At 44.4% G+C, this 288358-nt stretch overlaps 4 protein-coding genes, 1 long non-coding RNA gene and 1 pseudogene across 6 annotated transcripts; 4 read left to right on the top strand and 2 right to left on the bottom strand.

Moving 5' to 3' along the window:
* Positions 1–62719: 62719 nt before the first annotated feature.
* On the top strand, positions 62720–116230 carry ATP8B1 (ATPase phospholipid transporting 8B1). 2 transcript variants are annotated; one of them, XM_016223519.2, is made up of 27 exons: positions 62720–63063; positions 74548–74645; positions 75950–76063; positions 77954–78052; positions 78171–78232; positions 80269–80341; positions 80447–80517; positions 81790–81872; positions 81992–82150; positions 82317–82405; positions 84048–84238; positions 86533–86741; positions 88109–88152; positions 88799–88955; positions 95081–95269; positions 97031–97143; positions 98994–99158; positions 99797–99908; positions 100918–100993; positions 103539–103671; positions 104086–104374; positions 108212–108435; positions 109495–109578; positions 110428–110673; positions 110987–111125; positions 113252–113382; positions 114559–116230. In XM_016223519.2, exons 1-27 carry the CDS (start codon positions 62883–62885, stop codon positions 114775–114777), a joined length of 3750 nt encoding a protein of 1249 aa, XP_016079005.1. In that variant the 5' UTR covers positions 62720–62882; the 3' UTR covers positions 114778–116230. The 2 variants fall into 2 exon arrangements, with proteins under 2 accessions (XP_016079005.1, XP_087675246.1); XM_087819120.1 differs by lacking the exon at positions 74548–74645 and having other exon boundaries at positions 62935–63063.
* Positions 67616–129092, bottom strand: LOC148092789 (uncharacterized). Its single transcript, XR_015714834.1, has 3 exons — positions 128917–129092; positions 116915–117041; positions 67616–68114 (listed from the first exon to the last, which is right to left on the bottom strand). It is a non-coding gene; the product is annotated as an uncharacterized LOC148092789 (long non-coding RNA).
* Positions 129093–133469: 4377 nt separating this feature from the next.
* On the top strand, positions 133470–148902 carry NARS1 (asparaginyl-tRNA synthetase 1). Its single transcript, XM_016223545.2, has 15 exons — positions 133470–133564; positions 134596–134678; positions 136542–136607; positions 136706–136798; positions 136885–136974; positions 138131–138209; positions 139164–139234; positions 140008–140094; positions 142081–142302; positions 142409–142608; positions 143215–143350; positions 144117–144230; positions 146423–146554; positions 146881–147012; positions 147787–148902. The coding sequence occupies exons 1-15, from the start codon at positions 133522–133524 to the stop codon at positions 147916–147918; spliced, it is 1680 nt and encodes a 559-aa protein (XP_016079031.1). The 5' UTR covers positions 133470–133521; the 3' UTR covers positions 147919–148902.
* An 8569-nt stretch (positions 148903–157471) lies between these two features.
* Positions 157472–190909, top strand: FECH (ferrochelatase). The gene is made up of 11 exons (XM_087819119.1): positions 157472–157572; positions 163967–164096; positions 169107–169226; positions 170404–170552; positions 176008–176142; positions 178716–178822; positions 182575–182673; positions 185820–185927; positions 186339–186503; positions 189087–189146; positions 189621–190909. Exons 1-11 carry the CDS (start codon positions 157527–157529, stop codon positions 189753–189755), a joined length of 1254 nt encoding a protein of 417 aa, XP_087675245.1. The 5' UTR covers positions 157472–157526; the 3' UTR covers positions 189756–190909.
* Positions 190910–239659: 48750 nt separating this feature from the next.
* ONECUT2 (one cut homeobox 2) lies at positions 239660–287113 on the bottom strand. Its single transcript, XM_016223498.2, has 2 exons — positions 285877–287113; positions 239660–239946 (listed from the first exon to the last, which is right to left on the bottom strand). The coding sequence occupies exons 1-2, from the start codon at positions 287111–287113 to the stop codon at positions 239660–239662; spliced, it is 1524 nt and encodes a 507-aa protein (XP_016078984.2).
* On the top strand, positions 250246–251125 carry LOC107545397 (nucleophosmin-like; annotated as a pseudogene).
* Positions 287114–288358: the final 1245 nt, after the last annotated feature.

Below are 288358 nucleotides of genomic sequence, written 5' to 3'. Positions count from 1 at the left end.
GGGATGGTCAGGAGGCCCGTGGGGAGAGGGGGTGGGGAGAGGGGCGAGGAGGAAGCTGGAGACAGGGGAAGTCACTTGCCCGTGACCCTCACCATCAGCCATTAATTTCTAATCCTGTGCTCTCTCCCTGATTTTAATGGATTATTTTCATAAAATTCTAAGATGTCAGAGATGGAGGTGACCATTAGGGGTGACCATATGTTTCACTTTATGTCTGGAACCAAGACTATCCTAAGTGTATTAAGTGAAAAATTGATTTTTTTATGGCAACTCCGGTTGATGAGTGGTGGCTTCCTGGATGGCCGTGTTGAGCAGGATTTGGAGTTAGGTCGGCTCAGCGGGGTGATGCTTGCCTGAGTCCCAGAGGAGGAGTGGTCACATTACACAGCCAACCATGCGTCCCTCATCAGGTGTGACCCTCCCATCACGTGGGTGAGGAAACAGGCAGCTGGAGTGGAACAGAGTGCCTGGCTAGAGTTTTTAAAATGGTGATTAACATGAAAAATGTTATGCCTCTGTTTTCACAACATAGTGTATTAAAGTAAAAGGCATGGGACAATACATTGTAGGTCACTATGAGAAATGCCTCTGCTCTTCAACTTGTGATTTCTCTCAGGGAGACTTTTTCCCTGGCACTTGTGGAGGGAAAGGTACAACTTCTTCCTTTCCTATTCTGCACCCACGAAGATGCTCCTTGGACTTAGGTAAAAGAGCACAGTCAACATTTTTCTTTATCACTTACTCTGGTAAAAGGAGCAACCCACACAGACACCTTGGGCGCAGATGGTGGGAACAGAGACCCCTTCCCCCATGCAGCCAAAGGTCCCTGAAGAGATCTGAATAAAGCAACTTTTTAAGTTGTGCAAGCATGTTTCAAATACCCAGTGAGAATGCCCTCTTCAAATGATGCATAAATTGAGTAGTTTCATGAAACAAAATCCCTTGATTTATTTGTTGGCAACTTCTGGCATTTTTTTGTTTTGTTTTGTTTTTGTCTACTGGGTTTCTCCTTAGAATGCAACTGTGTTTAGGTAGAAGCTATTGTCAGTCATTACTTTGGCGTCTGCCTTATCCTCCACGTTTTCAAGTGCCTATACCTTTCATCATACCATCTTCAATCCATTAGAACCTTCAATCAGATTCATTTAATACACTTAGAAATCCCATCTATTTGTAACACACTGGAATTATGTGAGGCAGCCGAAAGAATGCACCTTCTTACCAACATCACATCAAACACACTGCATGATTTGAAGACAGGGAAAGGGAAGATTATTATTTTTGACTGAAATGTTCTTGAGAACAAACCTGATGACTCCAAACTCCAGAGAATAGTCCTCTGATGATTTAGTCATTGGAAGAAGGTTCCGATCACTGCAAATTCCAATTCAGGAAGTGTGGGGTGAGCCTGAGAATCTGTGGTTCTAACAAGCTTCCCGGTGATGATGCTGCTGGTCCCGGGACCATTCTTTGAGTGACAAGGTAGCATGCCACACAAAGGTGCAACTAATGAACAACTAGGAGAAAAGTAGGAAAGACTTCTTTAAAAAATCTTCAGACACATTATTTTATTATTGTAGTAAGACATATAGAACCTAAAGTTTATCACTTTAACTATTTTTAGGTGTGCAATTCAGTGGCATTAAGTACATTCACATTGTTTTTGCAACTATCACCACCATCCATCTCCAGAACTTTTTCGTCTTCCAAACTGAGAGTCTGTACCTGTTAAACACTAACTTCTCATTCCCCCGACCCCTTTGTCCCTAGCAGCTGCCATTCTATTTTCTGTCTCTATGAATTTGAATACTCTGGGAATGTCTATAAGTGGAATCATATAATATCTGTCCATTGGTGACTGGCTACTTTCACTTAGCAGAATGTCCTCAAGGTTCATTCATGTTGTAGCATGTATCAGAATTTCCTTTTTTTAAAAAAAAAAAAACTTTATTGATTTCAGAGAGAGAAAGGTAGAGGGAGAGAGAGATAGAAACATCAATGATGAAAGAGTCATTGATCGGCTGCCTCCTGCACGCCCCTGACCGGGGTTCAAGCCCGCCACCCAGGCATGTGCCCTGACTGGGAATCGAACTTTGACCTCCTAGATCATAAGTCAATGCTCAACCGCTGAGCCAAGCCAGCTGGGCAGAATTTCCTTTCTTTTTAAGGCCGAATACTATTCTATTGTCTGTACAGAAACATTACTTTTGGGTAAATGTATCTCTGTAGGAAACGACAGGGACCCGCAGTTTTGATTACAGGAGAATCTACACAGAGCACTTCAGAACAAAAGGAATCCATTAGGTAAGGCAAAAGTCACTCCCCTAGATGAACTGTAATTGCAAAATGACAATGATTTACTGCCAGGAACCCTGACTGACCATCCTTTCCCCATGTAACATTAATTGAGAAGTCCCTGGTTTGAAAAGAATTAGTAATGACCTAACCATGTTAGCAAGAAGTCAGCCACCGTCACTGCGATGACAGAGCTCGAAGCTGCTGGACCAGGTCCAGAAAGATGAGATCACTGATGAGCCTTGACTCATGACTCACGTGCTCTGAGGCCACCTTAGTCAAAGTGACGGAGAAACTTTAGGTGGAAATGCTTCAGTGACATGCAAAAGCAGCCAACTTCTAGAGACTGTTTCCTGGTAGAGGTTCTGCCTCCCTAAAAAAAAGAAATTCCCCCAAGGGAAACAAACAGTTGAGTTCTTTGCTGGACTGAAATGAAAAGGGTAACACTTGAGATAAAAATAATGTAAGAAAATTCCAAAGGAAAATCTCAGTCTCTATTTAGATACGTGAGTAGTGACTTCAAGCAAACCAATAAGAATGAAACTGACCAACAATGGGGAGAAGTGCTGTTGGTCACACCCAGGAGTTCTGTCTTTATTTAGACACCGAGGGGAGACAATGAGGGTGGGGAGGTCACTGCTGAAGCCTAACATTTCAATTTGGAAATGCTCCCTGACCCAGGACGCCGATGACGGTGGTGATGGAGATGGAGCCATGGAGATGAGTTATAAAGCTTTTGGGGACCTAAAACCATAAGCTTCACATGGTATTTGCTCTGTTCATGTCTGTAGCACAAGCTGATGAATCAGTGGCATTTTTTTATGTAGAGGACTGATGGTTGACCCAGATGCCAACCTGAAGGACATGAAAAATCATATATATGTATGTAAGTTAGCTCTAAAAAGGAACAAAGCATGCACTACAACACAGATGAACCTTGAAAACATTATGCTAAATGGAGAAGCCAGTCACAAAAAAAATATGAGTCCATTAAAAAAAATTTATATTAATTATTTGTTTTAGAGAGAGAGAGAGAGAGAGAAAGAGAGATTTGTTGTTCCACCCATCCATGCACTCACTGGTTGATTCCTGTATGTGTCCTGACCAGGGATCAAACCCACAACCCTGGTGCATCCGGGTGATGCTCTAACCAACTGAGCCACCCAGCCAGGGCTGTGATTCCATTTATATGAAATGTTAAAAATAGGGAAAAGCTGTAGAGACAATGTAGATTAGTGGCTGCCCGGGGCTGAGGGAAGTTGGGGAATTCAAGGTGATAGCTAAAGGGTATGTGATTTCTTTTTGAGGTGATGAAAATGTTCTAAAATTGAATGTAGAGACAGTTGAACAACTCTATGAATATACTAAAAACCATTAAATTGTATACTTATTTATTTATTTATTTTAGATATATCTTTATTGATTTTAGAGAGCAGAGGGAGAGGGAGAGAGAGAGACATCAATGATGAGAGAATCATTGATCGGCTGCCTCCTGCACACCCCCTGCTGGGGATTGAGCCTGCAACCCGGGCATGTGCCCCGACCAGGAATCGAACTGTGATCTCCTGGATCCTAGGTCGATGCTCAACTGCTGAGCCACACCTGGTTGGGCTAAATTGTATACTTTAAATGGGTGAATTATAGGTTTTAAAATTCTCTCTCTCTCTCTCTCTCTCTCTCCCTCCCTCTCTCTCTCTCTCTCTACACACACACACACACCCCACACACATATATATTCCACAGTCATAAACAGTGTTGCCAGAGTAGTCCAATGGAAGAAGGAAGACATTTTATTTTTCTAACCACCTCATTGCCACCTACTTCATTCTATGAAACTGGAATAAAGAAATGTCACATGACAGCAGTGACTAAGGGAAGGACAGAAACTCCTACTCATCTTCCAGTTCTCTATTTAGCCATCACCTCCTCCAAGAAGCCTCCTATGACTTCCAAGAATGAGTCAGGGGCCCCTCCTGTCTTTCTATGTGCCTTCCCCCTTGGGGGCACTTACCTTACTGGGTGATGATGCCGTTGTACTCACAGCTCTACTCTGGGGGCTTGTCCATAGGACATGCTCAGTGAGTCTTTAGTGCATAAATGAAACAAACACAGCCCTGAATCCCTTCACAGAGAAGATGAAATCCCAGCTTTCCAGACATGGCTCATGAAGTCTTAGACTGGGAAAGATTTGCGGCCACAGCATTTGAAACAAAAATTGGTCCAAGGGAGGTAACCTGGGAGCCGGATCCTTCGGGAGCATGCGTCGGCATGTACGGATGACCTCATGCTTCCCCAAAGCAGGAATCACATTCTCCTTGCTCAGGCTTCGGGAATCCCCCTCCCTTCCAAAACAACTCGAGGTTGTAACACAGGTGACATGTGACATGTGACTGACCAATCTGTCTTCTGCCCTGTGGGGGAGGAGCCACAATCCACCAATGCTGATAGGAAGGTGTTTCCATTTTTCCCCTCTTTCCTTTAGGCACACAGTCTGAATTCCTGGGATTCGGGGTTTAAATGAATGTCTCCTTGAGTAGGTCCCAATAAAACATTATCTAGGAAAATGGATATATACTAACCTACTTTGGCTTCTTTAAAGCTACAAGTGTTCAAAATACCCACTATCTGTGGCTTTAACTGGGACAGATGACTACTCATGCTGGCTATCTCTTTATCTATAATATATAAATATTTTACATATACACATATTTATATGTTACACAAATGGAGACATTTTATAAATATCACACCCATATGTTCTGTTTACACACACATACTCTTTAGGCAGGGTAGGAAAATTAAAAAGGCAGTGCTATCCACAGTGTAGGCTGCTGTAACTTTATGGGCAGATTCAAATACCATTCTTTTCTTTGGTCCAGGGACCTCGACAAAGCCTCACACATGTCCTGGTTCTAGTCAAGTGGAACCTTTTCTTGTACTTGGAGGCACGCTGTTTCTAGAGTGAAGTAAATGTCGCATCACAAGCCACAGAAGAAAAGGAACCAGAGAGAAAGAAATTTAGACACCCTTAATATAATGGTGGGTTGTGATTGACCACATATTTCTGGAAAGTGATCTAGACAATGGATATATATTCAAGAATAGCAAATGATTAAGTAAATCATCAACAGAGGGAAATGCTACACAACTATTGAGAATATGGCTGTGCAGACCATCCACTCATTCTATAAGAATTAACAGGCACTTAGGGAGTCAGGGCAAGAGCAACCAAGAAACATAAGAACCTGTCTTGGGTCTCAAAGGGCTCACAGTGCATTGGGGAGGGAGACAGGTAGACAGTTTAAATACAATGAAATAAAGGTTTGCCTAGAAGTTAGGTGCAAGATGCTGTGGAAACTGCTGTCTGGGGGAGAGTGGGGCAAGGCCTACCCAGGAGAAGTCACTTTGGAGTTGGAGGTCAGGGAGATGACCACATTTCAAGCAGAGGGAATATCAAATACTTTTCAGAACTCAGTGAATTGCAAACAGCTAGGGATGGGGGAGCTTAGGGCGCCTGTTGTGGAGGATGAAAGATAAAGTTGGAAAGGTAACCGTGTTGTCATGGAACAATGGTAAACAGTGAAAATAGAGCATCAGATAATACACACAAAGTTCTCACAGCTACATGAAAATATCGCTACATAGACTAACAATGATCACAAGGTATTTTGGAACTTCACTCATTAAATGCCTAAATTAATCATACAAATTAAGTTTAACTGCTGTTGTATTATCAATGCGAGTTCTTTGTAATGTGTATTATATTTCCACATATAGTAGGTTATTAAAATCTCCCCCTTGTAGGAAACAAAAACTGTAGACTAATCCTATACATTACAGACTCATGAACACCAAAGAGAAGTGAGTTATAATATGCTCAAAATAACACCTTCCCTGACTGCTCATGTCTGTTAAGCCAAAGTAACTGAGACCCCTGGTTATCTGATGTTTATATTTCTTTTGCAATCCAATTTTTCAGTTTAAAATGTTGGTCAGAAAAAAAAACAAAACTAAACCACTAAGTAGTAGAGGAAGTGGAAAGCATGTAAATCAGAAGGAATTTGGAAAATTATTTGTGCAGAGACAGAATATATCATCTGTATCTATTTTAAATACCACTTAAAAGAAAGTGGGGCAGACTAGTGGAAACTCTAATTTTACTTATTGCAAAGACAGGCTCATATAAGAGGTGCCCTCTTATCATGTTTACAGTTCTGGAGCTAGTCTAGACAATGGCTATTAAGAATTCACCTTCCAACTGAGTTAATCTTGACTGCCAAGCAGGGGTTACAATAACACCTAGTGAGGCATGACTACCTTTCCATTGGCATTAGGTGCTTTAGCTTAAATGACCACTGAGTTTAGCAAAGATCTGAATACAGTCAGTATCACCTCTCTTTAAACATATCTTTTATCCTGTAGGTCTTGCAGAAAATTTTAGAAAATGAATTTTCAGTAAAATTGAACTAGTTGTTTTGGCAACCTCCCCAGCCTTTCTACCCTCATCAGAGAAATGCACAGCCGTGTTGTCAAGAAAAGGAAAAATGAAAACAAACAAACAAACAAAACCAGAGGAAATTACCAACTACAAAAGCTGAAAAGCATTGTCACCCTTTTTTCTTTTCTTTTTTTTTTTAATTGAATTTTTTAGAGAGAGAGGAAGGGAGAAACATCAATTGACTGGCTGCCTCCTGCATGCTCCTCCCTGGGGATGGAGCCTGAAACCTGGGCGTGTGCCCTAACCCGGAATCAAACCAGCAACCTTTTGGTGCAGGATGATACCCAACCAACTTAGCCATACCAGCCAGGGCACATTGTCACACTTTTAGAAATGACTGTTTCTGTTAAATTTACTATTTCCCCCAGTAGCTTGCAAGGTAAAGGTGTTGATTAATGAATGGGAGAGGCTTCTAAACACACCCAGAGCAATCCCATCTGGGAATAGAGACAAAGCCTCCTGGGGCTGGTGGGATCGGGGCTGCTGCCTGGACAAAGCAGCCATCTCTCCAGTGACTCGTGTCAGACACATGTCAACATCGATCTTTGTCGCATGCAGGAGGCACTTTCAATGATTGACCTAACGATGCACCCTGAGACTTGGCACAGTTCTTTCAGAGAGGACAAGGGTCAGAACTTCCAGGTGAGCTACTTCCTTTGTCAGCAACATCAGTGGACATGCTCTGAGAGTCTCTTCCCAGCCACCAAGAAGGTGCAGAGGCTTAGGTGAGGGAAGCTCGCCAGGACAAGGTTTGAACATTGCTCTTTTCTGGTGGGTTCCAGGAGAGATGGGGTTTCAAAGAATTTCTCTCCCTGAGGATGAAGCCCCGTCACCTTCCTGCACGTCTTTCTCAAATGCAACTCTTCATGAAGCCTACCCTGACCACATTATTTAAAATTGCAACTCATTCTCCCACTCCTAATGTCTTAGCCCTACTCTAGGTGTCTTATTTTTTAGTCTACAAATCTTAAGTGTACAGGTTGATGAACTCTTCTTATATATGAGTAACTACTGCCCAGATAAGACGGAGAACTTTTACAGCACCTAGAAGGCTCCCTCAGTGGCCTCCTCCCAGTCAGTCCTGTTCGTTTTTTTCCCAAAGCATTTGTCATCTTTTAAGATACAATTTGCCTGATTGGTTCCCTGATATATCCAAGGAAGTAGGCACTTAATAAATATTTATTAAATGAATGACTCTTTGAAGCGATACCCATCGTATCCCTTTGTATACACTTCCCCCTTCCGCATGGTCTGTAAGAGAAGCAAACTAGCTTGAAGTCTTCATTGTCTACACAGGGGTATTAAAGGCAGTGGTAAAAATGGTATTTATCAAATCTGGGTGTGGGTGTGGATTGGATGTGTCTTAGTGTATATAGTCTCTCTTCCAGGCAATGTTTTCCTTGACAGATTGAGCGCTTGCTGGTTGATCTACATGAAGAAAGGAATCCTTCCTTTAGTGTAGAGTCATCGCTTGAGTCCTAGCGTTTACAGAGCTCTCCTCAATGGCATCCCTCCTCCTGACTCTGCAGTTCCTATTAATGCCATCGCCCAGCCTGGTGAACTTGGCTCACCATCCATGCTTCTGTCTGCCAGTGAGTTGCAGGCTCTGGCCACTCTGTGTCTTGGCCATTTCTCCTTGGGGCGTCCTTGGAAGCACCTTTGTCTTTTCATTCCCATTGTCAACTCCTTCAGGCCTACCTTATGCCGCTGTGTCAGCCTCCCGAGTGGCAGCCCCGTCTCCAGTCTTTTCCTCTTCCAAACTATCCGCATTACTTTCCTTAAAACACAACCTTGATCATGTCTCTGCTGTGGTCATACACTTTCAATGGTTTGCAGGTGCTGCCAAAAGCAAGCCCAAACGCCTCAGCCTGCATTCAAGGACTTCCAGGCTCCAACCCCCATCTCTGGCCTTACGCAGGGCCATGGCATTGCCAGCCAACTGGTCTTCTCCACGGTCCCTAAACAGGTCCTGTTCCCAGGCCTCTGTACCTTTGCTCTGTTGTTGGGTTCAGAAAATAAGCACCGGAAGGAACCATTTCAGATCGCCTGGTCCAGTCTCATTTTACAGATGAGGAAATGAGTCCCAGAGAAATTAATTGATGAGCACTACCTAGGCAAAGATCAAGTGTGACTGATAAAAAGAAACCCAGGGCAGTCTAGGGTTTAACTGTGTCATTCGAACCTTTCATATAACTGAAGATCCTATCGGTGGGCCACTCTTTGAATACCCTCTCCATGCATCTCTGATCCCTAAAAGTGTGGCTCTTTGAGTCCTGCCTAAAGCATAGCCTCCTCTGTGAAGTCTCCTTTAAGCCCTCAGTGGCGAGTCTGAACCCTCAGGCCAAAGACCTGAGCCTCTGTGACCTGCAGGTCACTAGAGTTCTATCTCCTTGACAACATTTTAAGCAAACTCCGATTTATCTTTCACTTTCCTGCACTCTTATCCCAGAGACCTGTCCATTGCAGGTGAGCAGTAAAATTCTGCTGAAGGGGGAGCTTCATGTCCTGCCAGAGAGGGGTGGTTCAGGCGCCCAGCTATCAGCCACGCCTGGGAGTCCAAAATTTCCAACTACCGTGTGCCATTCGCATGCCGCGCCTTGGCTCCCATTGACCCTAACGCTGTAAAGATGGGGGGTGTTGGTCTCAGCAGACCCCCGGCTTGCTGCGAGGACAGGATAAGTCTCTCGAAGTCCTTTGGCACTGTCTCTCTCTCACCCTCCCCGTGTCCAGCCGCGCCGCGCGGTCAGTGACCTGTCTCGGAACGTGACTTGGCGTGGAGAGAGTGCAGCTCCCCTTACCGAGGGAGCTCAGGGCCCGGGCCAGCCGTGACCCGGACAGCTTTCCGGGCTGTCACCGACCTCGGGCGGCGGCCAGGACAGCCGAGGGCAGCGGGAACGTCACGCGGGGCTGTGGGGCGGGGTCTCGAGCATCGCGGGAGCCGAGGGCGGCCGCAGCTGCCGGCTGGAGGGAGTGGAGAGGCGCCGGCCACCACGGGGGCGCGCACCTGCCGCCGGGGGGCACCGAGGGCGCGGGGCTGGACACCCGCAGCGCCAGTCAGCCCGGGGTTTCGCCATCTCGCTCCTCTCGGCCCGCGAGAGGGACAACGGCTGGGCCCTCCCCCATCCCCTGGAGACGCGCAAGGCACCATTCCCGAGCGGAAAAACCAGTTTGGCCGGTCCGCGGGAACGGAGAAGCGCGGCCGTAGTGGAAGGGCGCGCGGACGCTGGGCGGGGATAGGCGAGGAGCCATTGGCGCGCCGCGAGAGTCGGAGGAGCCGCCACCACCTGGACGAGTTTCCCGGGGCCCCGGGCCAGGCCCCGTGCGCCATGAAGCGCTAGCGCGGCGGCCGGAGCTGGGGCCGGGCGGGCGGCGGCGGCCAGGTGAGCAGCGACCGCGCGGAGAGGCGCGCGCCCGGCGGATGCCCCACACCGGGCCCAGCGAGAGCCAGGCGAGCAGGGGCGCGGCGTCGGGGGCCTCCGACCTCTCCTCCACCCCACCGGCCCACTAGGTCCTCTGACCGTCCGGTGGTCGGCGGACTCTGAGAATCCGGGATGCGGCGGCCGTGGCTGTCCGCACCCTCGGGCTCCTGAGTCCGCCGGGGTGGGATTTGGGTGGGGGTGCGGGAGCCTTTGCGGCCTCGGGGTTGGGGAGGCGCCGATGACCGGCAGGCAGCGCCGCGGAGAGGTCCGTAGGGTTTTCACCTGCGGGAGGAGAGGGAGCTCGCGGGAGGCGTTTGGGCTCTTCGCTCATTTGTAACACACATGTCCAAGGTTAAGCTCCGAGGGTCGAGCGTGGCGGGGCCGGCGGGGCCGGCGGGGCCGTGGGACGTGCCGCCGGCTTCCCCGCGGTGTCCGCCGCGCCTCTGGAAGTTCCCGTGGCCGGGTTCTGCCGGGGCCCCCTTTGGTAACCGATGCCCGTGCGTCCAGAACAGACCTTGGGGCCGTGGGTACCTGGCCGCACCTGCCGAGGAGGATGGTGAGATCGACTCCACCGCGCCTGCTGCTGGACCGGGCGCCGACCCGTCCCGTGCGCCTTTACGCGAGTCGGGAGGTGGTGGGAGAACACGGTCCCTCTCCCCCGGTGATTGTGAGGCGGGATCCGCCAGCGCCACGGCCTCGCCACAGCCCATCTCCTTCTCTACCCAGTTTGGTGCCCGGCGCTGTCACCTCGTTTTAGGCGTGCGGAGGGACAACTTGGTGGGGGGTGGGGGTGGGTTTGCAGAAAATGGAGAGTGTTTTAACCTCCCACGTTCCCACTCCTCCCCAAGTGAAAGAAAAACTTGTCCGCGCTACTTATCCTGGGGAGTGTGCGCGCTGGGTCCCCGCCGGGGGAGCCTGGGAATGCATATCCGTGACAGCTGCAGAGGTAGGACGACGGTGCAGAACTGGGGAGCGCAAGTAAGGGGGGGCCTGGGCCACATTCGCACCCCTCAACCCTACCCAGCCCTCCCTGCCTGCGGGCGCAGCCCCCGGCGGGCTCCCCGACCTGGGGTAGCTCCGGGCGCCGCCGAGCTCGCCTCCCGGGAACCGCCCGCCCCGGTGGCTGCAGAAGGGGCTCTGGCCCATCTTCCTGGTGCCATTGCCGTCTCATTTCTGTCTCCGCTCCTTGAGAATGAAAGGACACAACACAGGCGAGGTGCTTGAACACCACCCGCCACGCGGGCGGCTATGGACCAAGGGTAACTGCTTTTAGGAACAAAAACTGAGACAAGATGTGTGACCAAGTGTGCAGGATAGTAAACACAAGTGCGTGTGAAAAGGGGAAGCGCCACCGAAAGTGAAGTAAAAGTTCTCATTGTCATCCTCTGGGGAGTATTTTTGTCTTAGACCTAAACTACCATTCATTAACTCTGGGTCTATTGGCGCAGGCCTTATTAAAACCCACTATAAATGTATGTATACCGTGCACAAGGTGATTAATGGTTATTAGCTGATTACCGTCTGGGGAGAAGCCGGAGGGCCTGGCTGCAATTACCCCTCTGAATTCGCCTAATGGTTTTCCCGACGTAGTGGAGGCTTCCTTCTGATTTTAGGCAAGAAACATTACCAGCTTTCTTCACTGGACTGTTCCAGTGGCTGGTGCTCTGGTGATTTTTAGTGATTCTTTGAGTCTGTTATTGAGGGTCAAACAAGATTCTTGCAGCTCAGTACTAATGAACACAACTTGCCACCTGTGAGAGCAGCGGTGGCTACTTTCAAGCCTGCCTTCTGGTTTTTATTTTAAGGAAAATGCATACAGGTGTGTACTTATTGTTAGTTACTGATAGAACTGGGAAGGGTTTTTTTTTTTTTAAATGTGTTTTTCTTTCTTTTTTTTTAAACGGAGGCTTTAAAATAGTGAGTTGGTTAAACAGATGGCTGAAAAGAAGAAACCTGCAGGTGCAAGGCAAGTTCAGGATTAGTTCTATGTGTTACCTGGATTTCAGGCTCTGGGCTTCTAGCACTAATGACACTGACTAGATTTGGCTGTAGAATATTTCCCTGTCTGCAGTCCTTCCTCCCTTCCTCCCTTCCTTCCTTTCTTCTTTCCTTCTCAAGCAAGGAGTAGTGGAAAACATGGATTTAGAGTCCCACAGATTTTGGTTCTTCTACTTACTTTAAATTGTATTCATTTTTACAGCTTATTTTTAATATATTTATTTCCTTTAAAAATTGTATAACCTCGGGTGAATTCCTAAGTTTTCTGAACCTCAGCTTACTCATTTGTTGGGGTAAAAAAAGATACCAATCTGCTTGGATTATTGAGAAAATTAAATGAGAGAACAGGTGAAAGTCTTTTGCACATGGTAGGGGTTCAGATGTTGTTTTCTTATTTTCTTTATTAAACATATATTTTTAAAAATTAGTATGATGCCCAAGTATTTGGGATATTTTTAATGGTTTATTGCCTTATTAATCTGAATCCCATTTTGTTTTTCATAAACAACACTCATGGAATCCAGGTGATCCTTATAATATACTCCAGAGAGATTTTAATCTACTAGTTACCTTTGCTCTCTAGTTTCAATCATTGTAAAAGAAGCCCATGCCTTACGAATGCAGAGGAACTTGCTTTTTAGGCCCCAGAACAAGTTTTATGGGGTTCATTCATAGCCCATCTCTCTAGAGAGAGGTGACACTAAAGTTTCTTAAGCACGCACTTTTAGAATTTGCTTCTATATCTGTTTCTAGATTAATCTCCTGGGAAGTTTTAATTTGTGGCGTCTTTAGGTATCTCTTGCGTTTTCCGGCCTGTTTGGTGGCAGCATTCAATTAGATTAATTGTATTCATGCCTGTAGGTGTTATGTTACTTATTAAGATAAGTAAAAAATAATTTGCTGCCAGAAGAGTTTTTAAAAAGATAGCTTTTCCTTGTTTATTCTGTTAACTGAGTTACTCCTGAATCTCCATCCCTGTGTCTAGCTAAAAATAATGCCCATCTAAGATCTTTGAGGTTCTGTGTCACTGAAGACCTGGCAGTATGGAGGAATAGTCTAGAAAGCACACACACACACACACACACTCACACTCACACTCACACTCTCACACTGCAGTCTTGTTTCTCATTTTTATTCTTAGAAGACAAAGTTTTATTATCTGGTCATTTAGGAACACATAAGTACTGTTCCTAGTACTTCTAAAATGCATTGCACTTTTATTTTTACATTATTATTATTATTATTATTTTAATCCTCACCTGAGGACATGCTTAGAGAGAAGGAGGGAGAGATAGAGAAACATCGATGGGTTGCCTTCTGTACATGATCCAACCCACAACCCAAGCATGTGCCCTGACCAGGAATTGAACCAGGCCGACTTCTGTGCACAGGACAACTTTCAACCAACTGAGCCACTCCAGCCTGCCAATGCATTGCACTTTTAAATAAATTGTTGCCAAAACCATGCTCAGTGTTTGATAACTGGTCCCACCCTGCACTGAGCCCAGAGGCAATGGTAAATAGAGGTGGATCTCCCACTCTGGATTCCTTTGACCTAGCTTGGAACCCAGGCCTCATCACTTCCTAGCTGTGATACCTAGAGCAAGTCCCTTAATCCCTCGCTCTGGCTTCAGTTTCCTTGTCTGTAAAATTTTGGGAACAACAGCAGTTACTACCTCATACGGCTGTATGATGAGTACCAAGTGAAAGAATTAACCAAAAAGGCTTAGCACACAGCTCAATAAAGAGTAGTCATTACCGTGTGTTGTTGATATTGCTCAGTGAATATTTATTTCTCACCCAGCAATTGCCTTTCCCCTACACTGTGTAGGAACCAGGAATCACTCTGTTAGTACTTATTTAGCAAACATAGGTGCCTATTCGCACCAGGCACTGCTCTCACCCTGGAGTAGGGGCGAGGTTCTGAACCTCCAAATCCAGACCTCGAGTTCTAGAGCGCAGTGTCCCAAGGTGACACGAGGGACCAGGGTGCTCAATGACCTAGGGGCATGCCCACTCGGTCACAGGCACGTGGTCCCTGGCCGCTCTCCCGTGGGTGTACCTCCTGCACAGCGGAGGCCCTTGGGACCGAATGAGTGCTGCTGTCTCCTTTATCCCCCACTGCCTGTCTTTCCTCTCCCTCAGCCCTGTACTCCTGTTTAAAAAAAAAGTTATTCTGCCCGGCCAGGCGTGACTCAGCAGTTGAGCGGCGACCTAGGATCCAGGCAATTGGGGTTTGATTCCCGGTCAGGGCACATGCCCGGGTTGTGGGCTCGATCCCCAGTTGGGGGTATGCAGGAGGCAGCCGATCAATGACTCTCTCATCATTGATGTTTCTCTCTCTCTCTCCCTCTCCTTTCCTCCTCTCTCTGAAATCAATAAAGATATATATATATAAAAAAAATTATTCTTCCTTGTTCAAAGTTCAGGAATTTCTAAACCTTGAGTCTTTTTCTCAAAGGACCTATGTTGTCCACATGGTTTCTTAGTAATGGTGCCTGGTAGAGGCCCTTGCTACAATCCCATTCATTCAGTCATGAATTTTTAACATGGCTTGAGCATCTCCAGCCACTGCACTGGGCATTACCCCCCTGCTCACGGGAGCCTGCGAGGTTTTCAGAGGGTCTGAGTTGTGTGTTCCTGTTCTTTTTGGTAGGAAAGTAGATCAGCTGTTTTCTCTCTCCCTGCCCTGGACTTTGTCCCTCTCTGCATGGAGAGATGGTAGACCCTGGAGGATGGCCCAGGCCACTTTTAGCTCTGAAGCTCTGTTTCATGATCAGTCTCCAAGTCTAGTGAGTTTGCACCTCATAGCGAGAGCTGGGCCTGGAAGCTGTGGAGGGTCAAGGTGGAAAGCCCACTGGCTGCTGGGGGACAGAAGTCCCCCTTGTCCTGGGGCAGTCCTTCAGTGGTGACAACCACCTGCCCCAGTGGGACTGAGAAGCCTGGCACTTGTGCATCGAGTGCATGTGTAGCCTGACCTTTGGTTGGTAGCTTAGGTCGTTATTTACAGGGCTGTCATTTATGGCTTTGCCTCTTTGCTGAGTGGCTTTTGTTCACCAGAGCTGAGGTTTGTTTGATTTAGCGCAGGCAGTGTTTGAAATCAGTTTTCTAACCTTGACTCATATTGAGTTGAGCAGGAATATCCTCCCCCGAACTTCTCAGGCTCCCAGCAATCTCCTCACACAGTCTCCGGCCCCCCACTCTTGCTGTTTGAGGAAGCTTCCGTGGGTTGGGTGCATATTGATTTTATAAAGTGTGTACACAAATCCTTACTCTGTCTTCCTGGGACACAGTGAGCTGACACCATTCTCTAGATCTGTGGATGACTGGTGGATCCAGAAGAAAAATGTTTAATATTCTCTATAAGAAAACAGGTGACCGTTTGACTTGGGTGCTTTATAATGAGGCTATGGATGGGTCAGGTTTCGTGCGGAAACAAACGTGAGGGCTGTAAGTTGGGCGCTAAGAATGTGTGCGGGCCTCTAGCCTCCAGAATTTGTGATGAAATGAGAATAAGTGTGTGGCTTTTATCAGACTGCAGAAATTATGAGAATTAAGTGAGAATCTATCCTCTGTTTTTGGAACCAGAACAACTCTGAGAGGAGAGGAGACTCCTGAGGATTTCACCTTAGTGCAGAAGTTTATGTTAGGGGAGTTGTGTTAATTGTGGTGAAATGTTTATGAAATTTGCCATTTTAGCCATTTTAAAGTGTGAGTTCATGGCATTAAGCACATTCACAGCATCGCGCAGTTATTGCCACCATCCATCTCCAGAACTTGTTGATCATCCCAAACTGAAACTCTGTATCCATTCAACGATAATCCCCTATTTCTCCTTTGCCACTGTCCCTGATAACCTCTATTCTGATTGTCTCGATGAAGTTGGCTGTTCTAAGGTGCCGCATGTAAGTGGAATCTCACAATACGGATATCTGTGTTTTGTGACTGGCTTATTTCACTCAGCATAGTGGCCTCAGGAGTCATCCCTGTCATAGCATATGTCAGAATTTCCTTCCACTTCTCAAGGCTAACATTCCATTGCATGTAGAGAGTGCATTTTGTTTACCTGTTCGTCTGTCGATGGACACTCGGGTTGTGTCTACCTGTTGGCTATTGTGAGCAGTGCTGCTCTGAGCAAGGGCATATGAGTATCTGTTCACGGTAGTATTTGAGATCTTACTTGGTTTTGGGAGATTTATCTTTCATAGAAAGTGGTTAAGCTGAGAGATAAGAACCCAGGAAACTGCAGGGAGGATGGAGGTGGCTGCCCTACACGTTCTCCTTTTCACCGGTAGCTGCTGTGAGGTCTGTGGTCCTTTGGCAATCCATCACCAATGGCCCATGGTGTGGCTGACACTGCTCGGCGCCAGCGTGGCCATAAAGCTCAGGAGACCTCTGCAGACACAGCTGCCTTCGAGGAAGGACATTCTGCAGCGGAGGGGAAAAGCCTTCACTTCCCTCCAGGATTAACTTGGGTTAAAAAGATAAATTAACTTTGGTGGAGGAGGGGTTAGAATGTGGGGAAAACGGATATTTAAATGTTTGAAAAATTGAATCCTGAAAAGCCAGGTGGTTTTTCTACCTCAGGGTAGAACCCATGGTTTTCAAAATCCGCTTTTAGGCGAAAGGTCAGTCGCAGACTGGAGGAGGCAGAATGATCGGATGTAGCGTCTGTGCAAGAGTGTGCTTGTGTGTGTAGCAGGCAACACCGGGAGCGTTTCTCTAACGACTGGGTGTCAGTCTGCCTTACAAACGCCTTCGTGTTTTCTAGAGACCAGGAGACTCTCATGTGAGTTCATGCTCATACTGTGCCCTGAAATTTAGCCAAAATAAAGATTTACATGTTTAATTTTAGCAGAGTTTTGTTTTTCTAAGTAAAAATAAAAAAATTTTCAAACTAACCCCAAACACCACCATTCTTGGGTATTATTCCACCTTCCTATCCTATGCCAGTCGCAGCCACAAAAAGTATGTTGGGGCTGACGTGGCTGCTCTCTCAGCTTTGGTACTTTGTCTAGCTCAACTTGATTGAGATCATTCAGAATTTTTAAAATCAGTCTTAGGCTCCCCCCAGTACATAGAAAAACATGGTGATGACTCCAATGTGTCTCTGAGATCACTCGGACCAATGCTCTTTCTAAAGGTGAAGAAAGTTTGCTCAGGCCCTGAACTTAGGTAACTATTGGTCTCATTTACTGAGTTCTAGCTCGAATGGCAGAAGAAGTAAACCCGGCTTCTCCTAGGGAACTTCCTGTCTCCTCAGTCATTCCACATAGGAGACCCTCCTCCTTAGCCTTACAAAGTCTGAAACAAACAGGCCCTGCTTACCCAGCCAGCTACACAACCAGCCGTGTGAATCACGTAGGTGAAGAGCCTGCCCTCGGGGAGCTCGCCTTCTAGAGGGGAGCGGACAGCAGAGAGTAAGATAGCAGGTAGGTGGAGTGCTTCGTATGCTGGAAGATAAGTGCTTCGGGGGCTAAAAGGAGGAAGCCCAACAGGGTGAAGGGATTTGCGGGGGAGGCCCAGGGAGCAGGATGCAGCTGTACAGGGGAGGCTGTGGTATTTGAGCAAAGACTGCACCAGAAAGAGGGTGAATAAGAGTGTCCCTGGCAGAGGGGACAGGTGTCTTGGCGCAGAGGCCCTAACATGGGAGTGCCTGGCTCCTCTGATGAAGTCTGATGCTGTTCCTCATACCTGTGAGCTGGGAGGAGAGGGGAGGGAAAGAAAAGACCAGAGCAGAGAGGTAGGGGAGCCTCCTCTGCAGGGCTCTATAGTTGAGTAAGGACTTTGGCTTTGACTTTATACATGATGGGCGGGGGCCAGTCAGTGCAGGACATTGCCATTGGAGCTGTGTGATCTGTGATCCGACTTGTGGTTTCAAAGGGTAGTTCTGGTTGCTAAATGAAGATCGGGCCGGTAGAGGAGACCATTCAGGAGGCTTGGGCCCACTTGGGTGAGGAGTCTGAGAGAGAGAAGGTTGTGGATATATATTTTTAAAAGGCAGAGCCAACAGGATTTCCAGACAGCTTGGATATGGGGCGTGAGAGAAAGAGGAGCCAAAGGTAACTCTCTCGGCAGAGCCTGGGTTGCAGATGGAAATCTGAGTTTGTAAATTCAATGGGCAGTGTTCGGATCGCTCATAGTAGGTTATAAAGAGGCTCTTCAGAAATATGTATATTTCTATAAGGTTTTGGTTCAGAGGACGTTGTGTTTATCATCAGAGCCTGTCTTCCTGCTTTGGTGGGGGAGGGGGTAGTGTTTAAAAAAAAAGAGAGAGATGGTGCGCGTGAAGCCGCGGCCTGGACTCGTACTGGAGGGGTGGTGGCCTGGCAGGTGCTGGCTGGCCCTGCTCTCTTCCCCCTGCCCTGTGCACGTTGGGGAGGCAAACTTCCCCACCCTCAAATCCAGGCAGCCACCCCCCTCTCAATACACGCATGTTATCTTTTTAAAAATCAGCTTTACTGAGATATAGTTCATATTCCATAGGATTCATCTTTTTAAAGAGTACAGTTCCATGGTTTTTAGTATATTTCCAGAGTTGTACAACTATCACCAGAATCTATTTTAGAAAAATTTCATCACCCCCCAAAAGATATCCTGTACCCTTCAGCCATCACTCGTGTCCCCTTTTGCCCTCAGCTCCCAGCAGCCTCTCACCTGCTCTCTGACTCTGTGGATTTGCCCGTTCTGGATATTTTATGTGGCCTTTTGTGTTTGACTGACAGCACAATGTTTTCAGGGTTCACTCATGTTGTAGTATTAATCAATACCTAGTTAATTTCTTTATGTTGCTGAACATGAATGTTACTTTTGCACATGATGTGTTTTTGAAAAGAACCCAGGAAATGGAACTGTGCGCTAGTCACAAATAGACTGGCTTCCATGTTATAAAGGGAACTGCTGGTGCCCAGAGAGCTCGATGTGTGTGTGCATATGCATTAATTTGTTCTCTGTCACAGTTGAACACAAAGTCCATGGAATTTGCCAGCGAACATAGGCTAGTGGCTTTCTGGTGGCCTAATGATTTTCTTTCATTCAGTGATTCAACAATTATTTATTAAGTACTTACTATACTCCAGGCGGTGTCAGGAACCGGTGATTAATACAGGAGTGAACAAGACAGACATGCTTCTCCCCCTCGTGGAGCTTACAGGGTTTGGGGTGGGGTGACAGGAGTAGATATTAAACAAAACACTGAACAAAAGAGATATGAAACAGGCTGATATCAGAGTTACGATCTATGAGAAGCATTCAAAGGAAAATAAGACATTACTAAGATAATAACGAGAGCCTACTTTAAAATGGCCCAAGAGGAACGAAATGGCCTTTGAAGGGTGGATAGATAAACAAAAATGTTGTGTATCCACACAGTGGAATATTATTTCGTCTTAAAAAGGAAGGAAATTCTGACCCATGAACCTTGAAGAGATAATGCTGAGTGAAATAAGCCAGACCCAAAAAGACAAATATTGTGTGATTCCACTTATATGAGGTACTTAGAATAGTCAAATTTATAGAGACAGAAAGAATAGGGGTTACCACGGGCCAAGAGGAGGCCCGATGGGGAGTTATTGCTTAATGAGCGCAGAGCTTCATTTTGGGCTGGAAAAAGTTCCAGAGTTGGATGGTGGTGATGGGTGCATGGCAATGTGAATGTTCTTAATACCACTGACTGTATACTTAGAAATGTTTTAAAATTGTAAATTTTATGGTATATTTTACCGGAGTAAAACAAATAGCTCAGGAGGGTCTCTTGGAGGAAATTATACCTACGTTGAGACCTGAAGGATGAAAAGGGCTTCCCCAGGTCCAGCCAATGGGAGCAGCCCGTGTGGAGACCCCGTGGTGACAGCTCGGTGCTGTGACCTTGCAGCTGTGAGGAGGGAGGGAAAGTGGGGCCAAGATGCCTGGGATGAGATGAAGGAAGCGACCAAGGTGACAGGGAGGCACTGATGATTTTCTAGCAGTTGGGTGGCCAGGTGTGATTTCTGGTTTCAGTTGTTAAGTCAGGCGGTGATGTGGAGAATGGACTTGGGGCAGGGAGGAGACCAGTCAGGAGACTACTGCAGTGTCCGTGAGAGATGACAGGGGCGTGGGCCGGGATACCAGGAGTGGAGATAAGAAATGGAGGGTGGAGCTGCATTTTAGAATTAGAAGGAGAATCTTGGTCTTGGAGATACATCAGATTTGAGAACCTCTGAGAAGGGAAGTGTCAAGTGATTTCCAAATTTCTAACACAAGCAGCTAAAGATAATGGTGTCAGAGACAGAGGCCCAGGCTGAAGGATTAAAAATTTAGTTTGGGTCATGTTAAGTTCCAGTTGCTGGACACCCAGGAGTGGCCAGAGGTCAAGCTTGGACAGCTTCAGAAGTCTTGACTGGAGACATGAAACCTTGAGAACTGGAGATGTGGAATTGGGTTTGAGGAACTCTACAGGGACATTGGGAGAACTTAGGAAATGAGCACTTCTTCTCCTTAGGGTCAGCCTTTAAATTTTGACTATTTTTGTGAAATCACACATTCAACTATTGTTTGAGCAATAAAGCATTTAAATTTGAGCCATAAAAGCACTCGTGCAAATGCACAAGCCCTGCTTTCTAGACGAAGAGGGCAGTGGAAACTGGTGCGATGTTGTCTGGTAAACAGGCCCACCAGACAGTGCAACATGCTTCTCAGATACAGGAGATGGCCAGTCTGTATTCAGTGGGAACTCGCCAAAGTTAGGGAATTTTTCGTGGGAAATAGGCTATTTGAATTGGTTTGTGTGGCCTCACTGGAAAACCAAGTCACTCTTTTTAATGTGATAGGGTGATATGACAAAATGGTGTTGCCTAAACTCAGGTTTCTCCATTCTCAAGGTGAGGGTTCCTTCCAGGACCTCATAGCTGATGGTTGGAAAAATAGTACAAATGATCCAGAAATAGATTAGCAAATAAAAATACAGGGCACACAGTTAAATCTGAATCTCGGATAAATGAATACTTTTTAACGTAAGTATGTCCCATGCAATATTTGGGACATACTTACACTAAAAATTATTTATTGTTTATTTAAAATTAAAATTTACCTGCCTGCCCTGTATTTCATTTGGCAACACTATCCAAAAATAAACTTTTGGAACCTAGAGCTGTTTGTCATTTGAGGATGACCTGTACATTTAAGCTCTATATGACAACTCCTGGATCGTTCCTGATGTTTTTGAAATTTAGGGATGGGGTGGAGGAATGAGGATTGATTTCTAAGTCTCTCAGAATTACCATGGTGTTATTCTCCTGGACTTCAATGAACATTTATATTTGTAATAAACTTCAGCCTGGTATTGGGGAACAAGTTCAGAGGATGTCCGATCTGGCCAACTCTTTCTCCAGTTCTTTGACCTCGGCTGGTAATAACAACGCTTATTGTTGTTTTGTCACTTCATAGATTTAAAATCCCCTCATTTGGGAGCTGTTAGGACACATCTTATCCCCAGGGAATAGATGAGGAACCCAAGGGAAAGCAGGGTGTCAGTGGCCAGGACTTACCTCCGCCTTCATTGTTTGATTCATGTATGTGCCCTGAGTGGGGATTGAACCCACAACCTTGGTGTATGGGGACAACGCTCTAACCAACTGAGCTACCTGGCCAGGGCTTATCGGTTCATTTTCGAACCTCCCATATTTTTGTGTTTCCAATCAAGGCCCTGATGTTTTATGGGTTATCCTTCAGATATAACTCCATGACTTTTTGTGGTCTCCTTGGCCCTAAGATTCCAATTTTAAACGTACGTGATGTAAATTTCAAGCATTGCAGGTTAAGAAGTCAATGAAAATATGCTTTTCTTTTCTGATGACAGATAAGTACAATAGGTTCCGTTTTGACCATTTCGTATATTCACATTTATCAAGTATTTTTATGTTGACACAATGAATACTCCAGATCCCTTTCGGAGGTTTATAAAATTTCAAAGGAGGCCTTTTTATTTTAAAGGTTTTCCCCCTTTCCATTTTGAGATATTTTAAATCTTTAGAAAAATAAAACCAACATTCGTGTACCTGACTATAGAGGTTGGGCAAAATTTAGAATAAGAGGAGGTCCGCAGGGTGCCCCTGCCGCCCAGCGTCAGCGCTCTGGGCCTGCTCTTGGGCTCACTTTTCATCAGATGAAGTTTTGTCTCCTTACATGTAGGTTCCTTTGCATGTGTCGTAAGGAAATCAGTAAGTTCAGTATGCCTTTAATTGCACTTGGCACAGGACAAGGGAATATAAAGATTGCAGGAACTAAAGTACATTTTGCTTGCTAGTAAACTTTTGTTTGCTATTTTGTCTTAGGCATTGCACAACGATTTCCAGGCCAGGGTACTCTTAGGATTTAATATGAGTATTATCACATTTATTGTCCTCAAAGTTTTATACTTGGATACTTCAAATCTTTTAAATAATATTTCTCCACTAACATCCTGTTGGCAGTCTTTGTATCCTTTAGAATTTGTCTGACTAAGCTCTTAGTTGTTACAGATCATTTTTCCGTCCCAACCTGTTCAGTCAATGTTATCGTCCATATCTGCCTGTATTTTAACCTTTCTTACTAGACAGATATGATAGTATCTCCCCTTTGTACTCAAGCAAATCTTGATTTTTCTTTTAACTTCCTTTAATATTTTTGAGGTTCCCATTTTTCATGAACCTTTAGAAAACCACATTTCATTATTGAAATGAAGGGGCTTAGTTTAGAAGATAAACAGCAAAATTCCCAGCTCTCACATCCCTGTTTATGTTCAATTTGCTGGATCCTTCCCTCTGTCTCAATCAGTTTCAACTTAAAAGGTAATCCTGAGATTTTTTTAAAATGTGCCTTTATTGATTTCAGAGAGAGGAAGGGAGAGGGAGAGAGAGAGAGAAACATCAGTGATGAGAGGGTCATTGATTGGCTGCCTCCTGCACGCGCCCTGCTGGGGATTGAGCCCAAAACCCGGGCATGTGCCCTGAACGGGAATCGAACTGCGATCTTCTGGGTCCTAGGTTGATGCTGAGCCATGCCAGCCAGGCAATCCTGAGATTTTTTTTTATTTCTTCGCTCATTTCCAGACACCATCTTTAGACTAACTGAGCATCCCACGTTTGTACATATTCTTAGGAGTGATATTAAAATGGCAGGGTTATTACTATTGCATAATCCTGGCTTTAGGAGACACTCTTCTAAAGCTCGGGCTACTGTTCAAGGAGGAAAGCATTCAGTAAAAAGGACGAAGGGTGACAATGAAATACAGTCATCCTTGGTATCTATAGAGGATTGGTTCTAGGACCCCCATGGATACCAAAATTCATAGATGCTCAAGTCCCTTGTATAAAATGCTGTGGTACGTTCCTGAAGGCTACAGCAGGGTGTGTCTACACATCTCTTCACTCACCTCACTGGAGTGGATTCAGGGTGACTGCTTGGCAAATTCAAGATCTGCTTTTTGGAACTTCCTGGGATTTCCCTCCCGCCCCCCCAAATATTTCAATCAGTGGCTGATTGAATCTAAGGATGTAAAACCCATGGATACAGAGAGCTGACTATAGTTGATCATTAAAATGCTTTCAATAGAAGGAATGTTTTTATCCCTGAGGTTAATGGTGCAGTTGCTTCTGCTAACTTGGCCTGATACCAAATGTCATTTCTCGATTTACCTAGAATTCTGTCAGGATAGGGCACGCTCCCTGTCTCGGGGTTTCTGCTTTTGCCCTCCCTCCGCTCCCCCCTCAACCTGCTGACCAGGTGCTAGTCCCTCCTGGGAGATGTCCTGATCTTTCATCCTCTCCCCTCCCTCCCTTGTTCTGGTGTCTATCTGTCCCATCCCTGCCCCAGCTTGAATTGTGCCATCTCAGGGATGGTAGCTAGCTTTTGTTTCCTGTGCCAGCTCAGCCTGATTACTAGTAGTGGCCTAGAAACTGGTTTTCAGAGTGTGGTCCCTGGACCAGCAACATACCTGGGGGCCCCACCAAGACTTACTAGATCAGAAACTCGGGGTAGGACCCAGCAATCTGTGCCTGATTGCAACTTCCAGGGGCCTCTGATGCCTGCTCCAGGTTGAGAACCACTGGCCTAGAGGTTTTTGATGAGTAGGATTCCAAGGTAGCGTGGGGCCGCTGCAGGGGAGGGCGTGTGAGGATTTCGCAGTGCTTGGATGGCAGTAGCTGCCCTGCAGTTACACAGCAAGCAGTGGAGTCGGAAGCGTGCCTTTTCCCACACTTACAGGCGCGGGCTTTAGCTGCCGTTATTAAAAGATAATCTATGAGAGAAGGCATCGAAGTTGGTTGTATTTGATAAAAAGAACCCACCATGACCCGATCAAGTAAACGCGAGGGCTTTCATCCCTTCTGTAAGGTGCCAGAGAAGAGTAACCGAGTTCTTGGACCTTGTTACTTAGTGAAATAGTCACACACAAAAATAGATATTTTAAGATTTTTTGCACCAACTTTGGGTGCACATTGCCATGCTTTGCATATGCCAGGAAATACCAGGGGTTATGTTTAGCTAGCTCATACTTGGGAAAAGTGGACCCTTGTGACATCTTGGCCTCGGTTACAGACCATTTTCTTTTTTTTTTAATGGAAACTGCTAGACCATTCTCTACCTCTGAGCTGTAAAATATTTACATACAAGGGAAAAACAGCTAACACCTATAGTCACTCACTGTTCTAGTTAGGGTTTATGTTGTCATCAAAAGACAGTAAAGAGAAAGAGCTTTCAGTACCTTGAGAGAATATTGGCGTTAGCATAACTACAGTTGATCCCCATTAGATGGAGTCAAGTCAAGCCTGATACTAGGACTGATTTTATTCAATTCATTGTAGGTGCTTGTCCACAAAGCCAGAACATGAGAAAGTTGAAATGGTTTGTGGAACTGTTACCCTGGGTTGGCTAAGAAATTTTTGGGACAGAAGTCAGGTTATGGATACCTTTGCGAAAGATTTCGCAAAGGTATCCATAACCTAATCAACCAGAGGTGATTTTTGCCCCCAGGGGACATTTTAGGTTGTCACAACTCAGAGGGTGTCACTAGCATTTAGTGGTAGAGGCCAAGGATGCTGCTAAACATCCGGCGATGCACAGGTCAGTTTCCACAGTAAGGAAGGATTCCACCCAAGATGTCAATAGAGCAGAGGTTGAGAAATCCCGCTCCAAACCACAGACAGGAATCACCCTAAAATGCTGGGGTTCCTCAGGACTCAGTCCCAGGCAGCTTCTCACTCAGTGAGACAGTCTCCATTTCCGTGGTTTTAAATCCCATGAGTGTGCCAATTTCCACTGATTTTACATCGCAGCCAGGGTTTTCTCCTGCCAGCCTGTTACCTCCACCCGTGTACCTCCAGAGCACCCCAGACGTAGCACAGCAGCACTGAAGCCCAACCAGTTTAGATGATGATGGCTCTCTAGCTGGCGCTTACGCCAGAAGCTTGGCCTTGCACTGTGACCCCTTTTCCTCCCATTTCCAATCCATCTCCAGATCTGTTGCTTCTACTTCCGGAAGATCTTGAATCTGCCTGGTCATCTCCTCCCTATCCCCTTAGTTCAAGCCACCACCCTCCCTCTCCTGGACCACCCTAGAAGTCTCTTAAATTATATCTCCTGTCCCTTCCAACCCAGAGCAGCCACCAGATCCTGGGGCATGTCCACACCCAGCTGCGACTACAGCATTCACCTCCTTCCCGTGGCTCACCAGGCCCAGCCTGCTCTGACCTCTGCTTCCTCCCACATCCCATTCTTGTCCTGTCTCATTTTCTGGAGCGTGACAAGCCCCTTCCTGCCCCAGGTCCTACGCATTTGTTGCTTTCTCCACTTAAAGGCTCTTCCCGTTATCTTTTGTTTTCAGCTCTGTCATTTCCTCAGAGCATTGTCTGAGCACCCTAATTAAAGTAGGTCTCCTCCAAGGCATGCCTTCTGCTCTTTCCCTTGTCTCAGTGGAGTGTAACCTGTTATTTATTTGTGAGATTAGTGGTCTTCTGCTCCACCAGCCCGGGTGCTGCCTGAGGACGAACCATGGCTGTCCTGCTCAGGATAGCTCAGTGGCTGAAGCTTGTTGTCTGGTCACTACTGGTGGAATGTTGGTGGGACTAGCTGCCCCCTGGGTGGGTGGGTGAGTGAATGGAGACTAGTCTGAGGCTGTGAGGGAGGGAAGTATGGAATGTGAGGCTCTGGGAGCACAGAGAAGGGAGTTCCTAAGTCAGTATGGGGTGTTCAGGAAACTTTCCAAGAAGGTGTTACATTGGAGGGCAAGCTTGGAGAATGATTTGGGGTTCCTCAGACTGGGAAATAATATGTTCCAACTGGGGTGGGGGAAACACTTGAAATTAAATGGCTCCTAAAGAAAATCTGGCCTCTGATCATGCCCCCACATGGATGCCATGGACCTTCCAGAAAGTGGCTCCTTCCAGTGCCCAGCAGTCACTTCTCAAACATTACTGTGCATGGGAATCTCCGGGGGGGGGGGGGGGGTCTTGTTAAAATGTAGATTCGTATTTGGCGGGTGGTGGAAGTTTTGTAATTCTCACAAGCTCTCGATGCTGTAGATAAGGGATGGGGAATGTCTGGCCGGCGGGCCTTATAGGGCCTGCAAAATCATTTGGTTCTGGCCCTGCCAAGGCAACCACAGGCGGGACTCAAAATTCAATAAATCCAGGAGCTTTTTTCATAGCTCATTTTTAAGTTGATAATTTTGTATGGCCCGTGAATTGTGTTACAAATATCCAAATGGCACTTGGCAGAAAAAGTTGCCCCACCCCTGCCGTATATGCTGCTGGTCTGCGGACTTCACTTTGAGTAGCAAGAACACAGAAGAACAGCTGTATTGTTGAAAGGACATCAACTCCGTGATCACCTGCCCTTTGATATATGGCCAAGGAGCCGGCCTTTGTCCTTTCTCGGATACTTAATTTTTTTTACACTTTCTTTTGTGAATCATGTCAAGAAGCATTTTATGACTTCATTTTAGGCAGCATCTACCAAGTATATCTGATATCTTTTAAAGTTCTTATTTTACATGGGCCCTCCTATATCATTAAAGGAAATGGAAACATAGAAAAGAGTTGTTTTTGAGCCCATCCTGTTACATGCTTGTCATGAGTTTCACGAGACCACAAGAAGCATGTTAGTACATTCATTACACAGAAATCCGCCACAGTGTCATCTTAGCCAACATGTCTGCATTCCTTCAGGCACATTCCCTCTCCAAGAATCTGCATGTTATCTAGTTTATGGTTTCTCTGCTGAGCATTTTTAGTATGGACAGTCTGTTCTCTGCCACTTGTCATATTTCTGGACACCCCTCTCCCCCATTGGCCTGAGTAGCTTCAGAAAAGACAGATTAATATTCATCCAGACCAATCATCATTCAGAGGATAAATCTGTTTTCTTAAAAGAACCATGTTACTGACCAGATACAGATACATGAATCTGACATCACCTGGATCCAGCCTTCTTTAACATGTATGAACCAGAGGAGACAGAGGAATGTTCTGTATGTAGGAGTGTGCAGTCCATTCTCAGCTTTGCTATAAATGAGGTCCTCAGACTTGACTGCACATGAGAAACACTCAGGGAGCATCAAATTTACTCGTGCCTGAACCCCGATCTGCAGATTCTATACCCAACGGGGGTACATCAGGGATGGTTCTAATGCGCAGCCAAAGCGGAGAACTGCTGATTGGAAGGTGGACGTGGTAGGAATCGGCCCTCTGTGGGATGCCTTTAGTGTATCAAAATTTCACTTGGGTTTATGGTAATATCTGGATGTAAACTTATGGGAGCAGTGATTAAAATGAGTGAGCGGTGTGACTCAGACATCGGACTCCAGTCTGCAGTGCATCTCTGTGGGTGACCTCAATCAAGTCACTTAACCTCAAAGCTCACATCTGTGCAGGGATTTGCTGATGACAAAGCACCATCGCACGAAATATCTGATTTTCACAAGAATTCTAAAGAAAGAGGGCAGGCGCCTTTGCCCCTTCTGCCCTTCCTCCAGGGAGCACAACTCTTCATTCTCTGGATTCAGCTGCAGGGTCCTCTGGCCTGGAGCACCTTCCCAGCTCTTCCCGGGCTGGGTTAGGTACCCAGTCGTCCAGGCTTCCCCGAATCTGGGACACATCACCCTCTCCCGGCACTTACCGTATTGAACTGGAATAATCCTGCGTTATGGGTTCTCTCCCGTGAGAAGAGGGCCGTCATATTTCATTCACCTCGCACATCTGTTACCTGGTGGGCATTCAGTAACTGTCTGATGATTGAATTACCACATCAGTCACCACTTTGCAGATGGGGACACTGAGGCACAGGCCTCAGACTCACCTCTCCTAACCTTTCTGAGCTCCAGAATCTTCTTGCAAAAATGAAGAAGTTGGAAATTTTCTCTCACAGCCCTCAGAACTCGAAAATAGGGGCTGTTCTCTTCTACTTGGTAGTATTGTCAAAGCTCAGCGAAGCTCCCCAGACTGGGTGGAACAGTCTCAAGAATCAAGACCAAAGAATATGATCAAGAAGCCCATTTATTGGCATGAACAGAAATTCGTGTTTACATTGCAGCCTAGACCAGTAACCCGGTTACTGCCATGCTTCAAATTCCCCTCGAGAGCTTGAGAGAGCAGAAACTCCTGTGTCTGTCCCTTTATTTTGTCTGTAGTTCCCCAGGAGGTTTTGAAGCAGACTGACCAGCAGTTAAGGCCCACTTTCTGGTATTCTGGAGATTGCTTCTATCTGACCAGCAGTGGTTCTGTGAAACGGTCTTCAAGTCTGTTTTTATGAATTTTAAACAGCTGGCTGATGCAAACACAGCCCTGTTTGAGCAGCCAGCGTTGGCCAGCCACACACACCGTGCAGGCTGAGACGAGGAAGTTGTCTTCTGTCCAAAAGAAGATGGAACTGGGGACGTGGCTGCTGAGACTGGACTCCTGACCACTTAGAGCTCATTTCCGAATCGCTTAGAATGAGGACCAGGTGTGGGTGTTCTGGAATACGAAGGAAAAAGTCTTCAATCTCAGGGTAAAACCATTCAGAAGAAATCACTTTTTCCCCGAGTGTGGACTCTTATTATTTCCATCAGGCAGCCCCTTTGGCCAAAGCCAATTAAGAGATTTTTAAGGGTTGCAAAATGTAAGAATTAGGCAAGTGTATTTGAGAATTTTTATTTATTTTTTATTTTTATTTTTTGAGAGAGAGAGAGAAAGTTGTTGTTCCATTTATTTATGCATTTATTGGTTGATTCTTGTATGTGCCCTGACCAGGGATTGAACCCACAACCTTGGCCTATCAGGACAACTCTAAGCAACTGAACTACCCGGCCAGGGCCAGGGTATTTGAGAATTCAAATGAACTAATTTCTCTGGCCTGGAGTAGGCCTGAGAACTATTGAAAATCCATATTCAGTTGTAACTGTGACCCTCCCTCCCTCCAGGCACAGGCACATTTTCCGAGAAGTTTTCTTTTTCTTGGTCTCCCACCAACCCAGCCCTGAATTGGAAGCCAGCCTAGCATAGTTCAGCAGGATGATAAGATCTGACACTTTTAATTGTTAAGTTCCCGAAGCTGTTACTATATGCAAACATACAGCAGGATGTCCTTACAGCTGCACTACTGACTTGGGAGCCAGGCCAGAGGGAGCCCTGTGCAGGGTGAGTCCCGTCAAACCTTTGTCATGTTTAGAGTAAACATAAACTCAGAGTGAACGGGAACTCACGCATTTTCCTTTCCAAAGGACTTTTTAAAGCAACTGACAAGTTGAATATTTCTTAATCCTTTTAAGGATTTACTTAAGTGAGTAAAAGATGGAAAAAGATCTTGTTTGCTTTTACCTTTTCCAACTTCAGATTTTCAGAAATTTTCTCTGTATTTGTTGACGTCTCCAAGGCAGTTTTACATAGCCGGGCACACTTGTGAATTTGAAATTCATAAGGATCAAATAAGAGGATCAGAAACGTGGCCTTCAAGCTCAGTTGACTTATCCAGCTTTCGAACTCTTAACATTTACATGCTGTGGCGATCCACAGTGGGCTTAGCAAAAAGAGAATGTTTAATATTATACCTGAGTATTTCATTTCTCTTATTGCATAATACAAGAATTGATATTTAATCATTCCCAAAAAAGAAGGTAGAAACTCCATGTTCATTGTTGCTAAAATAAAAAGGCGGGCCTAACAAACCATTGCAGATACCAATTTTGATTTTAAAAGTTAATTTTGAATTTTCTTTGTGCCTCCCCTGGACACCCTCCAGCTCTGTCCCTGAGTGCTCATTACGCCTGGCATCTCCCAATGCTGCTTTGAGTGATGTCATGTCTCTCTGGTTTTCATTTACCATGAGGCCCCTCTCTCGTGCTTGTTCCATAAGAGCTGTCCCAAATGACTTTTGGCCATATTTGGGACCCTGTTAAATGTCAGGATTCTCATTAAGTGTAATTTTTGGCTGCTTTTGTTTCTGGGTATCTCTCTTCTGGACTATGGGCTGGACCTAGTGATGTGTTTCTAATGAATAGAATGTGGCAAATAGGAAGGAAGTCACTCCCAAGGCAAATGTGCATGCTCCTTTGACTTGCTCTAAGAGAAACCAGCTGCCATGTTGTGAGCTGCCCTATGGAGAAACATGCATGGCAAAGAACTGGGAGTAACCCCTGCCCAACAGCCCCATGAGGACCAAATCCTGCTCATAGCCCTGTGAATGAGCTTGGGAGCAGAGCCTTCCCAAGTAAACCTTCTGATGACTGCAGCCTTGGCTGACACCTTGACTGTAGCCCTGAGAGAGACCCTGAGCCGCTGAAACTGAGATCACATTTATGTTTTAAACTGCTAAGTTTGGGGGTAATTTGTTACACAGCAATAGATAACTGATACAAGGACAGAAATTTAAGGCATAATCTACAGTGTTTCCTGCTTTGAGGAGCTTACTATCTACCTTGTAAGCTGTGTAGTTGTCAAGCATCACAGGTAAACGAAGATGTGAAATTGTCATTGTTATTTTTGGATGAAGAGCTCCAAAAAAATAGTTTCCAAGCTTCAGTTTTGTTTCACATATTTGTCTTTGTTTTTCGGTTTAATTTTATGAATAATTAATACATGCAAGTGATACAACCTTCAAAAGGTACAAAAGGGTATAAAGTGTATAGTAAATCTAACTGCCCCCTTTCGCCCCTGTACCCAGTTTCCCTCTCCAAAGGCAACAGCCATCACCAGCTTATTGGTTAGCCTTGTAGAGTTAAACTTTTCACTTACAAATGTGTATATACATATCTCCCCACCCCCACCACCCAAACTAAACAAAACAGAACAGATGGCGGTGGAATTTCACTTTCAAGTTCGACTTGAAATCAGGAATATGGTTAATACACAACAGATTGATATCTTAGATAATTTCTGCCAATAGAGTCTACTCTCAACTTAATAGATAATTAACTTGAAGAAACCATTGAAAAACCTTTGAGAGAAACGAAAAATAACATGTCACATAATGATGGGGCTGCAGTGGGACCTAGAGAAGCCATCTGGTTTGTCTACTTGCCTTGGGGCAGGAGAGTATTTAAAACATCAAGGTGAGCTTCTTTTGAGAGACTTCCAATGAACCGCCTTGATCTTTGGGGAAGGGTGGGAGGAGGGAGGACCATACTCTCCAGATAAGAAAATGTCCTGGACAATTGTTCCATCCTTTTACCCCCTTGTTTTCTGATTGATTTCTCCCTAACTTCATGCATGAAAAATTAGGTTTGTGCTGTGTGCCTGCATGTCATTTGCTCTGGTCCCTTTGGGGAACTAAGTTGACTCTGGGTTAGATGTGGAATAAGCCCTGAGAGCAGGTGTGAAGAGGGGAGGGAGGGCTGACTTTTGCTGCTTTTCTACTTCTTTCTATTGCCCCAGTGGCGGAGACTGGGCAACTGTTGGTGACTGAGTGGGTGGTGTCGCACGCTTGCAGAACAGGACTTGACTCCTTCCCCGGCTGGCCCTGAGACCTTGGCCACACATCTTAACCTGTTCGTGTCTCCGTTTCCTTTCTGCAAGGTAAAGGTGCTGGGCGCAGGTGCTGAAATACTTTCAACAACGGCAGAAGTCTAATTAACATGGTGTACGAAGACTAACAACTGCCCTAGAAGAAAGGCTCTGTATGAATTTGAAGTGATATTATTATTACAGTCATTACCTTTAAAAATTATAGGCAGCATGCCAAACAAGTCGCAATGGAGGTAAAAGAGTTTAAAAGAGTTATTGGACAGAATTCAACTGAACACAGATGTTAGTTTTGTTTCCTTAATGTGTAGTATCGACTTTAAATTGAACTCAGTCATAAGGTACGCTCACCCAGCTTGTTCTGCCAAATCACAAGATTGGCCAATCCTTTGAACATATTATTCAGAGAACCATAGAAGAAAGCAGCCAGGAATGATAATAATTGTTATTCAGTGACTCATGGTTCCTTTGATTGAAATCCAGTGTATTGTTAATTTCTTTTCCTGGCATAATTACTAGATAGTCCCTTTTATTTTGACTAAAGGAACAGGTGAATGGATCAATTTTAAATGAATGCTTACTTATTGCACTGCTCCGGAACAGAACGCCTTTTCATGTTGGAAGAACCAGTTGTTCCTTTTAGGCTACTCATCTGCGACCCTGATGATCTGGAGTGAGGACCAATCAATCTCTCTCTCTCTCCCTCCTTCCCTCTCTCCTTCTCTCTCTGTCTTTCCACTTACTTACAAACATTTAGATTCTATTTGCAGAACCTAAAACCTCTCACTACCTACCAACTATGTGCCAGGCACTATTCTAGATACTCTGGATACAGCCAGGAGAAAAAGAGACTGGGGGTGCAGAACAAACTTCCCTCTCCCCTCCAGGTTCTTCTGGCTGGTCTAATAATCAAATAGACATAAGACAGGTTAGCAAGAAAAAATAACCCAATTTAGTGCATATATTTGGGAACCTCACATACATGAGAGAATCAGAGATCTTCCCGTGCAAAAGAGTTGCAGAAACAGAAAGGGGGTTGAGGTATATAAGACATCCTGAACTAGGGATGAGGTCATGCACCTTGGGGACTTTAAAGGGTCACTATAGGATGATAAGAGCATATGTTTAGTAAATGAAAGTTTGCCCTGACATATAGGGGTTCAGAAAGGTTATTGCTGATCTTTTATTATAGGCAAGGTCCCTAGTTGTTCTAGGTAGTTAAAGGGAGGAGCAGAAGTTTCTCTTGAGCCTGAGGCTGAAATTGCTTTTAGCTCAAAATAATTTGCATACCACAGAGGCACATCTTGGGGTGGCTCTGAACCCCCATAAGCCACAGTCCCTATCCTCATGGAGCTCACATGCTCACGTGGAAAGACAGGGAGTGAGGACTCTAAAAAGTGGTGTGTCCATTGGTGATAAACGCAATGGAAAAAATCAGTGGGTACACAGGTGAGGGTGGGTAGGGGAGGACTCCTTAACAAGGTAACCTTTCACCCAATCCACACTATCTCTAACATACCTACTGTGTGTTGGGGCTCTGCTCTGGGTGCTGGGAGTATATCTGAACAAAAAAACAAAAATTCCTTCCTTCAGGAAGTGTGTGTGCTGGGGGTGGGGGGAAGAGACAGATGGTACATGAGCACATTTTAGAGTCTGTTAGGAGGTGAGCAGGGGTGTGGAGAATGGTGAAAAGGAGGGGGAGGGGCATTAGGAAGGGGGGACTGCACAGTTCAAATGTGGTGGTTGGTCATTGGGGAGGTCCCCTAAAAAGGTGGCATTTGAGCTGTGACAAAGATGAGATGGGCTGAAATTTGTGGTGACTGCAGGAGAGTGTTCCAGGCACAGGGGACAGACGTCCCCTGGCCCCCAGAGGGACCAGAGCTAGGGAGGGGCCTGTGTGGCTGGAGCGGAGCAGGTGAGGGCGGTGGAGGTGAGGCCAAGAGGTCAAATAGCACATAGATGTTGGGTTTTGCTCTGAGAGAAATGAGAATCCATAGCAGGATTGTCAGCGGAGAAGTCACTCGATCTGAGTTACCTTTGGAGAGCACCAGTCTGCCTTCTGTGCTGAAATTAGGCTGACAGGGAGCAAGGACAGAAGCAGGAGAGCAGCCTGGGGGCTACCTGTAATCCAGATGAGAGAGGACGATGGTGGCTCAGCCAGGTGGCCAGCATGGAGGTGGTGAAAGGTTTTAGATGCTGGAAACATCTGGAAGGCAGAGCCAATAGGGTTTGCTGATGGCTTAGGGACAGGGTGTGAGGAAAAAGCGGAGTCGAGCACGACTCCAGGTGTTTGTCCTGCACACCTGGAAGGATGGCGTCCTTCTTTACTGGAATGAGGAAGATGGGGAGAGCGGGTTTCAGAGGGAAAGTGAAGGGGTTCCTCTTCGGTTAGGTTGGAGTTAGAGACCTACAGTTCTAAATTTAGCTTCCTTTGGCAACGTGGCAGCACTCAAGGGAGCCACCTTCCTCTTTAACAAAATGCTAGGCCCATTAAAATGCTCTTGCTACAGTGTCTCTCAATGAGAAGAAGGTGAAACTAAGACTACTCCCCGTGTTCAGCTGCCTGCTCTGCCTTGGGTTTTAGCAGCTAGAAGCCTGTACCTTCCTTGACGTTTGTCCTGCCGGACCCCTCGCCCCAACCAAGTGAGCTGTGAAATGCTGTTGCTTCTCCTGCTGAAAGGTCTCCATGACCCCCCTGCTCCGCCTTTGCCCCTGTCTATTGTCTGGAGTTCAGAGGGCCAGGGGAACTTCCTGCAGTCTTGTCTTGGCCACAGATTAGCATCCTTTGTCTCTGGAGTGCTTGGTCAGGGTCATTTCTAAAATTCGGGTCTCATCAGGCCAGTTCCTGTTGAAGAGGCTCCAGACCTTTTGCACAGTTTCCTAGAACACTGCTCCCTCTCTTCTGTCACCTGCTTATGCTTCAAATTCCAGGGCTGACCTCAGTGTCATTGCTTCTGTGGGACACCTTCCTGCCTGTCTCCTCCCAGACTTAAGCTTCCGAGGGACAGGAGCCATGTGTTGCCCAGCAGCACTGCCTGAGTGCCTGTCGTAGAGCTCGGAGGCCATTGTTTTCAAAGCTGAAGCCTCTCGTGGCCCGTGCTTGCTTGGCACCCAAATTCCAAACGCCTCCAACCTGAGAGGCCTTCGCAGGCTCATGTCAGTCCACACCTCTGGACCCGTCTTCCAACTGTCTTCTGCACCCACCTACACTTTAGTAATTCAACTAACCCTGTGCCTTTCATTCTTCGGAACTTTCACTCCCATGGATTCCTCTCCAGAGATGCCTTTCTCCTCTCTCTTCCCACCTCCCAGCCTGAGCATGGCCCAACTGGACCTTCGAGGCCCAACTCAAAGAACTTCCTTCCCTCTCTGCTCATCAGGTTTAATTGACAGCTGTCTCCTGTGGACTCTCCTTCCAGCATCTATTGCACTAAATTATGGTGGGTGTATTTGCCGACTGTGAGCATAGGAATACCAGGCTAGTCTTTTATATATCTTATCTATCTTATATATACTTCATACACTATATACTATATGTGTTTAGATATCTCTATTCTGTATGCCATTATCTTTACATATGTTATATGTAACTACTAATTTGTTTATTGCATTGGTTTTTAGATTAATAGAAGAAACAGTGGAATTTCACACTTTTGGAGGCTTGTCCTTAGGAAGAATTTTAGCTCTTTTGTGAAGCGCGGCTGTAAGCAACAGAATCACAGGTTGAACCTCAGAGAGCATAGGAAGGATTGTGTGGTGGGAACCTGGGGCTCTCCTTCTGGTTTATTTGTCTCAAAACTAAAGGTACAGCCTGCCTGTTGCCTGCCAAGTATTTTATCATCAGTTCCAGGCCTGGGGCTGTGCTCCCTCCTGTGTTTTTCCTGGTTGTTTCAAGACAAGTGCTGAGCATGCCCCTTGATGTGACTGGAAAACTAACTTATCTCTGTGATACCATTCCGATCTTTAGAGACTGCATTCTAATCAGCTCATTGGTTTTCATCAGCAGGGATTCCGGTAAAATTTAGACCTGGGGCAGCGCCCAAGAGCAAGCTCCCTCTGTGGGTGGCCTGGGTGAATCAGGAGCCCGACAGCTCATCAAAAGGAAACTCTGCAGTGGAATTAAAGTGCTGATGCCTAAAAATGACTCCTCCCCTAATTTTTGGAAGCTTAAGTAAGTGAAACCTGGTTATCTTAGATCATTCAGGAATCTCAAAAAAGATGAATTGAAGGATCAGACATAAGGCAGAGAAGGGAACTGTCTCGAAATATGAGATGTGCACAGCCCAGTGCTGAGGAGTGGACTATGTCATGCTCAGTAAAACCTTCTGAATGGAGGGAGGACTGCTCACCTGTCCTCTATAGGAGGTAGTTTGTCTCCAACAGAAACAGCTCTATTTTGATTTTATGAAGTGGTTGTACTAAAAGATTGACTCTCTTAACTCCCCCATCAGTTGTATCAGCACTAAGTCGACATTTCCTCCTGATGAAAATGAAAGTCCATATCCCTAGTAGAGTGGAGACATGAAACAACCCATGCCTGACCATCCCCTTTCTGTCCTTCTACCTCTCTTTTACAGTAGGGCATGTCGAGATGTTTTCACCTATAGGTATATTGCCATGAACTTGAAATCTGCTGCAGCTGGTGGACCCCGATGTACCTGTTCCTTACACGTGATTTGCTCTTACGAACAAGCCACCCCACTGTGTGAGCGGCTGAGTGGAAGTCTGCATCTCAGCCTCTCCTCCTCTAGACCTTCTCATGCCTTGAAGCTCTTGTCTCAGTGGTTTGGCTCTGGGGCACCCTGTTCTCAGAGTGGGCTGGCAGGAGATAGTGGGAGGAGCCTCGTATCTCATGGGGATCCCAGGATGACACAGATGAGTAGAGAGGAGGCTCCTGGCATTGCAGACTGAACATTATTGCATTTGGTGACTAAGCGCGATGGTACCTTTGGCATAGAACACAGGCCTCTCAGGGCAGAGGAACATCCTGTGGGCCACTCTGGAGATATCCCGTCCAATTTCCAGAGAACAAACTAAAACCTGGGGTTGCAATTCCTCTTGGCAGCTTGGGTGAGCGGGGCACCTGGGAGGCCTGCTGGGTTGCAGTCCTTCTGAAGCCTGAGAGCAAGACAAAGGAGTTCCAGGCAGGACGGTTTCATGAGCAGCATGCTGGGACCAGACTGACTAAACTGGAATCTAGGCTCTGCCGTATGCTAGTTGTGAGATCCTGGGCAGGTTTCTTGACCTCCGTGTCTTCATCTGTAAAATGGGAATAACAGGACCTATGTCATTGGGTCGTTGTGAGCTTTAAAAATATCATTGTGAGTGTTAAGTGCTTGGAACAGTGCCTAGCACAAAGTATTAGCTCCACAAATGCTGGCTAGTGTTATCATTAATCCATTATTAAATCTGAATTACAAATAAACAGTTCCTCGAGGACCCTTGCCCTCTGCTGTGCATCAGGAATGCACAGTTGCCCGCTCCTCCTGAGTTCACTTTTTTCTCCAGATCCCACCTCGACAGGCTACCTCGGGCTCTCCTTGGCTGCTTCCTGCCACTTGAGATAAAACACATACTAACTGCTCCTTGCTTTATACCCTGGCACCCCCAACGAGTCCTACCATTCCTGATTTTAACCAAACCAGCAATTGGTAACTAAATGGCCTTCCATTCTGGTAGTTTGGAGTAGAAAAGCTGATGGGCATTCTTGGAAAGACTCTAGAGAAAGTTTTAACCTGAGGAAAGATCCTATCCACAGGGCATGGAAGGGGAAGACAGACGGCTGTTGATTTTCATCTGGAAGGGCAGATCCAGGCAGAGATGGAGCACTGAGGAGCAAGGGGCCGCCTCGAGGGCAGGCAGGGTAGCTGAGCTCACCTGGGCCAGTCTGCGGTTTGGAGCAATGCAGACACCCAGCTCTTGTTTCTTTCTGAGATGCCCCTCCCTTTAACATGCCTGGGCTCGGGCTACATGTGGCCTGCCTGGGTACTTCCCAAAGCCACCTGTGCCTTGGCCTCAGGACCATACCGCTCAGGCAACGTGGGCGGACCAATCTCGCCCAGCAGATTCTTCACGGGGGCTCCGGGCTGGGCGTTGCCTCTTGGGTGTTGCCTCTCTGCTCAGGCAGGTCAGTTACTTCCTGAACAGCTGGGAAAATAAAAACATCTCTGGGTTTTTCTTTGCAGAAATCATCGCCCATCTCTCTGGCTTCTTGGGTTTGTTAGCTGGTTAAAAAGGATGGCTGGTCCACCCAAGGGTTAAGCCTTGGCCCGTGTTTCATTTCACAGCATAACTCATTTCGTCCCTGCATCAGTTTCCGGTTCTGTCCTTGGCTTGGGGTTTGTTACCCACTTGGCCTGTAATATGTCTCGCCTTTTTATTTTTAGAACTTAGAGTAAGGATTGGCACTGTAATAATATGAATCCTGCATATTGAGTCACAATAGAAGAAAAGCCTTAAAAGCCCTTAGCTTTTTTGGCGCATAAGCAGTCAAAATGGCCTTTTAGAATTTTAACCTAGGGTATGTTATCCTCCCCCAATTTTCTTGGCCAGTTATTTTGAGGATTTAGAAATGGCTTCCGAGAATAAACGTGATTCTAGGATTCTTCTTAGTGGCCTGGAAAAAAATATGCCTTTTATGTCCTTATGTAAGTGATATCTAGGGTATTTGTAGCTTGAATATATATTGTGAGAGACTGCCAGTTGTCTAGGTTTAACCTCTGTAATTTTAAACATTGATTTAGAGCTGTGTGTGTGTGTGTGTGTGTGTGTGTGTGTGTGTTTTCACGACTGATGCCCAACCCAGTTGTATGCTGGTTTAATGCGGTAAAACCACGATGCCCGGCAAGTCTTAGATCCAGTCCTGCTTATATATCCTGGACCAGTGCTTTCCAACAGAACTTTCTGTGATGAAAGAGCAGTGTTCTTTATCCAGCCACCAGCTACACAGAGCTGTCGAGCATGTGAAATGTGGCTAGTGCAATGGAGGAACTGACTTTTAATTTAATTTTAGTTAATTAAATTGAAATAGCCTCCCATGGCTAGTGGCTACCTGTCTGGGACCTCACAGTGGACCTGGACTATTCTTACCTGAAACACCCTGTAACTCAGGCAGCAGCTGGCTTTCTGAGGAGCTGGAGCTTTGATAGTGGATCAGCTGGGATGATTAGAATCAAAGGGACATGGGACGCATACCACTGTCACATCCCCAACTCCTCAGGCAGCGTCTCTGCTGGATGGGGGCCATCCCTGGGACCGGATGATCTAGCCTTAGTTCTCAGAGTGTAAATCCTTTAATGCCGAAAGCCCTGGGAGGCTTCCTGTGGCCCTGAGGATAAAGTCTAGGCTCCTTAATGCCCCTGGTTATCTGCTCACCTTTCACTTGCTCACCATTTTCGCCTTCACCCTCTGATTTTCTGTCACATAGACAGATGTCTACTTGCCTTCCGAGAACAGGCCGTGTGCCGTCTTACCTCGTGACCTTTGCAAATATTGTGCTCTCGGCCTGGAATGACCTTTCCCTTCCCTTCACCTGGCTGACTCCTCCATGGCTTATGGGTCTCAGTTTGCGTGTCAACTTTTATAGCATCTCCTCTGGGAAAAGCTTTTTTTGACCCCTCTTAAGACAGACAGGCACCCCTCCTGGTATATATCCTAGGTGGACCCCCATGATAGCACCTACCACACTTGAATGAAATTGCTTATTTATCTACAAGTCTCTCCCCTTACGTGAGACCTTCTCAAAGTGTGGTGCGTGGACTGGCAGTATCAGCATCACCCGCGAGCCTGCTAGAAATGCATATTCTCAGGCCCCAGGCTCAACCTCCTGCATCAGAAATTCTGAGGGTTGGCCCCAGCCATCTGTGGTTAATAAGCCCTCCAGGGGAGTCTAATGCTTGCTGCAGTGTGAGAGCCACTGGGAAGACTGGGATCCAAGGCTTTCCATTGGCCACGTGCCTGGCTCAGAGCAGTCGGATCTCAAGAAACACCTCCAAAGCAGATGTTTTGTTTATTATTTGGGCAGCTTGTCCAGTCAGGAAATTTTTAGCTGAAATCAATTTAAATCTCTTTGCCTTTCTCCAGAGGAGATAAAGAACAACTGAGTACTTTTTTAAAAAATTGAGGTAAAATATACGTAGCATAAATTTTACCATTTTTAAGCATACATTCAGTGGCATAATTCATACTGTTGTGCAGCCATTGCCACTATCCATCTCCAGAACTTCTCCATCTCCCCAAACTGAAGCTCTGTCCCCATTAAGCAGCACCTGCCCCTCCTCCGCAGTCCCTGACGACTGCCATTCTACTTTTTGTCTCTATGACTCTGACTACTCTGATAAGAGGCCTCATATAAGTAGAATCACAGAGTATTTGTCCTTTGTGACTGGCTTCTTTCCGTTAGCATCATGTCCTTGAGGTTCATGGTGTTGTAGCATGTGTCAGAATTTCCTTTTTAAGGCAAAATCATATTCCACTGTGTGTGTATGTGCATACACACACAAATTATTTATGTATTAAAACACAGCTTGTTTATTCATCCGTCAGTGGGCACTTGGGTAGTTTCCCCCTTTTGGCTCTTGTTGATAATGCTGCTGTGAACATGGTGTTCATAGATGGCGATTTCTCTGGTCTCTTTAAAAACAACAGCAAACAACTGGAGATGATTCAGCCTGCCTTTCTGGCTGGACTTGTTCTCTGTTTTCTCATTTCAAGGAAACCGTTTTCAGCAAGCTGACCGTCTTGGCAGGTGAAGATTTTTTTATGACGCCATTCCCTTTCGGTAGTAAGGTGCTCGGTGACGACAGATTCTCGAGCATGTTCTTTCAGTCAGATATACTGACCCTTCTAAATACTTTCTATAGAACAGAAGCAATTTTTCGTTATAGAGGAAAAATTAAGTTAGAATTCATTCAATATGAATTTGGGGTGTGTGAATTCGGTCTATTTCTATTAGGTATGTTTTATTTTTTTAGGGAGATCTTTGGGCCTTTCAGAAATCATTTTTACAATATAGACCATCTTGGCGAACAAAGAGGATAGTTAGTGCATGACTGTCTTTCCTTGTCAGAAATTTCATGAAGGGGAAAGAGTTTGCCGCAGGTCTAGGGTTAAACTCCAGCATGTGCGTCCCTCAGGAGCTGTATCTCATGAAAACCACTGGCCTCTCTTTCACTCCAGGGAGACCAGGGTTCAGTTTGGGGAAGGTGGGAGAGAAGAAGTGAAGGTGGAGTTGCCTCTGCCCAGCGTCATGTTCCCACCTGTGGGGTCTTGTGGGCAGGACTCTCACTCAGCCAGATAGACAGGGACTGAGGCCCAGCCCCTCCGATGTCCCATCCACCTAAGGCCTTATCTGACAGCGGCTGTGTTTGTGTCATATTAATCCCCCGAGACTGTTAATTATGATATTAGCATGCTGAATTCATCTGTGGCTTTCTTCCCTTTGCATTTCTGTATGCTCATCAAAATCCTTATGGTGGGAATCACTTTTAATCACTTTCCCCTCTGACCTTTGCATATGGGTGAGATCTGTCAAGTTGGAGAAACCTAGTACTGCAATACTAATCCACTTCTTGGTGAGTAGAGTGCCAGCGCTGTCCAGTGCCTCTGGGTTAGGGTGTGGGTGACACAGCGTGAGGAACTCCTAGCAGCTCTCCCTCTTGGTGGGGACGGTGGGAGGAGTCAGAGAACATTAGCCTTGAACTGCAGTTGGCTTGCCAAGGGCAGGGCCGGGAGTGGGTTTCCAACAGTGGTGCTGGGTTTGTTTTGAGTCATCCTAATACCTTTCTTTCTTTCCTGGTTCCTATTATGGCCGTTAGACGCAAGCTGCCAGATACCTGTTAGGGTTTAAAGGTTCACAAAGTGATCTTTCTTTTTTATTCCCTATGGGTGAATATTCACTTAGTTGCTATTGGAGCCACCATTTTAGATCAACATTTTGCAAGTCCCAAGTCCTTGGAAAGGCCGATATCTTTACCTGGATGTTATTAAATTCACTCTAGCTCTGGCCGGTGTTGCTCAGTTGGTTGGAGTGTTGTACTGTGCACCAGAAGGTCGCCAGTTCAATTCCCAGGCAGGACACATGCCTAGGTTGCAGGTTTGATCCCCTGTCAGGGTGCATGCAGGAGGCAGAGGCAGCCGATCGATGTATGTTTCTCAAATCGATGTTTCTCCTCCTCTCTGTCCCTTCCTCCTTCTCTAAAAAAAAAAATTCACTCTAGACCTAGTGAATTTGGGTCCCTAAAGGCAAGGCAGACCTTCGGACATGGAGTGGATGACGACTTCTATCTTGGAGAACAGAGAGCAGAAAGGGAGCAAAGCACAGTGGAATCTATGAATTTCTTTAAAAAGTTTTCCAAGAAAATGATTTTGACAACATATTATAATGTTTCTCTCCTTGTAAATAGTGCCTGAAAAGTGAATTTTAATGATTTCCAGGAAATACAAAGTTAGAAAAGCAAAGTACAAAGGAACATATATATTCAACTTCTGCATAAGAAATATAAAAATAAGAAATACATATATCTGCTTATCTTTATAAAAAGAAACACAAGAAGGATAAACAGAACACAGTGAAGTCCAGGGGTGGGTGAGAACAGGAGGGGCTGCATGAGGAAGGAAGAGCTGCTTGGCTGAGTACCTTTTAGCAACGTTTTGACTTTGAGGAGCATGTTGATGTTCTACATGTTCAAAAAATAAATTCAAATCAATAAAATGTGAAGGAGGGGAAAACCCTAAGATGGAAAGCAAAATGAAATGAATGAACACAATTGCATTTCAAATGAGCATCACAGCCACTGTGAAGAGGGGGGAAAAGAGAAAGAATCCAAGGAACAGTGAGCACACTATTTTATTACAAATGTTCAGTCTTAGACAAGGTGTGGGAGAAAGGCCAAAAAATCCTAAAATATTTTAGTATGTTTTATGTAGTGATATTGGCAATGCAATTCTGAAAAAAATCTAGATGTATGTTAGCATTGAATAAATGAATGAATGCATGTATTGTTTTAGGGGGCAGGATTCTGACTGAGGAAGAAGGGACCTACAGGTACCATAGAATGGGAGAAATTGCAGGAATTGACTGGAATTGGAGGAATTGGTATGCACTCATTTCTGAAATATGTGCATGCAAAAGCATTGTCATGTAACATATCACGTATGTGTGTTTGTATGTATATGTGTATCTGCATGTACATGTAGATACTACTTAACTCTGTCCACCAAAGGGCCAACAGACCAAGACACCCCAGTAGCAATGAGCACCCTAGTGCCCACATCTTGGTCTCTAATATTATCACCACTAGAAGGAACAGGACTGGAGCTGAAGAGGTGAAATGAGTCTGGAGCATCTTGTTACTGCTACAAAGTATAGAAATGTTCAAAGAATGATTGGGACCTATCACAGGGACATATGGGCCAGCTTGAAGGGACTCCCACTGGCCCAACCCGGGACAGGTTGAACACTAAAGTAATTATGGACAATAAGGTATTGAAAACCACTGGGACAAATAGAGCGTATGCATTTATACTGATGATCAGTCGGTAGACAAGTTAGTGGCAGTGAGATGCACTGAGATGCTCAAGCTGACTGATGAATGTTGAGGGGATGCAGGAGCCGGGGAGTCATTATGGCACAGACATTGTAAAGATTGGGTCAGGCAATAATCCTCAGTGACCACACCTGGGAGGAAATTTTGATAAGGAGCAGGATGTTTGCATTGTCTTCAAGTGTCTCCCCACTGATTGCAAGTTTAAAAAAAATGCGGTGGAGAAATCAGACAACACTGACGGAGCAATGAAAATTAAAACACCAGTGAGAGGTGGAGGACACCTGAGCCTCCAGATGTGAGTCCTGAGAAGGACACAGCATCACCTGTGCTCTTTTCCAGCAAGGATACAGAGTCTGGGTTCAATCACGAGGAAACATCAAAGCTCAAATGAGGAGCATTCTTTTTGTTTGTTTTTTAAAGGGTGAGTGGGGACTATACTCTTTAAAAATGTGTCATCAATGACCAAAAAAAAAAAAAAAAAGTTGTGAGAATGTTCCAGGTTAAAGGAAGTGGCCATTTAAAGTAATTCCTGATTCTAAACTGGATTCTGTCCTGGAGGAAAAATAATACAATAAAAGACATTGTTGGGTCAATGATAAAATAAGAATATTAGATAGCCTATTAATGTTAAACTGTCTCGTGTTGATAACTAATGGTTATGTTTATGGCTATGACTATGACTATGGTTATGGTTATGGTTATGGTTATGTAAGGAAATGTAAGAGACTGCCCCTGAAGGATTTAGGGGTAGGAAATATGGTGTAACTTACCCTCAAATGGTTTGGAGGGAAATTCGCATACTTGCAAGAGAGTGAGCTAAGAATAAAGTGGTGTAAAATGTTAACAGGTGAGTCTGAGTCAACCACAGCCAAGATTCCTAATGTAGAAATGGCCCATGGTTCCACAGATGGTATTTTTCTTTGACCTTTTTAAGAAGTTTAGGACAAATTTGTAGCTGTCTTATATATTCTGATTCAGAACACCCTATGTTGGTTAACTTGAGAGGCTGCCTTTGGCAAATAAAGAATTTGAAAATTACCCAGATGTGTCTGTCCTGCCCGTTGACATTCTTGTTCCCTTGCCAAAAGGGGACAAGTGAGCAACAGGGTATGTTAGTTAAAAACACCAATTTGGAGCAGAACAGACTCTGAATGCAATTCCAGCTTGCACTTTCCTTATCTGTAAAACAGGAAGAGTAAGAGTATTTGAGGGGTCCCAGTTCAGTTCCTGCAAGGGCTGGGGAGGGTACAGGCTGGCTGGGTGAGGAGTGTGGCAACGGGGCACACAGCACTCAAAAGGGACAGCCTCCACGGATGGTTGTCTTGCTCAAGTGTTGCCAGATTTCCCAATTTAAGAAAATTTGCAAATCTGGATTTCATGTGGAATCAACAGATTTTTAAATGCTCTGAACTAAAATTTCAGTAAACAAGAAACCTTCAGCAAGCCAAACGACACATGGCTGCAAGTTGCATTCAGCTGCCATGTGGTGGTTTCTCATGCAGCTCCAGTGAGCATGTGGCAAGTTCCACGTGTGTCCCTGGAAGTCCTGCTCCTGTGTGATGGTTGGAGGCTGGTGGCATTGGAAGAGCACCGCTGAGACTCTGTAGAGGACAGAAGAGAATAGAGAATTTAAGCCTGCAAATGATTGGGATAGTGACCATTTCTGCCCATTCTTTCAACAGTTAAAAGTGAAACGCTCCCTCTGGGCCCTTGCCTGTGTAAACAGGTGAGGCCATCAGCTGACCAGGAAGGGAGCCCAGCCTGGGACCCGCAGATAGTGAAGTAATCAATCATTAAACGTGCAAATAATCAAGTATTAACTTGATTAAGCAGTCCACGCGAAATTGCCAATTTTATCAAGGATGTTTGTCTTGGTAGGAAACAAATGAGAAGATTTCGTCTCTCTTACCATCTTTCTCATCCAAAATACTGCGTGGCTTTATAATGCACAGTTTCACTTTTTCATCAGGATGTGATCATGGACCCATTTAATAAAGCGACTTCCATAGGAGTGTAACGTGTGACTATAAGAATACGTTGGGCTCAGCTTCTCCAATGTACAATTTACTCATTGTTGATAAACAGCCTGAGGCTATTTTTGGCCGCCTGGTGTAGCATGTCCCTTGCTGGCAAGATAGGCACCATATATTGTGGCAGAGGTGTCAGGTGTAGACAGTTTCTGTTTCTGAAAATAACACTTTCTCTTTCCAAAAAAAAAATCCCACTTTTATTCATTCTGCAAGGATATGGACTGTGAGACGTTTTGTGTGCACAATATTTTACATTCCACAGTGCGGGTTTTGTAACAGTTTTCCCCTTTACCCAGGAGATCTGAAGCGGAGGTAATGGATACACCCCAGGCTGCTTTGTTCTGAGCAGCTGGGAGAGTAAAATATTCAATGTCTCTCTCACTACTAGGGTGACATTTTCCTGCGGCCCAAGCATAACAGGTTACGAGCTGGGTGTTCCCCTTGCTATCAATGATTCAACAAATGCAGGTACATTTGAGCTTCGGCGCGGGCTGGGGTACTTCTCAGCTGTTCCTGAAGGGGAGCTTTGGCCACACACTTCTCCTGGTGGTGACCCTCTCCCAGAGGAATGACAATGGCCAGTATTTGTTGCGAGCTTCCTTGGGGCCTGGCTCTGGTCCAGGAGCTTTCTGGATATTGGCTCACTTCATCCTCGCAGCAGCCGCAGAGGCAGGCGCTATTATGTTACAGGTGAGCAAACCGAGGACCGGCCAGGTTGCTGGAGGAGCTTTCCTGAGGTCTCCAAATGGCAGGAAGCGTGGCCCCCGAGCCCGCATTCTTTGCCACCAGAATGAACTGCGGGCATGCTGGGGATGCCGCATCACTGCACAGTGGAATGACCTTGGCAACTGGAGAATTTGGACTTGGCTTCAGTTTCAGCCCTATGGCAACCCGCTGTGTGACCTTGGGCACTCATACGACGCTCTCAGCCTCAGTTTGCTCATCCTTGAAATGGGGAAATGACAGTAATTTACGCACATATTGGGGGAGGGAAAAATGTGATAAATATGGAAACAGTATTTGAGCTGAAAATGATTCAAAGAAAAGAGTTAAAATGCACAAAAACAAGTTCTTAGTGCTGCAAAGAGCAAATCTGCCTCCACAGGTACCATGTGGGTGGGACTGCCCTAATTTATACGATGTTGTGACTCTCTGACATTTTCCTTTTATGAAATATTTAGTGAAGTTCCCTTTTCACTCTATGGAATATGAAATATTCAATTTCATTTAAAAATACTCTCCTTTTAGCTATGAAAAGACTTGTTATTTAACATCTGAGTTCTTAAGATGGGCCAATGGCTGCACAGAGCACGTGGGCCTTTCCAAGCCTGTGTTGTGAATTAAGACAAATGTGCTTTGTACAGTGATGTCAATGTTAATTAATACATTGGTTTATTTTGAGGCTAGTTTTTTTCTTTTTTGTTTTTTAATTGAGGAAGATTTCAAACATATATAAAAATAGAAACAATTGAATAATGAATCCCCCTTGTTCATGGCCCTGGCCAATGTATCTACCCCTCTACTGTACCTCTCTCTCCCTCCCGCATAGTATTTCAAAGCAAACACAGCCCATGCACCTTTTCATTAAAGCTGGTTTTGCAGTTTAAGTTTGTTTCACTTGTTCATCCCATGATCAAGATCATCTGCTGTGCAGACTTTGAGGAAAGCAAAATCTGTGTTGAAGTTTAAGTAATTAGATTACTGACTCTAACTCTGCCCTAGGTGACACAACAGTGACAGTTTTGTTTGTTGTTTGTTTTAATTGGGGCCCACGTTTAAGTTGTCTTGGAGCTGTTATCATCTAGAAAATAGATGGTTCTCTGAAACCTTACCCCAGGGGCAGGAGACAGGATGGGGGAGAAAGGATGCAGGACTTGGACTCAGGTGGTGGGACCTGGTTCTGGTCCCCTTCCCGTTATGAGCTCTGGGAACCGGGATGCTTGTTGCACCCTGTGGAACTCTGAGCTTGGTGCTTCATTCACGATGTCACTCACTTAGTAATTCTGTGTGAAAGGCTTGCTGTGTGTCAGGCATTGCTCTGGGCCTTGGAGATGTCACAGAGAATAAAACAAAAATAACCTCCTTCTCAGTGCCATTGTGTAGGTCAAGTACATTAATGGTGTGTGAAAACCTTTTGCCAACTCTGAAATTAAATGTTAAGTTTACTATTATGTTTATTTTCTTACTCTGCTTTTCACTTGAAAACTTCAGTGTCCAGGTATTCTAGGCTTATAAGCGTTTGTAATAAACTATTTAAGTCTCATTGAGGAGCAAGAGGTCACTCTTTCCACCACACCCACGCTGTCTTGCTGCATTTCTGATGAAATGGATCACGAAGTTGCTCACATAGTGGGTGGGTACTGAGCACTCTGCTGAGGGTTTGACATGAGATCGAGACTGAGCTTCACAGGACCCTACCAAGTAGCATTATCCTCACTTAATAAGTGAAGGGGCTTAGTGAGGATATTTGTCCCAAGGTCCTGTAGACCGTAAGTGGTAGAGCTGGGATTTTAGCCGTGTCTGTCTTATTGTCTGTCCAGACAGGAGCCCTTGACCATTTCTCGATTCTGCCCCACTTGGGAAATAAGAGAAACAGGGCTTGATCCTGAGCCTCTGGGACTTACACTCTATTAAAGACAACAAACAACCACAATCCACGGCAGAATACAAAGAATGGGCAGGGCAGAAAGTAACTTGTTCAAGTGGAAATGAAAAGCCATTATGTGGGGATTTGAGGATCTGGAAAGGAATGGAAGTGTCTTGTAGCCTGTGTGTGGGCAGGAGGTGGCTGGAGTGGGGAGGAGCCTGCGATGGGTGGGGCCAGTGCAGGTAGCCAGAGCCTCTACTTTCTAATATCGTTGTGAAACTCGGAATAATTTCTATAAGGAAACACGATGAAAACCATCTGTTACTGGCTTTTGAAGACAACTGAGTAATTTCACAGATTCCCCACCTGACCTATGACAGCCATTTCTTGAGAGTCATTGGTTCAGATTTCAGAATATATCGGACGTTAATTGTATTTTTATCTGTTCTAGACAGCAAAAGACAAGTCTCATTCAAACTATTCCTCTCTTATTGATAACCTAAGTGCTTAAAGCATTCAAAATACGTAAATCCTCATGTGATATCTGCAGACATCTGCAGTGCTAGCTGCATCAGGGTTAGGGCAACATGGTCTGTGCATGGGGTTCAGACTTTGGAAAGCTAAGCTACAAATTCACCATAGTCAAATCTCCTGGGTGAAGGAGGACAAGAGACCTGTGGCCTCTGAGCATGGGTTGTGGGTCATAGTCAGTGATGAGCCCAGGGACCACCTGCTGGGGCAGGTCTGGCTGAGGAGCTCTCCAGGGTGGCCTGTTTTGTGGCTGAACCATTAACTTTGGATCTTGACTCTAGTTTGGCTTTTCATTGACTGTCTAATGACAGAGCATGTGTGTCACACCTCTGAAATATTGAGGGATGGCCTTAGATAAATCCAGAGCACAGTTGTGTGTGTGTGTGTGTGTGTGCGTTTTAAAACAACACGTTTGTTATCTTACACTTCTGCAGGTCAGAAGTCTGGCGGGAACTGCCTGGGTTCTCTGCTCAGTGTCTCATGAAACTGAAATCCAGGTGTCAGCTGGCTGCGTTCTCATCTCGTCCTCAGGTTTCTCTTTCAAGCTCACTATAGCTCTTGGCAGAATGCATTTCCTGGGTTTGTAGGACTGAGGTCCCTGTGTCTAGTGCTGCCCATCACCAGAGGCCACTCTGCTTGTAGAGGTCTCCTACATTCTTTCTCACGTTCTCCATCATCAGACCAGTACCAGTCTCATGCTCGACTCTGTGATTTTGTCTTCACACCAGAGCACAGTCTTTTAAAAGTGCTTTTAAAACATGTTTTGAAAAGATTTTAATTAGTTCCAGGTATCTAAAGTAAAGTTCATCTCCATCAGTATCTAAAGGCTTTTAAGTAGTTTTTCTTGGGTTGTGGACTACACAGCCACTCTTGGTTTATTCCTGACTTGGCTGTAATGACTTATGGTTCTTTCAATCCCTGGTTTATTCTGGATGCTCTTCTTTTTATTTTTACACTAATTTTTGCTTTTTTTCAAGAACTCTGGGAAGTCAGGGGGATTACTGTATTGAAATATCAAGTTCAGGCCAGTTAGATTTGCTACTTGTTGGGAATTTATCCCTGGTATTGATTTATGATCACAATTGAAGGTTTGCTCTGGAGAGTGGAGGTGGAGAGGGAGGTGTTAACAGTGAACAGCACCAGATGTTAGACCTCGGTCCTTGAGTTTGGCTAGGAAAGAATTCAGAGCTAAGACTCAAATACAAGTGAAAGTTTATTTAAAGTCACAGAGGTAAAAAAAGAGAGCTAGCTGGGCTATGTGGACTTGGAAACAAGTTACAGAGGCAAAAGAAGGGGCCTTGGAGCTTAGGAAAAAGGCAAAGAAAACATATCTGAGAGAAGGAGAGAGGGAAAGGTGCAGGCTTGTGAGGGAGAGAGAGAGAAAGAGAGAGAAAGGATTGGGTAGGGGGAGAGAGAGAGAGAGAGGGAGTGACAGAGCCACTGTGTCCTTCATCTTAAAGGGTTTTATCTGGAGGTCTCGGGAGGTTCTCAATAGAATATTCATCAGCTTTTCCATGTATGTCCTTTCAGGGTCATGGTCTCTACTGATTGGTCAATGCCAGGGCAGGGGGTCATTGGTCATCGAAGCTGGTCCTGATGTCAGCCACAGCATCGCCTTACCTGGCATTACTGCTTTTCTGGGCCTGGAACTGAAACACAACTGAGGCCTAGTTGTTACCTCTAAGGTTTAACGCTTAAGGGAGTGGTTGTGCAAGGGCTTGTGTGGAAATCATACAGGCTTTCCTCCGGCCCCTTTGTTCCACCTCTAGTGGGGTCTACCACGTGACTAGCGGCATGCAGGGGAGGAAAGGTCACTCTGGGGCCAAGGTCCCACCTTACAATTGTCTGTTTCTAGGCACCTGGGGCTTTCCGCCCTGGTGACCTTCTGTACCTGGCCGATTGTTCCTATTCTGCTCACGTCTGTCTAACTGCCTGCCATATCAGGAGGTCGAGGGGGTGGGGGGTGGGGGGTGGGAGAGTCCTCTGGACAACTCAGCCAGAGCCTGCTTCCTCCCCAGACCTACAGTGGGCAATGACAGTGAGCCCTGTTTCCTAAATAAAGGAATGATCTTCTCAACCAATTAAGGGTTCTATAGTATGCTTCCCCAATTAGTGATGTCACACGTTAAATATTACAAAAGCATATTAGTACTGTTAATATATGATAAAAGTTATAAAGAGCATGATAACAGTAGGGTTGAGGAAGTAATTTTTCTGTCATTAGAGTCCGGTTGCAGTTGAGAGAGGCCTTGCAGGAGATGAGGGTGGAAGTCTGGGTCTATGGAGAGGAGGGTATGTGGAAGAGCAAAAAATATTCAAATGTATTTTGGTTGGTTGTTTTATATTTTACTTCACTTCAGAGTTAAAAATAAAATGTTCTCTCTGTGTTACATGCCTTAGTGTGCGAAAGCTGAGAGGTGAGTAGGTGTTGCTGCATCAAACCCAAGCCCACATCACTGGGTGCTTCTGCCCCTCAAAAAATCACACAGAGACTTTAAAGGGAGGCAAATATTAATTGAGAGGAGAAAATATCTAGAATGAATTGTATTTTTTTCGGGAGTCATGTTTTTTAAGAGATGAAGTAGAAAGCTCATTTTATTGGCACTTCTTTAAAAACCTCAAAACATTTCGAGGATGTTTTAATAAATGTTGGATATTTCTTGGGTTTATGTGTTCTTTTAAAATGCAAACCAGAGTAGATGTTTGTACAAGGCCTGCATTAGACATCTCTATTTGAGCAGCCTGTCCTTATTTGCATTAAATACTAGTTACTCCTGTTATGCCCTGCAAATAACTCTTATAATGTGGTTAAGTGGCAAAAAAATGAAGCATGTTTTGTCTGGGTAATTAGAGGAGAGAAAAGAAAATGTGGTCATTATATTTTAATTACATAACTTGTTACAGATGCTAACCACAGCTTTTCCTTTCAGGTGCACAGTCATGGTGGGAGGTAAATTTGGAATTTGTGGACATGCAGTAAGCAGTAGCTGACTGTAACATCCTCTGTTTGTGGGAATTAAGGAACTTAACATTTTAAAATGACACATTAAAACAGTGTAGTAGTTTGCTAGGACCGCTGTAACAAAATACCTTAAACTGAGCAGCTTAAACAACAGAAATTTGTTGTCTCCCAGTTCTAGAGGCTGGAAGCACGAGATCAAGGCCATGCTTCCTCTGAAGGTGTTCGGGAAGGCTCAGGGTCGGGCCTCTCTCCCAGCTTCTGGTAGTTCCTTGGCTTGTGGCAGCGCAGTTCCGATCTTTACATGACATTCTCCCTGTGTATGTCTGTCTCTGTGTCCAAATGTCCACATTTTATAAGGACACCAGTTATACTGGTTGAGGGCTTGCTCTAATGAATTCATCTTAACGAATTACATCTGCAAGGACCCTATAATTCAACACAACTATGTACCTGGAGACAGCATCAGAACCCACAGGTTAGGGGCTCCCACCCCCGACACCTTTTGCAGGTCTAGGTTGTCATCTGTGCTTCTGCCCGACTGGCTATAGATTGGAGGTTCCAGTGACACCCTTTTGTGTTCAGTTAATTTGCTGGAGCAGCTCACAGAACTCAAAGTAACACTTTTCTTATTAGATTATTGGTTTATTATAAAAGGACATAATTCAGGAACAGCCAGGTGGAAGAGATGCACAGGGCAAGGTGAGGGCAAAGGCACAGAGCCACTCTCCCCAAAGCCCCACGTGTTCACCAGCCCGGAAGCTCTCTGAACCCCATCCTTTTGGGTTTTAATGGAGGCTGCATTATTCCATAGGCATGCGTGATTAAAGCCTTAGCCTTTGGTGACTGAATTCAATTTCCAGCCCCTCTACCCTCCCCTGAGGTCAGGGGGTCAGACCGAAAGTTCCAACACTCTAATCACATGGTCAGTTCTCCTGGCAGCCAGCCCCCATCCTTAGGGTACCTAGGTGCTTTCCAGAAGTCACCTTTATTATGCCCATCACTTAGGAAATTCCAAGGGTTTTAGGAGCTCTGTGCCAGGAATATATGTATTTCTTGTTTTAAATCTCAACGTCACTCATGACCTCTCATTCTTAGTTCCCCAGGAGAATGTGTTAAGGCAGTGGTCATTGTATCCTTCCTTTTAAAGCAATAATTCTTAAAATAAAAATCATGTGGAACTCCATAGTCAGATTTAGAAGAGATGGCAGCTGAGCTGCCAGGTCCCACAGCCCCGGGGACTCTGCTAAGGAGCGCTGCTAGGGGGCATCTTTGGGGAACCAGGCAGCTGTAAGGACGGCTTCCCTCCCCGGGCAGAGCGCCTTTCCTGTGAGATTGGACACCTGGACTCTAGGTGACAGTAAGGAATTCGCTCGCAGGGGTGAAGACATGCTTGCCACCTGTGGCCTCCATTTGAGGCCCTCCCCCTTCCTCAGTTTCAGATCAAACCCTGGGTGGAGAGATCAGAGGATGTGAGGATGGGACCCACCCATTCTAGCTGTCAAATAGATGTAACTATATGTCCCTTCGCTATTTTTCTCCTCACCATAAATTGGATTGATCATCTCTTCTCCAGCTTACCCCACAGGGACGTTATGTTACTAGGTACAGTTAAGATGCTGAGTTTGTGACTAAGCATGGAGTTTTCACAAGAAAGTTTATCCCAGTTACCATCTATACATCCTTGGGCAAAGAACCTAACCTTTCTTAATGTCCGTTTCTTCATCTGTAAAATGGAGATAATAATTTAACCCTCAACAAATATAAGATAATGCATGCCCAGCCCTTAGCTCACTGCCTGACACAGAATGTGTACTTCGCTATGTCTCTTTTTTTTTTTTTTTTTGTTAATCCTTACCTGAGGATATTTTTTCCATTGATTTTTATAGAGAGTGGATGAAGGGAGGGAGGCAGGGGGAGGGGGGAGGGAAAGAGAAAAGAGAGAGAGAGAAACATTGATGTGAGAGAGACATATCAATTGGTTGCCTCCTGAATCGCCCCTGTTGGGACTGGGGACTGAACCTGCAACCCAGGTACGTGCCCCTTGATGAGGAGTTGAACCTGCAGCCCTTTGGTGCGTGGACCAGTGCTCAAACCACTGAGCCACACCGGCCAGGGCTGTACTTAGCTCTCTTTTAAATGCTCACCACCATCATCCCAAGAAAATACTGGGAGCTTCAGAAGCCCTGTATTATAGGTATTATAAGTCCTTAAACCTATCAGATATGTAGAAACTTAGACACTCCTATTCATTGGCTTGTTCAACATCTGAAAGCCAGAACAGCTAGAATTGTTGACTGTAGGAAACCCTGGAAATTGTATGAGCCAAATGCAAGTGTTTCCAAGGGGCATATACAGTATTAATCATGTTTGCATTATGGTCTTGGTCCAAAACTTCAGGTGTGAATTCAGCTGTCTAGGGAGAGTTTGTAATCTAGGTTGAGTCCTCTGAGCTGAGTTTAAATACAGCAGAGGAGAAAGGAGTTAAACATTGTCCCTAGACTTCTGGGACCCAGAATTTGTGAAGGTGTTAACTTCCAAATGGAATGAGAAGTAGAGCTCTGGGACCAATCAGAGGCATTCGTGAGACCATGGCAGTGTCTAGAAAAGACACAATCAGACAGTGCCATTTAGGCCTTGAAAGGTTTAAATGCCTATTTGGAAAATGCTGTCCTTAGTGCCTGACACACAGCGGTTTAATGAAGGTCAGTGGTTTGCGGTCTCCATCGGCACATAGTACCGGTCAGCAGGGGCTCTTAGTGGATTCCATGGCACCTCGTGACCTTGAGGAGAGAGTTGGAATCAGGTTTACTGAGGGACTGGCAAAGTGCAATGATAAAAAGGGCAAGGATTGGGAGGTTTCACCTCTCCTGCCCTGCCCGACGTGCAGGTCATCCCTCTCTGAGCTCAGAGAGAGCCTCTGAATGAAACCAGCCAGTCTTCACGCTACTTTTGGTTTTGTAATCATTTGTAAAGAGATAGGATGATAGCAAATTAAGTGTGGGTGAGCATGGCAGTGAAGACAGTAAACCCCAATACAACTCTTCTTCCCCTTGGAGCAGTTCTGTGACAAGTTTTAAGAGAGTTGGGTAAACAGAACTGGTTGAAATCTCACCGTATGACCCTGGAGAAATCACCTAACCTTTATAAAGCCCACAAAATGAGGGTAAGCCTTCCCTTTGGGTGGGTTGTAAGGATTTCATAAAATAAGCCCAGGGCCTAAGTGACTGTTCAGTAGTCTTCAACAGGGGGTGGGGAGGTATTGCCAATTATTGATTATTTTGGAATGAACAACACACAGTAGGTCTCTTCTTTCAGAGCCAAAATTCAGTGCTAAAGTATACATATGTATTATCTACAAAGCTGCCATAACAGGACACCGTTCTGATTTCTTCTTCCCCCCCTTTTCATTATTAATATTGTCTCTATGGCTGTTGTGTTTAATTGCTATACTAACATCATCATTTATAAAACCATTATCCTGTTGGACTTTCAGGTGGCTTTTTCCCCTGTTTTTTAAGCTAATAATGACAATCCAAAATTTTGTGCGGATAGTTATTTTACTTGTTTAATTATTTCTGTTGGAAGCATGCCTGTAGATGAGACCGTTGGGTCAGACATTATAAATATCTGCAGTGTTCTTGGTACTGAAGTGTCGCGCTCTGGTTTTCTGTAAGGAGAGCAGCAGTCGCCATGCCAGCAGCAGGGGGTCTGTGGGCGACACTCAGCCTCAGCACAGCCAGCCCGATGCAGCGCTGACGGTTAACCTGACAGGCCTGGAAGGGCACCGGGTGTTTCCATCCGTTTGCTGTCCTTTGATCGCTAGGAAAGGTCATCTTTCCCGTGTGCGTTCGTGTTTCCATTTACTCGCCAATCTGTCCCATCTACCACCCATTTATTCAAACCAGCCGTTGCTATTGAATCGGAATGGGGAATATAAATGGTCACTGTAGATTGAAAGTTTCAAGGTTCTCGTTCAGTTCTGGGAAATGATGCTGATTCCTGTGTTTTTCCATAGTGTCATCTTCATTAAATGTGGCCATCTATCCACAGGTTGGTGACTCCTCAAACATTAACAGTAACTCTACTTGAAAGAATTACTTTTTTATTTTACCTTGGAGGTTCTGCTTCCAGGCAGCTGTCGCTTGTAAAACCCCTCTGATTTTATATTATTTAATCATAAATAAAATGTATAAACCCAATCAGGGAGGCAATAAAAATGGGGCTACGGTCCCTAATGAGTAAGCATGAAGCTTGGATGTAAAAATAACAATGCTTTTCTCCTGGTAACTTTCAGTGTTCTTTATAAAAAATCATTGTGGATTGAGGTCGAGTCTCCAAAGTAAACATCTGGGGAGTTCTGGCATTATTATCCTATGGGAACCAGTTCCAGTCTTTTGTTTACTTTTCTTAGTTTTCCAGACAAAAGAATGGCAGCCTCACCCATTCTTAATTTTAAACACATTTTTCTGGTTGCCGCCACCCTAATTCAGGCCTGTGTTCCTTCTTGCCCCAGCGGCACACAGAGTGTTATAGATGACAAAGGGTGCCCGGGAGACTCTCAGTGTCCACTGTGACCTCTAGACGGTCTCCCTGCCCGGCTCTCACCTTCCTGGCCACCCGCACTCCCTCTATCAGGTTAATCTTCCTGAAGCATCTTGCGGATCATGTGTCTTCCCTTGCAGACGCCTCAGTGGTTCCTTGTGCTCCCTGGAACAAGCCTTGGCAAGGCCTCGTGGACCAGGGAAAGTGACTCCAGCCGGCCTCCGCCAGCTCGCATCCCTGAACCTTCCAGCTGGGCGGGTGACTCATACTCCCCTGCTCCTGTGTCTCCATGTCTGAAAAGCTGTCTCCCGTCCACCCTGAGTTCTTGCTCACCCCTGTCACTCCCATATTGCCCAGCTCAAGACACCTAGGAAATGATAATTGACTTCAGTACACTCTAACGTCATAGAAATTGGGAAGCATTTAAGATTTTACCACTCGCTGTTGGAGCGACCCGTCTGCAGATCACAAAGTTGGCTTCATTTTGCTTGTCAGTTTCTCCATTTCCTTTGCTTAGGTTTTTCTTGTGACTGATGAGGCTCTAAGTTGAACACCAGGCACAGACTTAGCTCTGCGGTGAGGTGCCCGAATCCAATCCCAAATAACCTTGGGCTTAACCCCTTCACTGTTCTTATTGGTAACATGGCCATCACAGAGCTTGGCCATGCATCTCAGGATAATTCCATGACAATTGTGTGAGATGATGTGTGTGAAAAATACTTAGGGAACTATTCAGGGCTGCCCGATGTTGACAAGAAATAATCAGCCTTAGTAGGACATGTTGGGGAGCCCATGGCAGAGGTGGACCACCTTCCCCAGAAATCCTTTAACAGTAAGATTTTTAAAAAGTGCTCTTGAAAAGGTCAGAGTTTGAGACTTCCCTTGTACCTTTTCTTTAAAAAAACTTGATTGATTGATTTAGAGAGAGAGATTTGTTGTTCTACTTATTTATGCATTCATTGGTTGACTCCTGTATTTGGGGATTGAACCCGAAACCTTGGCATATCGGGAAGATGCTCTAACCAACTGAGCTACCCAGCTAGGGCTCCCCTGCACCTATTCAGTGGTAACCATGGAAGCTATGCGGTGTGAAAGGGTGGTCAGTCCTCTTTGCGGTCGAGGGTTCAGGGGTGGACTTTGGAGAAGCAGAGGAGGGTGACCCTGTGGGTCCAGTGGAGTCTTTTCTATCATGAGTAAAGGTCGGGACTGAATTGTCCCCATAACGGTGATATTTATGGTCCCTTAGTTTACATTAGTTATCCTAGGCTTCTTAGTTTTCTGGGCTTCAGTTTGGGGAGGAAATAAAATGTATAACCCTATTTGTCCTAGGAACAGTAATCATGTTGTTTCTATAACAGTATAAAGTTTAAATTTAATCTAGATCCTAGATATGCTTTATTACTATTGCTTCATGAGATTCTCTAATTACAGCTGTCATCAAGCTTGTCCGATTATCCTCTTGAGAGCATTGGGCAGGTTCCAAACAGGGTGTGGCATGTGTCTGGATAACAGATTTCTGCTGCTCTTCTTTGGAATATGTTGGAGATAATAGTGGCCATAGAATTATTATTACCATAGAGTTATTATTATTTATGATTAATGATATGTGTATTAGTTATCTTTTGCTACATAATGAGTTATTCCAAAATGTAGCAGCTAGAAACGATTCACATTTGTTATCTCACAGTTTCTGTGGCTCAGGAACCTGAGCGCTGCTTAATTGGGTTCTCTGCTCCAGGGTCTCTCCCAAGGCTGCAGTTGAGGTGTCAGCCCAGGCTGGGGTCTCATCTGAAGACTGGACTGAGAAAAGACCCAATCCATGCAGTTGTTGGCAAAATTCATTTCCTTTTTTTTTTTCTTTAAAAAATATTTATTTTTCCAGTTTTATTGAGATATAATTGACATATAAGTGTGTCTTCGTTTAAGGTGTACAACGTAATGATTTGACATTAAGTATAAATTGCAAAGTGATCATTATAAAAGTTTAGTTAATATTCATCACCTCCTATTGTTACAGATTTCTTTTTTCTTGTGATGAGAACTTTTAAGATCGACTCTTAGAAACTTTCAAATATACAATACGGTATTGTTAGCTATAGTCACCATGCTGTACATGTACAAAATTCATTTCCTTGAGGGTCATTGGACTGAAGACCTCCAGTTCCTTGCTGCCTGTTGGCTGGATGCTCACTCAGTTTCTTGCCATATGAGCCTCTGCATAGGGCAGCTGCTTTATCAAAGCCAGGAAGGGGAGAGAGCTGGCTGCCAAGAAGGAAGTTACGGTCTCCTGTAACCTAATCATGGACGAGACATTCCACTTTCTGTTGGATAAAAGCAAGGCGCTATGTCCAGCCCCCTCTCATGGGGAGGGGCTTATACTGAGGGGGGTGGGATCTTTGGAGGCATCTTAGATTCTGCCTGCCAGAGGTATAATTTATTATATTTAGTATAGAGCATATAATAAAAAACAGAGTATAGAACATATAAAAATATAATACACAAATTTATTATATCCTGTGTGTTACATATTTTATGTTATCGTTAATAGTAATAAGCAAATGAAATGAAGAAAAACACATTTCAGAAATACCCTTTTTTGTTGAGGACTTTAAAAGCTGTAGAAAAGATGACAAAGAATGAACAAAAATAGATATTGTGAATGTTACTTCCTGTCTAAGCTTGGGTCTCTCTGGACACAAATCAAATTATACAACAAAAGATGCCATTGATCAGGGACTCTTGGCCTTTCCCGGCCCCTCACTTCTTGTTGTTGTGTGCGCACAGATCATATCCCAGCAGGGACAAAACTCAACTCCCCTCCCCCCTTCCCTTTTTTTGAATCTGGAAACCTGTGACAGCAATGAGAGTTTGTGCTTTCATTCCTTTTAACTTCAGAGGTTTATTGCAAAGGCAGAAAGGTAATTCTTTGTACCTGGATTCTCTTTTCCTCTCTCCTTCAGCACCTCCTCCCCCACAAAGGGGATAGAGGGTTTCATAGCCAAGTATTCAAAGATGACAAATGATGGATGTTAGGGGTTCAAGTGTGGAAATCCGGCTGTTTACCCCTCCTGTCTGTCTCCTGGGGTTCATGACCAGGAGGGCTGAATACTATAGGAGGCAGGACGGGAAACGAGGCACCACTGTATTAAATGCTGGAAATGCCCCTAATCGAGCTCTGGTATGAATGATACTTCGTGGTTCCTATTCTCCCCCCCACCCCAGATTCGTTTTGGGCAGCCTGCAGAAAACTCTAGAGTCCACTAACCAGACAGCTGCCTGGTGGGGGTCAGGACAGAGAGAGAGAGGAGTTCGCTGGGCTTGCCCCTAGAAGGAGATAGAGTAACAAGACCCCCCCCCCCCCCCCCCCGCCTTAGGGCGCAGCTGGTAGGGGGTGGGGGGAGCAGTTGAGGAGTTTTGTCCGCCAATGGCAGATAGTCTTTCAGTCTGTCTTGAAAATCTTTGTCTCTCACAAGCACTGAGAAGGAGGGAGTGGAAACCAGCATGCAGCCGAAGGGCAGGACTCTCGCGGCCTGGTGGAAGGTCGTCGCAGGAAGTCCAGTCAGAGTCTACTTGTAGCGTTTTAGGGGAGAGACCATGGAGATGGAGAGGAGGGGATGGGTTGGAGGTGTGTGTTGGGGAGAAGTGACTATGTCTCACGGCTGAGGGGCAGAGTTCATTTATCTGTGCCCCTCAGTAACCTGGGACTCCCGAAGGGGTCTGTTCCCAGGGCCTGGGGTAGTAACCTGGGCCCAGCAGGTGCTTAAAGGCGGTTGAGTGAGCGCACACATGTCTGCGATGTGCTGGAGTTGTGGGGAGACACATTACGGAGTTTCCAAAGCATAGTTTAGATAGTGCCTGCCTTGTAGGGATCATGGTTTAGACCCAGAAAGCTTCGGCTAGGGCTTCAAAGAAATGATTTCTCCCTTATTTTTCTTTCGTTGTCCTAAAACGACAGAGCTGCAGTAGTCCCGAGTGTGGCTGTGTGGCTGGATTGAACACACATGCACATTAGAGAATGTCCCATGCAGCTTGGAGCTCCCCGCTCGTGCTTTCCGACACAGATCCGGCCTGCGGTGCATGTTCGGGTGCGGAGCTGGTTGGTTATGCAACACCTTGCTTACTTTGGATCACATACTCATGGCTGTAGAATCCGTTTCTTTGTGTATGTTTGTCTTCTCCCCCAACCTCAAAGGACTAGATCTGGTCTTAGCATGATAAATAAGCATGGAGATACCTGGAAGTGATGATATACTCTCTTACAAAGTGTTTCTATATAGCATGTGCTTAATGCCATTGACCTGTGCACTTAAAAAATGGTTTAGATGGTAAATTTTATGTTATGTATGTTTTACTACAATAAAAAAATGTTTGGATAAGGTGCTTTCAGACTTTCGATATTTTATATGCCCTTATAATGGAGAGATTAGATTCTGACCCTCCCACTTACCAGCTGAGCCTCAGCCTACTTATCTGTAAGATGAGATGATCATATCTACCTCACAGGGTTGTCCTGCTTGACACATAGTAGGTGCTTAGTAAGTGGTAACCACTTTATTATTTTTGTTCTGAAAGATTTCTGGTGTAAGTTTTGCCTTCAAGAGTCTGGAAATTTAAAAAAGAGGCTGTATTAAGTTTAAGTATTAGCTAAAGCATTGATGCCACGATATTACAAAACCACGACCAAAAGGCAATTAAACCCTTGTGAAGTCTCAAGAAATAGCCATTTACAAACCCACAGATAGTTGGGAAAGAGGGAAAATGTTTCACTCTGCAATTAAGAGGTTTTATGACTGAATATGCCTTCGCTTAAGTAGACTCATATTTTATAATAGCCTAATATTTTACCTCCCAGTGAGGGGCAGGTGCTTTTTAGAAGTGATCTTTGGAGATGGAAAAGCCTCAAGGGATAGATCCCCAAATGTTCCCATTTGTTATTATAAATAGCATTGTTTTCTAATTATGGAAATAATTGTTAACAATAACAATGGCTAATGTTTGAGTACTTACTGTAGGCCAAACAATCAAGCACTTAAGATCATGCATGACAGTTGGTGGGATTTTGGAAAATGGATAAATATGTGGGTGTGAATAACTGTGACTGTCCTGTACACATGGATTATAACTCACTTTTCAACTTAATGTGTTTGGACGTTTGCAATGGCATTAAAAACTCTTGTGATCATGATCTAAACGACAATTTAGATCTGTCCCCATAGTATGAGGAGGCCACAGTTTATGTCCACAGTTGCCAATCACTGGACATCGAGGTTGTTTCTGGGTTTTACCATTTTAAATAATACTGGAGAAAAGCCTCATCAATATTTGAACATTTCCAAGATGCACGTATGGCTATAACACTGTAGATCCCCAAGAGGCTGGATTTGGTACAAAGCATGCAATCAGCTAAATAGTTCCACACAAGGCAACTAACACTCCATTGAAGTATATAACAAACTGTAACATAAAAGTGGAACATAGAAAATCTCTCTCTGGAAAGCAGTTGTTTTTGTTGCAAATTTTTAATAATTATTGTGCAAGTTATTTAACATCACTGAGTTTGGGCTTTCTCCCCCGTCGAGTAGGAAGAACAGTGTTATCTTCACCAAGGTGGTGTAGGAAAGTTCAAGGGCCAATGTCTATAAAGCATTTCAGGCTTGTGTGCTGGTAATACTAAATAAATGCGAGGTGCTATTGACAATACTGAGTACATAGCAGTGCAATGGGCATGTAAATAATGCCCGGCTATATGTCTGTCCTGAAGTGTTTGTGTAAATATTTTCCTAATATAAATGTAACGAAGGTTGTCCTTGTCACTTGGGTAGAGTCATTTTATACAGTGGCATATACATAAATACAAAGTCTAGATAAGGTGGGTGGTGGCAGTTAGGAAAATTGTCTACAAGTGCTCCCATGAAGTCATTAGCAAACTTTGAGGACCTAAGATTGTAGTGTTAATATATCAGAGTAATGACTCAGAATATTCATGTTAGCAGAAACCAGATATCTTAGGGCAATGGGTTTTAAATTTTGTGAGCCATCCACAGTAAGAAATTCAATTCCATGAAGACTCACAATGCAAATAAATGTGTGTATGCATCGGTTTCGTAAAACTGTCCCACCAACAGTACTAACTCTCACTGTGTGTGCTGTACTCTGATATTTTAGAATCTATTTCTCTTTATTTGAATGTTGGTTGTGAAGCAATTAAATTGATTTTGCTGGGAAGAGACCCACAATTTGAAATATCTATCCACTTAAAACATAAATTTGCAGCTCCATTTTCATTGTTGTTCACCGTTACCCAAGTATTTAATCAATAATGAATGGTTTTGTTCTTATTTGCATGATAATTTGAACTTTGGGGTGATTATTCAGACATATTTATATGTTAGTATAAATATTTATATGTTCCGATAAAAGGGCATTATAACCAGATGTAGGCAGAATTCTGCCAAAAACTGGGCACAGATCATAATTCACTCTGGCTTCCCTTTCTTTTAAACCAGGTAGTTCCAATTTGGCAGCAGAATGAGTACAGAAAGAGATTCAGAAACGACATTTGAGGAGGATTCTCAGCCTAATGATGAAGTGGTTCCCTACAGTGATGATGAAACAGAAGATGAACTTGAGGACCAGGGGCCTGAGGTGGAACCAGCACAGAATCGAGTCAACAGAGAAGTGGAGGAAAGACGGGAAACATTCAGAAAAGGTAACCGCTTTGGGGACCAGGTACTGTCCTTGTCATCCTCATATGAACAGTGGCAATGGCTGCAAAGGATGGATGGCCCATGTTCGATATGGTCCAGGGGCCATCTTCCTTCTGTTATGTCAGGATGCAACTGGGAGAGTGGTTGATGGGCTTGGACAAGTACACAGCGTCCTCAATACATGGGCTGGTCCACCTCACCTGACAAGTTCTGCCCAGAAATAGAAGGTCTTTGGTCTTTGTTAGTGTCTGTATTTTTAGAAGGGAGTTACATGTGGAAGAATTTGCTTGTTACTGCACCCAGGGACCTTGGAGTTGCCATACCTTTTGTTCAGTCATTAGTGACTATAACATGGTTTTGGCTCTATTTCTCTAGGAAATTTTTTGTAGGTCTCTGATTGCCATGTGGAACCTGTTATGCAGCAAACTGTGCTGCTTGCCCAGAATCCGGGCAGCTTCAAGGTAGCATCTAGACCAGGGCTGCAAATTTCTTGTTACAGGCCAGAGAGTAAATATTTTAGGCTCTGTGGGCCACATAGTCTCTGCCACAATTACTCAGCTCTACTGACGTTTCTTGAAAATGGCCATAGGCAGTCCGTCATTTAGGATAACAGAACATAGCTCACTTTCACAACTATGCTTTTTCCCGGTGGCTTTTCTATTTCATTTCCTACTGGTTCACCCACCCTGGTAAATAAATGTGGTCTTTTCTTATAGCTCTTCTGGTCCATGAGGAAACTGATCCTTTTCTCTCTGGACCCCACATTTGTTCCAGATTGAAAATGTTTCCTCAAGGTTCCTAGAATTCCAGCTAAATAACTTTAGTTTCCCACTCACAGAAATCTCCGTGAAACTGATCTGCTTCTGACTCTCCAGACACACCTCTCCATAGCCTCTATCAGAAAGACATCTGGTTTTACCTGGTTTCTCCAAAGTCTCCATCACTGGCAGTCTGCCTTTCCAAGGTCTCCGAGAAGTCTGCTCCCCTGATGTCACTCTGCACCCGCTTGTCTCTCCTTCGGGTCCTGCTGCCTGGGTTTTCACCAAGAGGAAAGAATGGCATGGCATGAAATCCCTTACACTTATGCAATGATTCCTCCTGCGCTGGTCAGACGATGCCTCTCTTTGCTCTTATGTGGGGGCAGGTTCTCAGTGTGAGGAAAGCATGTGTCCACGCAGGCCCTGCCCACCGCAGGCCGGGAAACCTGGGGAGGCCGTCAGTTCGTGTATATCGGTTGCCCATTCTCAGCTTTCCACATCAAACATGTAGAATTTTAGACCTTCCTGTGGACACAATTTTAAGCTGTTGAGTATTAAGCTTAAGTGCTTTCTGTCTCTAAGTAGGAGTCATGACAATCGAGCTAAATTAAAATGGAATCACTGCCAACCTGAACAGGAATGTGGCTTCTGTCATAACAGGCCCAGACTGGAGAGTGTTCGGTCGGGAAAAGCCAGCGAGGAGTTCTAGCTGGTTGCCCAGAAAGTGCACAACGTGTTTCTTCCCCATTCCTTCCCCGCTGCGCATCTAAGTTTCATGTCGCAGCCCTGGAATCTCTACCATATGTAGGTACCTGATGAGCTGGCAGAGAGCAGGTTCAGTGGGTGAACCTGGCTGCCGGGGCTTGGTGTCACGCTATCAGATGTGTGGCTAAGGTCGCAGCAAAGGCACTGGGGTTGGATGCCTGCAGAAATGTCAGACAAGCACGTAGTGGGTGGCAGCCGTCACCTCTGGGTTTTTCCAACTCTGCCTTCACATTCTGGTGCTCAGGGCTCTCTGCTGATGGGTCAGCTGGCAGGTCGTATTTCTTGCCGATTTCTGCTCTCAGAATACAGGCACTGAGGGTGCTCAGGCGTGATCTTGTCGCTTCACCATCTTTTCCAATGGTGGCTTATATTTCTAGAAGAATTTGGTGGTTCTCATATCTCAAAGCCCCTGTCAAATGAATGTGCTTGTGACTTTTAATATTACTGTCCTGACACCTCTGTCTGCCCTTCCCAAACACACAGAGGACATTCAGTAAGTGCCAGACCCTCCCCCCATCCCTTCCTACTTCTGCCTGGCATTCGCCCCAGCTAGTCTGCTTCCTTCTCTCCTCTCTCCCTCCCTCCCTTCTTCCTCTGCATCCCTCTTTCCCCCTTTCTTAATCTCAAGTGGGCATTTTCTCAATTAAGGTCAGTGTCACTCTGTCTCGACATTTTACATGAAGGGCAGTTTTCTTCAAAGAATCCAGTTCTTTAGGACACTGGATCGTGAGTCACTCTGTGAAGTCCCATTGGGCTGAGTAACACCAAGGCCCAGTGCCCATCACAGCGGAGCAGTGCCCAAAACTTCGGGACCCACATTCATTTCTCTCCCAGGATCATCTTAGGGCAGAGAGTTGGTTCTCTTTTTTGAAACATGCCCTAGCCCAGCTGAGCTTTAGTGTGAAGCCAGTGTTTTGAGAGACCCATCGCAAGTGCTTTTCCGCAGAAGGACAGTGACTGAGGGCCGTGGAACTAAGAACAGGCGCAGTCACGCTGTTCGAATGCGCCCACAGGTTTGATGAGGGGAACTTGACCCTTTGTTTACATTGAGCAAGGACTGACAGGAACAAGTGGGGATGTTTTCCATGCTGCGGGATGAACACTCTTTTTTCCTGCTGAACACACTAGCACAGAACAGTATTAACTGGAGTGTGTTCTGGAAAACACTAGTCCCACCAAGCGCCCCAGGACACCAAGAGTCTGTGGCCCCTGTGACCTGAAACTCAGAATTCTTAGTCTTCATTGTGGAGTTTGAGGTTGTCCTTTGGCATAAAAGGATCCAGAAGTTTGGGCTTTAAAGAAACCAGTTTCATTCTATTCAGCCACAGCTTCCTTCAATTCCGGGAAGCTAGAATGCTGGGTCTTTCCGTTTGTTTGTTTTTTAGTTTGCCATCCCGGTGTCACTAGGTCAGCTGTGTGGGTGTTGCTGTGGGAACCGGCTTGGCGATGAGGTTCTCGAGAAAAGGTGGTGACCTGGAGAGGGTTCCTGGACCAGTGCGGACTGGGTCGCTCTTCTGAGCCTGGGGTGGAGTGGAACAGCTGTCTCCTTGGCCTTGTCACTGTATTAGTGAGCTCTGTCCTCTGGCTCTGGCTGGCTTACAGGCACACCCACAGCTTCCTTGTCTACAGTAAATTCTTACCCGAGTCCTGCTTTCTGCCTCAGGCCGTGTCCTGTCTCCTGTCCTCATGGCCATGCCTCTGGAAACCCATTTCCTCCCACATCCCACGGTTCTCTTGGATTCTTTTACCATCCCATGGATAACGCTTTCTCAAAGGTCACCAAGAACCCCGGGGCCAAGTCCGGTGAGATTTTATCAGTCGCCTCCTGGCCTCTGTTTTCTCTGACGTGCTCGGCCTTTCAACAGCCTCTTCCTCAGGAAACGCTGAGCTCCTGGGCAGGTGATAGCCTCTGGTCCCAACACTCCTGTCTCCCCCGTCCCACCTTTACAGTGTCGCGTTTCTGTTCATCCCCTGCTCTCTCTCCACGCCTTTCTTGGGCAAGCTAATCCCTTTCGTCTGCCTCAGGTACCACATCTCTGAGTGTGACTCAGAGACCCGGTGGGCGTGATGGTGCGGAGGGAGGGCCCTGAATGGAGACTGGCATAAAATGACCAATTCACGACGTTCACAGTCGGCAGTTCAGACAGGGCACAGTGGGGATGGCTTGTTTCTGCTCTAGGGTGTTTGGGACCTCAGCTGTGAGGACTTGAACAACGGAGGGGACTTGAACTGTTGGGGCCTGCAGTCATCTGGAAGCTTCTTCACTCCTGCGTCCGGCACTTGAGCTGGATAACTCGAAGGCTCGACTGGGTCTTCGGATGGGAGCACCCCCAAGTGTCTTGGGCTCCTCCCAGCATGGCCCGGGCTGCATGGGGATTGTCCTGAGGACCTTTGTCCCAAGAGATCACAGCAGAGGCCAGCTACAGAATTCAGGCAGCGTCACGGAAGCTACGTTCTCTTGGTTACAAGGGAGTCACTGAGGCCAGCCCTGATTCAAGGGAAGGGAAATCAGATGCCACTTCTTGCTGAGGGCGTAACAAGGGCACGTTGCAGGATGGGGGATGCTGTTGCAGCTGCCTTTGGGAAGTGCTTTCTGCCGCAGTGGGTGACAGAGACGCCTGTGGGAATGAGTCACGGTGGGGGCGGGGGCGGAGCCCCTCTGTAGGTCAAGGAGAGGATTGTTGTTTTGAACCTGACCAGGTGGAGATATTTATGGGACAGCCACTTGTGTTGCTGGCTAGCTGGCAACTAGAGATAGTAAGAAATGAGCAGGAATGGTACAGCCTTGGCCCTGGGAAGTGACAGAATTTTAAAGTCTTATCCACAATGTAATAGACAGCGCTGAGCTTTAGTTTCCAGAATGCAGTCCTTAGAGTGGTTGGCTGGCTTTTGGGTTTTGCTGTACCCATGTAAGTAGCATATTCTTAGGGAGAGGGAGAGTCCAGGCAAGGGCTTTAGGAGAGGAGCCTCTTCAGTGAGTACCTGCCCCCCAACTCATTCCGTAAGCTCGCATGTACCCCCCCCCCCCCCCCCCGCACAGCCATCCGTATCAGCACATGTGCATACGTTTTCAGACGCATGACTGCTGCATATTAGAACGGACTGATTCTGATTCTACAACTTAGAGCTGGAGATGATTCGCATAAAAGCTTCAACATCATTTATCTTTTTTTTTTTTTTTTTAAGCTACTATGTGATCCCCAAAGTCATTCTTTCTTGACTGGGTTGTGTTGCTCTCTGTATTTGAAAATAGAAAACTGCATTTCTTTAAAAGCCTTTCCCAACTCAGAATTTTGTGTAGGGGTGAAGTGGTCATGGGTTGACGGTATTTAGGATGGCATGTTGAGTCGTTAAGGTTTAAAGGTGTCACCACGGAGCGTCAGGACACAGGGAGAAAGTGTTCTCAGTGTGACGTCAGACTGGGTGTGGCATCAGCAGAGAAGAGCAGCTGCAAACCATCGGAGGTGCTGTCTTGGGAGAATAGGAATGGAGGGTGTGGATCTCTGGAGCATCTATGAATTCTGGTTCATCTGGAATCAGAAAACAGAGGAAGCAAGTCCACTGAAATATGTGAATCCTAAGAAATCCTTTGGGGCGTGCCGAGGAGCAATGTTTCCTGCTTGATTAGATACGTTTCCAATTTTTGACACTTACCTAATGTGAAAATTCCACTCTGATTACTTAATTTCTTTCTCTAACTGGCCATAAACTGCTTGCCTGTTACCACTTCAGCCTTAAGAAAAGCACAGTAACTGACAGCTTGTAAAATAAAGGGTGTGTGAGTGTTGTGTGTGGGGTGGGGGTGTTCCTGTGCCGAGTGGCTTATAATAGGGGTGGGGTGGTGAGACTGCCATCTCAGTCCCTAGAACTTGCTTCTGAGTAGTGTCATTTATGACCAAACCTGAAGAGAGGAGCTTTTTGCTTATGGAGACCTAACATGGCTGTTGTTTTCCTTATTGCCTGCTTGGATCCTTCATTTTTAATGATAGAAGTCACCCAAGCAAGTCAGTTTCTCTCTCTCAAGTTCTGTCTCTCTCAACTGGGGGTGCTCAATCTTGCTGGTGCATCCGAATCACCACCAGGTGTGGACCTTTTAAAACCCCATGGGTGCCTGGGCCCAGTCTCTGGAGATGCCGATAGCGCATCTCTGGAGTGAGACAAGGGGAGAATCCATATTTTAATATGAATTTTACCAGTTGCTATCTCGAATCAGTAGAACAATCCATCTCATGCCCTACCTAGCACACTTGCTCATCAGAGCCTGGCGGTCACCAGCTAGCATCACTGGTGTGCTCGTTAAATGCAGAACCTCCAGCTCCTCCCAGACCAGCCAGTCAGAATCTGTTGACAAGATTCCCCATGATTCTCAATGAGGGTGAGGAATCTTTACTACAAAAGGCAGTTGAAACTCCAAAGTCCTGCTTTGCTTATCCCCTGCAGTGTATCGCTGAGTGACGATGTATATTGCTGGGAGGGTCTCGCACCCTCAGGTGTGATGGAGGCAGGAGAAAGGCTGAGAAACGCTGCACTTGAACAGTGGGCACAACTTTACCTGCAAACTAGGGAGACCTTTGCTGGGCTCACCCAGAGTAGAGCAGAAGCCCCTGGAGGTAGACGGGGCATCGGGATGTGATTAAAAAGAAAACCCTTAGGGATTCCATTAGGATCAAGAGCAGCACATCCCACAGTCGAGGTGCATAGGAATCCATCTGGGATCCTGTGAAAATGCCCGTCCTGGGGCAGAGGTCTGGGTGTGTCCTGAGATTCTGCATTTCTAACCAGATCTCAGGTGATGTAGCTTGTCCATCCTAAAAATACCTGCCAGTAAGCCCCCTTTTAGTTTCTTATCCAGAAGAAACTTATCTTGATAAGTACATCTCTGTCCCTTCTTACTGGGCACATCTGTCCCTGCTACTTTTGCTCCGTAACGCCGGTTCCCCTGACTCCTCCTGAGCCTTCTGAACGTTCGTGGATTCCCCCTCCGCCATCCACTATGGAGCACCTCTGTCCGCTCCTGGCTCCCCGCTCTTCCTCCACGCTCGCTTCCCATGTGGTTTCAACATCTGAATGTCGGGCACCTTCAAATCTGCTGCTGGTCTGCAGCCCACACTCGGAGAACCACTGCAATCAACTATTGCAGCTGACGTGCTTTTTCTCCATCTACACGTTTCAGAGACACTATGGATAGAGGTTGAGCCTAATCTGCGAAGACTAGATGCTTGACATAGGAGGATGAGCTCCATCCGCTTCCCTGGGCAGAGTGGATTTTATCATATGTTAAGCCTCACCTTCCGTCCTACCCCTGGTGGCCTGGTGGCTGTTCTGGGCCCAGGGTAGAGTGGGAGGACCCAGCACATGTACGGCTCAGTGACCCAAGAAAGACAGAACCCCTGCTGGCATCAGGAGCAAAGAGCAGACAAGGTGCACTTCTCTTTGCAATACTCCTGCCCCCGCCTGACGCCTCGCAGGCCCCGTCCAGCCCCAGGCCCTCCGGAGACCTTGGCTCAGCTCAGTGTTAGGTCCCGGTTTCGCTCCTTCACCTGGGCTGTTCTTGCCGTCGCCAGCATCCTGGGCTAGTTCCCTCCTAACTCCGCCTTTCTTTTTGGCTTGCCTGTGCTTCTGTTTTGATTTCTTTTTCTATATTTTTAAATACTGAAAAGTGCTTAGAATACAGGTACATCGTTTCACAAATAGTTATTAAGTGAACACGTTTAAATGCTGTTACCGGTTTCTCAAATGTCCTTCCAGAGATATACACATGCTTGTATGTGCTAAGAATACTTGTGAACATATGCTCTTACATACCCACAGATAAGCACACACATGAACACACAGGCATAAGTGCTTGTCATTAATGCATTCCTGCTGTGCATTAATTCAGTGTGTCACCTAGCTGAAGGTGACACAGCAGACACTGTCTGCTTTGTCATTAGTGTAATTTGGAACTCTCTCCTACTAGTACACGTGAAGGTGCCTTCATTTTGCAGACTGCGTGGGCTCTTGCCGTGTGGATGTTTAGCCAGCTGCTCACAGTGGCATTTAGGCTGTTCCTAATCTTTCTGATCATCAGGGCTGCATGGAGGAGCCCGGAGCTCTGTCATTTCTCCCGTGCATGAGTGCATACATGGGGGATATACTTTGAGAACTGGGATCGCTCAGCCAGCGTGTGCATATGTGTGTGTGTGTATGTTACAGATAAATAGATCTGTTCAAATTGCCCTCTGCAGAGACCGCCCAAGAGGGCCTGTTTCTCCACTCATTTTTCAGCTTGGCGTGTCCTCAGCTTCTTTAATCTCTGCTGATATTTCCCACTGATGGAACTGCACATCCCTTTTTATGCACTTGAGTATCTTTTCACATATTGAAGAGCCATTTGAGTTTCCCTGTGTAGGAACTGTCTAGTCACACCCTTTGCCCGTTTCTCTGGTTGGTTGGTTGGTTGGTTGTTTTCTTTCTGACATTCAACTTTTGATCTTTTTACTCTACTGGTTTGCTGCAGTGTGTACCTACCAGTGCAGCTTGCTGGCTGCTGGTGTGTCCGTTGGCAAAATTCAGAACCAGCCGGGACAGGCTGAGGGGCCAGACCAAGCTTACTTCCTTTTCCAGATGGCAGTGATCAAAGGACTTGGTGGCCGTGGGAACACTCTGAACATCATGTAGCGACACTGACATGTTTTGAATACACATTTACCAGATACGGGGATGATCTTGAGCCACAGCTGGCTGATGTTAAACGCATCTCTGGACACGTACATGTATTGAGGGGTTTGCTAGACCCACCCCTTGGGTAGCTGACATCGTTCTAGCTTTGAACTGAAGGGCCAAATGGTGAATGTATATTTTTTGCTAGTAAATATATTAGTTCTCTTTTCTTAGTCAATATTTCCATTCTAGAAAATGGGACAAGATTCCTCCTTTTTCTATAAATTAGCCTTGTGGTCCAAGTATCCAGTATAGTTCTCTGTTCCATTTGGGTACTTGGTAAATGTTTGATCAAAAAGACAGACATTTCCAAGTACTATTTTGCTGCCCTTCCTAAAGGCATGTTCTTTAGCACAGCATTTTTCAAACCATATTAATAGTTCTGTGATTTTTTTTTTAAGTGCCTGTGGTCACATTAATTTTGAAGACTGAGCTAAATAAGTTTTTTTTACTACAGGACTTCTCAGAGCCTTGAATATACCAGTGGGTCCACTGACTGTCTAAGAGAGGGATGTGGTATATTGTCTTTTGCAAATGTATTTGACCACAGAACACTTTTCACTTTTTTTTATGGTCTCTGGAGAGGGGCAGGTTTGTAGAAAAGGTCAATCAAAACCTGCTTCATTCATTTACCCACTCATGTGTGCATCACAAAGGAATTTCATCCAGCATACGCATTCCAACACAAATCGTTGGAAACCCAATGCCAGAGAGGTTCCTTGACTTTTCTTCCTAAGTTAGAATATCCTGACTTGAGCTTCCATAGCAGCAACATGCTCTGACTTCCTGTTAGGAGACCAAGCACAGCCTTGTACTTGGATAGCGATAGAAAGGTTGACCTTAAACTTGTAAGTGACACTCCCAAGTTGGCTCACTGGCAGAGCTCTTAAGGGGGTTTGGAGCATGAGTCACAAAAGGAGACCTGGTCACTACAGTGAGGTGGATGGAGAGGCTGGACTGCCAGACTTTAAGTTATGATTCTCCCACCAGTCAAGTCATAGATCCTCTTGAGCCTGTTTCCTCATCTGTAAAATTGAGATATTAACTACTTGACATGATGCCTAGCACATAGTAAGCACTGAACAAATGGTGCTATAAAGCTATACATCATCAGACAGTAAAAGTCAAAAGCAGATGGGCAAAAACCCAAAACAGGCGGGTGGATATAGGGTGACAGGTCAACTAGGAAATCGACTTCCAGCAAGGCTGAGAAACAAGTTTGGAGCAGCCCAGGGGGCAGCAGCCACAGCTCCACCGCATAGGATCCTAAGACAGCCCATAAATCAGGGAGGGGCCCCTCTCCTGCTACTTCAGGTTCTGGAAGTAAGAGACCCACTGGGGGCTGGCTCTTCCTTGAGGAACCAAAAAGCCAGCCCTACCACAAAACAGTGGTCACCATGAGGTAGAGAGGTGGCTATTGTGTCTAAAGCTGTGGAGGACACCGTGGAGAGCACAGAGGGTGGCCAGGGAAATGTGTGATGTCACTGTGCTGTAACCTGAGTGCCCAGTCTTCAGTCAGGCAACCCCACTTGACACACACGTTCGGCAGAGCTGCAGGAGGGCACTGCCCTGCCTCAGCCCCTCCTGGCTTTGGTTCCCCAAGGCTGTAGCTGAAAGGCACACCAACGCCTCCCTCTTCTCTTCTTTCCCTTCCCCCCAAAAGTCCCTGAATGATGACTGGACTCGTATTCCTTCAGGGGACGTTCAAGAGAGGGAGGAGGGGTGCGTCAAGACTCATGGGCAACCAAAAGACAAGTCATCGTCTAGACTTAGCAGTTCCACTCAGCAAATCCCTGGAGACAAATCTTATGAGTTCCAGGAGACAACCATGAGAATATTTATGGAGAACTAATCTGTAATAGCAAAACACTAGGAACACCCCAACAGTCATTGCAGAGATTTGATAAATCGTGGTATATGCATAGGATGGGATACTGGGGAACTGCGGAAATGAATAGCAGTTTTTCACATTTGCATGAATAAAACTCAATGTTAAAAAGCAATTCACTGAAGAACACACGTGATATAGATAAAAAACTGGCCTGAACGGTTTACGTTGGGGGCTTGTTTGGCAAACCTGTACGGAAAAACGAGAGTGTTGAGCACACGTTAGGAGTGTGCTTGGCTGACGGGTAGAAAGCAGGGAAAAGTGAAGGGGGCACACAAGAGGCTTCCACAGTTGAGAACTGTCCTGTTAAACCAGGAGACAACACCTTCCGATAACTGGGGCAAAACCCACCCCCAAGGAGAATCAAGTTAGAAAAAGTGTAGGGTGGGGTGAGGGAGGAGGGTTTGAAGAGATGCTGTTGGGTGAGACATTTTCCCCCAGCAACAGAGAAGCTGTGGACTTTCTCAGGTGCCCTGGATTCAATGACGATTGAACAGTAGATGTGACATTAAGTACACAAAATGAACTGACAGAGATGACAGATACTTGAGATCGGGATGAAACCCTGCGTTGAACAGTAGATGTGACATTAAGTACACAAAATGAACTGACAGAGATGACAGATACTTGAGATCGGGATGAAACCCTGCGTAACACTGACCCACGATCAGGACACGAAGGTGTTGGGTTTGTTGGTGATGCCCTTTTTCTTTGATTTAGTCATTCACTAAATATTTAATCAGTTATAAATGTTATAAATTCGTTCCCTAGGCCTGCTGTAACAGGACCACAAACTGGGTGGTTAAAGACAAGGATGTGAGTTTGAGAAAATAGTTTAATTTAGCTGGGACCATCTGGGGTTTGCTCTTTTCGAATCCTAACCTCTTCGGACAAGTTACAGTGTGTTCAGTAGTGTCCTAGGACTAGCATAACAAAGCACCACAAGCTGGGGTACATCAACAGCAGACGGTTCTTGTCTCACTGTTCAGGAGGCTGGAAGTTCAAGTTCAAGGGGTTGACGATGTTACTCCTTCAGGGAAGGATCTGTTCCCAGCCTCTCTCCTTCGTTTGTAGGTCTTTCCCCTGTGACTTCACATCATCTTCCCTCTGTGTTTCTCTGTGTCCAAATTTACTCTTTTTTTAAAATAAGAATATTAGTCATATTGGCTTAAGGCCCATCCTAATGACCTCACTTTAAATTGATTCCATCTGCTGTGACTATTTCCAAATAAGGTCGTATTCTGGAGGAAGGGTGGGGGCTAAGATTTTGGCATATGAATCCAGGAAGGACACAATTCAAATTCAGCCCATAGCAACATGCTAATTCTCTGCCTGATGGGCTTTTTCTTCTTTTTTTTTTTTTTCTTTTAAAGACTGTACATGGCAGGTCAAAGCAAATGATCGCAGCTTCCACGAACAGCCTCATTTTATGAACACCAAGTTCTTTTGTATCAAGGAGAGCAAATATGCGGTAAGTTGACTTTAACTGCCTAAAGTATCTGTACCAAAAGCCAGTTTTCTCCAATGGCCAGCAGGCTTACTAGTTTTGCGTGACACCCACTTCCAGGTAACCCCTGGCCCGGGCCATGACAATCATTGCTAGTTCTATCGAATGTCCTCACAGTAAGTTTGACTGCCCTGAGCCATACAGGGGTGCCTTAAAACAAAACAAAACAAAATTACGTAGATTGAAAATTTCCTTGTGTATTTGCAAACCTCTCTTTAACATGTTTAATGAAAGAATATACAATATTATCACAGAAGCCTTGTGTTTGACAGTAAGAAAAAATGGAAAGGAATCTTAATAACTTATCTCCTCCTTTTCTGCCTATGGTGGATTTAGAGATTTTGAAGATATTTTCACCTCAGGAATGCTTATTACCCTTGAAATATGATAAAGGACGCCTGTGAAGTGGTGGCTGAAACGTTACGTCTCTTAGCTCCCTGGTGCAGCTGTAACAAAGGACCATAAACTGGGTGGTTGAAGACCACAGAAGTGCATTGTCCCCCAGGGACCAGAGTCTCAGTTGAGGGTGTTGGCAGGGCTGGTTCCTTCGGGAGGACCTGAGGAACACTCTTTTCCCAGCACCTGGCCCAGCTTCTGGGGGCACCCGACTGTTTTTGCCATTCCTTGGCTTGCAGAAGCTTCCCCCTCCATGCCTCAGTCTTCACGTGGACTTCCCCATGTTCCTCTGTGTCCCATTTTTCCCCTTCTAAGGACAGCAGTTACTTGACTAGGGCCCACCAAAGTCCGGTTTTGGCTGTAACTTGATTACATCTGCGAAGACCCTATTTCCAAATGAGGTGACGTGCACAGGTATCAGGGATAGGACCTGAGTATACTTCTGGGGCACACAGTGCCCACGGCGGTGTTTGTTACTCTTCATTACACAGCAGCCTCCATCCCCCCTTGAATAAGAGTGTTCTTCCCCTTCTTGCTTTGCCACCCATGTTGACATCTCCCTCTGTCCCGTGTCTCTAAGAGGCTCTAGGGGTCAAGGATAGAGCAGGGCCCATTCGGTCCCAGTTGGATTTGTCAGAGACTCCTGGGTGAGATGTCTGCGTCTTGATAGCGACTCTGACTCGGGCCTCCAAGGAGTCATTTTGAGGCCTGATTAGAGTTAGAAGCTTAAAGGAAATCGCAGTACCTTTCTGCCTGACAAGTGATGCCTCTGTGTCACTGTTGGCCACAGGACTTAGTGGTTTTTGCAGACGTGTGTGCATTGTGATAGATGGGTGCGTGATTTAGAATGACTTTCTTATTTCTTCCCACAGAGCAATGGAATTAAAACGTACAAGTATAATGCGTTTACCTTTCTACCAATGAATTTGTTTGAGCAGTTTAAGAGAGCAGCCAATTTCTATTTCCTGGTTCTTCTTATCTTACAGGTAATGCCCTTTGATATCTTAAAATCTGGTTTGAATTATGGTGACTCAATGACATTTACGCTGTGGACGCACATAATGCAACTGACCTTGAAAGTTTTTATATTAACGTCAGGGTGCTGCTCCTATGGGAATATGCTCCCCACACAGAACTGGCTCCATTGGTGCTAAATGAACAGGGGAAAGGAGCAAATGGAAATGTTATTTTAATTCTGTATTTTAGAAAATTCCATTCTATACTCATGTGAATGTTAAAACTGGCTTCTCTGATTTGAATCAAGTCAAAATCTTCATGTTGTAAAATTATCTGTACCTTAAGATTTAATCTATTGTTTATGCTTTCCTTTTTTATTGAAATACCTAATTTCCCCAAGGATATTATTGACTTTCATTCATATTTTGATTATAAATCTCAATAAATCATTTTTGTGAAGTGGTTTCACATTGGAAGAGACCTATTTTTCTAAGTTGTTTTTTTTTCCCCCTTAATTGTGGCAAAAAAAAAATTCACTTATCTGGAGAGCATTGATTTTATCTGCTTAAGAACTGTTGTTATAATCCAAGGAACTCTACCACTGGGAGTTGACCTTTAGCATCTCATGTACAGGTTACAAAGGATGGCACATCCACTTGGTTTTATCACATTCTTTATATTGAGCATTGGATTTGGAAAATAATGTCACCTGCTGGGATTCACCCAGTAAGGTTTTGTGAAAATGGTAGCATGTGTGTCTGGGTGGGGATGAAGGCTGCATGGAGTAGAGGGGAGAAAGAGAGGGAAGGAGGGAGAGAGAAATAGATACTTATCAGATTTAGTGGAATGTAAGACCTGCTGACTTCACAGTACAAGGATGGTCGAGTTATCAAGAGGGACCTTGGAGATAGGCTTGTAGAGATAAACACTACAAATTATCAAGTCCTGCTTGTGATGAGTGGGCGACTTTTCCACTAACTTCCTTCTATCAGGGTAAAGGGAGTTACACCTATTGTACAGCTGTCCGACTTGGGGTAATAGTAACAGCCTTAGACAGCCCTTTACTTGCACTGTTACTTCACTGAATTCTTGTGCTCTGAGTTGAGTACTATCATAACCTCCATTTTTTGCAGAGAATGGAGGCCTGGCAAGACAAAGGAGCTTGCTCCAAGTGCCCAGAAGTGGTAGAACTGGGCAGGACCTGGGTCCAGGAGCTTGACTCTAAGTCCTGTTATTTTAACCAGTATATCATATGGCCCAATGATCAATAAGATGGTGACAAAAGATCTTCACTAAATTTCCTTCCCAGTCTTTTGTTCCAACTTGTATGCTGGCTTGATGGAGGCGGGGCTTCCTGCAAGCCAGCCTCTTTCTTGCCTGGACTAAGAGCAATGACAGTGAAGGAAGCGCTTTCTTCTATTGCCCCCAAAGACACCCCATCTGATCACTAGCTTTCAGAGTCAGTACATACCCACTGCCCCCTTTGCCTGCATCAGAGACCCCAGGCTAAGCACCCAGCAGCGAAGAGCCTGCTGTGTGCATTCCCTGAAAGCGAAAGGACTCCTTTCATCCATATTCCATGCTACCCTCCAGTTAATTATGATTTTCACACAAAAACGGGAGTACTTCTTCTTTAGGTGCCATGTTGCAAAGTCTCCTTGGTGTACAGTTAAGGTCACAATGAGATGATTCCAGGAACCACTGTCCTTTGGACTCTGTTCCAGGAGGCCAGAGGCTAGAGAAATCAGATGGTAAGAAGGTTAGCTGGATGCGTAGATGCCTTTTCTGCAGTTCTGCAGCATGCAGACTTGAGTGATGAAGGAGATTGGATTAGACTTGGAATCAGCAAGCTTAGAATTAGCAGTTGCCTGTGGGCCAGCTATGTCTCATGGGCACACATGTATGCCTTTCTCTTCCAGGCCATCCCTCAGATCACGACGCTGGCATGGTACACCACCCTGGTGCCCTTGCTTATGGTGCTGGGCATCACGGCCGTCAAAGACCTGGTGGATGACGTGGTAAGGATGTGCCCATGCAACTCTCCCCTCACGGCTGTGAGCTTAGTTTTTAGTTTGGCCATTAGTCCTTTATATTTTGAGGTTATTAAAATAACCTTTCCCCATCTCTCTTCTAAAGGCTCGCCATAAAATGGATAATGAAATCAACAACAGGACATGTGAAGTCATTAAGGATGGCAGGTACTGTCTGTCACTGGTAACCTAGTTACAAGGCGACAGTGTATAAATATGTCTAGAAACATACTTGGAGATAACCATTAGAAAAGTCTAGCCGTGCATGCACCCTCTTAACTTCCTAAGATTTTATGCTCCCTTTGGGACCTGGAGGCTCTACCCGAAGTGCATTAGGGAGGTTGCCAATTGGGCTGCGTGACTGGCTCTCCTGTGTTCACACGACTCCTTCTGTTTGGAATATGCCATTCAGGGCTTTGCTCAGATGCCCTGACACCCTCCCCAGTTCTCCAGCGATTCCTTCCTTCACTGCATTTTCAGAGCATCTTGTTTTCATCTTTCTCATTATGGTCTGAATTTTATTTGAATGATTTGTGTGGGCGTTTCATCTTTTGTCCCCAACTATAAGTCTCTCGAGGAGACTGTCCTGAGTATTTGTTTTGTGTCCACCAACGCCTCCAACACACAGAGATTGCTCAATAAATGTTTAAATTAACAGTCAGCTGTGACCCGAGTGCCAGGTCGGGGCTGGTAATGAGTTGTTTCTTGAGCATGTGCCTCGTGGCAGAACTCCAAAGTCGGGTGCTAAAAATAGTGACTAAGGCCCAATTCAAAGACGTTTTACCCGTCAACACTGAAGGAAAATTACTTGATCTACAGCCCACTTCCACTATGTCTAATTTGAATATAGATGATGTCAATCTATAAATATGTTTAGGTGGCTTTTTTTCCTTCACAAATAAATGGATTCTGTTCCAGAGATTGCCTTTTAAGTCACTCAGAACCACTGTTGTGAAGGGTGGGGAGAGTGACGGGTCACCCATACTCCTCTGGCTAACTAGCCCTCAGGTTGGGACTACACTGGGAAAGAGCAGCTCTGAGTTGCCTTGACTTTGGGAGTTGGGGTTGCACAGCAGGCAGGGCTGTGGCCCTGGCAGCCTCTGCAGTGGGGTCAGGCCTGTGTGGGGTCTTGAGCATCAAAGGGGCAGGGCAACAAGGGCCTCCTAAGGGGACCCGGACATCACAGTGGGAGGGTTCAACAAAATTGCCTCTATCACCTGCAAAGAGCTGTGACAAGAAGGTGCTAACTTGTTTACTGATCATTTGAGCCCCACGTGCAAATTGTTAATTTATAATTTTAGAGATAGTGAAAGGTAAACTAAATACAATTCCACTTATTGAAAGATAACCCCTACCCCCTTTTAAATCCTGGGATTAAGAATTGTGTATTAGATTCTTATAAAAGTGGGAAAACCAGCATATATCTAAAAATGTATTTTAAATCTCTAGGTCTTTTTAATCCATAAATTCATGGAGGACAAACATAGTCATTGAATTTCTGCCTCCAGAAAATTAAGTTTATTAATTGTATAGGTTCATAATATCTGTTGGCAATATCTTTTCTACATGTGAAAACCTTTAAAACAGACTATATTTTGAAACTTTTTAAGATACTGATTTGTTAGAAATTTAAATGGGTATTGCTTATGGAATTTAATGCTGAAAGTAGTCATCTTTTTATTTATTTTACATTTTATCAGTGTCCTTATTAGACTTATAAGAAAAGTGATACTTACTCATTAAAAAGGTAATTTAAACTTTAAAGTTCTATGAGGGTTCCAGGTGGCCCGTGTGGAAGCCATAAGGTGTCCCTGCCCTGGGACCACCTGGGACCTGCAACGGAGGAGGTGATTGATAATGGAGATGAAAGAGGGCAGGAGAGGTGGGAACACAGGACATGAGCAAAAACAACGGGGCCAGCATGTGTCTCCTGGTCACACGTCTGAGTAGCCCCACTTAACCCTTCATTACGTGATAGAAGATTGAAAGGAGACATCAAAGTAGTCACCGTCATTGTTGCTTCCTCCAGAGGATCACACGATTCTTGTGGTTACATCACTAAATGGCCGAACTTTTAGCAAAACTTTTCCCCTGTGATTTTCATGTCTTCCCAGAACCTTTGACTTCCTGAAAGAGTAATTCCAAATCTCTTGCCGGTAACTTAAGCAAACCAACAATAGCTTCCCTTTATTTTTAATGTTTAGATTCAAAATTACCAAGTGGAAGGAGATTCAGGTTGGAGATGTCATTCGTCTGAAGAAGAACGATTTCATTCCAGTAAGTGCCACGCTCCGCAGCTCTCACTCCCCGCTCTCCCGTCCGGCTGGGCGCTCCGTCCAGCCCTGGGGCCTGTGTGTCACCGGTGTGTTTTGTTTCCCACAGGCTGACATCTTGCTGCTGTCCAGCTCCGAACCCAACAGCCTCTGCTATGTGGAGACGGCTGAGCTGGATGGGTAAGCGGCGCTCGGTGGGCCTGTTAAGCTCGCCCTTGAAGCCCCTGTCCTTATCCTAGGCCATGCTCTGCACCGCAGCCCCGAGGGCCGGCCTTGCCGCTGCCCTGGCTTTCTGTCCGACAGTGACCCCAGTCGCCCGACCCCCCTGTTGGGTTCCATCTGTCAAGTGGCGCTCAAAGCTGCCTCCCCCCCTTTCAGGGCAGGTGGAAGGACCAGCGGCAAATGCTCGCCGAGCCCTTTGGGAGCTGCTGAGCAGTGTTCAGACACGTACCAATGACTGTTAATATGCACTTTAGAGAAAAAGGACAGAATTCTAAAGTCCTCGCCGACAGACAGTTTTGAATTCCCCCTTTGTGGCTTTTGATTATGATGCTACCACTTCAAACAGAATCGAGTTCTGTTTTTGACAAGTTTTCAGCACATTGTTTGAGTGCCTGCTGGGTTACAGTAGTTTTATGTTTTAGCTCATTTAATCTCCTCAACAACTGTATAAGACAAGTAATATTATTACCTCGATGTTACTGGTGAGGAAACTGAGGCACAGGAGGTGAAGTAGCCTGTCCAAGGTCACACGGTAAGTGGCCAAGTTGGGCTCTCGAGGCTGCCGCCTGTATCTCCCACTGGAGCGTCAACCGCTTTGCTTTCACCCTCGATGTGCGCACACTTCTTCACGGAGAGCTGGAATCGCCCGAGTAAAACCCAGATCTTCCTTTGTTCTAGAAGCCAGTTGGGTGATTGTTCAATGTCAAAGATAAAACAGCTACTATTCCCAGGAGTGAGACTAACGAGCGGGTGGGACATGCCAAGATTTAGGATCAGAAAGAGAATTATCTTTCAAAGACGTGGGGGATCCATTTATCACTCTATTTACCAGCACTTTCTGTAAAAAATATGTTTTGTAGAGTCACCTTAGTGTGATTAAATATTAGAAGCTAAGTTGTTAAACAGCAGTTTGATAGCCTAGGCTGGTGTAAGAGTTTAGTTAGAAGGAGGAAGGGACATTTCTGGGTCCCTCTGTCCGCCAAGAATGGCCACAGTAACAAACAGTAAAGAAAACCCACATTTCCCAGGTCGGGAGTTTTTCTCTAGATCAGGGGATGGCTTCATCCAAGCCTGAAGTTCCCAAGATGAAGGGAGAGTTTGAAAATAGACAAAGCTAATTATTTAGTTTTGCTTCTAGGATTGCCTAATGTCACTGTACAATTTTCTTTATAGTCCCTTTTGAACTATTAAAAAAAATTTGTCTATTCTTTTTTTCCTCTCTCTCTTTAGAGAAACCAATTTAAAGTTCAAAATGGCCCTTGAAACAACGCACCAGTATCTCCAAAGAGAAAAGTCACTGGCAGCATTTGATGGTTTGTGCAAACACGTCTTACTTGGTTTTAAATTTTAGTTGCTTGATTTGGTGCCTATTTATTACAGTTAGAAAATCCTGCATATGGGAGTACTCATGTGAACCATATCTTTTTTAAAGGTTTTATTGAATGCGAAGAGCCCAATAACCGACTAGATAAGTTTACAGGAACGCTCTTTTGGAGAAACACAAGTTTTCCTTTGGATGCTGATAAAATTTTGTTACGTGGCTGTGTCATTAGGAACACTGATTTCTGCCATGGATTGGTCATTTTTGCAGGTACTTTCAGAGTTTCTTGGGAAATTGATCTGATAAGTGCTTTCAAGATTTAAAGGAGGGAGTTGCTTTTCTGTTCTTCCTCCATCGAAACCAAAGAAAGAGTAATTTTATCGACAGGCCAATTGATTTTCCCAATTGTTGATCGTATTGACTTTTCCATTTTTAGGTGCTGACACTAAAATAATGAAGAATAGTGGGAAAACCAGATTTAAAAGGACTAAAATTGATTACTTGATGAACTACATGGTTTATACGGTATTTATTTCCTTTTTCTGTAGATGAGAGGCTAGATTATTGTCTTTTGCTCTAATTTTGTTGTGTGTTTTTCTAAGACGAAGAAATCTTCCCTCTGTGGGCCAGGTAGAAAAAAGTGTGAGTCCCTTCAAGGTTAGGTGGGGGAGAGAGGCTTCCTTCACTTTTTCTCAGAAATGCCACACTTCTTAAAGGAGGATCCCCTTGGGAATGCAAATTCAAGTTGTAGGGTGCCCTGGGTGATTATTTTGATGACTGGAGTGACCCTTTGGAAAACCAAGGAGCTAGATTAGCTAATGGGGCTGGCTCCTGAAGTCAAGGTGGGTTGATTTCACTGCTGTTGATTTTGCCACAGGGATAGTTCTGTTAAAAGAAAACTTTTTTTTTTTAGCATACACTGTATATATCCAAATATAAGGCAAGCCCAAATCTAAGTTGTGTTGAGGGCCCCCAAGACCACCCCCAGCTTTGATGACTCACTAGGAGGACTCCCAGAATTCAGCGTATATTTGTACACACAGCTATGACTTATAACTATAAGATCAGCAAAGGCAAAAGGCTTAAGGCTCATGGGGCAAAGTCTGGAAAAAGCCAGGCACAAGCTTCCAGAACCCTCTCCCAGTTGAGTCACACACACAAGACACAGTTAGCTCCCCAGCAACAACCGGTGACAGCCCATATTAAATGTTGTCTATCCCAGAGATGCTTATGAGAGACTCAGTGCCTGGGGTGTTACTGGGGCTGGTCACACAGGCACCATCAGCCTGGAATGACCAGACTTCCAGATTCCCCAAAGGAAAGTGGGTGGTCAGCATAAAGCATACATGAAGAGACATAATGAGCCATTCTTATCAGAGCATAAGAAATAAGGAACCAGGAAACTGTCCTAAAATCAAAGTTCCCAGATGCCAGCTAAGGGCCAAGCGTGCAAGCAATCTCAGGCCTGCTATGTTAGGGTGACCCCAAATATTAAGCACCCCTTCAATTTCCCAAAGGGAACTATTTTCCCCCCAAGTATTTTGTTTAATTTGAATATATATATATATGTACTTTTAGGGAATATATAGTACTTCTAATACTTTAATTGCATATACGTATTTAAAATCATAAAAGTAATATATTAATTTAAGAAACAATTCTTTTTTTCCCTGCTCTCACATTTCATGAAAACTTTCTTTGAATTTTTCATGTGCATCTTCATCATCTTTGCCTTAAAAAAAAATCATTCCCATTAAACATTATCTATAAGCATCCCATTAAACACTATTTGAAATTCTTTCATCCTAAGGTAAGGTATCTTCCCCAAACAGTATGTTATTATTTAAAATAAAAGCAACTGAGAGAATGCAGTGCAATATGAGGGTGTTTAAGGATCTGAATATAAGACACTCTCTTCTCTTCTGAAATATAATTTTGGAATACGGCCTCACCTCACATATGGAGTGTAAGATAAATCAGTCCATCATAGGAGTCAAACAGACTTTCAAAGCATTCTTACGGCGCTGCTCCTCTTTTAAGTGCGTTGCTTTTACAGGCTACTAAATTATCATACACGTAAGGTATCGAGTAGGGCCTTCAGCCTGTGTGAAATGCGTGGGTGGGAGATCCTTCCGAAGGCTACACCGACACGCTGCCTGTCTTCCAGATCTTTGTTGTTCTCAGCCTGCTTTCTGCTGGCCTCGCCATCGGCCATGCTTACTGGGAAGCTCAAGTTGGCAACTATTCTTGGTACCTCTACGATGGAGAAGACTCTAGCCCCTCCTACCGCGGATTCCTCAACTTCTGGGGCTACATCATTGTCCTCAACACCATGGTGCCCATCTCTCTCTACGTCAGGTAAGGCTGCCAGCGCTTGGGCCCCTTGCCTCAAGGCAAGGACGCAGTTCACTGGCGCACCTTCGCACCTTCCTTTCTAGCCGCAATTGTTTCAAAGGTCAGGAGGAAGCAGTAAGACACTAGCTTTCATTTCAGAGCCGGGGCGATGCAGGGAAAGGGAGTGAGCGGTTGAGCGGCTGTGCGGTGCCAACACAGCACCTGGGATCAGCCTGTTCCCAGATAAGGCCGCTGGGGTTCAGGGATCGAACACGGCTCCTGCTGGCACCGCTCTGTGGGCTCCGGAACCCGAGCTTCAGAAAGAGCCTGGGAGACAGGGGAGGTTTAGAACGTCATGGGAAAACTGAGTGGCTTCCTTTTCAGGAGCCTTCCTAGCCTCTTACCCGCCTTTTTCTTTCTCCACCCCCGCCCCCGCCACATCCATTCCTTGTAAAACTCACTGGGTTTCCTGGCCATGACCTCCCCGCGGGAATGCCACTCTCTCCGCTCCCCTCCAGTCTCTCAGAGTGTTCTGCTCCTAATCTCCATCACAACCGCGATAAGAATCAGGGTCATGTCTCTGACAAAGGGCGACCTCCTGGTTTTGTGCTGTTTCTTCCTGTTGACTTTTTCTTTCTTTAAAACCCAAGTTCACAGTCACTGATCAACCGGATTTTAGACCTTGAGGAGAGGGATTGTGTCTTGAAACGTACTCAGCAGCCAGAGTCTGCTTTTTAGTTCCAGTAGGTAATAGCCCAGAGGCCCAGAGGGTCACACACACACCTGTAATTAGAAACATTTATTTAATTACATGTGCATTTGTTTTCTTTTTAATTTTATTACATGTAGTTACTGTTGTTCTTTTCGCATAAAGTAAAGCCTGGGGGAGCCATCTGTTTGCAGTTACTTTAAGAAAATCTGAGATGAGTTTTCCCTTTGTCAGGGGAACTCGTACACAGCTTATTTTGCCTAAAGCTATAGATGTATTTTATAAAATAAACTGTATGTGTCGTTTTGGGTTTAAAAAAGTTATGTCATGTGACTACTGGGATTTCTTTATTTCTCTTAAAAAGAAAGGTCCTTTTAAGGCATAAGTCAGATCAGGTCATTCCAGATAGTATCTCTGCTCTGTGTTCACCCTGCAGTAGCTTTCTGTTACCTTCAGAATAAACTCATTGAGGCCACAGAATAGCCCAGAAGGCCCAGCTATCTGACGCTCTGCCCTCCACTTCCCGCCGACACCTCCCGCACCTCCCTGGGCTCCCGCCACTCTCGCCCCCTCCATACTCCATAGGGTGCCGGTGCCTTCCTACCTGCTCTCATGGGACACCCTTTCCTCCATATCTACATACTTGCTCTTTCATTTCCTTCAGGTCTCTGCTCATCTTATCACCACCTGATCACCTTGGCCTTTCCACCCTCCCTATCTTAAATGTCATTTCCATTTTCTGTGGATCTCTATCTCCTCTTACCCCCTTTGATTTTCTGCAGAGAAATTTCACCACCTGACATACGTTTACTGGCTTATTTATTTATCTGATTGCATTAGAAGGTAACCGCCTTGAGAGTAGGGATTTTGTCTGTTTTATTTACTATGTGTCCCCTGTGCCTAGAATGGTGTCTGGCTCAGAGCAGGCACTCAAGAAACATATGGGAGGAGAAAAGGAGGGAGTTATCCTGTCCAACTTGTTATAAGATATCCTTTGCCCACCCAACACTTGCTGCATATGTAAACAGTTTCCTTATAACTGAGATATATTTAATCACTCAGAGCTTTAGAATTGAGATTGATCCTCTTAGAATATTTTATTTTGGACATTCTGTAGCCCTATAAGAATTTAGGGGGAAACTATGCTTTTTCATAGTGTGGAGTCATGATTTAGGGGTAATTTGCCAAAAGCCCCTTTCCCTAGTGGAGAGTAAGTACACAAGGGTCTGTAACCTAGTGGACTTGCCCTACAACTGGGGTGAAGGTGAGCATGGCCGTTCCAAGTGCAGTGGGAATGAGAGAAAAGAGCGTGAGAAGAGCCACACTGTGGGGTGCCCTCTGTGTGCCACCGGGTCACCCATCCCACTGCGCTGTGTTCGAATATGGGGCACTGTGGCCGTGGCCGGATGTGCTCAGGAGTGAGAGGCAATGAGGGGGCGCTTTGACCCTAAACCTGGAGAAAGCTACAATTGGTCAGGAGAACCCAGAAGCTGGGCGCACGGGCCACCGCTGGCCTGTGTCTTTGTAGATAAGCAGCTCGCTCCTGTACGTACAACTGAGGGTAAAATCCCCTGAGAACTCTATTGAAAGTAACCGTTTGTCTTCCTAGCGTGGAGGTGATCCGTCTTGGACAGAGCTACTTCATAAACTGGGACCTGCAGATGTACTACCTTGAGAAGGACACGCCGGCAAAGGCGAGGACCACCACGCTGAACGAGCAGCTTGGGCAGATCCATTACATTTTCTCTGATAAGACAGGGACACTCACCCAAAATATCATGACCTTTAAAAAGTGCTGCATCAACGGGCAAATATATGGTGAGTGGAAGCCGTTGCTCGGCCCCCGGGCATGTGTGACCAGAGCCTGCCCTCCCCGTGCAGAGCCCTGTGGTCATCCTGGGCTGAAGCGGAGTCGCTGGTGGCTTTGGGAACACATGATGGGGGAGGTCAGCCATCAGAGGCAGGCACACAGTCCTCAAAACATTAAACTCAGAATTACCATGCGATCCAGCAGTTCCACTTCTGGATGTATGCCCCAAAGAGTCGAAAGCAAGGGTTGATTCAGAGAGAGATTTGCACAGATGTTCCTGGGAGCATTATTTACAGTAGCTGAAGTGTGGAAGCAGCCCGAGTGTCACTCGACGGATGGAAAGATAGAGTGTGCTATATGTACACAGTGGAATATTATTTAGTCTTAGAAAGGAAGATTCTGACACATGCTGCAACATGGATGAACCTTGAGGACATTAAGTGAAAGGAGCCAGCCGCAAAAGAACAAATACTGTATGATTTCACTTATATGAGGTATCTTATCTAGAGCAGTCAAATTGCTAGAGACAAAGTTGAATGGTGGTTGCTGGGCAGGGGCTGGGGGATGGGAGTTATTATTTAATGAGTACTGAGTTTCAGTTTTACCAAATGAAAAACTGTGCAGATGGATGGTGGTAAATGTTGCACAACAGTGTGATTGCCACTTAATACCACTGAACTGTGCACTTAACAGGGGTTAATATGTAAATTTTATGTTATGGTCATTTCACCACAGTTATTTTTAAGTTATTTCCATTCTAATATTTTGAAATGTGCTATATAGTCATAAAAATATTAAGGCTAATACTGTATTCAATTAGAGTGCTCTAACATTTACTTAATACAATTTTTTTTAAAAAGCTTTAATAACACTGTATCCTTTCCACATGTAGAAAACGTTATAACTGTGAATGTGTTTTCACATAACGAACATCCATGCGGGAGGTGGGACGCCAGGGGCTAAGGAAGTGATTCTCACGTGCATGGTGACAGTGCCCTCTGAGCTGGGGGAGGTAAAGAGCTTCAAAGGACATGATCTGCCCCAGAGGACAGTGCAGTGTAGGAGGACACATGCACCCTATTTGAGCCTCTGGACCAGGAGTCATCAAACTTTTTCTATAAAGAGCCAAATAGGAAATATTTTAGCCTTTGCAGGCCATCTGTAGGCTGTATCAAAGATCCTTCTTTGTTATATTTTATTTGTTTTTTATAATTCTTGGAAAATATAAATAAAAACCATTTTTTGACTCTAGGGCTGTCCAGAAACAGGCTATGAGACCCGTAGGACCACCACCAACATAGACCCAAAGCAATGTGAGGAGGGGCCTCTGGACAGAGGTGGAGACTCAATTTGTTTTGTCCTGTTTGTTTTTCAGGAGACCATCGGGATGCTTCTCAACACAGTCATAGTAAAATAGATGTGAGTCCTTAAACTTTAGGAATTGTTGGGCGGTGTATTAGTTTCCTGGGGCTGCTGTAACAAATTCCCACAAAATGGATGGCTTAAAACAATACAAATGTATTCTCTCACAGCTCTGGAAGCCAGAAGTCTGAAATTGGGGTGTCAGCAGGGCCGCACTCCCTCTAAAGGCTCTAGGGAACAAGCTCTTCCTTGCCTCTCCCAGCTTCTGGTGGTTGCCTACAATCCTTGGTGTTCCTTGGCTTGCAGATGCAACACTCAGATGCCTGCCTCTGTCATCACACGGTGTTCTCCCTGTGTGTGTCCAAACGTCCCTCCTTCAGATTAGGGCCCCCCCATAACCCAGTATGACCTCATTTTAACTTGATTTCATCCGCAAAGACCTTATTTCCAAATAAGGTAATTCCCAGGCAGCAGGGGTTACGACCTCAATATATCTTTGGGCGGGGCATAGTTCCAACCCGCAACAAGGCAGCTTTTCGTTTTAAGTCAGGTGTGAGCCTCTTGACACTTCAGAATGTGTTAAAATCCTACAGTGATTTTTACCTAAAGGCTAGGCTTCAAGGAAAAGTTCCTACCATTTGCTGAGCCCAAATTGGTGTTTTTAAATCTCACGTCCTTTCCCTCTCCCACTCCTGTCTTCTAGCAAGTCGATTTTAGCTGGAACACGTACGCCGACGGGAAGCTTGCCTTCTACGACCATTATCTCATCGAGCAGATCCGCTCGGGGAAGGAGCCCGAGGTGCGGGAGTTCTTCTTCCTGCTGGCCGTCTGCCACACCGTCATGGTGGACAGAATCGACGGTGGGTGTCTCCCTCGCCCCTCAGATGCTAGGGACCAGTGTTTCAGTTTGCAGGACATGCTTGCTTCGGGGACTCGGATGCGTATCCAGTAGCCTGCCTCGCGCTCGAGCAGTGCGCACGCCCGGCACCTGCTGCTGGCGGCAGGGGACAGCAAGCATGCGACAAGGCCCTGGCCCTGCGGCCTGGCCTCTTCCCTGCAGCTGCAGCTCCAGATGTGCTTGTCACTTTGGACGTGAAATCTTATCGCTGAAAGAAAGGGTTGACTGTTGAATTATAACAGAAGAGTCAAAATCCTCCCAACTGTATTATTTCTTACACGGTTTATTGAGAATGAAGTCAAACCTTATCTGGCTCGTAAGTGGACTTTAAACTTGGACAGTCTTTTCTACAAGATAGTTTCAGAGATAAACGTTCGTTTTCTAGATTCAGTTTTGTTTAGGGTTTGAAGTACAATACCAGCCAAAGCCGAGGCCTCCCTAAGGTGGCCGTTTTTCTTCTGAAGGAGCATAATTAATGTGCATCTGCCAGGAACAAGCAAAGCCGACTTGCAGGCTCCTTTGTAGAATTCCTCTTCTTTTTGTTTTTACTTTTTTTTTCTGTAGTCTTTTATTTTCCTGTGATGATTATATGTTACTATTATAGTAGCAAAAGAAAAAAGTATACTGTGCTCCCCAAAACATTTAATTTAACCTGATGCCAATTTTTATTTCTATGCACTGAATTGGAGCAGCAACAGCTTTTTGTCTACATTAAGAATTCAAACATATACTTAAAGATATTTACCTACAAAATTGTTGCAAATATAGTTATAAAAACAGTAAAAATGTCTCCAGGAGTCTAAACACAATTTCTTAACATGTGTTTGTATTTACTTTTTTTTTTTTAACTCCAACGATTAAAAGGCCTGTTTCTATTCCATATTGGTAGGGTCCATACAGAGAAAATAATTATTCCAAGTGAATGTTGACTATAATACTCCATCTGTACATCCTTAATGGGATCTAAGAACAAAAGTTACTGCAAAGAAATCTTAAACTTTACTAGGTAATTTAATTGTTGATAGTAATACTGATATTAAAATTAATCAGGACCCAAGATTTTCACTGCCAGAAAAAAGAGGTACAAATATGAAACCAAAAGTTCAGAAAGATCCCTGTAATATTAAATATAAGTTACAAATCCTTAGCAGAATTCTTAAATGCGGCTTGTGCCAGCTTCGTTACAGCAAGTGTGTCCAGTGTGTATGAAAGCTAGTCATTTCCTCACGTGAACATACGATAAATGATATAGACAGGCATGTACATCTTAGAAAGAACGAAAGGAACCCACTGGCATGTCTGCTACGAAGCTCAGTCTGCCTGTCCACTCTCCACTTTTCCTCAACCCTGAGGTTTCCTATGTAGCAGGTATTAAAACTCTAGAGAAGGAATATGCATTAAGAATTAAGTGTGTAGAAACTGTAATATCTTCCAGCAAGCTTCAGAGGAACCCATTCTCCAAGGATGAATCTAATGGGGCACTAAAGAGAGAGAACAGTAGAATTCAAATTGGGGGAGATCCACTGAAGAGGCTATTAGCAGGCAAAGTGGGTTAGATAAAAAGGGGTGACCAAAGCGCAGGCCAAAGTCTGTTTGACTAGCCAAGCACATTTCACTCACATAATAAGGACCAATATAGTATTTTTAAGCAACTTGGTCCTCTTAGGTTTAACTCATTAGTAAAATGCTTCTACTTTTCTTTTTTTTATAATGTGTGGTGGTGTCATTTTCAGCACTAACCAGCCAAATTAGGCCACTGTGCGTTAATCTTAGGGTCTCTCTGTTCTCCCTTCCCCCCTCCCGCCGGGATACTGTGGGAAGAGTCCTGGACCATGTGCTGGAGATGGGCCTTCTCAGTCTGAGTCTCTGTCAGGGTTTCTGTCTGAGGACCAGCTTCCTCTGGTCCTCAGGAAGAAGGCCGGAGTTCAGAGTCTCTTCCCACCTGACATTGTGCAGCTCTTTGTTTTATATCCCGAGGAATCCTTCCTCACACAGTGTGTGATGGGCAAATGCTCTAGCCACTGAGAATGGAGACAAGTTGGATTTCCAGGTGCAGAGGTTAAAAGAGTAATTAGTTTGGTGTTGATGCATAAAGTACCTTGAAAGTTTCCCTCGGAAGGGATCTTGGGGAGCGCTCCTCCCAATTTTATAGAAAAGGAAATTCAGACCCAGAAAGTACAGGGAACTGCCTGAGCTCGAACAGCATTACTCTAGTTGAGCCCTCTTTGAGTCTCGCCATGATGATGTGCCTTTGGGCTCCTCCCATTTTCTCTCCTTTACAACAATAATAGAGATTGGTTAGCCTTTTGTTATGTATAACATCAACAAGAGGGAGGAGGAAACCCTAAAATATATGTTGTCACACATCTGACTAGTTCAGCAGACAGTTTGTGTGACCCCAGTGCTGACTATGTGTGGGGCACAATGGGGGAGACGTATGGAGAGTCTGCATTGGTTTTCTATTGCTCTGTAACAAGTTGCCACAACTCAGCAGCTTAAAGCAGCCATTTATTAGCTCACAGTCCTTCAGGTCAGAAATCTGGGCATGGCAGAACTAGGTTCTCTGCACAGGATCTCATTAAAATTAAGGTCAGGCCATGTTCTCATCTGGAGCTCAGTGTCTTCTTCCAAGCTGTATGTGACAGGCAATTGCTCTAGTCACTGAGAATGGAGACAAATTGGATATCCAAGTGTAGGAGGCTAAAAGAGGTGAGCATGTGGCAGAATTCAGTTCCTGTGGTTGTAGGACTGAGGTCTCCATTTCCTTGCTGGCTGTCAGTTAGGGCTGTTCTCTGCTCCTAGAGTCCTCCCTCCCTCCATCTTCAAAACCAGCAGTGGAGAATCTCCCTTCCATCAAACCCTTTATGCTTCAAATCTCTCTCACTAGGAAGAGCCCTGTCACTTTTTAAAAAAATTGATCTTTGAAGGGGTGGGGGGAGAGAGAGAAAGAGAGAAAGAGAAACACTGATGTGAGAGGGAAACATCAAGTTTCCCTCCTGTATGTGCCTCAACTGGGGAGCAAACCTATAACCTGGGTATGTGCCCTGACTGGGAATCGAACCCATAACCTTTTGGTATACCGGACAATGCTCCAACCGACTGAGGCACACTGGCCAGGAGCCCTGTCACTTTTAAAGAATGACCTCATTAGGTTGGGAATACCCAGATAATCTTCCTATCTTAAGGTCATTTGTTTTTTATCTTAATTACACTTGCAAAATCCCTTCCTGGCAGTACCTACATTAGTGTTTGCGTGAATAACTGGAAGGTGTGTGTACACCAGGGGCATGGCAACTTGGGGGCATCTTAGACTCCAGTCTCTCTCAGAGGCCACATGAGAGCAAAGTATGAAAGAACTGGAGGCGTTTTCTTTACGTGGAAGTATTTAAGTTGGGATGCACCATGATTAGACAGCTGTGTTTTCAGAGGCTGAATGGGGAAACACAGGAAGTTGATGCAGAAGTTGAGGGCCTGGATTAGTGTGGGGTCTTTGGGAAGGATGAGGGAGCCATGAATGGGGGGGGGGGGTAGGGACTTCAGCAAGCGATTTGAAGAGAGGGAGATGATTGAGGGGAAAGTGGAGTCTGAACGGTGACTGGTTTCAAAGCTGGCAGCTAGAAGACTGGAAGTGCTGTTACCAACTGGATTAAAAACTATGACATCGGTATAATGAGAAATGGGATTTGTAGTGTAAGCATCTTTTTTATTTCCATCAGTTTTGTGATCCACAAATTTATCTTTAAAAGAAAAGTCCTTTCTGGTTGCCTCTGAGCGTGCAGTAAATAGTTTTTAGAAATGGTTTCAGAGGATCGTTTTTTTAGCCCAGGTTGCTTTCTGCAAACATAAAGTTGGAATTTGGACCAGGTCTCTGAAGCTCCTCCCATCTCTTAGTCTCTAACCCTGCGGTTCCATTGCTAGGACAAAGTGGAAGGGTTTTCTTTTAATGATAAAAATATCAGTATTTGCTCCAGATATGATTCTTACTCTTGGGAACTTACCACCTTTTATCATTGTGTTTCTTTCCTCTGCTGGAAATAAGCCCGCCATCCGTCTGATGCAATCTTCGTATCTCTGTGCCAGCTACACTTGGTGGAGGAGGCAGGGGCGGTGCTGTGTTCTCGCTGCTGCTTGCTTAGCTCTGGTTAAATATTTTGCCCTCTGGCTTGTGCGTATGTTTGTAGAATGGCTGGATTTAGTAAGTGGCTTTCATCACCCCTACTGTATGACTTTCCCGGTGAGCAGATAGAGAGGGAGAGAACCTAAAGTACCATTTTTAATTACTAATTGGGAAGCAATACTGACTTCATTAAGGGAGCCATCTGTGCAGGTATGTGAAGGAAGGAGGCAGGGAAGAAGTGTTCACCTCTGCCTACAGCTCTTCACCCAGAGCAGCCTCCCCTTCCACGTGGACTGACGTGGGGAAAGCGGCCCATCCACCCAGGGCTTGCATCCTGGTCAGACCATGGTGGGAAACTAAATGCCTTTTTCTGTAAAATTCATCCGACCATAGAAATGCTTTTTTTTTTCCTGCTTTGAGGCAGAAGAACTAGAGTAGAAAAATAGGGGGTTGGGGGCAGGTAGAAGTGGGTAAAGAGGGGATAAATGGTGATGGAAGGAGACCTGACTTTAGGTGGTGAACGCGTGGCACACTGTACAGATGATGTTACAGAATTGTACACTTGAAACCTATATAATTTAATAACCGATGTCACCCCAAAAAATTCAACTTAAAAGGGGCAAAAAAGCAGAGTAGAAAAATAAAAACTCTTGGACAGAATGGTTATGTAAATCTTTTTACTGAAGTGCAACATGTATACAGAGACAAGCATATATAGTCAAAGAAATTTCACAAACTGAATACTCTTGACATGAGTACTCAGATTTTTCAAGACAGAACGTTACTAGTCCCCTAGAAGCCCCCTTTCTGTTCCCTTCCAGTCATTGCCTCTCTGAGGGTAACTACTGTCCTGACTTTGAATAGCACGGTTGGCCTGGTCAGTTTTGTGGTCTGTGTACATGGGATCATATAGTACACACCTGCACGTCTGGCTGCTTTCACTCAATATGGGGAGACTGCTTTCTGTTAGTGAAATGTGCTGTGACTATAAGGCACTTTTCCACTATGTAACTTGTTTTTTTAATACTCGAGGATTTGCTTATTGATTTTAGAGAGAGGAGAAGGGAGGGAGGGAGAGAGGAAGAGAGAGAGAGAAACATCGACGTGAGAAAGAACATCAATCGGCGACTTTCCATATGCGCCCAGACTGGGGATCAAACCCAAAACCTTTTGGTGTATGGGACTATGCTCCAGCTAACTGAGCCACACCTGCCAGGACTCCGTTATGTAACTTTTAAGACATAAAGACATTAAAAAGATTGGTGAATTGCGAGGTTTTGATTTTTTTAATATGAGAATATAGCTAAAGCGAAGTAAGTACACTCTTCTAGAGGGAAGGTAAACAGGAACAACACTTTCGGAAAACAAATGAGTCATATATACCAATAGGCTTAAAAATTACCAGTATTCTTTTTTTCTTTTTTCTTTATCAGTATTCTTTAGCTTAGTATTTCACTACTAGGAAGCTATCCTTAGAAAACAAAGCCAGAAAAATCTCTATACACGTACAGAAAGTTATTGCAATGTAATTACTGAGAACAGAAAATTCTGGAAGTAAACTGAGTGCCTGTCAAAAGAAAACGGTGACGTGTTAACTTTCATTCCAATAATGTTTACAACGAATTTTTAAAGCTATGGCAAGATACTCAAATATAATGTTAAAATATTCAGGATGTAAGTGTATATTTGGAATGATAGAAACTATTATAGAAATAGGGGTTTTAAAAGGACTGGAAGGAACTGTAACAAAATGTCAGTGTTTTTTCCTCTAATTTAGGGGGGATGATGGGAATATTTTTCCTATTCCTGGTCAATTTTTTTTAACGTCTAGTTTATGTTACTGTTTATAATTTGAAATAAGAATTAGAGTTTAACAAGTGTTAACGTGGGCACACTCCTCTGTTGGGGAGTTTGGGGCGCGCTCTGCTCTCGGCCTGACAGGCGCCTGCCTTTCTCCTGCCCCGTCTTAGGTCAGCTCAACTACCAGGCGGCCTCTCCTGACGAGGGCGCCCTGGTGAGCGCCGCCAGGGACTTTGGCTTTGCCTTCCTCGCCCGCACCCAGAACACCATCACCATCAGTGAAATGGGCACCGAGAGGACCTACAAGGTTCTTGCCATCTTGGACTTCAACAGTGACCGGAAGCGAATGTCTATAATTGGTAGGTGCCTCTCAAGAGGATGCCTGGGAATCTCTCACTTCGCTGCTGCCTGTCACACCTTTACTTTAGGACATCAGGAGAAAGCAGCCTGGAAGATTCCCGCAGACTTACGGAAGCTCGCGTTCTTTCCTTCCTTCTGCCGATGTCGTTGCCCAAAAGACAACTGCAGTAGCTCTGAATCTTGCAGGTGTTGACACGCTCCAACACTGTGGGCCGCAGCTGCCGAATCTGGGGCGGCAGATGCAACGTGCTCGGAGTGGCAGCCGGGCAACATGCAGCGTGGCCCACGTGTGCTCTTACCGTGTGAGCCACGCCAAACCCCTCTGGTCTACACGTGGTGTCAGGGAAGGAAGAATTCAGCAGGAGGGGAGTTCTGAGAACAGCAAGGACGTGCTTCTGAAATCGTGCCTCCAGTCCAGGCACTTTACCATAGGCCGTCAAACGGAGAGGATGCTTGCTTCCTCATAGTGACATTTTTTAAGTTCACAATTTGAAATACTTTCATACTTATAGGAACACTGCAAGAGTGGTTGAAAGAACTCCCGTAAGCTCTTCCATATTCATCAACTGCTAGCACTGGCCACATATTCCCCGTCATTTTCATTATAGAGGGGTTCCTGGTCTCTGTACCATTTGAGAGCACATTGCAGATCTAAAAGCCTTTTCCCCTAAATGCTTACATAGCCATTTCCTAAGAACAACAACAGCCACTCACATATGCAGTGATCAGAATCAGAAAATTTAGTGAAATATCTGATCTATGGAATATTTTCATATTTTACCAGGAATGCTCTTCCTTCCTCCCTCCATCACGCCTCCCTCTCTCCCTCCCTGTCTTCTGCATTCAGGATCCAACCCAAGATCTCACATTACATTAGCGATTGTTACTCTGGTTTCCTTTAATCTAGGACAGTTCCTCAGCCTCTTTTTGATCTTTCATATGCTGACATTTTTGAAAAGCACAGGCTCGTTATTTGTAGAAAGTCTCCAATTTGGGTTTGTCCGATGTTCCCTCATGATTAGCTTCAGGTTATGCATTGTTGGCAGGATGAGTATGCAGACGATGCTGCGCCCTTCCCAGCAAATCATATCAGAAGGCCCACAATTATTGGTGATGTTAGCGTCTGATCACTCAGGTGGTGTCCACCAGATTTCTCCATTACGAGATTGAATTTTCAATCGAAAGGTACTGGTTTAACCGTCTACTGACCTCTGCCGAGGCGCCTGTGCCGAGCGCTTTCTGTGTGCCTAGCACTGATCTGGGCTGATTCACGTGCCTGGCATCTACCTTGGAGAACTTAAAATCTAGTAGGCATATACCACAGTTAAATGACTGCATACATCAAAAAAGGGGGGGGAACTGGTCACAAGGAGTCGTGCTGTGGGCTGAGTATTACAGGCAGCGAGAGCTTATAGGTAAGGAAGAGTCCTGTTGGTTGGTGTGGACAAAGATGGTCCTTGGAAGAAACTAGCACAGGGCGTGGAGCACAGTAGGGAGTCAGTATTTGCTGCAGGATGAGTAAGGATATGGGAAACCGAGTGACCGAAGGAACCCTTTCCTATTTATTTCACTAGTACGTTCTACGTAGAGAGCGGCTTACTCGCTTGGTTGGGAGCAGTGTTTTTCTAGGTGCACTGATGATTTTAAACGAATAGTGAATTGTTAGCACAGTGAGATGTGAAATTAACTTTATCAATGGCGTTTTCTATTAAGCAGTCACACCTAACTTTATTCTTTGCTCTTCCTTGCCTTGCTGCTAGTAAGGACCCCAGAAGGCACTATCAGGCTTTACTGCAAAGGGGCTGACACTGTGATTTATGAACGGTTACATCCCACGAATCCTTCGAGACAGGAGACGCAGGACGCCCTGGACGTAAGTCGCGCTTTGACTATTTCTGCCACGGGTTCCGAGCTCGCTTCCCGCTACGGTCCCTCACGCTGGAGTGAAAGCCGCATGTTGCCTGTCGGCCCTTCCCTTGTCCCGGTGTAGCTGAGTGTAGCCGAGCGGCAGGCTGGCTCCTGTTCTGTCCCTGCTGCCGACTTCCCAGGGAGGGACCATGGAGCCCTTGCCCAGCACCCAGGTCGGAGAAGCCGCAGCGCTGGCCCAGAGGAATGACCGGCCTCCTTTCCAGGGGCCTTGAACAAGCCCCACAACCACACTGAGCTGTAGTCTTAATACCCACGTGGACCCTAAGGACCCTGCCAGCCTCCTCGTTTACAGCGAGGGAAAGAAAGCATTCATTTAGGACGGGGCATGACAAAGCCGCGTGCTGGGTGATTGAGTTCTGATCCCTGAGTTAGTGAATCAGTTTGGTTTTCATTCCTTCACACTTGTTATCTGAGAGGACTATGTACTGAGTCCTGTGATACTGCAGTTGTTCCGAATGCTTCTGGAAATTTCTCTTGTGGAATTGCCTACCAACCCTCATACTGTTTTGGCTCTATATAATGACAGCCATGAAGCATGGAGGATATCGGTCAGCCCCGGTGTCCCAGTGCTACCTCTTTACTTGTTTTGTGTCCTTGGGGGAGGTGACTGATGTCTCAGATGAATCATTAATTAATTGCCTGTGTGAAAGAGGAAGAGGGTAATTCCTACCATGGAGAGTTGTCAGGGAAAGCATCTTGCACAGTTCCCAGCATGTAGTAAGTGCTTAATAAAGGGTAGTTTCTCCCCTTTACTTTTTTTTTTTTTTTTAATATATCTTTATTGATTTGAGAGAGAGATAGAAACATCAATGATGAGAGAGTCATTGATCGGCTGCCTCCTGCACGCCCCTACTGGGGATCGAGCCCGCAACCCCGGCATGTGCCCTGACCCAGAAACGAACTGCCATTTCCTAAATCAGAGGTCGGTGTTCACCCGCTGAGCTACACCGGCCTGGCTCTCCCCTTTATTTAAGGGCCTGGTTGAGTATGGCGGCCACCCAGAGGTCCTTCAGAAAGAAGCCTGATGAACATGTTGTTTACTAATTGGGGTCGCATTTTAAGATTAGATATGTTGTTGAGGCAGTTACAGTGGGTAATTATTTCTCACGAGGATATGAATTTAATCAATTTAATCAAACAAATGCAGAACCTTGCAAAGAATTGTTGAAAGCACACACTCAGCTGGGTGAACCAATCCCGCCGTCTTGGCTGGACGGACCAGAGTGTGAAGAAACATTTTTACTGGTTCGTATTTAAACTATTTAAAATAGTTTAAATCTGTTCTCCCTGATTAAATTTTCCAGACACTCCATTAAAATGTTTCATCGCAGCATTAACAATGGCTCATGTATTTCGGAATTGGTTTGAAGGAATAAATCTTGCTTGAGAGCTCATAGTTGATTGTGTTTGTAGTAGTTTGTGGGAACAGATTATAGAATTGTCAGTTCTGTGTTTACAACATCATTAACACCCACAAGGCAGCTTCCTTTGGCTGTTGTTTTCTTAGGCAAAAAGGGTTTCTTCACTCTAGTGACTTGATTTAGAAGAAAGGTTTACGTTTCCCTTGACGTAATTTGGGAACTATAAATACAGCCTTAGGATCTGAAGATACTTAGGAAAACAAAGTATCTGTTTAATCTTCTCTATAAAGTGTATTTGTCCAAATCCATCATTTTTTCATGGTCTTTTAAAATTCTCTGATTATATTACTTTTTGTAAAATTACAAACTTGATCTTAAATTACACAAAATTAACTATTCTTTGTGTGGATGGGTTGTCTTTTAAATAAAACAGGTCTTTGCAAGTGAGACTCTCAGAACCCTGTGCCTTTGCTACAAGGAAATTGAAGAAAAAGACTTTGAAGACTGGAATAAAAAGTTTACGGCTGCCAGTGTGGCCTCCACCAACCGGGATGAAGCCCTGGATAGAGTGTATGAGGAGATTGAAAAAGATTTAATTGTGAGTTTTAACCTTCATAACTTTTCCCCTTGATATTCTAAACAAAATTGGCAATTTTTAAAAGTTTTATTACATATTGATCTCATGCTTGAACGATAATTCTAACTTCAGCATTTGAAACTGGTACAATGGAACTAGGTCCCCTGAATTTCTTTTGTTCAGCAAGCAAAATAGAAGTTGCCATTATGAGAAACAGAAAACATTAAAAGGGGTTCTATTCTGATTATTTTTACATCACTTATTAAAATTATGATTTTTACACAATAACCTACCAGACTATACTTAGTACATTGTGAGAATTACTGACATGATTTATATTTTGCAAAATCCTGAAACAAGAAAAAAAATACCATTTGTAAATTAAATTTTTCCGAGTTTAACATATACTTCCTGTAGAGTTTAGATTCACGGAAAATGTTCAACAAATAGTAGTGACTTTTAGCATGAACTGGCCTATGTCTGTATGAAATAACATGTACATAATGAAAGCGTGTTTTTATTTTCCTTGATTTTGTTCTTGCATTTTTGTCTTGGTCAATTACTTTAAGAAAAGGATTTTGGTTGTTGGCAAATTGTTATTACAGAACATTTATTGCTTATTTGCTAATTCGTGTGGTTTTTTTTAATGTTCATTGCAGTTACTGGGAGCCACAGCTATTGAAGACAAGCTACAGGATGGAGTCCCAGAAACCATTTCAAAACTTGCAAAAGCTGACATTAAGATCTGGGTGCTTACTGGAGACAAAAAGGGTAATTCATTGCATGGGGAAGCTTGTCTGTTAACTCACAGATATTCATAGTTCCTGCGTCCGTGCCCAGGATGACCGACCTTCTCAGACTTTTCATCCTGCGCAAACACGATCCCTTCTTTGGGACACTGATGCTTTCCCTAAGGAACCTTTCTGTCTTATTCCAGTCCAGCCTGTGTCCTTCCCAAAACTCCCTCAGTTATCCCTTGTAACTGAGCTCCTGCTCAGGTCTTGCTGATTGTGGTCAGTCCTCTCTCTCCAGCCAGGCATGGCTTGCTGTCCTGAAGGGCCATCCTTCCTGTCTCTCCTGTCCTCCCCAACACTGCCGTTTGTTGGCATAGGTTAAAATGCTACAAAACACTGAGCAACTCTTATTTTCTTGCCCATTTTATTGCTTGAAAATAAATTATAATTAAAATGTTATAGCCAAGGGAAAATTTTAATTTTTAAATTTAGAGCTGAACAGGGAGTTTGTTGGCATTGATACTTCTTTAATCCACAGCATCCCAGGGAAAACCAGATAATTTCTCTTGCTCTGACTCACATCAGCAATGAGTTCCACATCTGATAAGCTAAGGGAAGCACAGCCCTGACCTTAAACAAATACCAATGGGTGGTGATGGAAAAAGAGGGGAAAATATCCAGTAGGAGCCTCATGTGAAGTTGATGGAACTGGTTATCTGCCCCCCTGATGGAATGATTAAACCACATGAACTGAATGTGTTTAGCATTTCAATGAACACTAATTTATTAAAATAATCAGTTAATGTATTGGATAATATAGCACATTTTATTACTGAAAATATTTCAACCCAGACTTTGAGTTATGCTTATTTTATTACAGAAAGAGGGATTTTTAAAATGTGATTTTTGTACGTTGCTACAGAAAAATAGCATATTTGATTGACTCTGGTTATTTCATTAATTGAAAAAACCATCATTACCAGATAAAGTTGATTATTAAACCCATCATTAGGAATGACATTAGACTTAATTTTTTTCCATCATAGAAACTGCTGAAAATATAGGATTTGCCTGTGAACTTCTTACTGAAGACACCACCATCTGCTATGGGGAAGATATAAAGTAAGTAATGGGCCTACGGAATGAGTAGCTCACAGCTCACCTTTGTAAACGCAAGACTGGGTATAGAAGACACAGCAGATACGGAGAGAGGGGGCTGGACTGTCACTTCAGACCGTCTCCTCCCTTTTGCATGGAAGCGAGAGAACAGGCAGCTCCGAGTTCCCGCGGCTGTACCGGGGCCTTGGGCTGCAGGGAAACTCGGGCTTAGTTGCCCTTCCAGGGGCCATGGCTCTCCAGTACTTACAGGGACGTCCTCAGGGCTTGTCTGCTGGTACATTAACTTGTTAGTGTGACATCACTAACAAATTAATATGAGTTATATTCATGTATCGTCTTCTCTAGGAATTTTACCTTTCCAAGGGGAAACAAGAACCGCCCCGCAGTCCTGCCTGGAGGGAAATGTCTGGGTCGGTTACATCTGTAGCCTTGTCTAGACGGGCAGGCCTGATCGCTCTTTAGCCCTAAATCAGAGTTGCAGCGGACCTGGAAATGTATAGACTTACGAAGCTACACATGTGCTGTACAGTTACCAGGATGTGTTTGCCGCTAGCCTGACAGTTAGTTCCTTTTATTCCTCGAGGCTTTTCCTTACGACGCCTCAAGGCCAAACTAAGCTGTTAGCATACAGCCTAGTCTGGTAAGGTGATGAGGGAGCTGACGGCTGCTATTGGTCTTCCTTCTCATGACGAATCTTTCCAGAGCACTAGGCACTGTGCTAAAATCAGTAGCCTTATCATCTAAAAAGGCCACCTCTGTTTGAATAGATGTATATAAACGGTGGCTTTTTGTGCTTTTAGGTTTTGAAAAATAGCAATGCACAAATATTAATATGTTGACTTAAGGAGTTTCTTGATTTCAAGTAATTTGGTTAATTACCATATGGTTTTGTTTATTTCTTGTAGAGGGGGGACTTAATATATTTCTGGTCTCTCGTTTGAAAGTGTTGAAAATTGGGCCCTGAGCCCTATTAGAAGATAAAATGAATGCAAGTAGCAAATTTTATGGCCATGCTCTTAGTTCAGTTTCCCTTTACAGAGCTGAGTTCTGTCTAGATGGCTCCTGAAAGGGCAATCCTGTAGAACAGTTTGAATGGGTAACTTCATATTTTTCTCTTCTAGCCTTTTAGGGGTTTGTCTTGATCACTCCTTATTTTCAACTTGAAAATAAAAAATTGATGTGGAAAATGGATAGTAGATACCAAATCCTCTAGTGCAGTGGTTCTCATCTCAGTGGGACACAGGCTTGCCTTCCATGGAATATCTGGCATGGTCTGGAATCACCCTTGGTTGTTACCGTGGGAGAGGAGAGGTGCTACTGACTTCTAGTGGGTAGAGGCCAGGGATGCTCTAAACATCCTATAACCCAGTGGACAGCCACACTCAACAAAGAGTTATCTGACCTGAGACCAGTAGTGTCAAGGTTGAGAGAGCTGTTCATGAAGGTGAAAAATAACGGCTGTGTGTGTGTAATGAGGAAAGCCCTGGGCTGAGAGGAGACCTAAGTTTTCATTCCAGTTTTCCCATCAACTTGCTGCAGGCAAGTCACATCATCTCCATCAGGCTTCATTTCCTTATTTGTAACATGAGGAGATTGGATATTTATAGTCTCTCCCACTCCCTTTTCTCTCTCTCTAAAAAACCAATATATTTTTTTAAAGAGTTATCAACTCTTAAAAAAAAAAAAAGGAGGAGGAATGGCCAACAAGCATAAGAAACGATGCTCAACATCACTAATCATGAGGGAAATACAAATTAAACCTCAATAAGATATCACTTCACATCCATTAGGATGGCTACTCTCAAAAATATATAACAAGTGTGGGCAAAGATGTGGAGCAATTGGGACTCTTGCTCTGTGCTGGTAGGAATGTAAAATGGTGTAATCACTATGGAAAACAGCAGGGTGGTTCCTCAAAAAAATTAAAAATGAAGTTACCATATGATCCAGCAATCCCACTTATGGGTATAATCCCAAAGAACTAAAAGTGGAGATTCGAAGAGAATATTTGCACGCCCATGCTCATAGCAGCACAATTCACAACTGCCAGGAGTGGAAACAAGCCAAATGTCCATCAGTGGATGGATACACAAAGTGTGTTATAGTCATATGATAGAATATTGTTTACCCTTAAGGAGAAAGGAAATTCTGAAAAATGCTACAACATAGATGAACCTTGAGGACATTGTGCTAAGTGAAGTAAGCCAGTCACAGAAAGAGAAATACTGTACGATTCCAGTTACATGAGTTACCTAGAGTGGTCAGTGCACAGAGACAGCAGGTAGAGTGGTGAGTGGCAGGGGCTGGGGAGGGCGCATGGGAAGTTGTTTAATGGGTATAGAGTTTCAGTTTTGAGAGGAAAAAGTTCTGGATATTGGGTATACAACAATGTGAATATACTTAATAGTATTGAACTATACACTTAGAAATAGTTATAAATTTTATGTTTTTTTATCACAATTTTAAAAAGATATTATGTCAAAATGATCTCCCAGTCAACGGCCCGTTTATGGCCTTTTACTTTAAACACTTAAATTTCTTTCCCCAGTGCTCTTCTCAACACAAGGGTGGAAAACCAGAGGAACAGAGGTGGAGTCTATGCAAAATTTGTACCCCCGGTGAATGAACCGTTTTTTCCGCCTGGTGGAAACCGGGCCTTAATAATCACTGGCTCTTGGTTGGTATGTATATCATCAGGGTGCCTGTGCCTTTGGCTCAAACTGAAGCAGTTCCTTAGGGACGAACTTTAGATGGTTTGCCATGTTAACTGCCAACCCAAAAATCTTCTAGCCTATAAATGGAAGTGCAGTTTGCCAAGTTTGAGACTTAATATTCTATGATATATGAAAGGAATTATACCAAACTGGCACTGGTATTTATACCTGGTTTATGAATTAATGGTTATTTTAAATTTTCTTCCGTGTACATTTTTCTATTTTCTAAATTTTTATAGTAAATGTTTTATAAATAGAAGCATGTAATCAGTGACCTAATCCAAGAGCTATCCTTCACATCATCAAAATCTTGGGCAATGGGACTCTTGATGTAGAAACTAAAATGGTTGTTTGTAATCCTTTCCCTCTGTGATTTCACAGAATGAAATTCTCCTAGAGAAAAAGACCAAGACAAGTAAGATTCTGAAGCTGAAGTTCCCAAGGACAGAAGAGGAGAGACGGATGCGCACGCAAAGTAAGAGGCGGCTGGAGGCCAAAAAAGAACAGCGGCAGAAGAACTTCGTTGACCTGGCCTGCGAGTGCAGCGCCGTCATCTGCTGCCGGGTCACCCCCAAGCAGAAGGCCATGGTGGTGGACCTGGTGAAGAGGTACAAGAAGGCCATCACGCTGGCGATCGGGGACGGAGCCAATGACGTGAACATGATCAAAAGTGAGTCTCACTCGGGCAGCCGAGGCAACCCGAATTGCTAAAGAAACGGCAGGAACATTTTTGAGCGTAGTTTTCTCCGACATCATCGCCCGGGGGGATGTTTAATAAAGGTGTCCTGCCTGATGGCTACGCCTGTCACCCTGCCCTCAGGCAGTTTGCAGCCCACCCAGCAGGGGAGAGCAGGCGTGGCGGTGGCCCTCAGAGTGCCAGGCAGAGGCGGGTTTCCTATGGGTGCATTTATCATTTCCTCCTTTTATGTGTTTGGACTTTTTTCTCTCTCTCCTGCTTCTCCCCTGTTTCTTTAGGGCTTATTAAAAATCCTGCTGTTTAATAAGTTCTGTTAAAAATTCTGGTACACTGGGTATGCCTTGCTGAACCCTCTCTGGTGTTTTGAGATTACCTTCTCCCCGCTCAGCATCCTTTTCTGAGGCTTCCTCCTTGCCTTTGCTCAATGTTAGGATGTCACCACTGGGAGACCTGGAGTGAGCTCAGAGTAACACATCTGGCATTGAAGCAAAGCTCCAAAATAGTCTCACCGTCCTCCTGACCTCCCTGGAAGACTGCCAAGGGTCCTTCTGCTGGTCGGAGGACCCTGGGTCCCCATCACACAGAGGAGGACAGTTGTGTTGGTGTTAAAGTATGTGGAACCAAACCCTCATCAACACGTCTGAATCCTGGTCCTTTTGTCTCCCTGTGTTACTGCAAGGGAGATCTTGTAAGGAACACACCCGAACTAGGGAGACCTGAATACTTCTTCCTACGGCCAACATGCTCAGCTGGAAACAAGAAAATTATCTCTGATGTCACCTCCAGCTTTGTGACTGTTGTTAGAACGAACGATTACATGGTTACATACGTACACGCACATCCTGTTGTGCTGGGAGGCCTAATGCATTATGTATAACTAGATTTTATATTCAGCCTGTTCTGTGACTCATGCATCTGTCTTTCTTTTCTTAGAGTCTCTTCTCCTCCTCCTTGGTATATACTAAGAACATTCCAACTTTATCTTCAACAGGAGTCAGCTGTACAATGTACGAATTCTTCTCTATTATGTGTGACCACTGCCAGTTTAATTCCTCTCCACTGTGTTTTGCATGTGCTCCTGCTATCACGCAAATGGTATCTCTTGCTCTGAATTAGACCCGTTTCTTTCCTCTGTATCCAGCTCTTTCTCTTCCATTATATATCAAGATAACTAGTTGGGCGCAAAGAGCAAGGAACTCAAGCATTATTTGCAGTTATAATGCAGACTCTTAGATGTTGGGGGAAGAGGGGGTTTACCGTGCAGATTTACCTTCTGATTTTGATTTAGACTTGAAAATATTTTTTTCCTGTTGAGTTCACCAATTGATAGCAAAGAAATCACAAAAGTCAACATAGATAACCATATAGAGACTTGTTTTTCATAAGCTGTCTTACACATTTTATTAAGTTCTGTTATATGGCAGGTGCTTTTATATATAACCTATGGAGCATCCATTTGTGACAAAAATCAAGGAAACTCCGAGGTGTCCTTGGGAATCAGTAGCTTTATCCAAGTACTTTTAGTGCCTTTTTGTAAAAAACTGTCATCTGTTTCAACTGCATCAAGAACTATTTACAGGGGCAAAATGTTGTTTATAAAGAAGTAGAGTGAAATTTAATTGTCCAAAAAAAAAAAAAATCTGACCATTTGCTAACAGGTTTCGTGTTGGGCAGTGCAGTGCAGTAGAAGTTGAGGGAATTGAAGCCCACCATGTTTTTGCCCCTAACAAAGACCCAAGGACTCTCATAGCTGCCCTCTTCCTCTCGTGCCTAAGTCATCCACTGGCTGGTGGGTCGTTTGTCTGGGTCTAAGACCCTGAGAATGAACAAGCAGCATAAAAGAGGTGAGAGAGAGGCAGAGTGGCTTGAGGAAATGATCTGTTTGTGAAGGAATTATGAAGGAGTCTACTGGTGAGGGACTTGAAACCACATTTGGAACTTCAGGAAAATCTAGGTGTCTATATTTAGATTTTAAGGGGAAAGCCAGTGTGACCTTATGATGTGCATCTGCTCAGTTGCCTTGAATCACCCTCTGAATCATTTCACATACTGTCCTTGGTCTGCTCAAAAGAAAGTTTGGACCAGATACCAGGGCCTGTGGCAGGCGTTCCTCGGCCTCAGCTCCAACAGAATCTCGACATTTCCCTCTGTTGCTTGTTCAGGAAAGCCAGCCATGGTTCAGTAGGAAAAGAGGAGTTGGCAGTCCTGACTGGTCAACTGAACCATTTGTGTGTTTTGAAAGAGATCATAAATATTGAATGAGATGCAATTTATTATATTTTTTAGAATTGCAAAGTGTTGTTGAAAACCTTGGTTTGTATAAGTGACTACATTTTTGCCAGGCCTTCCTTGTGTTCTGCAGACAGGGTCGAATTTTGGGGGATTCTTTTAGTTGGAAACACTGCTGGGTTGGCAGTCACTTCTCAGGGTCTGAGTAATAGGTTGTGTTCTCCAAACACATGTTCTCTACATGATCTCACTGTCTTCACTTTCATGACTCCTGCGACCTAGAAAAAATGTGGAACTCTCTACATTGAGTATGTGATCTGATGACGATTGGAACGATGGATAAAACTGTGACTCATTTTTTATCTATTCCAGAAACCTTCCCCACTACATTAAAAAGAAAAAGTGTCTTAAAGTAATGATAGGCCATGAATACATTTTGAAAGTTTAATATAACTCTTTTGATTACATATGTTGGGACATAACTAAAGCTACCTTAAGACAAAAATAAATTTATTTTACAAGACACAAAGATGTCTCATGCTGCCCAAGAAGCCAGGCCTCATAAGATGCTGGAGGCAGGAACTGGAGCTTCACCAGGAACCCCACGTCTGTCTGCCTCTTCCTCTCTCTGATATCATTTCTCTGCTTCAGAACCCCTCAGAAATATATCCATCCCACACCTCAAGAACTTACGTTAAAGTTTCAAACACCAACACACCAAAATCCTAGTTCCAAATGCCAACAGACTGGCTCAGCTGGGTTTTCTATCAGTCAAGGCACAGGACAGGAAACAGACCCTTTGAGGTATTTTAAGCAGAAAGTGATTAATACAGAGCACTGGGTACTCATAAAAGCTCTGGATAGACTAAAAAGCCTGGTTTTAGGCTAACATCGGGTATTATTCACTAGAGATTCTACTGTAAGTCCTCTGAAGAGCTTTTCAATTAAGAAGCCTTTGCAGTTGTCGGTCAACATCTGGCAGCTAGACAGTGGACATGAACTCTATTGTAGAAATGCCAAAAATAGCAAGTGATGCTAGGCTTAGATTCACTTCTGCTTCCAAGGGTCAAGTGGGTCAAAATAGTGGAATTTAATTCACAAAGAGAACCTAGCTGTAAGGGAGTCAAAGCAGTGTAGGGTTTCTATTTGCATCCCCATCTCCCATTAGAACAGGGTGGAATGAAGGTTGAGAGCCAATCCAAAGTATCTACCTTAGATTATGTATCTGTCCATGGCTGACGCAGCGTCGGCTAGGGAGTCAGGGACACGCTAGTACACATGGGTGCCTGGGCCTCACCCTGTGGGTGATGGCTTATGAGCTGGGCAGATAATCCAAATGGAATTCCCCACCCACCTGAGATCCTTTCACAAATACTTATGGAGGCTCAACCCCGTGCTCTGGCAACTAGTACCTCTGACTTTGAAATGAGTTCAGAAGCTGGTGTGGGGGCTGGTGAGCAAGACTTTTCGTATTATTCCATGCATGTCAAATTTTTGTTTTGCTATGGAAACATGATCATCTCAATGTTTTGCCTTCCAATAGGCTTATGACTAACATCATCCTCTCCCTCTGCCCTCTAGCTGCCCACATCGGTGTTGGAATAAGTGGACAAGAAGGCATGCAAGCTGTCATGTCAAGTGACTATTCCTTTGCTCAGTTCAGATACCTGCAGAGACTGCTGCTGGTGCATGGCCGGTGGTCTTACATCAGGATGTGCAAGTTCCTACGATACTTCTTTTATAAAAACTTTGCATTTACTTTGGTTCATTTCTGGTACTCCTTCTTCAATGGGTACTCTGCACAGGTAATATTGTTATTGTTTGATTGGCAGTTTCTGGTGTTCTGTTTCTTAACAGCTGAGGCACAGATCAAGATAGATTACTTTCCTAAAATGTTTCTGGTGCTTTAACAATGTTTTATTTGGCCTTTAAAAGGGCAGAGTTTGTTCCTGGTCTGTTGGCTTTTTTGTGTCTTTACCGTGACCTTAAATGCTTTTCTAAGTTACCTTGCCATTAAAGAACAATGATAACAAATTGTTCAACTTTCTAAGTGTAAAATTATATTGAGACCAAGGCTAGAGGGATTATGTAAATTTTAGATGATCATAGATCTATTATCAGGTCCCCATTTGTTGCTGGATTTTTTTAGTTTTTGCTGAAACTGGAATGGTGGGCATATGTAGTATGTTAAAATGGTGATACAGTAGTTCAATATTATTAGTAAAAAATGAACCTCAGTGTCTGTGATTGTCCAAACCTCTTTGATGCTGTGTCACAGCATCAGAACAGCCTCAGAAACCAGGGCCAGGAGTGACCTTGAGCAGGGCTGGGGCCTTCTTCCTGTTTCCGTGCAGGACTGTATTTAACTGCTGGTGCTGAGTAAGCCTGTTTCCTCCTTCCCGCCCTGAGGATGGGTGTGTGCACAGCCTTACTTACCCCTTTCAGAAGCATTGTTTTACAAAATGTTTGAGTGGCAATGCTGGACTTGCAAGATAAAAGAATTTGAATGGTACTTATGTGCTTTTGAACAGGTTATTATGTATTCTAATTCATTAAGGGACATAAAAAGGATTTGAACACTGACTTGATTTCCAGCTTTATTCAAATAGACTCCTTTCCCAAAAACTTGTTGGGGTACATCCCCCCACTTATTTAAGGAGAAAATTCGTTTCTGTGGAATGGTTTTTTATTTTGTCCATTACATAGAAACAGACTCATACCTTCTGCGAGTGTAGATGAGGGGAGTTTACTAGGGCAGAAGTCCCACTCAGCCGGGGGATCTCCCTGCTTTGACAGAGCAGGTGAATGCACGTCGACTAGGCTGCCAGTGGTTCTTGGTGACACGCTCTGTAATCTCCCCGCAGACTGCATATGAAGACTGGTTCATCACCCTCTACAACGTGCTGTACTCCAGCCTGCCCGTGCTCCTCATGGGGCTGCTCGACCAGGTAGGAGCCTTGTGCTGACCAGGACACTCTGAATGCCCCTTAGAGGAGGTCAAAGCGAGTGTTGTAATGCATTCTTTCGGTTTTCACTTGGTTCTGAGTAAACCCTATTCTGTTGTCGAGCGAAGAGTGGATACTGTGCTTCCTGTTGAATAGTAAGAAAAGAGGAGTTCTGTGCCTGGGTTGAATTCATTGATAGGAGTTGATAATCTTCCTTTGGATATCAAGACTTTCTTGATAATACACCTGGCAGTATAATATGTCTCTATAACAACTTATTTTTAAATAAACACTTTCCAAAACTTATGTAATTCCCAAATTAGTACACATTCTATCTAGTAGTAATTCTTAGAGAAAGTGCTTTAATGAATAAAAAGAATAATTTGGAATGAACTACTTTCCCAAAGAATTAGAAACAATATATTCTCTGAGGAGGTAAAGATAGCCTCCCTACGTTTTTTGACATTACTAATTTGCTTTCTTTCCATAAATAGCAAAATAACATACTTCCTTGGACTAAAGTAATGATGTTGATCTCTGTACAGTGAAACTATTCATGACTTATCTTGTTTAGTTTTTGCCTTCATAAAACCCAAGTTGAAACTGTGTGTCCTAGCCAGGTAGCTCAGTTGGTCAGAGCGCCGTCTCCATATGCCAAGGTTGCGGGCTGGATTTCCAGTCAGGGCACATACAAAGCAGCAACCAATGAATGCGTAAATAAGTGGAACAACAAATCTTTCCCCCTGCCTCTAATTCAATTTATTAAGTAACTTTGTGACATGTAAGTTGTATTTCTGAGTTCTTTGGTTCTTGATGGACAGTACACAACTCTTCTTGTGTTTTCCCCTTAAGGATGTGAGTGACAAACTGAGCCTCCGATTCCCTGGATTATATGTAGTGGGACAAAGAGACTTACTATTCAACTATAAGAGATTCTTTGTAAGCTTACTGCATGGGGTCTTAACATCAATGATCCTCTTCTTCATACCTCTGGGAGCTTATCTACAAACCGTGGGACAGGATGGAGAGGCGCCTTCAGACTACCAATCTTTTGCTGTCACAATTGCCTCTGCTCTTGTGATAACAGTTAATTTCCAGGTATGTGGTTTTGGTCACCTGTTTTCAACATCTGTTGGTACCTGTATTTCTGTACATAGATCAGTGTGCATGTCCAGCTGGCTCCCTCCCTCCAACTGAGCCTCTGCCACTTTACAAAATATGAATGCTGTTTTCACCCCTTATAACCAAGCACATTCACTACTTCTTGCTTGAGCCAGAGATAGTTCGATTGTTCAGTATTCCAGCCAAATCATGCCTAAACTGCCCAATTCTGTTTTCAGAATCCTTAGATCCTTTATTTCTTGCTAATTCTCCAAAGTGAGTGCTCTGTTTTTCTCTGGTTTTCCAACAGATTGGCTTGGATACTTCTTATTGGACTTTTGTGAATGCTTTTTCAATTTTTGGAAGCATTGCACTTTATTTTGGCATCATGTTTGACTTTCATAGTGCTGGAATACATGTTCTCTTTCCATCTGCATTTCAATTTACAGGTTGGTATTTTCTAAATTCCAAAAGTAAATGTACAGAAAAATATCATTAGACTCTGATATAACTTCTGGGTGAGTAAAAACACAGACTGTAAATGATTGCAAGTGAAAGTTAATGTCCTGAGTAGAAATTGAATGATGGTGGTGGGCTGGGTGGTAATGTGGTGGGAGGAAAGCAAATTAAATAAACTTAAGCTATAATTGTGTACCTTTTAAGTTAGATAAAAGCTCCCCCTCTTATAAAACCTAATATTGGTAGCTTATTGGGAAATTGAGAATACATGGATTGCTGGTAGCACTACAGTACAGTTTAATTGTTCCAAAACACTACCTTGAAAAACATAATGAACTATACAATTTTTGCACATTGACCAATATTTCCACTTGGGGAAAATACTCTAAGTACAACACACCAAATTTTGAAAAGATAATCTGTACAAAGATTGTACCACAACATTTCTAAATGTTTTTTAAAAATGAAAATAACCTGAAGGCCTAAGAATATCAATTTAGTTAATCAAAGTACGAATCCCCTATGATAGATTTCCAGAACTCAAAAGTGGGCGACATCACTGGAAATGTGTATGCAGAGCAGTACAGTTACAAAAAAACCAATAGTTTACAACTGTATAAAATATTACACACTGACAAATGCTAGGATGAATTTGAGTTGATAAGTATCATAAATATTATAATATCATGAATTGGGAATTATGAACTTATTTTGAATATAGTAGCTAGGATTTACAATGGCCAAAAAAATTCCCCATAGACTTGTTTTCCTGTAAAAGATTAGTTTCTTTTTTTTTACGACCAGTTGTTGGACTATAAAAGACAGATGCTGTGGTAACCCTTTTCTTCTTGGGGTTGAGTTTTTTTTTTTTTAATATATCTTTATTGATTTCATAGAGAGGAAGGGAGAGGGACAGAGATAGAAACATCAATGATGAGTCATTGATCAGCTGCCTCCTGCACGCCCTTGACTGGGGATCAAGCCTGCAACCCGGGCATGTGCCCTAACCAGGAATCGAACCCTGATCGCCTGGATCCTAGGTCGACGCTCAACCGCCGAGCCACGCCTGGCCGGGAGAGAGATCATTTTTTTAAGACATTTTTCTTTAGTGACTCTTAAAATTTTAGTGCCCAGTGACTTAGACTATCCCCATAGGGAGTGGTTTTTAAACTCAGACACATTTATTGGTGTAAAATTCACATTTAAAAAATACGATACCTATATAATTTTATTAACCAATGCCACCCCAATAAATTCAATAAAAAATAAATTTTTTAAAAAAATCATTATTTTTATTTATTTATTTTTAAAAATATATCTTTATTGATTTCCGAGAGAGGAAAGGAGAGGGAGTGAGAGAGATAGAAACATCAATGATGAGAGAGTCACTGATAGAGCCCGAAACCCGAGCATGTGCCCTGACCGGGAATCAAACTCTGATCGCCTGGATCCCAGGTCGACACTCAACCACTGAGCCACGCCCGGCTAGGCAAAAATCATTAGTTTTAGAAACTTAGTGTAGAAAATGTTGTGACCTTATTATATTATGGAAGTGAACTGTTACTTCCTCTGACAACTTGAAGTCAAACTGCAGTGGGAAACATCTGGCTCTCGTCTGTCAGATGTGAGTCTTAATTCAGAAGCAAAGTACTTCTCCAGGAACTCAATTTCCTTACATAGCAAAGAGGGTAATACTCATTTCTCAGAACTGATTACACAGCCTGATCTGTATCAAACACCTAGCCTAGCACACAAATGGCAGTGCCTGTTAATATTTAGAGTGTCACACCAAAACTATAAATTAGAAAGTGCTACTTTAAACTCCTGAAAAAATTCAGATTGCCTAATTCTGCATTTTTAATCAATACGCGATCAACAAATGCAATTTTTTCTTTATTTGTTCAGTTATGCACATTTGCCTTGTGCAAACTTGCCTTCCAACTTTTGCTTTGCTTAATCAGATTTTAAAATGTTGATGCATGAGCAGTGATAGGATGTTTTGGGAGGGTAATCTGGTTGTAAAACTTCACAACAGAGAATGCAATTATGGACTATGGGACAGAACCTATGCCCTTAGGATGAAAGGACCCCTGTGACTCCTCCACATTTCTTACAGGCACAGCTTCAAATGCTCTAAGACAGCCCTACATTTGGTTGACCATCATTTTGACCGTTGCTGTGTGCTTACTGCCCGTCGTTGCCATCCGTTTCTTGTCCATGACCATTTGGCCATCAGAAAGTGATAAGGTATAGAAAAAATAGTCTTTCTCCTGGCTCTGACTGCCCAGCACAGAAATCAAAAGAGAATTTCCCCAAAACAGCTTTCCTGCACAATTCTAAGCTTTTGGGGAGTTTGGTATGAATATTTTTCATGACTATTTTTCTTTCTTTAACTCCATCTTGCAAATAAGTCTTTTGGGGTTGGCATTTTTGTTTGCTTCCTCTTTGTTACAAAAATTATCAAACATAAAGGGGAGAATAGTATAGAACACCCATGTATCCTCTCAATTTAACAATTACACTATTAACATTCTGCCATGCAAATAGGTTGGGTTGGGTTTTTTTTTTCTTCAAAGAAAAATGTGACCTTGCAGCTGGATCCTTTGAGATACAAGTAACAGAAAACTGGCTGAACAATAATGTATCACCTCAACTCACATAGTAATTAGCAGGCTTCAGGCTCTATTGATGAGCAACTTAATGTCATCAAAAAGTACTAGGGGTTTTTCCATCTCTCCCTTCTGCTATCTTCATTATTAGTTTCATCTTGAAGTGGGAGGATGGCTCTAGAGCAGTTCCCAACATTTCATCCTGACTTGTCAATATCCAGGGGATTACTCTATCACTTTCCCTTAGGAGCCTGGGAGCTTAGCATGGAAAGGCCCAACACACTTCCCTCCAGTCTTACTGGCCAGAATTAGGTCACATGCTCATTCCTGGCCTAGTACTGAGCAAGGGAAATCAATCAGTCCCAGTCCTGGAAGTGGTGTTCACATCCCAGAAAGAAGGCAGCTGAAGGATGGGGGACCTGTAGGCAACCTGCAGTAACCAATGGATATCCCTTTTCCACTGACAAATGTACAGAGTAGAAACAACGGAAAGAATTTTCTCCTGAAACTGAACTGGTCTGATTTAGAAATTAGAAAGAACAGGACCTTAGGAGCTTAGATTCCCCATCTTCTAGCTCTGAGGCCTTGGAAACCTCACATAACCCATTTCCCTCTCCCTCTCTCCATTTCCTCATCTGTAAAGTGAGGGCGATGACGTGAGCCTCAACATGGTGTGGGAAAGCCTGGAATAGGTGCCCCATTAATGTTAGCTCCTGTCCCCATCCTTGTGGCCAAGCTTCTTCTGCCATCACAGGCCTTCATCTCCATTCCATCAGCCAGTCCTTTTAGCCTTGTCCCATCTCTCCCTCTGTAGATTCAGAAGCACCGCAAACGATTAAAAGCAGAAGAGCAGTGGAAGCGGAGGCCGTTCCGTCGCGCTGTGTCGTCCAGGCGCTCGGCCTATGCCTTCTCCCACCAGCGGGGCTACGCAGACCTCATCTCCACCGGGCGCAGCATCCGCAAGAAGCGCGCACCGCTGGACGCAATCATCGCCGATGGGACGGCAGAATACAGGCGAACTGTGGAGAGCTGATGCGCGGGCCTCAAACTGGCCCGAAGCGAAACAATCACCCAAAGGAAACGTCTATTTTTTTATGAAATTCTCAGGACTAGTTTTAAAAATTGAACTTGTCACAAGGCCTTTGAAGACATAATCTTGATGACAAACTACTTGGGTTGGACTATTAAGCAATAGCAAAGCCAAGAATTCCTTTTTAAAAGTCCTATTGTTCAACTATTTAAGTTCATTAGGATTCAAAGGGAACTTTGTAACCCCATCTCAATCTAGGACAACAGAATTAGAAAACGTCTTGTATTTCAATTCAAATGATATTGCATTATAAAATCAGAATTCAATTATTCAGTCTGGGATCATCCACATGAATTTCCCAGAGGCTGTTTTTTTTCCTATAGGCTACCTTTTAACAAAGCTCTTTCATTTATGATGGTAATGACAGCAGATTCCTGAATGTTCACCTGGAGCTCAGTGGTCCGTGGCTTTTTCAGAGTTGTCCATGGGCTAATGGCTTCATGCTCTCAAACTGGTTTAATAATTCAGTTCAATCAAGGAAAACTACTTCAAATTTCGTAAGTACAAGATTCCAGTCTGTTTTGGTTTACTACGAGGTTAAAAGAGCACACTACATACCTTTACTATTACTCTCCCATATTACTATAGCCACTTCCTGTAGTACCAGGTGAGTTTGTTCCCTACTTTCATTTAAAAAAAAAAAATCATTTAAATATTTATGGGCTTTTAAAAAAAGTTTTTAAAAACTGAGGATATCAGTGATACATTGCAGAATATTTTGCAAAGCTTTCTTTTGAAAAGCAAACGTTGTGCCTGCCTATATGCAAAGTATTTTATAAGAGACTTGAACAGAGACCTCATTCTTTTTCACTTGTCAGATCTTAAGAGAAAAGGCTGCTGGTAGCTACATTTCTAAGACTGAGAGGCAAAGGTTATTTTTCCAGAAACTCTTCTCATTCTATGTCGTTCACACGGTTTCCCTGTTTTAGTAAACATGCAGAAGTGTTTTTCAATATTTCTGTTCTTTAGGCTGCAAACGTTCACAATATCTGTCCCACTGAATTCCTATCAGGAAATCTCAGCATGTACATAGTTCATTTTCTAGGTATGATAAAAGAATGTATGGCTCTTTATGGAAGAAAATTTTTGAAAGTTTACAACTTTTCTTTATCTTGTAAATAAAAAAAATTTTAAGTTGTTTTTGTGTGTGTGTGGAAAGAAAAGTTAGCTTGTGTAATTCTGTTTCAGATTTCTCTCCCGTCTTGTGAATTGTGGGAAAGGTCGACAATTCAAATGTGTCAAAGACTTATGTTGCTGGGTGCAATATTAACAATTTAAAAATGCAAATTGCTTTGGGTAAATTATTTCTACATTCTGTAAATCTGAGATTTAATGTATATTTTTGTTTAAAAAATAAAATGATTTAGTAAAATCTCTGGAAAATACAATCTTTTAAAAAACTTTTAGGTTGGGTTATTTCACAGTTGTATATATGACGTAAGAATTTAGGCCTGCAAGGTTTCTAAAGGAACTGTGGGGTCCTCAGGTGGTGAGAAATAAAGGCAGGGATGGAGTACGGCATGTGAGGGAGGATGACTAAGAAAAGGTGGTCAGACTTTAAGGAAGACAGTAGAGATTCATAAACTTAAGTCGGTAAAGCAATGGCAGGGTTGAGAGGATTAACTCCAACTTTAAAGGAAGTTTTACTGGATGGCGGAAGATTGAGTGGAAGCTACACTGACACACTCCCAGGACCAAACTGGAATTACAGCTAAAATATAATCAACTGAATAATCAACTGGATACTAACTGGGGAGCATCCTCATAACCAAAGAGGAAAAGTGGAGACCGCATAGAGACTGGCAGGAAGCACAGAGGTGCAAGAGGGCTGGCAAGTTTTACACAGGCAGCAGCTAAAGGTCTGGAGGAATATCTCAGCTGTGGGGGTTCCCGCTGTGAACTCTGGGGCCTAAACCCCAGGCTGGGCTTTCCAACCAAGAGCATCAGAACTGAGAATGGTGCCCCAATAACACCTGGCTGCGAAAAACAGCAGGGTTTCCGTCTGCCAGGGAGAGATGACTGGAAATGCAGGCACCTTCTGAAAGGGCCAATACACAAAGTTTTGTGTGGAGCCACTCACCTTGGGCTCCAGCAGGTGGAGGGCAGAGTAGACTAGAGTGGTCTGAGGAGAATCTGGGATTTCAGGCACTGGAGATGTAGCTCAGAGGGCAGCCATCTGGATTCCTGTGCTGAGTCATTCCCCCATACTGCAAAAGACATCTTTCTCAGGCATGCTTTGCTAGGCAGCTTCTGCCCAGTGGGGGAAGCAATTTCCCCACCCACTGGAAAAACTCTCGCCCCACCCTGTGGAGTTTGTGCCTTGCTGTGCTTTACAGCCAGAGGCTCATTAAGAAACTAAGAATAATCAGCCTGCAGGCAGAGGTGGACCTCTGGGAGCTTTCAGTCTTTGCCTGATCTGCTTCTAGAACAGGGCCTTGGAAAAGCAGCCTTTGGTGTGCATCTTGGTCTTGTTCAAACACACCCAGCCCCAGCAGAGGGAACCACAAGCCGTGAGTTGATAGCTCCAAATATGGTACTCAAGGCCAGTCACAAAGAGCATCTGACATTGGCCTGCAACAGAGACCCTTCAAAAAGACTGAGAGTCCTAAAAGATCTACCAGATACACAGAAACAAACCTAAATAGGCAGCCAAAATGGGGGACAAAAAAACAAGCCCCAAATGAAAGAAGGGAAGTCTCCAGAACAAGAGCTAAGTGAAATGGAGATAAGCAATCTATCAGATATAGTTCAGAATACTGATTGTAAGGATGCTCAACGGCATGAGAAAAGATAGAAACTATGAAGGATGATGTAACAGAAATAAAGAATACATTGGAAGGAATAAACAGCAGATTAGAGGAAGCTGAGGATCAGATCAGCAAATTAGAAGACAGGGTAGAAAAAATGACTCAATCAGAGATACAAAAAGAAGGGAGCTATGGACCAAAAAACAACCTGTAATATTGGCATCATAGGAGTCCTGGAAGGGGAAGAGAATAAGGAAGGGTTAGAGAATTTGTTTGAAGAAATAATAGCAGAAAACTTCCCTAACCCGGTGAAGGAAAAAGTCACACAAGTTCAGGAGGCACAGAGAGTTCCAAGCAAGAAGAACCCAAAAAGGACTGTGCCCAGACACATCATAATTAAAATGCCAAAAATTCAGGACAAAGAGAGGATCTTAAAGTTGGAAAAGAAAAGCAATCTGTTACCTACAAAGGAGTGCCCATAAGGCTGTCAGCTGATTTCTCATCAGAAACTCCACAGGCCAGACGGGAATGGCATGAAGTATTCAAGGTAATGCAAAACAAGGATATGAAGCCAAGACTACTCTATCCAGGAATGCTATCATTCAAAATAGATGGTGAAATAAAGAGCTTCCCAGACAAAAAAAAGGCTAAAGGATTTTATCACCACCAAACCAGCACTGCAAAAAATGAGAAGTACCTATCAATAATAACCTTAAATGTAAATAGATTAAATGCTCCAATCAAAAGGCATAGGGTAGCTGAGTGGATAAGAAAATATGACCCAATGCTGTCTACAAGAGACCCACCTCAGAACAAAAGACTCACACAGGATGACAGTGAAGAGATAAAAAAAAAAGTTTCCATACAAATGGAAACAAAAATAAAGTTGGGGTAGCAATACTCACATTGGACAAAAAAGACTTCAAAATGAAGACCATAACAAGAGATAAGAAAGGTCACTACATAATACTAAAGGGATCGATCCAACAAGAGGATATAACCCTGATAAACATATATGTACCCAATATAGGAGCACCTACATTTATAAAAAACTTCTGGAGGACTTTAAGGGAGAGATCGAGAGCAATACAGTCACAGTAGGGGACTTTAACATCCCACTGACTTCACTGGATAGATCTTCCAGATAAAAAATCAGCAAGGAAACAGTGACCCTAAATGACACACTACATCAGATGGATTTAATTGACAGAGAGCATTCCACAGCTACAGAATATACATTCTTCTCAAGTGCACACAGGACATTCTCAAAGATAGACCACATGTTAGGACACAAAACAAGTCTCTACAAGAAGATAAAAATCATATCAAGCATCTTCTCGGACCACAATGGCATGAAATTAGAAATCAACTACAATAAAAGCACTAAAAAACACATGGAGGCTAAATAGCATGTTTTTAAACAATGAATGGGTTACCAAAGAGATCAAGGAAGAAATCAAACAGTTCCTGGAAACAAATGAAAATGAACATATAGCAACCCCGAATCTATGGGACACAATGAAATTAGTCCTGAGAGGGAAGTTCCTACAGGTCTACTTCAAAAAACAAGAAAAACTTCTACTAAACTATCTAACGCTACAATTTAAAGGCTTAGAAAGAGAACAACAGAAAAAGCCCAGAACAAGTAGAAGGAAGGAAATAAAGATCAGAGCAGAAATAAATGACACAGAGACTGAAAAAACACACACAACAATACAAAAGATCAATGAAACCGAGTGCTGGTACTTTGAAAAGATAAACAAGATTGATGAACTTTAAGCCAGACTCATCAAGAAACAAAGAGAGAGAACCCAAAATAACAATATCAGAAACGAAAGAGGTGAAGTAACAACTGTCTCAAAAGAAATACAAAGAATTGTAAGAAAATACTACGAACCAACTATATGCCAAGCTGGACAACCTGGACAAATTCTTAGAAAAATACAACCTTCCAAAACCCAATTAGGAAGAGTCAGGAAATCTGAATAGGCCAATAACTGCTGATGAAGTTAAAGCAGTAATAAAAGAAAAAAAACTCCTAGCACACAAAAGCCTTGGTCCGGACGGCTTCACAAGGGAATTTTACCAAACATTCTAAGAACTAACACCTATCCTCTTCAAACTATTCCAAAAAATCCAAGAGGAAGGAAAACTTCCAAACTCTTTTTATGACGCCAGCATTAGCCCATCCCAAAACCAGATAAAAACACTACAAAGAAACTACAGGCCCATATCCCTGAGAAGTATAGACGCTAAAATCCTCATCAAAATCTTAGCAAATTGGATCCAACAATACATTACAAAGATCATATCATGACCAAGTGGGATTTATTCCAGGGATGCAAGGCTGGTATAATATTCACAAATCAATAAATGTGGTATATCACAAACAAAATGAAAAAAAAAATCATATGATCATAGCAATAGATGCAGAAAAAGTATTGGACAAAATCCAGCACCCATTTTTTATAAAAACTCTCAGGAAAGTGGGCATAGAGGGATCATACCTCAACATAATAAAAGCCATATGTGACAAACCTGCAGCCAACATCATACTCAATGGGCAAAAACTAAAAGCATTTCCCCAAAGAACAGGAACAAGACAGGGGTGTGCACTTTCACTCCTCTTATTCAACATAGTACTGGAAGTCCTAGCCACAGCAATCAAACAAGAAAACATAAATGGCATCCAAATTGGAAAGGATGACATAAAACTGTCATTATTTGCACATGACGTGATATTGTACATAGAAAATCCAAAACACTCCACCAAAAAAACTACTAGATTTAATAAATAAATGTGGCAAGGTAGCAGGATACAAAATTAACACCCAGAAATCGATGGCATTTTTATATACCAATAATGACCTCTCAGAAAAAGAAACTAAAAAAAACCCCATTTACCACTGCAACAAAAAAATTAAGATACTTAGGAATAAACTTAACCAAGGAGGTAAAAGGCCTGTATTAGGAAAACTACAGGACGTTGCAAAAAGAGATAGAGGAAGATATAAACTAATGGAAGAATATACCGTGTTGATGGAGCGAAAGAATTAACATCATTAAAATGTCCATGCTACCCAAAGCAATCTATAATTTCAATGTAACCCCTATTAAAATACCAATGGCATATTTCACAGATCTAGAACAAACACTTCAAAAATGTATATGGAACCAAAAAAGACCCCAAACAGCCACTGCAATCTTGAGAAGGAAGAACAAAGTTGGAGGGATAACAATACCAGATATCAAGGTATACTACAAAACCACGGTAATCAAAACAGCCTGGTACTGGCACAAGACCAGACATATAGATCAGTGGAAAAGTACAGAGAAACCAGAAATCAACCCAAGCCATTACACTCAATTAATATTGGACAAAGGAGGCAAGAGCATACAATGGAGTAAAGACAGTCTCTTCAATGAATGGTGTTGGGAAAACTGGACAGGTACATGCAAAAAAATGAAACTAGACCACCACCTTACACCATACACAAAGGTAAACTCAAAATGGATAAAAGACTTAAATGTAAGATGCAAAACCATAAAAATCCTAAAAGAAAACATAGACAGTAAAATCTCAGACATCTCCTGTAGCAATATGTTAGCTGACACATCTCCTAGGGCAAGAGAAGCAAAGGAGAAAATAAACAAATGGGACTACATCAAAATAAAAAGCTTCTGCACAGCAAAAGAAACCATCAACAAAACAAAAAGGGAGCCCACTATATGGGAGAACATATTTGCCAATGACACATCTGATAAAGGGTTAATATCCAAAACATAGGGAGAAACAAGATGGCGCCGTAGGTAACAGTTGCACCTGCCGCCTCCCACAACCACATCAAAATTACAACTAAAATACAGAACCACCATCACTCAGAACCTCCTGAAATCTGGGTGAACAGAAGCCCTACAATCAGGGAACTGAAGAAGCACCAAGAGTGGTAGGAGGGACGCAGACGCGGGCGGATCGGGGTTGAATCCTGGAGACCCGGCCACAGGCCCACACCCGGTGCCGCGGTTGAAACCCAGGAGGGAATCTCTGCGGTGGGGGTTTCCTGGAGGAGGGGTCCCAGCCCCACAGCAGGCCCCCAGCCCAAGGCTCCAGGGCCGGGAAGAGGAGTCCCCACAACTTCGGGCTGTGAAACCAGCAGGGACTGTCGCTAAGAGTAGCAGAGGCTGCAGGACCCCAGGGAGCTCGTCTAAAGGGCCTGAGCACAGACTCACTCAGACGCGCTCCCTCTGAGCCCCAGCGCCGGGCAGTAGCTTGAAAGGAACCTGGGACACTTGGGAGGAACTAACCTGTCTGAAATCCCGGTGAGAGGTGGAGGGGCAGCTACCTTCCAGGAAGAAGAGCTGGCAGAGGCCATGGCTCCTTTGGCAAGTCCTCCCTGCACACAGCTGGCAGGCAGGCGCCATATTTGAATCTCCAGCACCTGACTCCCACCTTTGGCCCCTCCCCTCCCCACCTGCAGCTCATCCAGGCCATTTCCAGTGGCTTTTCTATGCAAGTGACCTCTTGAGCCTCATGCTTAGGACTTTCCTAAAATCTCTCAAACAAGCAGCAGTGAGCCCCTTAGGACTTGATAAGTGGCCCCAGGCCTGGCACTAGCGGCAGCTGCATTGGCTCATAGCTTGGCCTCTTCTGGACAATGCAAAGCTCAGCACAAGTAGCAGCCAATTAGGGTTTGCTGTGTAGCTCATGCTGGGTGGCCCTGGGCAAGGCACTGGCACTGACTTTGCACCTCCTAGGAGGCCCCAGAGACAGTGCACCTGGTGGTCATACTCGACCACGCTGGATTACAACCCTACCACATCCACAAGTGACACTCACGGGGCGCACTTGGTGAACACCAAAGCTCCACTGAAGTAAATCCTGATCCATAGGGGTGTCTCCAGCACAGCAGCTCTCTGGCTGTAGTTGCAGCTGGTCCTCACAGCTGATTGGCCTGGGGGTCAGTTCCTCTCAGGGATGCCAACAGCAATCAAGACTCAACTACAACAGGACAGTGCACACAGCCCACACAGGGGAGCACCTAGAAGGCCCAGCTCAGGTGACTGGGGAGGCTGAGCCACTGGACCCTACAGGACACCTACTATACAAAGCCACTCTACAAATTCCAGAAGACACAGCAGCTCTACCTAATATATAGAAACAAACACCTGGAAGCAGCCAAAATGTGGAGGCAAAGAAACATGTCACAAAGGAAAGAACAGAAGAAATCTCTAGAAGAGGAACTAAATGAAATAGATCCAAGCAAGCTAACAGATACAGAGTTCAGAATTTTGTTTATAAGGATGTTTAAGCAGACTATTAGAGAAATAACTGAGAAAATCGATAACATAATAAAGTACCAATTTGAAATGAAAGCTACAGGAACTGAAATGAAGACTAATTTACATGGAATCAACAGTAGAGTAGAGGACGCTGAGAATCAAATCAGCAATTTGGAACACGAGGAAACAAAAAACACCCAACCAGAAGAGCAAAGAAAAAAGAATCCAGAAATACGAAAACAGTATAAGGAGCCTCTGGGACAACTTCAAGAGGCCCAACATTCGTATTATTGGGGTGCCAGAAAGGGAAGAAAGAAACCAAGGAATTGAAAACCTATTTGAAAAAATAATTACAGAAAACTTCCCCTACCTGGGGAAAGAAATAGGCTTACAAGTCCAGGAAGCACAGAGGGTCCCAAACAAGAGGAACCCAAAGAGGCCCACAGCAAGACACATCACAATTAAAATGCCAAAGTTTAGAGACAAAGAGAGAATCTTAAAAGCAGCAAGAGAAAAGCAGTTAGTTACCTAGAAGGACGCACCACACAACTGTCAGCTGATTTCTCAACAGAAACTTTGCAGGCCAGAAGGGAGTGGCAAGAAATATTCAAAGTGATGAAAAACATGGAACTACAACCAAGATTGCTCTACCCAGCAAAGCTATCATTTAGAATTGAAGGTCAAATAAAGAGCTTCACAGATAAGAAAAAGCTAAAGGAGTTCACCACCAGACCGGCACTACAGGAAAAGTTGAAGGGTCTTCTTTAAGAAGCTAATGAACAAAAGACTCTGATGACCTAAATAGATCCAGAGACATTGATGCATGCAACAGATGATCAAATTTCAGAGGATAGAGGGAAAGGAAGGTGGAGGGTGGGAAGAGGTTAACCAAAGAAGTTATATGCATAACCCATGGACACAGTTAATAACGGGGTGAAGGCCTGGGAAGGGGGTGGGAGCGAAGTCCAGGGGATCAATTGGGGGGGAAAAATGGGATACCTGTAATACTCGCAACAATAAAGATAAATTTAAAAAACAAAACCAAACAAAATATATAAGGAACTCATACAATTTAACAAAAGGAAGACAAACAATCCAATTAAACAATGGGCAAAGGACCTAAATAGACACTTCTCCAAAGAGGGCATACAGATGGCCAAGAGACATATGAAAATACGCTCAAAGTCACTAATCATCAGAGAGATGCAAATTAAAATGACAATGAGTTATCACCTCACACCTGTCAGAATGGCTCCCATCAAGAAATCAACAAAGGACACTGCTGGCGAGGATGTGGAGAAAAGGGAAGCCTAGTTCACTGCTGGTGGGATTGCAGACTGGGGCAGCCACTATGGAAGACAGTATGGAGTTTCCTCAAAAAATTAAATATGGAACTGCCATTTGAGCCAGTGATCCCACTTCTAGGAACATATCCTAAGAAACCCAAAAGACCAATCAGAAAGAACTTATGTACCCCACGTTCATAGCAGCGCAACTTACAATAGCTAAGATCTGGAAACAGCCCAAGAGGCCATCAGTAGGTGAGTGGATAAAAAAGCAGTGGGACATTTACACCATGGAATACTATGCAGCTGTAAAAAAGGATCTCTTACCCTTTGGGACATCATGGATGGAACCGGACAGTATTATGCTAAGCAAAATAAGCCAGTCAGAGAAAGACAAGTACCACATGATCTCACTCATATGTGGAATATAATGAACAAAATAAACTGATAAAATAGATCCAGAGACATAGAAGCATTGAACAGACTGAGGAATCTGAGAGAGAAGGCAGGTTGGGAGTGAGTGGGGAGAGATTACTCAAAGAAATTATATGCATAAATACATAACCCATGGACACAGACAATAGTATGCAGAAGGCCCAGGGGTGGGGCAGATGCGGGGTGGAGGGGATTAATGGGGAGAAAAAGGGGACTTCTGTAATACTTTCAACAATAAAGATAAATTAAAAAAATAAAAAGTTTTACTGGCCCAGCTGGCATGGCTCAGTGGTTGAGCTTGGACCTATGAAACAGGTGGTCACTATTTGATTCTGCGTTAGGGTGTATCCCCCAGCAGGGGGCGTGCAGGAGGCAGCCAATCAATGACTTTCATCATTGATGTTTCTACCTCTCCCTTCCTCTGTGTAAAATCAATAAAAAACATTTTTTTAAAAAAAAAGAAGTTTTATTGGGCATCTAATGTGTAATATGGAGAAATCTTTGATGAAAGGAAGAGTTAATAGATGTGGTACCCAATCTTCCGCAACCACCGCCCAGATCAGTCAGCAGCCATCAACATGGAGACTAGAGCCTCCACCACAAAAAGATTACAATCCCTAAAGGCTCAGATGATGATTAGCATTTTTAGCAATATTAAATTTAGGTAAGTACATTGGTTGTTTTTAAGTATAATGCTTCTGCACACTTAATGGCCTACATTATAGTGTAAACATAACTTTTATATGCACTGGGAAACCAATAAATGAGTGTGACTTGCTTTACTGTAACTTCATTACAATGCTCTGGAGCCAAGCCTGCATTATCAACAAGGGATGCTTGTGCATCATTTATACTTCAAAAGAAGCTGTTTAAAAACAGAAGTGGGGAGTGAGACTTCTACAAATGAAATTTTCTTTTTAATTTTTCTTAGTTTTGAATCATATGAATATATTATCTACTCCAAAAACTAAATAATAGAAATTATTTTTAAGCCAAAAAAGGATAGTTTGAGTTGGTATTTTCCCCACTTAAGTTAGAAATCCTCTCAAACTGAGAATCTCCATAACCTATAAATTTCTCACTAGACCAGCAACTCTGTTTTCTACTTTGCCCTTTTGAGTGACTGGGAATCCAAAGAGATGGTAGTGTCCTGTTCATGGTTATAGGACTGAGAGCAGTGTGTTAGGCTATTTATATGCAAACAGGTTTTCTCTGCCTTCAGAAGAGTCTGGGGAACCTCTTAAGGTCATGTCAAAGAAATGGAAGCTCCAACAGAATTTGAGAATGTTCCAGATTGAAAGACCAGTATAGATTTGCCTCTATGCTGTCCAATCATCAGGTAAGATGACCTCAGTAGTAAGATGCATGGGAAGAGATCACTGTTTAAAAATTATCAGGAATTTGGCCTCAAAACTTGAATAAAATTCTAACGCAGCTTTTCTAACATGGAGAGAAATCCAAACTGCCTGACCAAGGACAGTGGTTAAAAACCTAGGATGCACCTGCCAAATGCAGGATATGGGTTACTCACTCCAGATAACCTGTCTAGGGTCTCCGGTTGGAGAGATTACCAATGTTCCTTTTGGCCCCCAATACTGTTAAACAACAGAGTCACTCTGAAAGTGCTATCATAAGCCCTGGAACATCTCCTGGCTTCTTTTCCACTGGGGATTAAAGATATTAGATCTGGCTCATGAAACCAACCTGGGAGGGTTCTTTAGCCTAGCATTTCTCATCAGAAATAAATTCTACCAGGTGATCAACACCTGGTAGAACAGAGGATGATTTGCCCACTGGGAGTCATCTTGCAGTTTCATTCTGAAGTGGTTTTGCTGAGACAAGGTACATAATGAATAAACCAGTCTATGGAAACCCTATAGGAGGTTTCAGGTTACCATCCACTTTGGGATTCCCACCTGCCTTCAGCTTCCTCATTTAAACTTTGTGTGACCAACATGAAAACGTATGCTTACTGAAGAATTTAACGAAGTATCACTTAGGGCTATTTCTAATAGTAGAGTTTTGGTTCAGGTTTCTGGAAAAGTTGCATCAAGATTTCACCATTGCAAATATCTTGAGTAAACGTGGACCAAGAAGAACTCTTTTCAATTACCGGGTATGTCCAAGACTGGGATATTTCTTAGGATTTTGTGGCTTGGGGTGAAAATACTTTCATGACCTGCTCCAATAGCAAAAAATCTCACAAACCAAGAAATCATCAGCAGGGCTTTGAGGCCCCTAAGAGGCTCACCTCTTGCTAAACTGATGCAGTGATTGCTCTTCAAACTAACCTGGGGGAGGGAGTTCTTCCTCATTGCTCAGAGGACACAACTACTCCATTTTACTGTTGTCACCTCTCTTTTTTTGGTTAATCCTCACCAGAGGATGTTGTTTCCATTGCTTTTCAAAGAGAGCAGAAGAGCGGAGAGAGAGAAACAACGATGTGAGAGACACACGTGGATTGGTTGCCTCCCGCAAGCCCCCATCCTGGGGCCAGGGATCAAGCCTGCAACTGAGGTACAAGCCCCCACAGGAATCGAGCCCCAACCAGAATCGAACTGAGGCCCTTCAGTCTGAGGGCTGACACTCTAAGCACTTGAGCCAAAGCGACCAGGGCTGTTGTCACCTTTCTTAAAGGCTATCCCAAATCCCACACTGTACCGGGGATAATGCAGTGAAGAAATTATCTCAGGCCGATGTTAACTGTGCTTTCAGAAAGCAATGACTTGCCAGGGCACGCACAGCCTGGTGAGCACGCAGAGGGATTGGGGTGGATCCTGAGAACAAAAGGAAGTCGTGGAAAGGTGCCAGCTGGAGGATGGAATGAGTGAGTTTGTGTTTTAAGTGTTCGCCCTGGTTGGAGTGCTGAGATTAGACTGGAGAGCTGAGAGGGATCCGGAACACAGGAGCGAGGATGCGACTAGCATTGTACTAGAAGGATAGTTGAAGCAGGAGAGTTTGAGGATGTCGGAGAGCTCCTATTTAATGTCATGATGCAAGAGACAGGTCATTTGCTGAGAGATGAAGTGAGGCAGGTTAGTAAGAAGCTACGAAAATTCCTTGGCAAGTGGGATAGGAAAACTGAGACAGACAGCTGAACAAACTGGCCAAGCAATTTACAGCCAGAGACAGGTCACCTCTCTAGAGATAACATCTAGGCCTCAGTTGTCTTTCAGCTCCAGGAGAGGCCACGAGCCTCAGGACCAGCTGCATTGATTAATGAATCCTGTCCTGGCACCAACCAATCAGCGGAGACCACCACTCTGAAAGAGCATGCCCGGGAAGCTGATGTATATTTCGTTGAGACCCTCCACTGAGACTTCCCCTTTTCGGTAACAGAATCCGTGGAAAAGGTCTGCGGTATCTTAGGCTTTCTGCCTCTGGCCAGAAGTCTCCAGAGTGAAGGGGTAGGGTGAGGGTGGGGAATGGGGCAGGTGCACCAGCAGCCCTCAGCAGTTTAGTTGAAGGCTTAAAGGTTTGATTCATGCAGGATCATGGAACAAAGGTATAACAACGATTAACTATTAATACCATTTATATCCTAACTCAGAAGGCTCACTAGATGCCAAGCATATACTATGCATTTTTGCATACTTGATCTCTTATCACAGCAACCTTTCCAGAGAAGGATTATTATCATTTTACACTAAAAAAAAAAAAAAAAAAGTCTGTGGCTCAGAGAGGTTAAGGAACTCGACCAGGGTCACCGAGTCTGTGTCCTATGGTAATACACAGGCATATCTCGGGGATATTGCGGGTTCTGTTCTAGATCACCACAATAAAGTGACTATCACAACAAAGCCAGCCTTAATCTTTTTGCACGTGGATGGTCTTGCCTTCAATTTGTAAAAAACGCAACACCTGTGGAGTGCAATAAAGCCACGTGCAATAAAACGAGGTATCTTAATAAGCCCCAGCGGGAAAGAATTACCATTATTCAACCTCCTTAAAGGGTGGGCATCTAGCAGCACTTGAACATCTCATTTTTATTTTTTAAGGAAGATTATAGAAAAGTGCTGACAAGCAAGCAGTGCACAAATACAAAGGAGCCCGGGAATCGCTGAAATAAATTAACGAGCAAACCTAGGTGCTTATAATGAACTCGACAACAGGAAAGAAAGTTACGTTTTCAGTCCCTTTAATTAATAATTACTTCGTAACTCTAAGTCCCACTTTTTGTTTGCAGTCTCAAGCCGGTTTTAAACATAACTGAGGTTTTTGGACAGTTGGACGTATTCGCTAACTGAGCGAACACCGGGCTACCCCCATCCCGCCCCGGCCCCGGCCCCGGCCCCGGCCCCGGGAATACAGAAAGGAGCCCTCGGGACACTTACAGTGATTTCTGCCTCTTCTACCTTGAAGACTGTTTTGAGGAGCAAATAACTGAGTGCCTGAGAGAGCTCTAAAGACGCCCGGAGATGTGCTCGGAGACCGCGCCCGCAGCGCAGCGCTGCCGCGACCAGCGCGGGCCTGCGGGCTCCCTCCTCACGCGCACGTGCACCGCGGAGCCGGAAAGGAAGGATTCCCAGAGGGAAACGCGGAAGTGGCGCCGAGATAGCGTGGCGGCGGCGGCTACTCGGAGCGCACGCCCGCTGCCGCTACGGTGGCCCGTGGGGGCCAAAACACTCTTAGGACGGCGATTCCCATCTGGTGCCTGATTGAGCGAAAGGGGGCGTCAACTGAGAGACTAGGGCGACCCCGAGTGGGCGGGGAGGTGGAACACGGAGGAGAGCGGGAAGAGGGCGCCGGGAACTGGCCAGAGTCGGAGGAAGAGACGGAAGAGCAACGCCATTCATTCAATTCATTCCACTTATCAGCTCCAACAAACTTGTTTGTTCTTGGAAATGACCCCTTCAAGGATGCTGTAAGGAAAGTTCTGCTTCCAGAGGGAGGTTGGACTAAAGGAGACTGAGAGAGTTATCAATCGCTGGCTGAGTGCAAAGCTCTGTGCTAAATGCCCAGGAAGGATGCCAGGAAAGCCTCTTACCTACAATCTCGTGGGGACATGAAAGGGCCATGTATCAGACACAGTGAGCACAGGCGAGTACCCTGCAGGCTTAGGGCAGATAAGAAGAAAATGCCTCTGGGAAAGAGGAGGCGCAACCCCACCACTTTGTTTTTATTATAGGGGTAGAGACTGACGGCAGAGGGGACAGTCTGCAGGAGCTGTGTTCCCTAAAGATTCCTGCCTCCTAGCCTCCGTGCAGATCACAGGCATCTCAATTATTTTATGGAACTGAAATACCTGCAGATTTCTTTGAAACCAACCAACATGCTAAAAAATAATAATATGCATCCCACTATGGGGGAGATCGCACCGTGCATTGGCTACTGGTTTAAGGCATAGATGGCATATTCAGCTATTCTTTTAAGCCAGCTGCTTCTGGGTAATAGGACATGTCAGACTATTATTGCCACAATAAAGCTGTGTAACAAAATGCTGCAAAACTCAGAGGCAACACAGCATTTATTCTCACTCATGCATCGAAGGGTCAGTTGATCTGAGTTGACTTCAGTTGGGTTTGGCTCCAAGCTCCAGATTCTCACCTTCCTTGGACCAGCGGGTCAACTGGGGTATGCTCTTCTCATGATGATGGCAGAAGCAAGAAAATAGGCTCAGCTGTACAAGCACAGTTGAAACCTTTGATTGCATCACATGTCCTTTGGCCAAAGGAAATCCACATGTCCAAACCGTACATAAATGAAGCAGGGAAGTATATTTCTCCCATGTAAGAAAGGGGAGCGTGTGTGAATATTTTAAACAATAATCTAATACAAAGCCCATGATTGGACCAGTGAATTCCACAGGCATGAGTCCATGATCACACTTCCTTCGCTAAAATGTCTTCCCTGGTTAGAGAAGATATTATGTACGTGGAAATGGATACAGCATTCTGTAAGTTCACAGGTGTTGGTGCTGCAGGCAGGGAGGGCACATCTCTATGTGAACTATGACTGCATTTGACAGGCATATTGTTGCCTCCTCCTTCAGGGGTCTAATGTAATCCACCTGCCACCCAGTGGCCAGCTGGTTCCCCAAAAGACTGGTGTCCTATCAAGTTCTCAAAGTTGGCTTCTGCTATTGGCAGGTTGGGTTCTCTGCAGTGGCAGTAGCCACCCAGATCAGCCTGGATGAAGGGCAGTCCATGAGGTCAGAGCTATGCATGGCCTCCATCCTGTTACTATAGCCACTTTGTATGTGGTTTCTTTGAGCAAGCCCTGGGGTGTTTGGGGGCAAAGGCCAATGTCCCCAGATTTTAGAGACCTGCTCCATATTGAATGCCTTCTAATGGACATTTACATGGGACAATATATCCAATTTTACGGATCAGGTAAAACTAAATTCATGAAGGGCAGTTCAGATGCCAGTCTTTTAGTGCTACCTGATGGAAGCTGCATCCTTCAGTTGTGGATGCAGCCGGTTTGCCATGAGGGAGCTGGGGGAATAAGTACCAGACCTCCCCACCTCCCTCTGCTCTTCCGCCAATGCTCCCTATGGGCTGTATGTGACAAGAGCCAGAGAGCCCGCTGATGTGGTCCACAGAAGTCAGCCCCTAGGGGCTCAGAGCAGGATGAAGAGGAGAAATTCATCTGGATGGGCTGTGGTAGGCAGCCCTAAGATGGTTCCCACAGAGCTCCACCTCCCGATATTGACCCTCTGTGTAGTCCTTTGCCATGTTGTGCTAGGGTTCGTGTTTGTGGCCAGAAGACTACAACAGAAATGATGAAATACCAACCCACTTATTAAGTTGCTATGTTAAGCAGCTAAGGTGGCCCCCATGACCCCTGCCTCCTAATATGCATGCCTTAGTTTAAGGCCCTTTCTTGGAGTGTTGGTTGGACCAAATGACTCAATTCTGATGAACAGAACATGGTAAAGTGATGGGATATCACTTCTGAGAGTTGGCTACGAGAGACTGACTTCCATCTTGATTGCACTCTCTCACCCATCTTGCTTGCGTTGATGACGCAAGCTGCCCTATGGAGAACCCCACATAGCAAGGAACTGAGGGAGACCTCTGGCTAACAGCCCATAAGGAACTGAATCCTGTCAACACTCACTTGAGTGAGCATGGAAAAGGATCTACCCCAGGTGAGACTTAAGAATCTTAAATTTCAATGACTGCAACCCCAGCTGACACCTTGACTACAGTCTTTTGAGAGACCCTGAGCTGGAACCTCCAGGTAAGCCACTCCCGAATTCCTGACTCTCCAAAATTGTGTGAGGCAATAAATGTTTGTTGTTTTAAGCTCCTAAGGTTTGAGGTAACTTGCTTTGCAGTAGTAGATAACTAATATGAGGGCAAGCAAAAAAAAAAAGAAAATTCAGCAAAGAGGGAAGGGGAAAAAACCTATGATATTAGGTGAAGTATTATTGAAGAAAAGTATTTGGTTCATATTCTTGATAGACTGAACCTGAGTATAGAGTTATTTTTAGCCTTTCTTTTATAAGAAAAATATGTTTTCCTTTGACTCGGGACAAACTGGTATTTCACTAAATTGAGAATGACATTAGTTAGCTACCCTTTATTTAGTACTTATTAGCTGCTGAGCAGTGAACTTACATCATCCTACACAAATAGGAAAATTCAAGCTCAGACAGGTTAGGTAATTTATTCCAAGACACACAGTCATTAAAAGGCAGAACCATAATTCCAACCAGGTTTGAAGCCCTAGTTCTTTCCACAACATTATTATGGCCTCCCTATAGTGATCCCTATAACTTTAAATAAAAGTATACCATAGTCCAAGTCATAAATACAGAGGTATGCTCATTGATTGAACTTAGAAAGTTAAAGTATCCTATTTCCAAACCGGCAATGCATGTGAGCCTGGACTACTCTTATCTATATGTTCCTCACCCAGCCCCACCCCACCTCCTTGCTGGTGCTCAATACATCTGATGACAGTGAAACCGAGGGGCCCTATAACTGTTATTAAATTTAGTTTTAAATCCTAGATCTAAAAATCATCCCCCGCCCCATACGTCTTAGCATCGACCTGACTATTGGTCACAAGGTCCAGACCTCTGGCAGGCTCAAGATAACATCTTGACCTAAGTTATATTTCAGCTCCCGAGCCTTAAGGTGGAATAACCTTCTAGCTACTTTCCCATGCGACCAGACAGAGGGACGGTGGAAAAGACCTCAGAGCTGCCCTCAAGACCTAAAGAAAGGTCCCATCCTTACCTCACCTCCGACCAACCAGCTCCCAGCAGGATCCCGAACCCCTAACTCATTGGTGTCTTGTGGTTTCCCCTATATAACTTGTAACCTGCAGCCACCAGGAGTGTGGCTTTGAGCATTAGCTTCCCGCCTCCGCATGGACCGATTCAATATTAAACTATATTTTCTTTCTATACTGAAAACTCCTGCTTGTGCATTTCTTTGGGCCAGTAGATGCAGGCAGGCGGGCGCAAGGACAAACCACTGGGGCCCCGGGAACAGTGACAAGCACGGCAACACCTGGAGATCCGGAACGAAACGCGAGGTCCGGTTTCCCAGGGGGCCCTTGGCGCCCACAGCTGGGAGCGGTACCGTCAAATTCAGTTGAGAAAGTAGAAAGTAGAGAGGTGGAGACGGAAGGGGGCGGGTTGCTGCCCCGGGCGAGTCTGGCGGTCAGGGAGCAGCGGGTCAGCTGCGCCGGGGAGAGTGGAGCAGGGGGCGTTGAGCGGCGAGCGGCGGCAGGAAGCGGCGCTGGGCGGAAGGAAGCGGCGCGGGGCGGGCGCCGGCTGGACCGGAAGTTGCCTCTGCCCGGCGTAAAGATGGCGGCTGCAGGCACGCTCGCCCTTGTCCTCTAACCTCTCGTAACCAATGGCGCGTCGACGCTCTGGTGACTCATAGGGACGACCTAGGCGCGACATTGTATGATGCAACGTTGGAGTCGAGGAAGCCGCCGGTGCACGTTGCGGTGACAGCGAGGCGGCGTGTTGGGAGGCGATGTCCTTGGAGGTGACCCGGGCGACCGCGGGGATGGTACTAGGTGAGTGAGGCTCGGGGGCCCCCCGGGTGTGTAAGTGGCGCGGTGCCCCTGCCTGGGGCAGGAACCTCGCCGAGGCCCATTACCGGCACTTACAGCCGAGCACCGAGTGGGCGCGGCCACCCGTCTTTAGACGTGACGGTCGCAGGAAGGGTGCGAAGGGCCTGGGCGCCCCGGGCCGGGACCGCCGGGCTCTCCCGGGCCTCCCTCCAGCCCTCCGTGCCCCGGGCCTGGGGTGGCGGCCGCTCCCCGCCCTGCCCCCTGCAAAAGCGCCGTGATCCAGCCGAGGCGTAGCCCTCCCGTGTCATTCTTCCAAGCGGTCGTCCGGAAAGGGCTGTGGAATTCGAACTCCCCTTCCCACAAACTCATTTCTATCTTGAGATCTCCAGGCCCACCCTACGGGGCGGTAGGAAAGGAGCCAGGAGAGACCAGGATGGGCATCAGACCGACTAGCTGCGAGGCCTCCTGCAATGTGTTTCACCTCAGAGCTTCGGTTTCCTTGAAAGGCCGGAGGGAACTGGTGTTTTTTTTTGACACCCGAGCCCTGGCACTGGGGGTGTGTGTGTGTGATTTTTATCTCATCCTCCGCGCAGGCCTTCAAGATGGGTATCGTTTTTCCCTACTTTATAGCCAAAGAAATTAACTTGGAAAGGCTAAGTGAGCTCCCTGGGGTCGTCCTTGCTTTTAAGGTACAACATCCCAAGGTTCCCGGCTGGCTGGCCAACTTCAGAGCCCCTCTTGATTCCTGGGGACACAAGTCGATGGGAGCAGTGCCAAATTAAAGTGATCGACATTCGTTTTGAAAAGCTGTATGTTTTTATGAGGTGGATGTCATTGAAATAGGGGTGTGGGGAAATAATTGATACAATTTCTTTTGGACAGGGGCAGGTTTTTTTTGTGTGTGTGTGGTTTTTTTACTACAGTAAATCAGGTGCTTGTTCTGTTTACAGAGATAAAGAGTGGATAAAATAGTTGCGGTGTGAGATGACTGGCAGTTATTGTCCAAATAAGTGACTTCTCATTTTGTGAAACAGCAGAGCTGTACGTGTCGGATCGAGAGGGAAATGATGCCACCGGTGATGGAACCAAGGAGAAACCCTTTAAAACAGGCCTAAAGGTAGCGTCTTGTACGGAAACGACTTTGCATTTGTTAATGACCTGTGTCAGTTATTATGTGACTTCCCAATAATTTATTTCAAGTGCTAGGTTTTGAAGAGACTGTTTAGAAAAAGGAAAGTAAAAATTGTGTACGGCTACGTAGCTTTAAGGGTATTAGATCGAAGTCTAAACTTATTTGAACACTTTTAAAAGGTGTCTTCTTTTCTTCCTTATCGGGCATTGCACGTTGGAATTTGTCTCTCCAATGAGTCAGATGGCCAGTTTTTCAATTCTTGTCGAAATTATAGTCAGCTTCCCTCAGTTACATTGACATCATACCCAGATTTCTTCCAAACTAACTCTTGGGAGGCCTCATGGTGAATTTACAGCTAGAATCCTGATGTGATCATGAGCTTTGAGACTCAGAGACCTAATTTATATCTGTACACCAAGAATGGACCCGTTTCTCAGAACACGTGCTCAGTAACTCCTGAGTCTGGAGCTTGAAGCCAGATGCTAATTTATTAGTGTACTGTTATTTCTCGGGACCTAGAATCCTTGAATGACTTCAGCATATTCTCTCTACGCAGACTTATATTGAAAGCTAAGTGTAGATCAGAGGGGTTTTTCAAGAGCATCAACTCAAAATATAAGTGTTAGGTGACTGAATGCATCAGGTTAAGGTGTGGGTCCAGACATCCCTTGTAAAATAGCCATGGGTTTGCCTTGAACTGAAATGCCTGCACTTGCCAGGTAAGGAAGATAGCTTAAGCTCCCTCCTTGGACAGCACTGAGGAAAGCTCTGTCAAGTTTTTAACTCTTAGGGGGAAATCTTTCTTTCATTTCTGGGTTATTGGGGTGACTTGCGCTCCCCAAACTGACAACACTGTTTAGGTGAATGTTTGCAGAATGTCACTGTTAGCAAGAGCATGCCATTCTGATCTGGGGAATTACAGTTTGGCTCCTTCAACTTCAATAATGTGAAAGGAGGGATCAGTAGAGAGTGTCAGGTATTAAGTGAATTCCTAATGATTTGCAAACATTCCTACAAAGTCTAATTGTTAAAAAGATGAGTTCTTGGATGTTTTTAAAGGATCCAGATTTCCTCCTTCTCTGTACCAATCATTGAGTTGGAACTACTATTAAAACAAGGCAAGGTGTTTTTTAGGTTTCAAAACCAAGCCTTTAGAAAAGGTCACTTTTTGAAAGCTTCAGATCTTATGACTGGAGAGAATAATTCCTTACATTTCTTGGTTGACTTAACAACATGGGAGAAAATTTGAGGCAGTTAATAAAACATCTATCTTTTACATACTTTCATCTATCTTTTTTTAAAAAGGAATATGAACTATAAAATGTTAAATGACCCAGCAATACCTGATGTGTCCCAGTATTAGTGAAAGAGGTATTCTACATAATGGTAATTTTCCAAATGAAACTTAGCCCTTTGTGTTCTTAGACATTATTTTGTTGCTAGAGTTTCAGAGTTGACTTACCTGTTTCTTAGGGAGGCTTAACCATTTAGATGTGATCTATAACTGGCTTTTGCTATTGGCTATCTCCTCTGTTGTCAGCATAACTCCCTCTGGTCCCTATGCCAGTTAAAATCTGTTGCTTCTAGTTTACTTGTGCTGGAAAACTCTTTACTATGTAGCTTAACTTGCTAGAATTGTTGCAAAAGGACCTGAGGGCTAAGTACAGTGTTCTTCAGCCAGTAATTCTATCAACTTTGATTTTTGACTCCTGAGGTCTTTATGCTCTCTTCTTGGCTCTTGATTATGTTTTAGATCTAGACTGTTGAAGTTGCCTCATATTTAAGGTGTTATTTTGATCTCAAATATCGTACAATGTTAAGGATATTTTCTTTTTCTCTCCACCCAAGGCTTTGATGACAGCAGGAAAAGAACCATTTCCTACCATTTACGTAGATTCACAAAAAGAAAATGAGGTAGCGTCAACCAAATACTTCACAGATTTTACATTCTGAATAAATTTTCATCAGAACATAGAGGTCTTGAGAAATTAAATATCTGATTTTCTCTTTAGCGGTGGGATGTTATTTCTAAATCACAGATGAAGAACATTAGGAAAATGTGGCATAGGGAGCAAATGAAGAGTGAATCCCGGGAAAAGAAAGAGGTAAGCAATGCATTTGCAACTGTGAACATTTGAAAAGTTAGAACACTAGAAACCATGTTAACAAATTGCTTTATCATTAACATTAGGCAGAAGACAATTTGAGAAGAGAAAAGAACCTGGAAGAAGCAAAGAAGATTACCATTGAAAACAATCCAAGTCTTCCAGAGCCAAAATGTGTAAGTGTGACATGTATTGTCGCAAACACATTGACTTTTATTTCTGTGTCTGGGGCCTGCTGCGTGGTTTGTTCTTTGCATTGTCTGTCTTTCCTGTCCTTTTAGAAGGGATAGAGAGAAGTAATGTTTTAGAGTTTTGAGACTAATGGTCCTTTTGGGGTTCATTGTCTTATAAAGTTTAGGACTTGCATGTTGAACGAATTCTGGCTCAATTAAACCTGGCAGACCCGGGATCCAGCCTGGCTGTGCTGTGTGGTGTTGGTCAAGTGATCTTACCCTCCCCAAGTATCTGTTTCCTCATAAAACAGAGATGGAAATCCATGACTTTCACAATTTTTTAAATACATACTAAGTTTTGTGATTTTATGATATTGGATTCCTTCTCTATTGTTTCTAGAACAGAATACTAGACTGTGAGTGGGCATGCTAGATCTCAGACTCCTGATCGCCGATGAGTTGTCATATTTCCCATTTCCTTAGTGATGAAGTTGTTTCCTTGGCTGTATTCTCCATCCCCGTTACTCATCATCTCCTTCATCCCCCAAACGAAAAGCTGTCGAGCCTTTGTTAACTTCTACCTCCCAGAGTGTCTGGAAGGACTGTGAGGTCTGGGAAAGGGCTCCGTGTAGACTTGGATTGTTGCTATTGTGAATTCATTTACTCATTGATTTTTCATAGCAATATCTGAAATTCTTGGTGTTTCTCATTGTTAGTTTTGCACTAAGAGCAAGAAGACTCAGATTTTTTTTTTTAACCACTCAGTATGGTGAAATTTTCTGGTTCTGACCTGCAGTAGAGTAACCTGTAGTTTTGCACCATCTGCAAATTTAAAAAAAAAATTTTTTTTTTTAATATGTCTTAATTGATTTCAGAGAGAGGAAGGGAGAGAGAGATAGAAACATCAATGGTGAGAGATAGTCACTGATTGGTTGCCTCCTGCACGCCCCACACTGGGGATCGGGCCTGCAACCCAGGCATGTGCCCTGACCAGGAATAGAACTGTGATCTCCTGGATCCTAGGTTGATGCTCAACCACTGAGCCACTCCCAGCCGGGCCATCTGTGAATTTTTAACACTTTACTGCCATCCATCTAATATTAGTGAAAAAAATTGATGTGACACGATTGATCAAATGTTATTTATTTTAATTTGACAGGTGAAGATTCATGCATTAGAAGGATATAGAGGCCAAAGAGTAAAGGTGTTTGGCTGGGTCCACAGGCTGCGTAGGCAAGGTAAATGACGTAGCTTTCCTTTTCTCTCTTTTATTTTTAAATATCCCTGTTTTTGGATGAAGAGTAATGTAAAAACATTTACTTAGGGATATTTTGGTTTTTGGATGCTAGCTTTTAAAGGAGGTAATAATTTATATCCTAAATTTGTTCTTATTTAATATGACTGTTAAAAGTTTAAAACTTATTTAAATCTATTTAACTGTAAGCAATCACAGTGATCAGAAGATATCCAATAAATGTTTGTCTAATTGAACTTAATTACTTAATGAAAAGCGGGAAATGGAGAGCCAAATCTGAAACTTACTTATGGCAGTAGTGGTGACATTTATAATCAGTGTATTTGTATTGTACTTCTCCCTGGGTCCTGATGACTTTGCTTTCTCTTTCTCTTTTTATTATTTTATTACATGTGTTTTATTGTAAATGGTTACCAAATCCTTTATAAAAAGAAATGGGACATTTGCCCTGACCGGGAGGCTCAGTTGATTGGAGCTGGTCAATTCCTGATTAGGGCACATACCTAGGTTGCAGGTTCAATTCCTCGTTGGGGTGTGTACAGGAGGCAAGTGATTGATGTTTCTCTCTCACATCAATATTTCTCTTCTTCTCTCTAAAATCATGTCCTCAGGTGAGGATTAATTTTTTAAAAAGGGACATAAAAAAATGATTCTGTACCACAGTAGTTCTTCTGTACTTCCCCCTGAGTTCACAGTACCATTAGGCATTGCAGGGTGTTCAGCGACTAATAGGACATAGTCCCTTATCTCAGGTTGCTTACTGTCTTGCTTTCCCGTGATCGTGTGGCTCATGAGGATCAGATCAGATTTGAAAGTACAATGAAGAAGATAACATGCTTTACAAATACTGAGTAGTGATATAACCAGTGGACACTTCAGAGGACGGGAACCACCTGGGCGGTTTGAACTTTCCATACATTTCTTTTTCTCCTTTTAGGAAAGAATTTAATGTTTCTGGTGTTGCGGGATGGTACAGGGTTTCTTCAGTGTGTCTTGTCGGATGATTTGGTAAATATTTTCTTTTATTTGTAGCTAAAATTTATATTTTTTCAGTAGGTTCCTTTATTGTTAGTTTTGGGAATTTTAGGATCTGAATACATATTTTAAACTATTATTATGGAAAACATTTATTTGTTGGAAAAAACTGGCTGTTTGTTCTGTGGAACTTCTCATAGTCTGGATTCAGTCGGTTGCATCCTAAGGTATTATATAAGCTGGAAGTTAGGTCTATCAGTTTTTGGTTTTGTTTTTTTTTCACCATTATTTTGTGGGCAAAGCTGTGTTTTTCCAATTGCATCATTGAAAAGCACATAATGTCTGCTTCTTTTTTGTTTTGTTTTGTTTGTTTTATTTTATAAATTGTGGGCTTGGTGTTGATAGCCTGGTCCCTGCATTATAAAGTTCCCCATCACTTTTCTCCTAATGATTTTAGCAACTATTGATGATCATAGCTTAGATGGACTCTGTGTATTATTTAACAGTCTGAATTTCAAAGAAAAATAAAAATGAACGTTTCAGATATTTTTAAGAGATGGGGGCTAGTATCATTTATGCCTATGTATGTAGGTAAAGTATCTATTTACATATATGTGTATATTTATATACAGATAAATCTTTTATAAAAGTAGCTATTCTTTATTAATATTAAAAATTGATGGCCGTCTTATTTTACTAGTTTTAGACCAGATAACTTGTTTGTAAATAATCCCCTTTGCTTTCTATACGTTAGAATGTTTTAATGTAAATGTGAATAACTGAATTTGAACTTGATTTTTTTATAGTGTCAGTGTTACAATGGAGTAGTCTTGTCCACTGAGAGCAGTGTTGCAGTGTACGGAATGCTAAATCTTACCCCAAAGGGGAAGCAGGTGAGTGGATTGAGTTTCTGACTGGGTGAATAGTTGTTTGTTTTCCCATGTCTTTATGTGTACTTCTGGTATTTTGCATATAAGTACACAAATATGATGCACTTGCTAAATTTAGTATGCCTTTTCCTTTTCCAGTGAAATCCCACTGTACAGCTCATAAGATGTAACAAACTCAGGAATTTCCAACCTTATACAATTCCTGAATAGTCCTTATGGGCCATAATGTAGCCACTTTACTGTGGGTGTGTGAATAATTTTTCAGCTGGTTGGAAATAAAAACTTAGTCTACCCAAGAAATATCAGGAAAGAACAGTAATTCTAAATCTGAAAAATTCTGAATAGAATTTGAAAACCTCTTTTAAAAAAGTTAAATATAATTCTGATATTCAGAAATATGTTTGTTCCCCAGCCAATAGGCAGATAACCTGTACCAGTTACAGTTACTTGTTGGTAATTATTGCTCAAGTAATTACTACTGTGCTTATACTCATTGCCTGAGAAAGAAAACAAAGGTGACATACTAAACACCAGAGGGAACCCCTAGAGTCTACCTAATACACTAGAAATATTGATAAAGAGAGTCAGAGTTCATGTAAAACTTATATTCAGAATGCATATCTGATCCAAGTTCGCTGGATTTTCCTTGGAATTAATGTGATTAGGAAATGGAGTGGTTGTTGTGATGTTACTTGGTGTCCAGTGTTTGGCACCATGATAATTATGTATTCTGTGATGTGTGGCTTCTAAAATGAATTGCTTTTAATGGAATTATCAGGAAGAATTTGAATTTTTACTATACATATGTTCCAAAGAGAAAGAGCTTTTAGTAAAATCTTTGCATTTAAGGAATTTTTTAGTGTGAGTATTCTGTTATTCTCAATTATTTGCCAAGGCTAGAAAGATACACTAAAATGTTAATAGTATTACTCCAAGTTGTGGGATTGTAGTTTTATTTTTTAGTTTGTGCTTTCTAATTAAAAAAATATGTGTGTGTGTGTGTGTACTGATTTCAGAGAGCGGAAGGGAGAGGGAGAGAGAGAGAGAGAAACATCAATGATGAGAGAGAGTCATTGATCGGCTACCTCCTGCTTGTCCCTTACCGGGGATCGAGCCCACAACCCGGACATGTGCCCTGACTGCGAATCAAACCTCGATCTTCTGGATGCTAGGTCAATGCTCAACTGCTGAGCCACGCCCAGCCAGGCTAATTTTTTAAAAACTTGCATGTGTATTTACTTGGAAAGGAATATTAAATATACCAATATAAAATTGAACTATTGGGTCTGTTAGAAGGGTAGGCTAATAATGATGAGGTTCTTAAAAATATCAGCTTACCAGAAATTTTTGTAATCAAATGAAAGCTCGAAGTGCTTGCTGTATGACAAGGAGTTTGGGTAAGAAAAGTGACTTTATTCGGAAAACCAGCAAGCAGAGGAGATGGTGGACTAGCGTCCTAAAAAACCATCTTGAGAAAGTACAGAATTCAGGCATCTTTTATGTCAGGCGACAGGGAAAATGGGGGAGGGATTTGAAGTCAAGATGTGATTGATGGCCACAGACACCTGGACCCCACCAAGGGTCCAAGGGGAATGGTGAAACTTCTTTGCTTTTGTGTAATAAACCCCAGTTGTTGTGGTCCCTGTTAGAAGGTTCCTATAAATCTTTTGATAAACAATCTTTTTGTTTTTTTACATACCTTCCTTATCTCCTTGGGGAGGTAGTGGCCCCAGGGATGTTGTTTCAGTAATTCCTAGGCTACAGGTTAGATCCTTGAATGATTAGGATATCTATGTGCAGGACTACGCAGAAGATTCTAACCCACAAGTTATGGGAACTGGGCAGGTTCCAGCAAGGTGGAGCCAGAAAGACTGGTTATTTGAATCTATTACATTTGACATAAATTAAAATCTTTACCGTAAATTTTTTGTTTCCTTCTCCTTCCCTTTCATTCCCCCCACCCCACCTCCACCCCTTTAAAAAATTTAGGCTCCTGGGGGCCATGAGCTGAGTTGTGACTTCTGGGAACTGATTGGGTTGGCCCCTGCTGGAGGAGCTGATAACTTGATCAACGAAGAATCTGATGTTGATGTCCAGCTCAACAACAGACACATGATGATCCGAGGAGAAAACATGTCCAAAATCCTGAAAGCGCGCTCCATGGTCACCAGGTGCTTTAGAGATCACTTCTTTGACAGGGGATACTTCGAAGTAAGTGTGCCTTTGTCATCTCCTGCAAATGACACCTTTGGCCATTCTTCAGCTTGACTAGGGGTGCTCACAATAGGCCTTTCTTTACTCCTTTTCATTTGAACAGGTTACTCCTCCAACCTTAGTGCAAACACAAGTAGAAGGTGGTGCTACACTCTTCAAGCTTGACTATTTTGGGGAAGAGGCATTTTTGACTCAATCCTCTCAGTTGTACCTGGAGACCTGCATTCCAGCTCTGGGAGATGTTTTTTGCATTGCACAGTCATACAGGGCAGAACAGTCCAGAACACGAAGGCACCTGGCTGAGTATGAATTGCCTTTTTATTTTTATTTCTAAGAAATTTTCGACGGGTGAGGGAGTGGATGGGGAGAGATTCATCAAAGAACTTAGATGCATAAATGCATAACCGATGGACACAGACAGTAGTACGGGGAAGGCCTGGGGGTGGGGCAGTTGCAGGGTAGAGGGGATCAATGGGGGAAAAGGGGGGACATCTGTAACACTTTCAACAATAAAGATAAATAATTTTCTAAAGAAAATATGTTTAGAAAAGCAGCCTTTATGTAGGCAAAGGAGGTCTATGTAAATGTGTTGGTATATTAAGAGACTGTATGAAGGTCAGTTGAATAAATTAGTAATTGAAACCATGTAAGAAGTTTTGCCTCTTAGGCCATTGCTAGCTAAGGCCTTCCTTTTACTTGCTTTGATCCTTTATGTGTTATGGAATAAACAAAATTTTATTATTTAAAGGGGAAAGGTGGGTGTGTGGGTCTAAAACTAGTTTGCAGAGTTGGGGGTGGTTAGTATGGATGGCATTTTACCTTTCTGGATGGTTTCCCAATGTTAAAATCCTTGCTCGAGAAACTTAGTAAAAACAAAGAGCAGCTCTGAGCCAGAGTCTCGTTCTTCAGATACACTCACGTGGAGGCAGAGTGCCCTTTCCTGACCTTCGAGGAGCTCCTGAACCGACTGGAGGACTTGGTTTGTGATGTGGTAGATAGAGTCTTGAAATCACCTGCAGCAAGCATAGTGTATGACCTCAACCCGGTAGGTCTAGTGTTTTATGGAAATACAGAATAACGATTCTTTTTTGAAAGGCAGTGAAGTTTTCACCCTCAGTGTTTATAGATTAAAGGGGTTGGTGAGCTTTGAAAGAAGTGGCTAACAATTGCTGCTCCTCCAAGCTGCTTCAAAGGCGAACTAGCCAAGATCGTGCAAATAGCGTCAACATACCCATACATACACAGAGGCAGGGAGAGGGTCATATGTCACTTCATTTTTGTTAGGGACACATTAACTTAACTGGACTACATAATAAGCAATATAGTGGGTGCTCAGTACTGTTGCATTTCAGTAAAAGCAGAATAGCTGTTGACGATAACAAACTTTAATTTCACTCCAATGGATTCAGGAAATAATGAGTTTGCTGGAGTTAGTTTATACTCTCGCGTTTTACCACAGAGATTTCCAGTTATATAACCACCATCTCCCCCTCAAATCAGAGCCCAACAGAAAGTTTGAAACCTCTTTTATCTAATACTCTTCTGACATCCCTTTCAGGGTAGTGGTAGTACCTTAAAAGTGAAAGCATTTAAAATGAAAGTATTTTTATATTCATGCATTAAAATAATTGCCAATAATTTCATAACATTTTAACTTAGGAGGAAGTTCATATTTGTTTTTCTTTTTAGGAATGTCCACATTGATTTTTAGTCTGAAATAATATTTTGCAATAATACTAAGTAGTTTTCCTTAAAATGGAAATGTCAGTGTTATTTTCTGTATACATTGTATTTTTTTCCTTCTGCTATAGAACTTCAAGCCCCCCAAAAGGCCTTTCAAACGAATGAACTACTCAGATGCTATTGTATGGCTAAAAGAACACAATATAAAGAAAGAAGATGGAACTTTCTATGAATTTGGAGAGGTATGTATTTTCTAAGCATTGTGCTTACGTGGATTGTTCCTTCTACTTAATTAATCAGATGCAGGATGCATCTGCTTGTTGTCAAATAAATGATAACAGAACCTTCTTTTTGGGGTTGAAGATTCATTGATTTATAGATCTAGAGTAAGCCTTAGGATGGTGCCTTTCTGTAGCATTCAATAAATATTAACAAGTTTTTAGCCTTCAAACCCATCCTTTGCCTCTTTCCTCTTCTGTGATCAATCATGAGCTCTGGTTGTAATTCTCTAGGCTGGCAGGGATACTTCAGAAAGTTGTGAACCATAAAAGTACATGCAAAATGTTGGCATGTGTTTTGTTGGAGAAAGTGTCTGGCTCTTGCAAAAAGGGTTCCTCCCCCCAAAACAGTAAATCAAAACTCCTTTGTGTGGAGAGGATTTAAAGAAGAAAATAGCCATTGGTTAAAATGCAAAACTAAGGCCGTGACAGGGAAGGTGGCCTGGTGCCCAGATAAACTGAGTGCGTATCTTTTTTGCCTGGGACCACACTCCTAGCATGAATTGGGAGTATAGATCATTGGGTTTTTTTTAAATTTTCATTTACTGATTTGAGAGAGAGGGAAACATCGATTTGTTGTCCCACTTATTTATGCATTCCTTGGTTGATTCTTATATGAGCCCTGATCTGAAATTGAACCCACAACCTTGGTGCACTGGGACAGCTCCCTAACCAACTGAGCTGCCAGGGCTGGGGTATAGATTATTAACACTATTCTAAGCCCTCTTCCCTGTGCATTTAACCATTCCTTATATAGTATTTGCAAACCTAACTGTTCTATAGATGAAATGTATCTACTGCTAGCTAGAGGTTTGTTTTGTTTTTAGATGGAATTTACAGAGAGGACAAACAGTAGGCTTGATCTATATAAATTACTCTTATTGTTTGAATTCAGTTGATGTATAATAGAATTTTGCACTGAAAACTTGAGAACTGTTATTACCTAGTACTTAGCAAAGTGTTGTGATTGAGTGGAAAGAACACAAGCTTTGGAATAAGAAGGTCCTCCAGGTGGGCTTAGCGTCCACCTCTGTCCTTACTGCTGTAAAGCTGAAAGCCAGTGACCCTGCTCTCTGGTTCCTTATCTCTGCCTTGGAGGTAACATCCACTTTGCAAAATTGTGAGAACTCAGTGAGCAAAATGCCTAGCAGTGCCCCTGGCAAAGGAAGCCCTCGGAGCATGTTAGCCCTTACTCTATAGTCATACACACGAGGACGCTATACTAAACAGTCTTCAGACTTTTTGGAATATGCAGTAAGACCCCTTTTCCCCAATTAAATCTTATACAGAACTCTAGTATGTATAGCAGATAAAAACTGAGAGACCAGAGTTCTCACACTCACCTCCCATCTCCTCTCTGCACATCAGAGGGCGCAGGGCTCCAGGGACTAGCGCTTGGAAACCACTGGGCCAGGTGATTGCTAAGCTCCATTTCAGTTTCTACATTAAACAAATCAATGAGTCTTGTCCAGTTCTTTCATCAGTTTTTACTAGGACCAGAGTTTTCACTGGAATTTATGTGTGGTTTACTGAAGCATGTTTTGAAAAAGAAACAGATTCATCATCATCTTAACAATTCTTGGCTAACTATTCCAGGTGTGGTTACACTTAATATTTGACATTGGTTATTTGTCTTATGACAGTGTCTTACTATCATTGAAGGCATATAGATTTATTATAATAGGAAAGAAGTGCAGATACCAGGAGAGTTAAAGATTATTGTTATTAATAACATACACTGTAGATCTGTGATGTTCTGGGGCATTCACTGATTATCTTATGCCTTCTGGGACTAAGTGGACCAGTTTGCTTCAGAGATAGATGAAACTGGCCACTGGGAAAATGACTGAGCAACGTCTAGTCATGGTGATGATGACTTGGGTGGTTTATTTGGGGGTTCGTTCCACAAGCAACGTAGCACATGAGATATATTGTAGAAGAAGGCAGATCATTTTACAGTTCATTTAATAACTGAGTTTTTAATATATTTATTTTTGAAAGAAATTGTCCCTTACACCATGTGGATGGGTAGGGTGGGTGCGTATTCTCTCCTATGTTGCATTGAGAAGAGGAAGGGCAGCTACTGGGTGAGAGAGCTGCTTCTGTCTTATTGCATTTTGTGCTGTAAATGTTAATAAAGTCTTGTTTCACCTCAGGATATCCCAGAAGCTCCTGAGAGACTGATGACAGACACCATTAATGAACCCATCTTGCTATGTAGATTTCCTGTGGAGATCAAGTCCTTTTATATGCAGCGCTGTCCTGAGGATTCCCGCCTTACCGAATCTGTCAGTCGTGATTCCAATAGTATTAGTAATTTTGCTTTTTAAGGGGGTGGGGACTGTCATTGGAATAGGAAAATATTTCATTATAAACCTACAATGGAAAATATTTCATTATAAACCTACAATGACTACTTCAAGAAGTTTTTTTGTCCTCTCATAGGGTTTAACATGCCTTGTTAAATTGTAGAATTTTAATAATATTTTAATTTTGTCTGATCATAGTACTCCTTTAGCTGTAGGAGCTAAACTGTGATTTTCATTTAGACTCTAAAGCAATGCCATGACTGAGAGCTTGGTTGTAACAGCATTTGATTTACTTGTTTTTAAAGGTTGACGTGTTGATGCCCAATGTTGGTGAGATTGTGGGAGGCTCAATGCGTATCTGGGATAGTGACGAAATTCTGGCAGGTTATAAAAGGGAAGGCATTGACCCCACGCCCTATTACTGGTACACAGATCAGGTAAAAACAGTTTTTTAAATACTCTTCAAAATTTTTCATTGTAATAGTTTTGTATAAATTGAAATTTAAGAGGAGATTATTCAGTGTGGGACTTTGGCATTTAAAGAGCTGTATTCAGTTTCATGGTTATAATAATGTGTCATGTGAATATTGTTCGTTTTGGTTTTGGCTAATAATAGGGTAACTTCATTTGAAACCCTGCTTAACCGCTGGCCTTGCTTGTCGCTACTGAGTTTTTAAAAATTTGTCATTAGAATTGACCCATATCTAGTGCTCTCTTTCATTTTCCTCTTATAACCAGAGACACTAACTTAGTTTAAAAGTTTGAATTCTCTTTTTTCCAAGGTGACACTTAATCCCTGGTTTACTTTTCATACTAAATTATTTCTTCACATGTGGTCCATGAAGGTGTATAGATTAAGAGTTGAATTCTTTTTTTTTTTTTTTTTTTTTTTTTTTTTTTTTTAAATATGTCTTTATTGGTTTCAGAGAGGGGGAGAGATAGAAACAGTAATGATGAGAGAGTCGTCATTGATCGGCTGCCTCCTGCACGCCCCTGACTGGGGATCAAGCCCGCAACCTAGGCCTGTGCCCTGACCGGGAATTGAACCTCGATCTCCTGGATCCCAGGTCGATGTTCAACTGCTGAGCCACGCCAGCTGGGCAAGGGTTGAATTCTTAACCACAATAAGCTAACCCATTTCACAGTAGAAAATCTTAACTATTTTAGGAAGATCTATAAACTAAGCATATTCTTTTCTCTTTTTTAAACAGAGAAAATATGGCACCTGTCCTCATGGAGGCTATGGCTTGGGCTTGGAACGGTTCTTAACCTGGATTCTGAATAGGTATCACATCCGAGATGTATGCTTGTACCCTCGCTTTGTGCAGCGCTGCAAGCCATAACTGATTCCTCCTGAAGCAAAAGGCAAGGACACGGTTCAGGAAAGCAACAGACTGCCTCTTTCCAAAGAACAAAAAGCCAAGATCTTCCCTTTTTTTATTCCATGGGGATATATCTGGTTCTGTTTCCTGTTTTTGTTTCCTATTCCTGCTACCACAAAAAGCAGTCCAAAACACTGGAACATAAAGTAACATTGATGTTGTCATTTTAAGAAAAAATATCCATTATAAAATTTGGGAGAAATACGTGGCATGTAACTCTGCTAATATGAATACATTTCAGCATTTTATCTAGTTATAGGTTATAGTTTTTGTGCCATATATGCCATATATATAATTAAACAGTTTTTAATTATGGCCTAAGACATTCCAGTTATTTAAACTCTCTGTCCTTTTAAATATAACTGAAATTCTTTAATTTGTATCATTTTATTGCTTCAATGAGTTAAAACAAACATCTTGGGAAGATTGACACTATGGTGTAAAAATTTGCTAGTATTAGAACAGTATAATTCAACACTAGATACTCGAATCAAATGAAGTCTCTTGCATCAGTTATTAATGTTTTCTAAATCTGTATAGCTGCTTATAATTCTGAGGCATACGAATTGATATGGAAGAACTTTTAAAAAATGAAATTGCCTTAATTTGAAGAGCAAAGTTTTTGTTTCAGTACTTCAGTGAACAGCATCCTTCCTAGCATTAATTTAAGCTAAAGGCAGCCTGATCTTCCCTTTTTCCTGGTAGCTCCTAAATAACTAAGAATAAGTTCCAAAAGAATTTGCAGCCAGAATCTTAATGACAACTGTAAGTGACTGAGTCGTCCCCATCATGCCCTCAGATCTAATCTGTATTTCCTTATTAGCTCTCAGCAGGCTTTTTGAATGGCTTCATTTCAGATTTGGTTAATTTCTCCCCCAAAATGCATGTCATGTATTCTCAGACTGTATTCGCAGCAATTAATAAATGGACACATGTAAAAACTTTTGCTGGCTTAATTTTTTTTAAAGCTGAACATCTCTGTCTCACAGTAGTTCATGGGTTTGCATTTTTTTATCTTTATTTTTTATGTGTGTATAAGTTTTATGTCAAACTAGAAATTACTGAATTTAGTAGGTATTACTAATGTTACATAGTAATGAAAAGGAGTGATTTTTAAAAATTAGATGTGGGTCCTAGCTACATCTAATTTTTTGTTTGTTATTTTTGAACACATTAGATTATATCCTATTTTGCAATGAATGAAATGACAGATGGAGATGGGGCATTTGTAGTATATTTGGCCTGTATTGTTAAATAAAAAATACTTGTAAGAATGTGGATTAGCTCTAACTGGATTCAAGTAGGCAATTCATTTGATCAGAATTTAGGTGAAGGGATTAGACTCATCCTAAATTTTAATTGTAAATTAGTTGAGTTTTAAATACTGAGGGAGAGCCTTGGGATTAGATGGGGTAAGGGAGTCAAGGTCATGGTGAGGTCAGGCTAAGGAACAGCCAGGTGAGCAGCAAACCTCACTGAGGTGGGCTTTCATTCCCTTCGCTGTTGGTGGTCATGGTCCAAGAGTCACGATCCCTTCCCACGTCCTTGCTGACTAAGTGTCCAGCACCCAGACACCCTGGTTCTGCATCCCTGCTCTTGTGGCACTTTTCACTGGGCTTTTATTTCTCATCTCTGCTCCCTAAAGCCGGTTCCTGACGTGGCCTTTAAGCTGATGGTCATACCAAAATCCCCTTCATCTTTGGTGCGTGTATAGCAGACCTGCTCCAACGTTCAGAGACAGATGGGAGGCTAATGCTGTAGCAATTCAAGTGACAAGTAGTAGCTTTCCCTCTGCAATGTTCTGCAGCCATGGCTGTATCTGTCATCCCAGTTTTCTCATGTTGGTTTTCTCTGTTTGGGTCTCTGTTCTGCCTGTTAGAGGCTTTCCTCTGATGTCAAGTGGTGCTTGGGCCCTGATATCAATGTCCTAAAGTCTTTCTTCTTGGGCTGGTCAGATTCCAGACTTTTCCTATTTCCTCTGGGAGGAAAAGGAGAAGAGGGGTGGGTCTCTGCACCTTCAATAAGTCTAGTTCTTTTCAGTGATTCTCTGCTCTGAACTGTGCCTGGTATCTTCAGTCCAAAGCCATGTTGTTTCCTCTCCAGGAACCGAACCTCCAGTCTGCTGCTGGGTGGGTGGGGGCAGTCACCTGCTGCAGTGGGGGAAATCTGGGCAATCTGACTACTTCTTTAATAGGCTTTCAATCCATCTCAGTTTAGCATCTCCTTTTCATCCCCACTTCCAGAGTTACCTGGTGATGCCAACCCTGAGCTGTGTAGCGATCCTGTCATGTAAATTGATGGTTCTTGTCTTAGGATGGCCAGCTTAGCGTTGTTTTCTTGGGTCTGCTAAATTATGAACCATTTTTCCATCTCCTAGCTTCCAAAATTATGTTGCTGTGGTTCCCTCTTCTCCCCCACCCCCATCCTTTTAAGTTTGTGGTTGAAAACAAACCACCACCATCACCACCAAAAACCTCTCTTGACATTTTAGTGAGGTTTGCGGAAGGGAGTGAAATTATACCCATGGTTTGGGATCCCTATCTTTACCCACAGGTCTTTACTCTGTATTTGAAGACAAATCAAAAGAGAGTGGACATAAACAAAAGGAGAAAAAAGTTCAATTAGCCATTAAGAAGGACAAATTAGCAAGGAGAGAGATGAGTTCTCTGGAAATTGTTTTGTAGAAAAATGATGAATGAGCTCAGTTGGAGGGTTGTCCCATACACCAAAAGGTTTCAGGTTCAATTCCCAGTCAGGGCACATGCCTAGGTTGTAGGTTCAATCCCCTGTACAGAAGGCAATAGGTTGCGGGTTCAATCCCCTGTGCAGAAGGTAATTTATCAATGTTTCTCACAATGATGTTTCTCTCTACCCCTTCCTCTCTAAAACCAGTAAAAAACATATCCTCAGGTAAGCATTTAAAAAAAAAAATGAATGAATGAATTCATTCATTCTTCTTGGGCTGGTCAGTTTCTATCCTAATTTTCATGTAGATGACCCCTAAAACTTCCTGTTGGATAGCTGCACCTGTTTGTCCTTCCTGCAGCAAAACAGGTAAAAACAAAACAATATGAAAACAGAGTTTAGGGGAAGCGTGGCCCTCTTGATACCTTGGTTTGGGGCTTCACAACTGGAAGACAGTAATTTCTGTTGTTTTAAGAGACCTGGTTTGTGGTACATTATTCCAGCAGCCACAGGAAACTAATGCAAATCTCAACTGTGTTCCAACACTTACTGGTTCCTCTGCTTGCAAAGCCCTTCCACAGAGAGCCTCCCTCCCTCCCCACAGGTCCCTGCTCAAATGCCACCTGGCAGAGAGGCCACGTCCAACTGCTCCACCGAGACTAGCAGTTCCTGCCTCTCCATTCCTTGGCCCCTTTTTTAAATCTGTGGTTTCTAACTGTACCTGACATTATATTGTATATCTTTTATTTATTGTCTGCCTTGCTTTCTAGAATTTAAGTGCCATGAAAGTAGAGACAGTCTAATTCATGGCTGTAGGCCCAGTGCCTACCACGTGCCTGGCATAGGTAGGCTCTCCATACACGCTGTATTTGTCTCATAAATGAATGAGCTACTTAATAGTCCTGTTTGCTGTTTACTTTTTTAGCCTTTTCATTGCTTTGCTCAGAGTAGACTCTCAGTAAATACGTGCAGATGCACCAATAAGCCCATCACCACTAGTGAGCTTAAGGCTCTGTGGGGTTAAGGGGGAAGTCAAAATGCATGTCACATTGGCCTGGGTTGGGTGGCCTCTTTGCTATAAAACAATTGTGGGGACAATCGATCAGATTCTCCAAGTAATCATTTGTTTGCCTCACACAGCCACTGTTTCTCTTGCATTGAACACCACCCCCACTTGCCCTGCTTTTCTGATTAAGGAAACAGAATTGAGTAATCTAAATTTAGTTTGTGTAGCTCAGAGGTGCCATTCATGGCAAATAATGAATTAGGAGATCTCTCCCCCCTCCCTTCCCTGAAGCATTGAGCTGAAACCAACAAATTCATTTCATTTAGGACCACAGGCTGAATTGGGAGTGCTGTCTGTGACAGGACAGTGCTTTCTTCATTAATTAAGTCACCAGCTCAGACAAACCTCCACAAGGCGGGGGTGCTGCTTATCTGAATTGGCCCAGAGACTGCTTTTGGCCCTCTGTTTGTGAAGGGAAGCGGTGTATAATTTTGTTACAAATATGTAAGCCAGAAAAAAAAAAAAAGCATTTATATAACATAAATATATAAATAAAATGCATATATATATACACACACATACATACATATATATATATATCATATAGTTCTGTAAATTTTTTAGCCTTTCAAGGGCTTTCCTTTCTAGTTTTCCTAGTAAACCCATATTTAGAATTAAACAGTTTCTGAGTTAAGGGCTGTTTTCAAATCAGTTTTGAAAAGAACCAATATAAAGCACATTTTATCTGCTTTCATTTCATAAGGACATAAAAATGCATTCATTGGAAAGCTGTTACATTTGATGTTTGTAAGAAATAAGCCATAGATTAGAAATACCAATTGTTATGGTATTCTCCATTGGGGGAAAAATAATGAAGTTCTGTTTCCATTTCTAACCTCTGACTATATGTGCACCAGGTTTTATTTATTTATTTGGAATTTCTCAATATGTACTCTTGTGTACAACTTCTCTCTCTGCATAATGATTCATCCATATTGCTGCCTGTATCAGTACTTCATTTTTTTTTAATTTTATTTTTCAATTACAGTTTAGACTCAATATTATTTTGTATTGGTTTCAGGTGTACAGCATAGTGGTCAGACAATCATATACTTTGCAAAGTCTTCCTGATGACATTTCCAGTACCCACCTGGCACACCCTACATAGTTATTACAATATTATTGACTATATTCCCCATGCTGTACTTTATACCCCCATGAACCAGGAGGTTTTATACATGAGGAATTGTGACTGGGTTTTTTAAGTCAGTACAGGTGAAAACACAAGATGTGAATAAAATGTATGATATGGTGCTAACTCATTTTTTAAAATGTTATGTTGATATACTTAATAAAACATACTTTGCTAGCTTCTTTCTTCTGGTCAGATACAAATTTAACCCCTCCCAACTGTTAATGATGTGGAATGTGGGACCTTTCTGCCTTGTCACTAATCATCAGCATTCACCTGGGAGGGGCGAGAAGACCCTGGTTATCTCTACCTGGCAGGAGGAGCACAGCAGCCTGGATGGAGGGGTGACTTATCCAGAGCTGCCAGAAGTCACTGGGAAGAGCCCTTGTACATCTGAAACCCTTGACCTTTCTAGTTCTCTGGCCTTGTCTACACTTTTTCCACACAACATTTCAAAATGTAGAGTCTTTTTGTAGTTTATTGAAAAGAAATAGATTTGGACTTTAGGTAGAGAAGTTGATTATAAAGATAACACTTTAAAGGGCAAATTAATGTTATGAGAGTAGAGTTAGTAAAATGCATATAAAGGAAAGCAGTTTACTACTAGGAGCAAGTTTTACTGTGTTTTTCAAGAAACATCTGTTGCTTGGATTTGAAGAGCATGTAGATAATAGGAAAGGCAATCTCTCTCTTTTTTAATATATCTTTATTGATTTCAGAGAGAGGGAGAGAGAGATAGAAACATCAGTGATGAGAGTCATTGATCCGCTGCCTCCTGCACGCCCCCTACTGGGGATCGAGCCCACAACCAAAGCATGTGCCCTGACCAGAATCAAACTGTGATGTCCTGGATCCTAGGTCAATGCTCAACCACTGAGCCACGCCAGCCGGGCAGAAAGACAATCTCTTTAATTAGACATTTTACATTGGGCTCGTAGCCATAGGGAGGGCTAACTTCAATAATAAAGAATCTAAGTCGAGAGAGAAACAAGATGGCGCGTAGGTAGCAGCTGCACCCGCCGCCTCCCACAACCACATCAAAATTACGACTAAAATACAGAACCACCATCACTCAGAGCCTCCTGAAATCTGTCTGAACAGAAGCCCTACAACCAGGGAGCTGAAGAAGCACCGAGACCAGTAGGAGGGGCGGGGACACGAGCGGATAGGGACTGAATCAGAGACTCGGCGCAGGGCCACACCTGGTGCCGCGGTTGAAACCCGGGAGGGAATCTCTGCGGCGAAGGTTTCCCGGAGGAGCGAGGGGGCCCAGCCCCACAGCAGGCCCCCAGCCCAGGGCTCCAGGGCCGGGAAGAGACATTCCCCCAACTCCGGGCTGTGAAACCAGCGGGACTGTCCCTGAGGGTTGCAGAGGCTTTCTGCTTAAATGGCCCCAGCATGGACTCACTCGGACGCTCCCTCTGAGCCCAGCCCGGGCAGCAGCCTGAAAGGACCTGGGACACTCGGGGGGAACTAACCTGCCTGAGATCCGGGCGAGAGGTGGAGGGGCGGCTTCCTCCCAGGCAGAAGGGCTGGCAGAGGCCAGGGCTGGCAGAGGCCATGGCTCCTTGGGCGAGTCCTCCCCGCACACAGCTGGCAGGCAGGCGCCATATTTGAGTCGCCAGCACCTGACTGGCACCTTTGGCCCCGCCCCATGATTCCCGGAGGCCCCGCCCCTCCCCACCTGCAGCTCATCCAGGCCACTTCCAGGGGCTTTTCTCTGCAAGTGGCCTTTCGAGCCTCATGCTTAGGACTTTCCTAAAATCTCTCTAACAAGCAGCAGCGGGCCCCATAAGGCTTGATAAGTGGCCCCAGGCCTGGCACTAGCGGCAGCTACATTGGCTCATAGCTTGGCTTCTGGACACCACCAAGCCCAGCACAAGTAGCAGCCAACTACAGTTTGCTGTGTAGCTCATGCTGGGTGGCCCTGGGCAAGGCACTGGCACAGGCTGACTCTGCACCTCCCGGGAGGCCCCAGAGACAGTGCACCTGGTGGTCAGGCTCAACCGCGCTGGATTACAGCCCTACCACAGCCACGAGTGACACTCACGGGGCGCACTTGGTGAACACCAAAGCCCCACTGAAGTAAATCCTGCTCCACAGGGGTGTCTCCAGCACAGCAGCTCTCTGGCTATAGCTACAGCTGGTCCTCACAGCCGACTGGCCTGGGGGTCAATTCCTCCCAGTGACGCCAACAGCTACCAAGGCTCAGCTACAACAGAACAGTGCACACAGCCCACATAGGGGGGCACCTAGAAGGCCCAGCTCAGGTGACTGGGGAGGCTGAGCCACTGGACCCTACGGGACACCTACTACACAAAGCCACTGTACAAATTCCAGGAGACATAGCAGCTCTACCTAATACATAGACACAAACACCTGGAAGCAGCCAAAATGTGGAGGCAAAGAAACATGTCACAAAGGAAAGAACAGAAGAAATCTCTAGAAGAGGAACTAAATGAAATAAATCCAAGCAAGCTAACAGATACAGAGTTCAGAATAATGGTTATAAGGATGCTCAAGGATATTAGTAAGAGTATGACGGAAACAACTGAGACTATCGATGACATAATAAAGGACCAATTTGAAATGAAGGCTACACCAACTGAAATGAATAATTTACAGGGAATCAACAGTAGAGTAGAGGACGCTGAGAATCAAATCAGCAATTTGGAACATGAGGAAACAAAAAACACCCAACCAGAAGAGCAAAAAGAAAAAAGAATCCAGAAATATGAAAATAGTGTAAGGAGCCTCTGGGACAACTTCAAGAGGCCCAACATTTGTATTATTGGGGTGCCAGAAGGGGAAGAAAGAGACCAAGAAATTGAAAACCTATTTGAAAAAGTAATTACAGAAAACTTCCCCTACCTGGGGAAAGAAATAGACTTACAAGTCCAGGAAGCACAGAGGGTCCCAAATAAGAGGAACCCAAAGAGGCCCACAGCAAGACACATCATAATTAAAATGCCAAAGGTTAAAGAAAAGAGAGAGTCTTAAAAGCAGCAAGAGAAAAGCAGGTAGTTACCTACAAGGGAGCACCCATACGACTGTCAGCTGCTTTCTCAACAGAAACTTTGCAGGCCAGAAGGGAGTGGCAAGAAATATTCAAAGTGATGAAAAACATGGAACTACAACCAAGATTGCTCTACCCAGCCAAGCTATCATTTAGAACTGAAGGTCAGGTAAAGAGCTTCACAGATAAGAAAAAGCTAAAGGAGTTCATCACCACCAGACAAGTACTACAGGAAAAGTTGAAGGGTCTTCTTTAAGAAGAAGCTAATGAACAAAAGAATCTGACGAACTAAATAGATCCAGAGACATTGAAGCATGCAACAAACGATCAAATTTCAGAGGAAAGAGGGAAAGGGGGGTGGAGGGTGGGAAGAGATTAACCAAATAAGTTATATGCATATATGCATAACCCATGGACACAGTTAATAACAGGGTGAAGGCCTGGGGAGGGGGTGGGAGTGAAGTGGAGGGGGTCAATTTGGGGGGAAAATGGGACACCTGTAATACTCGCAACAATAAAGATAAATTAAAAATAATAATAATTAAAAAAAAGAATCTAAGTCAATCAAGAGCACAAGTTTTAGCTACAGAAAACTGGTTTTCAGCCCAATCTAGACTTCATTTTTGTGGAATGTTCCACATGGCTTGCCCCTTTACTTTGCTCAAATGTTATTGAGGACTTCTTTGACCCATTTATTTCAAATTAAATTAGCCTCTCCTTCCCCATCTCCCCTATGTTGCTTCATTTTTCTAATAATCATCACCCAAAATAGTACATGTTGTGATTATTTTGTCTCTCCCTTAACCCCCATGCAAACCCCTTGTCTGTTCTGGTCACTGTTTTCCCAGTGCACACAGTAAGAGCTCAATCATTGTTCAGTGACTTTCTGCCCTAACGGTTGGTCTTCTCCAGGATGCTCTGAACATCTGGGCAGGGCTGGGGGCGGAGGTGTGGGAATGTAGGCGCGGCTGGCAGTGAGGGAGGTCCCTGTGCCCTGTGGCCATCCGTTCCTCTAAGAAATGCATTCGCCCTCCCTGCTTTCACTTTTCCTGAATTCTCTTGTTAGCAGTGTAATATCTGCTTTCTGGCCTCACCTGCCAAACTCTGCTACACAGAGATACTACAGAGAAACTGAATAATTTGTCATGAGTCTCTAGTATAAAACAATTCCTTTCCCTATTCTGAAAACAAAGCAAAACAAAACAAGGTGGCACAGCTGTGCTGTGATGGGGCAAACCAACCGGAGAACTGAGGCAAAGCACCCTCCTATCTCAGCGACAGTAGTGGGAATGTCTAGGAAGCTATTTGCTGAGCCGTGGCTGCGGTTCCTGCCTTAGTCATTCACCCACGGCGACGGGGGTCCAGCGGGACCTGGGTGCACCGCCCCGAGGTGGCGGCGGGGAGGCGGCCCCTGGCGCCCTGTCTGACCCTGGGGGCGGCGCCGGCCGCGGCTCCTCCCACGAGGGGGCGTGGCTTCGCCTGGCCCCGCCCCCAGGCCCGGCGCGAGTCCGTCCAGCTCCAGCGGGGCGGGGAGGCCGCGAGCGAGCCGGGGGCGCGGGGCCGGTGCGGTGCCCGGCTGCTCGGCGCTGGGGGCTCGGGCGGGGCGCGCCGCGGCGCAGGGGTCCAGGGCGCGGCCGCGCGGCCCGGGAGCGCTGCTGCTCGGCACAAACATGGCTGCGGCCTTGCGGACTGCGGGCGCTCTGCTCCGCCATCGAAGTAAGTGGGGCCGTCGGGGCGGCCGCGGGCGCGGGGACCCCGAGACGGCGGGGACGGCGGGCAGCCCCCCACCCCAGCCGGGGGCTTCCGGGAGGGCGGCCGACCGCGTCGGAGGCTGCGCGGGGTGGGGCCGGGGGCGGGGAAGGGCTGGAAAGGAACGGGTGCATGGGTCACCCAAGGGCCCTCGGAGCCCAGGGGAGGGCGCATGGCGACCCACCGGTCAGCTGGGTGTCCGACTGAACTTCTCAGTCTTAGTTCCTTTTTTTTTTTTTTTTTTAATTGTCAGACTTCTGTAACAGTCAACACTTTATTATTTATTTATTTATTTATTTATTTATTTATTTATTTATTTATTTATTTATTTTCTTTTTAAAAAATCTTCACCCGAGGATACTTTTCCCATTGCTCTTAGAGTGGAAGGGGCGGGGAGAGAGAGAAAGAAACATCCATGTGAGAGAGAAACATGCACCCGGGGAACCGCACCTGCAACCTGGGCATGTGCCCTGATGGGGAACCCAGCTGGTGACCTTTCGGTGCACGGAGGATGCTCAGCCAACTGAGCCACACGGGCCGGGGCCAGAGCCTTAGTTCTTACCTGTAAAGTCAGAATAACGACTGTCACAGGATTGGTGTGAGGATTACCGAGGACATGTGTGAAGGGCCTGCCTTGGGGAGGACTGTAGGGAAGGCATGGTCCATCCAGCTCAGGAGAGTCAGGAGGCTTTGGCTAGAAATAAATGACAGAGAGTTCCTTAAGGTTCTTAGAGTTTGCAAAGGGGAAACACAACTAGGCAATACCCAGAGTGTTCCGAAGGAGAAAGAAAAGTGTGAGAGTTTTATAGTAAAAAGCACATGTTTGAAAAAAAATTTAGTCCTGCATTCTTAGCTATTGGATTGGCTCAAGGTGGCAACCTGCCAGATGTCCGGTCCTCTGAATAATGGAACATTTTCTTGAGGTCATTCAGATGATTCACTGAAGGTCTGATGTATGTCCAGATGTGCATAAGGGACTTGCATCTAGGTATTGATGCAGGACTGGAAAGGTCAGAAATTTTAGTTCCCAGGCTAGTTAAGGCAAGAATAGAATTTTCTTATGCCTCAGCTTGCTTTCTTTTAATAATTTAGCAATTTGACCATAGTGACTCCATATTATTTCTTCACTCTATTCTGCATCATCATCATCATCATCATCATGGGTATCTACCCTTGGCTTCACTCCCTGGTGATGGAGGGAAAGTGTGCCCATTGCTTCTCTGCTCTAGCCACTGGCATCATTCGGTGCTCTCTTGTCCTCAGCAGCAGGACCTGCTAGCCTGGGCTAGTGCTTTCTAGAGATATTTGGAGAACAAATAAGACCCATTGACAACCCCACATATTTCTGATGCAAACCCTGAAGGTAGGTTTTGTCTACAGGATGAGCTGATGGGACCCTGGGTCAGACACACTTGGTTGGGATACTAGCTCTGCACCATTCCTAACTGTGGCCCCATGAGCAAAACACTCAACCTGGCTTGAGCTTTAGTGAAGGTACAAGGAGTAAGGTAGTACCTCGTAGGCTTGCCATGAAGATTAGCTTGATATAGGTAAAGCCTGTAGCACAGTGCCTAGCACACAGATACATTGAGACCCTCAGAATGTTCAGTTCTTATTATGTAAAAGGCTGCCATATACTAAGATGCTTACTTAATGATTTGAACCATGACTGGACACAGGTGACGCATTTTTCTAAGACATTTCCTAATACATTAGTTTGCAGTCTGCTGAGAAGGAATGGAGAGAATCCGCTCTGAACCTCCATATCTTATTACAAGTGCCTTTGTTAGGAAAATAATAAGGACCCAGAGTACTGTGAGGATCAGGTCACTAAGGGCACTGGGAGACAAAAGGCATGATCTTTTAAGAAGAGGAAGCACAGTGGCAGTAATGGAGCCTAAAGAAGTTATCAAATTAATCTTTCCTTTCATTGACTCTTCCTGTGGCAAATAAAGTCTGACAGGCTCTAGATTTGAGGTCCTGGAATAATATGAGAAACTTTAAATGATTTATTGTCCAGGGTATAAGTAACTAAGTGAAAGGATTCAGAAACCATAACAAGTAGATTTGACATCCAGTTGTATTATGGGTTCTGATTTTAAGTTGTTGTTATAATAGTTGAATCATCTTGTTTGATATGAAGGGATTAACATTAGCATATGCCTCCCTGGGGTGTACCATATAAAGAAAAAATATATAATATATATATATAATAAAAATATATAATATATATAATATATATATACACACACACAGACACACATACATAGGTATTTGTGTATACATATATATATAAAATTAGGAAGTTGATAAAATAATGAATTATTATTTTTCTTTGTGACTTTTTCTTTCCAAATTTTCTACATGAGCATGTATTTCTTTTGTAATTAGAAAAAAATTCTAGAATAGTAAAGAGTACCAATGTTTAGATTGACATTAGAACACTTTGGCTCCGTACCAGAAAATAACAGTTATTTTTTTGAAGCCTCCTCTCCCCAAGTGCTTATTAGTAGTCACAATATAGAACCTTATTTCTGGTAGTTATTTAAATGACACATATTTTTATATGTACTTTTTGAAATAACCCTCATCTCCTGTGTGGAAGAAAAATACTCTAATAATACATTTAAGTACTTTCGTACCTTGCTTTTTCTATTCTCTTCTACCCCACCCCCAAGCATCCAAAATATTGAATGACTTTGTTTTGGAGAAACAGTTGATAGCCATGAACTTCTTAAATCACAGGTATACTTTTTTTTTTTAAGTCACAGGTATACATTTGAATGATTTACCCAATGAGTTGTCCAGGAGTTACGAAGTTTTGTTTTCTCACATTAATCTTCTCTTCTTCTGCACATCCCTCAGTTTTACAGCTTTTATCGTTTGTAGGTTTCCAGAAGTAGACCCATTGTCCACATCAAAAATAGAATTACCTGCTTTTAGTTCATAAGTGGGCAAGTACCTACTATTGAGTACAGCAGGTCCTCAAACAACATTTTGTCCAACATCATTTTGTTATAAAGTCAGTGAGATGCCTTAGGAACTTAACTCTTGTTTATATTAATTAGCCTATGATAAAATTGCTTTCATTATACGTTGTTTTGCTCAAAGTCGTAGAACCTATTGATGACATTAAGTGAGGATTCACTGTATTCTCACCTCTTGCTTAACCACGCACGGTGTGCCCAATACTGTTCTTGGGGCTGGACATAGAATTTTTTTTTTTCTAATCTTCATAACAGCTCTGCACGATTGACCTTATCACTGTTTTCCAGATGAGAAAAAGGAGACTTGGAGTAGCTTGGTGAGTCACCCAAGCACTGCCGCGCAGCTTGTTGGTCCTGTCAGGGATTCCTGCTCAGATCCCTCTGGCCCCAGAACACACTCGCTATACCACACAATGCTGCCTGTGCTTTGGGTTGCTCTTCAGCTGTGAGCTGAGTATCTTCAGGGGTCTCAGTTGGCCCTTAAAATGATCACTTGAAACTCCTTTATCTTGATGAACACTAATCTTTTGGTAGGAGACACTCTGTTTCTCTAGAACAGGGGTGGGGAACGTGAGGCCCACGGCCCACATATGTCCCCCAAAATCATTTGGTCTGGCCCTGCCAAGGCAACCGCAGTCAGGACTCGAAATTCAATAAATCTAAGAGCTTTTTCTGTAGATAATTTTTTAAAAATACATTTAAAAAAATTGATTTCCGAGAGAGGAAGGGAGAGAGAGAGACAGAGACAGAGACAGAGACATAGAAACATCAGCGATGAGAGAGTCATCATTGATCGGCTGCCTCCTGCATGCCCCCGACCGGGGATTGAGGCCGCAAACCGGGCATGTGCCCTGACCAGGAATGGAACTGTGATCTCCCGGATTCTAGGCCAATGCTCAACTCCTGAGCCACACCCAGCCGGGCCGTAGATAATTTTTAAGTTGATAATTTTGTATGGCCCGAGAATGATGTTACAAATATCCAAATGGTCCTTGGAAGAAAAAAAGTTTCTCCACCCTGCTCTAGAACCTTCAGATCACTGGGGGAGAGGTGTATTTTAGAGAAGCCTTTGAGAGGTGGGCATATTGACTCTTTAAGTCCTAAGCAGACAGGATCCATGATTAGCAGCATCACCCTCCTCTGAGAATTTGCTCAACCACAGAGAAGAGAATTTTGTAAGCAGAGGGCATTACAACAGTTCGGCAGCTTGAATAGCTCCCAGCTCCCAAGTTGTTCTAGGTACTAGTTGGAGACTCTTGTCTCACCCCTACCCCTTTTTAAGGTTGACAGGAGGAAATTTCATTTTATTACCAGCAGTCAGATTATGGGATACCAAAGTTCTGTTCTCATACTCCATGGAATCTCATTCATATAAGGAAATGCAGACCCTGTGGCATGATTGAGAGTCTGGTTAAGTCTCATCACGCAGTTCTGAATTGAACGTGTCTAAAGTAGGGAGAAATAGGCTGATTTGAGATTTCATTTGAACAGAATTGAACTTCCTTATGTCAGTCTTTGCATTTTCACTTTGAGTTAGTAAGGGTTACTCAGCATAAGCTCATGTAACTGGTTCTGTTGAGAATGGACACAATCTGGATAGCTGGAACTCTCAGTAGCCTGGAGATACCATTCTCCTATATTTTATAGACATTCTAGGTGACAAAAATCAGCAGGTGTAGTCCCTATGCTCTAAACACTTACAAATGAGACTAGTGCCGGTATTAATTATATGTGGCAGACCCTGTGCAGAATGCTCCATGGATCTTACTTGCTATAATCCTCACAAGGATCCCGATTGCAATGTCACCATTTTACACCTGAGAACTAAGACTCAGAAATAGTATAACGCGACCCTAGTCATTGCTAATAGGTGGCAGAACTGGATTCAGAATCAGATCTGCTAATACCTATGACTCGTAAGTAGGAGGAGGGAAGGAGACTAGTCTCAAGCTCATTTCAAATTTGTTGGCTTGAGAATACTGAAGGGAGGTTATGTGTCCAGTGTGGGGCTACAGCTGAGTATGGCCTATGGACTCATCAATCCAGGTGGGTTCTCTAGGCCCACTACTAACTCTTGTGTGGCCCAGGGCAGGAGTACAAATGGAGAACTATATGTCATATGTGGACAGCAAGCTATCAAATTGCGACATATTCTATTTTCTTGCACTGATAAATAGACCTTCATAATTACCTGGAGGGTGAGCTCTTTTTTTAAAAAATATCTTTATTGATTTCAGAGAGAGGAAGGGAGAGGGAGAGAGAAAGAGATAGAATCATCAGTGATGAGAGAGTCGTCATTGATTGGCTGCCTCCTGCACACCCCTGACTGGGAATCGAGCCCACAACCCATGCATGTGCCCTGACCGGGTATCAAACTGCACGCGATCTCCTGGATCCTGAGGTCAATGCTCACCGGCTGAGCCACGGCCGGCCAGGCTGGAGGGTGAACTCTTGAACTCTTCAGAGTGCCTCAGAAATGTGGAGGCCTTGGGAGGCTTTCCGCTGGCTGCAGGGCCCCTGCTCTTCTCAGTGCCAGCTCTGACCTACATTGTGAAGTCTTGTGCATACACATGTGTGGGCCTTCCAGTTTGTATGTTTAAACTCCTTGCCCATGTAAACAGCCACTCATTGGGTGCCCTTCAGGTCAACAATTGCTTACACTCATGGCATGATCAGCCCGCTGGAGGACAGACCCTGGAAGTGGGTGTGGGGCTTTGGGGCCAGGGAATTCTGGGGTCCTAGGACCCTGGTCAGGAATGTGGGGTTTGGACTCTGGGGGTCTGTGAATCCTTGGCTATGCAGACTACATACCCCATGGGGTGGGGTATAGCTGGGGGAGCACCACAGTGGGTCCTCTAAAGCTGAGGTTCCCCTCTCAGGGTCCAAGGGCAATACTGGGGTCTTCAGCACTGGTGCTTTATTGGAGGAGGCTTGCAGGCAGATATGAGCAACTGTGCAACTGGTGGAAAACTGGCCCAGCTTCCACTTCTTAAGTCAGTGGCTCTTACCCTTTTCTGCAGGCTTCTCACCTTTCATTTGAGCAGCATGCTGTCATCAGTAACTTTCATAAGGTACAGTGATCCTCATGAGGGATCCTATCAAATCTGCAGCTGAGGGGCCACGGCAGGGAGAGGAGGTGTGTGGTTTCTAACAAGGCTCCGTGCAGGTCCTGATAAGCCGTCCTAGGAGGCGCTACCACGTCCCCTTGGAGAGGCCTTAACTGCCTTCACCCTCCTGCAGAGAAATGGGGTGGAGGGGTCACCTCCACTATGCATCTCTTTAAATGTTAAGTCCAAGAACTATGCTCTGAAGACCTCTCCAAAAGAAATTACTTTCTAGCTAGATTTCATGCTACCACTTTAATTTTGTCACAGTGGTGCCTGGCAGCTCAAGGGCCCGTCAGCCGTGGAGGTGCCAGTGTGATGCAACAGCTGCAGCAGCAGCGGCCACAGAAACAGCCCAGCATGCCAGGAGCCCCAGACCTCAAGCTCAGCCAGAGAAGAGGTATGAGTCTATTTCAGGTACTAATAAGGATTTCTCTCTACTGATGCAAATACTGGTGGATACAAGCTACCCAGGAGGAAAGATGCTGGGAAAACCCAGTATATGAGGAAGGGAATATTGTTTTCTTGGCTTCCTTTCAATAGCTGTTAAACTATTGAACAGATTTCACCCCCAGCCCCCCTTAGGGCTTTAAAATTAAAAAAATTTACAGATTCTTAAATCATTAATAATTAATTTCTTTTCCTGCTTTGTTGAGGTACAGTTGACAAATATAAAAATCCCACAGGGCCCTCTTTAAAGGACACAGAGTTGAGTACAAGCAGTCTACAAATCATGTAGGAATTTAGTTCTGGAATATGTCACATAACACAAATTACATGTACACTGGAAATGTATTTATGAACCTAACATAATTATACCTATGAAATGTATGTCCTGTGCAGGATAAAGAATAACTAATCTACCTAGAGTTTCTGTAGGAAACTCTGCCATTGTCTTTCATCTGTTAACACAGTGAACATAATTGTAAGTGACATAATATGATTTATAATTTATTAAGGAAATAAAGTACATGTTTCATACCTCACCTCTGCCGTTTGCGGGTGGACATCAGCAGGCGTGACATTATTGCTGGGTATCTTCTTTCATAACAGAAGCCACAGCTGTTCCCAAGTCTTTTTCTGGTACCGACTATAAAGACGATTATTTAAATGAGTGTAGAGATAGAATACCTCACTTGAACACTAGGCACACTGAAAGAAAGCAGCGATGAACTATTTGCTTTTTCTGGTAGACCAGATGTTCTATGAAAGTTACATAACTATGAAAATATAATAATCTTATTCTGTGTTTGTTATTTTTCATTGTGTGACCAGGGGCTCATTGATTGAATACTATGTAAACTGAGGTTTATAGGGGATAGAGCATTAGGGGTGGGGCTCCAAATTATCTCCTTTCAACTCTGGCTTCCTAAAAGATTGGATCAGGTGAGGAAGGCAGGAAGCACAGCTGAGCAGGGCACCATCCTGCCTGGCTGCCCACGGTCCCTCTTTTACCTCAGCCACAGTACAAAGTGCTCTGAGTCCTCAGGGTACTTGGTGCAACCTGAAGAAGTGATTTGATGTGGAACCTTGGAAAAATTTTTTTCATTATTGTGTTATTTCAGTGGCAAAAGTCAATATAAATAGTCTTAATATTAAATAATTAACATTTAATAAAATTTCTAAAAAAATAGAAATTCTATTAAATAACCTTATATCATATTTATATGAAAGAAATGGGTTCATTTTAGGACAGACAGACAGGCAAAAAAATAAAAATAAAAAAATTAGTGATAATCTCACCATCCAGTATTGTCTCTATATCTGTATCTATTAATATTCACTCAGTATATATTTACCAAAATGTGGCAATACTGTACATATTATTTTATAAATTCCTCTTTTTATTTAATAATATGTCACCATATAAATATAAACATTCTACATTATTTTAATAATGTAAGGGCGTTAAATCTTAATTTATTTATCTGGTCCCACATTATGGGGCATGTAGGTTATTTCTAGTTTTTCGATATTGGAAATGATGAAGTAATGAGTATCTTTGTGAATCTTCTGATGCTAAACATTGTGCTGCTTAGTGCTTGGGACTAGTCTAGATAATACTAGGCTAACACTCTACTAGTCCAGGAGTCAGCAAACCTGCCTGTAAAGGGCTAGATAGTTTTAGGCTTTGTGGGCCATTTGCTCTCTTTTGCTGCTGTTTAACTCTGTTGTTGTCACGTGAGAGCAGCCTTAGATAATATGTAAATATTGAGCTGCATTCCAATAAAACTTTATTTAAAAAACAAGCAGCAGGGGCCAGGCTGCAGATTTGGTGCACAGACTTGCCAAACCCTGTCCTAGAGGCAGCATAGACCCTCGGGCCAGTTACATCTTGTGGGTTGACTGTATACAGTGGAATAGAATTCTGTTTATTAATTGATGAGCTGAGTTTCTGTGATGTACCACTTATAGTTCAAAGGAAAAACCTCGTATTTTGAGAGTCTCAGAATATAATCATGGCTAAACATTGACACCTTTCCAAGGGAGAAGTTTTAAATATGTTTTGCTGCGTACACTTTACATTCAAACAAAGGGAACTTGGCTGTGCAGACCTTGGTCTCAGATGTGCTCTGTCTGGAGGGGCAGAGAGACAGAGACCCTTGACTAAAGCTGTGTGCTTCACATTCTGGAGGAGAGGAGCGTGGGACCAGGGCTTACTAATGCACCACTCTTCATGCACAACACAGTTTTGAGTTAAGTGCATGTGTATTAGGTATTTTCAAGTCGTGTGCATCTCTTTCATGTATAAGATCAACATGCTTTGCAAAACACGGGTTTGCAGGGCAGGGTAATGTCCCATTTAAAGCCACTCTCATTCTGAGCTCAGGTGTAGATGGAAAACAGTTCTAAATCCGTTTGCACATTGATACCCTCTGTGGCTTAGGTAGATCTCTTAGCCTGGGGTTTCTTAACCACTAATCTGTTAACTGGCAGCAATCCATGGAAAAATGCACTTAATTTATTGTGAGTCACAGATTTTGAAAGTGAAAGACAGTATCCCAGGAGAACACTGATGGTCTCAGTAGAAGGATCAGGGCAATATTACAACTTCACAGTATAGTGAACCTGGAATTTTCAGGTATCAAGAAAACTAAACACGTTTGTTAATTCATTGCTGGAACTTCTGAGCAGAGGGGGTGGAAAAGTTGTAGAACAGTGACATCTTCAGTGTAGTTGTGTGGTTTAATAAAAAGGAGATTAAACCCCCTTTCTCTAACAGTGGTCTCAACCAAGGATTGAGACATTTTTTGTTGTCTCAACTGGGGTGGGGTATGTGTTATTTATTACCATCTAGTAAGTAGAGGCCAGGGATGCTACTAAACCTCTACGATGTGCAAGACAGCCCTGCACAACCAAAAATTGTCCAGCCTAATATGTCAGTGGTGCCGAGGCTGAGAAACCCTGGTCTAAGACAATGAGGTAGACAGTGAACTTAGTGAATCTTTATAATGGGGTCTAAATGAGAAAACCTCTGATGTCATTTTAATGCAGCATTTTCCTTTCCCAGGAATTGGTTCTGATTTTGAAAATTTAGGCTGTGAATTTAGATTTCTACCTCATTCACCTATAGTATGCTTGATCAAGAAGAGTTTCCACCTGTATAAATTTGACACACTCTGCTGTCTACTGTTACCAAATGTTGTTAACAATTGAACAATTGCAAATGAAGCGTCATCATAAAATCATTAGCTTTAGAGCACATCAAGAACAGGCTTCCAAACAAGCGCCCTCTCAGCAGGATTGGTTTAGTCACTGGGGTCCCTAGCGGCAGTCTAGATGTAGGAGATGTAGACAGTGCATTCATCATAATGGTGTTTTAGATAAACCTCAGACTAGTTATTTCTCAGCTGCCTTATCAAGAGCGACTGGAGAGTATATCCCTACAATGGAATATTAGTCAGCCATGAAAAGGAAAGAAGTACTGGTTGATGCTACAGCGTAGATGAATCTTGGACATTTTATGCCAAGGAAAGAAGCCAGACACAAAAGGCCACCTACTATATGACTCTGTTCCTATGAAATGGCCTAAATAGGCAAACCCATAAACTCAGAAAGTAGGTTAGTGGTTGCCAGGCATGAGGAGGAAGGAAAATGCAGAGCAGCTCTAATGGGTACAAGATTTCTTTTTGAGGTGATGGAAGGTTCAGGAATTAGATGCTTGTGATGGTCACATAACCTTGTGAATATATTAAAAGCCACCGAATTGTACAGTTTAAAATGGCAAATTTAGTACTATGTGAATTATATCCAAATTTTTTAAAATGAGAAGAAAAGAATGGAAGATACATTCCTGTGCTTCCTTTAGTTTACCCACCTGCAGACTTTTACTCTCATCACATGGCTACCCGTCCATGGGGACACACAGGCCTCCAGGTCATGGTCCCCTCTCAGGCTCTGACCTCATAGCTTCATCTCTGGTCATGGTCTTCTGGAGGCTTCCAGAAGCCTTCAGGTGGCACTGGGCCTGTTCTGGCTCCACCTTCCCCCTGGCAGGTTTTGGAATAGAGATTTCTTTCTGGCCTGGCTCACTTCAGACTGTGTATGCTCCAGACTTGCTCTGGATTTTAGAAGTTTACATTTTGCATAGGCCTTTTGTAGTTTTGATTTCTCAGATGCTCCTGACTTAAAACTTATCACAGTTGTATTTTCCTTTTGCTTCTCCTTGCTCATTCAGTGCTTAATTCTTTAGCCTGGAACTGATTTGAAGTTAGGCAGTTTCTTACAGGAATTACCTAAAGGAGTAGAAATAGGTACTGGCGAAGGAAACAGGGTAGCAAGAAATAATTCAAGTCAGTGATAATTTCATTTAATAATCGACTAAAAAGAAGGTATCAGAGTGAGACATGGGCTGCTATACAATTGTAGGCAAACCCAAGGCTTCTCTGTGTATAACAGAACTTCCTGTGTGCACCAGTCATGCTGAGTTACTAAGTACATTATCCATTTAATTCTCAAATAACATTTGGAGGCAGGTAGTAGTCTCTCTATTTTACAGATGAGGAAACTGAAGTTTGGAGAGATTGAGTAACCTGTACATTCATAAGGCATTCCCATGAACAGGTGCTTCTGCCTCAGGATGATTTGAGGTCTGTACCTTAACTCTCAGTCCCCAAAGAATGGGATCTTTGTTCAGGGCTGACAGTTTAAAAGAGAAACATTTTGAGCCCAGTGAAGACCAGTGCCAGGGATGGAGCTGCGAGACAAAGGTCAGAGTCTGAGCTTGGGACCACATGGACCTGGAGGCCTTGTGCGTTCCCTAACAGGTGGCCATGGGATGGCAGCTAACAGGTCTGCTTTTTACCTTTGAGTTGAACAGATAAGAGGAGAGTTTGCTAGCTGAACCAAGATTCTTCCATAGAGGAACATAAAAAGTTACAAATCAACCATTGTGTTTTATCTTACATAGGAAGCCGAAAACCGGAATACTGATGCTAAACATGGGAGGCCCAGAAACCCTGGGAGACGTTCATGACTTCCTTCTGAGGCTCTTCTTGGACCGAGACCTAATGACACTCCCCATTCAGAAGTAAGCTTCCTGTGAACACCTGGACCCATTCGCAACTTGCCCAGTGCATTTTGCCTTACATGTATCTCAGTTCTATAGTTTCAAAAAGTAATCGGTTTTAATGCATATCTGGTAGTGGCTAGAGCAGCCTGAGATTTCCTGTTAGATGTGAGGAAGATGTGATATTGGGAGAACTGCAGGGGAGAGACAGCGAGTCAGTGTGTTCTTGTCGAGCCCGTCCCTCCCAGAGCTCTGGAGACGGCAGTTGCCTGACCCAGCGAGGTCCCGTTAAAGATCTGCAGAGATGGATTTGTTCTTGGCACCAACAGCTGATTATTCATTTGTGCTGTGAATATAAAATTTGCACATGTATACAATAGACATGCCAATAATATAAAGATGTTGACGGTAAAAGGCAAGCGTCCCGTTTACCTTGGACTCCAGCCTCCAGGTTCCCACCCCAGAGGTGGGCACCGTTACATTCAGAAACAGTTCGCATGTCCAAGCACATGCGTGGACACATATATATATATCCCCCCTTTTCTTTATGCAAATGTGAATGTAATTATGTATATTATTAGGTATGTGACTTTTTCCCCCAAACTTAATGTGTCTTGGAGATTGTTCCCTAGCAGATTATATGGACCTGTTTCATTTCTTTCATGCCTGTACAGAATTGCATTGTATGGTTGTTAATCACTGGTTAATTGATTGAACCAGTGCCGGATGGGCATTTAGGTTGTTTACACTGTTACAATGAACATTCTTGTGCATATACCTTTGCTCACATATGCAAGTGTGTCTATAGGATTAATATGCATTTTCTTAAATTAAGGGGAATATATGCATCCTGATGTCTTATATATCCAAGTCCCTGCCAGGTGCAGGATCAAGAGGAGTTAAGATCGTAGCTAGCACACACCCAGGGTCTCTGCCTGCTTGTTTGGGGTACCCACTCTTTAGGCGGCTAGAACAACCTGTGGGGCAGAGGTGGCTGCTCCTCCGAGAGTGTCTGGTTTTCTCTCCAATCTGGGCCAAGAGAGCTGGCCCTTGTCAGTGACCTCAAGCTTCTGTTTTCAAAGGCTTGATCTTGTTGGGCTCTTCTTAAAATTTTCCTTTTTTTCTTAATGAGTAGAAAATGTTTCTGAGGTTGCTAAGGTGGAATAAAATCCGCTTACCTACATATTAAATGATTTAGCAAGCTGGCACCAATCATCGCCAAACGCCGAACCCCCAAAATCCAGGAGCAGTACCGCAGGATTGGAGGCGGATCCCCCATCAAAATGTGGACTTCCAAGCAAGCAGAAGGCATGGTGAAGCTGCTGGACAAGATGTCCCCACACACAGGTAACGTGCTTCTTACTTAACATCTCACCAGTAGTTATGAAATTCAGAACACTACCAAATGCTAACTGCAGCTCTCACTTTGCGGGGGTTCCTATGTGATACACGGTCACTTAGGTCACTTAGTTCGCGAGGTCTTGTCCCTCGTCCTTGGCTGTATACCCTTTTCTGTTACTTCCTTATGTTACAAATAAAAAAACTAAAGATTTGGAACATTAGTTTCCAAAGGCCGTTTGAGGTGTGTGCTAAGTTGAGCTAGCTTATAAGGAAGAGACTACATACCCTAAATAAAAGACGCACATGTCATTGCTCTGGAAAGAAAGCTTTGGGGGATGGATTCAGGCTGCTGGCTCTTCCTCTGGGGTGGGTAGCTGACATTTCGAGCTGAATTAGCTAGCTGTCCCTGCAGCCGTGAGACATGGCAGCTTTTGGTGGCTGCTTTCAGCTCTCGGCAGCACCACCATTGCAAGGCATCTGCGTGCCTTGTCAGATGTGGCACTAAAAGAGGATCACACACTTCTGGCGGCTGTCCTCTGAAAACCTCTAGCCGAATAACAATGTGCAGAATGAAACACTACGTGAATGAACTGTGAGTGCCGTATTTAATCTCATTCGAGACACCATTCACTGTAGGACACGCCGTTTCTATATAATACTGAGACACACAAAAAACTCTGCCAGTTAATTTTAAGACAGAGTCTGTTGTAGGTATGGACCAATATGAGAAATGTTAAAACAAAAAAATATGCATCTTAGTACATGTGAATCATATTAATTGCAGATACATTGTAGGGCCTCAGGATCAGGACAGGAGAGTGACCCGGGGGGACCCTCAAGAACAGCCCCTCTAGGCAGGACCACCAGCCTTTTGCTGTTCTCTGAGAAGACATTGCTAAGAGTTGCTCCCAGAGGCAGCTCCCATTGCACGCAAATAGAGCCCAAGGGCTGTAGCCCCCGGCAGAGCATCTCACTTGGAAAATTGCTCAGTTGCGCTTCTGAATGTTAGGTTTGCTTCCTGCCTTTCCTTGCGGCTCAAGGGCATTTCTTACACAGTTCAGCCGCACATGCCACAATGTATCTTCAAACGTGGGGTGAGGGAAACTTGGCTGACTCTGCTCACACCTACTTGATAGAAAACTAGCTCTGTCGCCATTAACAGTCTATCATGATAAAAGGTTTAGCGTGAATCAGATCTGCGATTGCTGTGTGTCTTCAGTGGGAAAAGGAGGCAGAAAGATGGCCTTTTCCGCTGTTGATGTGTTAGTGTGGTGGCGGTCACTGCAAAGGGCCCCAGTAGGGTCGTCAGACGTGAAAAAGGGTTACAGATGGAGGGCATCCTGCTCACCACCTCCCCCCTCTGTGCTGAGGCTGCTGGGTTGTCTGCACCAGGCAGGCCAGCAGTGGCCTCAGCCTCCTAGTTGCCCTGGGCAGAGCCCCATGGAATCAACTGGATTTAACCCAGTGTCCCACTTACTATCAAACATTTAAATATGTTACTATCCGGTCATTTAACTATATGGCCATGTAGTGCATAGAGAGGAAGTTACAAGCATCTAGTCTCTAGGGTTAATTAATTATTCCCTGCTTCGGTAAGAACCTAAGCATAATGTCCATTTTATATTTTCATAGTCAAATTGTTGAAAGAATCATTTAAAAACAATCAATTATTAAGCCTTCTCTCTTATAGAGACATATGAAATAAAAGCCTGTTAATCTTTGTTATAACTTTGGGGGTGAGTTTAGGGTACCCATGAAGCACAAGTCAGCCCAGTGGCTTGCCTGTCCATTCATAAACTATTACTAATGTGACAGGAAATCATCTTTCCTCCTTTCTCGTTCCAGTCCTCTCCCGTTGGATCACTCGCTCACCCACGTATTCATTCATTATCTCCCACAATCCCATTCTTCCATCCAGCCAACCACCAGTTAGTTATAAGCATGGGCCACATCTCAGGTATAATGTGAGGGATAAAGTACTGAATAAGTCACACCCTTACCTTCATGGAGCTGAGTTTCCTGGTACTTTTCTCTGAGGCAGGGAGTAAATTCTCTTGGGGGCTACTTTTGCTTTTTTTCTGGCTCTTGGAAGCTTGTCCAGGGCCTGGTCTGGGAGACTTTGCTACTGAGGGCCCTTTGGCACACCAGCATGCCCTGTGGCCCGCAGTTGGCATGCGCTGAGGCAGGCGAGGTAAATGGCTGCTTTCTCTTGCGCGGTAGATGACCCCTCATGGAGGCCTGGGTGGGGGCTATGGTGGTGGCGTTTAACAGGCCCAAGGCCACTCACTCATTCATTCACCAGTGGCCCAGTGAGTGCCCTGCATTGTTCAGTGCTGCTATTCAAAGTTGAAAGACATGGTGCCACTTACAAGAAGCTTCCAGTCTGCTGGGGCCTTGCTACTGCAGGCCCGTCTGCTCAAGGGGTAGAGAGAAAATCTTTTGAAGGATTGTTGGAGTCGTGCTCTGCGGAGTGTGTGGAGGCCGATGACCACACAGAATGGAACAGGAGTCATGGAATAGTCTCAAGGGCTGGAAACTTCTTTGGGGGAACTTTGCATTGAAGACCAGGGGTCGCCCAGATTGCCTGGAAAGAAGTTCCTTGTCCCCTCACTGAGGGGATGGGAGGGAGCTTGGCGATGGAGACCCAGGAACCCCTTGGGTGAGAAGAGCAGTTCCCTCCCTCCCTCCCTCCCTCCCTCCCTCCCTCCCTCCCTCCCTCCCTCCCTCCCTCCCTCCCTCCCAGCAGCAGAGAGCGCATTGTCAGTGTCTAAGTGCTTTTTTGCAGGCTTTCTTCAGTTGAAAGTTTAGCAAGCCTTATCTGTTCTTTCCAGAATATTTACTCTCTCTCTTGCTTCAGAATGTGGCTACCACCCTGCCTTTATCTGGGAGGGCAGCCTCTCCCCCTCTCTTAGTCTGCAGTATTGAGGAACTCCCACTTTTAGGCTTTTAGGCTGCAATGTAAGGAGCTGGTGGACTTGCAGCATCAGGAGATCTTACTGTGTCGATCTGATAATAGTATTGTCTCAAAATAGATTAGAAAGCCAATGCCACTTCCACTGCACCTTGGGTCCCGGCCACTCCTTAAACAGACTTGACAATATTGTGGTAGTTGGCATTTTAGATGAGCCACATAATCTTTGAACAATCAGTCATTTGGAGTTTGCTTACAGGCTCATGCCCTTCTCCGGTTTTAATCGCAGTTCACCATATTTTATGCAAGAGCACATAAGATTGGTGGCTTAGAAGGACAGACATCCACAAATGATTTCATTTATACCCTTTTCTTCCTCTTTTTGTGGTCCCCAACCAGAGAATGTTGACTCAGGCCATCCTTCCCACCCACAGAGATGCTTCTCTCTCCTTTCAGTATTCTGCACCTGTTCTTGGTAACATGCTCCATTGATCCATGGTTTCCTGGGTCACATTATTGAGCAGTGTTTTATATATATATGTTGTAGGTGGTGGGAACAGCACCAGGTGTTAAGGCCGTGGGGTCAGACCAAACCTGGGTTCAGCAACCTCAGTACTTGGGTTCTGGCTAGGAAAGAATTCAGAGCCAAGACCCAAACTGTAAGAGAACATTTATTTTGTTAATCACAGAGGTAGAGAAAGTAATTCCCAGAGGAAATGGGTTTAGGAAATGAGTTATAAAGGCAGAAAAAGGGCCCTTGGAGCTTGGGAGTGAGGAAGCTAGTCCTGAGGTGCCAGGGCGGGGGGTGGGGGGCCACAGGCATGCTCCCAGGAGGGAGAGCACTGAGTCCTTCATCCTGATGGTTTTAAGGGAGGAGATCTTAGGGGAGGCTCCAGGGGAAGATCTTAATAGAATTTTCAGCAGTTTTCTAGGTGTGTCCTTTCTGGGTCGTGGTCTCCTCTGATTGGTTGGCTCCAGGTCCTGAGGTCAGCTGTGGCTGGTTTTGCTGCTTTTCTGGGCCTGGAGCTGAAATACAGCTGAGGCCTAGATGTTATCTCTAGGGAGGAACGGTTAGGGGTCCAAACCACAAGACCAGTGATATGCTAGGGGAGGAAAGTCCACCCTCGAGGGGAGGCCCCACCCTACAATTGTCCTTGCTGGGCACCTGGGGCTTTCCATTCTGATTACCTTCTGTACCTTGCCGGTGGTCCTTGCTCTCCTGATGTCTGTCTAACCGCCTATCACATATATATGTATGTGTTTATCTTTTCCTTCATTTTAACCTAAATGTTTCTTATGTGACCATTTAGTGTTATATTCTTAGTTGCAGCCCCTGCCAGTGGTTGGACAGTAACATTATCTTGGGTTTATTTACTATTACTTAATGTTTATGTAGTGTGTTCTCGTATTAGCCCATGAAAAGACTATGAAATAAGTCTGAGTAACTTTAGGAAACTGAGCTTCATGATTTTATAAATGCCTAAGAATTGGGGGGTTGTAGATGCTTTTAAAATGCAGGGGAAAAAGATTCAGAAGGACAAAGGAGGAGCTAGAAGAGGGAATTGGTAAAGCCGTAGGGGAAGAAACACAAAGGCACAGCTGACATGGGCCCCCAGGTGTTTAGGTGCCAGGAACAATTATTTTAAGTCCCACTTGGTACCTCCAATTTAAGCATTGTTGTTGAGTGTTTTTCCTGTATTAAACGAGGAGAGTCATTTTACTCATTTGTTATCAGTGGACTTGTATCAAGTATCCCAGAGCTTTTGTATCAACTAGGTGACCTGGGCCTGAGGGCACAGGAGGAGGGAACTTGGGCAGTGGAATCGGGTGGGAGGCAGGGAAGGAAGGGTCATAGGCTCTGGGATGGGCAGAGACATTATAATGTCAGCTCGACCATCTGCTGGGTGTGACTTTGGGCAGGTTCATTAACCTTGGAGAGTCTTTCCCTATCTGAAAGGTGGGGGTCAAACGAGAGGGAAGAAGTGTCTACCACCATGTCTGGTAGGAGAGGAGGCTCCTAATTCTTTTCTCCCTTCTCTTGAGTCTCTCATCTTAGTCTAGAGCAGAGAACAAGGCACAGAAGCTTGAGGTTTTTTGGTTTGTTTTTTGTAATCCTCACCTGAGGACATTACTTAGAGGAAGGGAGAGAGAGAGAGAGAAACATCAGTGTGGGAGAGAAACATCATTCGGTTGCCTTCCATATGTGCCCTGACTGGGAATCGAGCCAGCGACCTTTCGGTGCACAGGACGATGCTCGACCAACTGAGCCACTTCAGCCAGGCAAAGCTTGAGTTTTAAAAACCACCGTGCTGAGTAAAGATGCGTGTATGTGAGGAGGGAGGTTTGTCCCAGACAGTAGTGATTAAAAGTCCATGTACTAGCTGAAGACGGGGTAAGGTCTAGGGCATATTCTAAACTTCCTCATGTTATCAGCACCATAGGAAATTAGGTTAACTGTCCTTTGTTCTGGACGTTGCATTATGTTTGGCGACTCGGAGGGATCTATATAAAGATTAATACTTTCTCCTTTCCGCACATGCTTCCTAATAGCCCCTCACAAATACTATATTGGATTCCGGTATGTCCACCCTTTAACAGAAGAAGCGATTGAAGAGATGGAGAGAGATGGGCTTGAAAGGGCTGTTGCTTTCACGCAGTACCCACAGTACAGCTGCTCTACCACAGGTAAGAGCTCCTCTGCAGTGGGAGGGTGGGCAGGGCCCTGGCAGAAATAGCCAGGGAACCTGAGCGAGGGAGGAAAGGATAAATCCTCTGTGATCTGAATGGCAGATCCAGTCTGTCTGCTTTACACTTGAGAGTTCAGGTCAGTCCATTGGAAACCTCATGGTCCATCTGTCCCTTGAGTTATTGGCCAGTCGGCTGAGAATTACAAATGGTGGTGGAAGGCGGTGGCTGCTGGTGTTCGGGGCTTTAATGCAGCTATATCATGGACCAGGAATGAACCTTAAGCCGCTTTCTACACTTGGGTAATAAACCTATTTTTATGGCTACCCTAATATTCTTACTAATGTGGCACAGGTGGTCGCTGTTTGCATTTTGAAAGCAGAGGTGCCCATATAACATTGGGAATATTGGTACGTTTGTTTGCCATGCTTCAGTTATGGGTTGGTTACTGGTTAAACCAGAGCCCAGTTTGAGGTTCCCTCTGCAAACTTGGAATTCTGGATTTTGGAAAATATGACTATGTGTTATTTCCTATATATGTAACTGGAGCAGGAGGATAATCTGCCTTTGCCCCTCCCTGTCTCAGCAATTGTAGGCGATGCCTCTACTGTCACCCACAAATACATTTGTTTGTATTCTGTTTCAAGGATTGGGGTCAGCACACTTTTACTCCCAAATTGCTTTTGGATATCAGGGCATATTGTTTCTATAACTATAAGGAGACAGAAAAGGCCACTGGAAGACATATTCAAAGCCTGCTGCACTCGGGGCGCCTATGAAAACGCCTGAGCTCTCAGACACCCTCAAGAGTTTGAACTGTGATTTCTTTTGGAAATGTACCTCTACAACTTCACAATGTCTGGTGATCTGTTATTGGAGAAGGAATCAGATTTTATAAGTTTCTAAGCTATACTTTTGCCCTGCTTTAAAACATATATCTCAACATGTAAGCGTCTGCTCTCAAAATTAGGCAACTTAAGAAGATCGTTACTTATGTGATGAAGGATGCACTGTGGGTTTTGTTTCACAGCTGGCTCTGTTAGTGTGTCTAAAACATCAGTGTCTGTGCAGTTTTCCTTCAGTGCATCTCATGTGTAACGGCATCTACCTCTTCACTCAGAGATGTGACAGGCTTTGGGAAGTGCACTCATTCTTTGAGGCCACTAGGGTGTCGTTTATCTGTTGTATCTTTTAAACACACGTGTGGCAGGACTAGTATATTCTGTGTATCAGTCACAAGTGATTTTTTTCAGTTATATTTTCGTCTTAATTACTACTTCTGGTAGTTCATGGAATGTTTTTGAGTGACCCAGAACAACTAATGTGGCTTCCAGAAGTCCTTTTATACATCTGAAAATAATATTCAACCAGCAGAATGTGGTTTGCAATGTGAATATGGTGGTGACTTCTACTTTGTAATTTCTGGAGAGATTGTTTTTGAACCTGGAATGGACTCAGTTTGGATTCCTCTGATTCATTGTATTCTACTCACCAAAGTGGAACTCATTTATTTTTTAAAAGTTGAGTCTTAGCCTAAGAGTACTTCTTTGATTTAAAATGGTTCTGTCCTGACTAGCATTTTAAGCTGGAAACCTAACTGATTAATAGTTCTCATAGTTAGAGAAACCAGTAGATGGGCGTTGGGAAGCATGACATGTTTTGGAACTTTTACTCTACATTAAGATTGAGGATCAGTTTCATAGGATTAAGGCTTGGCCCCAGGTGCAGCTCCCCTAGGCCAGGGTTGAGTTGCATTGGGTTGGCACCATTTACCTTTCTTTAGGCTTTAAATTTTCGTGGTTTCCATCTCTTCCTTAGAAATACAAGTTTTATTAGATTACTTCTAAGGTTTTGATATCCATTTAACTTATTTAGGGAATGCTGATAATTTTATAAAAGCAGATAATAAGAGTCCTCATAGAAACCTCAACAAGCTGCTGCTGTTGTTTTTTATCAACAAGCCATTAAAAAGGATGGTTATAAAGCTTTTATTATAATATGGGAAGCATTCATTTCATAGTATTAACTAAAAATGCCCCAGATGCTCAGGATGCAAAATTGCTTATATACTAAAATTACAACTCTATAAAACAAGATAGCTAAAAAGAAACCCAACTGGAAAGAACTACGCTAGGATAAAACTGTGGCTGTATTAGTAAGCTGGGATCATGACCGGCTTGCTTCCTTCTTTCCTGCCCCCTGCATTTTCTGTAATCGAGTTGATTACCTTCATAGTGGGGGAAAAAAGCATTTCAACATGCTTTTCATTGTAAGACTTGGTCCCTGCAAATAACAACCGCTTATATTTCATAAATCCACTGCCATCGTGTTTCTCACAGGAAATGACCTCAATAATCTTTGAAAGGCCTTTGAAATCGATTCTTTTTTAGCGATCTTCATTTCAGGGTAGTAAAATCTATATGCATTTTAGAGTATTGAAATGATTATAATTAGACTGATTCAGTATAGAAGCAGTGCCTATTTTGAACTTACAATTATTGCCTTTACTGGCCTTGTTTTTTATTTTCACCATAGTCAGTGGGCACCTACTAAGTGGCCCCTCTGTATTTCAGGTAGCAGCTTAAATGCCATTTACAGATACTATAGTGAAGTGGGAAAGAAGCCCATGATGAAGTGGAGCACAATTGACAGGTGGCCCACGCACCCCCTCCTCATTCAGGTAAGCAGCACTACCAGCAGCCTGTCACCCCGCTTCTGCATGGTCCAGGTTCTTGCCTTTGCCTTGTAGCCAGGTATCCCTCTGAGCCTCACCATTCCCTCGCTTAACTTGTACGCTGGGGATTAAAAAAAGGATTAGAGTCTTGATTTATTATGACAAGAGAAAATACACTTAAAGATTAAAGGTTCAACTCTTTTCTTTCTTCAGGTTAATACTGTTAGTCACAAGCCATAGCAGAATTATATTTTGAGTTTTTTGTTTCCCAGTGACCAGAAGAACATTAAAGATTACGCAAGGTGTTCCTGCTAATGTACGTTCATAGACTGAATGACAGACAAATAAATCCTCTACTTTCTAAAGCCTTTAAAATGTCAAAAAAATTTAAAACTTAAAGGTCTACATGTTTTGAGACATGAAAATAAATTTAACATTTCAATTGAGAAAGTTTCACAGAAGAAATTTCAAAATTCTTCTACATAATTATTTATAATATTTATATTAGTAGGTGCTTGGTCTTAGGAGAATCAGTATAAACTACAATTCTAAAGCCAATGGCTTTTTGTTTTTAATTTTATTTTTTAATTACAGTTTACATTCAGTACTATTTTGTGTTAGTTTTAGGTGTACAGATTAGAGGTTAGGCGATCATATACCTAATCATATGCAACGTGGCCCTCCAATATTTCAAGTATCCATCTGACACCATACATAATTATTGCAATATTATTGACTATATTTCCTATGCTGCATTTTACATCCCTCAGACTATTTTGTGACTACTGATTTGTACTTTTTAATCCCTTCACCTTTTCTAGCCAGACGCCCAATCCCCCTCGTCTCTGGCAACCATCACACTGTTCTTCTGTATCTATGAGTCTGTTTCTATTTTGTTTGTTCATTTATTTTATTCTTAGATTTCACGTGTAAGTGAAATCATATGGTATTTGTCTTTCTTGGTCTGACTTATTTCACTTAGCATAATATGCTCTAGGTTCATCTATGCTGTTGCAAATGGTAAGATAGCTTTAATTTTTTTTAAATCCTTTTTTGCCCTTTGAATACCAGAGTACTATTGGGATTGCCCTGAATCATGAACAGATAGTTTTGTTCTGTCGGTGGACGTTTTTGCCTTTGAGTTAGTTGAGGTAGGAGAAATATTAAGTGATTCAGATTTCACCCAGTCTGTGTTTCATTCCTTGGACATCCTCTGACTGGTAAAATACCAGCTTAACCTTTTTAAAAAGCCTGGAGTCACTTAAAATCCACAACCACTAGATGGTGCTAGACATTGTTAAAAGCAGGCCAGCTCTCCTCCGAGCAGACAGTTCCTTATGCATTTAGAAGTCAAGGGTTAATAGGTTGAAATCCAGTATTAAGTAAAAAGTGAAAAGAGGGTGCCTTCTCTTAGGGATGGGTGTAGATTTGGTCTCGGTGTCCCCCCACTTGTTTGCTCTGCTGCTGGGTCCAGCCAGTATCGCCTGAAGCCCCAGCATGCCCTGATTCTTGCTCTTGGAGGCCTGGACTGGAAACTAAGGGTGTTTCAGGTCAGCACTGACATGTGGTAGCAGAGAACTGCGGGGTCTGCACAGCATCTGCCTGCCCCATCCAGTGAGTAATTAGATTTGCATTAAAATTCAGCCATTTGAAAAGGGGGGAAGCAGAAAGATGGAAAGGCCTCTTAACTGAGGAAGTCTCCGTTCATAAAATGAAAGGGAATCTTAGAGGCATTTATCTGCCCTCCTAGATGGTGTGATTGAAGGCTCTGAGAGCCGCCTGCCCCTTTCATTCTGCTGAGGGCTTGTGCATAGAAAACACCACAGATGGATCCTAGATGATTTAAGTAGCACTTGGGCTTGCCCATGGCACCTCAGTTTTGGCGGTGGCTTAAGGTCTGCTGTAAGGCAGAACAAACTGTGTTTGTACTTGCAGGTTTGCAAGAAGAGAAAAGGAAAAATACTAAACTTCTTTGGAAACACAAATTTATACATGGATTTTATTCTTAATATTATGTAGATTATATGAGAAGGAGATTTGCTATCTAGCAGAAGTAGAAAAAACACACAAACCCAAACCTGGACCCTAAACTAAACTAAAACTAAAAATACAGTTAAAAACTAAAACTATAAATTTTTTAAATCAACATTCCTACTTATCATAAGCAGCCTTTACTGAAAACGGTCATTTTATCAGTTACACAGCTGTTGGAATAACTGAAGTCAGTGGATGTCCCCGGCTCCTCTGTAAACTTCACAGTGGGACTCCTCACCCAGCTTTTGTCCAGAAATAGTCCTTGGTGAGCACCCTCAGTTTCCAAACACTGCAGAGTCCACCAGAAAATACTGTTCTTTTGTTTTTTGTATGTAATCCTATCACATCCTATAAGTAAATTATAAATTTTGAAAAGGAAACTAACTCTGTATGCACCATTTTGTGCCTTGGGGCATTTATTCGCCCAACTTTGGGGGTTCTGGAAAGATAAATAATATCTCAGTATTTATTGGGGAGTAATTTGCTCATCCTAAAATGGTATATATCCAAATAACAACAAGTATAAATTCTGGTAAATTGTCCTTTATAATGTTTTAAAAACCTTTTTATTTGGAAATAATTTCAAACATGCAGAAAAGTTAAAAGACTAAGAGTAGTATAAGGGACTCTCGTCTACTCTTTATCTAGATTCATGTATTATTAATACTAACATTTATCTCTGTGTGTGTGTCTATGTCTATATATACATAATTTTTTTCCTGAACCTTTTGAGAATAAGTTTTAAATATATACATACATATATAAAATCACCCTTTTCACCTAAATAGCAGGGATAGTTCTTCTGTAACCATGATATAATATTCGACTTCAGTAAATTTAACATTGACTAATTTATCTAATCCATGCTTATATTAGAATTTTGTCAATTGACCCGTTAATGTTCTTTGTAGCATTTGCTTTATAAGTGAAATGACAAAGAATGATTAAAGTGTAAGATGAAAGAAAGCCTCCTCAGATCTGGGATTTCAGCACCTATTGATGTGAATCGGAAAGTGCCAACTAGACGAAGGGAATTAACTGGTCTGGTCGACAGAGGTTTGGGGGAGGAGGCGGCCTGCGTTCTAGCCCAGGTTCCGCAGATGTGACTGAATGGGCCCCCACGTCGGCGCATCTTTCCGCCCTCTGTGAATTTAATGGGAGTTTTACAACCTCTCATCTGTTGTTGTGAAGGTTGTTATGAAGATTGACTCGGTGAGGATGTTGGGCTCAGAAGGAAAAGGTCATAAAAATAGATAATATTTTCTTATTCCTCTACTATTTCTGTCTAATGTATTTTAATACAATATGCCTGAAAGCCAAACTAAGGAGATTTAGAAAGACCCCGTAAGCTGTTTTCCTGCTAACAGAGCAAATGGGAGGTCTTAAAACAACTTCTCCTTCCCATCTGTGTTTCCTTTCCATCTGGAAGTGTGCCCTGTTCCTCCCGAGGGGCAGCAGCTCCAGAGCGTTCATTTTCAGTGAGCCATTAGCGAGCTTTAGAAGTTTCCCATCAAATTCCCCAGGCCCCTGAAACCGTTATGAGCCATTTTGATGATGAACCAAAGCAAGAGAGACTGTACTGTTTGCAGTTTTTAAAAAAGAGCGTTCAGAGCCTTGAGGGTTGCTCTGACAGTTTTGGTGTCTCTCATTGTTAAGACGCTGTCTTTTCCCTCCACCTCCTGCTCCCCACTTGCTCCTGATGCCCTTTCTTGGTATTTCTGCAGTGCTTTGCAGACCACATTCAGAAAGAGCTGGACCATTTTCCACCGGAGAAGAGGGGCGAGGTGGTCATTCTTTTTTCTGCTCACTCACTGCCAATGTCTGTAAGTACGAACATTTTGTCAGATGACCTCATGGGAGAGGATTTCTAAACGTGTAGCATGGACCCAGCTTCCACAATGTCCTGAATTCTAAAATCTCAGACTTAACATGGTGCTCATTTAACTCAACCCACTTCTTGATACCTAAGAATAACTCATTCAAATTATAATATTTATAATTTATGGTATAGAGTGGGGCAAAATAAGTTTACAGTTGTTTATATGGAAAATAATACAGTAATTAATGGATAATAGTAGAAGAATAAACTGTTCCGCATACTCACAACTGTAAACCTACTTTTGACCCACCCTGTATAAAAATTATAATACCTTGAAGATATAAAGATTTTTAATAAGCGGCCCAGTGAAATGAAGACTGCTCTTCTGCCTGGTGTTTCAGTGGGTTCATCATAGGCCCCCCCATTCAGACTGAGCTCTCTCAAGCTCATTCTTTCGTCCTCAAGACTTGACAGGGGCTGCCTGAATTAAGCGATTATGTTGTGGTTTTTTTAATCTTCACCTGAGGATTTTTTGTTTTAATTGATTTTAAAGAGAGAGGATGGGGGGGAGAGAGGAGGGGGGAGAAGCACCAGTTGGTTGCCTCTTTTATGCGCCTCAACTGGGAATCGAACCTGCGACCTTTTAGTCCCGGGACAATGCTCCAGCCAACCAAGCAACACGGCCAGGCCACGATGACGGGTTTTAACTTGCTAAGACTGCAGACCTCTCTTTGGCAAGCGGATACAGAGCATATAGAACAAGAATGATCCAGCGAGTGTCTCGTGTGATATGTGGAAGTGCTTGGAATAAGCAGCCAGTTTCATCAGCTCAGAGCCAGCATCGTGTCCTACAGACATTGCTTTCAAAGCTGGAGAGGTGGAGAATTTCATTTTCTTAGGTATTACCAGGCTTTAGCTCCAGGATTAATGGAGTCAATGTGAGTCTGGGCCACTCTTCTACTCGGTCTTTACTGCCACCTGGTGGTCACAAGGGTCGAGCCCTCTGCAGCTTTTCCACTCCTGTCTGAGCTAAGCCGTTGCCGTTTCAGCGGTGTGGGCCCTGGAGATCGACTTCTCTCCTCTGGAAGCCTGCCTGTTCGATTTGGACAGGTTCATAGCCTCTGTTTCTGGCATTATGCAAATCTTCACACGTCCACCTTCCTTCTCCACCCTCACCCTATTTATAACTGTCCCGGTGTGATGAGGCCACGTCTGAAGTGCCAGAAGGGAAGCTCTTGAACTGGGAAAGGAGGAAACACATTTTTACACATGAACGTTTCCAGGTGCTGCGTTCCCTCCTCTCACCCTCGGCCCCGCTTCTCTTTCTCCCCCTCTGAGTCCGAGCATGCTGCTTCCAGGTTTTTTTGCTGCCCAAGGGTCCTGTGTGGGACTGAGGAATGCCACGAAGTCATGCGGATAGGAAGGGCGGGGGGAGCGTGGGGTTGTCGAGGAGGGAAACTGATGTAGCCATTCCCCCCCTTCGTGGCTTTTAAAAATCTTATTTTCAGAAGAATTTTAGATTTACAGAAAATTTGTGAAAATAGTGCCATATCCCCTTCACGTAGCTATGCCTGATGTTGACGTCTCACATAACCGTGGGGCAGTGGTCAGAACTAAGAACCCACCCACGTGCAGTACTGCTAAGTAAAGGTCACCACTTCTCCCACAATGGCCTTTTCCTGTTCCGGGATCCAATCAGGAGCCCACATCCCATTCAGTTGTCATGTCTCCTCGTGTCCTCTGATCTGCCCTTTCATGACCTTGATGTTTGTGAAGACTGATTTTGTAGAATGCCAGCAATTGTGTGGCATGCCCCTCCGTTTGGATGTGCCCGGTGTTTCCTATGATTACACTGAGGTTGTGCATTGGAGAGAAGGGTACCCTGGGGCTGACCTGTCCTCAGGCATCATCTCAGGGACACGTGATGACGAGGGTGCCTTACTGCTGGTGGTGTGCTTGTCGGTCATGTGTCTAAGGTGGTGTTGCTGGATTTGTCCATGGTGTAGTTACTCTTTTTCTTTTTATAATAAAAAATCTCTTAGGGGAGAGTCTTCGAGACTTTGCAGGCGTCTTGTTTCTCATATTTTTGCCCCTCATTTTAGCACCCATTAGTGGATCTTTCCTGTAGCAGTTATTTCTGTGCTATTCTGATGGTGACTTTATGTTTTCCTCATTCCGTCTACATTTATGTTTCTAATGGTTTTTTAACTAATTTTTAGTAATATCATAAAGTAGTTCATCAGTATTTCATGTCAACAGTAGTTATTGAGCACTGTTCTATCCACTATCACAGGATCTGGGAATGAACAAAATAGACACAAATCTTTGCCCCTAGAGAGTGGAGGAAACAGATAATAAACATAATATATAAGAAAAGATTACAGTTATATTAGGAGGTAATAAGTGTTATGGGAAGAAACACGGCAGGGTAAAGGTGTTAGGGCGCCAGCACACAACTAAACATTAAAGCAATAAAAATACAATTTTTATTGAACATTTTCAAGGGATTAACAAGCTGTTCTGACTGTCAGAAGCGTTTATCAGACATTCGCCGTATGCAGAGCATTCGTCTACAGTCCGTTGTGGGAAGAGTGGGCAGAGAAAAGGAATTAGAAGGCACAGGTCACATTCTTGAGGACCCTGGGATCTGAACCCATGTGCTGCTTCTCGCGTCTCTCATTCCACGAGCGTTTACCCCTTTTGTTTCCCTGGACCCCGTAAACTCAGTTCTATGCACTGTCCATATGCTGCTCTTTCAGTTCCTGTTCCAGAGTCAGCCCCTCCAGTGATACCAGGACAGAAGTCCCATGCCATGTTGACTCTTCCTGCCCAGCTTTCCTGTGCCAGTCCCCTATTTCAGATGGGGCACAGAGAGACCCATCATCCATCATTGTATATTGTCAATCTCCCACGAATAATGTGGAACATAGAGTTTGACATTTTCTTAGGGACCATAAAGATCATTGACCTTTGGCCAGTGAAAAAATGGACCCAGGGAAGTTTGGTGATTAAGCTGATATTGTGCTGTCTTAGTGCAGAGGCAAAAGGGAAGGACTCTGGTCTGGGGCTCACATCATTTCACGGCACTGTCCCAGGCCCTCAGAGCCCGTCACAGTGCTGTGACTCAACACCCATGTGTCTCTGCTGCAGGTGGTCAACAGAGGGGACCCCTATCCTCAGGAGGTGGGCGCCACTGTCCAGAGAGTCATGGAGAAGCTGGGTTACTCCCACCCCTACCGACTGGTTTGGCAGTCCAAGGTAGGTGGCTTCCACAGGTTCGCGGCTGTCGGCTCTTCTGAGGACGTCTATTTTAGGACTTAGTTATAAAACGATGAGATTTGGCTCTTTTGTATAGACAGACTGTTGTGTAACCTGATTGCTCACCGTGGACAGAAAGAACTCCGCAGGCAAGTCAGACAGAAGGGGAAATCGAGTGACTAGATGAGTTCCACTGACTTAAAATATTATTTCTAGATGTAATGACACTAATTGTTATTTATAGTCTGCCAACTTCTAGAAGGATTCAGACTTCAGTGTGAAAATTCCAAGCCCACTGAAGCAGGTGTAGCGTGTGGCCCTTGCTCTCAAAGGAGGTGTGTGTGCCCAGGGCAGTGCTGCACCAGAGACCACGGAGCAGCGGGGCCCATGTGCATTTCTCCTTCCTCCTAGGTTGGTCCGATGCCCTGGCTGGGCCCTCAGACAGACGAGACTATCAGAGGGCTTTGCGAGAGGGGGTGGAAGAACATCCTTTTGGTCCCGATAGCATTTACCAGCGATCACATTGAGACACTGTATGAACTGGACATCGAGTACTCTCAAGTCCTGGCTAACGAGGTAAATGCTGCCTGCCGTCTGCCTTGCTAATCCCACTGTGCTTGTTTTAGAGGGAAACTTTCTCTGCCGTGGTCTAACTGTGTCTCTCAGAAATACTGCTTGGTGCGTGTTTGCAGGTACTGTGCCCTCCTTGTTCTGATGCTACTTAATCTGAGTTATAAGTCTGATCACATCAAGTCAATTCCACGTCCGAGGTGGGGAAGCACTTTTGTGCGTTTCTGAAGTCAGGGGGCCACTATGGGCAACATCGTAGTGTTTAATTTGGGTATTGTACTACTTGAAAGTCATAAAAACTACATTTTGTTGTTCTATAATTCCTTTTCTTCACTTAATAGTGTCCTTTGGGTTTCTGAGGCGTAGGCATCATTGTCACTTAGGAAAAGAGCATGTAATTTTCTTGATGACTTTTATTATGCACTTGTTTGTTTGCTCCTGTGTTGTTATTAATCTGATTATTGAAATAAATACCATCCTTAGTGTCTTGTAAGATGGATGTGAATCGGCATTCAGAGCTGAGAAAAACTGTGGTTCACCCATCTCATGGCTTCCGAGGGTTGGCATGAAACTCGAGTCCAATTTATAGCATTGGTTCTGTGGGAATTGTGGAAGCGTTGGGACCCAAGAGGCCCTTCCCCCGCATCTCCTGTCAGAACTCCTGTCCCTGGTCACTCTTGTGTGATTGATGGAGGCCTGGCCTCGAAGGATCCTCCACCCTCTCTGGGGCTGGTGGCAGGTGCAGGGCAGGGTGGAGAGTGGGCTGGAGGAGGGCTTCAGCCAGCACCCAACCCCGCAGGGTTTTGTGTGCATGCTGCTCATCAATCAAGCGCTGATGAAGTTAGAGGGTGCCTAAATTACGTGTCAGTGGTTCTGATAAAGAATTTATGCGGAAGTTGTAATTGGCTAAAATGAGGTTGCAGGGTTGTCCATGTATTTCATTGAGTGATGCCTTCTGCATCCCACCATGACCTAGGCTAATTGTGAGCTTGCTAAAAAGACTTAAGTGCGAATATAGTTCACACCAGTGTGTTTTGGAAAACAAGTTTTTTGTTCATATTGAACGATAGTTCACATTCTTTAATATGACTAAACTGAGGTATTTCCTTAGTAATCCATGGGCTATTAGTGACTAATAAATTAGTCCATACAGAGAATAAAGAAAACTATCTAGCTACAATTTATTTCACTATTTCTATTGGAGAATATACTGTATTTAAAACAACTAACTTTCTTTAAAAAGTAGTTTGAATGTTTTCCTCAAATAGAAATAACTTTACTGCTTTTTGATAATAAAAATAATATAGAGCTCAGACAGTTTAGAGAAGTATAACATAGATAGCAGAACTCAGAATCTTACCCCTCAGGCATAATATGTTAATACCTAAATAAAAATAAGACCCCTTTCTCCTCTAAATGCGTGTGTATTTTAATTAAAATGTTATTCTTCTACACGTTTAACAAAAGTGGTATTTTATTCCTAATGTTTTGCAGCTTTTTTTTTAAACATATATATAGACCCAAATCAATAAATATATTTAGATCTATGTAATTATTTTTAACAGATTCTTAATTAGTATACATTAAAGATGTTCCTAATTTTTTACTGTCATAAACTGCTCTGTAATGAACATTGTTTCCTTTTTTATTTTTCCCATTCTTTTCTGAGGATAAATTCCTAGAAGTGGGATGTAAATGTTGACATATTTTACCTCATTTCCCTACTGAAATGCACCCTTTAATTTTTCTCCTGGCAGCAGTGTCTGAGAGCACTGTTGGCCAGCCCTGGTCGCCTTGCTGTTACTGACTTCTTCATGAAGTTTTAGAGAGCAGTTGCTGGTTGAGAAGTGTGTGTTTGCTGAATCTCAGCATTTTCCCCATGCTGCTCTTCTAATGTTAATGCTTCCTTAAAAGATAAAGCACCTGGAAAGCCATCAGCATTTTGGAAAGTGGAAGAGAAGATCCTAACTACCTGAGTAAATAATAATGAGATATTTCTCACTTATTTGGGGGATAATTAACTAGCTATTTTTGGAGAGGAGAGTAAGGATGGTAGTGAAACAATGCTCAGATTTTTATTTTAGATTTTTTAAAATTTAAGGGTATATTTAAAATCCCAACTCTGAATTGGATCCCATCTAGGTTCAATATACATTAAATTAATTTACCTCTTTTGACACCTGGAATCAAAACAGGTATAAAAATTTACTTAAATCAACATTCTGCTTAGGTGGAGTCTATAAAGGTGTGCATTAGAGGTACATTAAAAGAAGAATGGTGAACAGATTTAAATTACTTGGGAATTCTATCAAATACACCTTCAAAAATGGTTTGGAAACAAAGCAGCTATGGGAAAGTAATGCGTAGGGGGAGGAATAGCAATTGAATGCAACTGCATGATAACAGAGGTAGAGACCAGCATATGGCTTGGTCACGTGAATATTTTTCATTTCTGAGCAATCTGGGAACTCTTTTGAAGTAAGACTTTAAGTTGTGTGTGCGTGTGTTCTGTAGCAGTCAGTTTCTTTAAAAAAAATAAATAAAATAAAATGTGTATGTTTTTTTCCTCCCTTTTCTCATTTGATTCAGTGTGGAGTTGAAAACATCAGAAGATGCGAGTCTCTTAATGGAAATCCACTGTTCTCTAAGGTATCTCCGGAGTTACAGCCCTTTTAGTAGAACATATCGGAGAGTAATCCTCTGAGAAACTCTTGCAGAATATTGGTTTTCTCACATATTAGAACATTTTGAGGTCCAATTAATTACAAAAATAAAATCGAATTCCTTACACTGTCACTCTTTTTTCCTCTAGATAGCCCCCATTTTCTGATTTCTACTCACCTATCGCTATGTCCGATTTAAAATCTGCCTTTCAGAGATGAATGAGGTTTAGCAGGCGGGGTAAGGATTTCACCCTGTCGAGTCTCTATTTAAGTTTTCTCCAAGCTGAGGATGCTTGGGAAGGAAAGATATTATAGAATGTGGTTCGAAGGGTTCATAATCCAGATTAAAAGACACCCCAAGCCATAGTGATTGTCGCGACAGATGGGAGAGGAAATGCATGGGCCGGGGCAGACGAGCAGCCTTTTGTCCTGACCAGCCTTTGCCTCGCCCGCCTCGCAGGCCCTGGCCGACCTGGTGCACTCGCACCTCCAGTCCAACGAGCTGTGCTCCAAGCAGCTGACCCTGAGCTGCCCGCTCTGCGTGAATCCCGTCTGCAGGGAGACTAAGTCTTTCTTCGCCAGCCAGCAGCTGTGACCCCGCCAGCGGGCCCCTGGGATCAGGCAGATGCCAGCCTCCAGACACCTCCGACGGGGACGTGCCCGAGGGTGCATTTAGCGCTCACGCACAGCCTTTGGACACACATCGTGTGGTTACTTGAGGAACGACTCTGAAATCCTTATTGGGGGTTTTCTATTTTTCTATCCCAACATAGTAAGCACCTACATTCTCTCTCTTTGGGTAAAGTCACTCATTTTGGAATGGCCACTAGGCTATTTAACAAGTGAGTTTTAAAAATTTATCTTATGAGATGCACACATATTTTAAATACAGATTTTTGGTTTTACTGCCCAAAAAACCTGCATGGGGACTGAGAGTCCCTGCTGTGGGCTGTCAGTGTTTATAAGTCTCATGCATATAGTTGTTTTTTAAGTGAACGTAGTTGAGTAAATGCAATATAATTTGAAAAAGCAATGTTACCTAATCTCTCCTGAGCCCACGGGTTACAGAATGCTGGTGAGGAGGCGCGGTTGCCGACCAGGGCTGCTTTTGCCAGTGCTGGGACCATTAATGGTCATTTTGGTGCTTGTATGTACCCTCACTTTCCTCATCTTCAAACCAAATCAAGCGCAGATGCCAAAAGTGCTCTGAGCGCCCCAGGCACACAAGGCTAATAAACTTGTAGAAATCCAGCGTTGTCATCCGTGCCGGGGTGGGAATCTGTGTGCCACGGGAAGGGAGGCTCCCGCTCCCTCCTGTCCCCAAGGACGAGATGCCGGGAACGCTGATGATGGGATTCACTGTTCAAGCCCCTCCCAGGACCCATGAACCTTTCTCTCAAGCATCGTTATCTTGATTGAATGTCGCCTTTCTGCACATTTGTTTGAAGAATTATTTTATAAAGTCAATTGTGTATTGTAATCTTGAATTCTTTCTTAGTTTACAATTTTTAATTACAAAAATTATATGACCTGATAGGAAATTTGAAACAGAGAAGAGAGAAATAACCACTGTAATGCAACAGCTATTCATCACTCTCTTTCATGCCATTTTTTTCCTGTGGGTATTTTTAAGGCCATTGTAACCTTGAATTTGAGTGAAAAGTTCTAAAAATGTAGAAATAATGTAGGATCAGAGTCTGATCTTCTGTACTTGGATTTGAATGGATTAAAAGTCTGATGGATCCGTAATGAATTTGTAATGATCACTTTGTCTTTCCTCGTTGCTCTAAAACTTTACTCTTCAAAAGATTTTGTTCTTCTTTGATTTTGTAAAAATCCTGTTCATAAGGTGGGAGTATTAGTGGAGTCATAGGTCTTCTATATTCAGGACTTACAATATTAATCAATATTATGACATTATTAAGGTTTTAACCAGTTTGATTCATGCTCTCTGTTAAATCAAAACTAATCCAAATTAGTTAGCAATCAAAATTATCGAATAGGGATTTACTCTGTAATACAAGAAAAGAAACATACTGTCCCCTCTAGTTAATAGTTTGCTCACACTGATAACGGCTCTGAAATTTGAATAGCATCGATATATTTATTCACATCGGTTTTTGCTATTCATAGATTGTGTTTCCAGAGAAAGGGACCAGGCATAGGTAGTTCTTTAGAATTTTCCTCATCTGTTTCCATCAGCTTTTTCAGGATTAAGTTCAAAGCAGACTGAGTGACTGTCCCACATGAATTGAATTCTCTGGGTTAGTGGCCTAGTGCTGAAGACAGGTTATACTTGCGGCCATTCTCCCCCCTTCAGGAAATTTCCTGAGGGCCTATCTCACTTTGACTGCTTTAAAGTCTAATATATTATTATGGAGATGTTGCAGAAAACTCCAAGAGCTCTTCTAGGGCACCTGAAGCGCCTCCTTTACTAGGGAAGCTCCCAAATTAAGCGTGGGCTGTCTGGAGTAATATCCTTGATTCTGAGTTGGGACCGGACTGGCCTTTGCAGCGAGAGGCTAAGGGGGATTTATTGGGATCGCTCCCCATGGCATTCATTGTCCTGAGAAGTGTTGCCTTTGGGTTATTAACCAGAGATGGGTAAGGATCATACCAGAGGGTAGCATTTGGGAGGACAAACTCAGCAATTGCTCTTTTTAGAGCTAGTAGGCTTTGAGAATTGTTATCCTGTTTGTCAACTTTGAAATGCAAATGTTTGCCCTGCTAATTAGCAGTGTTGGCAGTTTCTTCAGGCTGCACTTAGGTGCAGACCTGGCTTTGATGAACCAACTTGTAGGGAAAACTTGCAGGAGCTGCGGTGATGAGGCAAGTAGCTTGCCGGGGTTACAGAAGGCCTGCCGCATGTATGTATAGCACAGAAGGAAAGAACTCTTCTTAAGAACATGCCTTCTAGAACTACTTTCCTTTTTAAAATTAAAATAGATTTTCGAATCCAAAGAAAAATTTGCTTCCTAACAGAAGAAATGAAACTTGTTACAAAACCCTTGAAAAGGTGTACCGGTGATGTGTGGGTGCTGACTGGATAGTCAAAATCCACGATTTTTCCTCAGGGTACACATCCTTGCTCAAGTAATCCCACGCACAGGACCTAACATTCCTCCAGGATTCCGTTACATCTTTCCTTATGGCTGAAGTTAGTTAGGCGATGATGGTTATGTAGGTATGAAGAGAAAGTGGATTTTCTGCTCCAAGTTGCCCAAACTAAGCCTGTCAAAGGCACATTATATTAACAATCCTAAATTTATGTCATTTATGTATTTAGGTGCTCTTTAAAAATATATATTTTTTCTTCTTGGGGAAAATACATTGATTTAATGGGATGAGTCTCGAGTGAAGTCGCTGCATTTCCCCCCCCTTAGCTAATCTATTCTAATCAATTGGGCATTTAAATCAAGAAACCCTAGCTTTAGGTATGCAAGAGAGTGTTTGCTCAATTTGATGCCATTGTGTTCATCCAAAACATGTGATTACACCAGGAGGGTGAGCCCACACCGCAGAGTAGGGCCGCAAGAAGGCCACACCCTCCCACGGGTAGGTAAGCACGTGGGTCTGCAGTCCTCGGACTCTTCTGTGTTTGCTCATCCATTCTGGCCGGCTGGGGACCGGGTAAGGAACCAACTTGTGTAGCTGTAGCTGGAGGGAAGAATTTAGAGCTGACGGCCATAAGAAAAAACGTGTGTGCATACGTGTGTGTGCACAGGTGCATTAGCCTGGAGCCGCTGACCGCATCTTTAGCACCACGTCTCCGAGCTCTTCAGCCTGAAAGACCCCCTCTGTCAGAATCCTGATGGTGGCATTAGGAACAGGCTTCCCAACGTTAGGTGGAAATAGGAAATCCAGTGAGATGCCACAAGCTGGAAAAGAAAATTCTGAGTAGACCCTAAAATTAGTGCCCTAAGTTAAAATCATTCAGCTTCTCAGTCTAATTAGCAATATCCTCAGACCTCAGAGGGAGACAAAAGCTAATCATTTCTTTCATGATTTATAAAACTTATAAAATTAAAAACATTTCACCAAGGTCATGCCCCAGAGAGGCTTTATAAATATCATTCCAAGGAGTTTCATTCTTACTGCCCAATAATTGAGATTCGTTTGTAAGAAACCCCTTCAGTGACTTATTCTGTCCAGGTGGCTTTTTGTGACACATTTCATTTTATAGCAACAAGTGTTATAAGGTTTCAGAGAGCATACACTGAATGAATTAAACCTGATTATCGGAGGGATCGAGAAACCTGAATTCTGCTTGAGTCGTTGCCAGTTAAACTGTGCAGTCGTGTCGTCAGTATATTGAAGCTTCACGTGCTTACCCTCTATTAAATGGTGGCACCTGCAAACTAGATTTTTTTTTTCTCTTTTTCACTGGAATTCTTCCAGCTGGACAGTTTGTGCTATGACTCTGATTTGATTTTTTGCTTCTTTTCAAAATGCACTTGTGTTGAAAATATGAAGTGTGCTGAGCTCTGTGGCAGGCACGGAGCTGGGTGGCGGGTCCTGGTGGGTGCTCGAGAAATGAGCTGGTGCTGCCAGTACTTGCCGAGTGGCACCGATGCAGTGAGAGCGCGGGCGGTGCCCTTGTGGCATCACTGCCCCCTGCGTGAGCTGAGTCTCGGCTGAGCTCTGGGAAGGGGATGCCCCCCAGGGAACACATAATATTGCAGGGGCCCAGGAGAGGAAGAAATGCTTTTGCTTTCAATGTGGGGATCTGATTAAGCCTTTCTACAGGGAAAGGGAAGTAGAAAACAAATGCGCCCTGTGATAATCAGTTTCTTACAATAAATATGCTTTGATAGTGCTGGCTTAGTTGTTTTTAGCTGAAATCATTAGCTTCTATTTTTAGTATAACAACTACTGGCTAAATTAGTCTACAGTAAGCCATTAAGATGGATGTTGGAATTAGAAACATTTTTGGAAAAAAGCCTGGTTTGAGCCTTTGTTAGGAGCCCTCGGGCAGGAATTGGGTCCTGTTTCTGGTCGCTTCAATGTTCTCCCTCTGACCTCCAGGCATATGGTCTCAGCAGCCTGCTCCCGAAACGGGAACACACAGGCCAACTTTTCTCCTTCCCGTCTGCCCTACGGTTGAAGCTTTACTTTCCTAACATGTTTAGAAATAATAGATTTTGCCTTGAGAATTCATAAAATGTCCTGTATTTTTATCTTTTCCTTACTTAAAAAAAAGTTATATGTATAGGACACGATAGGCTGTGCAAGCGTACAAGCCGATTGTTCAACTTTCAGGTTGCGAAACAGCCATCATTAAAAATTCTATCATTTGCAATTAAATTGTATTAAAAACAAAGGTAACATAAACTTCACCACTTCCCAATTATTTTACTCTGTTTTATTATCTTTGCTCTAGAGGTTACTTATGTCAATTGGACCTATATGGTGAAAATACTATATAATGACCACCTACTGTGCCTCTTTCCAACTTTGTTTTGTGACATCAGATTGGTGGCTTGAAATTAGTCCCTGTAGGACTAGTTACACTGTGGAACTCAGCAAATACTACAAATGAGGACTTGATTGTTTTGTTGATTGTCTAGACTTAAGAAAACGATGGAAGAAACGGTAGTAATGCAGATTAAAAGTTGTGTCTGTAGCCAGCACATTGGGAATAGCACCAAAACTCGAGGAAATATTCTTCAATTATTTGAAAACTATTATCCAATTCATCCAAGTGAAGTTTCCACACAGAAAGATGTTGTTTCACGTTTGCCTTACTTGTTAATGTAAACGTTCATAATAATGTAAACATTGATGTCAGGACTATATGGTTGATCTGTTGCAACCATAGGCTGTTATACAGATACAAGAACTTGGTAAAAATCAACAAAAGCGTTTTTTTGGGAATCCATTGACTATAAGGAATTTATAGTAAAGAGTACTGTGTTTTATTATTACTTGCAAATTATGTTTTTAACTCTTTTATACAGGTAAAATGTGTAGCAAACATACACTCACACATATATGCATAGGTTGTATTTTCAGAGCGCTGGTTGGTGACCATTTGCCAGCACACGACTGCCCAAGAGGGAACTTTCCTGGGACGATGGAAATGACACGTGGATCGCGTCCCTGTGCTGTTCTCCGGACTCATTCTAGAGAGAGGCAGCTCTATACATACAGCACTGTTTATTTAGAGTGGAAGCTACCCCACGGTGACTAGATATTTTAAGCTTTTTAGTAAGATTCCAGTGGTCTCCAACACAGTCCCGTGGGCCTGCTGTATGAGCAGAATCCCCGCGAAGAACTTTTAGGTGGCAAAGGCCTAAAGAGCGGGGCTTCTCCCGCTCCTCATCTCGCTGGGCCCTGGAGAACCGTCACAGGGAGAGTCGCACGCAGCAGAGCGGTGAAGGTCAGCGGTGGTTCTCTGGTCTCACGGGGTGGTTTCTTCCCGTCCATCCTTCCAGTGGGCCAGACCTTGACACCCGTGACTTCCAGAAAGCATGAGATCGAGCCCGGCGTCCAGCGCTGGCCCAGAATGCCGCCTGGTGTCCCCACTGAACCCAGCCACCCTCTCAGCCCCGTGTCTCTCCCTAATGCCTTTGGTTTCCCAGTTCCTATTTTTCCTGAAGCAAAGGGATCTTTTCTCTGGGCTGGGCTCTGCAGAGGAGCAGTCTCTGTTGTTTGTGTCTTTCTCATGTCAAGTCCTTGGCAGGAAGGAAAAAACCAAAACAAAACTGTGTCGGACAGTGAATCCAACCTCTTCCTCTGCCTCAGAACTTGACCAAAACAGAGACGGCTTCTCTAGGCAGCCACTTCCCCGCTCGGACCCACCCCCGTCCCCATCGGCTCGGCTGCGACCCTGCACGCCCACGCTGCTGCTTTAGTTCCCAATCCCAAGTTATCCTTCGCCTGGATCCTTTGATCCTCAGGAGCTAGGGATATCTTCAGGGTTTTATGCTGATCCCTTCCATATCCCCCCAAGGCCAAGTACCCAGCTGAGCCCAGTGCCATCCGACAGGAGAGGTTAGCCTGGCCTCACCTGCCTGAGTGCCCAATGTCTCTTCCCACGTTTGATTGCAGCTGAGCAACGTGAAATAGCATTTGGAGGGTGTGTGGCCGCTCCCTGACAGTCGCTTCTCAAAAAAACCTGAAATGGATTCCTCCAGACCAAGGATACTCCCAGCTGAGTCGCCCACCAGCGCAGAAAGAGGGGAGATGGCTCAGGAAGCCTCAGGGGAGGCGGCCCAAGGGCTGGGAGCCGGAGCGGAGGGAACCAGCCGCCCCCCGGCTGCTGCGGGAAGGGTCGGGGCCGGGGCCGTGCAGTTGTCTGACACGGACACGGACACGGACGTGGCGCCTGCTTGCGAGCAGGACTCTTGTTCTGATCATCGTTTGGGCCCATCAGGTTGAGAAAGAAAATCGGGAGATGGTTTCTCTGGCTCCCAAGAGGGCTCAGCAAGAGGAAACATTTAAGTCGCCGCGAGGATGGGGAAGAGTAGACAAACTGTGAAGGTTTGTGAAACACGGAACAGTTATCTGAATAGTATGATATCATTTTCAAACACTGTTCACATCCTGCGTTAGTCTGTGCAGGCGCGATCCTGTTTACAGCGGGGGCCTGGACAGCTTGACCCTCATTTCAATATATGGATTTCCGATCCGGAGATTATGCGGCGGTGCGCTGGTAACTGCTTAACAACCGCCTCTCTGGGGGCGAAGGGCTCTGATTTATGGTGTTTGCCGAGTTCCATGGTATCAATACTCCCACCATGGCTGATCCCGGGCTACCTCCACGGTGTCACCGATGGCAGCGTTGGGAAGAGCCGCCAATAATTGACTTTCAGGAGCCAGCCCGAGCAGCTTCACCACACTGCTGGCTGACCTCTCTGTCAGAGACTTTGCTTACCACGTATTCCCGAATGTTCCCTCGCCCCAGTTCCTGCCCTGAGCAGAGCACGCCAAGGAAAGAGCGGGGCCGGTTGCTTTCAGGGCCTCGGATGCAGCGGTGGGCGCTGCAGCCAGCGGACGCAGAGAGCTCGGAGCAGACGCCCTGGGAATGGCAGCCGGGGCAGCCTGCTCGAGGCGCTCGGGGCGCTTGGGGTTCTTTGGGCCATCTTCTCTAGGTTTTTCTTTTTTTTATATATATATGAAGATCTTCAGGATTCTAAAACATCTGCTCTGTCCACCCCAAAAGGTTGCTGTGGGGCTCAGCCGAGACAGTGCATAAAAAACCATGTTTTAGACAGATAGGGCTTTCTGTATGCGTGATGGGCTGTTTAAGTTAATTAACATCTAGGACTATTTGGACATAGTACCTAAGTCAAAATTTTTTTAACAATATTTTTCTTATAACAAATTATAAAAAAAATTAGAAAGTAAGACAGATGAAATAAGGGAAAAATCACCCATAATCTTATGACACTTTGATGACTCTCATCTCACACATTTTAGGCATGTGTATAACATACTCTGAATTTTAAAAAATATTCATATTGTTCCTAGTCTTCGTACTCTGTATTGCTTGCTGAATATCTCATGGGTGTATTTTATTTGTCATTATATATTCTTTCACAACAGTTTTAAATGGCTACACAATATTATATTTTATGGAGATATAATTTGCTTCTTTCACTTACTAGAACTTTCTATTTTCAGTTTTTGCTTGTATTTGATACGCATCTTTGTAGACTAAAAAATCTTTGAATGTATCCGCCATCATTTCCATAGGATACATTTTTAGAAGTGCATTTTTTGGATCAAAGGATATTTTTGCAGATTTAAAAAAAGAATTCAATGAGATCACATTCATAATGCATTTAGTACTGTGCTTGTGTGTGTGTGTGTGTGTGTGTGTGTGTTAAAGGTGCAGTAAATGGCAGCTATTATTACTTGCGTGATTCACTCGGTTAGCGGACTATTGTTCTCAGTGGTGACTTTATTCAAGGAGGTGGAATTTTACATGTTGTTTTTTCTGGGAATATTATGGAGAGGGTGTGATGGCAGAATGGATGTTATATTAGAAGTTCAGAGCTCTCACAGAGCCTCCAGGAACCAGGGATCAATTCTCCAGTCCTGCCTTTTATGTTCCTTGTTGCTGTTTACTTTTGGTCACTCTCCCTGAGCGGGTCCTGAGTAGAGGGAGAAGAGCCAGACTACAAAGCTGTCAATCCTTACTCATCTGTGACTTTGCAAAGAGTTTGAAGGTTGGGAGAAAGCTGAGTTTCAGGTGAAAGCCACTTGGGGGATTATCTATGGATTTTACTTACCTTTAAGGGTCTGCAGGTACCCGAGCACTTGCCCGTGTGTGTCTCCCATGCCCTCCTGTCCCCACGTGGCTTTGAGCCGGCTCCCAGAGGGCAGAGCCGTCCATTGGAATCAGGCGGGCCTCCAGCTCAGGTGACCACTGCATCTGCACAATTGTCCCTTTAAGAAAGGTGAGCATGGGATGTGTTTCTTCCTGCTTCTAGCTCCTGAAGGTTTTCATGTCCACAGTAACCCACTGAGGGCCTGGGCCAAGGCCAAGTTGCCCATCAATATTTTAAAGTAGCGGTGTTATAAAATTTATGGAAGATGCACAAAGGACAATTCCCTGAAGTGACGAGCCCGCGGAGAGGGGATATTGGCTAAAAGAAGGTTTTCCATTTTGAAACAGTGTGAGATCAGGTGCCAAGCTGGGGAGGCCCTTTGTGTGCATAGGCTCGGAGCTCGGTGAAGAGGGCGATCTGACCTGGTTTCAAATCCCACCTACAATGTTAATTTATTTGGTTATCTATTAACAGTCTCCTGGCAGCTTACTTTTATGTTTAAAATTAAGTGCTTGATTGATTGTTTTCTAGGACAGTGATGGGATGTTGTTCTATACTTAAGCCAATCCATTAGTGGGTTCTCATTACTTCCTTTCTCGGTTCATTGTGCCTGTGTGCGCACATGTGTGTGCATGTGTGTGCGTGCCTGTGTTCACACGCGTGCGTGCCCCTGAAGGCCGGGGCAGTTGAAGGCTGGAGGAAAGGAGCCTTTATTCTGAAGCGGAGGAAAGTTGGGCTTTTATATACACATATTCCTGAAACTACATTTCCACAAGGATTTCCCAGTGGTTAATTCTGGGCATGATTCAAACAGAGTCCCAGAGAATTTTTATCATGATTATTTCATTTTATCAAAAAGCTTAGCATGAGTTTCTATTTGTAACAACCTCTACTCTCCTTTTATCTGTTTTAGAGGTACTTCAAATATTTCTGTATTTCTAAGATTTGCTTCTGAGGATTGAGACTCCATTATTATTTTTTTAAAATTGGACTTATTAAATATTGAGTGGATAAAAAGATGACATATGTAAGGCAGAGAGAGCCTCCTGACTCTTGTGCTTGGGCAGGTTTTTCAGTGTTTTGGTTGCTTATTGGTCCCTCAGCCCTTGGGCTGTCTGGAAGTGGCCTGAGGTAGCCTCACCTCCCAGGCAGTTCACCTTCGGCCACTCGGAGCAGGGCTCCTCGGAGCAGCACAGACAAAGCAGGATCTGACCTGTGTTCTACCTGGAAGAGGTTGGGAAAGACCAGAACACAGTGTCCAGGATGACAATCACAAGAACATCTGTGTCCACAGCACACAGCTTAAGAAGCAGGTTGTCATCCATTTTTAACCTGCCTTCACGTGGGGAAGGTGGCCTTCCAATTTCTAGGTGAGAGAGTAGGTACAGGGAAGGAAAGCTCAATCCAGCGGTGGTGAAGGGAGGAGGCGCATTCAGTCACATCGGTGGTGTGAGCTGTCCCAGAGCCGTCTCGTAAGGAAGGCCAGCTCCTCTGTCCTTTGTCTCATAACCGGAGGATTCAACAGGCAATGTGTGCCGTGGACCATGTTTCACATAACAGGCATGTTCCTAAAAATTTTCATGGCAACAGAAGTTTTGTACGTTTAATGACATTTAACATACATTAGGGAGGGAGAGGGATCTGCAGGAAACCTTCACTGGAGGTAAGAACCCTTCTCCCACATACTCCCACCCTGCGAATTTGTCAATCTAGATTTTTGAACATGTCTGGGCTCAGTGGCCAAGTCTTACTAAGAGAAAGAAACAGGCTCCATTAGGCAAAAGGCAGAAATAATAGTCCAAAAAATTATTCCTGGGAGCTTTATTATAATGGTAAAGAGCGTGAGGATGGCAGGTTGGGGTCTGGGCTGGCAGTCGGTGCTAACATTCCAGGTGGCCTTTAAACTCTCGTCCTTTCCAGAAGTGTGGAGATTCAGTGTCACAGAACTCAGAAGCCTAAGTATCCAACTCCTCGGGCCTAGTGAGAACTGTGATGTAGCGCACAGGTGGGCTGGCTCCCTCTGGACCAACACCTCGCCAAAGGAACGCGACTCCTCTGAAAGAAAGCCCTTAATCCACCGTGTTTTGGTTTCTTTGGTGATTTGTTACAGCAAATCACCACCCACTGGGTGGCTTAAAAAAACTGAAATGTATCCTCTCACAGTTCTGGGTGCCAGAAGTCCAAGGTCAAGGTGTTGGCAGGGCCCTGTTCCCTCTGAAGGCTCTAGGGGAGGATTCTTCCTACTGCTTCCAGCTTCTGGTGGCGCCAGGTGTTCCTTGGCTTGTGGCAGCATCGCTCCCATTTCTGCCTCCTTTATCACGTGGCCTTTTTTGTGCCTGTGTCTTCTCCTTTTCTATCTTTTATTAGGACACTTGTCAGTGGATTTAAGGCCCACCTACATAATCCAGGATGATCTCACTTTGAGATTCTTAATTATATCTGCAAAGACCCTTTTCCAAAAATAGATCACATTCTCAGGTTCTGGGGGTTAGGACATGGACATATTTTTAGGGGGGGCACCATTCAACCCCCTGCACCCTCCCTTTTTGCCTTTCCTAGACCTCCCCCCCCCCCCCCCACATACACACATACACTCCTCAGGGTCTGGTAGGCTCACATCTCCTGCTTATGAGGCAGCATTGTGTGATCAGAGCATAGGCTTGGGTCTCAGGGATGAGGTGGTGGTTATAAGCACAGCCTGGAATCTGACAGGACCTGGAGCCCAATCCTGGCTCCCCACGTACCAGCTGTGAGATCTGATCACCTCTCAGGACTGTGGCATCTACGCGCAGCTTGTTGTAAAGATGAACTGAGATGACATGTAAAAAGCAAATGCCCTGGCCAAGGCAACTGCTCACTATGCAGCTGTTATTATGGGCTGGGAATGGGGAAACCTGGGCCCCCATCCTGACCAGTCCCAGCTGGCCACGTGAGCTCTGGTGGGTGCCCACCTCTCTGAGCATCTCTGGGTGTCTAAGGAGGCACTGATCCGACAAACTGACTCCTAGCCCTTTCGGCCACAGTGGCCTTGTACCTTCAACCCGGTGGAAACTAGCCAGGACACTCTGAGACTCTGCCAACTCTCACTTTTTTCAAATCCTCGCCTGAGGATATGTTTTTATTGACTTGAGAGAGAGAGAAACATCAATGAGAGAAACACTGATCGGCTGCCTCCTCCTGCACGCCCCTTACTGAGAATTGAGCCCACAACCCAGGCATGTGCCCTGACCAGGAATCGAACTGGTGACCTTTTCGTACACGGGCTGACGTTCAGCCAACTGAGCCACACCAGCCAGGGCACTCCGGTATTTTTTTTCTAAAATATAAAACTTCGATAGTCACGAAAAATGGGAGCATCTCTTGCCCAGCTCCCTGACAATTTGAATAGTATTTCTCATCAATTCAGAAATTAGTTTGACCTCTGCCCGGGGGCATGTGTGCCAGGTATTAAGGACCGTTGAGGGACAATCTGTGCAGTACGGGAAGTGACATCTGTTCTGCAGAATGTGACCTGCTTTGTGGGGCCAGTCTTCCACCTATTTGACAAGACCTCATCTTTTTTCTCAGCTGCCTGCTCCACTGACTTTCAGCCTGTCTCTGAGGATGGTTCTGGTGGCCACGGGGAAAGCACTTGGCCTTTGATGGGCCTCACATATCTGTCCATGGCAGCCTTAGCCACTGGGCAAATCTTCGGAGAGGAAAATGCTTGGTTTTTCAAATGATGGTGTGGTACTGACCAGTGTGTGTGTGAGCGTGTGTGCTCGTGTGCCGACGGGGGCGGGAGGAGGGGAGGAAACCAATTTATAAATCATGTCTTGCAAATCCTTCCATTCTGAGCTGGTTGTGAACCCATCGCTTTCCTTTCCTCCAGCTCTGATTTATGTCCTGGGATCACGGGGCTTGTGTCCCTTCTTCTGGCTGTAGGTTTGGATTTAGCAGGGTGCTCCATAAAAATGTTCTGTGATTTGCATGCTCTGGGCTGATTGAGTTGCATTCTTTATATGACCATTTTTAGATGGATTGTCTCTGTGGGCCTCCGTCCTTTTGTTTTCTAAGGTTCAGAGGTTACATCAAAAACCTCCCTGCCTGCTGCCTGATGTGACCTTTGAACTCCAAAGGGCACAAGATCACGAGGCCATAAAATCAGGCACAAACACTAAAGGTGTCATTCTGATTGTCCTCTGAGGATGGGAGTTTAGGGCTTGATCATGTGATTAGGGGTAGTGGGTATCCTGAGAGAGCAAAAAGCAGAGACTACCATGCAGCTGAATCTCAATCCATAGCTAGGAAGGATATAAAAAAGCCCGGGGGCTGGGGGTGGGAGTGGGGACCAACACTGTGCAAATTGCTAAAAATGTCAGCTGTATCTTTCTGCCCGTCCCACCAGCTGTATCGTTTCTGGTAGGATGGGCCTGGGAATGTCAAGCAGACCGTTAGGTGGAAGATGCTATTTTTTATCAGGTTCATTCTGCTGTGTGTTGCCTGCCCTGGCCAGCAGGGAGGCAGCAGGAAGCTGTCGGGAAGAGGTCAAGTTGCTGGCACGCTGCTGTTCAAACTCCCAGGAAGGACAGCAGAGCCAGATGAAATCTGAGAGCCGGGGCTGGCACAGCTTGGAAGGAAGAGCTCTAGATTAGCTGTTGGTTTTTTAAAAGGGGAAGAAGCCCTGGCTCAGTGTCAAACCTCCAAAGAGTATATCATTAGAAAGGGGAAAAATCTATTTGGAATAATGATAAAGGTCTCCTTGTGGCTGGCTAGCATTTCAGGGCAAACCAAAACAAACATGCAAGGGAGATGCAGCGGAGCCCTGCAGGGCCCAGGTTGAAAAGTGAAGGAGCGGGCTTGGGATTCTTGACACCAAATAAATTATCCAGAATATTCTAACACCATAAATGAACTTCTACTGATTTATGCAGAGGTTTCCAAGGTCTTTCAAAAATGCATGTGAGGAGCATTTACACTCCCCAGGGCATGGAAAATGTTCCACAGCAGCAGAAAGGATGGAGCCGAGCGCAGCGGAAAGCCTACGGCTGCAAATAAGCTGCCATCGTGGAAAAAAGCCCATAAACAGGATGGGGGGGGGGTCGACCTTGGAGAGAGGTCAGAGTCCGCTCTGGATTGTACAGAGAGGGAACCAGCCCCATGATGAAGGGGATCCAGACACATCTGCCCCAGATGTTATTTTATGCCCAAACCTACTGGAGGGAAAGGATAATTTTAAAGAAGTGGATGTGTAGAAATCTGAGCTCCCTCCAAGGTCAAGGAAAGGGAACACTCCTGACCTGAAAGTCTTATGGGAGGCTGTGGGTTTGAAGGCCATAGAGGGCCAGGCAGATATTGGAGAATTTTAGGCTAAAAATTCGAGAGTTGACTGCAGCTAGGGAATGAGGGGTCCAGGTAGAGATGGGGAGAGGGTGAATGAGGGGCCTGGGGGCAGCCAGAGGGAAGCCGGCTGTCAGGGGCATGACTGGTTCTTCTCAAGCTGAGGGGAGATGAGATAGAATGGAGAAGGGTGTTTTCTCTGGAATGACCAGGTTTTATACTTACTCCAGGGCCTGGACATTTAGGGATTTGTTCCTGGGAAGAGCTGAGCAGCTAGAGCAAAGCTCTTGTCTGTCTCTACCTGTCAGAGCAGCTATTTTGAAGGGGGCCACGGTTCAACTGTGAATTGACTGGAGAGTTCAAGTGCTTGACAAACCAGGGTCTTTGAAAGGTGGCGTCTGCCCAGGAGTGCGACCAGGTCCCCTGTCTTCTCTGATCACCTGTCTTGTCTCCTGACACCTGCTCTAGGAGAGGTCAGAGGGTCTGCCTGGGTCCTTGTGCTTTCTTGGATTTAGACCAGGGATAATTTAAACCCCTGAGTTTCTTTGATTTGTTTGATGGAAAAGAAGTCACCCTGTGGGTCGGAAGGAGACAAATCCCAAAGCTGGAGGACAGTAATGAACAGAGGACGATGTAGATTGAAGAGCTGCTGGGAGTAGGTTCGGGAGAGGCCTGAGAACCTGGTGGGGCCTGTTTTTCACAGTGGGTTGGGGGAGATGCACCTTCAAGATGCTCCTTCAAGCTGGTTACTCTGCTCCATGGGCCTGCCGTGGGCTGCCTGCCTTTCCCACATGTGTGAAACTTACCTATCCTCAAAAAATTAAGTTAAATCCCCCACCTCCAGGAAATCTTCCTGGTCCAGTCAGCCCAGAGTAATCTTTCCTTTATAATCACGTTTGTGTTCAGTGTGTATTATGCTTGGTTTCCTACTGTCAATCAAACAGATTGCACATGTGTGTATGTATTTCTATGTGTATATATGTACATTGACATCTGAACCCTTCCACAGCTTGACTCGAGACTCCTCCAGGGTAGAAACTTCAACTTTCCTCTTATTCATCCCCCTCTAAAAATACGTCCTGGTTAATGGATGCTTTGACTTCCTGGGTGCACCACACATCTTCCTTTGATGGACATTCATTTTATTAGAAGCTCAGTGGGAGAGCGATGATTAAAAATCCTCCCGGTTCCCTACTGTAATTCTCCCGAGCCCATGATGTGCAGAACAGCCACACAAATGACAGCACAGTCCCATGTCATTCCACACAGTGGTACTCCAGAGGGCCTAAGGCACAAGACTTCAGTTCTTTTTTTTTTTTTTTTTAATTTATCTTTATTGATTTCAGAGAGAAGAAGGGAGAGGGAGAAAGAGAGATGGAAACATCAATGATGAGAGAGTCATTGATCGGCTGCCTCCTTCATGCCCCCCACATATCCTCCACTGGGGATCAAGCCCACAACCTGGGCCCCTTCCTCAGAGAATCTGGTGTAAGTGGTCCAAGTCGTGACCCTGGTATGAATATTTCTTACAAGTTCCCCAGATGGCTCTACTGTGTAGCTAGGATTTGAGGCCACTGGTCTATGATAAAGTAAGACTGTTTCCTGACTCCTGGGTTTACCTGTTACAATTCCTACCTACACAGATCAGCAGTCTCTGAATCTCAATTCCAATTAGTGGGAGAGGACATTTGATTGGCTAAGCTTGGGACCAGGTGCCCACTTTGGTCCAATTAGCCATGGCTGGGGGGCAGGGGCTGGCAGTGTCATGAACTATAAACCTGGCTATTGCTACTTGTTTAGGTTTGGGGTATACTCCCCAAGAGTGGGAGGTTGTGAGCTGGGCAGACATCTCCAAAAGTGACATTATGGCATCAAACTCTACTGCAATGGTTTGTTTTGAGGTCTGTGAGCTCTTCAAGGGCAGAGACTGTCATTTTTCAAGACCCCATGTATTAGTCATATTTTTAGTTGTCTATATTTTATGATGCTAACATCTTGGGGCTTTGTAGACCCAGGGAGGGACTGTGCCTCCCAGGGTTAGCTAATTCCTGGAGATAGTACACAACTTGTCTGCAAGCCTGACTTTGATATGCAATCAACCAATCCCATGTCCACACAACCCATCTCACTTCTTTCATCAGGCTCCATCAGGCCAGGACATTATCCTCTTGCCGCACATCACCCCAGGGCCAGGTACTGGACAACTTGGTACCACCCCTAGGGTCCAGAGCCTGCTGAAGTGCTTCCATCTATCCACTCCCAAGTTGCTCACCCTGTCTCTTCCATTCCTTCGTGTGAAAACAGCAATGCACACTTTATCCATGCTTTCCCCTAGTTCCTTCTACCTCCTGACTGAGCCTGGTGCTTTCCCGTGTGGCCCCTCTCAAGGTGGCCTGGTGTGCCCCTCCTCTTAGGAACTGTAAGTAACAAGCTGTCTTTTCTTTTCTTTATTTTTTAATCCTCACCTGAGGATATATTTATTGATTTTTTAGAGAGAGAGGAAGGGGGAGAGAGAGAGTTCAATCCCTACCTGGGATAGAACCTGCTACCTAAGTATGTGCCCTGACTGGGATTGAACCCGACTCCTTTTTTTAGTGTACCTGATGATGCTCGAACCAGCCGACCCACCCAGCCAGGGCTGTGTTTTCTTATAACAGCCATGCAGAGCACCTCATATATCATTTTTAGCACCCCAGAAGTTTCCCTTGTACTCCTAAGTCAATACCCACCTACCCAGAGAGAACCACTATTCTGACTTCTGTAACTGTTAGATGTTCTTGAACTTCATATAATCGGGACTTTTTTTACACCTGGCTTCTTGTACCCATCACTACGTCTCTGAGATTCACCCGTGTTGCTGCATGCATTTGTACCTTCTTTTTTGTTGCTGTGTAGTATTCCATCACACCAAAGGGGACCCCAGGACCAGCTGATGGGTGCAGAAAACTATCTTTCCAGTGCCATTCATCTCCTGATCTCTTGGCCTCATCATGCCCGAATCAAACCAACATCTCTCGTGCATTTGAAAACACCCCAGCACCTGGCACATAGACGTGCCTGTTGCATAGAAGAAGAGTGATAAATATTTGCTGAACTGAATGGATGGATGGATGGATGGATGGATGGATGGATGGATGGATGGGTGGATGGATGGGTGGGTGGGTGGATGGATAAATGAGTAGACCCTTGAGAACGTAGTGGGGGCCTGGGTGTGATGTTATATTCCTGGTCCGGCCCTGGCTGATGGATGCCTGGGCCACTCCTCTGTCATAAGGAGGACCACAGGCAGTTACAGTGGAATGGCAGAATGGAGGGACCAGAAGACTCCCTGAAAAACAGCACTCAGACTGAAGACCGAGGACAGAAGGAAGGAGTGACAGTATCTGCAAGTAGAAATGATGCACCAGCGTGCTCTGACATTCACGTCACTGTGCTAGGCCTTTCTCTCCCCTTCTCCTCACATTCTTTCTCTGCGATCAAAAGGTGCCTGGCACCAAAGAGCTGTTGTCCCTTCTGGTCAAAACTGGGGGAAAGCAACAGACTCTATCCTGGTTCATTAGATCCCTCAGTGAATTATGGGAAATGGAGGGACATCATGACTAGAGCACACTTAATGAACCCAGGGACTCCAGTGATGGATTGAAGGAAATGAACATTAATCTACTCTTACTCCAGTGATGTCATTTTTAACCAACCGTGAACATCACCCAGAAGCCAACCTGGAGACAGAGCAGAGATAATGGGGGGGAGGGCTGCTGAGGGACTAATGTTAACCAGATTTCAGAGTCTTGACAGTCGATCCTGCTACCAGTTCATTTAAATGCTCCGTTTAGCTCTTGAATTAAAACAAGACAGGGCTAAAACTTTAATCAATCCAGTTCAGCCACCACACTCAGGTACCAGCAGAGAATAAAATGAAGGTCACAGGAGAAGTCTGGGAGAGAGAATGTGACAGTCTGTGCAGATGAATGGGGGGATGCCAAATGGCCTTTGAGATGAAAAGGAGGCCCAGGCGGGCAGTTCATTTAGAACTGGAGTGGTGATCTGTCCCTAGCGGGTGCCAGGTTCCTGATCCCTGTTTTTCTAGAGCATGGAAGGGTGTGTGTGTGTGTCTGTGTGTGCGCACGAGAGTGTTCACCTGCCCACGTTGAAAAATAGGTGAGAAGCTTTTGAAAAAAATCTCTTCTTTCATGTTCACCTAATTAGAGACTTATTTATGTTAGTTAACAACTAATTTCCATGAAAGGTTAATTTCTATTTTGATGTACATGGTATTTCACGTAATTGGATTGCTTTAGTTTGAATTCCTGAGCTCAAGGAAGGGATAGGGATTTTGAAATTGGCCCATGTACCAGGTAGGCCAGGCCCGAGGCAGCGTGGCTGTGAGCAGCTAATGGGCAAAAACAGGGGAGAAAGGGGGGGCACCAGGGTCCAAAGACCAGCTAGTCCTCTGGACTTTGCTTGGGATCCTGCAAGTACTCTCCACAAGACAGACCGAGGCCAACTGTTTTCTGTGTGCTTATGAGAGGCCCAGGGGTAGGGAGAGGACAGTGGGCAAAGAGGCCTGGCTGTGGGAAGCCAGGAAAATGCTATGGAGACTTTGGGGACCATCAGTCACATCGGATGTGACTGCAGCCAGACACACTCCCCCTTGTGACACCCCACCCTCAATGCTTTGGCTTGTCATAGCCTGGACTTTAGACACGGCCCTGGGAAAGGAGAAGAGAGGCCCTACGTGAGTAAGGCTGCCTCTGGCCTGCTGACCAGGCAGCTTGCTTGTGCCTCTCTGACTTCACCTCTCCCGTCTCTCTCTCCCCTGGCCGTTCCTCCCCTGCCCTGGTGCACTGGCCTCCTGGCAGATGTGTCTGTGCCCAGGCATGCTCTGTCTCAGGCCCTGTACTTGCTGTTCTCTCTTCCTAGAATGCTCCAAGCCCCAATATGCTCATGGTTCCCTTTCAACTTCACTGTTTATATGTCGTATTTTCAGAGAGGGCTTCCTGGACACCTTATTTTTAAAAAAATCATCATCCATTATGCTCTGTTCTGTTTTGTCTTCAGAGCACTTATCTGACATTATATATGTTATATGTATGTGATGGATGTATATCTATAAGCCCCCCACATAGACATAATATACATTTGTTCATTTGTTTATTTACTGTCCATTTCCCCTGATTAGGATGTCAGCCTCAGGAGAGCAAGGACTCAGTAGATTTGTATTTGCAGTGCTCAGCACAGTGCCGTGGACGAACACTTTCTGAACGAGTGGGGGAGTCTGCACAGCCCCCTGCACTCTGCTGCTCGGCAGGCGCGGCACAGGGGACTTGGCTTCAATCTGCTGCTCCTCGGGGCCTTTGTGACACACCTCTGCCTTCGGAACCTGCCATTTAAGCCCTCTGTTCCTTCTCTACTTCTTCACTCCCTCAGCCCAGAGAAACTTTATCTAGCCTGGGGCAGAGCTGTCTGGCTCTGACTGATCACGTATTCTTCCAAATCTATTATTTATGCCTCTACCGTATGCCCTGAGTCCTTCAGGCCTGTGGCTTCTTACGCTCAGAAGCCAGGCTTTGAAACACAGAAAGCTTTTTTCACCCTTAAAACTATAGTCTCTGCTGTGAGTTTCCAAAAGCCTATTTTGTAACATAGAAGTGAAAGCCTGATTCCTTTTACTGCAGTTTGCAGTGTCCTTGCGTTCCTCAAGCAGGACATGTGGACGTCCCTGTGGCTGTCCATCAGAGGGCAGGCCAAAGGGCCAGAAGCAGGGGGAGGTTGGCAGAGCAAGATATTCTCTGCCACATACTCTATAGTAGAGGAACTCCCACTGAGTATTGTAAGTATAAATGACCTCAGTAAAATCTCTTTAAAAGCGATTTCTAATTGGCACCAAGGAATTAACAAACGTAACTAAAAATAATAAAATCCAGTGTTGCTGGGATGTGGGGAAGCACGTTGCATTGCTGATGCTGCAGTCATCTTCTCCAGTATTTCTAGAGAAAACAGTCTGGCAATAGTGTAATAAGGGCCACAAAATAGCTAATTCCCTGGTAATGCATTGGTAATGCCCCCGGTAATCCCCTCTTGGGAATATACTCAGTGAGTATAAGCCAGAAGGAGCAAATGAAAACCCATAATTTGTTTAAAGACAATCATAATGTTATTTAGCAACAATGAAAACACCCAAGACAGGAAAGTGGTTAAGCAGAGTGTGATCTGTTAAAATGATAGGACTGTAGTTAAGTCTTTGGGGTCAGGGTAAGATAACTGCTTTAAAAATAACATCGAGCTAGGGTGGTTTATCAGAATAAAAGTTTATTTCTTGCCCACATCACAATCTAATGTGGGTCAGTTGAGGAAAAGAGTTTCTCTATTCCATACAGTCCCTCAGGGACCCAGGCTCCTGCCATTTAGTGGCTCCATTTTCTCTCTGAATCTGATAGGTAGGTAAGGAAGGAGAGGGATAACAGAATACAGCAAGGAAAGTTCAAGAACAAGATCTGGAGGTCTGGAGGCAACATTACATCTAGCCACATTCTAGTGGCCAGCATTCAGTCATCTGGTCACATCGAACTATAAGGGAGCCTGGGAAATGTATCTCACTACATGCCAGGGTGAAAGGGTTTGGTGAACTTACAGCAATCAAGAACTGCCACATCATTAAAGTAATGTGCATGTTGACTCTACTGACACATGTGCATTTAAATATTAAATAATGTTAAACAGAAAAAGCAGAACGGAAGACTAGGACTATTTGCCAGTAACTATGGAATTGCAACTATATATAGGGTGTCCCCCAAAATGTATACACACACTTTGAATAGTTATAAGGGCAGTGTTTATTAAAATACATTTCATTTTCAAAACTGAGTTATCATCTAGTAAAGTGAGTATACATTTTTTTGGACACCCTGTATATTCACCAACTTGGAATGAATGTTAGAGTACTGTGGGCTTTGTAGTTGTGCGGGGCCTTTTTCCTCCGGTGACATGAAAAAGTATGATAGGCTGGAAAGAAAAGTGGATGTGGAATCATGTCACTAGAAGCTGAGTTCTGTTATGCTGTCTACCTTTCTGAGACTTTTTCATGAAAGCCATAGAAACTTTTCTCAATTTTTTTTTCCTCGCTCTAAAACAAATCCCAGTCATTGTAGACAATTAGAAATATATTTTTTAAAGTGTGTAATCATTTTTCAACTCACTGGTAACCACTATGACATTGCTTTCCAGTCTCTTTTTTCTAGGCCTATGTTTACATTTGAGGTCGCACACTATATGCCATTTCGTAGCTAGCATTTTTCACTCAACACTCTCTCATAAATATTTTCCTTTGCCAATAAAATTATTCAAAGATGTTAATGTCTTTATAATATTCCATTCTACAGATATACCATTACTTAAACCACCTTCCTATTGGGAGGCATTGTTTCCGTATCTCACTGGTATAAATTACTCTCTAAGGAATGTCTTTTCAGCCCACATTTCTGATTACTTTTTAGGATAGAGTCCTTTAAACAGAATTACCAGGTCAGAGAATATGACTATTTTCAAGGTTCTTGATACGCGTTGCCAAACTGCCTTCCGGAAAGGTCATGTAATTTATATTCCTCTCTCACTTCACCTCTGTAGCATCTGGAACTATCAGTCTTTCCATTTATTACCAATCTGATAAGCAAGAAGCTGTATCTGGTGACTTTGTTTTTAGATTCTTTGGTTATTTTTTGGGGCTGAATAGCTTTTCTTGTACATATTGGACAAGCATTTGTATTTTCTCTTTTGTAAATTGTCTCTTCATAACCTTTACCCATTTTTCTATTTCTTTTTCTTATTGATTTCTATGGATGCTTTATATAGTAAGAATATTAACCTTTTGCCTGTCATGTATGTGGCTAATGTTTTTCCGGTTTATTGTTTGCTTTTATTTTTTTATTTTTTATATCTAGACATTTAAAATATTTGTGTGATATAATCTGTTAGTCGTTTTTTTGTGTGTATGACTTCCTGCAATGTTTTATGCTTGGAGGATTCTTTCATTGTGGGGATGAGAAAAACAAATATTTACCTATATTTTCTTATAGTTTTTTTATAATTGATTTTTTTATAATTGATTTTTTTTTTTTTTTTTAGAGAGAGAGGGAGAGATTGAGAGAGAGAAGGGAGAGGGAGGGAGAGAAACATCTATGTGAGAGATAAACATCAATCGGTTGCCCCCTGTACACATCCAGACTGGGGATCAAGCCCACAACATGGGTATGTGCCCTGACCGGGAATCAAACCAGGGACCTTTGGGTGCACAGGACAATGCTCAGCCAACTGAGTCACACTGGACAGGGCAAGGGTATTATAATTAGAGCATGTCTGAAATTTGTTTTATGATGTGAAATGAGGATTGAGATGTTTCCCACCACCAAGAGAGCCAATTTTTCTAAAATCTCATTTGAATAATTCATTCTTTTCTTACTGACGTGTAATACCGCCTTTATTAGCTACAAGGCTCTTTTAAAAGTACAGATTTTAAATCCATAAAGTGGAAATAATAATCTGTAACTCGGCACCTGGAGTGTGAAAATCGAGTGAGATAAATCTGTGTGAAATGGTTTCTCAAATTCTAAAATATTCCACAAATGCTTTGGTGGCTAAAAAACTTAAGAAAGAGAAAGACAGAGAAAATAGGCACCAAAGCACTTATCATTTTCTTAAAGAAAATGTACACGATGATGAATAGTCAGCTGTTGGCTCCGTTGGGTTAAGCCACCTCGAGGGTTATATTTCCCTTTCCCAACTTTGTCTCTCTGCGTTTGTATTGACATCTTGCCAAAGCCAGAAGAAGAAAAGACAGGCTGTTTTTTACCCAAGTCTTATAAAGATGGGGAGGGGATGGCTTTCTGGGAGGGTTGCGGGGTGGGAGATTATAGTACAAGACAAAATTAAAATAGAAACTACGTTCAGGCACTGTCTAGAGATTTCGGTTCTCTTTCGTTTCCTTGCCCCACATGTCCTCCGATGAGAGTGTGGATTCAACAGTTCAGTCAACTGACCAAGGAGGTGTTGAGGTTCTGCCATGAGCGCTGCGCTGGGCCTTGGTGAGAGAAACACTGCAATGAAACAGGTTCATGTTCAAGGAAAAAAGACTGTAATCCACAGAAAAGCAGAGCGAACGGAGGCAATATATGGCCAAGGGGTCACAGAAGAGCTGATGGGAATCATAGTGTTCCCAGTGATGGGAAATGGAAAAGCAAAGACCAGCAAATCTACGCCCCCTTTTCTGGGGGCATGACCAGCTTAGGAAAGAAGATGAAGGGATGACAGCAGGAGGCAGGTTCAGGATACAGAGAAAGGTGGCCTGAAATCAAGTTTAGGCCTGTCCTTCACCCAGTGGAGAATCGGCGCTCGGGAGGGGAGGCAGCGGCCAGGGACTGACTAATACTGGCCAGGGTGGGCGTGAGGGATGGACAGATTTGTTTGTCAGTCCTAGAAAACTATTTCCCATGAGCGGGACCTTTGGGACGGGGATGAGTTTTGGGGGAGAAGTTTGGGAAGAAAAGAAGAGGGGTAATGGAGATGTGGCTGGACATTTTGGTGGCATTTTATTTCATCATAGAAACTTTTAGATGAAAGTGGTTTTCAAAGTATGCCATGCTCCCAATGTTTAATCAGCTCTGGGCTGCTATGCTCCTGATGAACTTGATCTGTGATTTTGCTGGAACTTTTGTCACACCTGGGTTTCGACAGCGCCCCATGAATGGAAAACGACTTACCCTCTTCCTTTCCTATGGATTTGACCATGTCTGTGCCCGTAACGTCAACCTCCGGGACTGAGCGCCCCCAGCCTTCCTGCTTTCCTGATGTTTCTCCTTCCATTTCAAAACCAAACAAAGTCCTATTGCTCAGTATTCAGAAAGCTGTGAGTCTAGACGGGAGATTATTAAATGGGATTTTTTTTTCTTCATGGAGGACAATCATGAGAGCGCTAATATCCACTCCACATGGCCCTGGGTAATTTTTTCTGTCATCTTTAAGGATGATGAACAGTGTGTGAACCTGGCCCACAACTGAGGCCTAATTACGGTCCCCCAGCGAGGGTGCTGTTTTGGAGGAAGTCTTGCACGAGCACTTAGGCGGTAATGCCTCCGCGCACCGCAGTGGGTTTGGAGGAGCGCTCTGCCCTCTGCCCGGGAGCAGGCTCCTCCCACGCTGCTCCCACAAGCGCATTTATCACTAAGTTATTAGACCATTATGGTCTCCGATTGTCTTTTACCGCCTTTGATTTTTTTTCTGTTGTCAGACACGAGGAAAATGGTATGTAATCCGATCCAAAATGCTTTTGTTTGTTTTCATCTAGTGTTTTAATATATTATGGCTTCCTGCCATTACCCTTCTCTGGCAGGGTCCTAGGGCCCCTTGGAGACAGGAGGAGCCTGGAATGTGCCAGGCACTTTGGGGCTTTGGTGCAAAGTGTGGGCATGTGTGTCTCTGCCAGGTGGGGACTCAGAGCCGGAGTGGGCCCTGGAGGTCACCGGGAAGAGGCTCTAACAGAGCTCAGAAGAAGAGATGGTTGGAAATGTCATAAACTAACTTCCTCCTCTCTCAAAGAGAATGCAAATGACAATATTATCTACTGCTGGTAAATCAAGGCATTGAACTCTAAGTATATTGTTTACAATTATGGCAGTAACTGATCAGAAGAATAAAAACAAAAAGTTAAAAAGGGGTTTCCTCTGAAGTGGGGGAGGTAAGATGGAGAGTTTTACTTTTCATTTAATGTCAGTCTCTACTGTTTAAATTTTTTAACTACATACATATAATTTTTTAATTTTTATTTTTAATCCTCACCTGAGGATATGTTTAGAGAGAGGAAGGGGGGGAGAGAGAGAGCGAGAGAGCAAGAGAGAGGAACATTGATGTGACAGGGAAACACTGATCTTTTGCCTCCCACACGTGCCCAGACCGGGGATCGAACCCTCAACCTAGGTATGTGCCCTCACCGGGAATCAAACCCACAGCCTTTTGGTGCACTGGGTGACACTACAACCAACTGAGCCACCTGGCCAGGGCTGTTTTATAATATTTTTGAAAATGTACTTATAAAAAATAGATGTTAAGAATAGGTATAAAGAAAGCCCTAATTAAAGAATTGTTTTCCCTGCTGGTGACATTTGCTAGCTTGGGTCTTTAGCTAATGATGCATCTGCTTGTCCTTTGGGGGTCCCTGCTCTGCGGCTGAGTTCCTGTTCATCGCGTTGACACTCTCCATCATTCTAAATCAACGTGTGCACTTAACAGTGCTATTTAAGCCTTAATAAATATTGTATCAACATTAGTAGGGGATGGTATGAAGAGAAATGGGGGCTCATGAGAGAGGGACTTATCTTGTCAGGGCCACTGTGTATATATTTGACAAAGAGGTAGACACAGAGAGGAAGCAAGTTTTCACTGAGACTTTAGAAAATTGGTGGAGAAATTTACAGCATCCTTATACATTTCCTGGGGAATGGAAGAAATGCCAATGGCTCGCTGGGATGCCCAGGGCCTATGGTCCCAGCCCCAAATAAATCTATCTTAATCTGTCTCTTCCATTTGGTTTATAGCCCCTGAATGTCCTCAGCAGCATGGTCATTTAGAGGCCACAATGTCTGAGCTCTTCTCAGAGCCTTTCCCATGCGAAGTAGAGTCCCTGGCTTTCCTCTCCAGCTGGCCCTGGCACTTGTCCTAGCCACAGAAAGGTGTGCTCTCCTGGAAGCTCACTCTCGCCGACTCAAACCTGAGGCTCAGGGCCCCACTTCCCAGTGAAACACTTCACGCCAGCTTTCTGCTTCCATCAGTCCTTGACCTCACTTCTCTTGCTTTGTTGGGCAGCTTCTGGCTTCCCTTTCTCCTGAGCCTGACCCTTCTCAATCCCATCAGTTCCTCTTGCCCCTGAATCTCAGGTCTGTCCTGTGCAAGATAAGATGCTGGTGACACAAAAATGAATGAATGAGGTTCAGCCCTTGTTTCCAAGGAGCTCCCAAGACAGTGAGGAAGATGGAAAGTTGTGGAGTAGGTCTCAGGCCAGTAGGAACACAGAGCAACATGGAGGTCTCCAGCCTAGACCCCCCAAATCCAGACAGTTGTCTTAAAGGGTAAGTGGGAGTTCATCAGCCAAAGAAAGGTATTTGAGAAAGAAGGAAGAGCGTCCATAAAGGGCTGAAGGAAGACAAAAATGGATAGAGCCTTTAGGTCCCTGCGAGGGGCCCTCTAAGATTGGGCTCTAGGGTGGGAGCTGGATGGTAAGAGGTGGGGCTGAGCCTCTCTCTTGTGGAGGTGGTTGGGTGGTGCTTCAACGTGGTCTGAAGCTGTCCACCGGCTGTGCTGCCTCTGGGGCCTTCTGGGAGGTGCTGGCCAAGGTCAGCTCTGCCTGTGTTCTGCCTGGGCCACCTGGCCTGAGCTACAAAGCGATCTGCAGGTGGCTGCTACTTGTGCTGGACATGGAGATGCCCAGGCAAGGCCAAGGGGTGGAACCACGGCTGACTGCTGCTAGTGCCAGGACTGCCCACACTGAGGCCAGATGCTGCTTGTCTGAGATTATAGGAAAGTCTGAAGCGTGAGTCAAGACAGGCCATTCCTACGGGAAAAGCCGCTGGAAACAGCTTGGGTGGCGCGGGGTTTCAGGGAATCGACAGGGCGCGGGAACAGCGATAGTCAGGCCGTTGGAGACCCAGATGTGGCACCAGCCTGCGGGCTCTGTGTGAGGAGGGCTCAGGAAGGGAGCAATGGCCTCTGCGAGCACTTCTGCCTGAGAGAAAGCTGCCCCTCCAGCCTCACCCTGATGACACACAGTTCAGCTCCCCCCCATAGGCTCCTGGCGCCCTTTGAGCTGCTGGCCCCGTGGGGGAGCTCGGAGGGCGTGGGTCTGAGTGAGTCCATGCGGGCCCTTTAGGGGGACCTGCCCGGCCCGGCCGGAGCAGCTCAGTCGGTTGAGTGTCCTCTTGTGCACGGAAAGGTTGTCAGTTTGGTCCCTGGTCGGGGCACATACCTGGGTTGAGGGTTTGATCCCTGGTTGGGGCACATATGCAAGTCGGCTAATCAATGTTTCTCTCTCTCTCTTTTTTTCTCTCTCTCTCACTTCCCCTCTCTAAGCATGTCCTTTGTTGAGGATTAACAAAACAAAATGAGCAAAAAACAAAAAAAAGAGGAACTCCCTGAGACTCTAGCAGCCCTTCATCTCACTCAGCCTCAATTCCTGCTGGTTTCTACGCCCAGAGTTATGGGGACTTCTCTTCCTAGCGCCAGAATCCTGGGCTGGGGGGCCTGCTGTGGGGTTGGGATCCTTTGCCTCTCTGGGGGCACCTCTGCAGCTGAGATTTCCCTCCCTATTTTTATCTGCCCCTCGTGGGTGTGGGACCAGCCTATTCTGCATCTCCCCATCTCCTACCAGTCTCATGGGGCTTCTTCTTTAAATTCTTAGTTGTAGGTCATTCATTTAGCTAAATTTCAGGCAGTTCTGAATGATGGTTGTTCTGTAGTTTAGTTGTAATTTTGATAGGAGAATAGATATCATTTTTTATTGTAGTTTGAAGTCATTCCTGGTTGAATCTGCTGAAGGTGCTGGGTAATGAAACAGGTAGCTATAAGAGTAAAAGCAATCACAACAACTAAGCTCTAATGTTGAAGTAGAGAAGTTGGTTTTCTTTTGTGATAGTTAAAACTAGCCCTAGAATGAGCCCTACAAAAGATCCAAACACATTCAGACCATGGCAGTAGTTTGGAATGAGAGTTTTGTCTCTCAAGTTGATTGCTCTGGATATGTACATATGGAATTGTGATTCATAACCAGAAGTATATACAGAGCTCCACAGAATTTCCCAAGTGATGAGAGCTTAAAGGTGTCTCTTATATGAATGAGGTGACTTTTGGAAAGCACCTAAGGATGGGGTTGGTTGTCAGGAGAACCAACCAGTGATTAGAGTGTTAGAACTTTCAGTTCCATCCCCTGGGAGGAGAGAGGAGCTGGATTTTGAGTTCAGTCACCAATGGCTATGATTTAATCAATCACACCTTCATGAAAACCCAATAGGAGAGGCTTCTGAAAGCTTCTGGGTGGTGAAGACATGGAATTTGGGGAGAGTGGCACACTCTGAGAGGGCATGGAAGCTCTGCACCCTTACCCACCCCTTGCCTTACGCATCTCTTCCATCTGGCTGTTCCTGAGCCCAGTAAATAAAATGTTTCTTTGAATTCTGTGAGCTGCTGTAGAAAATTAATTGAATCCAAGGAGGAGGTTGAGAACCTCCAATCTATAGCTGGTCAGTCAGAAATGGGGTTAGGGGCAGTTTTGTAGGACTTGAAGGACTGAACACTTAACTTGTGGAATTTAAGGTTATCTCCTGGTAAACGGTTTCAGAATTGAGTTAAACTGTAGGACAGCCAGTTGGTGTCCAAGAATTGTTTGTTCATCATTGGATGTGTGGGGACCCCTCCCCACATTGGAATTTGGGTGTAGAACCCCACTCCATTAGTATGTCTTAGAGTATTTGTTTAGAACACAGTCACATTACTTGGTAATGCTATTTAATCATATTATGTATGTGTCTTGACTCCCAATTGAATTATGAGCTTCTGAAGAAATTGGTTTGTCTTACCAACAGGGAAGCTCTGGGAGAATTTTTGACACTTTAATGCCAATCATTGAAAACAGTCAATGGAATTCAACTACAGTGTGCCAGCACATTCGAATGCAGTCTGATAAAAACACAAACTTTACACTGCCTCCAATGACTCCAGCAAAGTAAAAATAAGCCTAGAGGGGAAAATAAACTTTTTCCCTAAACTTCACACAGGGAGAAAGCAAAACTTCCCAAATTTCTGGGAAATGACTAGCATTTCCAAAATGGAGTTTGATTTGGAATGTGAGAAGCCAAAGGTAGCTGTGGAAAATAATGGGCCAATGGGAAGCACAGGTTACCATAGTCAGGCTTGGAGGGAGAGTGCTAGAAGTACAAATCTAAGCCTGCCTCTGGATGCCCTGGCTGGACAGAAACACCTAGAAGCAGAATCAGTTTCACTATTAGATGACTACATTTCTACAGGTTGAAAAAACAGAGGTAGGTAACTTTCAAAGCTCTCAGGAAATGACAGGTAAATGAATTAAGAATCATTGTTTTTGCCAACCCACCCTCTCTGGAGAGGGTTTCGTGTCTCAATCCCATCCTTCCTATATCCTGGATTCAGTTTTGCAAGCCCAGCTACTAATTAGCTTGTGATGGTATCCTGGCTTGGGAGAGCAGGCCAGGATGGGGCTCTCAGCACAAGGGCATGGGGGACCTCTGGGGAGAGCCTAAAAACACAAGGAAAGGCCATCAAAGATGAATTTCATCCATTTCAGGACTTTGCTGAGGGCCTGCTCTGCGTACACGTGTGTGCATGAGAATATGTGCATGTATGTTATTGAACTGATGGCTGTGCTTCTGTTGTTGTTGTTGTTTTTCCTGCATTGGGGATTAAAGCGTACTTAGGAGATGCTGTATTGCTATCTCAAACCGCTGAGACTGGAACTTTCCTGGGAATTCTGGGACTGCTTTCTCTGTTACAAGACGAGATGAGTAGAGCAGGCAACGTTCACAGAGATAAGGCTGCTCCTCCCAAGTCCCAGCCTGGAAAGGCCCAGGGTGGAGGAAAGCAGGTTGCAGCTCTGTGTCACTGCAGATGGGCTCTTAGCCTTAGTCTAGAATTTTGTTGAGCTGGAGATTCTGGAAACTTGGGAAACTGGGAGCAGGTAGTGGGTAAGAAGAAAGGTACCCCACTCCTTGAGTGTGGGCTACCCATAATGACTTCCTTCCAAAGTCTATGGCATGGAAAGGGGGGGGAAAGTAACTTTACAGTGGTGAAAACTGACAAACATACCCCGGCCAGGTGATCAAGGTCAACATCAACAGTGGTAAGTCACGTTGATGGTATAAACCTTTGATCTGACGGGATGAGAATGGCACTTTACTTCTGTGGTCTTCCTCCCGGAAACCTCTTACCTTCATCTGATCATGGAGTGCTCTGCCCCTGACCTAGACTCCTGGGGGCCCCTCTCTGGGGGCAGTGGACAGCGGATGGGTGCCGTGGTGACGCACTCTGTGGGTTTCTATGCAGCACGTAGAAGCAACGGATCAGAGATCAGAGTGTACACACAACATAAATGGACCTTAAAATCAGGCAGTAAGTGAAACTATAAGATACATAATGAGATCTCTACGACAATATCATGTACGTAAGTTCAAAATACATCTCATATGAACACATACCAACAAAATGTTGCTCGGAGGGAAGGAAATGGGGACAGAGCAGGATCTCATTCTGGGTACTGTTGACATCTGGGGCTGGAGGAGTCTTTGCTGTGCAGGGCTGTCTTGTGCCCTTTAGAAACGTCAGCAGCATCCCTGGCCTCTCCCGACTAGATGCAGGTCGCACCTTACCCCCTGATCTGAGAATCAACGATCTCTCTAGGGGTGACATTGCCAGATGCCTCCTGGGAAGAAGCCACTCCTGGCTGAGAGCCACTGGTCTAAAGGACAAGGAAGGGAGGGAATGAATGAAAAAACATATACGGGAGATGACCCTTAAGAAGAGAGCTGATAAGCAGAAATAAATACCCAAAAAGGGCAATACAGGGTGGGGCCAAAGTAGGTTTACAGTTGTTTGTATGGAAAATAATACAATAATGAATAAAAACTCAAGAATAGCCCTGGATGGCGTGGCTCAGTTGAGCACTATCCTGTGTACTGAAAGGTCACTGGTTTGATTCTGGTCAGGCCACATGCGTGGGTGCGGGCTCAGTCCCCAGTCAGAGGCTGGGGTGTGTACAGGAGGCAACTGATTGATGTTTTTGTTTCACATTGATGTTTCCTTCTTTCCTTCTTTCTCTCTCTCTCTCTCCCTTCCTCTCTCTCTAAAATCAATAAAAAATGTATTTTAAAAAAAATACAAGAATAAACTGTTTCACTTACTCACAACTGTAAACCTACTTTTGGCCACCTTTACTTAACCCAAAAGCATGCATTGCGCTTGGTGGAGTTTCCTAGCAGTCAGCATTGTTCCATCACACGCCACAGAGGCAACTGTCCCTTCTGCATGTGCATAAGCTTTTCCGCTGCAGGAGTGACAAAGTTATTTTTTGCTTCTTAGACTTGTGGTTATAAAGGAGCTGTCCCAGAGGAAATGTCTGACGTGGTTGACTGAGTGCTATGTGGCTAGATTAGGTCTGGAAAATGCGGCTACTTTTCTGAAGAAAGACCAACTGCACTTTGGGACAGTGGGCCATGAACTGCCCTTCCTTAGCTCATTGAGAGCAAGGGCCTGGGGCTCTTGTCTCATGCTCTGCTCTGCCCTGTTCCAACTCAGAAACACCACAGGTCCCACACCCCTGACCTCCTGTCCCTGCTTCTGGACTGGGGGTAGAATACTGAGCAAGCTGAGGCCCAGCCAGAGGGTGGGAGGGTTATTTACAGGTCTCCTGGAAACCCAGTCAGAAAGGTGAAGATGAACGCATTGAAAATAACAATGATAATGATGATTTTGAGGATCACTTAAAGCTCAAGTGAGGTTATTCAAAAATAATTCTGTTAGAAGATATATTTGTAGCCACAGGTTCATATCAACAGCAGGTACTATTTTTGCGGTTTTAATTTTGCAACTCTTAGTATCTTTTAAAAATTCATTTCCGTGGGCACTTTTGAGTATACGCAGCCCACAGTAAACTCTTACCTGCATTTCTCTATGCTTCTGTGTGGTCTGGGAAGTCCCAAATAGTTGGCTATCAGCTCTACAGAGTTCCATGCCTATGACCTGGGTGGGGTTCCCCAAGGGTGAAACGAAGGCTTAGAAATGTGAGCAAGTTCTGAGCATCCATAACCTACAGTATCACAGCTGTAAGCCCATTTTGTGGAGCTGTCGGAGCTGTCAACCTTCACTCCTTCCCCCCCTGCTTCTCAGCAGTCAGGACCTCCTGTTGGAAGAACGCTGGGGTGGAGTCCCAATCTGTGAGAAGTAGTCTAAGCTCTGCCATTAACTGAAGGAAACTCCACAAATGAGTGGCTGCCTGTGGGACCTGCAGCCAGTTACTTAACGTCACTAAACCCCAGTCCCTTTATCTGTAATGTGGAGATAAATGTAGCACTTGCTTCCAAAGGTAGTTGGGAGAGCAAGATAAGGTAACCCATGTGCAGTGTTTAAAACAATGTCTAGGACATAGTAAGCTTTCGTCTATAGAAGATGTTATTATGAGATGAGTATGAAAACGATGATTTAAAATCTTAGCCCTTAATTATTCAATGAGAGTAACAATAGCAAGACAGGTCAGAGGGGAAAATGAGATGAAAAAATGAATGCATAGAAAAGTATTTTTAAAAAAGCAAATATAATGTATTGTTATTTATTTAAAAATTAACATGTTCTCCAATCTCCTCTGACATGCGGTGTGGATTGAAACACAAACTTTTGTTGCGATGACTGTGACTTATTTGAGCAGACCTTAGCACAGATAGTTTGGTGTAATGTGTGTGTCAGTTCGAGCTCCAATCCCGGGACAGGAAGTTTTCCTAATCAAGGGGGTGTTGGCCTATCTGGAATGTGATTAGTGCTCCCACCAGGACAGAGACCCCACCCTGCACTGGGCGCACACAGCATGTGCTATGCATGGTACTGTGCCCGATCTGGGAAACAGAATTTGTTACTTTACTGTCTTTAAAATCTGGCAGGCAGTTTGTAGGAAGTAGGTAGCTTTTGCCCATCTCAAAGCCTTTGGGTGGCTATTATTAGCTACTTTAAAAAACCTAAATGTTGTGTATGACTTCAAACTTACCTCATGGGGAAAAAAATTTTTTTAATCTTCATGCCACGATATTTTTTCCATTACTTTTCAGAGACAGTGGGAGAGAGAGAGAATCAGTGATGTGAGAGAGACACATTGACTGGTTGCCTCCCGCATGTGCCCGACCTGGGCCGGGGATCGAGCCTGCAACTGAGGTACATGCCCTTGACTGAAATCAAACCCCAGAGGGCCAGTGCTCTAACCGCTGAGCAAACTGGCTAGGGCTGTGACAGTTTTTATGGATAGTCTTCTCAGGGCAGAATAAGCGAGTTTATTTTTCTACAAGTTACGCTTCTATCATCAAGGCTAATTGTTGAGGAATGCCTTATGATCTCGCGTTCACAGGTAGGCGTTGCCACAAGTGCCATGACGTGGCTCCCTCCTTCCCCTTGGGGAAACCATGTGTAATGGGCACTTTCATCTGCGCTTTGAGGCTGATGGTTGTGGGCTCAAATCCTGACTCTGCTACTGTGTTACCTAGGGCAAGTTACTTAACGTCTCTGAGCCTCAGACTTATTTTTTTTAATTTTATTAAATTTATTGGGGTAACATTAATAACAGTGTATAAATTCTAGGTGTACAACTTTATAATACGACATCTGTATACTCAATCTGTGCTCACCATCTGAAGTCTAGTCTCTGTCACTATGTATTTAATCCCATTACTGTCTTTGCCCTCCCTACCCCCCTCCTATCTATTAAGCACCATTCTCAGGCTTCCTTTTTTAAATGGTAGCTATCTTGCCCTGGCTGGTGTGGCTCACTGGTTACAGTGTCAGCCTGCACACTGAAGAGTTGAGGGTCAGACTCCGGTCAAGGGCACATACAGGAGGCAACCAATTGATGTGTCTCTCTCACATCGGTGTTTCTGTCTCTCTCTCTCTCTCCCCCTCCCCTCCTTCCCACTCTCCCTTCCATTCTCTAAAAATCAGTGGAAAAAAATATCCTTGGGTCAAAAAAGTAAAGAGTAAAAATACATAAATGGTAGCTATCATTAATAGCACCACTATAAAGCCCACTTTTTCTCCACCGCACCCCCCTAACTCCTTCCCTTATCTGGGCCAACTCTTTCAAATGCCTACAACTCAGTGGTGTTTCAAATGCTTAAACTCAGTGGTGTTTTACAAATTTAGCTGGACACTAGACTCTCTAGGAGAGCTTTAAAAAATAGAAATGATAGTAGATTGCAAAAAATGGCCACAGTATTTCACTACGGGAATGTGATTGGGCAATTCTTCCTATTAAGGGGTGGAGTCTCTTTCCACTCCTGCATCTGTGAATTGGTGCTGGACCTATTATGGTTTTCTTTGGTCAATAGGATATAGCACAAGTGACTGTACCAGTCCCATGCCTAGGCCTCAAGGGCTGTCCAAACAAAAGCCATCTTAGGCATATGGGGAGCTGACTGTAGATGTACCAGTGAGCCCAGCAAAGACCAGAACCACCACCAAGTTGAGACCAGCCCAGACTGACAACCAAGAGGATTGCAAACTATAACATGGTGGTTTCCTTTAAGTCACTAGGTTTTAGAGTGGCGTTATACAGCACTAACTAATACTTACATGTTTGAGGTGGAATCTGATTGGTTTGGATGGGACCTAAATATCAGGACATTTTAAAAGCTCCCTGGGTGATTCTAATGTATATTCAGAATTGAAAACCACTGTCTAGGTAAAGGCACTTAGTGCTTCATGGGCTGGGTTATAGGCGGGTCTTTCACGTACACTGAAGTTTACCTAATGGAACTTCTTTGAAGCTTGGGGACATTTAAGTTTAAAATGAATAAAAGAACTCTTTAACACATTAACTTACAGAAAATCATAAGCCAAGAAGTGACCTATACTAAAAAGAAAAATATTTGCAAAATCTTTTGGCAAAAGATGGAAGGGACTTTAGATATAACCTAACCTTGCTGAAGAAACTGAAGCTTCGATGACTTGCTCAGAGCCATGTAACTAATTTGTGGCACAGCCTGGATTCCACAGGAGGTCACCAGGCTCCAAATTTGTTTTTCTTGATTCTTCTATATGGTGACAATAATGTTACCCTCTTTTTGCTTTACCACATATGAGCTCCTATGAAATCTGTACAAGGAGAATGCTAGGGTAAGTTACTTCTAAAGTTTTAACGTGTTAAGAATCAGGCAGTCTTACGGGGATATCCTTAACCGTTTGTGATTGTGAACACGAATGACAGATTTGTTGATTATAAAATCGCCTCACATCCCGGCAGAGGCAAGGAGCTGCACTCTTACCAAACGGAGCAACTTTCCTTCCTTTACGGAACCACAGTGGGCTGCCGTAGTGGGGGAGATGCTTCCTTTCCATGGAAAGAAAACAAAGCCAACTGAGCCATGGTCAATGAATGAAAGCAGTTTATTTGACATTAATTGCAGAATTTACAGCACTACCATTTAATGATAGGAATAAAAATAGAAAGAATCCAGTGTAAGCAACGTTGCAGACAAAACATCAGGGCGGGGAATGAGCAAGTTGAAAATGCAATGAACATCGAAGGAAATCTTCCAAAGGACTGGGAGCTTATCAAGGGGGAAGCAGCCGCCTTCTGACGGTGAGTGATCCTCACCCCATCAGGATTTCGGGGCAGCCACTGAACATACACCCTGCTGGCCATCCCTGGAAAATCCTTCAGCGCTGTCTGACTTAACATGTCTGAGACGGGACAAAATCTGGGTTATAACAGGCTGTGGAAATTTAGCTCAGGGTGAAAAGAAAGTAAGAATGTGGATTAGCTAGGGTTTTCTTTTTCAAAAGAAATGCCAATCTGAGGGGCGCGTTCTCCTGATTATAAATGAGACATGATGTCAAAGGGATTGACTAAAAAAATGAAAGTTTCAAGTTCCTCCCTATAATTTTCTTGGAAACGATATCTGTAAAAGCAAGGAACTAGAACCAGAGGTGTGCATGTGATTCTTTGATCTCTTGTCACCTGGGACTCTGGATGGAAACCTATGAAAGGTAGCTGGGTTTCTACTGAAGGGCTAGGTTTCTGGAAGAAATGACCTAGAAGCCACGTGGCAGAGCATGGGCTCTCCCAGGGACGGTTAACCACTGTGCAGTCATTTCCCCGTAGCTTAGAGTCTCTTCTTTCCATTTTAAAACTTTAAATAGAGCTGGGGCACATTCTTTTCTCTTTCCCTCTTCCTCACTTTAGTCATCTTTAAAACCATAAAGTAACCAACAGAGTGGAAGCAACGGTTCAAGCCTCACAGGCCAGCATGCGTAATGAACACGACTGACTCAATCCAGAGAACTACAAAGAATGGAAAAGATACTGGGACGTGTTCTCACGTTGGTGGGAGGATGGTTTCTTTAGTAAGAATTCATTGACCAAGAAAGAATCTAGAGTCCATGTACTAATAAAATGGTAACTTGGGTAGAAAGATCAGAATAGGAAGAATTTCTGAGAGAGAAAAGAAAGAAAGAAAGAAAGGGGGGGGGAAGGGAAAGGGAAAGGGAAAGGGAAAGGGAAAGGGAAAGGGAAAGGGAAAGGGAAAGGGAAAGGGAAAGGGAAAGGGAAAGGGAAAGGGAAAGGGAAGGAAAGAGAGAGAGAGAGAGAGAGAGAGAGAGAGAGAGAGAAAGAAAGAGAAAGAAAGGAAGGAAGGAAGGAAGGAAGGAAGGAAGGAAGGAAGGAAGGAAGGAAGGAAGGAAGGAAGGAAGGAAGGAAGGAAGGAAGGAAGGAAGAGAAAGAAAGAAAGAGAAAGAAAGAAAGAAAGAAAGAAAGAAAGAAAGAAAGAAAGAAAGAAAGAAAGAAAGAAAGAAAGAAAGAAAGAAAGAAAGAAGAAAGAAAGGAAGGCAGGCAGGCAGGCTAGGCTCTTTCTGTTGTCCAGAAAAACAGCTTCTTGGTGAAAAACAAAGGCTTGAAGAAGGGAACTAACTGAAATATTGGTCAACCCCTAGGATCTTTGGCATCCTAGATCAGGGTTGAAGAGACTGAAGTGTTCTAGGATTGAGGGGGAAATAAGATTTGGTGGTTGGAGATATAGATTGGCAGAGAAACCAGCACCAAGATTATGCCTGTATCCCCTCAGTCTCTATCTGCCAAACTTAGATGTGATCATTTTGTCAGTGTGAAGTTTGTCTCATTTCAGAAATTCCAGTTTGCCAGACGTCTTACAACCTTTCATGGTAAGAAGTTTGCTGGTACCGTTTAGACTTGTGTAACACAAACGGCATAGTAAAGAAAGGAAATAATTTTGCTTCAAGGACGTATCTGTTAATGATACAATTACCCAGCCAACAGTCTTTGAATACTGAACCTTTCTTACCAGGTAACAGGTTTCCTGTCATAGTCTGAAAAAACTCCCTTAACAGTAAACTGACTCTTAAGCTAAATGTCAAATTGAGACATAGCAGAGAAAATGGGAAGAAACCCCAAGTTGAACAGGTCTTTCAAGCAAAGGAAAAGTAGCCATTGATGGGCCATTTTCTTGGCTCAGTAGCTGTGGTTCAGCCTGTCCCCTAAGAAAGATCCATAGCATGCGCAGTGTGCATGGCCCCTGAAAGTGGCAAGTGGGGTCTCCTTTTCCCTCTTATACTTTTCCAGATCAAAGACCTGGGAATAGCTAAAATATAAATTAGAAACAAAAGAAAACCCCATCCAAACCTTTCTTTGTTTTCTAAATGATCATCTGCACAAATTTTAGATGGAACAGCTAAACCAGCATGCAGAGGAAGAGTGATGGGGGGGGGGGTTGATTTGGAAGAGCCCCCCTGGACTGTGGGGACCTGGACCTTTTGCAGTAGTCAGGGTGAAGGAAGACACCTTCAGTGATGGCGCAGGGAAAGCCAACCAGATGGGCCACCCTCAGACTTGGCTGGTGGAGCCCAGCTTGGGGAAGGGTGACTGCTTGGTGAGCCACAGAAGATTGAGGATTACTATTTTCTCTTCCTGCCTTTTCTGTAAGAATTGGAGCCTGCCTCCATGCTGGCACGTGCTTAAGGCCAAGGGATCTCGGAGAAGCGCTGGGGTCAAGAGAGAGTGAGGTTAGAAAGTTTGGACCCAGCTCTTTTTAAAGCTGATAGTTACGGAGATCTCTTCCTAGTGCCCAAATCTACCTTCTAGCCCATGACCTTTCATTTCCCAGGCCGGGCCCATATTCCCACCATGAGAGTAGGATCGAAATCCAGGCCAAACTGGAGTAATTCCACAGTTCCGTGTCTCCAAGGAAAAGGACACCCACGGGCACAAAGCATTGAGTAAAAACCCTTTAATAACAAAATAACATTCACGATGAAGCTACTTCAGTTGTCTGGAAAACTCAGCTTACACTTGATTCAACATATCACTTTCCACAAAGTTTAAGAAAAGAAGGACATAAGATGGCATAACAAAATATACCTCGAGTTTCATAAGACAACACTTCTTGGCAAATCCTAGCAGATCAGACCCGTGCGTTGCTTGTAATAAAAAGGGCTGGGCTCCTTCATGTCTCAGGCATTCATCTGTTTATTTTGGATGGAAAATGCATTTGAACCTTGTAGATACTACAATACCTGCATCAAGAGGAATCATTTGTGGGTTTGTGACTGTGAGGAGAACTTCACTGAAACAAATAATCGATTCGGTTTATTGCGGAAGGACACATAAAGCTTTCTGGAAGATTAAACACTATTACAATCATTAACTGTCTTACAAAAGCCAACTTTAAATTCTTGTATCCATTCCCATCTTTGGCAGCTTAATAAGGGGAAAAGCAAAACAGACTATTACAAAGATTTCATTATCACAATCTACTTTATAAGGTTAAAAAAAAGTTTCTTTGTGTTATTAATGAAAGTGAACTCCCAGTGTTGTCTCATTGACAGGAAACATGAGTGCTCTACTGTTGGTGGTTTTCAGTGTTTTGCATAGCAGACTGCTGCTTTCCTACCACTGGGCTGCATGCTCCTATGCAAAGTGTGCTTGGCAGTTGGTTTGGCTTTATGTCAAGTATTTTGGTTTGGGAAATGGGTATGAAACTTGTGGGTCTCAGAACCAAAATATAAGAAAGGATAAGTTTGCCCAATCCAATGCAACTGAAAAATACTTTTTTAAGTTCTAGAGGCCTCAGATAACTGGGGAATTTAAACCGAGATGGTTTTCCAAAACTGGGGTTCAAAACTTCTTCCACCTCCCCTTTAGAGTAGATGTCACACTGTCGGGCAGGAAAGAGTGAGAGTCATCTCTGACTCTAGGGAAGAAAATCACAATATGGCCACACACAGGTGATGTAGGGCATGGCCATCTATTTTTGCCCGAATCACTGGAATCGTTGGTGGAGTTGCCCAGGAGAATGGACAAAAAAAAGTCTTAGAACAATTATTGAGATTGATGCCATTTGAGTTTCGACTGGAAACTGACCTGACAACAAAATACTAGAAGAAACCGAGCACAAAGTGGCCACTCCCAAGCAGAGGTCCAGGAGAGGTGCGAGCTGGACGGGTTCACATCTCCACGCACATGGCCCGTTAGGTCTGAGGTCATGAACATAAAGCCAAAACGATGCCTTTTTGTGGAGAGTGAAAACGCAGGGATGAGTTGTTTTCCAATGCTTGTTTCCATACCCCTCGCACACAGGGCGAGACAGCTGGACTACAAGGATCCCAGCTGTGGACGGCAGGCTGGCCAACTCAAACTGGGAATGACGGTTCTCATAACATGTGAAACCAGTTCAATCAGACTCATTTTGACACCCCAACAGATGTAAAGGTATTTCCGAGGTGAGACATCTCCCATTAAAACCAATATTACCACCGCCTGAGGCTGAACTGTGTACATTTTCACAGTTTAATGTATACACAACTGTTCCACAACTGCTAACAAACGATTGGCGCCCATGCATAAATAAAGTCCATTGAACCAAAGGGGAAGATCTAGTTCAAAATGAAATGTTGCTATTAAGACCACAATGCATCACACTGCTAATTTTTTAGCTTCATGCATAAAATTATAGCACTGATTGGCAGTTGCTAATTATAATACTACACTGTTAACACAGAACAATTAATTGTTCAGACCAAGTAGCACAAATGTAGAAAATAATAACTTTTTTTCCCAACAGAGCAAATGAACACAGATTGTTTCTTCAGCAAAATATGAAACTGTAAACTTTGGGCTCATTCTGCAACTTTCCCCAAACCAGAATAAATAAAATCCAAAGGGGAAAAAGAAAAGAACATACATTTTTTTTTTTAAGCGCACCTTTCCATCTATTACAAAAGCACAACCTAAAACATAGAAAGCTTTTTTTTCTTTTTTCTTTTTTTAAATCACAGTTACCAAAAGAAACAGTGAATAATTTATTACATACGCTATAATAACATTACTCTAAACACTATCATCTATGAGGTATATCTGAGAAAATTCGGTAAGGAACCGCGCGGTCTGCATTGCCAACATGCCCAGGTTCATATTAAAGCTTTGGAACCGTGAAGAGCTAGAAAAGGGGGGACAGGGAGCGGAAGGAAGGACAGAGAGGACCTTTGGTATTAGTACAAATCTTGTTCTTTGCAGGGTTGCGTCGCAAAGCACCACAGTACAATAAGCCCACCAATTTACTGTATGGAGGCCCAGTTGAAGCTGAGGTATTCACAGGAAGGATTTAAAAAAGCACAGAGAGGTCCAGACTGGCTAGATCGTTGCTTTGGTTCAAGCAAGGCACTCGTCCCGTGGTTATGTCACACTTTGCAAGTGAAGCATGAGGCTGAGGGGAGGTTGCCGAGGAGGCGTCTGCCAGGTGGGGATGTTTTCTGCGTTCAGGCTGCCATTGCTCTCTCTAGGGTCCCTCTTGCAGGGGCCTGGTGGTAGGAAGGCGGGGGAGGTGGTGTTTGCTTATTGGGGAGCACTGTGCTGCTCAGTGCTCACATCTTCGCTGTGCCTCCCCGGTGTCCTGAGACTTCTATTGCCAGTCGGCACTGGGGAGGCAAATGAATGCAATGCGCTGTTTGGAAGGAAGGCCTCACAGGTCTGCCGTGGATGGGGGAAGGTGGAGCTTTCAGCCTGTCCGGATAGGAGGGAACTTTCACATGTCAGTATGTGCTTGGAAACTACAGAAAGGGGGTAAGTGGGTCTCCTAAAGGTGGCCATCTGTCTTCGAAATTCCTCCCCTAGCTCTACCTTGTTGAGCCATGTACTAATTGGTCTTTTTCTTTCTTGGCTTTTGTCTAAATGGTCCCTTTAAAGCTCAAAGATAACCACATCATGTGAAATGCAAAATACTAGTGCTCACTGAAGAGCTATACAGATGAAAGTTGGATCTTTGCACATGTCTAAAACCCATTTTGTCAGAAGCTGAGAACGATTCGTTGGCCAACATGTAAGTCACTCTAATGAATGGATCTTAATAGTGACTGAATCATGTAATGCAATCCAAAGGAGAGTAATTAATTCCATCAGTAAGAAGAGGAGAAGCAACTTTAAGTAATCATTTCTTAAACTGGCTTATCTATTCCTCTGAAATTTTGGGGTCATCTTCCATTTACAATAAAGAATCCTTGATGTCTTAATGTTCTCTCACAAATAAAGTGTTGGCCTAGAAATGAAATATAAACACACACCTACAATTCATGAGAAAAAGGGAAAAGCTTTAAATGTTACGCGTGCAAACGGTGACCAAATTCCCTTTCTCTGATACTGACCTAAAATATCCATAATAATTAAACTCAATAGACCACAAACAGCCTTTCTCCTCTCACTGAATGAAAGTGTATAGCACGCTTGGTAATGGGAGCCTCAACAGTGATCACACTGGATCGATGTACGTCAAGGCAAAAACCTCTCTGCGGGCCCTGATATTTCAAGGCTGGCCACTTTTACAGCACCTGACCACATGTGAGTTACTTCCTGTTGGGGTTCTTACTAGACAAACACTGAAATGCCTGGGACTATTTTTTACCCACTGAAAATGTTAAGTGATAAGCCCAGGCCCTAGTCACTGCTGAAGGATTGCCACCTTGCTCTTTGCCAAAGTGTTGCCTGTCTCCTGCAGAGGGAGGACTACGCTCGGGGCAGGAGGCCTTTGCCTCCCCATAGCAGTTCAACTTGGATAACTATTTCATTCCTCCAGGCCTGCGGGGGGAGGAGGGGGAGAGTTGTGACTAAATAATTTCTAAGGGCCCTTCTAGCTCTACTGTTGAGAGGTTAGAGTTTCTATGGTCCAGTAACTGGAAATCTTTACTGTGATAGCTCCACAGCAGGGACAAGGTCATGGCTAGGACCGAAGGCTACTTCCAACCAGACTTCTTCACCCATTTGGAATTGGAATGGAAGGAATCCAATTACAGCAGCATCTGAACGCCCGTCCTGAACATGTGGCAGACACAGTGAAGGAACGAGAGAAACACAGAAAACATCCCTTTCCAGATTAGCAGCCGCCGCCGCACAGATAATTCTTTCTTTGGGGTATCTGAGCTGTGGCTGTACATACCATATGTCAGAGAGAGTAGTTAAAATTATAAAAGAGCACAAGCAAAATGCAGACCGCACAGAGAAAGAAATCTTTGGTATCTTTGGTGTCTCAACACGATTAAAATTACAAATGGAAAAAGTCAGTGAGGTAGCCTTCTTTGGTTCTCACTAGAAATAGAAAGTTTTTCCTTTTTTTTTTTTTCTTTTTTCTGCTTTTTTTCCCTTTTTTGTTTTGTTGTTTTACACACACAGAGTTCATTCTTGGAAGCAGCTAGTGTAAGGGTTTCTCTCTTTTTGCTGTTATGATTTTTTTTTTTTAAATGTGTTTTTCCAGTTTCTGTATAGAAGCCCCGAAATCCAGGCTGGTGAAACGGGGTCTCGGCTTAGGTTTTCTGAACACATAGGTTCAAGTTGAATAGTCATTGCTTGTCCACAAACTTTGCTCTGTTGTTCTGACCGCAAACAAACTATAGTGCTCTCTGTTGTTTTAAATAAAAAATATAAACTATACAGTGCACCTGTCACAGATGCTGAATAAGTTAAATAAATAAGTTACGCTATGAAGGCTCTGCGGGCCCCAATAATCCAAAAGTGAAGTTCGCCTGGTACCAGGTGGGGCTGTGAACTTAAATTAAATAATTTAATAACTGCTATTTAAACTATTTTCAAAGTTAATTCAAGAAGGAAACATACCACAATTTCTCTCTCTCTCTCTTTTTGTAACCTGTATTTTCTCCCTGCCTGTAACAGAATTTCACTGCTTTATAAAGCAAACTAACCTTCAAGCGAATTAATTCCAAACGTGATTTTTGCATCACCGACGCACCATTGGTCTAGATTTTGATAAGTAAGCAGGAGGAGTAAAATCAAACTAAGGAAGGATGATTAAATAATTACCGAAATCCTATACAGTTCTGTGCTAGAAACTAATTTAAATAAATTAATTCCATTAACGCTACTCTGCTTGTTGGGTTATAACTCAAAAAAACAAGGAAAAAAATGTTTCTTTCGACTGTCTTCGTTTTGGGGGGCACAAAATTTATTAACCTCTCTCAATAGTCTGAAGGAAAGGAGGAAATTATAACCTCTAAAACTCAAGTTCATAAAGACCATTTAGATGTGACAAGCATGAAAAAAAATCACCACTTCACTTCCCCCTCGAGCCGGTGCTTCCCCATGACACCACGTCACCTCGTCTCAACCCTGGAAAGCAGGGCCCGCCTCTCCCCTATCGGTTTGCGCTCGCTTTTGCTATTTTTCCCTTTTTTTCTTTGTTTTTTTTCTTTCTTTCTTTTTTCTTTTTGTCCCTTTTCAGGTCTTTGGATTTAGCTTTAGTTATGAGAGATCCAGAATAAAGCTATTCAACCGAAGTAATCAAGCATATGAATCATTTTTACACAGATGATTAAATAATAGCCAAGGTTTCTTGAAAGTTGAGTTGGTCTTGGATGTGCCCAAATGAAAGTAATTCCAAGTGTACGCCAGGAAGATGTCGGGATAACTTTTCTTCCTGCATTTTAGTTTTCCATGTTACAATAAATAACGAAAACAGTGTACATTGTAGAAGTACCACATACATGTTAAAGGATCATTTAAAGTTTATTTATTGTAACAGATAACAGTAGACGTGTATGGAGATGAGATGTCTGTGTGCACGTGTCTGCACAGCCTAGACACGCAGAGCAATATGTGCTGCTGGAAGGACATCGTGAGAACACGTGCCGGGGGATGGACCTAAATGGGCACACATCCGAGCTGACAGACCGGTGAGCTCGAGGCAGACTTACCTACCAAGGCTTACGCGATCTGACACGCCTGCTGCTAAGGTGGAGCAGAGTGGGAGGCTGCCATGAGATGACCGAACTTGTGGCCATGTGTTTTTTTCCTATACACATGACCTCTATTAAAAAGGTATTAGCTGGCTAATTCCAGTCAACCAAACCGAAGAACCTGTCGGGAACGCTTGGGCTCTAAGTGTTAACTTGCCTCAGGCCGTCAGGTCATTTTTGTATCTGCGAACCGTGAGCACTTGCAGTCCCCGTGGGATTGACACAATCGCCCATCAGCCTCCATTAGAAGCTTTGTGTTTACCCATGTGAAGCTTTGCATGACTTTAATAATTATTTTTGTATTTTAGAACGCATTCTGAGACTTCCTAAAAAAACAGAAACAAACCCTCCCTTTCTCATGCCCTTGGAAAAAGTCATGGGTAGAAAACAGGCATTGGGACATCCATACTTAAAGCCAATGTCATTAACTTGTAAGATTTTTACAAATTCAAGTGCCCCTTCTTCCTTGAGTTAGGATTTTGTAGACCTTTTGATAACTAGAATCTCCTGCTGTTTTAGAGGTGACTTGGGTACAAAATTATTAAGCTATCCAGTCTTGCAGGTAAATATCAGAAAGTTACAGGCACCAGCTCTCTCCCTTCTCCATCTGCCATTTCCTATTCACTCCTCCTGGTTAGGCTGACAAGCCTGAATCACACAACATCAGCAGCAACAACAACAAAAAATCAGCTCTGGTTTGTTAGGAATCATGACAATTTTCTTCCCAGTGCTTGTGTCTGGGTCTTGGGGTCAACCTGGATCACACGTATCATCTCTTTCTCTCTACTTTTTAATAGAGTCCATTATTCAACAACACTGGAACCCAGCTTACTCTTTTTCTATTTAAAAAAACTCCTGCCATACAACTCCCTGGAAATCAAAGCCCACTGTGAGGGTGTATTGTCATGACACAAGGGTAATGATAATCACACAGACACTTGTGTAATTCTACCAACACTTTCAAAAGGGGGGAAGTGCCCCCCCATCCAGGTGGTAGTGATTTTAAAAAATCTGTTCAACTTTAATTTATTGGCATTAATAGGTGGGTGCCCAGCATAGATAAGGTAAAATGGTTGGTCATATAAAAGGTATTTATATTTGGCTGTGAAATACATTGTTTGACTTACAAACATGCACATATATATACACATGTGTTTGTATCAGGTTTTGCCATCCTAATTTTTATTTTACTTTAGCTATAAGTGAAAATTAGTTTGAATTTCCTAAACCCATAATTGCTGAGAACCTACAGGAATAGAGGTGCTATGGAGCTAGTGCTCTAATCTCTTCAGAGAAAGAGTCAGGCTGAGTCCTTCCTTACTCATTTTTGCCTGTGCCATTAAGTGGTACAACCTACACGCTATTTTACATTTTGGAAAAGCTTTTAATATTGGCGTCGAGTTTTTATTATTGTTGCTGTTTTCCTTTAAAGAAAATATTGGCTCTTAATAAAAATTTCCTGGAATGAAATAATTCTATCCCCAGTACCAAAATCACATTGAAAACAAAAGTAAAGAAAGCCTATTTACCTAAAGGAATAAAGAAAAGTATTCTTCCACTCAATAGCCTTTGGACTTCTGGTGCCTGGAGACTGTCAATTTTGGTTCAGGACTGTCCCTTCACACTGTCCCCCTTTCATTGCTGATGGCTGAGGCATGCCTGGAATTTTTTCGGATTGAGGAAATGGATCCTAAACTATAACAAGACCAACTTACTATTTTTTTCTGAAATTATTAATTTAAAATTAAGATTTAAAAATGCTTGAGGAAATTCAGGGGTTAAATTCTATTACCTTTCAATTTGTAGGGATTTTTTTCCTTTCAGATTTTTAACAAATTGAAATTCTGTAGGGTTTAAAATTTTGATGCATAAATATACAGACATACACATGTATTTATGTATGTATGTAAATACTTTTTTTTTTTTTAAAGCAAGCATTTCTCTCTGGTATGACATTATCTGGTGAGACATTTACCAAAAGTCTTTGGAGGGAGTCCTTGCTTTTTTACATTATGACACCTTCCTTAGGTCACCAGGAACACAGGGTGTATGTGACTACACCTTGTTTGGTCAGTATCAAAATCTCGGGGCACAAAGGCAGCCTCTTTTGGTTTAACATCTTCAGAGGATGCTAGCAACTGAAATGCTGAGATTAGAGTACCAAAGAACCACTAGTCAAACCAAGCAGGCTTGGTTCCTCAATCTACTCTTGATAAGAGCAACCATTTCCATTGGTCACAAGTCACAAGGATTCATTTGGAAATATGCAAGTTGAAATTCATTTTTATCAACCAACATGAAGCGTTCCCCTGCTGAAATATGCTTTTTTTTTGGTCATTTGACAAAGGAGACATGGAGTATGAGCAAGAGACAAAGAGACACAGGGAAAAGGCAAGGAACAGCCCCAGGTACGATGAATGCCAGAAATCCTGCAGAGTCACAGCTCCATGGCTGCTGCAAAGGGAGACCCACATGGTGGGAGTGAGACGTGGGACAAGGGACAGTGGGGCTCCCAGGGGCAGGAGTCTGCGCTCCTCCCCAAGCCCTGCTCTGTACTTTCTCTCCAGGACTGAGGCCCCCCTCCCCCGACCTCTGAACCACACTGCTGCCTTACCCCCGTGCCAGCTGCGGTTGCACACAGGCTTGTCCATGCAATTTGGTAATTACCACCCTGAGGAAACCTGATTAACCCATTGCAACAGGAGTTGCTTCCCCTACGAGAAGTCCCTTTGGTGGATCTGCTCGCTGAGGAGGATCTGGAACACCTGGGACAGGGAAGCTCCTGTAGAACAGATTTCTGGACTGGCTTCATCTCCATAACTGATGGGAATGGACCACTGAGCCTTCCCAGTAGCTATAGAAGATGAGCACCCCACTGGCCCTGGCCCAGTTCTGGGGCGGGTCCGGTAGATGGACCTCATCACCTTGATCATGGTTGAGGCATAGATTAGAGATGACTCCAAATACAAACAAAACTCATTTTCACCATGAATCCATTTATCAACAGCTTAAATGTTGAAATGCTTGAAATAGACTTTCAACCTTTCCCAGGAATTTTCACAGAAATCTGAATACTCCAAGTCACCCACAGTGGCAAATGAACTCTGGGATGGCATGAGAAATGAGCAAAATTCTGAACTGAATACTTAATCAATGAAGCACTTGACAAAAACAAGACATGAATTTGGACAGCAATAATTTTGGGGTTATCACCAATGTCAAGTTGAATCTATATATGTGTTCATATATTATATATATATCTTTCTTTAGAAATGCAACTCTACAGCTGATTTTAAAAAGCTAATAGAAAAGTAGAAACTGGCAATTATTTTTACATGTTTCCCCCCACCCCCAAATGAAGCCCTGTTAGGATGTAGCAATCATATGAAGACGAGGCTGTCAATTCCTCTATAAACTCTTTGGTTCTGTGGCTCGGGCGAGGATGTGTCCCCAAGACCCCTAATCCTGACCCTCACTCCCCTTCCCTCCCCTGATGAAGAGACTGAACATAGAAGGAAGCTTAAGTCTAAGAGATAAGCAAAGAACATTCAAGTGACAATAGTATTCCCCATGCTCTGTGGAGAAGAGAGGAGAGAATCGTTCACTATCCCAACATCTTAAACTTAAGAGTCCATGGAACCTTTAGAGAGATTCCATGTTGGGGCAGGAAGCTATAAAACAAAATTAAAGGGAAACAATAAAATCAAATAAATGACCCTCTCCTTTCATTGCTCAGAAACAAAATTGATTACCTTTACACAGATCAATGGCGCTATTAGTATGTTAGCCAGGCAAGAGGAGCTAATGAACTGAAACAAAAGGTGTGAGAAATCCTCATCTTTGGTATTGTAGCTGTTGAGGTTTCTGTTGCTCTGTTCCGTGTTCTTTTGAAAAACTGCATAGGCACAAATTAAAGACAATCTTCAACTTTAAGATTACCGCGTGAGTTGTCAAATGAAGCAGCAGCCACGGAGGCTTTTTTCTTATTTCTGTTCTTGTCTCAACCCTTTCTTTAAAATCTGCTTCCAAAAAATGTCCCAAGAGGTCTGTTTGAACACAGTGTGTCTCGCTGTATTTTGTGTTGTGTTTTTTTGGTGTGTTTTTTTTTTTGGCGTGCTTCCTTCTTGTTGGTGGTGATTTTCATTCATTTACGTATTTATTCATCTTAATGGGACAGTTTTGTTTGTTGCAGAAGTAGGTGCAGAAAAAGTTTCTTTGGTTTCGATTAAGTAATTCATAAAAAAGTCAGTCTCAAGTGTCTGTAAAGAATCATTGCAGCGTTTGGCTTGCTTTGAACACCCCCACGGTGCCCACCTGGGGCCATTCACTGGTAAATATGCACATCGTGACCTTCGCAATCTCCCAGAGTTCTGTGGAAGCTCTCCTGCTTGCTGTTGGAAGGTGACGGCCACTCCCTGGGTGGCTTGGCTAATGTCCTTGGCGTAGCCTGTCCGCTCAGCCTGACAGTGAGCCAAATGCAAGAGCTGAATGCCACTCGGAGTTGCAGAGGTTTTCTGATTTCTAAAAGTAATCACAGTATTTTTAGGCTAGAAAATGGCAAGTAATAAATGTCTTTGGTTTGCAGAATTCTGCTTCTTTGGTGTGCTGTGTTTTCTCCAGTTTTATTCAGCTGTTTTGCTAGGATGACTCAACAATGGAAGAGGTTTAGGACTAGATGAGTAACACGTATGGTGACTTGAATTATTAATTTCCTTGCTAGAAAACACTGAAAATGTCCCTACCAATGGGATGGACGAGAGAACAACCCAAATCTGAAAGAGTGACAATGAGTTATGTGGTGGTCAGAATGCACAATAGGAGTGACCAGGTGACTAATAACCAAGGAGGATATATTAATGATCTAATAAAAATCTAGATCTTTTAAAATGCTGCATTTGCTCCATGTACAGTAAAGGTTAAACTGGCCTCCTGAGTGTGCGTCTGCATTATGTACAAAAAGAATTTGTAGCAAACTGCAAAATGTGCTTGAAGCCGTGTTCCCAATGATTCCCTAATGATTTCACAACCGGCGTCTTGAAAGTCCAGATGTGGCTAGTCCAAAACCTTCCTTACTTCTCTGTTTGTCTTCGTTGTGCTTGATACTTGGAGCTCAAGTGAACTGATTTGTTGTTTTGATGGATCCAAGACCGTGTGAAATTTCCAGGAGGTAAAGGAAAGAAAATTGTAAACTGGACCAACTTAAAGCTTTCAAAACCATTCAATGAAAAGATGCCTGAGTTGGAAAAACAGGTCCTTGGGGTTTTTTTAACTTCCATATTTAAAACTTGTGCTCAGTAATTATTCTGACGTTTTCTATGTTATGGCTATGAACTTTGGTGTACTGTGATGTGATGAAGCTAAGCACTTGGAAAGCAAATGAGGTCATTCTGGTTGCTAGAATCTTCTCTTAAAATAGCATCTTGGGAGCCCAAACTCAGGCCGAATTCCCACTGTTACTTGTGGGAACTCTGACTGCAGGAGGTTGATAGAACCCGAAGTGGGACTGTTGATGTTTAAGCAGTCCTGAGCTTGACTGACACCACACTGAATGAACTTGCTCCAGGAGGGCCCCATTTGGGTTTCTGAGATGCTCAGAGGACAATGTCCGGTTCAAAGAGATTCATTTTCAGCTTGCACTTGGACTCAGCCATTAAAAACAAAACAAAAAGACAACACCTGGCCTATGATTACAGCTAGAAGTTTCTTTTCAAGAGAATTGTGCTTTCAAATCACCAGTGAAGGGCCCCAGCTAAGAATCCGGTGTCTTTTTCCCTTTGTGTTTTCTTTTGGTATCTGCTGTCCTCATTTGGAGGTGACTTGTGCCCAACTGAGAGTCCTTCCATCATGCTTTGGTACAGGTGCTGGAGGTGGACGAGGAGCCCCCTGTGCTCAGGTCGTCCTGCCACTTCTCCAGGCTGCGGCGCCGGGCGTTCATGAAGAAGTTGCTGACGGTCGTGAGCTCCAGGCCCAGCTGCTGAGAAATGGTGATCTGCATCTCTTTCGATGGGCGCTTGTTCTCCTTGAAGATGGCAAAGAGCGTTCGGCGTTGCAGGTCAGTGAACACCAGGCGCGATTTCTTCTGGGAATTATTCCTGTCTTTGTTTGGTTCTTGCTCTTTGCGTTTGCACGCTGGAAGGGAGAGAGAGGAAGGAGAGAGTCAGTATGGGCACCAGAGGTGATCCATTGAAAACATCGACAAAGTCGTACAAGGGGATGTAAACTGTTAAACTTTATTGTGCAAATTGCCCAGCTGTCAATAACCAGCCTTCCCAGCTCATCTCCAGGTGACAGAAGGCATCAGTCAGTGCGGGGAGGGAGGAAGGAGAAAAACACAGGGATGTTTTCCAGTCTGGTTTGGAACCGATTGCTTTCTCTTTCACCCCACTACCAACCCCCAGCACACCCTTCAAATTGTCTCTCTCTGAGATCAGGGGCTGTGAAGGGAGTCAGGATTCCAGGCCCTCAGGGAAGGCTGGTTAGGCGGTTTCTCTTTCATATTCACTCTCAAGAACTGTTTACAGCTGATCTGAAATTACTGTTGGGAGTCAAAACTTTAAAGCGCATGATTTTTCAAAATCAAAGCTTCTACCTACGTGACTCAAAAAATTGTTAATAGAATGAAGTTAGAGTTGATAGAATGATGGTATCATCCTGACCCAAATCCCCTTCTTCCAGACTTTCAAAAAATTAAGAAAAAAGAAAATGGGGAGGGAAAGACTATGAAAGAATTGGTTTAACCAATTCTAATTTGGCTAAGTCTGAAGTGAAGCTAGTACAAGAAGACCAAGGCGGAGGGTGGCAGAAGAACCCCAAGTGACAATGACAAGAACTTAGGGTCCTAGGTACGTCAATTAGTATGTGCAGTCTCTGATTTAGCAGATGTGTATCCACATCTGGATGGACATCTGCAGCCAGTACATTAATTTATGTGTCACTAACTCTGCCTTACCGTACGAGTCCTCAAAGGCTGGGATCAGGTCTGTGTGATATTCCTGATTGGCTCTTTCTGGGGCCATGAACACAAATGAAGGCTTGGGATGCTGTGGTGTATTGATTCATTCAAGAATGTATACTTCACAGACAGATTTGGTCTCAGAAAAGTGACTTGTGAGGGTTAAATAACACAGCGCACGCAAATCACGAATTTCAACATGAGAACACGTGTTAAAAATTACTGGTACGAAATCCCAGCTCACTCAGGGATGTCGTGTAGCCTCAGCAGAGTTAGTCTGAGAAAGGCAAGGAGAGAGAAGCATGGCATCAAGCACTCTTCCTCGAAGCAGATCCTACTGGACATTCTGGCCCCGGATTGAGAATCTCTTTATATATCAGACAGATGCTCCCCAGGACTAGCAGTTTGGGGTGCTGCCAAGATGATTTTCCATACTCCTCAAAACCCTGGTTTGCAAATGTCACTTCGGAGCCCTGGGTCAGGGTATTTCCTGCTGATTGCATTCCTAGGGAGCATGGTGTAGCAGCCCCGCTCTCCGATACATACAGCTTGAGGATCAGGGGAACAGCCATCACTCTGATGGGTCTTAGGATTTTAACCAGACGACCAACTCTCATAGAAAAGATATTCTGGAAGCTGAACTTCCCCCTTGTTACCTGGCCATCCTCCCTGGTGAAGGCCACCTGCCTTGAAGGAATCACTCCTGACATAAATGAAGTGATGACACTTTTCTTGGTTAAAACTTTCTTTCTGACTTTTCCTTCTTTCATTTTATTTATTTATTTAATCCTCAACAGAGAATATTTTTTCCATTGCTTTTCAGAGAGAGTGGAAGGGGAGGGAAGAGAGAGAGAAACAGTGATGTGAGAGAGACACATCGATTGGTTGCCTGCTACATGGGCCCCGAGTGGGGCCCGGGATCGAGCCTGCAACTGAGGTACGTACCCATGGCCAGAATCGAACCTAGGACCCTTCAGCCCGCAGTCCAATGCTATAACCACTGAGCCAAACCAGCTAGGGCTCATTCTTTCATCTTGAAAAATAAAAGTAATCCTGTTATCTTAGAATTTTAAAAACACACACACTTGTTTACATCTTAAAGCCCATTCCTAGAGGGTTGGAACTTCTCAGATAGGGTTGGAATGGGCACTCAGAAAGGGCTGAAACAGCAGACAGGTTTCCCAGGAAAGATTTCTTCTTTGCTCATCCCTGCGAGGACCTTACATTTCTGTTGAACGATGCATGTTTACCCTAACCTCATTCTCAGGTGTATTCTCTCTCGTCCAATCTCAAATCTCTTTGACAACAGCGCTTCCAAACATTAAGGTGCACAGGAATCACCTGGAGAACTCTTTCAAATGCAGATTCTGATGCAGGCAGCCTGGGCCAGGACCTGAGAATCTGCACTTCTAATGAGCTCCCAGGTGATGCTTCTGGTCCACATGCCTCAGTTTCACGACCAAGCCTCTGCCTGATTTCTAAAATCTCTGAGGAGCACCTTGAAGGAATGGAAAGCTCTGGAGCCAGCCTTGCCTGGATTCAAATCTGGGCTCCTTCACCTATAAGATCTGGGACCTCAGCAAATTTCTTACCTCTCAGTGCCTGATTCCTGACCTGAATAATGGGATTAATGATGCTCACCTCTGTAGAGGCCCAAGTGAGGTACCATTATATGAATGCTCCCTTCCCACCCTCCTCTCACTGGAGTACCCCAGCAACCCCGAGGCAGATAAGTAGCAAAATTATTTTCTTTCTTTTTGTTGTTGTTAATCTTCACTTGTGAATATTTTTTTCATTGCTTTTTAGAGAGAGTAGAAGGGAAGGATGGAGGGGGAGAGAGAGAGAGAAAAATATTGATGTGAGAAAGAGACATAGATTAGTTGCCTCTGGCACATGCCCAACTAGGGCCAGGGATTGAAACTGCAACCAAGGTGCGCGCCTTTGACTGGGAATCAAACCTGCGACCCTTTGGGGCGGGGGCCAATGCTCTAACCACTAATCCACAGTGTCCAGGGTTATTTTCATTTTTAACTGAATTATTTTTAATTTATCTTTATTGTTGAAAGTATCAGACGTCCCCTTTTTTCCTCTATTGATCCCCTCCACCCTGCTCCCACTCCACCCTCCAGGCCTTCCCCATACCAATGTCTCTGTCCATAGGATAGGCATATAAACATATGAGTTCTTTGATTAATCTCTCCCTACCCACTCCCCTACCCCCATCTTCCCTCTGAGATCCCTCAGTCTGTTCCATGATTCTATGTCTCTGGATCTATGTTGTTCATCAGTTTATTTTGTTCATTATATTCCACATATGAGTGAGATCATGTGGTACTTGTCTTTCTCTGACTGGCTTATTTCGCTTAGCATAATACTCTCCAGTTCCATCCATGTTGTCCCAAAGGTAAGAGATCTTTCTTTTTTACAGCTGCATAGTATTCCATGGTGTAAATGTCCCACAGCTTGTTTATCCACTCATCTACTGATGGGCACTTGGGCTGTTTCCAGATCTTAGCTATTGTAAATTGCGCTATGAACATAGGGGTGCTTAAGTTCCTTCTGATTGGTGTTTTGGGATTCTTAGGATATATTCCTAGAAGTGGGATCAGTGGGTCAAATGGTAGTTCCATATTTAATTTTTTGAGGAAACTCCATGCTCTCTTCCATAGTGGCTGTACCAGTCTGCATTCCCACCAGCAGTGAACTAGGGTTCCCTTTTCTCCACACCCTCACCAGCACTGTCCTTTGTTGATTTGATGGTAGCCATTCTGACAGGTGTGAGGTGACATCTCATTGTGGTTTTAATTTGCCTCTCTCTGATGATTAGTGATGTTGAGCATTTTCTCATATGTCTCTTGGCCATCTGTACGTTCTCTTTGGAGAAGTGTCTATTTAGGTCCTTTGCCCATTTTTTAATCGGATTGTTAGTCTTCCTTTTGTTAAGTTGTATGAGTTCCTCATATATTTTGGATATTAACCCTTTATCAGATGTGTCATTGGCACATATGTTCTCCCATACAGTGGGCTCCCTTTTTGTTTTGTTGATGGTTTCTTTTGCTGTGCAGAAGCTTTTTATTTTGATGTAGTCCCATTTGTTTATTTTCTCCTTTCTTTCTCTTGCCCTAGGAGATGTGTCGGCTAACATATTGCTAAGAGAGATGTCTGATATTTTGCTGCCTATGTTTTCCTCTAGGATTTTTATGGTTTCACGTCTAACACTTAAGTCTTTTATCCATTTTGAGTTTACTTTTGTGTATAGTGTAAGTTGGTGATCTAGTTTCATCTTTTTGCATGTACCTGTCCAATTTTCCCAAAATTTATCGAAGAGACTGTCTTTACTCCATTGTATATTCTTGCCTCCTTCGTCAAATATTGAGCATAATAGCTTGGGTCCATTTCTGGGTTCTCTGTTCTGGTCCACTGATCTATATGCCTGTTCTTATGCCAGTACCATGCTGTTTTGATTATAGCAGCTTTGTAGTATAACTTGGTGGCTGGTATTGTGATCCCTCCAACTTTGTTCTTCCTTCTCAAGATTGCGGTGGCTATTTGGGATCTTTTTTGGTTCCATATAAATTTTAGAAGTGTTTGTTCTAGGTCTATGAAATATGCCATTGGTATTTTAATAGGGATTGCACTGAATTTATAGATTGCTTTGGGTAGCATGGGCATTTTAATGATGTTGATTCTTCCGATCCATGAATACAGTATATTCTTCCACCTGTTTATATCTCCCTCTCTCTCTTTTTGCAACGTCCTGTAGTTTTCCTAGTACAGGTCTTTTACCTCCTTGGTTAAGTTTATTCCTAAGTATCTTAATTTTTTTTGTTGCAATGGTAAATGGGATTATTTTTTTAGTTTCTTTTTCTGAGGGTACATTATTGGTGTACAAAAATGCCACTGATTTCTGCGTACTAATTTTGTATCCTGCTACCTTGCCGAATTCATTTATTAAATCTAGTAGTTTTCTGGTGGAGTATTTAGGATTTTCTATGTACAATATCATGTCATCTGCAAATGATGACAGTTTTACTTCCTTATTTCCAATTTGGATGCCTTTTATATTTTCTTCCTGTCTGATGGCTGTAGCAAGGACTTCCATTACTATGTTGAATAAGAGTGGTGAAAGCAGACATCCTTGTCTTGTTCCTGTTTTTAAGGGAAATGGTTTTAGTTTCTGACCATTGAGTATGATGTTGGCTGTAGGTTTGTCATATATGGCCTTTATTATGTTGAGGTTTGTTCCCTCTATTCCCACTTTTCTGAGAGTTTTTTATAAAAAATGGGTGCTGGAATTTTCAAATGCTTTTTCTGCATCTACTGATATGATCATATGATTTTTGTTCTTCATTTTGTTTATGTGATGTATCACATTTATTGATTTGCGAATATTATACCAGTCTTGCATCCCTGGAATAAATCCCACTTGGTCATAGTGTATGATCTTTGTAATGCATTGCTGGATCTGGTTTTTTAGTATTTTGTTGAGGATTTTAGCATCTATGTTCCTCAGGGATACTGGCCTGTAATCCTCTTTCTTTGTAGTGTCTTTATCTGGTTTTGGAATTAGGCTAATGCTGGCCTCGTAAAAAGGGCTTGGAAGTTTTCCTTCCCCTTGGACTTTCTGGAACAGTTTGAGGAGGATAAGTATTAGGTCTTCTTTGAATGTTTGGTAAAACTCCCCTGTAAAGCTGTCCGGCCCAGGGCTTTTGTGTGCTGGGAGTTTTTTTATTTTATTACTGCTTTAACTTCATCAGCAGTTATTGGCCTATTCAGGTTTTCTGATGCTTCCTGATTGAGTTTTGGCAGGTTGTATTTTTCTAGGAATTTGTCCATTTCATCCAGGTTGTTCAGCTTGGTAGCATGTAGTTGTTCATAGTATTTTCTTACAATCCTTTGTATTTCTGTTGGGTCAGTTGTTACTTCACCTCTTTCGTTTCTGATTTTATTTTTTTGGCTCCTCTCTCTTTGTTTCTTAATGAGTCTGGCTAAAGGTTCATCAATCTTGTTTATCTTTTCAAAGAACCAGCTCTTGGTTTCACTGATCTTTTGTTTTTGTTTTTAGTCTCTATGTCATTTATTTCTGCTCTGATCTTTATTATTTCCTCCCTTCTACTTACTCTGGGCTTTTCTTGTTGTTCTCTTCCTAAGTCTTTAAGTTGTAGGGTTAGAGAGTCTATTAGAAGTTTTTCTTGTTTTTTGAGGTAGGCCTGTAGTGCTATGAACTTCCCTCTCAGGACAGCTTTCAGTGTGTCCCACAGATTTGGGGTTGCTGTGAGTTCATTTTCATTTGTTTCCAGGAAGTTTTTTATTTCTTTCTTGATCTCTTTGGGAACCCATTCATTGTTTAAAAACATGCTATTTAGCCTCCATGTGTTTGAATGTTTAGTGTTTTTATTGTAGTTGATTTCTAATTTTATGTCATTGTGGGCCAAGAAGATGCTTGATATGATTTGAAACTTCTTGAACTTGTGGAGGCTTGTTTTGTGTCCTAACATGTGGTCTATCTTTGAGAATGTTCTGTGTGCACTTGAGAAGAATATATACTCTGCAGCTTTGGGGTGGAATGTTCTGTAAATGTCAGTTAAATCCATCAGATCTAATGTGTCACTTAGGGTCACTGTTTCCTTGTTGATTTTTTGTCTGGAAGACCTGTCCAGAGAAGTCAGTGGGATATTAAAGTCCCCTACTATGTCTGCATTGCTGTCGATCTCCCCTTTAAAGTCCTCCAGAAGTTTTTTTTTTATAAATTTTGGTGCGCCTATATTGGGTGCATATATGTTTATCAAGGTTCATAAACATATATGTTGTTGGACAACATATCCTCTTGTTGGAGCGATCCCTTTAGTATTACATAATGACCTTTCTTGTCTCTCATTATGGTCTTCATTTTGAAGTCTATTTTGTCCAATATGAGTATTGTTACCAGCTTCTTTTTCATTTCCATTTGCATGGAAATTTTTTTTCCATCCCTTCACTGTCATCCTGTGTGTGTCTTTTGTTCTGAGGTGGGTCTCTTGTAGGCAGCATACATTTGGGTCATGTTTACTTATCCACTCAGCCACCCTATGCCTTTTGACTTAATCCATTTACATTTAAGGTTATTATTGAAGGATACTTATCTACTGCCATTTTGTTTCTTTATATCTATGTTTCTCATTTTCTTTATTTCTACTTCTAATTATAGCAGTCCCTTTTAACATTTCTCGTAATGCTGGTTTTGTAGTGATAAAGTCTTTTAGACTTTTTTTGTCTAGGAAGCTCTTTATTTCACCATGCAGCTTTATTGACAGTCTTGCTGGATAGAGTAGTCTTGGTTTCAGATCCTTGTTTTGCATTACTTTGAATACTTCATGCCATTCCCTTCTGGCTTCTAAAGTTTCTGATGAGAAGTCAGACGACAGCCTTATGGGGACTCCTTTGTAGGTAACAGATTGCTTTTCTCTAGCTTCCTTTAAGATTCTCTCTTTGTCTTGGAGTCTTGGCATTTTAATTATGTGTCTGGGCATGGGCCTCTTTGGATTCTTCTTGCTTAGGACTCTCTATGCCTCAAGAACTTGTGTGCTTTTTTCCTTGTCCAGGTTAGGGAAGTTTCCTGCCATTATTTCATCAAACAGGTTCTCTAACCCCTGCTTACTTTCAACCTCCTCTGGCACTCCTATAATACAAATATTGTTACGTTTTATGTTGTCTCACAGCTCCCTTAGACTGCCCTGCTTTTTAATTGTTTTTTTCTTTTTGGATCTCTGATTTTTTCTATCCTGTCTTCTAATTCACTGACCCAGTCCTCAGCTTCCTCTAATCTGCTGTTTATTTTTTCAAATGTATCCTTTATTTCTGCTATGTCATTCTTCATTTCTGAGTGGTCATTTTTCATAGTTTCCATATCTTTTTTCATGCCGTTAAGCATCCTTACAATCAATATTCTGAACTGTATATCTGATAAATTGCTTATCACCATTACATTTAGCTCTTTTTCTGGAGACTTCTCTTGTTTTTTCATTTGGGGTTTGTTTTTTTGTCTCCCCATTTTGGCTGCCTATTTAGATTTGTTTCTGTTTATTAGGTATGCCTGCTAGGACTCTCAGTCCTTTGGGAAGGTCTCTGGTACAGGCCAATGTCAGACATTTTTTGTGACTGGCCTTGAGTACCCTTGAGCTATCAACAACCCACAGTCTGAGGTTCCCTCTGTTGGAGCTGGGTGCTTTTGGACAGGACCAAGATGCACACCAAAGTCTGCTTTTCCAAGGCCCAGATCCAGAAGCAGATCAGGCAAAGACTCTAAGCACTCTGAGGTCTGCCTCTGCCCGGAAGCTGATTAATCTGATTCTCTTAATGACCCTCAGGCTATAGAAACTTCACTGAGTAGGGTAGGTAGGATGAAAGGTTTTCCAGCAGGGTGGGGCAATTGCTTCCCCCTCATGCAAAGGCTGCTTGGAAGGTAAATGTCTGCCTGTGAAAGATATCCTCTGCTGTATGGGAGAATGACTCAGCACAGGAATCCAGAGGGGTGACCTCTGAGCTCTACCTCCAGAGCTCACAACCCTAGATTCTCCTCATACAGCTCCAGTCCACACTGCCCTCCCTCTGCAGGAGCCCAAAGTGAGTGGCTGCACACGAAACTTTGTGTGTTTGCTAAGAGGGTGCCTGCATTTCCAGCTGTCTCTCCCTGGCAGACAGAAACCAGGATACTTTTCACATCCAGGTGTTATGTGGGCACCCTTCTCAATTCTGGTGCTCTTGGTTGGGAAGCCCAGCCTGGGGTTTAGGCCCCAGAGTCCTCAGTGGGAACCTCCCACAGCTGAGATATCCCTCTGGACCTTCAACTGCTGCCTGTGTGAAATCAGCCGGCCCTCTCATGCCTCTGCACTTCCTACCAGTCTCTATGTGGTCTCCATTTTCCTCATTGGTTATGAGAGTGCTCTCCAGCTAGTCTTCAGTTGCAGTTGATTATTCAGGATGGTTTTCTATATTTTAGTTGTAATTCCAGCTTTGTCCCGGGAGAGTGTCAGTGTAGTTTCCACTCAGTCCACCACCATCTTTAATCTCCCTAGTTTCATTTTTAAACAAAATAAATGGAGACCCAGAAGGGTAAGGGATTAACCTGAGGTCACATTCCAAATTTGCTACAGACCTAGGGCAAGAATCCAGTCCTTTGGTGTCTCCATCTTTCTCTACAGAAATGGCCTTGCCTGGCTAGGCGTGGCTCAGTGGTTGAGTGTTGACCTAGGATCCAGGCAATCAAGGTTCAATTCCCGGTCAGGGCACACGCCTGGGTTGTGGGCTCAGTTCCCAGTCGGGGGTGTGCAGGAGGCAGCCAATCAATGATTCTCTCATCATTGATGTTTCTATCTCTCTCTCTCCTTCTCCTTTCCTCTCTCTGAGGTCAATAAAGATATATATATATATATATATATATATATATATATATATGAAAAAGAAATGACTCTGGATACATTAGAGAAGATCTGTGTGCAGGGCAGGCTCTGGGGTCCCACTGTATGTGGCAGGGTTCTGGAAATATGTGCTTTTACAAACCTCCTCAGGCCCATCGAATACATGGGAGCCAGTGTGCTTGAACATGCTGTCATTTTAGGTCCCAGGCTATTGTCCCTGCCCAACCTCCTGGGACACCTGGTACCAAACCTTCATCTGTGGGATTCTGAATACATAGTGGTGTGTAGTAGTCTCCTGATAACCAAAGCTGGGCAGGTATCTTCTATAAATATTGGCTGAGATCCTCTGACAATTCATGCTCCTTTGGATTAACAGTACAGCCTTCAGTTTTCATACCAATACTAATCATTCTTCAGATTCCTTATTTATGCTTTTAATGGGGTGTTGAGAGAGTGTTGGCAGGTCCACATTGGCCTGTCAGTGGTTATATTTGGAGATTATATGTGGAGTATGTGAAGATTTTACACACACACACACACACACACACACACACACACACATCAAACTTAAGAGAAAAATGTTAAAGGCTTAATATTTAGCAAACTGCAGAGAAAGAATAGAGCAATAGATCCTGTGTGTGCCTTCCCAAGAGCTTCCCAAAGCCACCAGATTCTATATCAGCAATGCCAGGCAATAGCCTGGGGTCTGCAAATGTATCAGGCCAAGAGCCCAAAATAATGAGGCAGTAGGTGCATAACCCGCCAGTCCTTACCTCTGACAGTACCACCCACAATTCACTTTTTGGTTGTTTTTGGGGGGTGTGTCACAAGGCACTTATTTCTCCATGTTTCAAAGAACCAGGTTTGCCCTCCACTCCTGATAGTTACAGAAATAACAAACACTAACAGTATTTACTCAATGATTTTTGCCAATGAAAGCAGTTGGGCAAGGGTTGAAGGGAAATAAAACGAGGGAGAGATTTTTCCTGGTGTGATTCCACCCTGCATGTCTGTTCTGGGGAATGGAAGTCATTTATCTCCGTCTGCCTTCTCGCCCACCTAAGTGCATGCCACCACCCCATGGAGGATTTGATGGACATGGACATGAGCCCTCTGAGGCCCCGGAACTATCTTTTTGGTTGTGGACTCAAGGCCGGCAAAGATGATCATTTTAAAGTGGATAATGATGGAAATGAGCACTGATTCTCTTTATGAACGATCAGTTTAGGGGCTGGTGCAAAGGATGAATTGCACACTGTTGAAGAAGAGGCAATGAATTATGAAGGCCGTCCAATTAAGTAGCACTGGCAACTCTGAAAAATGTCTGTACAGCCACGGTTTCCCTTGGTGGCTCTGAAATAGCCACCTGTGGTCTTACCGTTGAAGTGTGATTCCGGGCCCGTGCATCTTCGTGGACAGCACTTAGTAGCTGTGGAGGAAGATGCACAGTCAGAAGACGGAGAGAAGAGATGTGAAACTTCTCAGGACAGGGTGTCCCCAATATGAGTACACACTTTAACAGCTGACAGCTCAATTTTGAAAATAAAATGTACTTTAATAAGCACTGCCTTTATAATTATTCAAAGTTTGTGTGTATACATTTTTGGGGGGCACCCTAAATATCTGGAAAGCATTCTGCTCCTGGAAGTGGTAGCAAATTTCCACAGGAAAAAGCAAAAGTTGCTGATGAAGATGAAGAAGATGATGATAATGGTGATAATGAAGATGAGGCTAAAGAAAAAGCTCCAGTAAAGAAATCTGTATGAAATACTCTAGCCAAAAATGCACAAAAATCAAACAAGAATGGAAATGACTCAAAACCATCAACATTAAGACCAAATGGTCAAGAATCCTTCAAAAAACAGGAAAATAACCTCCTAAAACACCAAAAGGACTTAGTTCGGTACAAGACATTAAAGCAAAAATGCAAGCAAGTATAGAAAAATCCTGGCACTACTAGTAAATTAAGCCCAAAGATGGGCAAAGAGGAAAAGGAGAGACAAATATAGTCCATGCTGAGTATCATCAACAGTCCAGACTGAAGTCTTCTATTTTAATCTCAGTGCCCCTTCCTGATTTACCAGCCACCCATGCCCCCCTTCCAGGCTGGAAGCAATAATCTCCTAGAGCACTTTTCTTTTGACTGATGTGATTTAGGGAACTTTTCTTTCTACTTGTTCATTTGCTTCAACTCTTTGACCATGTTTTAAACACCTTTGTATCTTCCTAGCTGCTCAGTAAATATTTCAGTGAATCAAAAAACAAAACAAAACAAAACAAAAACCCAGCTAGAGTGGCTCGGTTGGTTGGGAATCGTCCTGTACACCAAAAGGTTGCTGGTGTACATGCCCAGGTTGTGCCCTGGTAGGAGGCAAGCAGGAAGCAGCCAATCGATGTTTCTCTCTCACATCGATGTTTCTCCCTTTCCTTTCCTCTCTCTCTAAAAACCAATTTAAAAAATCATAAAACACACACACATTATACTCTACAGTCAAATACCCCCTTCTAAAAAATAATGCCAAGTAGCTCCCTATGACCCAGGAGTGTGTGTTAGAAACCCAACAGACGGCGGGTGCTCATCAGTGGTGTAGATGGGTCCAGCCACTGCTGGGTTCTAACTACTCCAGGAAGATTCTGCCACTAGAAAGTGTAAGTCACTTAGATCTGCTTCTCCTCCCTCTTGTAAGAGAAAAGCAGGAGGGCACGTTTAGGCTGATGCCGGTATTGTGTGATGGTGAGGAGGGGATGTGGATGCCAAGAGCCCTCAGCTCCCCGACCTCCCCTCCTCTCCAGGGGTGGTGGTCTCTATGTGGGCCATGGAGGTTTGAGAGCTCATTTCTATTTTAAAGACTAGGAGAAATCATTTCTTTATCTGCAGTGAGGTTCTCTACCCAGGCTACAGTGCCTCCCCACTCCACCCCAGCCTCTTTGGGTCAGAAACAGCATCAGCACAGATTGAGAATGCTGGCTGTTTCCTGTGGACTGGGACTGGCAGGTAGGTATACACAGGTAGAGGCATCTGTGATTAATAACAAAGGTTTAGTCAGTTACTGCCCAAGAAATCCAGGGTCCTGGATAGACAAATTTTTCAAACTACTGGGTTTCCAAAAAGTCCCGCTCCCTCAAGATCTTGAGATGCCAACTCCCCTCTTCCCTGGTGGCCAGGGGTGACTCATCTCAGAAAGGGGTTTGATTGATTTGTAGAGTGGCCAGATGGTGAGGGACAGCACCGGAGAATGGGGGAATATGTTAGGAAGGCTGAAAAACATGATATACTTAGCTTTCCTTTAACTCGCAGGTGGGGAGAGGCCCAGATGGTGAGGGACAGCACCGGAGAATGGGGGAATATGTTAGGAAGGCTGAAAAACATGATATACTTAGCTTTCCTTTAACTTGCAGGTGGGGAGAGGCCCAGATGCCAACCACAGAGTCTGGTGACCAGCCTGCCAGAAAATGCTGCTTTCCACGCACCACTAATTTTTAGTCCTATAACAAAAGTTCTTTGGTATTTGCATGCTGAGGGTTAATGGAAGCCAGGGAATCTGTTGGTGGGGAGGGGAAAAGAGGGCAGAGTGGTAGGGAGAAGTAAAGTGGAGGGTAGGCAGAGGGCTACCACCTGCCTGCCTCAATTTCCCCTTTGGTCTTCCCTGGGAAGGCCTGTCCCTGGACATAGCTGGAGTTCTGGGTCGGGTAGGGGGGACAGTATCTAATTGTTTCTGTGAGGCAGATACAAGCTAGGGGTTATCGTAGAACCATACTTCACCTCCTGACACCTGGCCCCCCAGTGCTGTGGCCCGAGAGAGGCCCATGGGAAGGCCAGGGGCAGAGTCCCTGGAGAGGAGGGGAATCCTTGCTCCACCAGCAAAACAGGATATCAGATAAAATGCCCAGCCCTGGGCACGAGGTTCAGGCAGAGAAGGACCTATCTTGGAGTGTTTTCAAGACACATGGAAGACCTGCTGCCCTCACCCCCAGACTCCCCCACACCTACTGGCCAAAGCTGATGGTGCCTGCTTTAGTTTAACCAGGTCGGTTGAAGGTTTAACCCCTGCCAGACTGACTGCCCCCCTTCCCCTGGGGAAGAGGGCCTTTTTAAGTTCTCCATGGTCATTCTGACCCTTAGCATGAATAAGAAGAGGCACTGAGAGGAGGGAGCAGAGGGAACTGAGGCTTACAAGAAGCAGGTGTCCCCAACCGGGAAAAGCAGCCCCAAGGAGGGAACTGAGGCTGGCTAATTGCAAAATTGGCCCCAATTCTTCCCCTCCTAATAACTATCCCCCTGCAATGTGACTGCAGCTCCTCCCAGCATGAGGTGGAATTTGTTCATCTTTCCTGTGGATCTGGGCTGGGCTGGTGATTTGCTTTGGCCAACCCAATGTGGCAGCAGTGAGTGTGGAGGTTCTGAGCCCAGGCCTCAGGAGGCAGTGTGCTTTGTTCACACTCTTGGAACTCTGCCTGGCCACCAGGAGACAAGCCCAGGCTAGCCTGGGTGAGCGGCCCCAGCAGCTGACTGCGGGTATAGGAGCAAGCTCAGCAAGAACCACCCGAGCATGGCCTGCACTGGCAGAGTCACCTAGCTGACCTGTAGACACCTGAGCTAAAATAAATGTTCATGGCTATATGCCACTGGTTTTGTGGTTCTATGTTATGTAGCATTATTGTGGCGACAGATAACTGATATAGAAGCCAAGAATAATCTTTGCTTTCTGCCCAGGGAGTGGGTCAAATGTAAGGTAAGGAGCCTCAGCTTGACATTGAGACCTGGTTTCAAATTCCACATTAGCCACTTACCAGGTGCATGACCTTGAGCCTCAGTTTCCTCATCTATAAAATGGGGACATTTATGCCCACACTCTGGATATGAAGAGGATAGCTGTAATGTTTTCTATTGAACAGGCATTCAGTAAATGTAAATATCCCTTCTTCATAGAGAAAGAAAAAAGATTAGGCTAGGAATTCACAATTAGAAATGATTTTCTAATACTTCCTCAGTGGTAAACTGCCCAGAGGGCTAATAGCCAATAAAAGCTTAAAGCTTTTTGTTTTCATTGTGAAGTTGTCTAATAGCCAATTCCCAGCCTAGTATAAAGGGAAGGCTGTGATGCATTTTTACATACGTGTCAGAGATCTTAATAGGCTTTGGACCACTGGCGTTTCTGAACATCACTAATTTATGTCCAAATACAGTCTACATATGATGGGTATTGTTAGCCCCTCATAAAAAATGCATAATTGCTCTATTCTTCTTGCATTCAGTAAATACTTTCCCTGAATAGTTCAATGTGATCTTGCCACGGAGCAGGGCTCGGGCAGGGAAGGAAGTCATTGGGGTATGCATTTGTCAGTGCCAACACTCAGCCTCCCAGTATATGGCTTTGGAAACGATGCTTAAGGAGCAAGAATCATTTTCACCTTTTAGCCTGAGAGCCTGAAGCTGCCCTTTTACAAGGGCTTGTGCAAAGGGGGAGGGTGACCCTCTCCAGCGACAAAGGCACATACACAGGGGCTGGAGTTGTGTTGGAAAAATCAATTACAAAAGTAAGTTCCCTGGCCCGGCTGGGCGTGGCTCAGTGGTTGAACATCAACCCAGGATCCAGGAGATCATGGTGTGATTCCCGGTCAGGGCACATGCCCAGGTTGCGGGCTCGATCCCCAGTCGGGGGTATGCAGGAGGCAACCGACTGATGACGATTCTCTCATCATTGATGTTTCTATCTCTCTCTCTCCCTCTCCCCTTCTCTCTCTGAAATCAATAAAGATATATTTTTTAAAAAAAAGAGGGAAAAAAAAAAAGTAAGTTCCCATTTGTCCCTCCAGCCTTGTTCCAAGAAACCTGTGGGATTTTGAAGTAAGAAGAAGAGAGATCAGCTCCTTTGAATTGTCTGCACTGCAGAGGTGGCTCTTTGCTGCTGACAGAACACCAAGCCCATGGGAAAGTGATGGTGTCCAGGGGGCAACCTTCCTCTGGAACAAATCTGCATGTCCCCTGACCGGGAATTGAACCGTGATCTCCTGGATCATAGGTCGATGCTCAACCGCTGGGTGATGCCGGCCAGGCTCAAGAGCTTTTTAAAATAACAGGATCCCTTGCATTCAAATAGGGAGGCAAGAATAGAAGAGCTACATACTGTAATAGTACATATTTAATGCTCAGGAAGCCATGGATGCTGATATATCTTAGCAATACAGGCTCCTCAGGCCAGCAAAGGGATGGGTGCCAGCACACTGCTACAGGGGACACAGAGAGGAGGGTTCTGACACGTGAGACTTGGGGCTCAGGCTCTAAGCATGTCCACTGGTCACTGAGGGCCAGAGGGCACCAGGAACACTGATCATCCATCCGGGAAGTAGAATTCTATTTCCTTCCTTCCTTCCTTCCTTCCTTCCTTCCTTCCTTCCTTCCTTCCTTCCTTCCTTCCTTCCTTCCTTCCTTCCTTCTTTTCTCATATAGGTGTCTTTCTTTGAAAAGTTAAAAGCTCTGGCACATACAGATTTGGACATTTGGCTTTGGGGTATACATGTGATTCACTTCAATGATTTGTGGATTAAATAAGTTTTGGATGTACTGATCTTAAAATCGAAACCAAACTTAGGTTTTTGTCCTACTATTAAACACTTTAAACTTAGCTTTTTTGTTGTCTTTTGAATTTTCCAGATTCATGTAGTTTTAGTGTTTTCTGCTGACGCTTTAGCCAGAAGGCCACAAAATCAAAAAGTAGGTAGTTAACATTTTAGGTATATAACAATCAAGGAATGCAGAGATAAGAAAAATGGAGAACATGCTGTGATTTGCAGACCTTATTTTATCTAAATTAAGTAGCTGAATGTTAGGCAACAATTGATAAATTCTTTCCTGATATTGGCACTATCTATTCTTTTTTGTGGTCTTGCAGTAGGCGTATGCTTTCTTGCCTTAGAAAATCCCCTTTTCTTTCTTCATTTGGAGCTGTTTCCAGCCAGGCAGAGCAACAAATTGCCCTCTTGTGATGCCAAACACAGAAACAAAGTCGTGTTCAGAGAGGTAATTCTCCTTTTTGGCAGGGTCCACATCCTCAGGCAACTCTTGATTCTGATTTTTCAACAGAACTTCTATAGGGTAATATTTTATCCCAGAATTCAGGGAGAGGGTTGCATTCCTCACGTCAGCAGTGATTCTCGTGATAGGAGCAGCGTCTCCCAGCTCTTCTTTTAACTGTTCATATGATTTTCCCACCTGAAGTCAGGGCGAGAGGTGGCGGGGCAGCCTTCCCACAGAGAAGAGCGGGCGGAGGCCATCGCTCCTTTGGCGAGCCCTCCCCCAGAGCCGGCAGGCAGGCACCATGTTTGAATCTCCAGCATCTAACTCTCTTTATTTTTTTAATCCCCACCCAAGTATATTTTTTCCATTGCCTTTCGGGGGGGGGGAGGGAGAGATAGAAAGAGCGATATAAACATTGATGTCAGAGAGACACATCGATTGGTTGCCTCCCACTACAGGCACCGACCAGAGACAGGGATTGAGCCTGCAACCGACGAATGTGCCCTTGGCCAAAATCGAACCCGGGACCCTTCAGTCCGGGGGGGGGGGCAAACGTCCTAATCACTAAGCCAAACCGGCCAGGGCCAGGAGGTAGAATTCTTGATGAAGTAGGAGAGGCTGCAAGGGGCATGATCATTTCAAATCATTATTTGATTACCTTGTGCTCTCTAAAATTTAGAAGCTATCAATAGTCCTCAGGTGCTTTGCAGTTTTGCCTGCTGTGATTTCTCCGTGATTTCCTGAGCTTATTACTGAAGGCCATCTTGGTCCAGACTCCCACGGAGCCAGCAGCATGATCTTGGCTCCTGAGAGCTAAACTCTAACTTCACTCTCCTTCCTCCGATCATCCCTGGCCTGAGTCCGAAGGGAAACTTAATGGCCTCGTCTCCCGGTTGGGAGCTGGCTTGCCTCGTGGACCAGATGCCAATCCACTCAGGCAGTGCAGCCAGCGCCATCCAAACCAACATCCATTTGGGAGGCCAAGGACAGAGACAGGGAGACACGCCACGCAAATGGACTTGGAGCCGTTCTTGGTCGTTGGGTTTCATCCCTCCTACGGCTCCCTAATGACTGTGAGTGCAGCCAAAGCCCTGGTGAGACGAACCTCTCAGCCATTTGGCAAATTATCCTGGACAGCCAAGCAGAGGGCACTCGGGTTGACCCCCCCCCCGTGTGCCAGTGAGGGCGCTGCTGCCGCGTTTCTTAAAGCAAATATTACAGGCGGGGGATGCGGGAGCAGGAGGGAAAGGGGAGAGAAAGGAGAAGGGACAAGGGAGAAGGGACAAGAGAGCAGGGGCCACGAACGCATGAGCACAGGCACACACCCCTCCCCTCCTTCTGGGGACTCCAGAAGGGGGTCATGTCCAAAGTGCAGAGATGCACAAGCCCAGGAGGCTTGGTTTATAACCCTCCCAACATCCTCCAAGGCCTGAGCCACACCTCGGGCTTCATTTGACCTGGGGCAGATTTCTGCCTCTCTGGGTCTCCCTGCAGCACCCTCTTCCCTCATGTGGATGATAAATGACAAACTTCTGCTCTGCCTCTACCCCACCCCCCACCTTCACTTGGGTGTGGGAGGGTTTAAGCAGGTTGGTCATGACAAGTGCTACAGCAACTCCCCAGTGTTCATTTATTATCAAACGAAAGCCAGCCAGCCACCACTCTCAGTTTCGGTGCCTCAAAGACATTCTCCGAGAAAAACAAGTTTTATTTCCTTCCCTATTTTTATCTTCAATACAAAACCACTGAAGGGGACTCAGGAAATGGGAGTCCTTGGATGTCTGCCAACTTGCTTACACAGAGGTGGGGCCTGGAAAAGGCCCAGGGTGGCCCCAGAGGGCGCATCTCCCAGAGGAGGGTGCCAGGTCTCTGCATCTCTTGCCCTGTGCTACTCCAGCAGTCCCTTCCCAGCACGTCCTGCTGAGGGCGGGGGCTTGCGTGCCCAGCACAGATGTGCCTTCTACCTCAGCTTCCCTTTCAGCAGAAACTCTCAGAGCAAAAGGGGAGCCCCAAGGAAGAGGTTTCTAACAGCAGATGATCCAGGCCAGTTGGTAAAAAAAAAAAAAAAAAAAGTCCCATAGAGAGAATGACGTTCTAAGAGGTAACATGATTTGCCCAGCACTGACCACAGCTAGTCAGTGACACAACCTGGGAACCCAGGTTCTCTCACTTCTAATCAACATGGCTTTTACTTCCCACTCGGCTATCAGAATACATCTTTTGGGGCTCTCAGCCTTTGAATTCACAATTCCTGGTCATCTATTCTGCCTATGAAGAAACCTGGCAAAGAGACAGCTTTGGTTGTGCCACACAGCTGCATTCCTGCAAGCCACCCAGGAAGTCATGAGTTGCTAAAGACATTTAACTCTGCATAAAAACATCTGGTTTAAAAGGGCTAAGAAAGCCTGGTGCAGCCTCTCCTTACTTCCCACCAAAATTGCCTCAAAGAGCTAGAACAGCGATTTTCAACTGGTGTGCCGCAAGAATTATTTTTTAAAAGGATATATGGACCTGTCTTTTTTTTAAAAAAGTTTTTTATTGATTTTTAGAGAGAGGAGAGAGGGAGAGAGAGACAAACATCACTGTGATAGCAAAATATCGATTGGCTGCCTCCTCCTGCATGTCTCCTACCACGAAATGATCAGGCAATCTTTTGGTACATGGGATGATGCCCAGCCAACTTAGCCACACCGGCCAGGGCACTGCAAGAATTTTTAAAACATGCAATACCTGATTATTTAGTCAGGGGCACTGACCTCTTTTTCCTTAGATTGTCGAATTCAAAAATGACAACAGCCAGCACAACAAGAGCCAGCTGGTGTGAATGAATCAAAATTATATCTACTTTTGGTCAGATTGGCAAAAAATATATTTTTTGGTGTGCTGCAAAGTTTTAGTAATTAGTTTGTGTGTGCCATGAGATGAAAAAGGTTAAAAATCGCTGACCTAGAATAATAAATTCGCCAAACTGAAAAGCAGGACTGCAGCCAACTTATATGGGGGCATTTCTGAGGAATTTCCACCTAAACTCAGGCCAATGGAACTGGATTTAAAAAATAACACCTGAGGCCCTAGCTGGTTTGGCTCAGTGATTAGAGCATCGGCCTGCAGACTGAAGGGTCCTGGGTTCGATTCCAACCAAGGGCATGTACCTCGGTTACAGGCTCAATCCGTTAGGCACGTGCGGGAGGCAACCAATTGATGTGTCTTTCACACATCGATGTTTCTCTCTCTCTCTCTGAAAAGCAATGAAAAAAATATCCTTGGGTGAAGATGAAAAAAGAACCCTTATTCACTGCTGGTGGGAATGTAAACTGGTACAGCCACTATGGAAAACAGTATGGCAGTTCAATAGCATGTCTTTGGAAAGCTATACCAATGAATCTGCAGGAAGGTAGAAGGGTCAGGGCCTCCTTTTGCCACAGGATCTCAATGATGTTTAAAAACAAGTAACTCATGTTTTTCATAATTATGTGAACAACATAGTTGGGGGAAAAACCTTCTGGAAAAATATATCCCTCTTGCAGAGTTTAACACCAGATTCACAAGTCCAGTCAAACAGATAAAAAACCAAAACAATTAAGTCTACCAAAAAGCCCCACAAAAAACTAGAAGGAAATATCTCAAACTGTTAAGTTTCAGGTGAAGCCTGAAAGAACCACTACTGTTCAATATTATACTGGAAAAGTAGTCAATGCAATAAAATAAGAAAAAACAAGTAAGAAGTGAAAATTTAGAAAGGAATGAAAGTAATTGATAAAATGACAAAATCCAACATGAGCTGAATGGTCATTACTCAATAGGCATTGTTCTAAGTGTATTAACTGATGCAGTTTTTACAATCAACCTATGAAGTGGTTTATAATTAATGATACTAAGTCATAGAGAATTAAGCAAATTATTTAAGGTTACACAGTAAGTAATAAAGCTGGGATTCAAACTCGGGTAGCCTGATTCCAGACTTCTTGAACCTAACAGCTACCTTATTCTGCTTCTCCAGGCAGAAATAACCCTCATAAGCTAATATGATTTTTTTAAAACCTAGAAAACCCAAGAGCCTCAATACTCAAACTGTTAGAACTAATAAGAAAGTTCAGTAAGGTGGTCAGTTACAAGATGACCACCTTAAGTCAAATTTGACCACAAAAATCAATATTGATTGTGTATACATAGAAAATCTAAGATGATACACAGATTAACTATTAGAATTAATATAAGAAGTTAGCAAGACTTCTAGACTTAATATCAGTAGACAAAAATCAACTGTATTTCTGTGTTACACAACAAACAGAAAATAAAAATGATACTGTTTATATCAGGATCAAAAATCAAGTTATCTAGAAATAAATCTAACAATAGGTATGCAGGATTTTGACAGAGAAAACTATGAACTTTGTTAGAGAAATTAATGAATACCTAAATCAAAGGGTGAAAAGGCTCAATATTATAAAGAGTTTAAGTCTCTCCATATTGGTCTATAGATCCAATCAAATCTCTAATGAAATTCCCAGCAGATTTCTCTCCTTCCCTCCCTTTCTTCTTTCTTTCCTTCCAGTTTTGGGGATTTGACAAACTGATTCTAAAATCTATATGAAAATGCAAAAAAATCAAGAATAGCGAGGACTTGCTGTCTCAACCGTCAATAAGACTATAATGGTGTGGTACTGGGACCAGAACATCCAACAGACCAGTGGAACAGAACAGGAAGCCCACAAACAGGTCTGCACACATACGGACACTTGATTCAGTGTCAAGACTGGTATTGCAGAGCACGAAGAAAGTGTGCTACTTTCAATAACCGAGCTGGGGTAACTGGATAGGCATTGGGTGGGCTCACGTGACCCCCACTTAATAAGTACACAAAAATAAGTTCTGCATGGATGAAAGACCTTAGTGTGAATGACGACACAATAAAGCTTTTGGAAAATTATAATCTAGAATAATACCTTCATAATCACAGGAAAGATTTCTTAAGACTGAAAAAGCACTAACACCAAGGAGAAAGATTTACATATTAGAGAACATTAAAATTAAAAACTTCTGAGTATCAAGAGACGTGAATAAGAGAGTAAAAGGAAAAACAGGCTAAAAGGAGAGCCATGGATATTTGCAACACATATGACTGACAAAGGGCCTGAATCCAGAATACATAAAAACTCTTGGAAATCAGTAAGAAAAAGTCAGACCCCCTAATATGAAAACAGGCAGACTTGAACAGGCACTTCGCAGAAGAAATCCAAATTTCCAATGAGACTGTATAAAAAGATGCTGACAGTTTTTAGTAATCCAGGAATTACAAATTCAGAACAACATTATACACTCACAAAAACGGCTTAAATGTATAAATCTCTCAATACCAAGTGCTGGCAAATAAATGAGGACTCCCCTAGGCTGCCAGTGGGAATGGAAATTGGTACAACAGGTTAGAAAACTGTTTGGCAGTGTCTGAAATGGCTGGATATATGCATGCCCGTGACCCAGAAGTTCTGCCCTAGATGGACTGCCTCGCTGCAGACGCTGCCCTGTGCTGGCACACTCACGTGGCCTTCGCCCTTGCAATGCATGCCAGCCCACGTCAGCTGCCAGCATCCTCACCTCTTTGCCTAAGGGCTTCCTTTGGTTGCCAGATCCTGCTCGGTCCCTATGCAGGGCAGGCCAGAAGGGCCAGGGAACCTCCCAGGAGCTTCCTCCAATCAGGGGATGATGGAGCCGCCAGGTAAATACCCCAGCACCCTTGTTGGCCAAGCAGAAGACCTGAAACATTTTCTACGGGCACAAAGACACTTGGTAGGATTAAGTTTCAGTTTTCCATGGTGGAAATGTGCTCGATGAAGCAACTATTATTGGGTTTCTTCCCTTCTCTGTCTTATTTCTCCACTCCTTTATCAGTGCTTTCTGGGGCCACCTCTCAAATAAACTACCTGTACTTGAATTCTTAAGAAATATGTGAGTATGTACATTAGAACACATGACCAAGAACGTCCAGAGCAGCTCTGTTTGTAACAAAACTAAAAGCAACCAAAGTGCCCATCAACAGGAAAATGGGTAAATTGTGGCATATTAATTTAATGTAATACTATATAGCTATGAAAAAGAGGGAATCACTACTACGTGCAATAACATGAAGAGAAAAATAAAGCCAGACACAAAGAAATACACACCGAGTGAGTCCATTTGTATGAAGTTAAAAAAAAAAAATGACAAAACTAAACTAGTGGTTAGGGGTACATACTTCAGTGGAAAGAACTTTGAAACAAAGCCAAGAGGTGGTCATAAAAGGCAGGTTATTGCTTATCTTTATGGTTGAGGAAGATTATTGTTGTTAATCCTCATAAGAGGATATTTTTTCCACTGATTTTTAGAGAGAGTGGAAGGGAGGGAGGGAAGGGAGAGAGAGAGAGAGAAACATCAGTGTGAGAGAGACACATCAATTGGTTGCCTCCCATATGTACCCCGACCAGGGATCAAACCTGCAACCCAGGTACGGGCCCTTGACCAGGAATCAAACCTGAGACCCTCTGGTACTTGGGTCAACATCCTAACCACTGAGCCCAACCAGCGAGGGCAAGGGAGGTTTTTATTTTATTTTATTTATTTTATTTTAATTTTTTATTTTTTGAGGTGTTTTTCTTTAATATAAGGAAGGGGAATGGGGAGGACTTCTGGCATGCTGGCAATATTCAACTTGCTTTGTGAGAATTAATTAAGCAATCCATTTATATTTCATGCACTCCCCATAAGCATGTTTTATTTTACAATACATTTTAAAAAGGGATAGCTTTCCTATATATGAAAAGTAACCTATCAGAAAACACAACAGAAAATAATTCACAAAACAATTACCTAGGGATAACTCAAAAAAAAAAAAAAAAAGGAAAGACCAAAACTATCACTTTTCTTTCCTTACTGAAGATATATTTTTTCTTCTTTTTCAATTTTTTAAATTAAGCAAGCATTACAATATTAATGAAAACTAATCTTTTTTTTTCCTTTTTAATATATCTTTATTGATTTCAGAGAGAGGGAGGGAGTGGGAGAGAGAGAGATAGAAATAGAAACATCAATGATGAGAGAGTCATTGATCAGCTGCCCCCTGCACGTCCCCGACTGGAGATTGAGCCGGCAACCCGGGCATGTGCCCTGACCGGAATCGAACCCTGATCTCCTGGATCCTAGGCCAACGCTCAACCGCTGAGCCACGCCTGGCCAGGTTGAAAACTAATCTTTTTAAAAATTGTGGGAAATTACACTTAACAAGATTTCCCATCTTAACCATTTTTAAGTGTGCAGTTCAGTAGTGTTATTCATGTTGTGCAGCCAATCTCCAGAACTTTTTCATCGTGTAAAACCGGCAACTCTATATCCATTGGGCAACTCCATTCCCCCTCTCCCTGGCCCCTAGCAACCACCGTTCTACTTTCTGTTTTTATGAATTTGACTACTCTAGATTCCTCAACCAAGTAAAATCACACAGTATATATAATGACCTCAAGGTTCATCCATGTTGTAGCATGTGTTAGAATTTCCCTCCTTTTAAGGCTGAATAGTATCTCATTTTATGTATATACTACATTTTGTCTATTTGTCCATTGATGGACACTTGGGTGGCTTCCACCTTTTGACTATTATGAATGCTGCTGCTATGGATATGGGTGTATAAATCCCTCCTTGAGATCCCGCTTTCACTTGGGATATATGCCCAGAAGTGGTATTGCTGGATCATATCTTTTAATATTTTAAGGAACTGCCATATTCTTCTTACAGCACTGCACCATTTTACATTCTCACCAACAGTGCACAGATTTCCAGTTTCTCCACATCTAACTGGGTTATTTCAAAACACCCGAAAGGGTGTGAGGCCAAATAAACTTATAATGAAAAGAATTCTGAGCGAGTACCAGACTTCCAAAATCTAGGCAGCACCTGCCACATACTTGCCAAAGCAGAAGAGAATTTGCCTGCCTCATTCTAGGTCCAAGTTCCCAGGGCAGGTTGCTCTTGGCACTATCCAGTCCCTACCTCAAGGTCCAGAAGATATTAAAGTGATGTTCACTTGCCACCCAGAAGCTCACCCCCACTTCTTTCTCTTTAAAGCACTCCCTCCCCTCTGCAGCCCTGGGCCCCTCCAGAGGCCAGTCCTCCCTGCAGGCTTCCCTCTCTCCCTGCATCCGAAGGGCAGGGACAGGGTGCAGCTGTAACCGGACCCACAGAGCCACCCAGGATGCACCTGAGGAGCAGAACTAATGGCACTGGGTGATCACTCGGGGAATAGGGCTGCAATTACCCCTTGGATGCTTTCTCCAAGATGACCACATGCAGAACACCAAGAGGGGAGAGAGTAATGAATCACCAAGTGAATTAACTGGAAGCCGCTCTAATTAGCGTTATAATTTTTTCATGAAAACACTAATGAATATGAAATAATGTGGCCATGAAACCACTAGGACAATTAATTCTTGGGAGTAATTTGGGGTCAGGAAAGGATTCTAGGGACTGTTTAAATTGACTTGTGTGTTGAGAATTCAGAGGCTGCTGGCTTCAAAATCTTATATTAGCAAATAAGTTGATACTTCAGAAAAAGCAACAGTGGGGTTTCTGTGGGCCTCCTTCCTTCCTTCCTCTTATCCCTCTCTTCCTCCCTTCTTTTTTAAATATGTTTTTATTGATTTTTTTAGAGAGAGAGGAAAGGAGAGGGGAAAGAAAGAGAAACATCGATCGGTTGCCTCACATAAACACCCTGACCTGGGACCCAACCCGCAACCTGGGCATGTGCCCTGACCGCGAATTGAACCGGTGACCTTTTGGTGCATGAGTCGATGCTCAACCAACTGAGCCACACTGGCCAGTGCCCTTCCTTCCTTCTTAAGGCTCCTGGCTTTGGCAATAAAGACAATGGTGTGAACCAAACCAGGAACCCTTCAGGGAGTTAGATAAGGAGCCAAGTGAAACCACAATGAATGGATTTGGTAACGTGATAAAGAGGCAGGGTCCAGGCGTATGGAAATCAGAAAAGATGCTACGTAGGAAACCATTCTCAACACAGCCTCACAACCACCTGGATGTCTGAGAAAACAACCTCCAATGGGGCTCCTAAACCTGTGATACTGCTGGAGATATGAGTTGAGTCTTGGTGCCTGAGCTACAATTTTTCCCATGTAAAATTGTAAAATTCTGTCAAACGTGGAGTTTGTGCTCAACATGTACCACACTTGCAAAATAGGCTCTATCCCAACATAAGTCAGTAAGGATTCAGTCAGAACCTACTTCGTGCACTGATGGCTTCCATGTTCTAAGCATGAGCTTAGCAAAATGCCCGTAATTGTTAGGAGAGTCTTGAAAGCACACGGGGCTGGGAATGGGGCAGTGGTAGGAGTCAATAGTACTGCTGCGTGTTTGACCAGTTTGGAAGGATCATACCCAGAAAGCAATGTGGAGTCTGGCAATGTCTCTCGTCACAAATTCCACCAGTGAAAATGTTGCAAAAATTTTGCTGAAGAATAGATTTGCTCATGAGGAATAGGGCATCTATCACCTGCAGTATGGAGGAAATGAGAGGTAAATGTGTCAGGTGCAGTCTAAGCACCTGTGGTGTCTCATTTAATCTGCACACCAGCCAGATGAAGTCGGATGTTAGCCTTACCCCCATTCTACAGAGGAAGCAACTGAGGCTCTCTGAAGTAATCACTTGTCTGAGGTCTAGCTAGCTAGTAAGTGGGGTAGTGGGACACAAATTGGATCTAACACCAAAGCTCATGCTCTCAAAGATAACACCAAGCAATACTCTTAACATAGAAACTATGGGAGAGTTGGTGACTTAGGCCAAATCCTTGCTTATGTGCAGAGATGTTACAAAATATAATATTAATCAATAATAATAACAGCTAAATTAGCAAGCATTCACAATATTGTTTGTTCTAAGCATCTATATTCATTAGTTCTTTTAAGGCTTATTTAAGGTATACCTTATGATGTACTTATTATTTGAGGCACAGAGATTGCTATGGGCTGAATGTTTATGACCCCCAAATTCCTATGTTGACATCCTAACTCCCAAAGGTGACGGTATTGGTAGGTGGGGCCTTTGGGAGATGCTTAAGGCACAAGGGTGGAACCTTTATGAACAGAATTAGTGCCTTATGAAAGAGGCTCCAGAGAGCTTCCTAAACCCTTTCGCCATGTGAGCATTCAAGGAGAAGTCTACAACCTGGAAGAGGCCCTCACCCGACCACAGTGGCACCCTGACCTTAGACTTCCAGCCTCAAGAACTGTGAGCTTCTGTTGTTTCTAATCCACCAAGTTTGTGCTATTTTATTATAGCAGCTGGAAAGGACTAAGATGGTGATGAAGATAAACCTTGAAGACCTTGGAGAGTCTAATGATTTCTGAACTGTTTAAAGGCTAATTAACAACGCAACAAAAAGCAGGTCTTTGGGACTATTATTATTTTTTAATAGTAAAGCAGTGCTTATGGAATGCCAACTCTCCAATTACAGCTCTATCACCCTAGGCTCCCTTGCTGTTGAACTGGAGGGAATGGCTGTCTCTAAGAGACCCAGGATAAAAGATGAGGGGGGTTTGTTCTGCTCATCTTCAATAGCAGAGTGGGTGGAGCTGAGAGATAAGGACTTTCTTCTCTGTCTTGCTTCCAAAGATACAAGACATTGGGAATCCCACCTCTTTAATGGGGATGAATCCTCAGACAACTCATCCTATTTAGTTTCAAACCCAGTCTGGAATTCTCGCCCCTCAGCTATGCAAGTAAGACCTTTGTATGCCCCAAAGGAAGCTAGCTGCCTTGAGCTACACTGTGAGTTTGTAAACAGGAGTCCCAGGACTCCAGCTAATCCCTAAGAAATCACCAACACTGTTCACGATGCTCAGCATCCGAGTAAACCAGCCTGCCAAACAGCAGGCATAAAAGTATGAGGACTTTCTGGGATTGCAGGGTAAACAAGTTCAGGGACAGCTTGTTATGAATAACAGGAGACTACATCTACCTACTAAGGGTGTCATTTCGTTATATCCATGGGAAGTGTAGGCACTGGGTATTGATTCAGAGGATGCCACCTCATATGTACGCAGAACAAATCCGGCTAAACAAAGTTATCTGCCCAATGGAACTAAAAAATATTTCTCAATTTAATTTTAAATAGACCTCGATGTGAAGGAAATTTAATTTGGTAAGTAATATAGAACCCAATGAAATGTCCATCAAAATTGCTTCCAAAGGTTTAAAATGTTTTCCTTTTCAGACAATGTAGTTAGAGCAGCTGAGATATCTACGTTAGTACAACGTCTTGAAAAGTAGGGCGAGGAAATCAATGGGATCACCTCTCTGAATTAAGTATGCACAAATGAGAGCAACTGAAATCCATATAAATCAGCTCAAGTAGCCCTCTGTGTACCAGAGCATTCGCGGACAGGCAGCGAAGGATGCAAATAAACACACTGACTCGGGGCATACTCACTAATGGAAGGCATCTCTTAACACCTGCATTAAGAATCAAGACAAAACTGTCATGTATTTTTTAACACTGCTTATGATTTAACAATAAGACATGCCCCAGATGTAGAACCTAAGGTTAAAAAACAACAAACCTTAGACTTGGTTGGAGTCACAAATGAGTCAACCTTTTGATCTTTTTGACACTGCCTTTGAACTGCTTCTATATGCACTGGCAAACCCTAAGCAAAGGGTTCCCATTGTTTGGATTTTACCAGCACAGAATAACCGAGATCTGAACTGGATGGATTAACTTCTGTAGGCATCGGATGTGGGCTTTTGTACCGTGGATGCTTGATGATTATTGCAATGGATAAAAGTAGAAAAGTTTAAAATGCAGCCTTATTTTAAAATACATCTAGAGCTACATGTGGTTATCTGGTGGGGCTGGAGGGGACCTCCTAGGAGGACACTCGAGTGGGGATCAATGGCATTCCACAGTTACTGAGTGTCAACTACGTTTCAGGCACTGAGCTAGTGTTGACAAGAAGGTGAAAGACAGCAAAGCTCAGAGACCCTGCCTGCTATGTGGACTGCAGGCTAGGCATGTCCACAAATAGTCATAGTGCAAAGAAACACGGCTCCTGTCCGGTTGGGCATAGGCGTGTTACTCATGTATAGTATAAAATAGTAAAATATTTTGAAATACTCCCATGTTTATTTTCTGTCTGTTGCCAAATTTGTTTTCCTATCCTACCCTTACCATAGAAATGGCTTCATGCAAGAATAAAGGTGCAGCCCTGGCCAGGTGGCTCAGTTGGTTGGAGTGCTGTCCTGTGCACCAAAAGGTTGCGGGTTTGATTCTCAGTCAGGGCACCTATATAGGTTGTGGGTTTGACCCCCAGTTGGGGCATGTATGGGAGGCAACCTATCAATGCTTCTCTCTCTCACACTGATGTTTCTCTCTTTTTCTCTCCCTTCTCTCTCTAAAATCAGTAAAAACATATCCTCTGGTGAGGTTTAAAAAATAAATAAATAGTGCACCAAAAAAAAGTGCACCAAAATATGTGGTATGAGGTAGATTGCAAAAACACCCCTCCAATTCACTCTTTCTCTTACGCACGCTCCTTAAGCAACCTTGTAGTGCCTTCGCAGCCTGTGACTTGCTTTCACCGATGGCATGTCAGAGTATGCTACTGCTTGCATTTTCTGCTTTGCCACTGCCATGGTCCCAGGAGAAGATGGGAAACGTGGAGTAGAGCCACCCCCACACACGTGATCAAGTTAGCCCAACCACAAGTTAGGCAAACCCAGTTGAAACCAGCCTAGATCAGCAGAGTTCTGCAGATAAATGAAAAAAAGCTTGCCGTTGCATTCCACGACTTTTAGTGTGGTCTGTTGCTCAGTGTTGTTATAGCAATAGGGAACTGATACATAGCACGTAATAGAAGTTTAATAAAATCTATACTTTATTTCCTTTCTCTCTTCCTCCCCAACACCCAAAGCCATCTTGTCCCTCAGGTCACCACTCTAGGCAAGGGGTTCTGTGGGGAAGTCCTGAAGGCTGTTCATTAGCCTATTACCCGACAGCTACTTCATACAAATCACATCTACTACTTACACCTGCTCTCCAAGGTGGACATGTTATTTCCATTTTATAAAGGAGGAAACAGACTCAGAGAGGTTCGTTACAGCTAGCAATGGCAGAGTTAGAATAAATACACAAGCCTGTCTGACTCCAAAGCCAAAGGTCATTCCTTCCCCTGAACTGCCCTGCCAGAGGTCAGCTCTGAGAGAGGAAAAGGAGTGCTTGGTGCCTCCAATCCCTTCCCAGCAGCCTGGGAGAGAGGGATCTGGGTCGCATAGACACTGTTTCCAGGACCTGCTCTAGACTTCCTCTCTTCTGAGCTTGGGGCTCCTAGCCCATCTCAGATAGGGATGTTTCTATCACAGGGACTCACTCTGAAAAGGCAGAACCCGGGCTCCTGAGATGGCGCGGTTTACGATAGAAAGCCACCTATCTCTACTGTGCATTTCCCTCCCTTTCTCCTCTAGTCCAACCATCTGCCTATTTTCTACCCTGCCCTTTTAATTGACTTTCCAAAATCTGCCTAAGAAAGCCCAAGTCTGAAGCTCTAGGTGGAAAACTGGTCATGGAGGGGCGAGCTCAGCGGTACTGACTCCTTCTGTTCCCACCTGATTCCTTTGGGAAGGTGACAGAAGAGGAGGCTGAGGCACTGGGCAGAAGAGAAAAGAGGAGAGTGTGTGCCCTTTGGTGTCAGCCATGTCCAGGCCACGGTGCCTCAGCCAGAGGAGGTCTGGCCTCTGCCTGGGAGCTAAGGCTCTTCGGGGAGGCCTCAGAGCTGCCTCCTGCTCTGGCCGACCATTCCTCTCTGCCTCCTTGTCAAAGGAAACTTGGTTTGTCTATGCAAGGCACACAAATGACAGTCACTTAAGTCAATTGCTTACTGAGCATATCTAATTATCATGCAGCACAGCAATGCATTCAATTAAAGGCATCAAGAAAGAAAAGCCTAGAATGTTTTAACACTAAATTCTGCTCATATAACCTTGATCTTCATAGTTTGTTACTCATGCAACATGAATGTCAAAACATAACTGTAAAAAAGATAAAATATCACAAGGCAATATATAATTTCCACATAAGACATATAACAAATTATTTTAGTTTCTTACTGAAGTTGAGATAATAACAAAATCTGTTTTCATTCAATCTCATATGAATATTGTGAAGGTAAATAAGGATTTATCCACTCAAATCTTTAAAATTCAGTAAAATCAAAGGTGAAAAAAAGCTACCTAATTTTTTTCTATTCTTAACTACTTAGTTCAGCACTGTGTATGTAACACTGTGTCTAACATCCCTGAATATTTTTGACATGCTGGGTCTCAAGGATTTATGTACTCATTTGCCAAAAGATAAGAAAATAAAGGGAGAGGGCAAACCTATCAATATTAGATGTTGACCTCTGGCTTTGTTTTTTTTTTTAACTCTTTCTTGGTAAATTTAAATCAGTAACAGTCTAAGAATTTGCAGTATATCAAGTATGACCATTTACATGCAAATTTACTTTACTGATAATTAAAATGACTTAAAGAGGAAGCCAGTCCTTTTGATTTGCTAATGTGTCTGCAGGCTAAATTGTCTAAAGTGGGTAATATTTTTGGATTTGGGTAGAAGCAGGTAAACTTTGTCATTAACCAAGCCATGTGAGCACCTTCTTATCCATGTTAAGTGTATGATTAGCGTAGGAATACATTTTTGGTTTATATTACGTAAGCAAATATTTCTGTCAACAAAACATTTATAGTGAAGAATATCCCTTTTGAAAAAGAAGAGGGTAGCAAAGAACGCCAGACATAAGTACATATATACAACCTATTCCCCCAGAGTGACTGAAATTAGGAGATTCTATAAAGATAGGTGGGAGTCCATGAAATGACTCACAATAAAAAGTATCTACTGTGGGTTCAGCCATGGACCAGCAGCTGTGGGAGGTACAAGGGAAGAGCCCTCAGAAAGGGAGACACAGGACACAAAGAGTGATACAAGACCACAGCTAAGAAGCTGCTATGTATTTTGGAACAGATGATGCAACCAGAGTTCAGGAAAGAGAGAAAACAATGGGCTACAGTCAGCTGGGAAGATTTCAGAGAAGAAAGACTTTGAGGTGTCCAGAAGGAAGATGACCTGGAAAGAGACAGATGAGAAACGGCATTCCAGGCAGGGGAAACAGTGTGCAAAGACATGGATGTGGCAAAGAGGACAACGTATGGGCAGAATAGTAAGGAGAGCTACCTGATTGGAGCAGGTACCCTTGGGGGCAAGAGTCAACTGGAAAAAGTGGTCCCTGTTCTAGTGTCTAGTGGTCGTCATATCATAGCCCTTGCTTGACTGGTGATGATCTGAAGCTTTGGAGAAGACTGAACCCTACTTCAAGGTTCCCTTTAAACACACATACCTGTACTATGGTATCTTAGGAGTAAAATGACAGTGATGAGAAGTTGGTATCATGAAATATGAAATACTTCTCCAAATGATGCACCAACACAAATGATTTGTTTTCAAATCCTATCTACTAACTTGGGGGGGGGGGTTTATGATGGGCAGAAACAGTGTAATATAAGAGTATTCATTAATTTATTTACAGATATTCATTGCCTGCCTACTGTATGCAACCTCTCTCTGCTTTTGTGGAATATGTATTCTAACGGGGTGGGGGAGGAACACGGACAAGTTAGCAGGTGATATCTGTTCTCCGTGCAATGGGAGCACTAGTTCAAGGGGATCTTGACTTAGGAGACTAGAGGACACTTCCTAGAGGCAAGGGCATCTAAGCTAAGATCTGCAATTGAGTTCAAGGTAGTTGAGTGAGGGAAAACGTGTTCTAGACCAAAGGACTGGCCTGATGTGTTTGAGGAACTGGAGGGAGTATAGCATGTCTGGAGCACAGAGTGAATGGGTGGAGCAATGTGAGATGAAGCTGAGATGAGCAGGAGTCGGTCCACAGCTGGGCTGGTATGCCCTACTCAGAGATCTGGACCTTCTTCCAATGGTCACAGGGAACCAACAAAGAGTTTTAAATAAGGGTGTAATGTGGTCAGGTTTAGGTTCCAGAAAAATCTGGCAAGGAAAATGGATGGGAGAAGGCAAGGACAGAGGTTACTGAAGTTGGTGATGGTCCCCACTAGGGCATCCGCAGAGGGAATTGAGAGGTAGATAGGTATTTAAGAAGTATAATCCACATGGCTCATATAGTTGATGATGGGAAACAGAAAAAGAAAGAGTCCAAGTTGATTTCCTGGTTTCTGATTATTTGAGATTCTGTGTACAAGGTGATGTTACTGAAAGAGAGAGGGAATGAGAGGCTCATATTTGGTAGTGACAGTGAAGGGGGCTGGAGGGACAGGAACATGAGTTCATTTTGAGATAGATTGAGTTTGTGGCCTTTGAGACAAAGATGTCCAGATGCAGAAGGAAACAGGGATCTGGAGCTCAGGAGAGATACAAAAGGCTGGAGAGAGACCTGGACGTCCTCGGCACAGAGAGATAGTAAACCAATTGATGAGATTATCCAGCATGAGTACACCAAGTGAAAAAATAAAATAGCCTAGGCTGGAGTGCTGAGCTAGATGGACAGACTGAGGAGCCCAGAAAGGAGTCTGAGAAGGAGTGATCAGAATGCTAAAAATAAAATAAAAGAGTATAGTATTTCACAAGTCAGGAGAAGGAGAGACAAGGGTAGTCAGCAGTGTGTCAAATTCTATGGAGAGGCCAGATTAAGAACTGAGAAGTGTCCACCATTGGATTTGGCTACAAAGACCTCAATAGTGACACTGTTGAGAGTGGGTTTAGTAAATAGGTGTGTGTGGAACCAGACTGTAAAGAGCTGGGCCTGAAGGGGGAGGTAAGAAACAGGCACTGAGTTATAGCAACTCTTTCTAGAAGTGAAGGGAAGGAAGAGATAAAGCTAGAACAGGTGTGGGGGGAACATTAAAAAAAAAAAGATAGACGAGAGTGGAGCACAAAAATACTGATGGGGGAAGAAAGTAATGAAGAAGAGGTTATAAGCACAGAAAAGCGTGGGGTCCTGACAAGGCAGGAGAGGCAGGGGACAAGAATCAGGTCAAGGAATTAGCCTTCAACAGGAAGACTGTCTCTTCCTTTTCAGAAGAACATTTAGAAAATGATGAGAAGGTTTAGAATTGAGAGTGAACAAAGAATTCACTCTTGTGCCTTGAACGTGAGGTGAAGTAAACTCAGTTCACTGAGTTCATTAGATATACATTAGGAGGCAGGTGACTTCAAGATTTAAAACAATCTTTTACATTTAGGAATTTACCACACTGTTTGAGAAAAATAAAAGTTCTTTCACTCTACACTTTTTTTTTTTTTTTGAAGTATTTAGAGTCAAAGAAAACTATGGGAGAGGTCTTGTCAAAATATTTTTTAAAAACCACATTGAGTTCACTGGAAGGGAAATGCATTTAGTACAAGCCCTTGCAGAGTGGACTGCCTTATTTTTTTAATTGAATTTATTGGGGTGACATTGATTAATAACGTTATATAGGTTTCAGGTGTACAATTCTATAACACATTGTCTGTATATTGTATTGTGTGTTTACCACCCCGTCATTTATCCCCCCTTTACCATCTTCTATCTCCCCGCTTTCCCTTTGGCAATAACCATACTGCTGTCTGTGTCTATGGACTGCCTTATTTTTTTTTACATATATATTTTTTTATTTCAGGGAGAGGAAGAGAGAGAGAGAGAGATAGAAACATCAATGATGAGAGCGAGTCATTGATCGGCTGTCATCTGCATGCCCCCTACTGGGGATGGAGCCTGAAACCCCGGCAGGTGCCCTGATCAGGAATCGAACCATAACCTCCTGGTTCATAGGTCAATGCCGACCATTGAGCAACACCAGCTAGGCGGGACTGCCTTATTTTTAATAAAATGCAGTGATGCATATAAAACAGACTTTTAAAAAAGGACTTTGCTTACTGTCAAACCCATGTTTTACTGGAAAATATTTTGATAGTGTAACCCAACAACTAAGAAATGGGTGTCTGCAAATTCAAAGATCATATGGCTTGAAGAAACTGCTTTTATCAGTGTTTATCAAACAGATCTGAAACCAGTCCTTAGATCTGATTCAAGTAGGTTCTAGCAAATATACTCCTGTTCATTTTTAGAGCAAAATTTTAGATATTTAAACACAGAAAATTAATTTTTTCAACATTGGCAATCAATGCTCTACCAGATTAATTTTGTTTTGGGCCGGATTTTTTCTCCCTTTCATCCAAGAGCTACTTGGAATTTAAAAATGAATTGTCACAGGAAGGAAATCTCATTTATCATACGCTTGACTTTGTTTTAAAGTGAACACACTTGTCTGTTCCTATGCTCCACCTCCCTTTAGCAATAAATTAGGTTTGGAGTATAAAATTCCTTGAAATAAAGCAAGAGTTTTACATTTTAATTAGCATTGGGAAGGCAAGGGCCATTTTACTAGAAACATGAAAAGATGTGAATTGTGCCCAATCATAGGCCAAAAGGACCCACCTGCCTTTTTTCTCGGGCATAAAAACACAAATAAAGCAGAGTAGCGAGAGTCAGGGGTCAGTGCCTAATATCAACACTCACCCTGGCCAGGGCCACAGGATTCCATTGTGTGGCCTGGGGGAAGTCACTCAACCATTGGCCCAAAGAAACTGTGGAGAGGTACTTCTTAAAGAGAACCCCATCAAGGATGACTCTCAAGAAATCAAACCCAGTTTCTAGATTTATTGGAGATAGTGATGTCCCATGAAACATTCTGCTGACAGGAAGTAAGGATATTGTTTAATATAATGAAAGCCATGTTTTCAAAGATCAGAAGCATGTAGGAGGGGGAGAAAGCATTCATTTGTGTACACCTGTGTGCGGGGCAGCCAGACTGTAAAGCTTGAGAGGCAATCCTAAATCTGAATATCCTGTTGAGAGTGGAAATCAGTGCCTGCAGAAGGCAGAATATCATGAAAAATAGTTCAGTCCCTCCACCCCCAACGTAATGCTCTTCCTCTTTGGAAGGAAAGGGTCGTTTAGCATCTTTTGTCCTGTCTTCACCAAGGCCTCCTCTCCCTTTGTTTACCGCTGACCTCGTACAGAGAACTGAAGCCACGGGGTGCAAGAGGAAAATCCGAGGCCCTGTTCTGTCGGGCTCGCTGAGGTCTAGAGAGCTGGAGCTACCGATGAGGGTGGTGCCCGGATTTAGCCTGGCAGAGGGCCCATCTGCCTTCTCTGGGATGAGATGGAAACTGGCTCAGACAGCAGCCCCGGCGCGGGGCTCTGGGCTCTCCGTGGCGCTGTTCGTGGTGCTGAAGCCCGCGCCCAGGCGTGGAGTCAGCCACCCACCCACAGGCGCTTGGATGCCAGGGGCTCTGGGCCGGATCAATGTGAGGCGAGTCTGGAAACAGCTGTTGCCCACAGAGCTACAGCCAGCTCCACAGTTGGGCTCCAAGTCTAGCTCACTGGCTCACTTCTTTGCAATTGCAAAATGGCTGGTTTACTTTTTCTCTTCCCAGAACCCACCTCTAGCTCACTGCTTGGGCATATCTCTTTCCTGATGTCCTCCCTGCCCATACTAAATCTCCCCCACCCTTCACTTTTTGTTCAATATTTTACTTTTGCAGAACACCTTACAGTTGGCACAGCCCTCACTGGCATCATCAATTGAACCATTTCTCTTACACACATAACCATTCCTCTCCTCTCCCACAGATATTTTTGCTTTCTCTGCCCCTCCTCCTCCATAAGTTTCCATCTAAGCAGGAGACTATTACCTCAATGTGCAGATTATTACCCATCACAGCAGAACTGCTGACTTCTTGGCAATGAATGAGAAGAGGCAGAGGTTAGAGTCCCAGAGGACCAGGACAATTTCTTCAAAGTCCCTAAAGAAATGTCTAGGAAAAGATAGGTGGTGGTCAGGAGGATGAGGAATGGGGTCCCAGATCTAGGAACAAAGTGAAGGATGGGGCTTAGGCCCTGCGGAAGGTGCAAGGCTCACTGCAGTGAGTGATTCCCGGCAGGTGGCACTCTAGCGCAAGGTGCTCTCTGTGGAAGCCTTAACTGCTGGCTCCACTTCAAACCTTCTTTCTGTTAAACAACCCCCCAGTCCTGTTTGGAGGTCTGTCTTCCTCTTGATCCAAGCACTTATCCAGACTATATTCCTGCTAAAAAGCACCGTTTGCACAATTCTATTTACTGTAATGCACAGGGGTGAAGAGAACACAAATAGAAACGAGAGGGTCAATGGGAGGATTTTTTTTTCTTCTGGTGTGATTGATGGTGCTCAGATCAAAACTGTTTAATCATCAATAACATGATTCAGCAATTGGGAAATGTAAACAAGTTGTGCAACTGCTTGCTTTGGTCAAAGCCCTGGAAGGGCCGATCTGGTTGGGCCAAGTTTGGGGAGGGCAATGCCAGCAGGATGCTCCCTCCCTCCCACCAGGGCAGAGCTAGCTGTGCCTACAGCCTGGCTGGGGTGACCTTTGGCTTCTGCAGCACAAGCGCTGTTGGGCTGGGGTTAATGGCACTTTGCAGGGTGCTCCAATTGAGTAAACAAAAAATGCCTTGCCCTGTTCTAATGGAGCATATTATTCCAAGGCCTCAGCCTTCATCCAGGCCCCTGCAGCTGCTCTGCAGGTCAGTGTTACCAATAAAGCAATTAGCCAATGAGAAAACTCTTCTTCCCTGAGGGGGACTTGAGGGTTTTGTTGCAGTTGCTATGCTTTGCTTTGGGGTTTTAAACAGGCAATCCAAGTTGATCTGTGCCTCTTACATCAGACTCCAGGATGAGGACAGCGAAATTGTGTGTTTGCTGAGTGTGATATTTTAAGGGACTGGTCTCTTGTTAAACACAGCCTGGAGAGCTCACTGCTTCCTGTTCAATTAACCTGAACCAAAGCTGAACTCTGCCCTTTGAACTCACTCAGCAGATAAATACATTAGCTCACCTAAGGAATCATTAATATTTTTCAATCACACAAAACAAACATGAATATCTGAACACAACCCAAGAGATAACCAATTAGGAATAGCACATGTACCATGTTGGGAAAAAATCACAAATGGATGTTATTCACAGAACCAAAGGGTCAGGGAAGAAATGAAATGGATTGTGCCAACAGTTCTGGAAACAAAGGGGACTTTCATTTTCATATGTGCAAACACGAGTGATATTGAGAAATATTTAGCAATTCCTATTCCATCTATACTGTTCTGTAAGAAAAATTGGACCTTACTCTTCCCGCTTCCATCAGAACACACAACTCCAAGACCCTTCTCAGTGTCCATGCTCATATACAGAGTCCAAAATATTGCATTTCCTGAAAACAATCTACTCCTGATTTGCTACAAACGAGTGAAAATAATTTTTGTGGAAGTATTACTGCTTTGAAGTGAACCAGCTTAAATGAACCAAGATAGTGGACTGATTGAGCTAATTTTACAGTAGAAAATGATGTTCCAGAGACACTGCTACTCTGGCATATAAACTGGTTTTCTTTGGTGGGGGAAAAAAAGAGAGCGAAAGGTGCTAAATACATCCATTTTGTCTTTATCCCTGCATGTCATCTTAGGAGAATGAGAAAAAACAGCTCCAATCAAATCATTACACATTTCAGTGTGATTCCATCTCACTTCCCACAATTCTGCCTCCTGACCCCTCCCCTCCTACTCTCTTCATTTTTGTCTGGTTTGGAGTGTGGGCTTAATGCCCAGCTATCCTAGATGAGAACACTTAAAGGAACATCACAAGCGCGAAGGGTAAATCTATTGAACGAGGGTCTTTAACTATGTGGTTTCCTTAAAGGGAAAGGTTGGATCAATAGGATCAATATGAAAGGTTTCCCTGGCCCTACATAAAAGGGTAAGGGCTTCTCTTTTCACTGGTTTAACTTTACTCTCTGACAAATGCAAATCAATGGATCTGTGTTTACAACAGATTCCCTAACAGACTCAACTTGGGTAAAGCCCAGAGCCTTGTCCTGAGGGTGGGGAGTCCAAGTTAGATCTAGAGGGATGCTCTAGGGCAGAGCTCCAAGCTCAAGGCCCTGGGGATGCAGTGGGGAGTGAGCCGGCGATGGCTACCAATCACCCTTAATGAAGGGGCTTGCTGTCCACTGGGATTCTGCTGCTGCCGTCTGTGCCTCTCCAAACATGGTAGAAAAATGGTAGAAACCGGTTCTTCCAAGGATATCTCCACCCAAATGTAAATATAAAGCCCAAATTCCTGGGATCTGGTGAGCTAGTCAAGCTAGTTTCCTACCAAAATAAATGTAGGAGGCTGACTATATGGAGGAAGCTGGAGTGAAATACCTACAGTAGGAGCAGCACATGCATTTGAGCCCTAGAGTGCTCCTTCTGCCCTTTCTTAGGAGATAACTGGCTCTCTTAGCAGTGACAAGGCAAACCACTCAAACTGGATTCTTTTCCCCTTAATTTTACCTTTCCCTTTAAAAATGTGATGTTTTCCAGAGATTACATGACTTCAAGTCAATAGCAGTTACAGAGAAATTATTTTTCTTCCTGCAGGAGAAAGTATATGTATATTTGATTACACGAGCCAAAGTCCAATGCTGATTAAATTACATTGGAGGTGTGCTTCCAACCCAAACAAAGTCTGCTTTCTCCAGAAGAGTAATGGATCTTCAAATGGCGAGAGAGGCGTCAAGGTGGAAGGCAGAGCCTCCCTTCCCTCTGGGACAATTTGTGTGGGGCAGTTTTTCATAACAAATGTCCACAGCTTCTAGGAATCCTGCTCCTCAAGTGAGACTATTTGCATGCCCCGCAGCCTGCCTTTATGCCTTGCCCGTCTGCGCCTTGTCAGACATCAGATGGGCTGAGTTATCCAATCATCTTCCCTTCCTCCTCTCTTCCTGCCCCTTGAAAAACCTGTGCATGTTTTTTCAAAGTCTTTCCCTCTAGTCATGGACATCAAAAAGCCTTTCCCCAAGTCACTGAAGTCGGTTGGGGGGGGGGCAGATTAGGTGATGAGGGGTGATGATGGACCCCCCCCAGCTCATCCTGAGCAGGCTCTGCACCTGACAGCATAAATGGCCCCATTGGGCTTTCTAATCATGGTCTCTCCCCACCAAGAAAAGTATCCCCCTGTATGAAGCGACTTTCCCCAGGTCAGGAAAAACAAGGATCTCTGAGTGGTCAGGGGTGAACATAACCCAGAGGATCTTTGATGGAGTTTAATGCCCAGGGTGCCTCAATATTCACCCTTTTCCCCAGGGCCCTTTATCCAGGCAATTATTTCTGTTTAATTCCTTCCTCATTTCCCTTCTGTTGGCAGGAAACCAGGAACTAAATCTTTCTGCTTCTCCTCTGAGAATTTCATTCCTCCAGGGATTCCCCCTTCATGGTACCACTTTTCCTGAACAGTGTCTGCCAACACCATCACCAGCCATGGTGTGGCAGGGCCCAGTGCTCTCTTCCTGAGAAGTCTTTCCCTCTTCCTCTAATCTCCCTTTAGAAAAAGGCTCTAATAGCTAGAAAACCAACAGGTGACCCTAAAATAAAGTTTTGGGTTGAAACAGCAGGAGAAGCAGGTTCTCTGTCTCTCAGGGTTCAGGCCTGGAGCTGGGGAAGGTAAGCCATGAGGGGCAGGGCCCTGCTGTCTCTGTGCAGTCCTGGCTCAGAGGGAAGCGGGGTGGGTAGCTCTCCTCTTGGAGACACAGAGAATCTGGGGGAATCAGTTTTCCTTCTGTCCCACCCTCACCACTCACCAGGATTCTCACCCTGTTTGGGGATTCTAAGATGGGGACGGGGGAGAGTCGAAGACCCCACTCTCCAAAATGTCATTCAACCCTCAGAGAAGGAGACTGTAGGGGTCCTTATCGTGGGGCCTGTGAGGAGGGGCCAACTGTCGTCCTAACCAGAAGGAAACCCCCCACCTTCCGTTTCTGCATCTGATCACTGTTCACCTGACCTAGTTCACTGTAGTTTTCAGGAGGGGGCAAGGGCACGTTCTCACTAGGAATCAAGAGGCTACATCGAAGCCCCCTTAACGGATGCTACTGGTGGGAAGAGGAGCCCGTTTGGGGAGAACAGAAAGAAAAACCCACTGCTCCCTTGCCACACCTCAAAGCAGAACAATGCACAACCCCCCCCGCCCATCCCCCAATCCTCCCCCTCCCTCATTTTTCTCATTTCATTCTTGGAGAAGGAAGGAAAACATTCCTTTCCTTCTAGATTGAGAGATTCTCTGGAAGGAAATGCTTAGCTTTCTCCAATAGGAGTTATAATTTCAAATAAACCAGAACAATTAAGCTCTCACCTCATCCTCACTACTACTGTCTCACCACTTTCTTTCTAGTCAAATTCACCTTTACTGTTCCTTCGGGGAAAATAAGCCACCGTTAGGCGAGGGAGCAAGGGAGCGGTTGGCAGGGTGTGGAGGCCCCCCCCCCCTTGGGCAGGAAGGAAGACCTCAGGCGTTCTTTCTTTTCTGGTCAGTGCAGGTTACCCAGGGCGAACCTCCCTACCGGCTAGACCTGAGCCCGGGTTCTCTCCCGCTGGTGAGACGGGGAGGAGGTGCTGGTGCCGTCCCTCTGTCTGGAGTTTTCACCTTCCTACCCCAGCCCCGGTAGGAAACAAGATTCTTCCCTGGTTGGCCCAATTAGCCTGCTGCAAAGCAGACAATTCCGAGGGACGAAGCCCTGGCCCTTGTCACCAGGCCGCATTTAATTGTCCAACTAATGTATCTGTGTACATAGTCTGAGAATGGGAGCATTTAATGCGAAAGAGCTCTTTCTTTTAGTGAGGACAGTCTAGCATGAGAGAGGATCCACGGATCCGGAGGCTGCGGGGTTAGAGACATCGCTTCCAAAATAGGGCTTGATCGTTCCCGCCTGTCGCACATGGAGAGGGTGACCAAATACCCTACATGATTTCCAAGGAGGAAAGAAGTTGCCCCGGGCCCTGCTGGATCAGACGTGGGCTCTGCGGGCCTCGGGAAGGGGGAGACGGCTCCTCGGGAACAGGAAAGCTGGGAGGGGACGGGTGCGGGCGAGCAAAGCCTTCTGCGCCCAGCCACCTGCAGAGCCCGTGGCCGGGAGCGCGGAGAGCGCCGTGCGCGCGCGGGGCTGGGAAGCAGGCCGGCGGTGCAGCGGCGAGAGAGAGCCCCGGGTCGGAAGGCGCAGGCCGGGCTGCTTGGGGAGGAGCGGCCGCCAGGCCCGAGAGCCCGCCCGAGCTGGGGCGGCAGCGCGCCGGGAGCGCCGCGGAGCCGGGGCTCTGCTGGGAACTGTCGGGCTTACTGGAAACGCGCCGGATCAGGTTCCAGATCAATGAAATCTGGGTCCACACGTTTACGTTATTGTTGCCAGCATTAATGCTCTTTTAATCTTCTAAACATTATCAGCATCGATCTCCCTCCATATACACATTTGTTTGAGAAAGTGACATAACCACACGGTGGAAAGCCTGGAATAAAAATAAATGCGCAGCCTCTCGCGTCCCGGGCGCCGGGCAGCCTGGGCCACTCCTCTCGCGCGGCCTCGCTACCCTGCCTGGCCTCCCGCCTGGCCGGGCCGCTCCCGCCCACCCTAATGCGGGTTCGGGAGGTGTTCTCCAGGCGCTCGGGGCTCGACCGAGCGAGGATAGTAGCGAGAGCTTTTCAATTATTAATCCGGGCAGCCAGCAGGCGAAAATATCGCGTGTTGCGCACTGAGGAGGGCTGCCTGTAGCCTCTCGGGCCAGGATCCCGAACTAAATCCCGAGCTAAACTGTAGTGAGAGCTGGGCTGGGCTCGGCTGGGCTGGGCTCCCTGAGGGGGGAGGTCTGCGAATGAAATCCACACCCCACTCCTTGGTTTAGGAGGTGCCGGTCGGCCTGAGCGCCCTAAGACATCCCCGCTTAGGCGGAGACGCGCGCAGCGGTGCCCCTGGCAGGGGCGCTAAGCACTGCCCTGCCCTGCCCCCCCCCCCCCCCCCCCCCCCCCCCCCCGCCGCGGGGCTCAGGTGGCCCCGACGTCTGGCGGGTTGGTGAAGGGCCCTCTGCTCTCCTGAACAGAGTTGGTTCCAGATTGGCCACTGAATCTGTCCGCCGCTGGGACGGGAGGCAGGTTCCCAGCAGACCACCCGGGGGGCCCGGTTACAGGATGTGTTGTCCAGGGCTCTGCTCTGTCTTGCAGGCGTTGGAGGAAAGCACTCCCGCCACTGAGGCCTCGATTTTCTTTCCTCCGTGGGGTGCCCGGCCAGGCTCTTGCCTGGGTTCTCTCCCTTTTTGTTCAGGTTTGTGCTTGGTTCAGAGGTTTTTCTTGGGCTCAAAGCTGGAGCGTGTTCTGGAACTCACAGGAGGGTGTCCTCCCAGCCTCTAGCCCAGTTAGTAAGAACTGCCCTGCGGAGCCATCCCTGGGAAACCTCTGAAGAGGTCCAGTTGGGACCAGTTGCAAACATCTGCTGGCTCTGCCACCCTTTCCAAACGAAACTGTGCACTTGGAGTCCATCTTTCTGAACTCTAATGCTGGGGAAATCTTAGTTTCCCGATATCTTCTCCCTTCCCCTTGAAATGCTACCATGAGCTGTGTATACACTGAGGAGGTGGGCAGGGGGGAGAGGAAGGACCTGCTTCTGTTGTGCCGGTGTGCTGCACCTAAGGGCGAGGTTTGCGGGGAATGGCCCAAATCAGACATCTTAATTCTTAGCTCCCTCAAACCCCTGTCTGCCTGGGCCTCTGGCAAGACCCAGAGGGGCCCAAAATAAGAAAGAGAAAGGGACACTAAAAGGAGATGATAGAGAGATAGATAAATAGGTAGATAAATGATAGATAGATAGATAGATAGATAGATAGATAGATAGATAGATAGATAGATAGATGAAAGAAAGTGTAAGGAAGGAAGGGAGGGAGGAAGGAAGAAAGAAAGCCTGGTCAGGGGAACATGGGGGGGCATCACTTCTTCCAGGTGTAGGGCTGGGAGACAGGCCCCGCCACCCTGTGGAGCTACTAGGATTGTTTAACCCTGGAACGGGAGCCCAGCGGTGTGGGCCCTCGGTGACGGGCCGGCGGGGATTCCGATCAATACTCCTGGCCAAGAAGGCCTCAGCTTTTCTTCTCCATTTGCTCCTGTCCCCTAGCCTCCTGAGTACATAATACCTACTTACCAACCCCAGCTTCTGCGTCAGTGTCTGAAGAGACTGATCTACTGACCCCAAACTGAAAAGCCTTCTATGTAATAATAACCACTCAACATGCTTGTAGTTGCTGATAAAATGGCCAGATAAAAAGGCTAAAGCTCTTGTCCCTTTTCAACTTGGGGTAATAAAACAGACACACATTTGAATGCTTGAGCAAAGCGGGGGTCCTCAGCAGGAATCTCCCACTTACTGAAGGAGGCTTTGTCTTCGGAGGCAGTTTAGGTGCTCTGCCTCCCAAAGGCCCCAGAGGAGTCATCCTGGAACTCTCTCAAGGTGGGTGGAGGGGCTGGGGACTCTGGATATTGTCACACTTATCCATCAACTCAGCACTTCGGGCCACTGTAAAAGCTGAGGCGGCACATGAACAGGCAAAACATTACTTGCCGCATCATTTTCAGACATGCAGGCAGGAAGGCAGTGTTGTTGTTTTTAGCTCTGTCCTTTGCTCCACAGGCTTGAGGGGGCCTCCTGCTCTGAGATGGGCTGGAATAGAATAGCTGCCATTCTGCCTTTAACTGTACCCCCCAAAGACCAACTGCCAAGTTCCTTCTGGCCACCTGTGTCCAGGAAGCCAGCACGTGCTAGAGCTCTGGGGGTGGGGTGGGGGGGCTAAGACAAAAGAGAACTGCACTGTTGGGAATTGTCAGTAAGCCTCCAATATATTTCTCGTCACTACTCTCTATTCGCTGCTTATCTTTGCTAGGAACCAAGAGCAAATCAGAGAAAAATGTAGGAGAGGATGTCGGGTAAGCTAAAGGAGAGAGAGAAAGTAGACTTCTAAATCCAAGCAAAAGTACCTGGAGTTCACGGATTTGAAGAAGCTCTTTGGGACAAAGCTAGTTTTCTTTTTATCTTCAATGATCAGCACTGCGGGGCCGCTGGAGGTAGGAATCCTCCAACAGCTGGCAAAGGCTAAGGTGGTCAGATCAGAAACACCCCCTCCCCAAGCCAGGGTGAAAATGCTGCCTGTGACATCCCCCAGCCCTGTCCCGTGCCTGTAGAGTGCACCCCATAAGACCAGGCTCAGCGGTGTGAGGAAAGCCCCAGGGCGCGGGAGAGGAAGCCTGAGCTCTCCCCTCCGGAAGCGCGCTGCGTTCCGCCGGTTCCGAACCGCGCGCCCCATCGTCCTCGCCCATGTAAATCACGACCACTACGACTTATCCCCCTGATGGCCCGCTGATCCCGAGAGATCGCCCTAGTCCAAGAGAAGCCGAACCCTGTTTGTAGTAGGGTACAGAGTGTCTTCCCCAACGGGGAGCCTGGACACTTAGCCCCTCTGGGCTGTGGCTGGATCTTAGAGAAAGTGCAGCTGCCACCCGCACCTAGCTGTGTCTTTGCGCACAAAAGCGCGCAACTGCGCTCCAGGCGAAGCCACTGCTGCGTTTTTCTCTAGAGCTCCCGCCGCCCACGCAGGAGGTGTCTGCGCTCCTAGAACAATAGAGGGCTGTACCTCGCGGCTCGGCCGCTAGAGGAGGCACAAAGAGCCAAGGCGGCTCCAGAACAATGTAACCAGCAAGTCAACTCGCCCCCTCCCGCGGGCCGCCAGCCCTCCCCGCCACCGCGGTACGCGCACAATCAGCGTCCGCTTAATGCAAAGGCGGAGCCTGTAGCCCGCGGCCAAGATGCATTAACTAACCTGCATCTTAATTTCTCAGCACCCCTTCCCGCTAACGCCTAACCTCTTCCGAGCCCAGCCAAACCTCGGCAAATCCCAGCGAACGGCTAGGAGCGGGGCAAGGGTGGCTGGCAAACGAGGCACAGCTCTCTCCATTCTTAGTTTCTCTTCGTCCGTCCTCCCAGAGGTTAATGTGGCAATCCCAGCCTTCGTCCTTGCACCCTCCCCTCGCTGTGGACAGTGACATGGGAGCTGGCCCAAGTCGGCTCTTTGGGCCAGAAAGTCCCCGCGCCAAAGCCAAGGCCGGAGGAGGGCTCAGGAAGCGCTGTTATGGTCTTGGCCACACCTTCCAGGCGCGGCGGGCAAGGCTGTGACTCTTGCCAATAACCAAAGAAGTTTGTCTGATATGGTGGGTAGGAGAAAAGAGAGATCTTTTTCCCTTCCGAAGAGCAAAGGCCCTCAAATGCCTCCACGTAGGGAGACGAGGCAGCCTGGAAAACTAAAATGTATCGTCTGAGCAAGAGTTCAAGTGCACAGGGTTTTGAATAGGGGCAATACCTGGTCTCTGTGAGCCCTGGGAAAAGAGGGCTCCTAGTGGACGCCAGGCATCCCATCCCGCCTCGGAAAGAGAGGGCAAAGTTGATACATTGAGGGGAGGGCGAATGAAGTGTGTGTGTGTGGGGGGGGGGTCGTCGATGAAAGCTGGTAGACAAGGAGGGAGGAAGAAAAAAAGAGAAGAGGGAGAGCAGAAAGAAGGGGAGGAAAGACAAAATGGAAACAGAAATAAAGTCAAGAACAGGAAGTGTGTCGGGGAGACCAGGAGGGAACCGAGAGAGGAGCCAGGCGCGCTGACCTGGGGCCACGAGCACCCCGGAGCCCTCTCCCCAGAAGCTTGGCTTCAGGCGACCCTCGGGGCTTACCTGCCAGGCGTAAGGCGGACATGCGCTGGAACTCCGGCTCCTGCAGCCACTTCCACATCCTGCGGAAGGTCTCCCTGCCAGATTTGAGTTTACTCCACGGTTTTGGGTTCCGGAGCAGGTCGGAGAGAGTCCCCTGAGACCGGCACAGCACCCTCTGCGCGAAGATCGCCTGCGGAATGCTGTAGCGCTTCAGCTCGGCGGTGATGCGCTGGGCCACCTCTTTGGTGTTGATCTCCTCCAGCTGGCCGGATGTGGCCACCTGCGAGCCCGACGAGGAAGAGGGTGGACGCTCGCGGCTGGGTGCCAGCACGGGCCCGTGGGACTGAGCGTGACCCGGGTGGTGCAGGCCATTGAGGTGCGACATCATGGCCGCGGGCGGGGTGCCCAAGCCCCGGGACAGGTGCTGCTCACCGCGGGTCAGCATGGCAGTGTGGTGCGCGTCGAAGTTCGGGCTGAGCATTTTGTCGTGGCCCGGCGGCCCGTAGTTGGGCAGGCTCTGCTGCGCGTTGTGGAGGCCACCCAGCCCGTTGCCCAACGGCGTGGCGGCCAGCGGGGACAGGCTCTGGCCCATGCCGGGCATCTCCTTGTAGGGGCTGTAGAGGTTGTTCATGGCCTGGAGCCCGCGTTCGTCGCGCATGAGGGTGAAGCTGCCGCTGACGTTGCCCGACAGGCGCTGGTGGTGGTGGTGGTGGTGATGGTGGTGTGGGTGGTGGTGGTGAGGGTGCGGGTGGTGGAACTTGTCGGACACGGTGGAGATGGGCGGCAGCGGCTGGAGCGGCGTCAACGTGGTGTAGGTGTTGCTCATACCCATGCCGGGTGGGGACGAGTCGCAGGACATGCTCATGGCGTGATGGAGCGGGATGGAGAGCTCGGGCCGGTAGTCGCCGCCGTCCAGGATCGAGGCCATGCTAGTGACCATGGCCGAGCGCGACGCCGCCGCCGCCGCTGCTGCCGCCGTGCCCAGCTCCTGGTGAGCCGTTGGCGGCGGCGGCGGCGGGCCCCGCAGTGAGCCAGCGGCGCCGCGGCCCGCGTGGTGGGGGCTGGGGCTGGCCAGCAGCTCCTGCTCATGGCCCGGGCCCCCGCCGCCGCCCCCGCCGCCCCCGCCGCCGCCCCCGCCGCTGCCGCCGCCGGCCGGCCCGTGTAAAGTGCCCAGACTTTCCATTGTCAGCTCCGGGTTCATGGCGCAGCCTTCTAGTTCTTTGGTGAGGCATCGATAGGCGGTGTAGGCAGCCTTCATTCAGTCCATCGGGGCACGGGGGCGGCGGGGTCGGCCGGCGGGCTGGCAAGGCGCGCGTGGCGGAGCTCGGCCGCGGGAGCAGGGGAGGGCACGAGAGTGCGTGAGTGTGTGGAGGGGGAGCGTGCGTGCGGTGTGCGCCCCGGGCTGCGGGCGGGCGCGCCCGGGGTGGGGGCGGGGTGGGGGCGGACGGGCCGTGCGTGCGGGAGAGGAAAGGGGGCGGGGAGGGAGGGAGGGATCACCGAGCCCAGCCGCCCGGGCCGGCGCGCTGCCTAGCCATGTCCCAGCCCGCTCCGGCGCGGACGGCTTCTGTTTGGGTGAGCGGGAGCTGTCCAGAAGGGCTCTGCCGCTGGCCAGGGCAGCCAACCTACCCTCCCGGACCCGGGGCGGGGCAGCGCCCGATGAGCGCCACGAGCAGCCACTCCGAGGCCACGGCTGGCCGCGGGGGCGGGCCTCCTGCGCGCGTCTGCCAATGGCTTGGGAGGGGGCGGGGCTGAGGGTTTCACGTTTGGCTGACGGTTCTGTCTTTTTTCCTCCTTTGCCACTGGAATCTAACGTCAAGGAGAGGGAGGGAGGGGAAGAAGGGATAGAGGAGGGAGACAGGCGAGAGTGCGAGCGGGGGACAGAAATTATGTTAAAGATGCCGCGCCGCGTCCTTCCTGAACTGCTGCGACCTGCGGGGAAAGGGCATTGCTTCGGTCCCCTTCGCCTCATCCCCAAGCTCTTCTCCAGGCTAGGAAGCTGGGAGGAAAGGACTCCGCTACTTGCGGGTGTAAAAACAAGCACACGTCTCCTAGCAAGCCACTTCCCAAGCGTCCCTCGCTGGGAGCCTGTAGTTTTTTTTTTAGCTTTTTAAAAAGCAGGCGCTAACGTATTCTAATGCGGGATAAATTCCCGAGCCTGGGGCTTGCACAGGCTACGGGACGAGAGGAACTCCGACGCCCTCGCCGCCTGCGAGCTGCGGCCGGCGGACGCTAGCCCACGGGCGGCTCGGGCCGCGGTAATGCATGCAAAGTTAACACAATAACATCATTTAATTACCCGGCGAGCCCATAAATCTCCCTGTTATGAGGCTTCAGAAGGGGCCTGCTAGATTGCTAAACAAAACTAAAACTCCAGGAGCTGCGGTTTCAAGGTGACCAAATGCTTGCCTCGTTCGAGACCGCAAAGAATTGGCGGTGGTGGTGCTGGGGGTGAGGGATGGTGCGGCAAGATTGTTACCGTTTTCTACAGGGAGCAAACTTCTGG

Source organism: Miniopterus natalensis, chromosome 7, assembly GCF_054644295.1.
Source record: "Miniopterus natalensis isolate mMinNat1 chromosome 7, mMinNat1.hap1, whole genome shotgun sequence".
NCBI lineage: Eukaryota > Metazoa > Chordata > Mammalia > Chiroptera > Miniopteridae > Miniopterus > Miniopterus natalensis.
Note: the sequence above shows the minus strand (reverse complement) of the source record. Positions and strands in the feature narration are given on the sequence as shown.

Coding starts and splice junctions, on each gene's coding strand:
- FECH (XM_087819119.1), top strand. CDS start 157,527: ATGGCTGCGGCCTTGCGGACTGCGGGCGCTCTGCTCCGCCATCGAA. Junction 164,097..169,106: donor CAAGCTCAGCCAGAGAAGAG/GTATGAGTCTAT, acceptor TATCTTACATAG/GAAGCCGAAAACCGGAATAC. Junction 178,823..182,574: donor CGCACCCCCTCCTCATTCAG/GTAAGCAGCACT, acceptor GTATTTCTGCAG/TGCTTTGCAGACCACATTCA.
- NARS1 (XM_016223545.2), top strand. CDS start 133,522: ATGTCCTTGGAGGTGACCCGGGCGACCGCGGGGATGGTACTAG. Junction 139,235..140,007: donor GTGTCTTGTCGGATGATTTG/GTAAATATTTTC, acceptor ATTTTTTTATAG/TGTCAGTGTTACAATGGAGT. Junction 142,303..142,408: donor TTGACAGGGGATACTTCGAA/GTAAGTGTGCCT, acceptor TCATTTGAACAG/GTTACTCCTCCAACCTTAGT.
- ONECUT2 (XM_016223498.2), bottom strand. CDS start 287,113: ATGAAGGCTGCCTACACCGCCTATCGATGCCTCACCAAAGAACTAGAA. Junction 239,947..285,876: donor GTCCGCCTTACGCCTGGCAG/GTAAGCCCCGAG, acceptor TCTCCCTTCCAG/CGTGCAAACGCAAAGAGCAA.
- ATP8B1 (XM_016223519.2), top strand. CDS start 62,883: ATGAGTACAGAAAGAGATTCAGAAACGACATTTGAGGAGGATTCTCAG. Junction 84,239..86,532: donor CCCATCTCTCTCTACGTCAG/GTAAGGCTGCCA, acceptor TTGTCTTCCTAG/CGTGGAGGTGATCCGTCTTG. Junction 110,674..110,986: donor TGATAACAGTTAATTTCCAG/GTATGTGGTTTT, acceptor GTTTTCCAACAG/ATTGGCTTGGATACTTCTTA.